At 42.2% G+C, this 256,889-nt stretch overlaps 4 protein-coding genes across 10 annotated transcripts; 2 read left to right on the top strand and 2 right to left on the bottom strand.

Annotated features, from left to right (window-relative positions):
- Window positions 1-15,147: 15,147 nt before the first annotated feature.
- On the bottom strand, window positions 15,148-53,995 carry shq1 (SHQ1, H/ACA ribonucleoprotein assembly factor). Of its 4 annotated transcripts, none has more exons than XM_022745257.1 (12): window positions 53,920-53,995; window positions 52,781-52,947; window positions 52,480-52,544; window positions 48,371-48,499; window positions 48,083-48,243; window positions 47,854-47,966; window positions 47,655-47,752; window positions 41,196-41,353; window positions 40,646-40,699; window positions 32,483-32,606; window positions 25,319-25,439; window positions 15,148-16,293 (listed from the first exon to the last, which is right to left on the bottom strand). In XM_022745257.1, exons 2-12 carry the CDS (start codon window positions 52,921-52,923, stop codon window positions 15,624-15,626), a joined length of 1,836 nt encoding a protein of 611 aa, XP_022600978.1. In that variant the 5' UTR covers window positions 52,924-52,947; window positions 53,920-53,995; the 3' UTR covers window positions 15,148-15,623. The 4 variants fall into 4 exon arrangements, with proteins under 4 accessions (XP_022600978.1, XP_022600979.1, XP_022600980.1 ...); XM_022745258.1 differs by having other exon boundaries at window positions 53,924-53,990; XM_022745259.1 differs by lacking the exon at window positions 53,920-53,995 and adding an exon at window positions 53,804-53,832.
- A 1,572-nt stretch (window positions 53,996-55,567) lies between these two features.
- Window positions 55,568-72,109, top strand: gxylt2 (glucoside xylosyltransferase 2). Its single transcript, XM_022745307.1, has 7 exons — window positions 55,568-56,004; window positions 62,525-62,723; window positions 63,848-63,979; window positions 67,486-67,737; window positions 68,086-68,209; window positions 69,900-70,072; window positions 71,120-72,109. Exons 1-7 carry the CDS (start codon window positions 55,715-55,717, stop codon window positions 71,294-71,296), a joined length of 1,347 nt encoding a protein of 448 aa, XP_022601028.1. The 5' UTR covers window positions 55,568-55,714; the 3' UTR covers window positions 71,297-72,109.
- A 1,227-nt stretch (window positions 72,110-73,336) lies between these two features.
- ppp4r2 (protein phosphatase 4 regulatory subunit 2) lies at window positions 73,337-82,259 on the top strand. Of its 2 annotated transcripts, none has more exons than XM_022745202.1 (9): window positions 73,337-73,466; window positions 74,143-74,224; window positions 74,613-74,783; window positions 78,142-78,235; window positions 78,336-78,373; window positions 78,510-78,584; window positions 78,715-78,855; window positions 78,959-79,263; window positions 80,678-82,259. In XM_022745202.1, the coding sequence occupies exons 1-9, from the start codon at window positions 73,433-73,435 to the stop codon at window positions 81,061-81,063; spliced, it is 1,326 nt and encodes a 441-aa protein (XP_022600923.1). In that variant the 5' UTR covers window positions 73,337-73,432; the 3' UTR covers window positions 81,064-82,259. The 2 variants fall into 2 exon arrangements, with proteins under 2 accessions (XP_022600923.1, XP_022600924.1); XM_022745203.1 differs by having other exon boundaries at window positions 73,353-73,466; window positions 74,620-74,783.
- Window positions 82,260-99,426: 17,167 nt separating this feature from the next.
- pdzrn3 (PDZ domain containing ring finger 3) lies at window positions 99,427-196,828 on the bottom strand. Of its 3 annotated transcripts, XM_022745419.1 has the most exons (10): window positions 196,026-196,828; window positions 189,645-189,731; window positions 188,166-188,273; window positions 108,746-108,999; window positions 106,011-106,098; window positions 103,320-103,418; window positions 103,062-103,124; window positions 102,770-102,871; window positions 102,198-102,314; window positions 99,427-101,834 (listed from the first exon to the last, which is right to left on the bottom strand). In XM_022745419.1, the coding sequence occupies exons 1-10, from the start codon at window positions 196,737-196,739 to the stop codon at window positions 100,314-100,316; spliced, it is 3,153 nt and encodes a 1,050-aa protein (XP_022601140.1). In that variant the 5' UTR covers window positions 196,740-196,828; the 3' UTR covers window positions 99,427-100,313. The 3 variants fall into 3 exon arrangements, with proteins under 3 accessions (XP_022601140.1, XP_022601142.1, XP_022601143.1); XM_022745421.1 differs by lacking the exon at window positions 189,645-189,731; XM_022745422.1 differs by lacking the exons at window positions 188,166-188,273; window positions 189,645-189,731; window positions 196,026-196,828 and adding an exon at window positions 121,785-121,853.
- Between the last annotated feature and the right edge of the window lie 60,061 nt (window positions 196,829-256,889).

The raw sequence follows: 256,889 nt of genomic DNA, 5'->3' as shown, positions 1-256,889 counted from the left end.
GGGGTTACGGTGGAGGGTGGGGGGATGGGGGGGGCTGAGATCGAGAGGGTGAGTCAGCAGGTGATGAAAGCACAGCGGAAAATTAAGATGGAGTAAGAGGGCTTCAGGAGATGAGAAGAGGAGATGGTTGAAAATAGCTGGAAGAGCAAGCAGGTAGAAGGTGGCTGCGTACGGAAGAGGATAAATTGCTTTTCAAGGACTTTCCAACCACCCCTGGTGCTTTCCGTCTCTCCCTCGGCACTAGCTGGTGGAGAAGAAAACCGGTCTCTGAACGGGTAAACCCACCCCACCCCCCTCTTCAACTCTCTCTGCCGACTGGTGGGAGGAAAAACAACAAAAAAAAAAAAAAACACCCAGATGAGCACTCACAAATGGAAGCATGTTTGCATACCAGCGATGTACACAGCACTTTGGTGCATCCGTTCTGCCAGAGCAACAAGAAAGTGACTCAAAAAAAACAAAACGAGCACCCGCTGAGTTCTGCTGTAAAGTGATTTGGACGATGGTTCCCTTTCTCAATTTCACTTTTTCCCTTTGATTAAGTGCCTGTTCTTCCATCCTTTCCTACCAGTCAGGAGGCTTTAGCGTAGCGGCAAGGCACGCCGCTCCACTGGGAGTTCATTTGAGAAACACCACCTGCAGGTTTGAGTGGCATCATTAACAAAGGTCAGATGTGCTCACTGTGAAATTATACACACATGAATTTCTCATTGACTTGTTAATACACCTGATTTCCTTGCCCAGGGTGACAGTTTGCCCTTTGCTGTCTGCCACGGGGAGAGTTAGACAAGAGTGCGCCACGTGGGCGCCAAGCATTTGATTTAATTAAGAGGCTGCTGATAACACTTTACTCTTGAGTTAAACAAGCATGTAAATAAAAGCAACATCATTAACAAACCAAGCGGCAAAACAAATCAATATGGGATACCCAGAGTGTACAGTGGATTGTGGCGCCTTAATCCTCTTCTGAGGCTGCATGTTTGCATGTGTCCTTAAGGAATTGAAGAATTTAGGACACTCACTTGCTGTGCTTTGGGGTCCTGCTAATATTAGCTCTAAGTTTACATTTTAACATAATCTTGCATCCTATTGTATTTTTTGTTCTAAACCAAAAGGGCAAGTGATGCAAATTACATGGTCTTAAAACAGGGCCCCGTTCTTCACTTTAACTAACCAAGGCTAACGTGATGTTAACCAGCTATTATAATCCTGTTAAATCCATCTCATCCACCAGTCTTTTTTAAAACACAATTAGATGCATTTTTCTAATAAGCTATACTTTATCACATTTATATTTTGGTCTTTGTTGTAAATGTTACCTTGAATTTTGACAATTAAACCCACTAATTATGACAATTTCTCTCGTGATACCCCTAACTGAAAGGGGTCATTAGTATGTGAAAATGACATAATGATCCAGCTAACTGAGAATAAGCTGCAGGTTTGATCTTATCTTGTTGCTTTGACAACAGCTCCAGAAAAACTTGAAGCCAGCCAAGAAGTCAGCTGGACTGACAAGGCTCATCTAGGAGGCATTTCAGCTGCTTTTCAGTTTGTCTTATGAAAGTCTGAAGGGGCAGAAATGCTTCTATTGTAATCAATACAGCTGTCTACACAGACTCACTTCATACACATCTGTGACCCAAAGCGTCCATTGCTAGTGATTATGCATTGGCAGTTGCTCAAACGCAGGTGAACCTACGTTAACTTCTTTGCCTGAATGCATCCTCAGAATTCATGACAGTTCATCCAATTGCTGTCAAGACATTTCACTGAAAACATAAATATCAACCTTATGATAGCGCTAAAAGAAAAGTCAGGGGATCACCAATGTCAGTTCTGGGGACCATGAATGTCTGTACAAACCTTTATGAACAGTGGTGGACCGACAGACCTGTACAGCCATCCACAGAAAACGGGTTGTGTAAAATCATCAGCAATCACATCAAGCTAACTCTGTTATCCACGATCATAGTTCGGGGCCAGAGATATCTGCAGTGAGTGGCTGCTCCTGCTGATTTAATGCAGGGGAAACACACCAATAAGCCATCATTTATCCACATATCACCCACATATAGCATATCAGCAGACAGGTCAAAGAAGCACTTCCAGATTAATCTTATATGTGCATCTCTCTAATGGTCCCACATCGCATGAACAATTTGCGGTCATAACATTGTGAGAAGGGCTGTCATGTGAGGAGAAACACACCATTAAGAGTCAAGCAGCTGTGTCAGATCAGACTTTTACACAGCCCACCGCTTTGTCATGTCAGAGAAGGTTGTGGCTTGTCCTTGTCCACTGGAGCGAGTGTTTGCACAGTGGAAACAGGCCCTGGGCAGGTTATCTGTGCTGCACTCATCCATGTAACTGCAACATATAAAATACTACACAGCGCTTCTGCTTTTTCTGCCTCGTGAGTAAGCATTGCATGTTTGGGCTCATGTGTAATCATGGAAACACAGTGGAGCCAGGACAGACGCAACAGCAACTGTGTCTGATTGTGACAAAGCTTGTGTTTAGCACATGAAACATGACGTCCTGCAGATGACAGAGAGGAAACTGTCGCAAGGGAGAAAAACTGCTTAATTAGAGGATGTCATAACACATCATAACAAGAAAAATATGGGGGATCATTTGGGAGCATGTGAGAACATTGTTTTACTAATTCAGGATTTAGAGCTGACTTGGAAATGCACTGCTCCCAAGTTTTGAATTGATTTGTTTTTCAGATTTATTATCAAATTAAAAATAGCAGATCTGCAGGTCTGATTAATAACAGAACAGCTTTCTTTATTCATTGAATATTCTATCTCTATTCTATCTCCGCACAATCTGTTTCTCCCCTTATAATCTGCATTATGGATAATATATTCTGAAAGAGGAGGAGATTTTAGTCACTCTTGAATAATTAAAAATTACATAATTTCTAAAAACTTTCTTGTTCTTAAGTCAGCATGCTAACCAGCTAGCCCCGGCCCCGCTGGACTGTACCTGCCCTGAAGTAGTGCTGTTGAGAGGGTGTATTATAATGTCTTGTCTTGCAAACACAACAATGGCGGAAGCTCTTGCCAAGCTGTAGCAAAAACTTACAAATAGCTCCTTTAATTTCCTCCAGAGATAGAAACAGATTTCTATTAAGAACGAGCAGTTAGCCTACCTAGTTACAGTGTGTTACAGGGCTCACATGTGATTCTGACTGTAGTGTACTCAAATATGACGATGTGGATGTATATCTGGTTGGGAAGAGAGCAAAGGAGACAAAAGAAATGAAGAGCAAAAAGTCTCTATTCACTTGATTTAAGGCCACAAACACTAACAAAGACTGAGTTTATGTAATGCCAAACAGACAAAACAGCAAGTTGACAGCAACACGACATACTTTTCCTAATAGATTCTAAATAGGCATCATCTCACAGTTTGGAGGATGACAAGATGCTCTCAAAAACTGGAGTCCAGAATCAAGGTCTGTTCGCGATTAGAGCCTGTCATGATGCCTTCTGTCACGTTCCTGTATCCTCCAACAGGCTGGATGGCTGTGAGACTGCCAAGCTGCACCTTTTCCAAGAATGAGACTGTTCTGCTGGCACTAGACTCTCTGCTATATGTTGTTCTCTCTCTCTCTCTCTCTCTCTCTCTCTCTCCCTCTCCCTCTGTGATGAATACTGACAATGACCCACTCTTGGATTTATTCACCGCAGCCTCTCCGACCCCCTGTGAGAGAAAGGATGTCTCTGTCAGAGTTGAATGCTGAGCACTTGTCGAGCTCCTTGACATGTACACAATGTGAGAGTAAAAGGTCTCAAATGGTGTTGATTGATGTTGCACCTCCACCTATTACACAGGGGGAAAACATTGATTTTTGCTGTGCTTTAGGTTATTTCCCATGAAAAATCAAGCTTTTAAAAATGATTTGTTGTTTGTTTGTTTGTTATGGTGCCATGTGAACGAAACTTCACTCATACACCACATCGACTCTTTTGTATTTGCAACAGAATAAATGACCTGACGAGAATTTTTGAGTGCTTTTCTGCATAAATGTTGTATTGATTAGGAATAAATTATTTTCTTGAAGTTGCCACAAGCTCTGAAAAGAAATAGTTCAGTGTTTTGAGGAATGTATTTATGGCTTAGAGTTACATGAGAAGATCGATTCCAAATGCATTACTATGCTATATATGACGATAGAGCTAGCGGGCAGTTAGCCTAGCTTAAAGACTGGAAATGTGGGAAAACTGCTAGCCTGGCATGTTCAGGAAGGAAAAAAACAAAAATAAACACATAAACACTTACCAGCTTCTCTAAAGTTCACTAGTTAGGGTGTTATATCTTGCTTGTTTAATCTATACAAAAAACTGAAAGTAAAAACAACACATTGTGGCTTTATGGGGAGTTACATGCTAGAACTATTTGCCACCACTTCAGGTCCTTAAGTTAGGCTAAGCTAACTGCCTGCTGGCTCTAGCTTTAAATTTAGCATACAGACATTAGTGCCATTAGTCAACTAATCTAACTCTCAGCAAGAAATAAATTGAAGAACATAATTCAGAATATCCTCAGAAATAAATACAAATGGACCAATTTTGTACAACCAGAATATTTTAATAAAATGTCCAAGGTTGCCGAACAAAAGAGAAAAAAACTTGAAATGACACTGTGAAATAATACAGACACAAAATGTACCCAGGACACAATTACTGGAACACTTTTGATGAATTTGAATTAGTTCCTCAAACAAAATAAATGACTCACCTGTGCTCAATTTTCAGTGTTCACAACCTGAACTAACCAATGTATGATGATTTTTCTGCATAAAAAGGGTTTCCAGTTTCTTTTTCACAGTGGTGAAGACAAGAGAGCTGCATGACTGAGAGCATCAGAAACCCTATCACCAAAAAAGCATAACAATTCCAAACACTACAGGTAATCTCTAAAGATCTTGAAATCCTGGTTTCAGCAGTTTGTAATGTTATCAAGAACTTTCATAGTCATAAAACTGTTAAGATGCCCCAAGGACATGGTGCTAAGAAGAAACTTGGTGAGAGAAGTCTACAAGGTGCAGATTGTGGAAAAACACCATGTAAGACATTTAAAGAGCTTGAGGAAATCTGCAGTCAGCCCATATCATACACCACACAGTAAACCAAGTAGGGCTCCATGGCCGAAGGCCGAGCAGGACGTCACTATTGAACAAAAGGCACAAAAAGGTGAAACTAATTTTTCTAAAACTTTCATTAATAAGCCAAAATATTTCTGCGATAATGAAACCAAAGTAGAATTCTTTAGGAATGCAGTGCATCAGCTTATTTATAGACAATGAAATGAAGCTCACAAGAAAAAGAACATCCTACCTACAGTAAAACATGGTGGAGGTGGTGGAGGTTCTATCATGCTGCTGGAAGCACAGAATGGCAAACTTAAAAGAACTTGCACGCATGGCAATTGAAGAATGGCAGAAAGTTCCAGTAAAAAGCTACTTGATAGCTACAAAAACATTTAGAGCAGGGGTGGCCAACCTTTTTAGAACCAAGATCTACTTTTAAAGTTGCCAGTCTGTTGAGATCTACCAGTCAGAACAGAGAGCACATACTGATAGCCTGCCTATGTGTTTAATATGCACACAACAAACAGAAAAGTAATTCAGGTATAATAAAAGGTAATTCTCCAAGTTGGAAAAGTGGAAATAAATATATTTCTCTACCTCAATAAGTACGCTGGCAGCTAGTTTCACAAGGAGGCCATCCGTCAATGTAGATCTGTACTTGACTTGATGATTTCCATGTGAGAGAAAAGCAGATTCAGACAAAAAGGTTGATCTAAAAGGTGCTGTCAAGTTCAAGGCGCATCTTCTGAGGTTGGGATGCTTTTGTTCCAGCAGTAGGTTCCAAAACTTTCCATTCATACCAGGTGTTGCCCTGGATTTGATCTCAATGTCATTTTGCAGTATGAGAATCTCATTCTCAACAGCAGAGCTATCCGGGTGGAGGCAAAGCTATCCACATCAATATATGCACCGAATGGAAAACACAAAGAGCTGGCAAGATGCTTGATAGATGAGAAGTGAGTAAAGTGCTTCTCAAATACTGACAAGATGCTCTGAACCTTCTCCTCACAACGTGCACTGTCAAGTCTGTGACCTGACGTTGAAGTTCTGCATGCGAGGAAAGTTCTGCATGTCATTGAGTTGCAGCCCACTTGACAGCAGTTGACTGTAGCTTTCTTTTAAATGTGTTCACTGAACTGATCGTGTTGATTATGTATTTATCCTTACCCTGCAGCGCTGACATCTGTCGGGAATGTTAAATCCAAAATCCACTGGTAGTCCTCTAGTTGTACACATTCTTCACGTTTTGAAGTCTTTGATTTTAGGCAACAACCCAGTGAATCTAGCAAAAAAAGTACTTCTGCTTAGCCATCTAACATCTGTATGCAGCATCAGGTCCGCGGTCTGTACCTGTCTCCTCTTTTTACACCAACATTAACACGTAAATGCAGATTTTTTTGAACATCAGTAAAACCAGTAAAAAAAGGCAATTGACTCCTTTCCCATTGCCAGTTTGGCTTTCGTGTGTCACGTTCAACATCACAAATTAGGGTAAGTGAACAAAAGTAAGCAGCATGGAGGCCAGTGACTCTTTTACCTCAGTCTCTTCAAACTCAATGCCAAATGAACCATGTTGGAGCGCTGCTTGAACTGAGATGACAAAAAGTTGCAGAGGTTATCGACAGAAGTGACGCACGTCATAGCATCGTGTCAGAGAATTAGTCATGTTTCCATCACTGCCAATCACAGCTGGAGAGCATAAATACGCATGACTACTGCAGACTCATTTGAGTCAGTCATCTGATTGTACCCTTTCCGGTTTAAGATAAAAGCCAGATATTAGTGGGTATTAGTGGGTTTTTTATATTGTCCAGTGTGAAGGCATCTCAAGTGAGCTTGGAATAAACTCTTGAAAAATTAATGAAATAAATGAATTAATAAAACTTTGCCGTCCTTGAAAGATTTCTTGTGTTTAGCAAAAACGTGACTTACGCGATAAGATGCAATTGTTGCAGCAGCTGGTAGCAGACTGTATCCAGCATGCACAGCCAACACTATTATTTATGGGACAGTATTTTGGCCTTCTTAATGTATGTGGAATTTGATGTGATCTGATACACTTTTCTATTTTACTATATTTATATATATTAAGTCTACTTATCATACTTATAATAATCTAAGATAAGATAGATATTATCCAAGATAATAATATCTACTTATTATTACTACATATTATTTCATGGTTAAGTTTTGTTTTTTCTTTTGCTCAGTAACCTTGGAAATTTAATTTAAATATTTTGGTTATACAAAATTGGTTCATTTGTTTGACTTCATCCACATAACTAGTAATTTTGTGGTGATTGTCATTGGATATTTGTATTTGTTGCATCTTATCATCAGCAGAGATGACTATTCCACTGACCTAAATCTTCAAATAAAAGTGTGATTCATTATGAATAATACACATTTATAGTTCCACATGATCCCATGAGGGAAAGTGACAGATTCTCTCATGTTTCTGTACACTTGAAAGGCTCTTGTTGTCTCCTGATAAGATTCAGAACAGGTGTGTCCTGATGTTACCTCTGGGCTGAGGGGAGGTGTGTGAATGAGCGTGCATGGTTTGTCGACACACTAGTAAATCCACGAGTGATGCTAACATCCCACAGATGTGTGAAGGCTGGATTCTCCTGACTCAGCTGCAGAGATGAAATGTTGTGTGGGTGGGCAAGCGCCTCATTGATTTTCGTGTTGGAGAGATTAGTGCACATTAGGGCTGGGATATATTAAAGAGAAACGTACACTTTTAGCCTGGCTAGCAATCCTGTGCTCCCATCACCCTCCCTCTCCGCTCCGTGAGATCAGAGGATTGACTGGACCAGGCTGCAAACAGATGTATTACCAAAAATACGCATCTCAAGTCTTTTGATCTAATGGTGACTGTTAATGTTCTTCGAGGGAGAAAATCTGGGATGAAATGAATGCACATGTTTCTAATTCAAATCAAGAGATTTATTGGATGATGGAAGTTCAATCTTGCTCTTTGGGAACAGAACATGTAACAAGATACTTCGAGCTCAAGCGTCCACTTTCTAAGTGTTGGAGCTTTCATCTGATGGCCTTTTTTCTGCAAATGGAGCTGGCTCAGTTGTCACCACATGATCTAAGTGAGAAACTTTGGTGCCTTAATAACAAGTGGACATAAATGTGGGAAAACTGTAACCTTTGTCTCAGTTCAAAGCCGGTGTTTGGCATCGGGTGTGAATGCAGAAGACAGAATGAAGACAGAGCCTGACATTGAATTTTAAGTGGGGTGGCCATTTTCTAAGCGATGCACAATACTGACCTATGAGGCAGAGAAAGTCTGAATAGACTTAAAATGATAGTTTGAGTTATTTCATATGGGGTTGTGCAAGGTACTTATCTATAGTTACTGTATGACCTGCGGCAGATTCGGATTGGCACGCTGGGAGCACCGGCGCAGAAGCTGAGTGAAGTGCTGCTGTGGATGGGGCGAGCCCCAAAAACATGTTTTAGCCACTTTTAAAATAAGAGCTAAGCATAGGTGCGCTTCTGCGTAGGAATACGGTAGAACAATGGTTGAGAAAATGTAGTTCCAAAGGAAAGGGCTGTGTGACAGCAAAAATAAAGCAGTGAAAATATTCAAAATATAGCAAACACTTCTTTGCTTCTTTCGATGGACATTTTTTTTTTAAAGCGGCTAAATCGTGTTTGTGGATTGGCCCCGTCCACAGCAGTACATCGCTCAGCTTCTGTGCTGGTGCTGGTGTCCAGGTCTTCAAATTGAGAGATCAGAATCCACTGCAGGCAGTTTCATACAATCAGGGACTTTGGTGAACACTTTCAGACTATCTCTCCTCATAGACATTCATGGTGTGACAATAGATTGTGCATACAAAAAGAAGATACAGAAGCCGTTCCAAGCAGAATGAAGCCTGCTGCCTACTTTCTGACCTCACATCACCAGACAAAATCCCTGCATGAAATGGGTTTGCCTGTTGGATTGTCGGTTTTGGAAAAGTTTCAAAAATTGTTGGACTCAGCTCCAAGTCTGAGGTATAGATGCTGACTATAAGGGAATGTGACACTGATTGTTCATATAACCTCTGAGTATAAAAAAACAAAATTTTCTTCCATCAAACTGTTAAAAAACCTTCCAAAACAACCTGCCAAATACTATCAAGATTTAATCATGCAGCACACCTTCAGAGTGATCAAAGTCCTCCCTTAGCACACATGCAGGTACTCTGTAATCATCCGGTGCCATCTGGACCAGCTAAAGGTCAGTCAAAGCAGCTACTCTGCCGGGGTTCAGAGGTCAACAGTCTCCTTGTGTACAGGTAAATGGGTCCAGCAAACCTTATCAACAGTCAAGTACAAGCTGATAGCTTCCTTTGTCTTCTGAGTGCAGAGTCACTCAGCTTGCACATTGTTTCATTCCACATTATCACTTTATCTGATCTGACACAGTTTCCACAGCTTGACGCAGCATTAACATACAACATGCGTATTCTGTTGCTCTGATGTCAGGGAAATCCGGCGAGCTGCCAGTCATGTTACTGCAGATGTCGATGGCAGAGCCGAGGCCCCACAGTCTGTGATACTAATGACACTTTAGTCAGTTTCTGCTCTTTACTCTTGGTTAACACGCTTTCCTGGAATCTTTCATTCATCTCAAGTCTGGTCCTTTGATGAGAAGCAGCACAAGTCGTTCCAAGAAGCTAGAAAGAAAAGTGTGAACAGGAAGTTCAGACAGTAACCTTTTTAAATACGAGCTACGCTGACAGTGATTTCCCCCTCCTCCTCTTTTACCTTCCTCTCTTCTCCCCCTAAGCCCCGTCTCTTTTTTTTTCTTCTCTCTGTTGATGCTGTGTGTCAGATGGGAGGCACGGCGCTGTACCATGCAGATGTAATCTACACCTCTCCGTGCCAGAGAACAGCGATTTAATCGCGGCGGGTAGTCGATCTGTGACATGCTGACAGGATCGGCATGGCGACACATGTGTGGGTATCTGCTTTCATGCAACACATCCCAGGGGACAGGAGAGGAATATGGTGGGAGGCCAACTCTTGTGATGTGCATAGGGGTGAAAAGGAGAGGGGCTGGAAATGCTGCACGACTGGGCGGGACGGCAAATGAGTTGGCTGACACCACCATCACCAAAGAAAGTGAATTTAAGCCGGGTGGAGATAAGACACAAGGCCACAAGTGAGAGGGTGTGTGTGTGTGTGTGTGTGTGTGTGTGTGTGTGTGAGAGGCAGAGCATGAAATAGAAAGAGCAGGTTAAAGGACGTACGGTGGACTAAGTGGGAAGAGAGCCGTGGAGGTGGAGGATGAAACATGGCAGGATGAAGCTGTGTTTTGCTTCAGCGGCTGTGATCAGGGTGGAAAGTCCATTTGTTTGCTGAGTGCATGTCAATGGAAGCGAGCAAATCCAGACAAGGAGCCCAGTGTGTTTCTGTGTTGACGTGAAAGCACACGCTTTTATCTGTGTCAAGATCTTGTGTTGGTAATGTCAGGGGAGCTTGTCTACACAACGCTCGGGGAGTACAAGCATGAGAAACCTTTGTTCAGCGTCTGGTTGCAACACACCAACATCCGTGAGGCATCATTAGTGTAAGGCTCTGCGCTGAGCCAAGAGGGGCAGAAACGTGGACTTCACACGGAGGCTAAAGGGCACCGTCCCGTGGACATAAGGCAGAGCAAACACAGCCACTGCCTCGGAGGTTCGGCTCAGAGCTTTCCTCTGTTTTTTCCCCCCCGTACAAAGCTCTCATCTGCCTGCCTCTGAACAGAAAATATCAAAGAGTCTGCCCGATGATTGTTCAATCTCCCACAGCTTGAAATGAAGTGATACACCAACAGCTTGTTGACACCATCCAGGAGAGCTTTCCCCAGTTTATTTTGATTTCCATCCTGCGCTGCTGCGTTTCAGGAGTCATAAAAGAGCCGCTCAGCTCCATGAAAGCAGAGAGAGAGCGAGCGGTGAATATATATACAGCAGCCGCAGCCGAAGAAGGAGAACGCCAGAAAGCAACAGCGTTGGGTTTGTTGTTTCCAACTCCCCTAGCACTTAGAGGTTCCCTCCAGCACAGTCTCTCACTGAAATATTAATCGTGTTTGACAGCTGTTTTAGCTATGAAAACAAACACAAGACCGGAGCTCTTTTGGAAAAAGCGTGGAGACACGACGCTCGTGCGTGAACTGGCTCAGATAAGGAGCAACTGTTGTGGACAAAAGGAGAGCGGGCTCGAGACACCACACTGTAGAGGCAGCCTCATTAGAAATGTGCTGTTGTTTACCAGTGTGAAATTATGCCGAGCTGTGCTGCATCTCGGCCGTCAAGTCCTCAGGACCCGCAGCATTGTGGTGCACTAAGTGGAAGAGTTTATAATGTCCATTCAGATCTCAGCAGGTCAGAGTCTGAAGTCAAGGCTACTCTTCCAGGTGATTCTCCTCTACCTTAACACTTTAACAACGTCCCTGCAAACCTCGGCGCACTTAACAAGGTGGTATAAAGATGAGAGGCTTTCTCGCTCATATATATACACACACACACACACACACACACACAGCTCCAGCATGGCAGAGGCAATTTGCAGCATTAAGCTGCCTGATAGCACATGTCCACTGAGAGTTAGGGAGTGATTTAACGGACATTGCTCACACCAATTAGAGTGAATCAGCCAGGCAACGCTACTGACGACAAGTGGATGCCGGCGCTGTCAACACGCGGGCACACACACATATGCTCCCACACACTGCGGATAGGGGGTATTTCACTGTTTCTTTTGTGATTAAGAGCATGAAAATAGCCCATTTAGATAATCCCTCCCTGTCAGCGCTGTCAGCCCGACAGACACTGACACATCCCATGCACTCGTTCCCTCATTACCATATGCCAGTCATTTCAAGAGGGCCGACTACAAAGCCCCAAGAATGGAGCTGATGGGAACGGCCACCTGCTTCTCAGTCGCGTAGCGCCGGAGCCGCTCCTCGTCTCTTCGCCGGCCAAGCCTGGAGCGACATGACACAGTACGAAGGCCACAAAAAGGGAGAGCCGAGCCACACCGGGCGACACAGCTGCCTGAGAAAGAGGGCGCACAAAAGGATTTCTATTTGCACGCCCATTGGACGAGTCAGGCCCCGGAGAGCACCTGATTCATTTCTTCTTGAGGGCTATTAATCTTTTCAAGCACCAGAATCACTTTGCCTCTCAGGAGCGGGAGAGGAGATTGAGTTTTCTATTACAATCAACCAGAGGCAGTGTGTCGCAGGGAGAGGGGGCAGTGACGACACCGTCCTCGCTGCTGCCTCACTCGCTTAAAACAAACACAAAAGAGGGAGTGTATTTTCGCATTAGTGAGAGAATTTGGAAATTTCTGTTCACAGTGGGGCAAGCGAGGTCACAGTACATATGAATTCACTTCATCTTCACAGACGTCCGATCTGAATGATTTCAAATGAGTCTAGTTCATGTGGTCAAATTCTCCTTCTCTACACCTACAGAAGAACAGATGAAATTTTAGTTCCCATATTGTATAAAGGTAGATGTCCATGTGTTGTTTGATTATAGATCAGGTATAGTTTCTATATTAATGCAGTGAAAGTATCAAAGCCTCAGTCCACAGAGAAATGCACACAGCTTGTATTCAGACACTGAGCCTTAAAATGAGGCGTCAGGACTTCTGTAACTTTGTGAGAGAAAGCTCAGAGCCTCCTCTCTTCTGATTGGCTCACTGACCTGTTGTTCCTACAGCTCCAGGGAGAAACCTGACAGAGGAGATGTAAAACTATGTTGAGATGGTTTTTGGTTGTTAAAACCACAAATACATCTTCTTATGGATCAACACTTCAAATAAAACAGGAAAAGTGTAAAATATGGAGCTTTCAGTAATGATCCTCTCATATACTGTACTGCATTTTGTGTGTATCAGGATGTGAAGGTCAGCAGCAGATTCTGAACTAATAACAACGTCAGAAAACTAAACTACAATTGTCCTTTTACAGACGTTTTGTTCTTGATGTCAAACCGTATGCTGGGGAGGAAGTTGGGGATGAGGTAGACTCCATTGGATAAACTCCAAAAATAAACTAGTAAGTGGGCCTTGAGTGAAAGAAAGACTTTGAAAGAAAGCTCTTTCTTGCTGAGCTCGATGGGAGAGCAATAAACTCTCCAATCTACCCACTGAATATAAAGCCACAGTCAAGAGATGGTTAGCTTAGCTTACCACAAAGACTGGAAGTAAAGGCAACAGCTACCCTGACTCCTCATGGTTCAATGGTTAAAAAAAATATACCTACCAGCACCACGAAAGCTCATCAGTTAAAATGTTCTAATGTTATTGTTATAAGCGTAAAACCGACACATTGTGGTTTTACAGGGGCGGTTATGTGCCAGACTCTTTCTTGGCAGGGGGCAGTGAATCTCACTCGGATAGTGAGTTTTTGTTTTAATTTCAGCTAGAAAGTGGATAAGTGTATAAACCAAAATGCTGAATTATTCCTTTAAGGTTATTTTTTCAAACGACTCTTTCCGATGTCAAGAATGAGCTCCCATACGCAATGATTAATGTTGTTTCCACTATGCAAAATGAAAAATTCTCAAGAAGGAAACTGTGGTGTCATCCAGAGATGATCTTCCCCGTAGTGATTCTACTTTTTCACTCTTCAGCTTCATATAAAGTACGCCAGTGCTTGTGTACACATATGGGTTGGTCAAAAGGAAATATATCATGAGGCTCGCTAGAGCTCACCCTCATTATTGAACATGTGCTGTTGCTAATGGGCTAATTTCCTAGGTGGCCTACATGAGTCCTGAACACATTATTCCACTTTCTTAGATCCTTGAGGGTCAGAGGGCAACACTCAGTACATGGTTACGGCGCTGATTTATCAAATCTAAGTCCAAATAGAGCATAGAAATCGCATTAATTACTGCCTTGTATAATTTATCAGCTGCGTTCATTAAAACGTGGCCTAGTCTCTTGAAGAATGTCAGTTGGCGAGGGGGATTAATTGCAGAAGAACCAACTGAAGTGGCCGCTCATCCCCCCCGGTCAGGCTCCGAGACGGCTGCGCTAATGGAGGAATATGGAGGCCACTTTAAGATGAAAAACGGCAACGGAGCCCAGTGTCACTTAATCAATGTGAAACCCCAGCGGGGAGAGGGAACCACTGCCTGCGGGGGATGCACAGTCCCCGGACTCATGTCCCCGGAATGAAAGGGGGGTTTTAAATGGGCCGACGTTCACAGCGTAACTCATCTCAGTCACAGCGATCATGATGCTTGCTCCCGAGGGGCTGGTGCAGGGAGATTGTCTCTTCTTGGGAGGTGCTTAACAACACCATCCATCTCGGTAACACAATGCTACAGACAGTGCCTACCTAAGGAGCCATCGTCACCGGTGGTTTCATTCACACTGGATTCCCTTTGAAAAAGCCTGAGGCAACACTGTGGCTGAGCTTGATCAGTCTTATGACCCATTTGGATCACAAAACCTGACAAATGCCGCTAATTTGGGTCATTTCTGTTATTTCTTTTTCTACTCAGGGGAACACAGAACTTAAAATTTCCCTCCCTGCACAGAGGTGCTGCTTTCTGCTGCTGCCAGCACATGCAGACATGGACCCGACTGAGCTGGTCAGAGTGTCAGTTTGTCTCTGTTGGCCTTCTGCTCCTCTATCTCGCGGCTGCCTAGGGCCCCAGGGTGCTCTTATCTCTCAAACAAACGGCTGCCGTGCCGCAGCCCCTGTTGCAGCCCTCATCTATCTGCCTGACATGTGCTTCCTTGTTCGTTTTCTCTTCGCCTGCTAGACGCGGCCGATGATATTGAGCTGTGTCGACGGCGCTCCTCCGTTCATGCCAGATGAATCAATCACTCCCGCGTGCTCTGCGGCCCTGTTTAGTGCCGACAGAGTCTTTTCCTCTTCAATCAATGCCAGGGCTTTAGGAAAGGGTCAGTGCTTTTCCTACTATTTATTAGGAAAAGAATAGCTCCTTCAAAGTAGCTCTGCCAGGCACCTCGGCTGAGTGATATACAGCAGTGAACAATGACAAATGTTTGTCAGCTTCCTGGAGAAAACAGTCCTGTTTCGTTTATTCGAGCCCAACATGGATGTACAGATTGAATTTGTTCATATGAGTACGTGAATGTACATGCGAAGTAGAGAAGTTCTACATTATTATCATGTGTTCGCAGATGCTGTTGAATTACCTTGAATAATTAAAAAGGAGCAGAAATAATTCATATAAACAGAGTATGTTCAGAAATTACAAATGGAGCTGTATAGCAAGTAGGAAGCTTGGCTACAGAGCAGCAGTCGCACAAAAGTCAAACAACACAAGACAAGACCAAGGATTCAGAAGATGTAATCCAAGATGGAAAATAAGGTCCTTCGGAGGAGGGTGAAAGCCGAAGATCTTGGCTTGGTCTCACAACTCAAAGCAGAAGTATTCAAAATTCCAAAAATAGAAACAAAAACAAAGTCTGACACATTTTCTTACATCACTTACATGGAGTTAATTTCAGTTCATCGAGTGGCTTTCACTCTCTATCAGCTGATGAAGTCACTGTCATCAGGGTCGTCCTGTGTGTGGACGATGAGCAGAGGGTTTCTGCGAGGGCTCAGCTCTAAGAAAGTCCCACCGCTGCTCTTCCCAGATGTTGCTCCAGCCTTTGCCTCGGCGGTGCTCAGCTGTGAACGCTCTCTCCCTGCTTTGTAGCTGGAGTCTTGAGAGATTTTCAGCTCCTCCACCACCCGCTCCCCAAGCTCCTGGATCAGCTGTCGGGTGTCTTCTGAAGCTGAGGGGAGGGCGTCCACTTTCCTCTCCGCGGAGGAGACTGTGCTTGTTGGCTCCTGGGGGATGGGAGAGGCAGCGGAGGTGGGTTGGGGCTGGAGAGGGTTGTCCTTAGACGTCTCTCCTCCTCCTCCTCCTCCCTGGTTGGATTCGGTGCAGACTTGCCCTTCAGCCTCAGATTCCTCACTCTCATCAGACGAGCCGCTGCTGCTGCTGCTGCAGCTGCTGTCACTGGAAGCGCCGCTGCTGTCACCGCGGGATATCGCAGCGCTCCTGGAAGCTCCCTGCTCTTTGTCTCCTTCTTCTTCTTCTTCCTCCACCACCATTGTTGCTGCGTCCTCCAGCTCCTCAAGCTCCAGCTCCAAGTCTTTTTTCTGCAGAGAGGCTTTTTGTAACATTGCGGCAAAGGCTGTCACCTTCTTGGACCTGTGAGGATGAAGAGGGTGAAATGGGGACAAGTTAGGAAAGAAAAAAAGTTTCATTTTTTCTCATTAAAACTGGTGTATGACTACACAAAGAGGGAAAAAAAAAAAAAAGACATCCAACTACAACTTCATCAGTGGCACTGGAGAGGAGTGAGGCACAACGACTGACTGATCGACTGGCTCTGCGTACTAAAGACATAGCCAGAGGATAACCATCTACAAATCTAATACCCATTAACCAAATCCCATTCTCATCTGAATGCTAAGTAGACCGCGATTTGCCGAGGCGCGGGGGGCTCAATGAAATATGGAAATATGGATGTTTAATAATGTAGGGAGAGGAGCACTGCTGATACTCAGGGCTTCTCCTCCCCCCGCTGCTGCTCTCCCTGCGAGAGGTGATAAGAGACTGAGAGGGATTACAGAGAGCGGCACACCCCTCCTCCTCGGTCCTCACACACACACACACACACACACACACACACTTTCACCTCCGCGTTCTGCAGTGCAAGAGGAGATCTAACCGTGATTGGTAACACACAGACTGTTTGTGGAGGTTGATACCAAGCAGAGGCACCTTTCACACCAGAGAAGAAGAATCTGTTCGTGCTCTGTTTAAATTATTTCAAGTGGAGAATGTTTCAACAAATGCCAGACAGAGAAAAAAAAAAGGTTTTTTTTTTATACTTTTTACCTAACAATCAGGCAGCAGTGGGAACTAGTAGAACAAACACAGGCACATTGAGAGGAGAAATCCTGCAGAACAGAAGCAGGGGAACTGTGGATGGCTGAAAAGTTTGTGCACAAAGTCTGACTGGACTACAGTCAATAAAAGCCTGGACAGAGAATGGCTCCGAGCTGCTGCCTAACAGCCAAACGTCTCCAAAGATTAAGATTAAGAGAATGCCCTCATAGAGCAGTACATTAAACAATGTTCCTGTCCCGTAGCCTCAGTTTTATAGCTGTGTCACCACAGAAGACACAACAGACTCCTTGAAGAGAGAGAGGTGTTTTATTGCTGATGAATGTCCTCCTACAAGGCCCCATTTGTGTAAAGCCATCAGATTGTTGGGAGGCCCCTGTCTGCACATTATTCACGCTGGGAATGCCCGCCATGCTGCCAAAAAACTTAAGTGGTTGCTATTCGTTCCTCGGTTCGGCTAGGGCGTGTGTGCCGCCCCCATTGCCATGGTGATTACGAGCTGACCTCTGTGGGTCACCGCGATTCAGACTATGTCCATTCAGGGTGGGATGAAAATGTGTGAGCTGGTGCTGGTGTGTGTGTTTATGCGTAGGGGGTGTGTACGTGTGGAGAGGCTACTCCTTCCGCTGCCATTCACGTTTTCACACTCGGCTCCAGTTGCCCTCTCTGGCCCAATTAACCCACTGCTGAGCACCAGGATGGCTCCTCATTACCGTGCAGTCCTAATGAGCTCCCTATTCTGGAGGGCAAAGTGTTTATGGAAGCAGCATGTGGAGGCTGGGCATTCGTTTCAGACCTCAGGAGGGACTGTGTAAACAGATCTTATAGTTGTGATATATCATCTGGATGCACATTCTTCTCTGTACACCAAGAAACAGGAGAGAATAAAGTGGGAATGGGGGTGGGGGTGGGGGTGGGGGGGCTCTCACGTGCGCCATAATCCAATTTTTTTTTTTTTTTTTGGCAGTTTTCTCTGTCACTATGTGGCAGAATTTGAAAACAGTAGCTGTGGTCCATTTTCCTGCTAAGACGCTTGGGCAACTTGCCAGCTCTCAACCTTTCAAGATTTCCAGAAAAATCTTCCCCTGTGGTTTCAGTCATGGAGTTGTGAGTGAGGCTGAAATGCACAACGCTCTCATGATATAAAAACTGGAAAATCCTATCAAATGAAATCCACAAGACACAAAAAAGAAATAAGACATGCAAAGCGAAGAGGAAATTATCAAGCTGATTGCTTCTTACATTAAAGCATAAATATGGTTTTCTATATTTTTTGTATTCTATACCATGTTTGTCATAGTATAGAATGACATCCTACTAACAAGTATCGTCTGTGTTGCCAAAGCCTGATACATCTTATTTCTCTGTGTCACTGTTGCTTGTTCCTTCTTTACCCAGCCGAGCTGATGTAGAAATGAATAAGTCTCATTTAACAAAGAAATTATATATTTTTGTTTTTAAAGATTTACATTTTCAGCAGGAACCAGTGGGCCTGGTGTTTTAGTTGTAAAATCCTGTCTCATAGTTTTGTAACCCGCTGTTCAGATTCACAGATATATGACACCTCAAACGCGACTTCCTGGATTGTATTTCATGTCTTTCACCAGTGCCTGAAACAACATGTCCACACCAACGCAGCCCCGTGCATTGTTTTAACACAGGGATTTATTGAGGTCTGAATGCCTGGGCTGAACTCTACCATCAGCAAACAGGTACAAGATTTAGCATGTTCTTGGTTAAGTGTGTTAGCATATTAACGTTGGGTAATTATCACTACAAACAAAGTACAGCTGAGGCTGATGGGAATGTCAGTAGTTTTGCCGGTATCTGGACAAACACCAAAAATTTTGGACAAATTCAAACTTTGACCTTGTGACGGCGTGAGTCTATTACAAGTTATTACAGTGTATCCTGAGGGGAGCATGAATTTCTCAAATTTCATGGCAATCCATTTTCACTAAAAACCTCAATTGTCAACCTCACAGTGGCAATAAATGAAAAGTCAGGAATCACTGAAAAAGTTGGGGAGAGAGGAGATGACGTGCAGCAAAGGGTAACGGGTCGGACTCGAACCCGGGCCGCTGCGGTCAGGACTAAGCCTAAATGTTACGGGCTCAACCAGGGTAACCACATGAATGTCTGCAGCAAATTTCATGGCAATAGCTGCTGACATATGTCAGTGAAAGCATTGCCATCCTCAGATCACAGAAATGAGTATGATTAAACCCTGAGTGGGAGAATCTGATTTTTCTGTTTACACCGTGGAGACTCCTTGTCTCATGTGAGAAATGCTGAATCTCCATACACAATCAGCTCATGTGTCAACACTGAAGAGGTGACTTATGTGCGAACAACAATAAACCAATGCATTCTTTGGATAATTGACTGCAGCACGTTTGTGGATTCCATGTGTGACTAAAGCTAAAATCCACAAGTCCTGCACAAGTTTAACAACGACAAATAGCTTTTTCAAACAATACCTACAGGATATCAAGACATTAACGCAACCTCGGCTAATGATGATGAGTGTGCGCAGGCTGTATGGAGCCTGTTTAGGTCCCAGGCTCTATAAAATCCATGTGAGAGCTTCCTGTAGAGAGGCTGGGGCAGAAGAGCCTCCTGCAGCACAGCCACTTCAAAGACCACCCCGTATTCTCTTTCCCCCGTGGGAAGTCATTATTGAGTTAGCATTGGAAAGGCGCGCTTGTTTTCTCTCCCCTGCCTTGCTCTGTGGTGGGAGAAGCTCGGCCTGCGGTGAATACAAAGGCTCTGTCCGGGAGGGGGAGGGATAATGTTGTACACAATCCAGTCATTACTACACCGCTGTTGTGGCTTGCCTTCATTAAACTGAGGAGGGGTGGCTTTTTCAAGGTTGGAAAACTTCTGGCGAGACAAAGACGCCTCCATCTGCCAGAGTCTTTGGATGAAAATGTGAAGAGCGAGTGAATGTGTGTGTGTGTGTGTGTGTGTGTGTGTGTGTGTGTGTGTGTGTGTTTGTGTGTGTGTAGGTGAAAGAGCTGAGCTAAATTACAATGTGACATTTCTTCCATCAGGCTCGTGTTCAGTGAAAGAGCAACTCATTCAGCGTGTCTGTGCTCTTGAAAACATTTCAGATAAAGCTTGTCTTCAGATGTATAAATCTGTGTAATATGAGCACCAGCTCTCCTCAGCGTAACTCGCAAAATGCATCATTCACTAGCTGAGGGGGGATAAAAGCTGACACCGGGAGATGCGATCCGTCAGTGTGACTGAATACTGGAACGGACCGAGGCACTGGATGCCACTCTGATTCCAGAAACGAGAAACACAGATGTATTTATCCAGTGTTGGAGGTTGTACTTAAAGTTGCCTAAGAAAAGAGGTACTGTTCTGTAGGAATACTGAAATATGGTTTATACAGTTGTGGCAAAAATATCTGTTGACCTATTTTCAAAGAAAAAGTTTTTTTTACAACTTATTTTTGCAGGTTTGGTTGTCATTGCTGTGAATTGGCCAATCACAGCTTGCCGTAAGAAAGGTAAGAAAGTACGCTAGGTTTAAATTCCTCCCTCAGCTCTTTTGTCATTTGTTACGCAACTATTTGTTGCAATTTCCACGTGTATAACCAACACACTATGAATGTCTTCCTGGAGATATTGTCTGTAAATCTGTGCTGTTATGTCATCTCATATTATGTGTATCTATACACTCCCTGTGTAGTGCATACACCTCCATTTTTCCAGTTTCTGAAATTTACATAGTATAATGTCTCTGTGCTCTGAAATTAAAGAATAGAACAGGGGCGCCCAGATGGTTCACCTGGTTGAGTATGTGCCATTTAGTCTTAGTCCTGACCGCAGCGGCCCGGGTTCCAGTCCGACCCGTTACCCTTTGCTGCACGTCATCTCCTCTCTCCCCAACCTTCCTGCTTTCCAGTCTCTCACTTCGGCTATATAAAAAGGCAAAAATGCCTGAAAAAATAACTTCAAAAAAAAAAAAAGAAGAAGCATAGAACAAATGAATAATACAGACTGAAAAACAAGAATCATAACCAGTAGGAAAAAAAAAGAAAAAAAGAAAAAAAGAAAAATCTACAAAGATAACACTCACTTTGTCTGAAAACTAAATTTCCCTTTGAGGCTTTTGTGGTTTTGGTGGAACTTGAGTCGGGATGTAGTAGTATAAAGTATGCCTCAACTAACAAGGCTCTGTTGTATTCCCACTTCATCATTTAAGTTTAAAAGTTGAGCTGAAATTTTCATCAATATACAGTAGGTTGGCTCAAAAAGTTGAAGCCCTCAGGCTTGGATTTGAAAGTTCTTAGTTTTTTTTTTTTTACAATGCAGCTTGAAAAGTTAAAATTTTGAGTTCACTCTCTACAGTCTGCATTGCAGGAAATTTACAACAACTGTTACTGTCTCCTCTCTCACCTTTTGATCGATGAAATCTTTCAAGCCTTGAAGACTGTATTAGCTATTCAGCCTGGCTGCTTTGTATTCAGGTGTTACTTTCTCTTGTTCATATCTCTAAAAAAGCTGTAGGCAGATGTTTAATAGGACTTCATCTAAATGCGCAGGCCTGAGAAGCTGCAAAGACAAAAAAAATCCCTTCACTCTAATCGACTGTAATAACTGAAGTGGGCACTCCAAATGGAGAGAGGAAATTATGCAAACATACTGTGTAAGTCTGTGTTTAAGATGAGCCAGTGTACTCAAGACAAAAAGCTGGAGTGGCCTCATGCTGGGAGGAAATCTGTACTACTTATCCCTGTTAGCTGCGAGACATTTGTGTCTTTGTTCTCCCCAGCGGGGCCTCTAGGATCTCCTTCAGGGCTGAGGCTAACATCAGATAGAGCAGCTCCATTATCTGTTTCAAGCACGGGCGTCTGACAGTTGTGCAATGCTTCCAGGGAAGTCCTTTCCAGCAAACATCTGGGTGTCACATCAGCTGCGTGGTTTGGGGGGGGGGGGCAGAAAACCTGCCAGGCTTGGCTACAGCACAATTCCCCCATTTCCTTCCGCGCAGGGAGCATCACACCACAGAAATAGCCTCTAACACCTAATTTTTATTCTCCAGAGAAAGCCCCCGGGCACAAGTAAAATGACACCCAAGCGGCCAATGGGAAAATCGGGGTAATAAGTGCCTTATGATTTGCAATCACACAGAGGGGTGCACTGAGGTGAATTGACCAGCCATACTCAGCGGGTGTGTGTGTGTGTGTGTGTGTGTGTGTGTGTGTGTGTTAACACCATGCCACCACACACAAGTGCACTTTCAAGGCATTTGACCGCCGGTCTTCACTGACACACTGACCCCATGCTTGACCCCGTTGCCCTGAGACGCTCCCAGCAGTTGGAGCCCCAGATGCTTTTCCCTGCGGGGGATCTGCTCACAACTCTCCCCAACGGCATTGTCATGCACACAATGCAGAGGATGAATGAGACCAGGGAGGAAGAGAGTGTGTGGAAACCCTGCAGGCTGCTTCATACTCCGAAAGTAAAGGAAAGAAAAAAAAAAGAAAAGAAAAGAAAAAAAGATTGTTGACAACTTCATTTTTGGCAGCTTCTTTTGTTGTTTTCATGCAGAGCTGCGCACATTCTTCTTTCTTTCATTGTGCTCCTTTGCTTCAGTGAAAACAACACCCAGTGTTTTTGGGGGCTGCTCCCTTCACACATACCCATTCACAATTATTTGAGTCTGTCAAATAAGCTGTTATGGTGCAAGGCTCTGTCTGTCCCTAAACCATTTTCCACCCTCAGGAGCAACGTGCGATTGTCCAATTCACACATCTCGTCGCAAATTCACTCCACAAAAGGAAAAAAAAAAAAACCCAGAGAGCCACTTTTTCCCCTTTAAACTAATGACTTCATATGGAAACACGAATCTTGCCTCGCTTTTTCTCCTCTCAGACTAACCCTGGAGCACATCGCTTGTATGCTGCCATGTTTTTTTCTTTTTCTTTCCTGCTCGAATCTAATTGACCCAATTAATAAGGGTGGGTGGGTGGTTGTGAGTGAACCAGCACTGAGAAAGGAAGTTGTAGCCCTTCTGATTTTAACCGAGGTACTGTAACACAACACCAGGGCTTATAAGCTTTTTCTGTACTGGCTGCCATGAATCTACGTTGGCGTCTCTCCAAGCTTTTTGATAAAGGGAGGGGAAGACAAAGAGAGAGAGAAAGTGAGGCAACTCGCCCCTTTCTCTGCAGTCCAGAAGCTCTGCAGGGGCTTTGGCATTTGAGGACCTTCAAAAGCACACACTGAGTCTAATTGACTGGAGAGGCTGCTGTTCCATTTGGAGCAATGCTCTCTGCTAACAGTTCGGAGATAATTAGCATTGGATGGGTGTGCGAGGGACAAGTTAAAACACTTTCCACAGAGGAAGTGTGAGTGTTAAATTCTGCAACGATGACAACAATAGCGAAAAAAAAAAGTTCCACAACACTGAGCAATGTGCTTTGAGGTTACACTCTTGACTCCCATGTGCTGGGTCCTCCTCTGACTCTGTGTGTGAGAGTAAAGGGGAAGCGCTTGCCCTGTGGCTTAAATCACACTGAAGTCTTTACGAGGTTGTAAATTTGAGAGCGATGTCTCGGCAGTCAGAGGAACTTTAGGAGTAGAAATGCATGCGGGGACAGCGAGGAGATTAAATAAATCAACCCCCCTAGCCAGCAAACATCCATTAATCGCTGTGTCCATCATGCACAGCTGATCGTGTCTGTCTCGCCGGCAGCGGGGAGTGACAAGATACAGGGATTGCATCGGGGGGGGGGGTATAGATTACATCTCATTTTACCAGCCCTGGCTCCCAGAGACGACTCACTTAGCGGAGGATGACAAATCCTGCACGGGGGAATATCTCACACTGAAGAAAACAATGCCTACGCGATCTGTCATCAAACCTGTCAGATGACACAAAAGGGCTGCCACAACAAACTGCATGTGTGATAGGGGAGGCCGCTCTTCGGAAACTGATCGTTCCGAACCTCAGAGAAACGGCCTGGATCTCCGATGCTGCTTTGCGTTTTGACTGCCGGCTCCTTTTTTTTTTATGTTATACTCCATACAACATGGGAACATAGTTTCACAAACCATAAGTGGAGACTGTATGGAATTTCGATTGAGCCAGAATACCAACACTGAGACAACATAAAGCTATACAAGCTCGGCTCGTCCTTTCCACAACATGACAGCTTCATATGCGAGGATAAAAAAAAAAAAAAAAAACTCTGTAAACTTCACTTTCTTTATTGTCAGGAAAAAAAAACAAAAAACACAAAAGGGGAAATGTAACAATTCAATCACAGGTCAGTGCTACAAGAGCGCGGGCTAATCCATCTAATGATCGATGCGGGGTGTAGTAGGAGTCAGCACGTTAGGTCAAGTGTTGACATTTAGTTCCAATGTAGCGCAGAGGAAAAGAAAGGAGAAGCAGTGCTCCGGTGCCCCTCAGCCAGGAAGAGACTGATTGAGTTTTTCAGTGAGTTGACAGAGATTCAGCGCCTCTGTGTGCTCACAGAGGAAGATAGAGTGTGCGTCCTCTCTGTGGTCACTGTCTCGAAGAGAGAGGAGATCACATCAACGCTAAACTGATCTGCTGATTTGTCCCACACATTAAGATCCTGGCATCCGTAGCATTTTTAAGAGCAGAATTCAAGACTTGTGCTGGAAAAATGTAGAAATGAGAATGTGAGGAGGACGGAGGGGGGGAGAAAAACAGCACTAAATCCCCGCAGACCTTTTATCGTGTCTGCATCTGGGCGCCGAGCCTATAACATCAGGCACACATTTTTCAACTGGGCTTTTTCCAGACGAGCACACCACTTGGCTGAACCCTGGCCAAGAGTAAAACAGAGCTCATTACTGAGTAATGTGCTCGCAGGCTCACATTTGAAATGTGTAAGTAATTGTAAAATATGTGCTAGGAGGAGGAGAGAGTCATCAGACCTATATCATTTTTTTTGGGGGGGGGGGGGGGCAGGCTAGACAACCCCACGGATGATGTGAGAAGCCCCAGCACACACACACACAAACACACACGTGCGCTCTTAAAAGTTTCATACAAAGTGAATCCGCTGAGTGCAGCTGGCTCTTTTGAGACCCAATGATGGTACTTTTGACACACGATAATGGAGACAAGGGGGATTGCATCTATTGCTGGCTTTGGTCGTTCAATTGGCCCTGCTGTGACAAATGACTCGTCTAATCCTCTCCTCTAAAGCACTGATGCATCATGGGGGCTGAGTGGCACTTCCCTTGGCTCTGAAGGTAGTTCTCTCTATGATGAAGGTCTCTTGAGGAGTATGTGTGTGCGCATGGATTTATGTGTGAGTTGCTCAACTTACTTGACCCTCTGGATCCAGATGCAGTAGTCTGTGACGTACAGATCGTTCAGTATGTAGGCCGGGTCGTTCTCTCTGAAGACTTTGTGAATATCCAGCAGGCATTTGAGGACACAGGCTTTCCCTGGGCACAGAAACACACCGTGGCAGGCGAATGGAAAAACAGTGTTATTCTCGCTCGGCATTAAGGATGACAATGTACTCCAGCTGCTGGCAGACGCAGCTTGAATCTAAAGGCTTGGAGTCATTGTTCCATACATAAAAGCTAAGGTACAGGATCAGAGGAAAATCCCAGTGAGCTGCAGTGTAATTTGATCCGTACGGTTTAAGAAGAGTTCCTGGTTAAGAACTGGTTTATCTGAGACAAAAGAGCCAAAGACGATGGCTCCATTTCTGGCTTTCATTTAATGGTGGTTCTGTTCTGACTTTGTCAAAAATGTGTTTGCCTTCATCTGTCAAAAATAGGACTGAATGTCTCTGATGATCTGCCACTTGAGTCTGACTAGACCCTATTCTAGTCTGTCCATTCAACCATTGTGCAGCATCACAATAGTTCTAATCTGAATCCATTTTTCTCATGATCTGACAAACATGAAGTCGTGATTTACACATTTTAAAGAAATCAATAATTCAAGACATCAAGGAAATGAATGTTATTCCAACTGTGCAGGGCGCCAAGGCCGACACAGGTCACTTAACTACACAGTTTAAATCTTTAAAAAACACCTTTATTTTTGTCTACTGCTTTTAGAAAATCATTTTCTAAAAATTCTGTCTGGCCCTAAAGGTCCATATTTGACACTTTTCCTGTGTTTTATTTCAAGTGTTGATCCATAAGAAGATATATTTGTGGTTTTAAGTAACAAAAATCATCTCAATGTTGTTTTACATCTCCTCTCTCAGGCTTCTCTCTGGAGCTCTAGTAACAACAGGTTGGTGAGCCAATCAGAAGAGAGGAGGCTCTGAGCCTCTCTTCTGATTGGCTGACTGTTTTCTGAGTGATTGAATAAAAATATAGCAGTTTTCAAGTAAACACTCAAAGAAACCAAATCCTGCAAGGTTTGGATGGTGGATCAACGTGGGCAGGGCTTGGGGCATAACTGAGGGCGATGATTGCTTTGTTGTGACATCACAAAGTTACAAAAGGCTCAGTTTGTGAATACAGGCTGTGTGCATTTCTCTGTGGACTGAGCACTTTGATACATTCACAGTATTAATATAGAACCTAGACCTGCTTTATAATCAAAAAAGACATGGAAATCTCACTTTATACCATATGGGACCTTTAAATAAGGAAGATCATTTTGTTAACGTTGTTCTTTTAGTGCTTGTGAATCTTATGTGTCAGAGGCGTCACCCCCCCCCCTCCCAAGAGACAGCACATTGAACACTGTTATAGTCTTGTGACAATTCTGTACTATGGATTTGCCAATCTAACATCTGTTAAGCCTTATCTATTTGAGTATGCTTAATTTTGCCACTTCTCTAGTACAGCTGCATTGAATTACTATGAATTATGGACACAGCCTCTGTTTCGAAGCCTACCGTTTGAATTAGCCTTTGCGATATTTTGGAAATGCCCCAGACAGACAAATGTGATACTACTGGGCTTATGCTTGATTCTGATTTATAAAGATTAGGTGATAAAAAAAAGGCTACGGCTGCACTAATAACCGACGATGCTGTAGCGCCAAGAATCACAGTCCAGAAAACAAAAGAGTTTGAGAGAAAAGTCTGTTGCCCCACCCTCTGGTTGAATGCAAATGCCTTCTGCAAGAGGACACGTGTTTATGTGTTTTAAAAACCTCCATTTTTGATGCTTTGAGCAGCATAAACAAAATTCCATTCACCTCAATGGAAGTGGGGTGGAGGCAGGAGACGTCAAGATGAATGTCTCTGCACATAAAACTAGAACTACATGCAGAGTATGATATCAATTACATGTGAGTAAGGAAATATGTCCTCTTCAGGGACTGTGGGAAACTGACGCCTTAACAAATAATCAATTAAATAAACAGCACAGACACAACTTTGTGGTTTGTTTGCAGCAAAGAAAGGTGTGCAATGCAATGTTAATAAATATCTGCATCTTTTATTAAAGTTTGTATAAAAGCTGTTGTGAAAATTTTACTTAATGTAAAACACATAAACAACGTTTCTTCTGGATATTTGTGTGCCTTTGGGGATTTAACAGTTAGTGCAGGGACTGGAAAGAGCACAAGCCAAAATTTACAGTTCTACATGTGTGCAGAACAAGAGGATTGCTATACTATCCCACCATTAACATAAACAATGTAATGGAGAGGGATACACTTTAATTACTTTTATTTAAGTTAATCTAATTATATACATACATCTGTATCATAATTATTGTTATAGCACCTACGTAAGCTATTTTGTGGTTTAGTTAAAAATCTCTTTTGTCCAGTTTCATCTATGTCTTAAATTAATGTGGACTTTGTGTGGACTGGACCATATGGTACATGCATTCAGCATATGATTAATTACACAGCGGTTTGATTCTAAATTAGGATTTAAATAAATAATCAAAGTAACTTTCAAATGAGTTTAGCAGCTAAATGGTGGGAGCTTTTAGCTGTGGCACGTATGACGTGGTTTACGGTTGTCACCTGCGCTTTGGCAGTGCGTTCTGAAATTGTTTCAGCCAGTGTTCAACACCACAAACGCAGAACTACACGACACAGAATCTCCATTTGTTATTCTGACAAATGACTTTTCCCTTAAGTACCCAACAAGCCAAACTGCCACAGCACTCCCCCCCCCCCCCCCCCCCCCCCAAATCAGGCATATAAATAGCCTCATGATGTGGCCAACAATCCACTGAGGGCAAGAGAAAATGCTGCTCTCCACCTCTGCAGAGCTGGTTGGCATTGTCCAGAGAAATTCCAGCCCAATCAAAATAAACAGCACACTTGCAGAGAGGAAAACCTTAAACAAACATTTGGTTCTCATTTAGACATGGGATCGTATGCAGGGAACTCTGCCCTCAAATTCAGGATCTTGGATCATGTGAGGAAAAAACACACTTGCTTCCAAGATTTGACTTTTTTTTTCACAGGGAAGATTCATGAGTTGTTTGCAGAAAATTAGAGGAAAGGTTGCTCTTGACGCCAGTTCAGCTCTGTGATCTTTGGTAAGATGCCGATGACAAGTGATAAAGATATGCTAATTAGGCAAGAGCAGATTATCCAATGAGTGGGGAAGAACGTGCAGTAAGTCGTCCACAGCGGCTGAAAGAGCAGGCCTGCATAGATGCAGTGGTAGGAGTGAGGGAGACCAAAAACAAAGGCTGCTGTGTCCTCTGGACAAAAATGTGGCGATGCCAAAAACTGCAGAGGCAGCAAATCATTCCACGCTTTATTTCCAACACATTTGTATAGAGTTCTGTGGTTTAAGAATTCATAATATAATCATAAATGATACACATGATAAGCAGGACCAGTGCTTTAACATTAAAATTGGCCCAGTTGGGAATGTGGATCATATCACGTAAACAAATACACGTCTCATGCGCCACTTGAATCCCCCATTGAAGTATTTTTTCAGTCTCATGCACGTGCTGTAATTGGACTGCACCTTAGTTTACACTGTCTAACACAGGAATACAATATATGAATATTATTTGTTTCAGAGGGACTGGATTTACATTTCTCTTGGAGCTGTGGAATAGATTTAGAATCACTGAACCAGCTTAATAAAAGATGCAGAAAGTTTCAGCCACAATGATCAGTTTCCTTTCCCTTGCTGCAAAGTTTTCATTTTTATTTTCATTTTTGGATGTTTGCATTTCCATCTGAACTGAGAGATTATTCTAGGTAAACTTTCTAGTACTTGGATGGAGAAGTAGAACATTTATTTTAATGATTGAAATCCTCGCTAATAGGGAGTTGGGTACGTTGTATGCTCCATCCACATCTCTTTGAATAGTGTTAAATATTCAAACAGAATGCTTTGTCATAATCTTTTTTTAGAGAGAAATATACAGCAGCTGTGTCCAATAGGCAAAGAGCCTAAGGATTACACTTTTGAATGTAAGTACTGGGTTTCAGCTTAGTTGAGCATCTGACTAAATTACTGGCGCCATATTGAGATTTAACTTCTGGGTACAATACGATACAACCACAACCTGAGCTGTCAACGTTGCTAGGTGACAGGAAGTGTGCTTTGTGACACAATGGTAAGGCCGAGTACAGCTGGTGACGCAAAGCGGAAATCCTCTGTATGCCAGAACTTTTCATTTCGGTTCGGCAGTCGCTGGGTACAATGGCTGCGGAGCCCACGTCCTCCAAAGAATGCGGCCCCTGAATTAGGACACAGCTTTTATGTCTATTTGAAGATATTTAAAATGAGGGACTGTTGGAACATTGCAGTTAATCGTGTCACTTTGAGATGGATTAAATAATATCAGAGCAAATTTTGACCAGTTGAACAGGAGTTAAACTTTTTGAAACATTTTAAATACTAGGGAGAGACTTCTGTACCTTGGACAAAAATAAAACTTCATCATCTGCAAAAAAAGAAATATGAGTGAGAAATGAGGAATATATGCTTATTGGTTTAACACTGCCATCACTGCCTTACTGTCTGGACTAGTGGTTCCACTGATAAAATAACAAAGGGGATAGCGGATCTCCCTGACTAAAGGTTCTTTAACTCATATGGACAACATTTATTCTCACTTTTCAGTTTCTGAGAGGAAGAGCAGAGGCAGCTTCCAGAAAGCAGGAAAAGCAGCAGGATGAATTCTGCATGTCTGATTGTGCCACTAATGACGATGATGTGCTTCAAAGGCAGGAAAAGCACATCTTTATCCAGCGTCAGATCTAGCGTCAGCACTACCCAGTGACATCACAATGTTGCTCACAGCAGGTCAATTATCTAGACTGGCTCAGAGAGTGTGATACTAAGCGAGTCCATGCAAAGGTTACACTAAAACAGTTACAACCAAAGGCAACACAATAAACAACGCAGTGTGGAAGTCAAGCGGGTTTAGCCATAAAATCAGCACATGGCTGAGTAGCATGCGAGCTGTGAGAGAGAGCAGGTGAGCACATGGGCCAGCTTTTATTGTGTGGAAAGCCAAGGTGAAGCACATCGACTGACGACCTCCCCATGTCAACCAATTGCCTGCTGAGGTTGCCTAGGACAACCTTCAAGACAGTGTCACAATTCAATATCAACACCTTCCTTCACACTCTTCTTCTAATTCAGTCATTTTTTACACACACACACACACACACACACACACACACACACACACACACACACACACACACACACACACACACACACCATGCATCTCATCCAATAAAACATCATCAGCACCCTGAACCAAAAGTGTTCACACCCTGGGCTGATGTCATTACTCTCCCTTGATTTTCCATAACTAGGTCAGAGTTCTTATTTGACCTAAAATTTGACTTCCACTGATTAAATTCCCAAACTTTTCCTGCTCTCCCAGAATCCCAGAAGAAATTCCATGACCAGCCGCGAAATGTCCCTGAGTGAATGATGGCAGAGACGCATGGCGGAAGGATCTGTAACAGAGGAGCACATCTGGCAGTTCTCGTCTTGTCAGTCCGATGATGACAGCAACATTACCGCGAGGTTCTCCCTGCCAATTCTTACCTGCAGGCCCCTCAGGCCCTGCGCTCCTCTGTACCTGCCCAGTGGCTCTTTAGTTATAGACACTTACGAGTCAGGTGGAGGAGCTCCTTGAGAATACTCGCCGCCACGCTGCCAGAGGCTTGTTCAAATATTTACCCCTGGATAACATTTCCTCTAAGGCCTTAACCTGTGCGCTGCCATTAATGGGTTTGTTTTACTAATTCCTATGACTGTTTGCTTTCGCAGCCACTTAAATGAAGTGCCTCAAAAATGGAGCATGCATTTCCATTTGCCTTATCCTGACAAATTAATTAGTGCGTGAAGTAATGCTGGGAGGAAACACACCCTCAGACACGCGCCAGCCTGAAAAACTGTATTACAGTTCATTAAGGAAAAGCTCTATTACTCATACATCCCTAATGCCTGCAAATAATAACTTTTATGAGTCGGGAGTTAAAATTATGAACAATAATAGTGAAATAATTGGCTTTTTTCCCCCCTTCCTTACATTGAAATAAATAAACAGAGCCTCTTGTTATTAGGCTGTTTGGACAAGCATGATGTTGTAGGAGTTGTCAGAAAACACTAGAACAATTTGTGGCTTGAGATGAACATAAGAAATCTTATTATGACAGGAGGTATGAGAGGTATGAGAAAGAAGGTGAGGGAAAGAGCGAGTCAAAGAGCTGTTTCCCTGGCTCTCCTGATCAACTCATCTTCCTACTTAATGATGCGCAGAAATGCTAATCTGGAGCTTAAAAGGCCTTTAATTTGCTGTCATTTACCAGCGTTAAAATCATCACAAGCTGGATAATCTTAGCCCTCACACATCCTGAGTGTGTTTACACTGCTGAGTTTCATCTGTCCGCAGGGACTTTTGATTTAAAGATTACTCTGGGCTTTGAGATATCAAAGTCAAGAGTCCCTTTTTAACTAATCCACATTTTGCTCCCCGAAGAGGTGGGAGTCGGGCCACTCTCTTGCTTAGCTGAAGGAATATTACTTTCAAACGTGCGCCACAGTATGCTCATGAACCACTTTCTCCAAACTCGGTGTCTGTCCAGCAGGCTGTTTTTTTTTTTTTGCTAGGCACTGAACCATGAAAGCATGCTGACTTTCAGGCTGTCTCAGAATCGACCTGCATCCCACTGCTTACAGGCAGACAGTAGACTCTGTCTGACTCCACACTCCAAAGCCTTATTTACATATAAATACACTGCTCCGAAGAAACCACAGGGTGGACAAAATCAATTAACACTAATTAGTGATGATCATGTGTTCACGGTGGAGTGAAATGAATCCACACAAAGAGGTTTGATTTAGTGGAAGATTCTAGTTTTAGCACAAAAACATCAAAGCCCACACAGAGTACAACCATGTGGCAGACACTGTGGGGTCACAACCAGTCTGCAGAGGTGAAAGATCACTGTGGTAATGTGTGTTTATGAGCCTCTGTGTGTGTGTGTGTGTGTGTGTGTGTGTGTGTGTGTGTGTGTGTGTGTGTGTGTGTGTGTGTGTGTCGCTGTTGGCCACACTCACCTGACTGGAAAATCTTAGTTGTGTCACGAACAGCCGCAGAGACCAATGCAAAGTGTCTGTAGAGTGGGTAGCACAAAACCCTCCGTGCAAACGACACCAGGACCTCCTGCAAGGAGCTGTACGTCTGCAAAAGAGAGAACATGATAGTCAGAAAGTTATAAAGCACAAAACCAGACCATGTTTTTTTGTTTTTTTTTTGTCAAGGAGACAAAGAAATGAAGAGGATCACTTAGACTGTGAAAACTGAAGCCGCTTTCACATATGAACTACGGACAATGCAGGAAGAGTCAGGTTCAGATGCAGCACATAAAGTCTCTGGTTATGTGCTGCATCTGAACCTGACTCTTCCAGCATTGTCCGTGGTTCATTCATGTCAGACGCGTTCTAACCTACTAGAAATGGGTAGACCATGCGGGAGAAATGGCAGCCACTTACTCGCTGTGAGTTCTCCGGACAGTGACCTTCTCTATTCAATTCAGTCTGAAGGGTAAAGTCCCTTTAATGTCTATTTAATGTGTTAACGGTTTGGTTCAACCATATATGTTTCAGCCCAGGAGTTTTCCCTTGCAGTCTGGCTCCCATTGGAGTGCATTGCAGTAGCTGGTGCTCTAATTACTCCTAACAACTCCTCAATTATAGAGCTGGCAAAATAGGGGCTCACAACTCTTAAACACCTCTGCAGCCCTGGCCGGTTAATTGCTGCTTCTCTTTAATCACTGCCTTCACTCTCAGATTTTCTCTGCACTAATGGACACACAGCCCGGAGACAGAAACAGAGATTTTTATCCCTTGTTTCTTCTTTTCTTTGTGGCTTGTTAAGGATGTGTTGCGAGTTTGTGAGTGCGTGTCATTGGGGATCATGCTCTCCCCTGGGCTTGTTTAGTAGGAGTGTAAATAAGGTCTGCTGCTGCAGGGGGGAAACTCACAGTCACACCAGTGCAGTTGACTGAGGACAAGTAAACATACAGCAGATGGAAAGGGGGGTGGGGAAGGGTGGGGGGGGGGGGGAGAATGTTAAGCGATGGCAAGAGATACAGACAGTGAGAGAATAAAAGAGATAGCGTGGAGGGAGAATGGAGTGAGGAAGCGGAGCTGATATCAGCGGTGACACACAGACAGGCAGGCAGTCAAAGACAGAGAGGAATCCATTGTAGAGCAGAAAGTGAAGGATAGGAGAGGAGGAGGAGAAGGGGGAGGCAGGGGGGGGACTGTCAGTTAAGGAACTTCCTAACCTTACGATCACATCTCAACTGTTTGGTAAACATGGCAATTAGGGTTAGAACCTAATTTAGGAAAAAAAGCCATAACAGATGAATAGTTCCTTAATTCCTATCCTTACTTCCTGAAGACAGGAAACATGTATCACACCAGCTTCCTAACTTACCAAAACCTTAAATAAACACTCATTTTAATGTGTCCTAAGTTTAATTTGTCCACCACTTAGCTAACTCATTTAATCCACATGGCTGCTTTTCTACTGATTTACACAACCAACGAAATGTAAACATGCTTAAGAACTTAAGTAACTGAGAGGCTTAAGACAGACCCTAATGATGCGTTGCAGTCTGATGACAAAATACTCGTTAGTAGATAGTGGCCATCTTAGCTCACTCTCTCTCTTTTATCTCCCAAGTCAGCGTTGTTGCAAATTTCCCAAAGAGAACATCTCTGGATTTTTATACAGATGTTACCAAAAGTGTCCATCGTTGTTTTTGTTCCATTTTTTGTACATTTCAATGAGAAATCTAAAACTAGTACCTCAGCCAGATGAGATGAGAAAAGTCAGTTGCTAGGTAACAGACATAAATGTTAGTCCAAATACTTTTGGTTTAAGTATTTAGGATTTCTCAACCTGAGATAAGATAGGATGAAGTAAGATAAAATAGGATTCCTAAACTTAGTTAGGATCGGCTTTTTATTCTCTTCTTGACTTAACTTAAGACAGGAAGTTCCTGTAATATGGCCCCAGATTCCAAAATGTCCAAATCGTCAGAACTGTATGCCTCCGAGCTTATCACTTCCTTTTATCGATGCCGGTATATTTTTTATTTATCATATGTCTGTAAAATAGTCATTTAATAAGGGTGGAAACACCAGCAACATGTCGCAACATCTGCCTACACAACATGGGCTTAAATTCCAGGAACGAACGCTGCGTATCCGACATTCAACGCACCAGTATCACTGCTTCCTAACCGAGCAGTACAAGGCCAAATATCCCATGTTATCATAACATTACATTAGCATCACATAGGCACTAATGTTACTCTGTCTACACAGAAAATTGATCAGGACTGATCAGGAATCACTGAGGCAGAATTGACAATAGCATTGGTATCAATAAAATCTTAGCAGTTCCCATCTCTACTGTCAATAGGAGCTTTCAGCTCTGCTCCCTGACTGTTACCATAGCAGGTGGAGACTGTTCTTTACTGTACTGTTACCATAGCAGGAAAACTATTCCCTCTCTAACTGTGGTCGAGGTCGGAGGAAAGCTACTTCACTGGCTTGTTTGTAATTAGCAATGAAATGAATCTTTGGTGATTTGATCACAAGTGGTGATCATGTGTGCACACCCAACACCTAACGAGGATGCTCTGGGACACGTTCACCACATCTGTAGTGCAGTGTGAACTCTAATGAGTCCCTAACATTAATGAAGGATCACCTATTCAACTGCATCATCTGTCAAGGCAGATGTATGTGTTCATGCACAACTGTTGTCAGTGAAACAACTGGCAACAACAACCACAGACCCCTGAGCACAAAAATATAAATAACAGAAGTAAATAAAGCAGAGGTCTGTATTGAGCACCATGCATGGTCCATAGAAGCAGAAGTGGTGTCGTCTTTATTAACTGTTCACAAGTGTCATTTGAGATTTAAGCTTGATTAATGGTTGTTCGTTAAGGGGGGTCACTGTGTTACTGATCTGAGCCTCCTCAAAAATGTCACTACACTTTGAGGCTGGCTTGGCTACAGTATAGAGTTGCAAAGAGGAAGCAGCTATTTCTGGTGGCCACAGTTGGAGCACTTCTACAGCTCGGACAGGCCGAACACTCTCACGGTTAAGGTACAAACGTGTACATTTTGAGGTAGATAATAACTACAAAGTTGAAATAATTAAATCCTGTATTCCTATGTTAAGTAACACTGAGGATATCCTCGTTTGAGAACATCAAAAACTGAAATATGAATACAGAGTGAGGGAAACACTTATGGAACCAACAACTCTATACCACAAGAACTGTGATTGGCTGCTTATGTTTTCTCCTACAAGTCTCTGATGCCGTTAGACATTGTGAAAGTAACATTGAAGAATCTGAAGAAGGATTCAGTCGTCTGTTCCGATTCAGTGCCACACATCGAGCAAAGACATCCCTTCTAGAAACCTTCTGCTCACCTCAACTGTTGCTCTGTATCACACTGAATGAATGAAGTAATCATGGCAATTACAAAGGGGGTAGCCTTTTAGTCAGCAATGAGACGAGGTGAAATGTTATACGAATATGTGTCAGTCATTGCAGGGATACCAGAACATGGCCCGATCATGTACAGTTCATCCATCTAGTATTGAGGTTGGGATATCAATCTGCAAAATCATTGATTGATCAAAATCTACGATGCAGGTAGGTACGGTGGGCCTTGTGTTAGCCCCTTGCATCAAGCATAAACCTGGCTTTACACAAGATGCATTCTGATGACAGCCACGTACTACAATTTATAGATCTACAAGTACTGTGGATATATCTGGATACAAGATACAACTCTGACAAGGGTCTTTGTCAGCTTTATCTGCCCTAGTGTGGTGATAAGGGGCTTCCCCTTCCCAAGGAAATGCCCACATTACTTGAAAGGCATCGATTTCATCAATACTAATACTTATAGAGTGGAGAAATTTGAAAAAAAAAAAAAAAAAAACACCTGCAAAAGTTCTATATCACAGAAACGCTAAGAACCCCTGTGATCAATGATTTTGTGCATCAATGCCATTGATGCAATGACATTGTTCTCACGGTACAAGGCCCCGTTCCAAGAAACGACTTTACTGAGTAATCTGGAAAACTTTGCTGAGTAAAAGACAAAATCTGGAACAAGAGCTGATGTAAAAAGACCTGTTCCAAGTGAGGTTTTACTCAGCAAGGTTGTCCAGATTACTCAGTAAAGATTACTCTTCTTCTTGGAACAGACCACTTCATGATCATGATTGACGATCATGATTGATCTGTATTTATGTCTGTGAAGATTCTGAATGATCCCGGTCACGTTTATCCAACAAGAGTGGAATCAAGGGCAACTGGACCTGGTTTTAGATACCTGAAGACGTTTCACCCCTCATCCAAGTTTTACCTTAGAAGCTTGAAGAAGCCTGGAGAAGCCTCCTGGATGAGAGGTGAACTGAAGGCTGCAGAATAAAATTGTGATCTTATCAGTTTGATAAACAGATCAACAGCGGTTAACAGATGAAACCACAGTTTCATACTTGTGCAGCATTCTTACAAGTCAAATAACGTAACACCGAGAACAACTGAATTGTGTTTTGTTTAGAAAAATTAAAATAAGTGTGTGTGTGTGTGGGGGGGGGGGGGGCATACCACGAAGCGTACCCTTTGCTGCATGCCACCCCCCCTCTCCCTCCCCGACTTTCCTGTCTCTCTCACTGCAACTGTTGAATTAAAGGCAAAAATGCCCCAAAAAATGATAAAAAAAAGAAAAAGAATAATAACTGATAATAGAGAGCAGAAAGCAACAGAACAAAGGTGTAATGAGCAGAGGCCAAGCACAGTAACTGTGATTTGTCTGTCAAAGTGGTGTATTCTTTAAAGCACTTGCCCTAGATGCAGCCACCATCAGCCCAGAGAACAGACTTTTTTTAAATTATTTTCTCTCTACTGTGGACAGGGGCTAAGATAGTTAGACATCATTGTGGCACTCCTATTTCTAATTTCATTCACACACACGCTCAAGCGGTTGACTAGTGGCAGTATGTGAGCAGACAGGCCACACACACCGCCTATCACTTACTCTTTAAAACTGGGAACACCTGTTACCGCTATTGTATGCGTTCTGTGCCAAGTCCAACAATTGACAGCTTCCTGTAGTTCACATTACAGGCTCGTGTTAGTGCCATGGACAGAGCCTGGTTCCTCAACTGTTCATTTCAGAGCAAGTATCAATGATGGAGTCTGCAATGCGCCTTCAAACATTCATGCAACTTTCAAAGTACTTACACAGAGTGAAGCCATCTAATCACTTTACAACACATCCAAGCTATAATACATCGATTTTTTTTTTTCTGGCCGATGCTCGTTAACCGACCATTAATCGTTAACCGACAAGATTAAAATGTACTATTTAGAATGGAATACCAATGCAACATTTTATTTTATTTTTGTCCCATAAGAAGGGGCTTATTTTTACACGTGCAGAAGCGGCATAATAGCCTTTATCTCCCGTGTCGGAAAATATTTTACAACTTACAATAAATAGCAAATAATAACCAGACTTTCTAATGTATAAAGAGTTTAACTAAACAAAAACACACATTGAATCCTCCAGTGCAGAAAGCAATGTAAGGAAAACCTCCTCCTCTTCCGCTCTCGGCTAATTAATGATCAGCCAACAGGTGAACGAGACGTAAACTTGCAGTCGCATTTTTCAGACCTCAAAATAAAATAAACAGGTCAGGTCTAGCTCAGTCCTCAGCATTGTGGACAGCTTGTCCACTGGTTTTTGTTCAGAAATAGCAACATGTCGACAGGCTGTGGGGTTAATCTGGTGCGCAGTCTGTTAACTGTGAGACCTGCGGCGGAGAATACCCGCTCACATGTTACCCATGTCCCAGGAATGCAGAGATAGCGCCTCGCTAGAGTGGCCAGCCTCAGGAAGCGCATGTGATTAGCTTGCCACCAGTCAAGAGGATTAGTATCCAATGAGGGAAGGGTTGTCTCTCATATATGTATACTTTTTAAATTGTTTAACCGACAGTATTAAATCGGTCATAATTCTTATTGTCGATTAACGGTTAAACGGCTAATTATTAACATCCCTACATCACATAATACATTCCTACCAGCCTGTGTTCAGTGGCTGCTGCTGAGCCACAAGGACAAAAGAGGAGACGAACTACTGTGTTTTGTTAAGATATTCTGTGCCACGTTCACACTCTCTGTGTTTGAAAGGTTCACAGTTCAATGCACTCACAAATTGTTTACAAAGTTTGCCTCAAAGAAAACTGTAGAAAATAATGACAAAGAAAGGGAGATAATATATTGTCCTTTGTTTTGTAGTTATAGAAAAAGGAAAACTTACACTTGCCCACACAAACCTAAAAGTCAAGGTGTCTGAAGAAAAGTCTGAAGGAGTCAAAACTCCAGCAACACAACAATATAAACTATACAACAAGTCTGCTGGAGTTCTGACGCCTTCAGAATTACAATCTCCAAAAGTCTTAGGGCTGGTGCTAAAAAGGACAGATTTCAATTGCCAATATTCAGCTGTGGTCACAGTGGAGATGAGTGTAAGACACATACAGTACAGATGCAGTGTGTTTGCCATTCAGCCATGAACTGTCTCTATATTTGTCTCCCTTCCAGACAAATAAGCATTATAACTTGTCCATTTGCTGGCTAGTTGAAACGAGGGATGGGAATGAATGAAACTTGGTCCTTTTTTCTATTTCAGAAGATGATGTGTTGCACTCTGCTGAAATTTGAATTGACCAGAGGGGATAAAATGAGCAAAGCAAATATTAAGCATGTTTGATAAGGATACTCCAGGTGCAGTTATATACTCAGGAATAGCAGAGCACCAAACTTTTCACAGCAGGGTGGTGAGAGGACCTGCCAACACATGTTCTAAATTCACATCTGTAACTTGATGGAAACCAGTCCCATCTGTTAATGAGCACCTGTCCTTTGTTTGCCACAGACAGTTTAAAGGCAGGAGTGCTGAGGGCTGCTATGCACTAGCATTATAAAACCAGAGGCAACATTTAGAAGAGGCATGACTGCAGGATGAATGTTAAGATGGGAGACTGGGTAAACAGAAGCACTATGGGGGATGTTTACTAAAGATACTAGATGTTCCAAATGAGTTTGTCCTTATTTTTACTAAAGACCGCAACAAGGTTTAGCACCTGTAAATTAACAAAAGCAGCACTGCTGAAAATACAGCGTTTGGTCTCATGTAATATGTCCTTCCAAAATATGGCAGAGGGGAATGGAAATTTATACAAACACCCTCAGGACCTGATTTATCACTGCAGACTGACCAGTGGTGGCTGATGAAAAAACACTTCAGAGAAAAGCAGGTTTAAAATCTGCAGCGGTGTTTTAGTGGACACTCACTGAGGGAGTGAGAGTTATGTGTGGAGAGACAGTGAGAGAGACAAAGTGAGCAAGAAACCAAATTGAAAGATGCTTTTTAAAGTAACTTCACCAGAGCTCTGCTCAGCACCACAACACAAGACAAAAGAGCAGCAATGAAACAACTGTTTGTTTTTTTACAACTTTACTTTTCCATTTTCTGCAGCTGCCTCCTGCTTATTTTTCCTAACTTTAAATGGCTCACAGCAGCTCCAGTAACTAAGTAGGTTGTTATTCTTTTTTTAAGTTTTTTTTTTTTGTAGAGCTGACAACATCAGGCTTTTTAATATTTTCTTACACAGTCTTTTTCTTGTGGGGTGAATACACACACGCCGTTCTAGAAGTGTCTTGTTTTAAACAAATTTAAGGTTGGTTTAAAAGAAGAAAAAAGTTCAGTGGCAGAAAACACTTTCTATTACTTTCCAGACAAGTCTCAAAACAGCACATCATCAGATCTAATTTACACAATTCAGATGAACTGCAGATGGGTTTGTTTACATCTGTAATCTTAGTAAATACTCTGCTAAATTGAAAAAATTCAGCGACACTACATTTTATGCCCTTGATGCCGATTTGCAACAGGCTTAGTAAAAATCCTCCCATGTGTCATGAATTAAGGCAAAGAAATGGGGAGTCTAATGACATCTATCCAGGAACTGCAGATGAGAATGGGCCAGGCACATTTACAGTAAAGTTTGATCATGTGCTTTGTTCCTATTTAATAAACGATATGATTATGTGAGAGTAAATCATTCACTGCTGCACACCTTGTTTCCTTGTGCATCAACTAACTCACCTCCAGCCAGCAGAGAGTCCCGCTGAGTTTCCTGATTGTCCACGGTGACTCCACCTGCAGGGAGGGAGGAAACCGCTCATCACCACAGCAACAACAGTCTGGACATAGAAGAAGAACATGCAGCACAACCAATTTTGCTTGGACAAAAGCATGGCGAGCAGCTGCTCAGATTTCTGATCCCGATATGAAACAAGTGTTAAATAAAGTGGTCAACTTGCTCTGGAAATCAAAATGCTCACATTAGATTGATTTTTTTGGCTTTAATTCAACATCCTGTTGTATCCAATATCTCTAGTATTTGATTCCCACATCCTACGAGGCGTCTTTAACAATGAATCAGCCTCGCTCACCTTGCCTCTCTGCAGCTACCTCAGAGGACTGACACAAAGAGGCCTGGACTGAGCTCTCGGATCTGCCGGTAATCTCTTAAGGCTCTGAATGAAATGGAAGGGGGTCTAAAGGATTTGAGGATCGAGGGCTTTGTCATCCAAGTCTAAGTGCTGCTGAGAAGGAGTTGCCCCATCACACATACACACACTCACTCACTTACATTGTGCTCTCCCTCCGTCGAGCGCATTTCGTAGGAATAAGCCAGCAGGACGTCCACGAGGCTGAGCCACGCATGGTGACGGGACGTCTTGTCCAGCAGGTAGGAGCGGTTGGTGAACTTTCTCAGCTGCTCCTTCTCGTCGTTGGTGAACGACACAGCTGCACGAGAGCGAGGATTTTACAGTTAGACGTGTCATTTCAAGTCACCGCAAGTCTGTGGTGTATTTTTGAAAAGGACTGAGACACAGACGTGAAAAAGGAACCAACAGTGGGTGTGAGAAGCAGTGGTGGTGGTTAGGTGGTTGCTTACACTCCTTTTTACACGTACACTTCTGAGGGAGCGTATGACTCTACAAACTCTCTGCACCACCAGACCACTGTCATTTGAACACGCTTTTCAGCCGCAAGGTACAAACACAAATAAATGATTTTCCCACTAAAATCATACTGAAACCATCATGTGTCAAGATAATAGGTACAACGTCTCATTATAACACTGATGGGATAAAAGCGGCTTAATAAAGTGGGTTTAGTATTTTAAGTCTTTAAGATTACGTCCACACTAAGCTGTCTGAATCTGAAAATGCATAATTTTCTCTCTCTGTGTTGTTGTCTCTTAGTTGGACAGAGAAAACAGAGATTTTTAAAGTGCGATTAAATGCTGAAGATTGAGATCCTGGTATTTCCCGCACATTCTAGCCAAAATTTGCTCCTGTTCCCTGGGAAAAGTACATACAGGAGGCTGGGATTTCAAGCATGTGTGTGCTTGTGTTTCTGGGTGCGTCTGTGTGTTTGTGTACTAAAGGCTATCATGCATAATGAAATTAGGATGCCAAAGACTTTTTCAGGACGATCCGTATATCAATATCTGGGAATCAGCCAATCACCCTAGAAGGATAAGCGGTATGGATAATAGTGCAGAGCGGTGTTCAGTGAGTGGACATCAAGCACAGGTGGCAGCCTTAACATTACGACTAGACCCAGAGGAACTATTCTCCTCCTCCTTAAAACGGCAGAATCGACGCACTGACACAGCAGCTGCATGAAACGAAGTTTCCACTGCCTCACAACACAGCGTCAGGTCAGCAGTAAGACAGTCATACACATTCCTATTGGAGATGCACTCAATGCAATTTTCTTTCTAAGAACTATAATTGACATCTACACAAACGTTTGGTAACTTTTCTTCAACTGTGTGTTGATAATGAAGCACTGACTATAACCTGTTAAATAACTAGGTGAAGGGCTCTCTCTTTCTCTCTCCCTCTCTATCGCTCTGAATGAGGGTAACCAAAAGTCACGTGATTGTTTTCTGCTTACAACTCTTCACTTTTCGGACCGCTCATTATCAATGGATGATTATCATTATTATTGTAGGCCATTATTCAAGGCACAGCAGCGACGCTGGGAGTGTGGACACATGCCTGCGAGTCGCAGCACAGCAGAGGTTCAGTGAGGCAGCCGTCATGCACAGGTGAGCTCAGCGGTGTGGCACTATTTTTAGCTGCTTCGCCTTTGCTAGCTTCTTGAAATTGGACATGTTCAGTGAGGTGATGCTGTTTTAAGTGTCTGATTACGTTCGTTGTTCAAAATGTTTTTTGCGGTTGTTCTTCCACAGTTCCACTTGACCTGACAGGTATTTACAAATTATGAGCTTCAACGTGACGACATGTTGTGTGCGTCCGTGATGCTGTGTGCATGACATGAAACGTCATGCGGTGCATGAGTGTAAATGTGACTGACACAGAATCTGATATATCTGAGACTGATCGGCCGATCGAGCTGAAAACCGGCCGATTCCAATCGCCAGCTGATCGACTGGTGCATCTCTAATTCCTATAACCACTTTTGTCTTTTCAAACTGGCAATTTCAGGAGTATGAGTAGTAGAAGTACTTGAGTATTCGACTCAAATATAGTGTATTTTTAAGAGGAACTGTTCCTCTACTACCACATAATCTAATGAATATGAGAGAATAACATCAGAATAAGTATTAGTGTTAAAGTACTGACTGATTTTATGATTAATTACACATAGCCTTGTTTTTAAAATCCTGGAAAATAAGGGATATTTCCAGAGAAGCAATCATTTTAAAATCACAGGGAATCTGTGGACCCTAGTGTAGGGATATATATCTCACCAGATGTTCCCTCTGATGTACGGTTGTGTGTGCGTGTGTGTGTGTGTGTGTGTGTGTGTGTGTGTGTGTGTGTGTGGTTGTGGACCAAAAGGAAAAAGAAGAAGAGACTTGGCCATTTTCCTGTTGTTCAGGTGTTTTCCACTCTTGGCCAATGAGCTGTTATTCTAGAGCAGTTGGGGGCAAAGTGCCTTGTCACAGGGCACCTGACTGAGGTTGATAAGCAGCAGAAGCAAAACAGGCCAAACACTCCTACATTAAACCAGCAGAAATCAGTAAATCTGATCCCATTCGTATGCGTTTGACAGCTGAACAGCTCTGCATTGAGAAAATACCGAGCTCTATCACATGAAAATATCTCAAAACCTCTGCTTCCCTGCTCTTTGCAAATTCACTAACTCCAGCCTTTTGAAAGAGACATCTGCTTAATGAGGATCTGTGGCAGGCCTAATGGGGCAACACAAACAGACTTCAATCCCATTTAAGCTATCTGCATCGTTCAGTATTGAAAGGCGCGCTGAATGTCTGCAGGAACACGCTGTAACTCAACTGTTTTTTTCTTTCTCCCAGCAGCTTATAAAACAGCTGAAAGCAATTCCTCTCTCTGCATGAGGAGCGGAGAGTCCCTGCACTGAGCCCCTGATGAGCGAGACGCACTGGTGTGTACTGGCTGGAGAGAGTACACAAATACACAAACTCACACACAGGCACACTTGATATATACATACATTATATATATATACACACACACACACTCACACACGCACACACACAGCGTTTCAGAATGATCTCTCTGGCTGCAGTGGGAACTTGGCTCTGCTGGGAGGGAGATTCCCGCTGCATTACGTCAGTTTTTTTGCTCCCTGCAGATGCTACCTGAGTCCCGTGTCGGTGCAGCTGCAGCGGGAGAGCACGGCTGAGCAGAACACACACAGACAGATGCACACGCACACAAACCCGCGTGCCCACATCTGTCTGCACACACTCTTCTTCAAAAAACACACACACGGAGGGAAGGGATGAAAGTGTCATTTAAAAAAAGCACAGATGTAACGCACAAACTTGCAGAGTCACAAGCAACACACACACACACACAAGCGCACGCACATACACACACACACAGCACACGAATGCATGGACGCACAGGCATTTGAAGAATAAAATTATAAGGGGAAGAATGTAGAATACAAATGTTGAACTGAAGCAAACGTATTCATAGCTCATCATTCACACAGAAACGATCCAGTAGATGTCAGTTCTTCTGCTCTGAAGAGAAATGCTGCACAACTCAATTAAAAACGAAATAACTAAATGCAAATTGTAAACAGAGAGCTCTCACTCACCCTCTTCCAAGGTATACACGGCGGCCTAATGATGCTGATATATTTTCTATTAACTCTGCAGCCAAAGTGGTGAAGTGAGGTGAGCAGACCTGATAGATTTACCCAGCGCAGCGTTCATTCATCTCCACTATGGAGCCAATCAATTCTGGCCAGCATTAGCACGCAGTGTATGAGGGCTTCTCCTGATTGCAAATTAATTTCCGACCTAATTCCACCAGTTGGAAAGGCAGCCTGGCTCGTCGCTGCTCTCTACAGGTCCAGATGGCCTGATGGCATGGAGTAAATATGCTTCGTAAAAATACTGCTGAGGGTTGGAAAACGCTCCCAGAAATTCACCAATGCAAGGGGTCAACATGTGACCTTGGCATGGCAGATATGGTTAATTTTGTGTGTGGACATGCTGTGATCGTGTCAAGTAGAAATCAGAGGGATATTTAATGATACAGTCTGCTCAAAGTGTAAACTTTGGGTGGTGTATCAGGAGCCTGAAACAACAACAGAAGACGATCTTGGTCAAAAGGTCAGATTTCTAAACTCGGCCGTAACAAAGTGCAGCAGGTAAAGAGGCCGAGCTGTCAGGAGCATTTAGCCTGAGCCGGTGTGCGAATTCAGGCCTCCAGTGGGCAGCTGTGGCCTGTCAGCGTGCTGGCCCTGACACTGGGGAGCACAAAGGGGGCCAGTTTCTACTTCATTAGCACTTGTGACCACATCCATCTGCCACTTGACATATATATCAGACTTAGCAGAAGTGAAGGAGGAAGGGATGGTGGGGGGATGGGGGGTCTAGAAACCCACATGGAAGAGTTGTAGTTCTCCATTTGAAATATATTACAGTTAAAATCACAAGCATGCTTTCAAAGATTTGATGGCAAGCTGCTTAAATCTCCTGACCGACGCCATTCTTCACACTCAGCTGAGGCTAATGCTATTCCACCTGTCAATCAAGCCATTAAGTTTAATTTGGCCCATTTATCTACGCCTGGGCTCCTGACTGCGGCATTCTGTGTTAGAATGCAGAATGAGGCGAGGGAGCCGGCGGGGCTACAGGGAACCATAATGTTCTTGGTAGGCTAACCTCAGACTGCGGCTAATGGCCTCTGCATTGCTGACTGATGGCTGCTCGTCAGCGATCGGGCCCTTGCGTTGGTCGGAAACGCGGCCGGCAACGCTCCCCTCCTGTGATAATGCTATCTGTTTAATCTAAATCCTCCCTCAAGCGTACAGCACCCATGTACTACACATATGGCTGTGAGCCCCGCGCCTGCTTAAACAGTGGAAGTGCTGGAATTAGCAGGTTGTTAGAGGTGCTGGGGTGGCACAATTAAATAGTCTCTCGCAGTGCTGAGGCTTCACGAGCTACCGCGCCTGTACAAGGGGCTGAACTGAACATGAAGCTGCGAGGCTCCAGCCAACAAGCAGCACGTCTGATTCTAAGTGAACGAGTCGCTGATTTGAAACAGATTTGCAAAAAGAAAACCTACATTTTTGTAAAAAATTATTGTAAATGCAAGAGGGTAGAAATCCTGCTCCCCCCCCTTGTTTGAGTTGTAACATTCCAGCTCAGCCGTTGTGGTTGTTTAAATTGGTCAACAGGCACCACAGAGATGTAGTGATTAGGGCAGGTCTAAGTTCAATCTCTCATAATGGCAAGTGTCTTTCCTGTTGAGGAGCCCTGAGGCTGTTTGGCAGGGAGTGCAGCTCAGGCCGACTGGCTGAGCTCTGACCTTCCTCTGGAGCGGGGCAGCAGAAAGACTCATGTGTCCTTTGGGGATTAATATACTGTCAGAGAACAATGTCTGTGCCTGGCAGACACGCAGCCCGGCCAACACATTCCTGTTTGGATCTCTGCATATACAGTTGATCTATTCATTATTCTATTAGTGGAAGTTTTGGAATGGTGTACTGGGAATAATAAAATAGTCGTCAAGAGTGTTTTAATCTGGTCAAATCAAACACAATGCACGATTGCACTCTCAATTTTTGCAACTTCATGCCACCTTCTGGTAGCGATCAGTCACTACTTTGTTTGTTACTTTTAATTTGCTTGAAAACATCATGTGATATGTGATAAGATACATGGAAGATTTCTTTTAATCATTGAGCACAAAAGGTGCAAAGTGAGTTTGACAAACCACACACTTCAAATGTAACAACTCCCACACACTCTACCAATGTTTACTGTGCAAACACACACTACTCCATACACCCTACAGCTCAGGGCTTCTCCATCAGTGCTGGACTTCAGTATAGTTTTGAGGTATTTGTTCTAAACTGGGGTAGAGTATTTCTATTTAATGCTACTTTATAATTCTACTCCTCTACATCTCAGAGGGAAATATTATATTTTAACTCCATTCCATTCACAGCTTCAGGTAATACTGACTTTCCACATTAAGATTTTATATTAAAGAGGTATATGAGACGCTCATAAGATATAAAGATTTAATCAGCAGTTTCCAACCTTTTTGACTTGTGACATTATAACAGTGACCAGTTGAGGCCCTTGTCACAGATGTCTATGACTTATTAGCAGGTCCATTAAAGATTGATTGTCCCTCTAAACCCCCCCAAAAAATCAAATGATCCAATATTTCACAAAAAAGTCTAGGATTAGAGAAAAGTCGAAACACTGAGCATGGATCTGTGCTGCAAAACACTGTGCTCTTTTTTCTACTTTTCTATTAAATCAATTATCTCATGAGCGCTCAGGTTTAACTTCTGACTCTTTGGAGCGCCCTGACCCCTGGGTTGGGGCCAATAGACTAATCTATCAAGTGTCATATAAAGTAGTAAAAGCTAGCTCTAGCTGTGCTAGCTACAACAGTACAATGCAGCTTATAACTGGATGCATCAGTAATAACACTCTAATAATTTTATGCATTACTTTTTTAAGGCGCCAAACCTGAGACCGATTCCAGAAACACAAGTCAGGTGAAACAGTCTACAGATCACAGATTATGACAGGAAAACGTGAACTCACCAGCTTCTCCCTCCTGCTCTGTGGAAGGACTCAGCTTTGTCCACCACGGTCTGAACTTCAACAGTCCCTTTACTTCATCATCCTCAAACAAATCAGCCCTGCAATGTGACATGGATGTTAGCTGACAAAAACAGCCCAGAAAAAAAAAAAAAAAAGCTAGATTCAACAGTGTTAGAGGTTTTTTCTTTGATAAACTCACAGGTAGTGATCAGGTGAAAAGGAAGCTGCCTCTGCTTCCAGCCTCGCCTGTCTCCTCTCTGCTGCTGTTGTTCCTTCTGGGTTCATGATATCGATCACATCACTGAGTTCCTCCTGTCAGGACAGCATTGTGGTGTCATATAAACTTTATTTGTTCTTTGTCTAATCAAATTCTTAAAGGAAGTGAGTATTTCAGAGATAAGGGAAGAATCTTAATCCATGGCTCTTACCTGTAATCGGGCAAACACTCCAGACCTCTGATTGCCGAAGCCGTATTTCTGCAGAGCTCTCAGCTCCTCCTCAGAGCTCTCCATGTACATCTCCTGCTCAACCTGCCAGTCAAATTCTTCCTCATCGTCCTCCTCGTCATCTCCTGCACTTTCACTGCATCCTTATGAAATGTTAAGAAGTTATGGTTGGTTCTAGATTAACACTGCGCCCTCCCATGTTAATTTGCCTTTATCCATATACTCCAAATGATTGACTTTCAGTTAAACCCATGTATAGAATTGACGTACCTGTGCTTAAATCCTCTACCAGTGGTTTTGCTGAACGGGAGCCTTTTGGAGCGAGGAGACTTGTCAGCATCTGGAGTCCTTCAAAGTGCTCCCCAGCTGTCTCCTTAGGGACCCGAAGAGTGAAAAGACCTACAGCAATAATAATAATAATAATAATAATAATAACTTGGATTTTTATAGCGCCTTTCAAGGTAACCAAGGTTGCTTTACAGGGAAAGAAACACAAAATAAATTTAAAAAAACAAATAAATGAAAACAAGACGAGACAACAAGGTAGGACATGAAGGGCTGGTTTTTAACCAGCACAGATCTTCTGTTAATTCAGGTACCTGTTATTTATCACATATGCGGTTTCTGCATTGTTCATCAAGTTCAACTTTGACATCTCTTTATCACACAGAATTTAATTTAACGCTAATTTCTTGATCATATCAGGCAAAAATATGCAGGTATGGAAAACCAGTAGGGACAATCTTGCCATGAATTATTAATCACATTTTTCAGTACTTCCCGGCAGAATATAACAATAACTCCTCATAATTAATTAAATTAATGTGACCTGGACATAGATAAGCGGATGTATTAACCAATTAAAAATGATTAATGACAATTTTGCTTAAATCAACACTTCCCATTATGAGACGATGAACTTCGCAGCTACTGTGTCTGGTAGTAGCGACAGTGTTTGCTGCAGGTCTGATGTTGCCGAGTGAAACTCCACAGAAAAGGACTGAACAGCCTCCTGCAGCACAATCCACTGTCACAATCCCATTTTCAGTATAAAGGAGTGTGACATCTCCCTACAGCCCACAATTACATACAAAAACATGTGATAACTAACATGACTGCCAACTGCTTTAGACTTTAGGAAATTTAAGATTTTTTTTTTTTTATACCTTTAAACAGAGGTGTGAGTAAGTCACACATGTGCAAGTCACAAGCAAGTCTCAAGTCTTAACCTTCAAGTCTCAAGCAAGTCCTAAGGAGGTCACAAGTCAAGTTATATGAAATTCTGATGATCAATCCCAGTTTCCACATTTAAATTGGCTAAATACAGAGGTCAGGAAAAAAATTACTCAACTGATTTGCACCAAACATGTTGGAGGGAGTCAGGGAAGAACCCATTAAATCTTGGTGCAGATCTGGTTAAAGGCACGGATCCAGGAATTTTTCACTTGCTTTAACGTGTAGGATTGTTTGGCCTTGGCGGAGGTATGTGCTCTACTGAATGCCAATGTAGTTATTGCTATTACAAAACATCTCAATGTGGAACCTGCATGGTGCTCTGCTCTCTTTCCTCTTGCAATCCAAATGTTGGTATTTTTGGATCAGGCCCATAGCTGCCTTTGGCGTTGGCATCACTCAATCATGTTTCAAAAAGAATATGTAACTTATCAATATCTTGGAAAATGCAAATATTTAATTAAAAAAAACCTGTATCAAGTCTAAGTCATGAATACCAAGTGAAAGTCAAGTCTTTTATCAGTGTTGGTCAAGCATGTCACCTCTGGCTTTTAAGGTCTTCTTTTGAGGAAACTGAACCCAGTGCTTTTTAAAACTTTGACCTTAGATCTGCAGATATGATGTTCTTGTCTCAAAACTATTAAATGACAGTCATTGTTTTTTGAATCCTGATAAATGATTAATAATCTATTACTTACAAAAAAAGGTGATTTACAGTTTCTCAAATGAGGGTATTACACTGTAAACTGAGTAAAACTAATTTGTGTGTCTAGTGATGAGAAAACAAGCCATTTTTAAACATTACATTCGGCTCTGGTAAATGGAGATCAGATTTTATTTAATTTATTATTGATCATTTATACTAGAAAATTAATTATATTTATAATACAAACATAAATGGGATACATAAAAGGAACTAGTTTCAACTCACAATATATTTCTGATTTTTGTTTTCATAAAAAATATTAATAACGTTCTCTTGAAAAAATTGTTTAAATCAAAGAAATGAATAAATCCTCGCTTTAAAATGAAATGTGACGTGATGAAGTCAAATATCTCATCCGCAGGTTTCACAACATGTGAGGGAGGAGAGGATGAGAAATACATAACAGACTATGAAGCCCCCTGACTGATCACAGACTTTACTTACCTACTCATTTAAATCCTAGAGAAAAAAAGACAGTGTTGATTGATCAGTCACAAATTTGAATTTGAAAGTGAGTATCTCTTTATAACAAGCAGCAGCAGATAAATCAGGCCACCTGCACATGCAATACTTCAAAATGAAGTAGTTGCTTTACAAACTGCTATTAAGACTGAACAGATGAATAAGAATGATTTGCCTTCACCACATAGATAATATGATGGTCGCCTAAAGACCTCATAAAATTTCAATGCACCCAAGTGTTAAAGCTTACAAGCACTTTACGATAGAAGCTGATTAATTGCTTGAGTTGCAGGCCTTGCAGAGTGGAGAGCCTGAAAGAGGGATCTTAATGATTGCTCATTATAAGTCTAAACAAGGACACTCATTAGCAGAGCCTTATTAGCAGATGTTACAGGCTTATTTAGACACAGCGTGTTAACCAGGGCCATGCTGACAGACGGGCAACGAGGTGTCAGAGTCCATAAGGCAGACGTCTCCATAAAGACAACTTCAATACAACTGATTATGTGCAACGGAAAGTCAAGGACAGATCACAGTGACAGAGAGTAGTGTATAGACAATAGTGAACGTCATGCCAATAGTCATTATCATGTTTCATTTGCTTGTTATATATCTAAAGAAAATCCTGTGTGAGCTCCCTGTCACTGTGAAAGGAGATACTACAGGCAGTCTGCAGGCTGTAATCATTATGATCTTACTGATGGTTCCAGTGGCCCTTTCAATGATATGAAATAACATGATCAGTAGGTTAATTTACCCTGGCGGATTGACTCAAGTGCAAACTAAAGACACCCTGGGGATCAATCACTGACTGCAATTAGGAACAATGCTTCAGGGTCTTGCAATAGCTGGTCACCAACACCATGCAAAGCAAGCACAGCCATATGCTATGGAGATTTGCTCTACAACAATGTCAATCATTTTCACTGAATATGTACAGCTTGTTTCCATAGAAATCATCACGGTTGGTTTGCAAACGCTTTAAAATGTGACACTTATTTTTTTACAAACGTGCACACATGTACATGTCCTTCTTTAAAAAATAACACACCACATGCAGATCACACACCTGCACTCTTGTAGGCCACATTCAAACACACACACACACACACACCCCTGAGTCCTCACACTAATGAAAAGTGCAGAGACCTCCTCATCATGACATCATAGATAGCTCAGTGAGCTTGGCGGTGGCTCTCAAGAAGGAACCATCAAGTTCAATATTTACAAAAGGCACAGTTAATTTATACTTATTTATTTATATCTTTTTGAAAGTACCACCAATTTGGGGAGCTCCAGTTCAGTTCTGGTCAGAGACCTTTGTTGGAGGTCATACACGCTCTCTCTCCCTTTGTGTCTATATCTTCACTTTCAAACTAAGAGAGCTGAAAATGCCAAAAAAAAGTTACACAATTAACCACCATCTGCAGTCTCCACTCATAAAATTGTTTACATACTTTAAATAAACAGAACGGAAAGTTAACAGCCCTATTCAGCATTTCTGTGGGGTGTATAACTCAGCATGTTGACATAGCATTTGTAAAAACTTAAAAATAAGATCCTGGGAAACTATTATTTTCCTCTGCTGAGAGAAAGGTCAGCACATTCTGACAAAGAAAAAAAAACAACTGTTATTTTTTTTTTTTATATAACAAACATATCCAGGAAAACAGCATTTCCCTGTTACTGAATCATTATGTCGACTAACACAAAAAAGCTGACTGGTGGAAGAGATCAGATCCTCCAGTATGATTCATAAATTGCTACCTTGCCTCTGAGAGTATCTCTAATATCTCAGTTTTGGATGATGTTGTTAATTTGTGGACGATAATCTAACTTTGGATTGCTACACAGAAGCCACAACATTGCAAATTTGGGCTCCCTTCAGTGCAACAACTGTTAGCATGAAACCAGTATAAGTCGTGCTGTTTTACCATCATTGTACATGTTGACATCATCATATAATCATGTGACCTACCTTTATCAATGTCAAATTTGGCCTTTTCTCTCCCATCCTCCACTATTCTTCCAGGAAGAGTTAATCTGGAAATGATATATATACACAGATAGATGGTGATAAATATTAAAAGCAAAGACAAACACCTCATTTGTTTGATCCTGTCAAGTGTCAAGGTCAGAAAATAAAGGCCTCAAATTCAAGTGCAAGATAGATGGTGCTAAACCCATGAAGTAACTGCTTTAATCACCCCCTCATTCATCCAAATTAGGTTAAACACAGATATACACTAACATCAGTTCATGTGTATTAGTCAACTCACCTAAGAAAGTAGGGTTTGGCATAGAACTTGAAATCTGTTCCATCAATGAAGAGGTCAAACTCTGACGTTCTGGTGTAGGGCACACGGATGCTGAGGATCAAGTAGTCGGAATCTTGGCTCAGGTCAAAGGCAGGAGTTATCATTATGAATATTGATGTTGTACAGACCTGTAATGTCAAAGATGGGAAGAATCTTAAATTTCACTTTGTCTGTACAGGATAACAATACACAGCAGTTTACTAGGTTGTTATTATGAATCAAGGCCCAGCTGACTATAGCATGCCACCTTGTGGCTGACTCTATTAAATGTTGTTGTCGTTGATCACGTGTGTCCAGGAGCAGCAGCCCACATGTGCCACACTGATGGTGACAACTGTAAACAAAGCTTGTGTCACACATAACGACTCGTTTCCTACTGCGGCAAGTTATAAAAAGTGTCTGTACTTTGGCTTGAAATTAGCTTGAAACGTCCCAGGGTTCTCTCTTGTTTACAAAAATCTTCATACTAATCTCCACTGAAAAATTTGAGCATTTAAAAAGGTCTCGCTTACAGACAAACGTGTGTATTTCTTAAAACATTACTTAACCTGTTTTACTATTTATAGAGGCATGTGATTGTCTACGGCATAATCATAATCTTCCAAAACGCAATTAAAGTCATTAAATATTCGCTTTCATCAACGTACAGCAATCTTGTGTGGCTATTTCAGTGAAGTTATGAACTTAGCATGCATAAAAATCCTCCAGGTCTAAATTTGGTGTAAAACAAGGTTATTAATTGGTCTATAAGCTTTCAGATTTTAACCACACGACCTAAAAATGAAACGACATTATGTGGTAATCTATGAGGCGAACACATCTGTCTATAAGATATATGTCACGCTGATTAAGCGGATTCTTTAAAGTTTCATAGTATGGATAGCTCGCTTCTAGCCTATAAACTAAGCTAACACAAGATTGGTCTCCTCGTGTGTTTCGGCTAACATAGCACAACAGAACTGCTAGCTAACAGATACTACTCACCGCTACTTAACGCTACTTTTGTCACTGAATACAGTTGAAACTGGCTATTTAGATCATCTCGTTGACTGTAAAGGAAACAAGGACACATTTAGAATACAGTTAACAAGAATACTCACACACCAGGAAAACAGTGAGTTATTCCAACTAACCACACTGTCAGCTCTGAAATGTAGCGTCCATGTTTTACCGTAGTACAGTGGCAAAACGGGCAGTAAAATGTTCTGTGAAAATTCACTTTGCTATGACATTCAGGTTTATGGACAATATAAATATGGAAATTCCAGCAGGAGTCGATGATATGATATGATATGATATGATTTGATATGATGGCATTTTGCTTTAAAAATAACTTAAATGATTAATTAAGTAGCTAATAAATGAATTACTGATTAATTGATTTGTCCATTGATCATTCAACTAATTTCAGCTCTAATATAAAAGTAAAGCTAAATAAGGAGTCTATAAATGTATATATACATATATGATTGAAACACACGTATAAAATGCAGTACACATGGCCAGATTGACCTATCCTAGGCCCTATCAACCCCTTTCCTTCACACCCTTTGTAAAGTGTGTACAGTTTTTCTAAGTGGCAAACACATAAATTCAAGAATATGAATCATGTAAGCACAAAACAGAAATGATGATGTTTTTCAAACTTAATCACAATTGACACAACTTAATACAGGGTCAAATACAAAGAGTGGATCAAGATCAGTTGATAAAGTGAGACCCACCAAGAGACCCCCAATTTACAATTCCTAATTGCAAAATGGGAAAGGCTAAAAAACTATTTTTTTTAAAACTGAAAAGATGAACCTAAAATTCAGTTTGGAAAGTCAATAAAGAGGCCTTGCACTGAACACCTCTGTGCCACACATTGATACAATGACTTTCACATTGACTTTGCTGCTATTTGGACTTTGCTATTAATATACCTCATATCTCAAATATGCACCTATATTTATGTAACATAGTTTATTATTGCACTTAGAGTATCCTCTTATACAAATAATTTTTTATCAAATGTGTACAGTTATTTATTTCCACTAATAATGTCATTCTCATTATCATAATATTACATGTTATTGTTTTTGCACCATTGTTTATTGCTTTCACACTGATGTTGTTTTTCCTTTCATTACCATTGTTGTCTTGTACTGGTTGTGTTTTTATACTTTGTGTGTTTTTTGTGTGTGTGTGTGTGTGTGTGTGTGTGTGTGTGTGTGTGTGTGTGTGTGTGTGTGTGTGTGTGTGTGTGTGTGTGTGACTACTCTATGTCCCTTTTAAATTGCCCCCTAGAGACAAATAAAGTTTCTTTGAATCATGATGCCTTCAAAGTTAATCCTCTAAAGTTTTATAATGGATTGATGAAAGAAATCATAGAACGCTGCAACTCTTTGTGGTCACTTTACTAGCAAAATGATAGATGTTTTAATAAGCAGTAGTATGATAACAATCGATTTCAATAATTAATGCTGCTTTTTTTAAATAGAGATTTTATTGTATTTCTAATACGTTTCTTGACAAATACTGTAATAAACTTTGAATGATTTTTAAGAAGATATTAACATAACCGTGACATAAAATTGTTTTAGCTGTACTACAGATAAAAATAAAGTAGGTTAAAAAAATTAAATAAACCAGACACATTATAACCCTTACAGTGTTATTACAATATAACCGCGCGTTAATAGTACCGTCATTACGGTAAAGCTGTAGAAGCCACGCCTCCCCTGTGTAATCCTCCATGGACGCTGAGAAGCTCCTCTCCGCTCTCCATCATCATCTGCAGAAAAATGCGAGCGGGGAACGGTAACAAAATGTCAACTCGGGCTGCTCTCCCTCACTCGCAGACATGAGCGGAGCTCCCTCTGCCTCCTCCACCCGCAACAAGTCGCTCTCACCATGCGGATCCACTGCAAAGTAGTTGTGATCGCCGTGTGTTTCGGAGTTTTCCTACTTTTGTACTTTTTGGGGGGCAATGCCGCGGACGATCCGCTGTTGAAAGAAGTTGTAGAGCAGGAGGAGGAGGAGGGCAGCAAGTCTTCCCCGTCGTCTCCTGAGCTCAGACGCGATGTTGCGGCAAAGTTTGTCAGGAAATCATCCGCCGGAGTCGGTGTGCGTGCGGTGGAGCCTCTCAAGGGACGAAAAGAGGGGAAAACGATCAATAGAGGTGCCAGCGTGAATGCAAAGAGGTGAGGCGAGTTTGTTTCTTTCTGCTCTGTCGGTCATGAGCGCTTTTCCTCCACGCCTTTTCCCCGTTTGCGCTCGCACAAAAGCATCGTTAACTACTTGGCGTTGCTGATTCTCATCTTTCCCGTCGCTGGGAAGTTAAAAGAGTGAGTGTGTCAGCGTTTAATCGCGCTTTGAAGCAGACGTGCTCCCTTCATCAAACTGCCTACATTGTGCTCAAGGACGCTGGCTTCACAATAGCCTAATCTGTCAAGGGACACTTAAACATGCATATGGGCATCTGCTTGGCTGCATTTTATAACCATTATTTTCTCATCATTTATATTGAACTGTGAATCACGCTGTTGCAATCGGGGGGGGGGGGCTGCTGAAATGTGAGTAGAGAGCATGACTAATATGATTAGGAGGAAATGTTGGCAGTGTTTGCAGAGAGGACATCAGACAACAGCACAACAGAATGACAAATCATTACCTGACCTCTAAATCTTGATCATTTGACCCATGGTGCTTTAGGCCCTTTTCTTCTAATCCTGTGATGTTTTTAAAAAAGGGGTAAAGGTCACCTTGAAAGACATAAATGGCAGTTAATTAAGTGTGCACAGAATGGTCATGGCTGCCTCTTAAACAGTTTCACTGGAAATGACACAAAACGGAAACCCATCCTGTTGACTACTCTCCTGTCAAAGTCTGCCAAGACAGTCATTCTTATGTTGGGGTGATAAGCTTGTCGGGTGTGATTTTCCCTTTTTCTGCTATTAAAGAGAAGCTGCACCCTGACAGATGAACTGATTAAGCCACCATCTCCCCACGAGCCTCTCGGATTTAGACAAAAGGCTGAGTTTGTCAGGTGCTATTTCTGTCCAAGGATGGGAGCTTTTTATTATGTCTTCCAGCTTTCTAATTTCAGCCTCACACATCCCTTGTGTTTTCCTCCTGGGTTGAATGCCAGCGATGCCATACCAGCCACGATGCGGTGGTGGAGAGATACCCACTCCACAAGCAGGCAATAATATGTATTCTACTCCAAAGCCAGACTGCAGGTTGGGGACACTGTTGGGTAGATAAAAGCCGTCAAGGCGTTCCATTGAGAAAGGACCTTTACATCCTCCCATAAACCACACTCCTCCATGTGTGCTCAGCGCTGATAAGGGAGATGGGGTGGAAGGGGTCACCGGTGGGTGTTTAAAAAAAAAAAAAAACTAACAACAACACACCAACAGGTTTGGAAGACGCTTTAGACTGACTGTAGCAGCTTTTGCCTTCATAAACTTTCTCCTATTTAAAGCATGCGCCTCTCTGATGTTTTTTTTTTAAGTTGGGTGGATAAAAGCCAGAGGAATCTGAACAATAGAGTGTAGTTTTCAGGTGCTAAACACACAAACGTTGGCAAATTTACTCTGAGAATGAATCACAGGGATGACGAGGATATACATGTAAATAGAGAACTAAATTGTGATTTTTTTTTTTTTTAGGGCAGAAATTTCAGAATTGTTTCTCATATCCGGTGTCGACACTCTGGTCATCTGTGAATCTGAGCGCTGGACAGATTTCCTGTGCAGCATGCTAATAGACAAACATCCCTGTTTTTCCTAATCATATCATTTCCTCTTGACACATCACACTACTTCCTGTGGGCAAAAATAGAAAGAAGAGCTCCAGCAACCAGTCCGAGACAAATGATTGGTCCTTTAGTGATTATATTATATTATATACATAATTACAATTAATTAAACATCATTTATCTAGAAACGTTAAACATTGTCTGGTTCCAGATTCTCATACCTGAGATTTTGCTGATTTTCTCTCTTTTAAATCATTTAAAATTGAATTGATGAGCTTGGATTTTAGACAATTGGTTGGACAAAACAACTACTTTCAAACATTAATATAAAAAATATCAACATATGAATTGGCAATGTTGGTTAATTCTTGGTAATATTGATTGTTGATGAATATCATAAAGCTGCGATTTAAAATCCTTAGAACAGTCTTTTATCTGTAAGATACATACTCTTTCACTCTGATCTCTTTATGCCTTCAGCATTTGTATCAAATGCAGTATAATGCAGCCATAACCCCTCTATCTGCTTTGTTACATTGAATTAAGGTCTGTATCTACAGGATTAGATGGGTGTTGATGCTCTGTGTTGAAACAAATCCCTTGCCCTGTCACTTCAGATGTAGCTAAGCAGCATTCCTTGCAGTAAAGAAGTCACTCTCTCACAGTGGCATTATGCATAGCTATAAAAATGTCACTTTGCATGACTGAACACTCTCTCTCTGCCTGCAGTTTGAAATCTCCCTGCTTGCCTGTGTAGCCCGACCTGGCTGGAGAGGAGGGTGCTTGTGTGAGCCCCTATCAGGAGCAGTTATATCCGTCTGTTACATTGGCTAACTCGCTTTTTAAATTACTGGTGAATGAGTCATGGAGGGGCGTGGAAGGAGAAGCTAGAAAGACCTCCACTGGGTAAAATCCAATATTGCTGAAGTGCAAGATTTGAAAGGCAAAGATTAGAAAGTGTCAGATCATGCCTAAAAAATGTTTTCCTGGAAGGACAAAGATAACTGTGAGGGATCCAGCATATGCTGAAAGAATTTGTTGATCAATAGATAAGCCGATCAACAGAAACTATCGACTAGGACTTTTCATGGCCAGTGGATGTTTAGGTCATTCATCATGTCATTGTATTTGGTTTTCTATATTTGGTTACTACTGGAAACGACAGATTTTTGGGTTTGGGAATTGTTTGAACAAACAAAGCAAGTAAAAGACTTCAACTTGGACCATGATAAGCTGTGATGAGGATTTTTAACTGATTCTTGACATTTATAGATTATACAATAAATCAATGATATTGATTAATTATATCATTGATCATCATTAATATCATATATCATATTAATAATCACACATTATCATTAATAATGTTATTGAATCAATAATCAATGAATTGAAAGCATAGGTAAGAGATTAATTAAAAACGTTATTAGTCGTTAGTAGTTTAAAATCTGGACCATAGATCTCGTGGTGCTGGTGCTGTGAGGTTCGCAGTTTAGTTTGATGCGAGTTTTCGGACATTTGGAGCTTGTGCTTGTTTATACTGGAGTGGCGCAGCGGACTGATGCAAATGTGAAGGAACACTGAGGTGAGGCTCAAGCATCGTAAAAAGGCCTCACTTATGGATTTACAGCAAGAACATGGGAAGGCAGCTGTAGAAGGAGAAAGCAGGAAAAGCAGAACATGACAATGTTTGTTAAGGCATAAAGTGACTTTATGCCGCCATTGCACAGCATGTGTCGTTTTTTTACTTGTGTCCTTGTTCTTCTCGTCTTCATGAGTACGTAAGTTATCTAATTATCCAATTATGTGTATTATTTATTGAAGGACAAAGAAGAGGAGGTTTTTTTTGGGGGGGGGGGGTTGCATGTACCAATGATTCAAACCCCAACAATGATCAGTGTGCAGTCAGCAGATTGCGATATTTCACATTTTGGAAGGTTATGTGCACGAGTCCACATGCTGGCTGCTATTACACAGTTACAGAGGTTTGTGCACGTTTGCAAAGGGCAAGTGCAAGAACCTGGCCTCTGCTCTTAGAATTTATTGTACTGATGCAATAGTAATTATTTGTTTCACAGGGAGTAATCAACTGAAAAACGTTGGGCAGAATACATGTACCGTCACATCTCTATAATTGAGTACACGCCTGACATCCAAGACAATGACTTTCTTAGTTCTAATTTTTTTTGGTGCATATTTCAGCCATGTGAAAGTAACTCATCATCATCAGGTTTAGTCAGCACATCTTGGGTGAATAACGAATTGGAATGATATTGCATATTTGGTTTTAGGTGATTCAGCTAGACATCCTGATGATTGCAAATCCTGTAAATAGGGTGACTGAAAGGAAAACAGATTGTCTGTCTGCAGTTTGAGTCATCTGGCTGTGGCTACACCAACAACTGTTCACTCGCGTGTGATCTGCAGAAAGACCTGTAGGTTTCATCATCATATAGTCTGACATTTTAAAGTTGATTTGAAGAGGTGACTTTTGTTTACACCCACCTAAAGACGAAGGGCACCGTATTCAATTTAACGGCTCTGCTTTCCACTGGTTGAAACCAAAGTGAACATGTTAGACACAGTCATATGCGGATTAATTAAATGCCTTCAAGGTGCTCTTTGGTGTCGTTTTAACTCTGCCTCTTTTCTCCTGTACATGTACTTTTTTTCTCTGACATTATCTTTTTTTCTCTCCTTCCGTGATTTGAAAGCATTAGCTGTGGTGCTTTGTAGGCAGAGGGCTCCTCTTATGCTCACTCTGCAGCCAGTAATGAATTCAATCCTTTTGTACCTCTTCTGTGCTTTTCGACTGCTTCCAGATGTGGGGAACGCTGCCATCACACTAAACATCATGTGTGCAGCGCATGCTTTGTGCAACAAAGAAAATTTTTTTTTTTTTTTGTTTGTTTTGTCATCCAATTTCATGCAGAAATCATTTCAAGGGCATTTATTTTGCATGACTAAGTGCGACATAATTACACTTGTGTAGGAGATATGGATTGCATTTTCTGCTGGAAAATAAAAACGTGTGTTCAACAACCTTGACAGCGCATCAGCCTTTGAAGCGTGGCAGACAGATTTCTCAGCACCTTCTCATTCATCCTAATCTGCGGTTCATCATTGTCCCGTAGCCATGCAGAAAACGAAGTGTCACGCTTGGAGACAGCCCTGTAACCCACCTGTCAAATTTCACTCCTCTCTCTTCCCATCCGTTTTATGGTAGACTCTTTGCTTCCTCCGGGCTCAGAGGAAATCCATGCCTTTTTTGGAATGGCGCAGTCTTTAGTCGTAAAACCATTTGCCTTCCACTGTTCTCCCAGAAAACGTTTAACAAAAGCGTCTCTGTTCTTTTTTGTGTGTCATTCTTCTTTCCCTATGGGCTGTAAAAATATTTATCTTGAACATGTTTTTTGTTATAAGCAGCTCCATGTAGTGTCTGTGTGCGTGTGGGGAGGGGGGGGGGCAAGTAGATGATATTGGCCATAGCTTGAGGCTCTTCTATTGTACAAATGTTTCTTCATCGTAGTGGGAGATGCTCTGCGCTGCTGAGTGTATTTTAACTCTACACAGCAGCACGATCTCTGCAGAGAGCAAGTTTTTAACATCACATAAAGGACCTACTTGCCTTTGAGCATGGTAGAACAAAGTCCTGTGGGAACTTGCAGTGCTACAGAAAAGAAGTGTGTGTGTGTGTGTGTGTGTGTGTTGTAGTGTGTTATAGTGTGGACGTAGTGTTGAAGAGTATGCGATGGCACAGATGTCATGCCATTCAGAGAAATCCTTGACTTTGCACCCTTTCTGTCTGACAGCAGGGTGAATGCGGTGATCTGCTATTTTCTTGAATGCTGCACACTTGTTTCCTCTGTCTAGATTCTCATAGAGTCCAAAATGAATGTCTGTGCCGCCGACATGTTCATGAAGTGACAGGCCCCTTACTGTTCAACAGTGACATGTTGGCATGTGAGGAGGAGGCCAGGTTCTGAGATCTCGATGCATTTGGCTGCGGATGGAAGTGTAGCTTATGGATAAATTTGCTCAATATGTGGGCATGATATCACCCAGTCTGTTCTGATAGGATGGCTCCACTGTTAATATTTATTGTACAATTAATCAGCATTCAGGAGGCTGACCTGAATTCATTATACTGCTAAATTCTGGTCAGATTCTGAACAACAAAGCTCAGTTATTAAAGTGAGACTGTGGTTAATAACTATCTGTAGATTCAATGGATGGTTTTAGTATCGCATGTTGTTCAAATGCTGTTTTATAGGCTTTTCCATCATGTCAGTACGACTTAGTAACCTCTAATTGCTTGCATAGAAATGTACAATGTGTAAAGACGTTGACATTCACAATTCTATATTGGTCAAATTTACCATGGAGGTTTCAATTTCACCAATTCTTTCAGTACATTCATTTTGCATGTATGTTTTGACTTGTGTATAGACCAGTACATCTGTTGTAGGGTACAAGTTGCTCTTCACCAGCTCTGCAGCACTCAGGCCAAATTATAAGCGATGAGTGAGGGAAACAAGGTTTATGAAATAAGTGACTGTCAGCAGATCCAAACCCCCTCCACATCCCCCGCACGTGGCCTTGGCCCATTTAGATCTGACAGCACGGGGGGGTGGAGAGAACTGCACATCCTGCACATCATTTGTTTGATTAATGGAGCTCATTTTGCCCTTATTGTTACATTGCATTGAAAAGATGACATACCAGTGTAAAAATGCTCAGGTTAATTACTTTTTTTTTTAACCTGTATTTAATCAGGGTAGTTGAGCAGCTCCTATGGGGCAGTTGGGGTAAGGCCTTGCTCAAGGGCACCACAGTGCTGTTGATGAGAGTTGGATAAGTGCTGCTCTTTCACTTTTCCCACTTTACTGTATGTTTTCTGTTTTCTTCTGACTCAAACTGTCAGTGCACGTTTCATCCTTTTCTTTTTATATCTTTTCTAGTAAACTGCGGAGTAATGTGGCCCGACCTGTGATCAAGCGCACCCGGGCTGAGGAGTTCATGCACTTGGCTGTGGTGGCTTGTGGGAATCGTCTGGATGAGACCCTCACCATGGTCAAATCAGCCCTCCTCTTCAGCCTCAAGAAGATCAAGTTTCACATTTTTGCTGAAGACCCCCTGGCCCCACAGTTTGAAGAAAGGGTAAGAAGCCTTCAGTGCCCTGACGCCTGAATGTATGTAGTGCAAATTTTTACAAAACAGCACAAAATCAGATGTGGCACCAGAGACTCCTGGGCTAAACACACAATTTATTTTCTGTGTACACTTCTTTTAGAGCATGCTGTGATTTCTGATTTAATGCAGAACATGTTAAACATTCCCCCTCTCTCTTTTGTAATAGATGACATCAAGATCAGAGCACTTTCAACTCTGCCTCTCTGACTCCCTCTAGTACAGACATATAACCCTTTTATCTCAGGGCTGCGGTGTAATATATCACCAAGACATCCTGCTTTTTCTCCAGTAGCGTGTATCACTTCAAAGTCACCTTTACAAAGGTGTCTGGCATGTTTTTGATTAGTTCCACTGATACTGTAACTAACAGTCTATTAAAATTACTCCAATTAACAGACCTCAAACAGCACCTAAAAGCGCCTTAAACAGCTTTAAATCCAACTCCTAAACTTATGAGCTTGCCGTCATGTGTGTGTGAATCATTGCCATGTGTAGAAAATCCCCTCGTGGAGGACAGGGAGTCGTGGTAGTCAAGGCCTAGATAATGTAACACATATGCTGGGTTTGTGCAGCATGGAGCTTATGTAGAGACACGGTGTTAAGAGACATGGTGTGTGTTTTTAGAGAGGTTGCTCACAATCTCTTCTGATCTCTCGTCTTCGTCAGCACAAACCCTGCCAACTGCTCGCAGCGCTCTCACTCTTTTCAGGGCCAAACTGTTAAACTGATGATTACGGAGGGACTCAGAGTCTTAACAGGTCAGATAACACGGGCTCTAGACATACACTGCGGACTTTAAGAGGGTGCCTTGCCTTGTTTAGACTATTGGTTTCTTGATAAAACAACAGCTGGCAGCTGCATGGGTTCAACGCAGAACAGCACAGCACAGCACCACGAGACATGACTTCATTGTTTTAAATGGCTGGCTTTACATTCTTTTTTATGTTGATAAGTCTGTGAAAAGAGAGAGAGAGAGAGGTTAGCTTTCAGAATAATGATTGTTTATAATGGCTCTTTTTCGTACCCAGCCTTTTAAGAGGTCCATTAGACGCTTCCTCTTTATAAAGTGTGATTTGTTGCTTTACTTCCAGCTGAACCACTGGCCTCGCCCCGTCTCAGCCAAGTTCCAGTACAGCATCTACCCCATCACCTTCTCCGTGGGGAACGCTGACGAGTGGAAGAAGCTCTTCAAGCCCTGTGCTGCTCAGAGACTCTTCCTCCCTGTAAGGCCTGCAGCGCTTATCTCCCCTCATATCCTCAGTCACCATGCATAATGTGATTAACCAGCCTTGAGAAAAAAAAGTCATTAATCCATTTCATTTCTACTCAAACAGCATTTCCCTGCCCTTTATTTTATCCCAGTGTATGCTTATAATTAATTACTGGCGTGGTGATTGATGATTTCACACCTTTTCTGCAGCACTTACTTAACAAATAAGCAGTCTCCAGAGACTTAACCCAGTAATTGCATCAAGTGAAGGTTGCGCCTGGCTATTGATTCTCCTTTTCTGCTAGCGTTTGTTGAAATAGCAGCCAGCTTACTTGCCATGTAATGAACATATTGCAGGTCGACAGATCCATAGTTTTTTTTTTTCTTGCGGCAAGGCAATCAATGAACATCCACTATTCACTTTATTAGGAACACCTACTGAGCATCACCACAATAATCTGAATTATTTAATGGGTGGACTGGTCCATCCTTTCATAACATAATGTGTAGCCAGTCTAACAGGCTCTGCTTTTGTTCCCACTGTCGTTTTGTCACTATGGGAATGCTTTCCTGCAACTAAATTACTGCATTATTTTTTCTAAGTTGTGGAAAAGTTCGACCAGCTGCTACATCACTGTATTTTATTTTCTCTTGAAATAAAACAACAACAACAAAAAACACTCAGAAATAATTGCACTGCATCCTGCAGTTTATTACCTCCTCATGTTCTGAGTCAGGGGGGAGAATCAAGCAGTGGGCTGGAGCAGAGAGAGAGAGCAGAGCCTCTCCTGAAGGACACAGCTGGCACTGGAGAGCTGTTCAGTGAGGTGGAAACTGGTCTTTAGCCAGTTTCATTCACTCTCTTTGCTCCATTCTGTCACCCTCTTACTAAAATACTAATGTCATTACATGTAAACCTAATACATATTTAGCACCACTTATTCCCCCGCTGTTATTATTATTCTCATCACTGCACTTGCCTGCTGAACAGGGCATGAAAATGATGCTGACTGTCTAATGGAATATGACCAAAATGTTCTGTTTATTAAACACAGTACAACCAGGTTACAAGTTATTAAAAGTTCAAAGGAGGCTCCAGGTTAAAGGAGCTATTTATAAGTTTTGCTATTGCTACATAGCTAGCGTTAGCATTAATATCTGTTTACATACCAGTCTAGATGTTGTGAGTTCAGCATCAAACTTCATTCCTTTACTCACCAAGAGCTGTGCCCAGAGGTGGAAGCTACGCCAATGTTAACACTTGTCTCTATAACATCTTTTCTTCTACTGAAGTTAGCATGCTAACCAGCTAGCCCCGGCACACTTCGTCACCTTCTCCCTGTAGCGTCCAGACGTAATAATAAAGACTAAAATGGCTGAAGCTCTTGTCAAGCAATAATCACCGCGACCCGCTCCTGGCAAGTAACCATGTTCAGCTGCAGAGAAAACTTACAAATAGCCCCTTTAAAGTTGGAGAGGAAAAATGCCCACAGATTAGTGTTAAATAGGTCTTTTCAGGATGATATAAATAGAAATCTAAAATGTATAAATAGTCATGTCATCAACCTACCACACAGTAAGGCGACCCTCTTTGGATCTGACTTCATTTTGTTTTACAGTTTTCCGAATCATTTGAACAACAACACTAAGCTATAGTGTTGTGTCTTAATCTGTTTTTGTGGGTTTTACACATATTTTCACCACACGATATATATATATATATATATATATATATACTGTATATATATACATATATGTTTGAGGTTGTTATGGAAACCAGCTTTAAGAGGCAAGTTTGATCCGGTTTGTTGTTGTGGTTTATGATCCATTAGTGTAACCACACTGTTTGCAAAGCACCATTTATACTGACAGCGAAATCTGTTTCACAGAGGAGTCAGTCCTCAGTGTAGTTTATTGCATTACTGTGGAAGTGCACGTATACAGTTTGGTTGTTGAAACAGGGGTCTGCTGCTCTGTTTGGGCTTGTTGGGATTCGTTATAGATTTGTTACACACACCATCACCCACTCCTCGCTGCTGTCAGCAACATAATGCAACAATAACCAACAGTCCATAGGTGAGCACAATGCAGCATAGTGACGTGGTTTCTTTTGGGATTAGTGAGCAGCTAGAGCACAAATACTAACACTGAGCTCTACCCTATGCGCCGAGTGATTCTGTTGTCATGGACCCTGCTCCTCATACTTTATCCTCCCAGCAGTGTTACACCTCTGCTATAGAGGCAACCTGAAGCTCCTTTTTTCTATTCTGCATATTCTAAATGGTATAGTGTGAGAGGTGCACTTTGTGACTAAACTGTGCTATACTCCTTGTCCCTGTGCTATATATGTTGAAGATACTTTGGTTGTCTGAAATATAGTTTACACTCTCAAAATTTCTCAACTCTGAAAACTTGCTCCATGGCAGTGAGTAAAAAACTAATTTTGTCTCAGCAAAATTCTCAGTATAATTTTTCTGCCATGGGCTGACAGCAGAATTCATCAATGGATACTGGAAGTAATTATCAACGTCAGCATTTGACGATGTACGAGTTCTTAGATGCTTTTCTGTAGAACACATCTGTCTTGATACCAACTTTTTATCATAGACTGTGGACACGTCCTCTGATCACTGAGGACGTGTCCAAGTAGCACCGGAAAAGTGTATTACAGAACTAGAAACAGCAATGAAAAAATCCCAGGTCGGCGACTCTCTCTGAAATGCTGGGTCTGGGGCAATTGACAAATGGCACTTTTTCACATGATAATTTAGTTGTCTTAATATCTGGGTGAGTCGATGTCTGGGAGAACAACATCTTTGTGCAAACAGGGAGGCAAGGCATGACACTGTGAGAGAATATCTTTATTTTTTCCTTGTATAAAGCACTGAAGACCGTCTACCTACAGCCGATTTAATTAACCAGCTGAACGTTTGGTCTATTAAAACCAGTTTCCTAGACCACAAAATGAATTCAACCAGCATATCAAAACTGAAAAATGTTTCATTTACTATTTTAAAAACAGCAAATTTTCACATTTGAGAACCTTAATCAAGAGAACATTTGGATTTTTTTCTTTTAAAAAAAGACTTAAATTATTAATCAGTAATAAAAATGGTTGGCTATTAATTTTCTGTCCATCCACTAATTGATTAATTGACTAATTGTTGCAGGTTTTATTTGGGTTTACAAGCTCACAGAGCTGCTAGCTTGGCTCAAGACTCTTAATTCTGTAAAGAATCTTTCTTTCTCTCCACTCAGACACATAGTTGTTCTGATCTGAACTGAACCTCTTGATGCTTTCTACAGACTTTATAGTTATGTTTTATTAATATGTAAGTCGTTGTCTGGGAGAGCAAGCTGTTTGTGCAGAAGGCAAGGTATTTCAGAACATGTACCAACAGCACTTTTGTCTATTTAACTAAATTTTTTGGATATTACATCATGTAATCCCATTCAGGTTCTTTAAATGGACGACTGTGGTCATGAATATTCTGCTGATGACTGTCATTGTGCTTACAGGTGATCCTGAAGGATGTGGACTCCTTACTCTACGTGGACACAGACGTCCTGTTCCTGCGGCCCATGGATGACATCTGGAGTCTCCTGAAGTCCTTCAACAGCACCCAGCTTGCAGCAATGGCTCCAGAGCACGAGGTCCCCAAGATTGGCTGGTACAGCCGCTTTGCACGCCACCCTTTCTACGGGGTCACGGGGGTCAACTCTGGTGTCATGCTGATGAATCTCACAAGGATCCGCAGCAAACTGTTCAAAGTGAGGTTAAAAGATGGTCGTATTTCTTCATACTCTGATCAGTTGAAAGTTTAAGTGAGCTGTGGGGTCTCTTTTGCATTCTGAAGGGGTTGTTTCTTTGAGCTGAAGTCACAGGCTGCGCACTCTGAGTGGGCTGTGATTGAAGCTTTCCGATTACCACGCTAGCATCACAGTTCTGCCCTCAGAACTCAATTTAGCAGCTCTCCAGTTCTTAATGCTGCCAGCAGATTGCAAATGGAAGCTTGAATGTAAATGTGCTCCTCCTTTGATGATGTGTTTTGGGGGGGGAGAAAAATGGCTGCTCTTGAGCTGTTGGTGAGTTGTTGAACGTTGTTGTTGGTATTTCAGAACAGTATGATCTCCAGTGGCCTGTCGTGGGAGGATCTTCTCCATCCGCTTTATCAGAAATACAAGAACCACATCACCTGGGGAGACCAGGACCTCCTCAACATTATCTTCCACTACAACCCAGGTACAGCCCTTTATGGCAGTGAATTCAAGTCATCTTAGTATTATTATCTAACTGAAAACACATCATGCATTAGCATGTTGAAGCCTATTGAAGGTCAATGAAAGGCAAAACTAACACATAAAACTGTGTATGTATACATGTATTTTAAAATACTACACATACTGCACATTCCCAACATAAACTGTCTTATTTCACTCTAGACAAACAAAGTCTTCATTCTGAATGTTGATCAGTGAGCACATGAGGATGAGGCTATAGGGAACGGCAGACTCTAGCAGCAGACTGGGTTCCAGCTGCAGCGGCCAGATGTGGGCATTAAGGGCTCAGAGCCATCGGCAGAGCTGGCATCGCTGGTGTTTGTTTGACAGCACTGCAGAGTGGAGTGTTTGTTTTACATGTTGAGGCTTTCTCCAGAGGGATTGTCACATTAGTCCATAAGCATTGTTCTGACCTGCTTTTGCTTTGTTCTACAATCAAGGGAAAATAGTCTGAAGACTTTAAAGATCTCTTCAGAAAACAGTTCAATGGCATTTAAAGGGAAACAAATAGAGTCGGCTTTTTAATTCATGTTGTTTTAAAGCATAAATAGAAAAACATTTGTATATTGTTTTTATTTATCCTGGCACTTTGTACCACACTAGATCATGGGTTCATTCAAATTTACTATACAATATATTCTTATAATGGGTTCAAACTAGCAACTACATATGAGCATCCATGGTATTGTTTAAATTTTATGTTCATACATACAGTGTGTTCACATTCCCACCTTCCAGCTGCAGTACAATCACCACCAGCCACTGAGCTGCTGCACTGGAGCAGTTGGAGGTTGATTACTTTGCTCAAGGGCAGTATAAACAGTTTAGTGTGTTTTCAGAGGTCTTTCTTGCCATCTTTGTTTAGTCTAAATACATAAAAAGATGGGAGGAAAGAAACATTCACACTGGCAGACTATAAAGAAGAGGATGACACGATTTTCCTAACTCTTTCCTAACTCCTAAATCTCCCACCATCTATACTTTCTTCTTCATATAGTTTGCATTGTTTATGTGTGGGACACAAACTCCTGGAACTGCACTGCAGAAAGATCTTCTGCTATACACATCCATCACAGTGAGCGTCACACTTATTGAACACTCATTTATCACTGAACCATTGGGTGCAGTATATATTCAAAAACCCATCAGTCTGATCAGCATATTATTTTTGTGTTATGCCTGTGTGTGAACAGTCAGACAGGTGAAGCCAGAGAGAGTCCCTGAAGCACGTCAACCGTTGAACCTATTGCAGCATATACACTGTGTGAAGAACTGTAATTCGACTGAATGGGGCGGTACGATAAAACAGTGCATGCATATTAATACATCGATCGGGGGACAGCATATCCTCCCACTGCTGGCTGTGTAGTTCTTACATATTCTACTATTTCAGGCTGCATATTTCATTTTCTTCACAGTTGTATTTGTTTTAAAAAATCCTATAAAGAATCCTCCAGTCACACAGTATATACAGGTACTTTTTTGACTCAAACTCCTGTTTACTGTGAGGACAGAGAGGTATGTATTATACTGCTGTTCAGTCTTTCTATCCAGATTCTTCTAGGTGAATTGTGAGCCACTGTCCTCACTTTGTCCTCCTGGCAATGGCAGCTGAAGTGCATGAGTCACAATGTGTGTTCTTCTTTTTTCAGAGTGTCTCTTCATCTTTCCCTGCCAGTGGAACTACAGGCCTGATCATTGTATGTACGGGAGTAACTGTAAAGGGGCTGAAGAGGAAGGCGTGTCCATCCTCCATGGCAACCGTGGAGTGTATCACGATGACAAGCAGCCGGCCTTTAAAGTAGTCTATGATGCAATACGTGACGTGAGTATGTCAGTGGGAAATTCAGTTCTCACAGACACAATGTGGTACTGATGCATAGCGCCCTCTGTTGAAATCCCACATCCAGTGCAAGGCGGATGTTGGTGTGTGTGTGTGTGTGTGTGTGTGTGTGTGTGTGTGTGTGTGTGTGTGTGAGAATGTACACTCAGTGAGCAATTTATTAGGAACCCCATACTAATACTGGGTAGGGCCTCCCTTTGCTCTTCATGACATGGATTCCATAAAATGTTGGAAAAGTTCCGTCTGGTGATTCTAGTCCATGTTGACATGACTGCTCTGCATAATCTCCTTTTCTAACACACCCCAAACCCCCATTGCCTTTCTTGTGGAAGCAATGGGAATTTCTTCAAATTTGGCACAAATATTCACTTGGACCAGAGGATGAAATGATTAGAATTTGGTGGTAAAAGGTCAAAGGTCAAGGTCACTGTGACCCCACGTTTGTGGCCATAACCCAAGAATTCATTGGCTAATTATGACAAAATTTCACACAAATGTCTAATAGGATAAAATGATGAAGTGATGACATACATCCAAAAGGTCAAAGGTCAACTTAATGTTTATCTATCATAATGTTGCTGCAAATACACTTAATACATTTTTCATTAAACTCCTTCAAAGTCTTCACTCCATGCGTTATATGAGTCAGACAGACATGGATGTAAACTGCAAAGAACCACGATTCCCAAAATGTTGAACTGTTCCTTTAAAGACACCAGCTCACAAAAAAGAGCAGCTTTGAGCATTTTCTCTCTTGCTTGCATTAAACAATCTGGGTCAGTTTTTAAATTTAGAATTTGTTTTCTCCAGCAGCAGAGTCGGTTCCCCCTGCTCTGTTGAGATAAGCCTCTTAAAGATGAGCTGTGTCGTAATTTATGATTAATAGAGAACCCACCCTACCCCAACCCCAACCCCGCTGACGGAATTTGTAAATACCATTTAGTCTGTGATATGTTCCATTAAAAAACTATCAGACTGAAATAGCTTTGGGACCAGAACTGACGCAGGGTAATGTCTCTGTCTCTGCAGTTTCCCTTTGAGGACAATATGTTCCAGTCGCTCTTCTACCCCATCCAGACCAAGTTCCTTGACACAGTCAACACCCTGTGTGGTCGGATTCCTCAAGTCTTCCTCAAGCAAATAGAAAAGACCATGAAGAAGGTGTTTGAGGAGAAAGTGGTGCGACACGTCAGACCACACAAATAACTGATGGAGGAAGAGAAATCTGTTTTATCTGACAACACCAAGGACCGTCTTGCTGTGAACTATTTGTCAAACCAGCATCTTCCAGATAGGACTGGTGGCTCAGCATTTGCAGTGTATTCAACACAAGACACTACCTGGGAAAAAAAAATGGTCTTAAGAACATTATGAGCCTCAAGTGATGGCATGTGTAATAAGCCTATGTATACAGAGAAGCATACAGTGCTGGTCAGTGGTGCCGTAGAATAGGTTTGCCTTATTGCCGTCTCAAAATTTTCACATCCCAGTTATGTAGGTGGTGATGAAATGTATGAGAATGCTGGAAAACTACAGTGGGGAAAAGAGATTGCATGGACCCTTTTTTGTCAAGAATAATTAAAGTATCAGCTCTTCATCTCAAGTGTAAAAATAAAATTGAAGCCGTATTTTTGCCAACCAAGCATTTTAAAAAAGTATCTATTTTTCCTCATGAATGTGGTGTCCATTAAACAAAGTCGACTTTGGACTTTTGAAAAACTTCACAAACCACTCCTTTATAATCATGTGAATGTTTTACCAGCAAATAACCTGAAATGTGAGCCTGTGTGAATGAGAAGAGTTGTGAGTTATTGGTCTGTTCTGCAGCTGCCAAATGCCACTGACAGTATTAAATACAGTACAACGGAGGAAATACGGACTTATATGTTACACACCAAATGTTAAAATGCACTTTCAGAATGATATTAGGACTGGATGGTTGTTTGTACACATGTCGACATTAGATGCTACACTGTCCGAGTGAATCAATACCAAAAGTGCTAGCAGTTTAAAAAAAAAGAAAAAAAAAGTGACATACTACATACTACATCTGATAATGTGCCATATAAATATTCATGTCTGCCAATGTTTACTATTGAGTGGTATAGGCGTGTGTGTCTGAGAGGGTATCTTAGTTTGTAATAAGATGTATGTTATGTTGTGAGCACATGGGTCATATGTTGCAACATTACTTTAAATGTGGTTTGATTGTCTAAACGTATCAAATCATTCAAACTGGAAACTGAAAATGGCTGTCAAGTCATCATGTGTTTCTAAATAAAACAATGCAATGTACTGAACCTGCTTAAGCTTCATTCATACACACACTGGATCCAATTGGACCCCTCTTTATATGCAATTTATAGGCAATTTATAGGAATGGTAACTTATTAAATAATGCGAATGGATGAAATGCATTCTTGTGTATATCAACTGCAGAGAGAGGACAGATGTAGGTTCATACTGTAAACAAAGGTAACTACTGCATCACAATGCAGACGTTTTCTTTGACATTAATATAGAAATTGGTTATTAACTGAATTTACCACGGTATGTGGTCCAACAGTGGCTGACAGGTTGGTACAAAGTCCCCCTTTTCTGTTCCTTTAGGTTTTCAAACAAATGTAGTCTGTTAAAACTAGTTTCAGTTCCTGAATCCATAAAATACCTTTAAAAATATACAGTAATATGGTAAATCATTGAGGATTTCCCAAACCTATTGGCAAAAATGGCTGTATACAGATAGTAAAGAGGAAAGGAATTAGCGTAAACTGCAGTGGATAAATTATAATAACTTGTACTACAAAAACACAAAGCCCATAAATTTGAACATGTATACTTACTTACTTATACTTGTGTGTGTGTGTGTGTGTGTGTGTATGTGTGTGTGTGTGGTCTTTCCAGGATTAATATAATATCAGGTTAGCAGATAGGATGTAGCACAGTAGTGTATGCATGTGTTTATATATAAAAAATACTTACACATTCATCTTTCCATACTATATTTATAAAGTATATATTTTATATTTAATCTATTTGTATTCCATTATTATTCTTATATATTTATAGCTGTATCATTTCATTTATTTTGTCTTATTTGGTTGCTATTATTTTAATTTTTGTTTGATTTTTATTTATTTTAGAGGAAATGACTCCATTCATTAGATTACTTCTGTTGCTCTTCCCAGTGCAGTGCCTTGTCTGTTGCTGAACAGGCAGTGACCTCACGGCGCCATATTAAAATACTCCCTCCTCTTTGCCTGTGAGATCGTAGCTTAGCAGCAGCAGCTAGCCGCCAGTCTACTTTTTACATCCACAGGACTGACAGAGGGCAACGACGTGATGGAAATTGACTCGCTTCAAGAGGCGCTCAGAGGTTACTTCAGTTTATTTCGATAGTTTTTGTGTTCATTGAGACCACGTGTTATACGTGTGCTTCCGTAATTGTTATATAATAAAAAATAAACGGATTGTAGCTCACAGGCTAATGTCGCTTGCTAGTTAGCTAGCTAGCGTTAGCTAAAGCTAACATTACAAGCGGTTTCACGGAAATGGTTCGCTGTCTGTTCAATACGTTAGCCAGAAAAGAAAGCTAACTAATATATCATGCTTTTCTCCATTCTTTCTTCCAAACATGTATGTATTTGCTTGGTATTTGACTGTTTTCTGACTGATATCTTTGGCTGGGATTAAGTAACTGGTTACTGTCACCGGCTATTGGTAGACTGTTCGCCGGTTATGCTGTTATGGCTAACTTAACATGCTAGACAGTGTGCTAAACCAGAGCTAGTTGCAGTTGGCTAGCAAGCGACCTAGCTAGATTTTTAGCAACATTAGCCCGCTATGTTATGTAAATAGCTAACGTTAATGACACAATGTGGTTTTCTTCAGTTCAAGTCTCGTCAGAGACCTGCTAACAAGCCTTTCTTACTTGGCTAAAGCAGGTAAACTGTTGGTTAACCTAGATCAAATCAAAGCCTGTTGATCTCTGATCTGTCTGTAACATAATGTAAATGTGTTAATTCACTTCGTGGTTTATTTTCTCTTCTCAGATTTTGATAAGAAAGCAAAGAAGGAGGCATCTCCTCTTCTGGAACAGTTTCTATGTCATATTGCCAAGACAGGAGAGACCATGTAAGTGAAAATTGCAGGCCTGATAAATTTCCCCCTCCTTACTACTACTACTACTACTACTACTACTACTACTATTACTGTTCTTCCTACTACTACAGTGCACACACACTCACAAATAAATAAACACACATATTTTATTTCCTCCGGTAGAAATGTTTAAATTGACTATATATAGCATTAACTGAAGTTATTTTTTATCTTAATTTGGTGTGTAATTATGATGCCAGTGTAACAGTATTTTCATGTCTCTTTTTTAATAATGTTAAAGTAGGTTATGTTGCATTTAAGCATATATACCTGTGTATAGTTTAATGTCTCTGTTTTTCCTGTATTCTAATGTTCTGTCTTATTTCATGTTGAACCTTGCGTGCTTACTACTTTCCCCTAGGGTTCAGTGGTCTCAGTTTAAGAGCTACTTCCTGTTTAAATTGGAGAAGGTGATGGATGACTTCAGAGCCTCGGCACCTGAGCAAAGAGGTCCTGCAAATCCCAACGTGGAGTCGATTCCATTTGAAGATATGAAGGAGAGAATTCTGAAGATTGTGAAGGGATACAATGGGTAGGTGCCCAAATAAATTAGTACATTTCTGTATGGCAGTGATAGTGACAGGCTGACTGGATGGATTGAGAATCGGGACAAAGCATGTCTGCTTACCCGTGATAAACACACTCCATGGATAGCTCACCCAATTTGCTACATAGACATCTGTACTCAATAATTATTAAGGAGTTTTTGTTATGTGTTATGACTACAAAATTCTATATTATTGCTTCTGTGTCATTTTTGTGACAGAGGTGCCATCTTATGAGGCTTTTCATCGTGTCCTTAATTGTATGCAAGGTTACATCGTCTATATCCAGCAGTTTTATTTGTGCATGTGCCCGTAAGGCATAACTATTCCATACAACTATTCCAGATTGTAAAAGATATAAGCCAACTCAATCTCAAATCAAATTCACTCAATATTTCATCAGCGATGTCTCACCATCACATGCCCCACCTCTGGAGTGTAGAGGAGAGGGCCAAACTGTAAGCTATTGACACTAGTGGTCAGTTGTGGAGCACACTGCAGCTGTTGAAATGCTAGAATATACTGAGTCCTTTTTCAGCTCAACCACATTAGCTAGGCAAACTAACTAAATTATTATTGTTGGTGGTAGAAGTCCAATATAACATCAGATAGCACTGAGGAACTGCAGAACAGTGTGTCAATACTTTTTAGTAATATCTTATAATACAGACCATATATCACAAAATTAAGTTTTAATATAGTATTCATGTATAAAGTTATTGCAACGAACACTGAGACAATACAGTTATTGTCACACGCTGTCTTCTCCAATCTCCTGACACCACATGTATCCATAATCAACTGTGACAATGAGAGAAACACCCATATGCTGGAGTTAAATACAGTGTTTGTTTTTTTAGATATTTATCGTGTGATTTAATCAGCTATGTATATGTCTATAGCCTATAGATCATATTACATAATATATAACATGCATAACATTTTATTATGGATCCTATGCACTGTTTTATTAATGAGGCCCTTGGGCTGTATCGAAAATCACTCAGTTCACTATGTAGTGCAGTTTATTTACCTCTTTTTATTTGAGTTTCCAAATTCTTCATGCAGAATTCATGCCCTATATTGTTCCCTAAAAGTTCCCGAGTTATTAATTCAAGATCACAGGACTGTTGATTCTTTCAGCTAAAATACATTTAGTTTACAAACTTTTACAAACTGAACATCACAACACAACAGTGCATCACACAGTGGAATCACTCTGTCGCTAAATTAAAGCACGCTGAGAAAGGAAAACATAACGGCACACAAGATGGACAACAAGTGTGATTGCCAAACTAAGGACAAAGTACGAGAAAAAGAACTGCTGAAGGAAAACAAACGACTGAGAAATGTTCTGCAGAGTGAACGTGCCTCCTGCTCACAGTGGGAAGCCAAACGTTGGAGTTATTAGCGAGAACTGCAAAGGAGAAAGATGCTCTGGAAAAAGAAAATCTGGAGCTCACCGTGTTGTTGCTGAACGAGGAGAACATTTTCTCTGCTCAGCTTCAGCTTGAGTTATCCGAGACAAAGACGACATTGCTGGATTTACAAGATGACATGATAAAACTTCAACAACACTGCGAGGATATGAGGAACACCCTAGAGTCTGAGAGTCAGACAAATGATATCCTTTGCTAGGAAATACAACACCTTAAAGAAACACAAGAGAGATGGGTGGAAAATGCCGGCCAGACAACAAAAAGTCAGAAGAGCCAGGAGCATGAGGACAAAATGAAAACCTGGGAACAAGAGAAGACCTTGTTCCTCCAAACCATCGACAACCTGAATTTGACACTGCCACAGGTGCACAAATCACTTGGCAGGAACCAGGTAGATATGGCAGCTCTGCAAGAGGAAGTCTCAATACTTAAAACACAAAATGGCTTGTGTGGAGGAGATGTTGGTGAAGGAGGAGGTGGATGAGGACATGGAAGAAGTGAGAGCAGTGTCTGAGCAACCACAGTGTAGACCACGTGTTGAGCTGCCTGACCTGCCAATGATACCGAGAACAACGAGACATTCGCGGTGGAGAAGGTTCATTAACTTATGTTGTGGCTCACATCTCAATTTGTCAATTTATTTTATTTTTTGGCTACTGGAAGCAAAACAAACAATTTACTAACTAATTTACTGTTAAAGGTGAAAATATACTCAGCTGGAAATTTATTAGATGCACTTTGCTTACATTCTCTCTCTCCCCCTTGCATTCTCTCTCTCCCTTACATTCACTTCCTGCTACACCCCACCCTTACATTCTCTCTTTCCCCCTTACCCCCCCTCACATTCTCTCTCTCGCTCCCCTTACATTCGCCCCCTTTACATTCTCTCTCTCTCCCCCCTTACATTCTCTCTCTCCCCCTCTCTCTCTCCCCCCAGAAGACAGCAGATACAACTGAAGTTGTAATGAACTTTACAATCCTCTACTCTGAAGTTACAACAACAGCATGTAAATAGCAGCTGAATTAGTCATCATCTATTTCACACTATCATAAAATAAGATTTAAAATTCAAGTTACGCACTTTGCAGTCTGTGCATACAACTGATAATTACTAATATACACTCAGTTGTTTACTATATGAAGATTATAATCAGTTTTTATTAACATTGACAGTTGTTGACTCAACTTTATGATCATTTTTGGGATGTAGTGTTATAAGCTGTATTGCATAATACAGAGGTGTTCCTGTTATTTAGACTACTTTCACTGATACAAATGGGGTAGAGTCCTCATTTAGCATTAGTTTGGTGTTGCCATATCTTTTCCAATATCGGTTATCTGTCTCCTTTATTTCTAATAACCATGAAAAAACCATATAGGTCGATCCATAATATTTAGCAGCACTTTACCATCACGGAAAGTCTCTTCAAATTTTTGACTGTTACTGTACATTTTATTTTTCTTTTCAGCTGATGCACATCTTGACACTGATTTCTCTCCCAAGTTTTGCAAGAAACTAAGATAAGAGAGAGAGGGAATTCAGGTAGTACGGCAGCTGAGCAAGAGTCTGAGTAAATATACCTGGAATAAGACTAATAATCTAACAAAATGTTGAATAAAATAATCAAGAATTTAATCAATCAGAAGGTGCCTGTGATGTTTGGCTGACGATCTGTAGTTATTTGGGTCTGCTGCAGTAATGTAGATTGTGGAGTCTGACTGCAGCAGGTACAAAGGACCTACGGTAGTATTCCTTAACACACTATGGGTGGAGGAGCCTGTTGGTGTAGGCCCTATCATTTACTATTGAACAGAACGTCAGGGCATTTTTTTTTAAACAGAATATCACCTGAATGACATGTTTTCTACGTGCTGTATATTGATTTTGCTGCACTTTTCTCTTTAGAATCCCATTTACGATCCAGCGCTTGTGCGAGCTGCTCACAGAACCCAAGAGGAACTACACAGGAACAGATAAATTTCTTCGGGGGGTGGAGAAGGTAAGTCTAATCAGTGTGGATGATGTTTTTTTTCCTCCTTCCTTATATCATTAACCTGACGCTGCCTGTCACTCATTTGGCAATTCTTGTTTCCCTCTAGAATGTAATGGTGGTAAGCTGTGTACATCCAACCTCAGAGTAAGTATCATGTCCAAATGAAGCACTTAACTAAATACACAATAACTAAATAATAGGTTTAATATGGAAATTTGAGAATTATAATTTCTACTGGATTAAAAATTCTGTTTTTGTTTTTCTGAACAATTTTCTGCAGGAAAAATGGATGCAGTGCCATCAATAGAATGAATGGAGTTATGCTTCCTGGGAACACATCTGCTTTTACAGAGAGGTTGTGTTGAGGACATATTTGGTCCTTGATTCTAAAATTCATATATTGTAAATGACATTGGATAATATTTTCATTTTAATAAAAAAAGCTTTTTTTCACTCCTGTTCTATTCATCTTGACTGTCTATTAGGAAAGTGAACGGTCCGGGAACTCCCCGGCCGCTGAATCGACCGAAGGTGTCTCTGGCCAACTCACTAGCAGCTAATGGTCTGCCAGACAGCACAGACAACAAAGACCTCAACACAGAGCAGGAAGGCGACAAAGACTCCAGGTATGTCAAGCCACAACACATCAACAAATCTGTTATTCGTGTTCAACACAAATAAACCCATTGGAATCACATCCATGTCTGCCGTTTCTTCTTTGTTTGTCAGTGAGGTTTCGGCGTCGGGAGGCTCCCTGGGGAGCTCATTGAAGAACAAACACCCAGACGCAGAAGAGGATATGGAAGCCGAACAGCAGGAGGTGAAGAGACTTAAGTTCAGCAAGGATGAGGAGGAAGAGGAAGATGAAGAGGATGAAGAGGAAGAGCAGGACGTGGACACACTGAGGCCTTTGCATACCACCTGCCTCTCAAAAGAGGCAGAGGCCATGGTCCAAGAGGATGAGGAAGAAGAGAAGGTCGCATACTGCAAGGATAATGAAGCTTCCAGCAGTGCTGCTGCAACTGAAGACCAAGGCAGGTTTTTTTTAAATTTTTTTATTTTATATATATATATATATATATGGTTGTTGGTTTGTATGTGATGCTTTTAGCAATGCTGAGGTGAAATCATGGTATATGAGGTGTCACACAGTTAGGTTATGAAAGACGGTGCAAATTGCAGTTTTAATGGCTAGCTTGGCCACACTGGACCAAATATAGTCCACAGGAAGACTAAGATTACAGTTGTTGGATGCTGACAAATCAAAGCAGATATAATCATACTGTAGTAACAGAAACCTACCCAGAAAGCCAGGTTAGACAGGAATGTATGCAGTTTGTTCACAAGAAGATTCTAATTTCTTCTTGCCCTTCTTGCAGGTTCAATTCATTGAGATAATGAAAAGATGTGTGTTACAGTTTTGTACACCATCTCATCTAAAAAGTAGATCTGCATATTTGTGGGTTGGAAAGATCTGGTATGGCATTCCGTCACCTTCGATTAATATGTAAACAAAGCTGAGTGTCTAAACAGAGCGAGACAGACGAGCAGACATGTATACAGGCAGGAGAGAAGCTCCCCCCTCAGCAGTTCATCACACAAAGGCGGTGGTCCTTTTAACTTCATTATTTCGGAAGAAGCAGCACCACGCATTATAAGCTCAACAAACACAAGCTCAACATTATAAATTAATGAGGTTAAACCAGTTTTCTCTGGTTTAAAGCGCGGGGGTGTTGTGACTTTATGGCATTTTCAGATTGTCGTAACGTTTCACATGGCCAAAGTGTTTGCCTCTTGTGCTGTCACTTTTCTCAAAGAGACCCTCGTAGCTGCAGTTTAGGAAAGGCTCATTTCAACCAGTGCTTACAGTGTTTGAAAATGCTGTTGCATGCTATGCTGTCAAAACAAGCACAAGTTTTTTTTTCTCTCCTATTGTGAGAACATGTCTATCAAAATCAGAGGATCAGCACAGATGTTGGTAACCTCCAGTGTCTATGTCTGATGCATAGACTGTAGGTAGACTCGTAGGGCCAGGTATGATTTGCATTCACATGTTGAAATTAAAAGTTCAGCTAGTCAGGTAGAGATGTTAAAGCCAAATGTGGGCTGTCTTTATACTGAGTCGTTAAGCACTTAAGAGGGGTCCAATCAATATTATCCCTGTGATATTCTGGATTTAAAATACTTCTGTAATGTCAATTTAATCTGACTTCTCCGCGGTAATGAATCAGTGAATCCATTTTGTAAGCTAATGTGAGTGAATTTGACAAGTTTCGTTGAATGACAAATTTAGTTGTGTATGAAGTTTGCTTCCTGATGAGAAGGCAAACACACCAGTTATTCATCTGTCTGTAATTGTCTATAAAGATCAGAGTAAATGCCCAGTCTGAAGAGCCCTTAAACACTTAAAACTGTTGTATTATAACAGTTTTCCACTTTTCTCTGCAGAACCAACAAGCAGCACACAGGCTGAGATGTGTGCAGGCTCAGGTGAGGAGGCGGAGCAGGCTGAGAGGGAGGTGCCGTGCGGCTCCCAGGAGGAGGGCAGCGACATGGATCAGACAGAGCAGCAGGCACCTGCAGGTGTCCTGGAGAGCCCCGAGACCAGCAGGGACAGTGAGGAGAGCAACAGTGACCCAGTCAGCAGCAGCAGCAGCAGCAGCAGCAGTAGCAGCAGTGGTAGCAGCTGTAGCATAGAGGATGGCGCAGAAGCAGCCAGAGAAGACGTAGCTCTTGCTCCCTCCAGCAGTACGACTGAACCTCCTACAGAGGGCGCCATGGAAAGTGCCATCTTGAACACTGGGACCACTGAGGAGCCTATGGAGCAGGACTAGACTGAAGTCCCCCCTGCAGCCATGTGTGACCATAAACCAGCTTGTCCTTGAATCCAGCTTGACTGTCACTGGGAATGAGGATAACTGCACCTCGTACACAAGACGAACGCCTCGTCCCGCTTTTGGACACTCCTCCAAAATGGCTACCTGGCATTGATGTGGGCATACAAATAAATTTTCATTTGAAGTTTTTTTTTTTTTTTTTTTTTAACTGGAATATTTTATTGATCCTGTGTTTTTAAGTTTACCTTAAAAGGGGGTTGGTTTCAGCAGCATTGAGTTTCTTGGCTGTTTTTTTTTATTTTCTTCTTTTTTTGTGGTCTATGGGGATGTTTGGGTTCTGTGGTGGTCTGGTTCTTTTCTTATGCCACACTCTCCAACCATTTGGACATTGACAGGATTGGTGGTCTAGGTTTTGTACCCTTTAAGCTCAGTGGACCACACTACCAGGGTCAGAACAGGGCCATACCAGCCCTCATTATTTATGAGATTGTTCAAATATGAGCTACTACCACCATTTCTGTTCCTGACTGAAGTTCATGTAAAATATTCTTTAGTCAAGCAATGACCAGAACCTAACACCCCACCACTGCTTTGTTGTAACGCCACCAGGCTCCACCAGGCTGTTAATCAACACGTATTGTTTTAAAATTTACATCTCCATCCTTGTGAGATGGGAGACAATTTCTTTCCATTGTCTTTATATTATTTTAGCCATATTTTTGCAAAGATACACTACCAATCCCACTGAACAATACTATGACATGCTACCTTGTAGAGGCGTTCTCTGTAAAATGATATATTTTGGATGCATAAAACCACCATAATTTATATGATCATTTCAATTCAATGAGTTATTTTGGAGTATGTTTTTGTTCTGTCTGCCAGTTGTAGTTTCCAAAACCAGCTGTAAGTACAAAGATGACCTCTGCTTTCTTTGTATCGTGATGTCACCATGTTGTTTCACCGACCGATATCCAGAGCAGTTTCTGGTTCCAGTTCTACACCTGTTTCTGCAGCTGTACTTTTTGATATTTAGAATTTTAAATTTCTGTAAAGTAGATTTTTGTAGATTGTAATACAGTATGTGTTCACTGCCTTTGTGAAACCATATATAATTGTATAATTTCTGTGTATACTCTGAATGCTTTTGCTTTCAACGCGGTATTCAGAATCAGCAATAAATGTTAACATTTTTATGCGTGATGGTCTTGCTTACTTGCACACAGCATCTCATTTACTCTCTTCACTGTGTGCATTAGTAATGTCCTTCTTGAACATGCTGGATTCTGTACTTCTCCGCAGTGGTCCAACAGACCAGTTTCACAGCAGACATTTTGACTTGTTCTAACAGAAATGCACAGGTGTATTTAATAACTTTAATTATGCTTGCAATCCATCTATGCTGGTTCACTGGAACGGCAACCGGAACCATTAACAGAGCAGACCCATTAATGTCGTTAGTAACACCTGTGCTTTTCCTGACATGACAAGTCTGCCATGAAAAAGGTAGTTTCAGAGTTTCAACCATGCAGTCTTTTACAACTGTCTTTTTGCTTTGGAAAGACATATTTTATAAGCGTTTCAAAAAGCAACACAAACCTTTGCTGTGACCCAAGTCCATTCTGCATACTAACTGCTTACAGTATGTGCTAGTGTACTTTATTGTGTTGCGTTAATAGAAAATGATACTCTAAGTGCATCAACAGACACCAAGCTTCGGTTTCAGTGAACCACTGTCGGGTAACAAATCTTTTTTGTCTTCTATGATCTTCCTCAAGCTGTCCTACCACCATCTGCAATTAATTTAATGATTTACAGCTGTTAGAAGCTCACGATTGCTTTGTGGGACACTTTTACATTCAAAATTAAGTGCTCTCTAGTATGACATAACGACTTTGGCGACTTAGGCCTATATGCTGTCACTGGAAACAATACAGACTCGAGACCTAGTCAGCATTTTATGTAGCATGGAATAGGGATGTGGTTAGAATATGCCTTTGCTTGTTTATTGTAGCCCAGATGTATTTTGCTTTCACAGATTGGTGAGAAGCACAAAAGACTTTCCTCACAGACGTTATGACTCGTCATAGCAGGAAAAACGCAGGTGTAACTGATAACATTAACAATGGCTCTAATGTAAAGCAACCCAGTGAGCCACGCCATGTAGCTACCATGCGCAGTGCCAGAACCATGGCAGTACCATATACCGTTAATGAAATGCAGCCATTTTAAATGTTATTAGCTACACCTGTGTTTGACAGGTAATTTCCTATATTAATCATCTTGTAATCAGCTTTGATCTCCACAAGCACACACTACTTCTGCAGGTAGAAATGGTGCCACTAAAATCTCATGCAGTAAAATGAGGTGCACTCACAGGCTTGTGTTTAAAAAGGAAAGAAAAACAAGGTTTTGCTAAGTTTTTCTTTCAGCATTAGCAGTAGTTGCTCCTTATTATTGCAAGTGATGAACCCATCAGCATGTTGTTATATCCCTCCCTGAGTCACACACAGAGGACAAAGGAAAGGTGTGAAAAATTATGGAAGCAGCCTATTTGAGTAGGGGGCAGCTTGAAAATCTGTTACACGGTTTTGGCCACAATCAAAAATATACAGAGGAGCGAACCGTTGCTCATTAAATAAAGATGACTTTCCGTGTCTCCTTGTACACCAAAGCTCAGAGAGGTGTTCACTGTTGGTCAGTTTACACCACCATCTGTCACTGCTGTTGTTAAGACTGCTGAAATTTGCCCAGGCTCTCAGAGGAAATAAGAAGTGGACTGCATTAATCCATGCGGTGGTGTTTAAGGGCTTTGAGGACTCGTCTCCAGGGAAACAAATGCCAGGTCAGGAGGGGATATTACAAGCGGCTTGACACCAAATGATGTTTAATCTGACACCGGCTTTACGAACAGCAGATGATATGGACAGAGGAGGATTGCGATTTCAAGCTTTCACAATCTTTTTTTTTTCTTTTTTTTTTTAGAGACATCAGTAGCCTAAAGAAATGTCTGCTTGACTCACACTTATTATAAAAGCGGTTTGTATCACAGTTACTCCTCAGTTCATGTGTCATTACTGCACTTGAAAATTTTGCTTTGGGCTCTAAATTAAATCTGTGCTTTCTTCTGCGCCTGCAGCCTCAGGGGAGCAAGGACTGTATTAAGCAAGGGATACAATTTTCAATAGGTAAATACACCAGGCTGCTGTCAGAGCTGTGATGAAAAAGGATTATACTTTTGAAAAATGTTGTTGAAACTAAAGATGTTGGTGCTTTAAGTTGCATTCTTTTTCGAAAAATCTGCACATCCTGTAAATTCTATTATCATGTGTGTATCCTGTTATTGCTACAGTTGTTAGTTGACTTGAGTTATAATAGTCTATGTAGCGCGGCTGGAGTCATAGCTGCAATGAGTAAAGTGAAGTCTTTGATCAAACTAGTCAGTAAAATAACTATGAAATTAAACTCCCTTTCATTTCGCTGGCAACTGCCCCCCAGGAGCCCCCAGCACTGGACTCCTGGGGGCCTCTGGACTTTCACTTAAATCCCACTTGGCAGTTCTACTTGAGTTTCATACATCCGCACCTGCCTCAAGAGAGGAACTTTTTTAATGGAAGTGTGGTCCGCAGCAGCGCATAACAAATCACACTAATTGTCTCCAGTCATCATGTTAAGTGGAGGCACTTGAGTGTCAGACACACTCGGTGACTTTGACAGGATTAAAAGAAGAAATACATCAAGTCTTAAGAAAGTCATTATAACACAGGAACTGCTCTTGAAGTGCATTTGAAAATATTATGTGGTTCAACGGGATTGGAAAAGTTCACAGTTCACCACCAGTCATGTCCTCTCTTGACACACGCAATCTCCATGTCATCCAATAGAGGGTACTGTTTAGTTTCCAAGCCAGACCAAACATGCTTATAGCCTGCCCTGAAATCAGGATGCAGGCCAAGTCCTCCTGCTCCTGCGAGTGAATGCAGGGTGTGACACATTCTGCGCGCCTCCTTGAATCGCCTGGAAAGGCGCACATGCAGACATCATGACCTCCTTCCATCTCCATCCAGCGCTGCCCGCAGGATGAACCCTCCCCTCGTCTAGTGTTGTTTCTCTGGGAGAGGACTTTCAGAGCACGCCGCCTGTGAATGCTTGTGAAATGAGTCTGAGATCACATGGCCATCTTCTATTTCTTTATCCTCCAAATGCCAGTGAGAATGTTGGTGTCTAATGCTGCTGCTCGGTTTTAACCTGTGACACATTTATCACGCCTCTTCAAAAACCACAGACATGAGATCGACTCCCACGTGTCTCGTTTCTCACGGGAGAAAAAAAAAGGAGCTTTTGTCAGAGTGATCTAGAAAATGCTGCTTGTAAATACTAGCTTTGAATCTTGCATTCCAAGGCTTGCTTTAAGTGTTAAGAAAAACAAAAAAGGAGAGAAACAGATTTTCTCTGTAAGGTTTGTTAGTGTCTCTGGTGGGGGTTGGTGTCAATGTCAAGTTACATTTTTTTGGCACGCAGCAGGGTCACACATTCTGAGCTGCTCTGACAAAATGGCAAACACCAGCAGTGGGTGGGTGGGACGCTGTTCAGTGTGTTGGCAGACTAGAAAAGTCTGGAGGGGATGAAAACATTTATCCCCCCCCCCCCTGCAACTTCAAGAATACCGAGCACAAGCGCACCTAAAAATGGAGGCAGCAGGGAGGCTCCACCACAGGAGGCCTCCAGACAGGCTTCACAAAAACCGCCTCGCAAAGTGGGGACAGTGGGAAATACTGTGTAATGTTCTGAAGTGGTCAGTGGGAAAAAGGTAGAAATTGAATTATTCTGATGTCCGGGCTCCAGTGAGTTCGAGGAGTGGATTTTCATGAAGCTCAGTGTGGGGGCGGCACGCTCAGCGGGGCCCAGCCTCAGGTGGTTGCTATTTTGAATTTCCACTTCTCTGTAAGAATGGCATCATCTCAGAGAAAGAGAGACAGTAAGTGGAAGACTGCTTTTATTTAGTCGGCGTATTTGTGTCATTTCCTATCAGATCAGCTTCCAGGCCTGTCAAATGTGCCGAGTTGAGAAATCCATTCAAGATATAAAACATTACATGAAGTGGTGACATTTATGGTTGGCAAAAAAAAGTGTTGGCTGTAAGCCTGACAGGGGAAATCAGGACACTGTGACAAGATCCGTACACAAAGGAGAGATAGTGTATTTGACTCATACAGACTTGTTTCCAAGTCATGCACCATGGTATGTCAGACACAGAAATACTCAAGCGAGCATCTAAGACAGAAAAGTATTCCAGTGGCTACCAGGGGCGTGAAGGCCTGTGGCAGATGACTATATTTGATTAGCAGGTCAGAGACGTCCTGTAGAGCCAGGTCATGTAGGACTTAACAGGAAGAAAGTAAATATTATAATATATTATTAATATTAATTAATTTTATAATTAATATTGTTCAGAGATCAGAGAAGGTGTAACCTGATCAAGTCAGCCTGCTGTCGTTGGCTCAAAACCTTCTTAGGTTGACTAGTGAGACACAAATGCAGTTGTTCTGCATCTGCCATGACAGGAAGTCTCTTTCTCTAGATCAGCGGATCCCAACCTTTTCCAACTCATTGCCCACTTGAAAATCTCAAAAATCAGACCATAAAACAATGCATAGGCCAAAATCAAAAAGTTGGGAAGCACTGGTCTAGATACTTTTTGCTAGCAGTGTTGCTCATACATATTTCAAAAATTGTTTCCTTGAAATTTTATACAGATACCCACTGTTCCCCACATCATCCTTTAATGCCACCACAAGATTGACATTTTTGTTTTTATGTGAAATGTCTCAACAACTATCAGTTTTCATGGAATTTGGACATTTACAGTATGTCCCTGACTTTAAATCTGGCACTGTCCAATTGCCAATTTCTTATAATTTAGTTTATATATATATATTTATAGTTTTTATTATTTCAAACATGGCACAGTACATGGTACGAAACAGCTGAAGAAGTACAAGATGCAGAAATTAAATCAGTCGATAAATAAATCAAATCAGACAGTGGACTGGCAAATACGTAAAGACACAGGGGAATCAAATATACTGAATAAGTGTTTAGATGTTGTGTATAGAGTGAAAATAAATACAGCAGTTCATTTGGTCACAGCTTAGTATTGTCTTGCATTAATGCTCCTAATTGTAAGTCAAATGGAACACAAAATACTTCCAATCTCCCAATGCCACAGGCTTTTGCCCCCCCCTATCCTGCCCAACATTATCTCTCAAGTGTCGGATGTCTGGGTGATTTTCAGTTTCTCAATATAATTCTGGCAGCTGAGACTATCCCAACCATCAGAACTGAGAATGCACATTTGGTATTTCTGTTTTATCTCCTAATAGACACAGGCGTGGGGATACTGGTGACCAACCACCAAAGAATTCCAGCTCTTTGTGACAAAACAGAGCGTTCCCATAGGAGATGCAGAGAAGTGCCCGTTTCTTTTTTATATTTCCAGCATGTGCTGTTGTCAGTTAATCCTATTTTGAAAAGCCTACATGGTGTCCAGTAGAATTTTATATTGAATAAATGTCCCTTAAGTATTTAGCATTCCTGGTCAGAGACTGTTTCCGCTTGTTCTTGTACAAATCACAGTTACAATCTCTCTGTCAAATTATCCTCAGATGTACCACTAATTAAGTAAATTGAGTTATTATAGAAAATTGACACTTGATGGTTGTTTTTTTTTTTAAATATTCAGCAATTCTGCCTCATCTGACTGGAACCTACTAAAAATGCAATGTCTGATTTGTAAGTACTTCCAAAAATCTACCTTTTCTTGCAATGTGTGCTTTCGGTCTAATTCAGAGAATGGTATCATCATTATCAATATAAAGATCACTTAATGTGTGGACACCCATCACTTCCACTGTCCAATTTCAACTTTCCAACACTTTGTTTTATGGCCAAATACCTGCTTAACTAATGACACCAGCCTCACCAGTCAATAAGCAAATGGTAGCATGCTAAGATGCTGAACAAGGTTAACATTTTACTTGCTAAGCATCAGCATTTTAGGAGTATGACCAAAGTACAGCCTCTTAGTCTTGCTGGATGGTTGGATGAAGACGGTTTTTTGTCATGTTGATGACATAGCTCAAAGGTCAAAAGGTCAAAATCGGCAATGAATTAGCCAGAGCGGCTAAATGCAAACATATTTGCTGTGAGAGCTTCACCACCAAAAAGACAAATTTCTGTTTTGCCATTGTTGAGTTGCAGGAGATAGTGTGACATCCGCTTGTTTACATCTTTAATGCATCCACAGAGTGAATGATGTCCAGTTTTTCCCCTTTTCTGCCACCGTGAAATGTCTCATCCACCAATCTACCTCCAGTTCTTTATAAATATAAGTAGGTATCTCTGTTCTGATACTTAAGCAGTGACAACATTTAAATTTTTATTTATGTCCATACTAAAATATCCATTTAAAACGGGAAACATGACCAGTATTCATCAGGTTATAGCCTCTCTGCAAGTTTACTACACTCTAATGAAGTATATTAATTGACTTTCCTCCCCATGCTGGCAGCGCGGGGCCTGCCTGCTTCCCCCAGCCACTCAGTCTAATGGCACTGAAGGGCCTTGTTTATAACAGGCCCATGCTTTTAGAGGCCATTTCCAGAGATGCGACCTGCTCTTTGCGCCAGGTTGTAATAAGTGTGAATGGGAGACTAATAAAGGTGCAATTACAGCAATTGTGTGTTGATGCGGTGATACTGCAGTGGGATTGTATATGTGCACCCTGCAAGCTGAGGAGGCGGGGTGCTTCAATGCTTTATGATGATGACGATAATGGATTGTTAGGCCACAGTGAAGAGGCACATGGGAGAGTGTCTGTCTGACCTGCTGCTCTCTTTCCAAACAAAGGCGGACATATATTAATTCTTCAGGTTTGTGGATCGAGTGTGTTTGGCAACATAAAGTCAGAAATAAATAAGAAAGTGGCCGTGCACTTTACACCAAATACAATGAATGTTTATGTATTCGAGCTCCTCAAAAACAGCCAAATGAAAGAGACTCTTTTGAGGTGGCCACTTAAACTGTATTGATTTCACATTCAGCTGGAACAACATAAAGTTGAAATGTAGCTCGTGAGAACATGCTATGGATGGTTGAAAACTGAAAACAAAGAAAAAAAAAAAAAAACCTGAGCCATAAGTACAGCTCATTCAACACAGCAACAGACCTCTTGTCACATTTAGAGCTGCTTGTTGTATTCTCAATCAATAGGTAGTAAACAATAGTTACTCACCAGGCCCATCACACAGCTGAGAGGTCTGGAGACCAGCATTTTCTGTAGACGACTTGAGTTTCTAGTGCTAGGTCATGGCACATACATTATAAATGAACACTCAGGATGGAGGTAGTAAATATTAAAAGCATCTAAATAGTAGGAAATTCAAGCTTCAGCTTTACCTCATGCTCTCCAGAGATTTTTAATAAATGCTAATGGGTCAATGAAAGCTCCACAGACGTACATGCACAAATACACAGTTTGACCATAAGTGCACACAGTGTACCTCACACACATGCAGTACAGGTAGACAGTGCTGTATGAATATTAGCGAATTGTTAAGGCTAGTCTGGGAACCAAAGTGCACAGAGACAGGAGAAGGTGAGTTTGAACCAGGGATTATTTATTAACACTTTGGTGGCAGAGGAGCACAATGGATGGCCAGAGGGGAAATGGGGCTGAGAGATGATGAGCAAGGGCTGAGGCGGGGGCAGGCGGCAGGAGGTCAGGATGCAGGCTTGATCTGCTTGAGCAAGCTGGTGTCTTTGTAGAGGTGGAAGCAGGCAGAGTGAGTCCAGAGAACGGGGAGGCAGAGTGGATCCACTGAGGGATTCAGACGAGGCGGGAGGGAGACAGTGGCAGCAGTCAGACCGGCGAATGCTGCAGGGAGAGGGAGACAAGTATTAGCGAAAGGCTAACGCTATAGAGAACTGCTGAATAACAAGAACAGCTGGAATGTGACTGGCTGTGTAACAGAGTCTATTCTCTGGCAGAGTGATGAGGTTGGAACCAGGTATTTATAGCAAAGCAGCTGGTGGCCTGATCTCTCGCGCACCTGTCTCCACTCCTGCAATCAAGCACACATAAGACAGGAGCACAAAAAGAGAGAGGGAGAGGGAGAGGGAGAGCGGCTGTCAGCTATGTGCATGTGGTAGCGGAGTTGAGGGCCTGACAGTTTAAGTTGGTATTTCCCGCTACTTGTCACCATGTGCATGTCTGAAGGAACAACATGGTCCACGAGGAGGTCTGTGGTCTCCCTAGCTGTGGGAACTTTTACTGTTAGATGAAGGGAGATGGTTGATGAAATCTGAGGCAATGTGGGACCAGGGGGTGACTAGGGACTGTCAAGGAATGAAAAAGACCAGAGCTGGGTCTAGTGGACACAAAGGACCTGGCAGATATGAAGGAATGGGTGTCGGCCTCCATAGTAGGCCATCAGAGCAATGCAAGTGGCTGGTTTACACAGGATTACAGGTGAGGTGAGGGGACAAACAGGCAGTTGGGCAGAAGGATGGGCTGGGGATCTACTCCTGCCTCCTCAGCAGTGTGCTGCGGTTACAGGGTAATGGGCTTGATGTTGTGGGAACCAGGTTGATAGGTCAGAAGTGAATTTATTTGTTTTTGTGGTCTATCCACATGATGAAGGGGTTGATCAGACATTACCAGATATTCAAAATGGCCTTCGGGGAGTGTTAAAAGCTGTTTTCCACTCATTTCCCTCATGGATGCAGACGAGGTGCACTGTGCAGGTCCTGTTTAGAAAAGACGGAGGCACCATGGAGGAGAACAAAAGCTGAGCTGATGAGAGGTAGTGGGTATCAAGCGCACACAAGACAGGAACACAAAAGAGAGGGGGAGAGAGAGAAGGAGAGCGGCCTGATGGGGAGTTTTGTTCACTTTGTCAGAATGACAAGACTTTTTTGTATAATTAGACCACAGTTTGAGCACATTTTTTTATGCATCTGCAAATGATGTCTAAGTGAAATCTTTCAATTACAGCTTGTATCATGCTGAGATTATAATTCCTTACTCCAGCAGTTCTCAATGTGAGCCTGTGGGGGTGGGGATGGAGGGGGGTTGTTTAAAAATGAGGAACGGTTTAATTTCACCATCATTTCATGTAGCACATGACATTGTTAGCTTTAATCTTTGGATTAACATAAACGTTTGACATGGTCAAATGAATCATCTTGGGCTTTTAAAAGCTTAAAGCTGTATATCTGCTTTAAAGCCAACCTTGGACTAGGAGGTGAGAATACTCAGTAGCAAAGCTCAATTTACAAAGTGGAGTATGTTGCAGCACCTAGAGACTGCAATGTACACTATACTGTAACAATATGATGACAATTCAGTCACTGAGAGTAGTAGTTTAAAGTTTATTCAGAGGGGGGGCTAAGGGAACATGAAAGCAATTGTTTGACATTTTGGAAATGCACTTATTCGCTTTCTTGCCAAGGTTTGATGAGAACATCGACACCAATCTCACATCTTGGCATTAAGTACGGAACCAGAGACAGCTTAACATAAAGACTGGAAGCATCAGCTTGGCTTTGTCCAGAGTCTCAAAACACACCTACCAACACCTCTAAAGCTCAGTATTTAACATGTCCTATCTTGGTTTGTTTATCTCATACTAAGCTCTGGTGTCTACATTGACCTACATGATTTAACTATTCACTAGTCAGTTATTCCCCACCTAGCCACAGCTTTGTACTAGTGCCAGCTCTGATTAGCATCCATTATCTCATGTAACGCTTGCCAAGAAACCTAATACACATTTCTCCCAAACCTATGAAATTTTTTACCCTCTTGGAAATGTAAATGCTCACAGCTTGCCAGTTAGATAAGGAGGTTTAAATATTATGCAGAAAGTTAAAGGAGCTATTTGTATTTTCAGCCAGCGTCAAACAGCTGTTTACTCACAGAAGAAATGTGAGTTCAGTATCAAACTTCATTCCTTTACTCATCAAGAGCATCAGTGGTTGAAAGCGACGCCAATAAAGGAAAGTCTCGTCACTTTCCCACAGGGACTCTCTGTAGCCTCCGGTCTGTCCTGAAGACGTAGCGGAGTGGCACTAGATGAAAGTTCACGAGGTTACAAAACACTACAGGCCTGTGGAATGGTATTACACCCACTAGGTCAGCAATAGGTCTGCACTGATAATCCACTGCTTTCCAAGATGTTTGCTGGGATAACTTCAACTTCCTGTTTCATAGGAACTTTGGATCTAGGAATGTTCATACAGTTTTTCATAGCAATCTGTATTTGTCTAATTATCCTCGACCAAAAGTTTAATTCTGATGATCTTGTACTGATACCCTGAAATGCTGTGATCAACAGTAATGGGTGGCAACGTCACCAGATCGTAGTCATGTTTGAAGAAAGACTCTAAAAAGTGCGACTCAGACAGTGACGAAAAGCCGCTTTGACATGACAGGGGTCTTCTTCTATTTTTCTGTGACTTTCCAAATCAGACTATCCAAAATATTACACCCACACTGGCAGAGCCTCCAGAAGCTTTTAGGCTAGCACTTTATATTGTCTGTGTAAAAGTCTCTGTATCTGAAACTCCAACCCAGCTGTCTTTTTTTTCCTACACTCACGCAGTCAGTCTGTTGTGATAGTGCTGCACTTAACACTTAATGATGTAGGTGTTATCAAGCACCTCACTCTCAGACTCTTTGAACACGAGCACTGATACACTCATCACAGCGGTGAGATAAAACCTTTGGATGCAGATGGAGATGAGGTGGTACAGAGGAAGGACAGCATGTCTTTCCCTCTCTTTCAACCTTTTTTTTTTTTTTTTCTCTCCTTCCTTGTTCTGTTGCTGCCATCCTGCTGACCGAAACCTATAATTTGGAATGTGGATAATGGATAAATTAGCTGTCAACCAATAAATCTGCAGAAAGGGAGCCACAGAGGTTCATGCGATCTGACCCAGGAAACTGCGCTGTGAGAATAGTTGAGCAGAGAGGGACGAGCTGTGGGAGGACGGACCGGCGTGAGTTACGGCTCCGCTGGGCCATAAACAAAACACAAGCAAAGGGGCCTTTGAAGCTAACAAGACCACGCAAGGGTCAAATACGTAGTTAGAGACATTTATGTGTCTTTGGCATTCAAAGAGTTGGCTTGAATTTTGCATTCATTAGATTAAAAAAAAAGCAAGATAATGAGAAAAGAATGTGTTCAAATAAAGGTAGAAAGTAAATTCCACATGAAAAAAATCTAAAATTCATGATTACAGAAAATCTAGTACAATATTTCATAGGCTTTTTTAATTGAAGAATTATATTTCTGATACATGTTATGTGTCATCTAACTTTTAAAAGTTAGTCCTGCTCCTGCCAGTCTGGTTAAGGTTATGTGACACATCTGCTCCTCTGGCTGACAGGATACTTGCTGCCTTATTACCTGCCCTGACCTTTTAGTCAAAGTACAAAGAAATGGCTCAAAGACAGACACATCAACAGGCCTGGGTACAGATAATCATGGTGCCACCGTGTGCTTGTTTCAGACCACAGTGAAGGTTGCCCAGAGTTAATGGGGAATCTGAACTTTCAAGTCTTTGCCTTTTTAAATCTTACACTTCTTTTCTCTCTTCATCAGTTTGTTTCTCCAGCTCCACAGACCTGGTTGCTGTTAGTTTTTAAATTTCACGCTAACATTACTGCTAAACATCATACCTAACTTTTTTAACAAGCTTTTACAGGTGTAAAAGGACATGTAAAGTAAATGGTTTTCGATTGACAGGATGGTATTACATGTATCAAAATGGCCATATGATCAATATTTTACTTCTGATCATTTACTCCATCCTAACTGATAAGGCAGGTTCGTTGTGTTCCAGGTTTGTGCACATTTTTTATCGTATCTTCTCTGAACAAGATGTTCCTGTGTTCTTTACCTGCCATTAATCATTGTAATGTTTCTGTGTTGTTCCATCTTGCACTTGTGATAAATCAGAATAGCTCATGGATTTTATTATTCATTTTATGTATGTGATATATTTAGTTACCTTTAGAGGCTGGCTCATTCATCCTGGTTGTCACATATGATTTCACCGCAAACACATTTATCTGGAGATTTGAATTAAGAGTGATAAAACAGCAGCACAATATAATGCAGTTGTTACTTGTTAAAAACAACAGCTGATCTGACACTTGTATTTCACTGTTGCCAAGTTTGACATTATTACAGCAGCATGAAAGATGAAGTCTGTCAAGACACAGATGAGAGTAATTTACAGTTCCTTACAGAGATGTGCATAAGCACATGGGGTTTCACTGTCTCGGTCCAAGGCTCACTCAGAAAATGCTGTTAATAAAAATAGCAACAAGTAAGCTGGTTTCATTGCACATACTATTGTTTTGTGGGGAGTCTTTCAACCATATAATATGAAAATAAATCATTCAGAAATAATTATTTTATTTAGTATTCACACAAACTGTACATTTTCGTCTACAAATTTCTCCTACAATAAATCCAATGCTATTCATATCTAGCAGGGATATCACATCTTAATACCGTCGGCTCAAACTACTGATCATTCATGCAAGTCAAGGTCAGACTGATTGTTCTGAATACAAATATCGGTTTATTAGATGTTAAGGAAAAATCTAAAACAAAACAAACAAAAAAAAACACCAATCACAATTGAAGCTACATTGTTCCAATTAGTAATGAGTGTTGGAAATGTATTGCCTCAAGTTATACACTTTGCAATGTTTCCATTTTCCACGTTTCACATCAGCAGGATTTTTTTAGGTGCAGCAGAGTTTCATTGTGAATATCATATTTTTTGGAATTAAACTTAAAATAGTCAGAGTGCAGAGACTAAAATGCTCTGAGGACATGGCTCCACATCTAAGTACAACATTTTTGACTGAAGCTTAGACATGATGGAGAGCATGAATATGTGGTTCAGCATTTCTTTCTTGTTTATCCAGCAGCTTGTTCTCTTTAATCCAAAGATGTGAGATGTGCTAACACGGTCTCTGCACCTGCTGAACTTGCTGGATTGATGTGGTGCCTCCAAGTAAAAAAAAAAAAAAAATTTAATTTAGGTCATGCAAAAATCAGCATCAACAACATGTTCTACTGTCATAGTGAATATAGGGACTCTGTTGGTAAATATGGCAATGTACAGCATTTTGTCCAGGCTTGTCGAGCAGGTACAAGCCCTTCGGGGCATCTCAGCTTCCACAGTGAAACAGCATCAGAATGAGCAGTGCTCGCAGCCAGTGGAGGAGAAGCCTCCTTATCAGTTAATGGATGAGTACACTGGAATGTCGGCCTGTTCCCTGCGACATTTAAACTGATGAGTCCTGCACTCAAGCTCAAACACAGGACTGTCAGACCGGTGGGGGGAGATGAACACTTTTATCCCAAAGATAATAAAAATACATGGGGGTAGCAAAGCCAAGTATGTGATCGACTAATCTCCTTGCTTTCTGTGGTGGTGGGGGGATATCCCAGAATTGATTGTGGGAGCTTTTTGTTTGCTTTGCATGCCATATTGTTATCTCCCATTAAAGAGTGTGTACAGAGACTTGTACCCAGACATAAATCACAAGACTTGGGTTCGGTCAGGCTTAAGGAGGAGTAATCAATTATACTCTACCAGACATGGAGGAAGAGGCTGCGCTTGCACCCCCAGCTGCTCTCATTATCATAATCATTCCCCTTAAGTGATGCAGACTCCATGAGACAAGAGAGGAATTCATGAACTATCTGACAACGAAAACTAACTGGAGACAGCACCATGGTATTCATGAAGGAATTGCAGCCCTTTAGCATAAAAGAGATTCTATTTTAAATAAGTCATGTATTGCCAGGTGTCTGTCGTAGTAATATAAACTGCGTGGTTTGGATATGTAGGTTTTACTGGAAGCGGTGACTGTCACATTGTGGTCAGTCATAGCTGGAAAAGATTCACATCAACTGATGAACCTGCATCATTGCGTGAAGATTTTAAAGGAGCACTTAACTAACTGTACATGTCAAAGTCAATTTATTGTATGTACTCAGTCTATGATAACGCTATCAGTGGTTCTGAGAAAGAAAAAAATAACTCATGTGACATCACTTGAGTAAACCCTGGTTGGGTTTACAAGGTACAACATTTTAATTCATTGGTTTCAAAATTTTTTTTTATAATTTTTGCTTGGAGATTGTATATTTTTAGGTCTTACTACTGATCTGTTGCTGGGAGGGTCTCATGAAATATGATAAGAAGTTGTGTCATGGGAAGTGTAGGATTTTTAGGACTAAAGATGTAGTGTCTTGACCTTTACTGATTAAATTTTTACCTCTTTTGTAAATCTGTGACTTGTAGTTCTTCTAATATTATCAAGGTCACAATCACAAATTTTGTTGAACTAATTTAATACAGTATATATTTTTTGGCCACTAGTACAGTTGATATGGCTAAAATGCTAGCCAATTATTTTCACATCCAGCAGTAATACAGCAACGTTAGCATTCATCTGGAGATGTGTTTCTGATGAGTCTAATATACACTGTCTTTCACCTCTGCTTTTTGGTCTCCACCAACTCCTGAGGGACAAATCTGGCTCGCTTTTGCTAGTTGCAGCTACCAGCTGTTGCTGGTAACAAGGTTGATGAGAATAGTGAGAGTGAGTTACAACAGTACGGTTGTGGGCTATAAATATTTAAAAAAAAAAAAAAAAAAACCTTAGCTGATAGATGCTAAAATGCTCCATAGAACTAAGGGGAAGTGAGTAGGGCAATAATTCTCTGTGGATGTATCACTACAGGAGCGACTCTTTCACATTAAACATACTGTAGTTATTTCATCCATTGTTGATATAGGGATATTTAATTGTTCAGTTTCAAGTTTGTAAAGTCATGAGAGTGATCAAATCATGTATTTTGAAAATGACACAGGTCATATCTGCCTAATTTGCAAATGAATCCAAGTGTGAATACAGTGTACATATTAATGCTGCCCTCGGTTGTTGCTTTATTAAAAAACAAAATATGTGTTTGATGGAAGGTGAGATGATAAAAGTTGTGTATCAGCAGAGATAGCTGCCTTTGTCCTCAGTAATGAGGCTGTGAGCTGCTAATTGAGGGATCATATGGGACTGAGGGTATGAGGTCCCTCTAACAGATGGTAGGAGTCTGGAGTCAGATAAATAATCCATTAGCCCAGCAAGGATATATTGCCATGTGAGGTAGCCTCATGCCAGCATGAACAACTTTGTGACAGCCACATAGTGTATTATGTCAGATCTTAGCAGTAAACTGATAGGACACTTTTCTTTGGCTGAGGAAGAGCAATGATGGATGGAAGCCACCACCGCATGGTCCATGTGAGGGAAAGGCTGTCCTGATGACAAGAGAAAACAAAAGATAGAAATCTTTGTTGTCAGCGTTCAGCTGTGTCAAGTCTGGACAGCAGGGATTGCTGCTAATTTTGATTGTGTTATGCTGATGCCAGCCTGACATGCTGTTTCCTTACTTGGGATCTGACATGAATCACAGACACAGTCAATAGACTTCTATTTGTCTCAAATCTGCTCCTATCATTACTGCGAGTTGGCAAATTCAGTTTGATTCTGTGATTTCATTAAGAATACCCAATTACCCAATGTTAAACTCTGTGCTATTCGAGATCTCATATAATTCCAGAAAAAACACACAAAAAAAACTACCTGACCGTAGCTCTAATTGGCCAAAAAAATGAAAACCATCGTGTTAACCATCTAAAAATGTCATTTTTGGAATTTTCATTTTCATTTTCTGACTGTTAGTTGGTTCATTAGCTCAGAGAGCTTTAGGTTCTTCCTTCAGTAACTTTTCATTGAGCCAAATGGTTTGATATTGTTGAACAAAAAAAATAAACAGAACAGTAGAAAGAACATAAAAAGAAGCTTTGGAAATATTGTGGCTGACTAGTGCTAGCCCAGCCCTGCCAGCTAGAAATAACAGCTAGCTTGTCTGCTACAGCAGCTTATTAACGTCATGAGTAATCACCAAATAGTTACCAAGCTTCCAGCCCCACCTATTTCACATGAATTCAAAACCAGTTTAAATATGAAGGTACAGCTTACAAAAGCCCAATCAAAGAAATGGGTAACAAATGGATTAATAATACCATAGGTCAGGCTTACTCAAACCAAAAAACTGCAGTTCCTTGAATGGCCACTTGAGGCTGGCTCCATATAATCCCATGTTAAAATGCCCAACTTTACAACAGAAATAAACATGTTTACAAGCAGGTACATATACAGTTTTGGTCTCTATAGCTAATTTCCCCATATGACATCTGTACAGGGTGGATTTCTATATAACTCACCCATTTAAATTTTATTAAGGCTCAAATGTATATTTATATGCTTATGTATAATTGAGAGGCTGCTTTGAGTGACAGGTGGGTACACAGTCGGCTAGCAGCTCTGTGTCTCCTCAGCTAATTCGAGTCACTGACCATTTGTGTTGTTGGTGCCTTTTAGCAAATATTGGACAAATAACATGGCTTTCTGAGCGGTTAATTGACTAACAGAGTGTGAGGAAGTCTGAGCTGCTGTATATTGAGGTGAGTGAAATTCTAGTATTATTTCATTTATATGTTAGAACGAATTAGCAGGTATCTGTGTTTGTGCTCACCATACCAGGCTTGTTAGCTTAGCTCTAGCCTAGCTAATTATCCAGCAGATGAATAAGCCTTGGGTTCCAGCAGGAAGCCCAGCTGTGCTAATAATGCTAACAGGAGTGTATATTTGCTCCAGTTATTAAACCGGCATGCACTGAAGGGTCGACTCCCCCCCCCCCACCTATTCGCCCATTTCTGGATAAGCTGAGTTAGGCAGAGTCAGGCACTGCCAAGATGGCCACAGTGAGGCAGCCCACTCTGAGATTCCAAACTGCTCTTCAGAAACCAATGGGTAATGTCACGGGGACTTTGTCCATCTCTATATACAGTCTATGGGCTTACTGTAGCTACAAGCATTGAAATCCATAAGTAAGAGGTTATGAATCTATCTATTTAGGATTAGGGATGGGCCTAATGGATTCAACTGCATTTAGTGGGACATCAGAAGTATTAAGTCACAGGATGAGCTGTGTCCAGAATCCAGCAGTACAAATTCTAGTGTGCCTGTTGAACCAGTCTCTATGTAAAAATACGCTGTGTGATGTTATGTGCAGTGTATATTTGGATTCTTCTTCCTCTGTGGTGATGATAAAAATAATTATAATAATCATAATAATGATAATAATGATGTATTTTTGGTGATCCAACAACTCTTAAAAATGACAAATCCCACCAACGTTTCAAAGCTCATCATATATAAAACAATAATTTATTATTTCTCTCATTTTACAAGACATCAAATTGTGTGGCTAAGGATTTGTTACGCTGTTATTCTGTTCAATACATGTGAAACCCTAAGAAAGCAAAAGCGACTACAATGTGTGCTGTAACAAACACAGACATTTCAATATCAACAAGGTGAGAAACATCTTTCTCTAAACATACGTACATATACAATGATATCACGTTATGATGTTGTATACATGATGTAACAGACAGCACATCGCTGGTGGTATTAACTTTGGGAGATCAGCACCAATAGAGAGAAAATAAAACTAAAAAAGTGGATTTGTTACAAAAATTTTATTTTTTAATTTACAAAAGTCCTTTTGAAAAGGGTAATGTGTTCTACCTTGCAGGAAAATAGCACTGTTTCCATAAAAGCCTTAAGTATGCATAACAGTAAAATACTGATAAGAGATATATAGTACGAACAAAATAATGTAAAATAGTGTAAATGCTGGCTGTTTCTGTATGGCACACGGTCTTTACACACTTTCAAAACCTTCCAAAAAGTCAAATATTGTTTCCAAAATTATTCAAAAGAGCAAGCACAAAGGTAGAAAAGGTTATTGAAAGAATCTGAAATATGTTTCCAAAATCATCCGTATAGCTCAGATTCATGTCCATGTTCATGTCCAAGTCCAACCATCATCTACAGGACCTTCTCTTCACCGCAGTGGTGGAAAATGTCTGTCCAGAAAAGGCTTTCCTTATTTCCTATTTACAAAAATGTTGCCACATTGAACGAGGCAGGAATCTCTACCCCAACTGGTAGTGTTCTATGTACAGTCCATTACACTCCAGTCTGTCCTCCTCCAGCTGGCCTGACCCTGAACTCAAAGCAGGACTTAGACTGTGGTCACAGAAAGGAGTGAGTTGTAAACCCTGGTGCCATCTGGTGACTTGGTACCGTGGGTCAGCAGTTCCTGGATTGTCATCCAGTTGTCAAATATTTTCTTATTCCTCTTTTTCATCATCTTTTTGTGGCTGAGTTCGATGATGTTGGGCTCCTTTTTGTCCTCGGGCCCGGTCTGCTCCTTTAGACAATCGGCTCGGCTCTGCTTCATGAACTCGCGGCGCTGTCTCTGCTCTTTGGCTCGAACAGCGTGCTGCTTCCTCTCCTCCTTGCTCCAGTAGCGGCCCATCTTCAGCTCGCTTATGGCGTCGTCGTCTGTGGTCATGCCGCTGCGCTCCTCGTGGATCCGGAGGGCGCGCTCCCTCAGCAGCTTGTCCCGGACAGGCCGCTTGGTGATGTAGCGTGTGCCGTCGCTGCGGATCTTCACCTTCCACTCCATCTTGGGCTCCAGGTCACTGGGGTTGATGGGGTCCCGGCACATGCTGACCAGACTCATCTGGCTCTGGGCGTACTCCACAGCTGATTTCTGCTGGATCAGCTGCATGTAGCTCTGGTAGTGCTGGGCATGGGCAGGGATGTGAGCATGCTTATATGGCGAGTGTGGCTGGGAAAAGCTCCGCCCGGCCTTGCTGGACTCTCCCAGCTTCCTCTCCTTGCTCTCTGTCTGCAGGACTCCATCTGGATCCTTGGAGGAGCCTCTGTTTCGGTTCGGGCCACAAGCTTCCTGAACAGGGGACAGGAGGGGCTTGAGCATCCTGCCGTTGGAGCTGGTCGAGCCGGACGCCCCACCCGGACCTTGGTTCTCTGCTCCTCGGCGGAGCGAGTTGTCTGGAGATAGCTCCAGAGTCAGAGGGGTGCTGCGGCAGCTCTCACCAGTGTTGTAAGCACTGGAGCTGTCCTTGTCTGATTTCTCTGGCAGCTCTGTGATGTCTGACAGCTCATGGCGGCGAGCATCGATGCTAGTATTGTAGTTGCGGAAGCCACTGTTGTGCAGCATCCAGGACTCGCGGCACTGCTCCCTCAGCTGCTGCATCTTGTGAGCGCGGACGATGTTCAGGCACTCCAGCTCGATGGTGCGCAGCTCCTCGTTGAGCAGCTCCAGCTCCTTGTCCACACACTCTTGGTCTTGACCTCCTGCCCCGCCGCCCTGGCAGTACAGACCCTGGGCTCCACTGCTCCTCATCTGGCACTTGAGCTCCAGGAGCTCTCTGAAGCGCTCGCACTCATCGGCCGGGATGCCCAGGAAGTCCGTGTCGGTGTAGTCGGCGGAGATGAAGGACTCGCTGCTGAAGGGCAGGTCGGTGCTGCCGAGGGTGTCCTGGCTGTAGGTCAGCTTTCGGCAGCTGCCCAGCGTGTTGGAGGCTGTGGTCTGGTCGTCGCCGAGGTTCTCCTGCTCCGAGCTCTCGTCATTCCGTGTACTCTCATCTGTGCGCCCGACCCCACTGTCCTTCTCGTGGTGGTGCGACAGCAGTGTGGCTGTGTCCGTGGTGCCTCCATCCTCCTCGTGCTTCTTCTGTAAACACAGACAACCAATAGCTCAGAGCGTGGTGCATCCAAGTGAATGGAGATATTGCAGTCAACATTATTGAGCATTTAATAAAAAAGTAAATAGCAGAGTTACTTGTGGTGGGTAACTACACAAGACACTGCTGTTAGTAATTGTTACATTTTTCAGTTTCTATTTTGTGTAAATAGAAGAACCATTGCTATGAATGAATGAACAGCTGTTTCCCTCAGCAGGGCTGGCTCAGGCCAAAACAATCTATAGATGAACATATGTGTTAGTGCAGATTGATTATGCTAGTTTGCTTCTACACGCTGTGCATGGCTGTGTGTGTGTGTGTGTGTGAGTGAGAAAGAGAGTGAGTGAGTGTACCTGCTGCAGCATGCTGGCAGTGAACTGCATGGCCTGATGGTGCTGCTGCTCCAGCATATCCATGTGGAGGTCATCCAGGAAGTCGTTCCTGTCATCATCCATCCAGCCCTCGTCCAGCTGAGACGCAGTGGGGAGACGAGACGCCTCATTAGATGCAAATATTCAACAGCAAAGTTTTACTCAAAAAAAAAAATGGAACATTTACTACTGAAAGCCCTGCTCCTGTTTGTAGGCGTGAAAACATAACACACTCTAAAGCAGTGCTTCTCAATCTTTTTCACATCAATGACCCCTAACTGACACAAATTTAGACCCTGGACCCCCATCTGATTTTTGCTTTTAGATATTTTATTTATGTGTTTGAGACCCAAACCAAAATAGTCATACATTCTGTCATTGTGTTACTTATGGATGGAATTGCTGGGGACCCCCAGGAACCCCCTCAATGACTCCTGGGAGCCCTCAGAAACCACTTTGAGAACCGCTGCAAGGACAACACATTTGCTTGAAAAAGGGACCACATGAGGGTTTAACATGAACTGTAGTCACACCTAAAGTAACATCCTAATTACCTGGATCTCTGGTCTGGCCACCAGCAGGGAGATATTCTGGTTCCCCTCACTGGTCAGCAGTGCTACAGCATCCTCCCGGTTCTGGATCTCAACACCATTGATCTTGATGGACACAGAAAGAACGACTTAAAAACCTGAAGGTTTTTCTACTGATTGCAGTTTGTACATTTAAATGACTTTAAGTAATCAAATGCTCAACTGCAAAAAGAAAAAAAGAAAGAAAATACCGGTGATTTATTCACAAGTAAGCAAGTGGTTGATTAAAAAACTGCAGAGATAACAGAAATCTTACCTGGATGATTTTGTCCCCCTCTCTAATCCTTCCATCCTTTGCCGCGATGCTGTTCGGATCAATCTAGACAGTGAAATAAAAAGCAATAAGAGAATAAGATTAAAATCCATTTCTACGTCCACTCAGATTACCTGTCTGTGTTTTACATTTTTGGGGATAATGCTTACATTCCATGTGTTAAAGTGGACATCATCACTGCTGACAGTTGCTATTTATTCACTGTTGAAGTAGATTTGAGAGTTACGCTGCACCACATACCTCACTAATGTAGATCCCAGCCTCATCCTCATCATCAGTCCTATAACAGATGGTCAGGCCGAGCTTGTCTTGGATATTGGCTCGGTACAAATCCACCTCCTGGTAAGACAAATGCACAAATTAATATCGCATTCATGTGCAGTCATTTTTTTCTCCCTGAAAATTTAGTGTGTAATGTTTTTCTGGACGAACTGAATAGATGGACAGTGTAATGGGATCACCGAGCAACAGTGATCCATCAATCACTGTAATGAATCTTTCAGCTGGACACGGGGAAGCCATTGGCTTTTTTTTTTTTAAAGGCCCACTGACAGAATGAGAGATGATGCAGCCGAATGCAGACGGGCAGCGTCCCGTTTTTCACTTGTCAACACCTGTAATCTCGCAGATACAGATAAAGATACGAGCGGTGCTGTTCTCGGAGGGCAGAGGACGGGCTCTGAGAGGGTTAACAAAAACTGAAGTCCCAGCTGAAGAGTGAAGAGGTATTAAAGGAATAGTTTGACATTTTGCACAAATGCGTTCATTCGCTTTCTTGCAGAGAGTTTGATGAGAAGATCCACACCGCTCCTGTGTGTGAAGTTACAGTCAGTAGCTGGTTAGTTTAGCACAAAGATTGGACACAAGGGAAACGGCTGGTATGGCTCTGTTCAAAGTAACACAATCCATCAACCAACACCTCTAAAGCTCACTGATTAACACCTCACATCTTGTTTAATTTGTTTAAAAGACCAGCGTGTGTGAGAGTGTAAAAATGACAAGATGTGGTTTTACAGGGGTAAAGTCCTTCTGAAGTGTTTAGTAACAACTAACTAGTCTCAAAAAGGTGATTTGCTTCACGAGGTTATAGCTTAAGGAAAACCTTAGCTCGTAAATACTTTGGTAATGTGTAAATGAATTACTGGGAAACATCTGTAGTGCTGGCCGATCAAAAGCAATCACCTGTGTCAACAGGGAGCAACTGAGGCATCACAAGCTGTAACATAACTTCCAAAAATAACATTTTTAGGGGATAAATGATACATTAACAAAATTAACTTCCAATGTTTTGTTAATATGTAAATGTGAATTTGATTTATTCATATCCGCATACATGGAGAAATATATCACTGTGGATATATGAAAGTAAGTGTGTTTAAGAGTTAGCAGTATTTATTCAGTTAAGGATGAGAGGGAAATATCAGATTATACTAACCTAAATTACATTATTTTGTCATTTAGTCTAATTTTATTGTACCATATTGTGTAATTTGAAGTATATCATGTTATTTTTGTGAAATGTAATTTAATAAATTTTTTTTAGAGCTGAACAATATTATTTTTTTGCAGATACTGTGATTGCTATGTGAGTCACAATTTCAGTTTGAACGGTTATTTCATTTTCCCTGAAAAAAATATGAAAATGATGTTATTGTTGGGGTTTGTACCAAATCATGTTGCCTTATGTCTGGAGATTATGATTTGTAGCACCATAATGCTTTATTTATGGTCTGTTGTGACACATTTTGCCCTTTAAAGAGAACCCCCCAAAAAAAAGACAGCTCCTGTGATATGGATATTGCATTTGGCCATATTGAGATTTTGATAATATTTTGATTAATTGTTCAGCCTTTATTAAACATTATCTTTATTAAACAGCAATCTTTCACTCCAAGTTGGTACTATATTAGCAAACTAATATTAGCTGTGTCATTTAGCTTACTTAGCTACACAGCAGTTACACTACACCTGGCAGTTGTATACATCTGCACTTAGTTAACACTAGCTGTTATATCTGGGTTAAGTTTGAAACTATAAATAGTTGGTGCAACTGGCTCCTGGTTGCCTGGCAACTTAATGGTGATGACAAGATGTTACGAAAGAAAGCAAAGACAGTAAGTCTATTCCTCAAAATGTCAAACTGTTCCTTTACCCCACATTAAAAAAGAACAACAACAACAAAATCTACGATCTACTATCATTTCTAAATAGTTGTTGTGTGAATTAGAAACATTACACTTTACACTGAGTGAAATGAAGCTGATCTAACGCAAACGGCTCAACTGGATCGTTTGTCAGCCATTCTTTTGTAAGACGGAGAGTCACTCTTCAAGGACACTTGGTTTATTCAGTGTTTGTCTTTTGTGCATCTGCCATTAGCCGCCCTGAACTTCACCTTTCTGCTCTCAGCTTCACAGTTCCTCCATGGATATTATTAATATCGAGCAGTAGGTGGCTGGGGTGTGATGGGAGGGGGTGTCAGGGTTGGCAGAGGTCACCGAGGGAGCACAACAGAGGCTTGATGATGGCCTCATCATGGCCTCATCCAGGCATTGTTAGCGTGCATCATCAGATTCATCACTGCAGACCTATTATCTGTGCCATCTAATTATCCACCGGGCCTCATCTCCACCGCGTCGTAGCCGAGGAAGACTTATTAGGCTTTGTCACTAATAAGTAATGATGTCACCGCTGTGCATCTGCTGGAACAAACCAACAACTCAATTCCTGTCTGGCCTACATCTCAGCGTCTGTATGTAGGGAGAGTGCCCCATCAATAACTGCGATATATCTGGACTTGCGGTCGCCTGCAAGGCCACTGGAGTGGAGACACAGAGACCACCTCAGGTCTGCTTATGGAGGAATAATGCACCGCTGTCTGAGAGTAGATCTTCATTGAGAGGACAGTAGAGGGACGGAGATGAAGTTTACCTCATATTCCAGCTCCTCACGTTCTATGTCCTGCTGAATGCCCTCCAGGAAATCATTGGGGTCAAAGTATGCATGTCCTGGAGGATGACTGAGAAGAGAAAAAGTTTGAGATAAATTGGAAAAGAGAGAAATAGTACGTTAACATATACGCGTTAAAAAGGAGCCGGAACTCATTTGTCAATCTGGATTTAATTTTGCCCCAGAGTTTGAAAAATAAATGAGAATTAGAGAGAAAGTAATAAGAACTCAATGTAGAAATCACTCTTGAATCAGATGTGTTGAAGCTACACCCGGAGGCTAATCACAAATTAACATGCCTCGTTATTAATTTGACTCAGAAATCAATTAAAGAAATCCTGATTATTCATTATAGGGCAACTGCTGTTGCCACAGAGAGTAAAATGTAGCCAGACTCTCCACCCCACCCACACACACACACACACACACACACACACACACACACACACAATAGCTGCAATTTGGGTATATGCAAATGCAAATGCACGGAATCATCATTTTAACGTGGCAGTGTGCCCCGGAGGAGCTGTCATCTTCCAGAAGTGACAGGGACATTTTCCCTTCAAACTTCAGACACATCCTGTGCGATTACAGCAGCGAGGTCTGGAGAAGAAGATAAGGCGTCACGCTCTTAATTAACTATTAGGGTGAAAGGTCTGATTGTGTCTGAGAGAAAAGTGACCTTTTCAACATTGCCGAGATTTTTTGACACCAAAGATTTCCTGTATCTTCTCAATTAAAGTGGATTTTCTGGAAAAGAATGAGTCTCAGATGCAGAAACGTGCTTCATCCTTTTGTATAACGCAACTAAATTGCGATTTTAAGTGAGTTTCAGGTCAATTCGTTTCATATTAGACTTCACGTCTCTTCTCTTTTAGTGGTACTTTAAACTTTGTGGTAAAAATAATTTTCTAATGAGCAGGTTGCTGGTAAAGATAAAGACCATTTGCAGCTTAGTATCACCAAACTCCACTGTGTCCTGACACTGGAGGACTACTGTATGCACAGCCCAGACTGAGATAGATTTTGTGGGTGATGATTTGGCTGATTTGGGCTTAGAATCAGATAGTGGAATTGAGCCCAACTGGGATTTTTAAACTGGGGAAATATAAAGGGGCTGCGTTGGTGGGGGCATATTTATTCTGCAATAATGAAATGTAGGAAGGCTGGTGTGTGTGCACTGACTGCACAAAGGGTTGTAATGCTCTGAGACAGGATGTTACAGCTCCACAGTTATCACAGCAACAGTCGTTTCATCTTTCATTGTGACGATTGCGAGGTAAAACAGTAGAAAATACGCCGCTCAAGTTACACATTTGATTGGTGGATGGAGGACCTCGTGAGATGATGCTGCGTTGTCTAACTTGTGGCGAAAGTTGAGCCAGGTTGAACTTTTTCTGCCAGACGACCCTGCGCTTTTATGCCAGAGGTCACGTCCCATTCGGATGAGTGAGGGGACTGTGTTTTTCTGTGTTTCTCTCTTCTGTCTGAACGCAGCCTCAGGCTTCATTCATTCCTAGTTTGATATGCATCCAGCAACCCAGCTGTGCCAGATTTAGGCCACTGTTGAGCCAATAAATTTTGGCTACCTGGGTGATCATGAATTTTTATGAAGATGGAAAGGAACATTTATCTAGTTACAAAACATGGATGATAAACTGAAGCCACACATACGTCATTTGAAAATGGCGGAGAACTGCTTTGGCAGACGTTTTGTCCCCTCGACCATAAAATATAAAACAGTTGACCTGTGTGAAGATTTGGACATGATGTGCGCATGTACAGTTTATTAGGTACACCTAACTAAAACTAGTGCCGTCTAAACCAACAGCCCTACAACAAATCCTAACCTCGAAGGTCATCATGTTCAGTTTTTGTTGAAACAGTTTTACAGAGGTGTTGATTCAACTGCACTGCTGGTCATTTTGGAGGCTGCTGTTTGTGGTGCTGTTAAACTGAACTGTGTTATACTGCCAGCTGTTTCTCATATTTTGTCCACTCCATTTGTATCAGTGAGGGCTAAATATCAGAAACACCTCTCACCTTCATGAAGGAGGACTTATTGCAGGACTATTGTATTAGAGTGCATTAGTTTTAGCTAAGTGTACCTAACTGATAAGCGAGTGTATGGAGGAACACGAACGTATACGGCATGTGATCATGTTTTTCATGTTTTTTCATTCATTTCATTATTTGTGTGTATCTCTGGTGCAGGCTGTTGAAACAAATCCACTCCTTGGGCAATAAACAGTAGCCACGTTTCCATTAACCTGCTTAATGCGCAATTTGAAATTGCGAACTAAAAGACGAAATAATGGCGACACGTGAATTTCGAGAAGAAAAAAAACCTCTCAAATGAAGCAAATAAAATGTATACACTCGCATGAGGTGGTTTTTCAGACTAATCGATAAAGCAATATTTTGCGAAAGTGAAACGGAAACACCTTTTGTGCATTTAAGTCACATGACATGACTTGAGTGGTCACATCACGTCGAAAAATATTGCAGACTATAAGGGCTTTGCCTTCTGTTCTACTGCCATGTTTAATTTGAATAAAATTTACTATCTATCTACAGTATTTATGCAAATGGTTCCATTTCAAAGCTGTCTACTCTAATAACACTGAGTTGAGCGATACGCTGTGTGGAGGTACACTCTACGCCGAGACCACGGCTGTTCTGTGAAACTGATCTTTATGAACCGTGCTGGTACTCACTCCTCTGTGAGCAGATACTCCTCCAGCTCCGTCATGGGGGGTGAGGAAGGAGGCAACTTGGTAAGGGCCATGATGTGTTGAAGAGTGATGTCGGTCTGAGTGCTGATGTCCGAGACCTGGGTGTCAGCGATGGGGCTGACCAGTTTGGGGTGAGGGGCCCGGCGCAGGACCTGGACCATGATGGGCTCCTTGGCGGTGCGGAAGGCCTCCACCGCCTGGTCGTGGGTGGCCTTGGAGAGGTCCTTGCCATTGACCTGGAAAAAGGTTGAAAAGCAGAGGGAGATGAATCAGCAATTTTTTTTTTTTTATTAATGAGGAAGAAAATCATGACGATGCACAAGATGCAACCTTTTTTTTTTTTCCTCCCCCATTCGGTGTTATATTTCTTAGACTGAGGAGGATATTGATTACACCAAACTGGTGTCATGGTTACCTCTGATGGTAAAGGTGCTCACATGACGCGCCGTGCCCACACAAACTCAGCTGCGATATTCTGTTTGAGAAATAACTCATTACTGCCTCAGCTTGTTTTACAGGGTCACAGTCAGACCAGGCAGAAAAGACCTTAATTAGGAGGCGTTTCTCTTTAATTAATCAAGGTCATTAGCTGAGGCTGCATGGAGGAGCCTTCATTTAGCTAACTAATTTCTCACCAGATGACAAATTTGACCTCCCATCAGAGACAGTAGATTGGGTGCGGCGCGTTAACCTGAGAAGATTAATTTGAGCAAAAGGCCGCGGTGTGTCGCAGGGAAGAGGCTAATTAAGTTTGGTCGAGGCACTTAAGGCCTCCGTGTGCTGATAAAAGATGAGTGCAGACCCTCGGTAGAATGTGTCAATGAACCTAAAGAGACTTTAAATTAAATAAAAAAGATTTAAGTCTGCACACAGATCACACAGATGTGCTGTCCAAAATGTCAGGATGTGTGCAGATTAAATCTGAGATTTTTTTTTTTTTTTGCTTCGGCCCAAATGCCATCATGTCACTGGAAGTTCACATAGCAACCGCCGTGGGAACACAAACAGGAGATGTAAAACACCCAAACAAGCAGTAGCCTAATGGACTTTATTAACCGATGCACGCATGCATATTGTATCCTGGATCCTCCTGCTGGCCCTGGGCTTTATCAGGATTTACACAGAGCTGCTGTTCTGCTTTCAATCACCACATCATACGGAATTTGTTGGTTTGTGATTCCTGGATGTGTTGAGATATCTGATAGGATCTCAGCCTGGGGCTCTTCTCATTTCACTGGCTTTCTCCTCCTCTGCACACACACGCACGCACACACACACACGCACGCACGCACACACACACACACACGCACGCACGCTCTCATGCATGTCAGGAATCAAACTACTTTCTAGCAGGAATTTCTAGATGCAGTGTTGCAGGTCATTAGGCGTGTCATTAATCTTAGCATCCCTTCAGACTCCCTGTGACATTAACATACATGCGAGTCCATGTTTGAGGATTCATTTTCTGACAAACATGTGGTGGTGGTGGCGGTGGTGTTTGGGTGCACCAGCCTCCAGCTACGGCTGTCTCATTCGAATTCATGCCATAGTTTGCAGACTTAACTGTGGTGCTGCACATCAGGAGTAGCAGCAATATTAAACCGCCTCCAGGGAATGAGCGCAGTGTATACACAAAACCTGACTTGACCCACACAATGTAAAATCTGAGAAAGTATTTCTGTAAAAGCATACATATAGAAACCAAAGGCATAGGGTCATGTGTGCGTGTGCTTAGAGGAAGGACACGAAAGGATGGAAAAGGAGGGAACTTAATGCAGAAGTCAAAAGAGGGTATGCACCCACTAATAACCAGAGCAGATTAATGCTAATCCTGGGCCTGCAGTATAATTGGATCATCTCAGTGGACTTAAACTTCTACTTCTTCTACATCAAAACTTGGCCAAAAAAAATGAATAGCTCATCTAGTTGCAGTTTGCTCTGAATAATTCGACACTGAGAAAAGCGAGTTCTCACATCGCAGAATAATAATGTAAGAAATCCTTAAAAACAACCTTGAGATTTAAGACCACTGGCCTCTCATGCAAAGAGGAGACGGAAAGCTGGCCTTGACTGTGAGCGGAAACCCAACCAAAACAAATAATATCACTATGTAAGAAGACATCTTAATTCTTATTTGTCTGGTATCAGCAGTAAGCCTTCCTTAAAAAAAAAAAAAAAAAAAAAAAATCACACAGGACCTCACATCTTTAACCATCTTTGTTTCCCACAGCGAGCCATGATGTTGCACATCAGCTGAGGAATACAAGCGCCTTTGTGCTTTCTTCTCTCTGCATGCAGGCTCCAACAGTCAAACCTGGTTGCCAGGAATCCCGGGGCTACTTGAAGGCAGTGAACCAGAGACAAAGCCTTTAGCCCCCGTCTTGTTGAGCCCATAGCATTCTGCCTCAGCGCTCTCAATGGGGGGAGTCTCCTCCCAGCTGTGGAGGGGGTCCCACGGCCCCCATTCACCACGCTCACCTCTGACACGGAGCGGCCCTTTGCGGCACACTGAGAAAAAACACACAACACTCCCCCGACACAATACACAATGCCTCGCCACCGCTGAGCTCTCCAACTCTGCCGTGTTAACCCTGTGACTTAACACAACTGCACTTCAGCTGCTTTTGATGAACACAACAATTAGACTTAAACTGTTTTAGTTTCACTGTAATCAACAACTAGGTTTTCCCTTTGCCAAATATAAAAACACTCAAACTGTTATTTGTGTTGACACAATGCAACCATGACTGACACGCAGGAATTACTCCGTCAACCTCTGGTGCATGTTCCATGAGGGGTCTCTGTAAAATCCATTTGAATGACAAGAGGACAGCAAGAACACACTTACAGGAATACTAATTAGGTCTAAATCACACGTCTGCTGTGTCCGTGTCTGCTGAGGAATTTACACAGCTGTGGCTTTGTGTTATTCACCGCCTATTTTCTTTAATTAAAATATCACATTTGACCTCTAGAGCAACAGTGGACTCGGGGACCTGTATCCCCTGTGCATGATTTGGTCTAGGTCGTTTCAGAGTAATTCAGGATTTCAGCTTTCCCTCGTCGCCTCATGTGATAGTTGTCAGTCTTCAGGCCTCTGGGTAATAATGAGGGGCAGCAGGGGTGACCTGCGCCGCGAGCCCCGGCGCGGCATCAACTCTGGAACGCAAATCAAGCTGGATTGAGATGTTGAAAATGAAGTTGTGTATGTGTGTGTGTGTGTGTGTGTGTCTGTGTGAGTTTGTGTGTGTGGTTGTCTACCAAGCAGCGGGCTCATTCTCCTTCTTTATTATCATTGTATTATGGTAGATGGGGTGAGGCTGCTTCAGGATTTCTTATACTCTTATCTATTTAGGTAGTTTCATTGAAACTCAGTTTTCTTATTTTTGAGAACCCCGATAACAACAAACTGAAAACTAAATAATCAGTAGTTAATGTGAAATTGAATTTGCCAATTCCGTACGCTCTCAGGCTACGGCCACACTACTGCATTTTCATCGATCTCCGTCCAGATGAGCATTTTAGCTCTGTATCAGAAACCGCCTCTGTCCGTACTATCACACCTGAAAACGCACAAATATGTGACCATTCCCGTACACTGGACACGCACGAGCCGGTGTCGGAAGCAGGTTGTCAACTCTGCAGTTGATTAGTTGGAAAAATAGACGGAACGAGGAACAGCAAAGGCAGTTGCAGCATGAAAATGTAGAATTTTAACTGAACAACAGCTGCTGGCATAGACGGCAAGGTCAGTAACACTTGTATTTCATTATTGAAAACAGGGGAGCCACTGTGGGCGTCTACATCATCGTTTCCAGTTTTGGCCCGTCCAGACTACAACATGACCTGGACTTTTCAAACTGAAACAGGTCCTGAAGTTTTTCCAAGTCTTAGGCGTGTGAAAACTCAGGAGTAGTGTAGGATGTAGCCACATATTCAGTTTACAATGACAGTGACTTACTTAGCTTACTCCTTTTTTCGGTTACCAGCTGAGAACTGCTGATATTTCCAGAGTTCAGCAACATAAAAGGAAATGAATAATAATAAGTGTTTGCATACCCTGTAAAAATGTGAGTCTGTTCAAAAAATGTTTCTGACAAGGACAAAACTACCATCAAAAAAGTCCCTGTATCACTGTAAAACAACCCACTGTTCTAATCATTATCATACAGAAAAGGCTTTGGAGGATATTAAGTCAATTCACTGACTGCGTTGTGTAACATTAGTCTCTGATACGGCCATTCAATCACCACGTAATCCTTTAATAAAGAGGAGAAGAACATCATTAAAGAGCCAGTGTTTCAGTTCCTCGGGGAAACGCAGTGAGGTGAACAGAGTGGAAACTCTGCCAGGCGAACGGTGCCTTTCAGAGGCGGGCGGAGGAAACCCTGGGAACTTCGCTCTATAGACGAGCATTTTAAAGAGCCTCGAGAGCCGGGGCGCTCGCCTCCTCTGTCTGCTCAGATTCACTTCTTAGACAAATTCTTTAAAGTCTGTATTTTGGAACAGAGAGGAACGCTGACGTGATGGAGAGCACGAAGGCTTGACGGCTTATTTCTCTTTTTTTGTTGAGGGTGGGGTGGGGTGTGTGGGGGGGGGCTGGGGGCTGTACTGTGTTTGAATGTGGTCATTCTACTTGAAGAACACAGTTAATCCCTCTTTTATTTCATTTTTAACCATTTTTCATCGGAAAGAAATAAAACTCAGGGACCGGCCGATGACAGCGCATGGATGCGCACACTTTTTAATTTTTGCACACGTTGTTCTTTGAACTGACTGGACAGAAATCTCGCCATGGTGTGAGGCTTGAAAACACAGCAGTCTTTATTTACCGCAGTGGTGCGAGCTTACTGAGGATTACAGAACAAACAGCTAAAAACTTAATACTGGCTGAAAGAGACACCACTGTTTACTTCCACCTAATCTGATTTAAGCAGGGGACATTCTGTTATCCAGAGCTGATCAATTAAGAACCCAAATCACTTCCAGTACGCTGTCTGCCGCCTCTCTGTCGTCTCATGAGCCTACGAGGCACCTGTGAGGTTTGTGTGTGTGTGTGTGTGTGTGTGTGTGTGTGTGTGTGTGTGTGTGTGAGTGTGTGTGTGTGTGTCTCCGGGAGCTGATGAACTTTACTTGACTTGGAAAACCTTTTCTTCTACTTTTTAAGCCCTTTTAACAATCACCCGTTTTATTCAGTGCTTTTAAAATGAGCTCTCAAATGGATGAGATGATTCTCTATCTCAAGGATTTATTAGTAAAACTCTTGAGCCCGACGGCAGAAACCTGTCATCATCATTCAGACAAAAACACAGACGCAGACTCAACGCTAATCTGCAGAAACCATGAATTGAAAGCAGACAATACTTCAAATTCAAAAACCTTGGATCAAAATACAAGTGAGTAACCACATCCAACAATAATCATGATCAGTGATAAGCTAAAATCTATTAGCCCCACTTTATTCTCAAACAATAAATGAACAAGTATAATTTGCTGAAATAAACTCAGAGAGAGAGAAAAGTAGCTGCTTTTACCAGCCTCAGAGCTGCATTTAACATTGTGTCGTGCTCTCACACACAAGCTGATAAGGTGTAGCATCTTCAGGCTACCTGACGGAGGCTGGATAAGGTTGTCTGACCAGAGTGCAGCCAGAGTACATAATCTCTGTGAGGCATAGAGTGCAATTAATGGTGGAGTTCATGGGAGAGGTAATATCAGCAAATGTGCTGAAGCCCAGGGTCATGTCATCCACTCCCACTGAGCCGGGCTTCTCCCTCTCTGCACAGCTCTGCACACACCTATTCCCTCTGAGTTATAGAGACAGTACATCAGCTCTTTAGCAGGGACAAGTCTGTTTGTTCAAGTTCGCAGAGTCAAGTTTGCTCCGGCAGCGATCAAACAGAGCTGCACAGAGATGTACTCCACCGGAGGACGGAGAGGAGAGGGAGCAGACATCGATCACACACAAAAAAAAGTACGACGAAGCCACAAAAAAGTCCCCTGTAAGTCCCATATGTCCCTGTGTGAAACACACCGCCGCCAGAGGCTCCTTTTTACAGCCTGATAATGAGACATAATCATCCTCAATCATTCAAATGTGCCCCACAAGTTGGAGCTACTGAGCCCACATGGGACACACGTTTTATTCATAACACACACATGCACGCACACAGACACACACACACACACACACACAGCCCTTACAAAGTACATGTGCACTAATTTTGTAATTATAATCAGCAAACTCTTAATCATGCATCAACCATAACTACCAGATTAATGCACTGCTGCTCTTGTAAAACAGCTGATTGATGCGAACTCGTTTGAACCGAAATATCTGACGAGGACTATTGAGGACGACGTAACCCCTGATCTCCTGAAGCATCTGCACAAAGTTGAAATCATCCCATTCATGGCTCCTGGCAAAAAGATCAGAGCCTCATCTGTGCAGCACACCATGAAATAACATCTGTGATTTCTTCAATGTGGGTCAGAATCGTGCTGACTTTTTCGATTTTTAGCCAGTGAGCGTGCAATGTAATATCCTCTGTGTCACTAACCAACACCATGTTGTAGTGTTCGCTTGTTAGAGGGGATGTGAGAGTGCAAGTCCTGTCAATCACGGGTTAATAAAATTCAGTTATGGTTTGCAGTCAAAGCCTCATGGGACTTGATACGTACGTCTGACATCCATGATTGTAGTGACACAGAGCCGTGCCCACGAAATCTATACTGAGTGACATCTGCAGTGTATGTCTCACGGCTGGGTGACTCCTCTCATGGTATATGTCACTTAATATTGTGACGGGGATCATGATGTGAAATCAAATGTGATCGTCTGGACGTTTCCCCTGTTGTAAAACCTTGAACCTGAACATGAATGTCTGTTTTTGGCGAATTCACTTAATTAAATATCTAAAAAAAAAAAAAAAAAAAAAAAAGTGAACATTGCTTCATCACATGGACGTAAAAATGCAGAAACGACCAAAGATTATGAAGGCAGAGATACTGTATTTTACACTATAAACAGTCTGGCGGAACTGTAGCGATTCAATAGCAGCTTTGCTTCTGAGAAGCTTGAGCTTTCATTCTGACTGAAAAATGATTTTACTACTAATTATTTAAGGCAAACAAAACATAATACTCTCCCTCTATACAAGAGATTGGCTAACATGAGCCTATGGTCAGGTTGAATGAATGAAGTGAAGCAAGCTTGTTTTAAAGCTTGAATGGCTCTTCTATGGGCTGAGAAACTGTTCATACATAATCAAAGTTTGTTTTGGGAATCTGGGTTTGGTCCTGCTGCACTGTCAGGATCTTCAGATGTCTCTGTGGCGGCTGTGATCCCTCTCTGTCATTTGCTCTGGACTGACAGTAAGTACACGGGCTCCTGTGACTGCTCCCCTGCGGCAGCCAGCCACCTGCTCCAGTGTTTAACAGATGTGACGGCACACCAGGGCCGGTCTTAGCCGTTATTAAAAACACACAGTGTCAGGCTCCAGTGGCCACGCTCGGCGCTGGTGATCCCTGCTTTGTCTCCGTATGCAGTCTGTGTCAAGCCTCATTACAGGGGCTGGGACGAGCGGGAGCTGCATCTCTGAGTTTCTGAGATCCCTTTTTTTTTTTTTGGTAACTGTTTTGATTTAGGGGGTCTCTAACAGTGGAGCAGGGTGGGGGGGTTTTTCTTGTACAAACATTTACATGTCATTTTTCTGTCTGTATGGTCCTGGGGATGTCACACCGACACCATCTGGTGCGATGACAACATGGCTTCTTGAGTTGAGCATGATGATCATTGCAGCCTTCGATCAGAAACAAGGCTAATTAGGCGGTGGCACTTGGAAAGCTTCAGACAGGAAATGTTCCAGCGGGCTCATTTGTAAACTTCTTAAGCTCGGCAGATCAATCGTTTTTTTGGTTTAAGACGTTGTCCCTCTGCAGGAGAAAAATCGACAGAGAAAGATACAGAGAGACGGAGAGAGAGAGAGAGAGAGAGAGAGAGAGAGAGAGAGAGACCTAAGGAAAGCAAAGGAATTAGCAAACAAACAATAGCCCGATCAGTTCAGCGTGGATCAGAGCCTCAATGGCCAGCTTGTGCTGAGGCTCTAATTAAGCTCTGGTCTTGTAAGAGCCGCAGCACGGCGCCACAGCCATTACAGAGTGCTTCTGGAGAGATTAAGAGCCCTAGGACTGTCAAACAGAGTTTCCAAGGCCTCTACCTTAAAGTCCCTGACAAAAGCGGTTGAGCTTACATCTCCACATGGCGCTTACCTTTAGCTTTGAAGAAAAGACCAAGGGGTCCGCTGCTGTCAGAGGGGTCAAGTTTAAAAGGGAGCACAGAGGCCAGTGCAGCTCAGGCCTTTAATGATTGTAGTGAAAAGGGAAAACACTTATCTAGAACGCTGTGTTGGCTTCGTTTAACAGCCCTTAACAGTGTTTGATCTCCTGTACGGCTGTATTGACACTCAGTGCTGCAAACAAAAAATCTGCAAAAGTGCATTTCCTTTGAGAAAATAATGTATGCAGACACCAAAGCCCTATCTAAACAGACTGAAGTTACCAAGTCAGTCGAGTGTTTCTAATTCTGCCAGGACTGATAAAATGCCTCCAGGTAAAAAAAAAAAAAAAAAAAAAAAAAAAAGAGATGTGCAGTCTGTTGACTTTTAGAAAACAGTGCAAAACCATATTTTTCATGCTTCCAACATGGGAGTTAGAGCTAAGGTGTTTAATGAACTGGAAAGATTTCAAGTGTTCATGGATTATTAAGTCCTCGGAGAGATGACGGGGGAGAGCGGAGTGGGCGCTGCGCCAGGCTCTCTGATCAAGAGGATCTGCCTGTATTATCAGTAAGGAGGAATAAGACCTCCCAGAATCCCCCCCCCCCCACCCCCCCCCCCCCTCCCCGTGAGCTACGAGCTAGGGATGTGCTCGCACAGCTCAACGGCCACAGAGGAACACATGAAACGCAAAAATATGCTCTGCACGCTCACTGCATTGAATAGGTGTACAGTGTGTGTGTGTGTGTGTGTGTGTGTGTGAGTGCCGTGTCGAAGAGCAAGCCCTTCATGATCACCTCAGTGAGAATAAATCCAATGTTTAGTGGTTAATGAGCTCATCTCTGCCTGACGACGGAGCCGTTTTGAACTTTTTCAGGGCATCTTAGTCTCAAGTTCTCAAGTCTTCCTACCAACTTCAACAAGAAAGTCTTTCAGCTGACTAGAACCATTATTATAGCAGCTGAGACTAGAACGCTTCAAAGCATTTTAATACCGGATATAAAATATGGAGACAGTGCTGGTAGCGCTAAAAAAAAAAAAGATGTTCATATTTTGCACTGCAGATAATTATTGCAAATACTTATCTCATACACGCCGATGACAAACGGAGGAGGGTCAGTTGACAGCACAAGCCGGTGTTTCTCAGCTGGAACCATATTACTTACGCACGTGTGAAGGTTAGGTTCTACGGATCCACCGATCCAACCCTTAATTCTTTCTCTATACAAGTGACGACAACTCCACTCAGGTGAACACATAGAGCCAAGTCTGATCAGTGCTCTCTCTTCCCCCAGATTTAAAATGTGTACCACACTGTGTGGGACTCATTGCAATCACTGCATGTAAGCTAACATAGTGCCAGGAACTGTGTCTGCCATGATTAAATGAGCGCCCCTCCTAGTGGACCCACTGAATTTTGTAAAGCCATTACCAAGGCAACTGTATTTAATGTGGGCTGGTCATGTCTGGCAGGCGTGATACATAGTCTGCTGTATAAGGTCAGTATCAGAGCTGATACCACTGCATCAATACGTTCCTGATCATTCAGAATAACTGCCAAGCCTTTACAATAACCTGCGGGAGCCACATACACACAGTGAATTCAGATATGACCGGTCAGGAAGAATAAGTCTGAACTTGGCCATCATTAACCAGAGCTAGTAGTAGTTAAAGGCAATGGATGCACATTGTAGTAGGGGATATTTAATGATTAAACATACAAAGTGTGTCAGAGGGCTGGACTAGCTGTGCCTCCTCTGTGTAATGTGTAATGTGTGCTGTCTCAGATTGATCATTGTGGTATAATTGGTCAAAGGCCACGAAAAACTCACTGTTTCTCCTCATTCTACACAAACTATTAATCTCCTAGTTGTATTATTACTGTCGTTCAGTCTCTCCCTGGGTTAAAAGGGAGATAATTACATATCCAAGATACTGCCTGGGAACTGAGCTGATCAATTCTCTAAACATTTAAGCATTAAGCAAGAAAATAATCAGCAGATGAATCAATAATGGAAATAATCATCAGTTGCAGCCCTGAGGAAACGGGTGTTCCACCTTTGTAAAAACAACCCGACAAATATAATACGATAAGAAAAAGGCTCGGGTGGAATGACAAATTCCTTCCATGACTCTATTACCAAGCTCTGGAAACCAGACCATCCTTCTGCTGCACCAGGAATCATCCGTGTTCCCTCCCTGCTGCCATGTGTGGCAGCTGACAGGCTTGTTTGAGGGTTAGCAAAATGACAAGTGACTTGCGATGTTAAACTCTGCACACCCACTGTCTCTGCAGTGGCAGGTGGGAGTAACTGACCGCTGTAAGATGGGTGGGAAGTGTCTGCTAATGTAGGAGGTGCTGACAGGGAAGATGACACCGAGACCAAAGAGAAGCCAGGACAAAAGAAGCGACAGCCCTCAAACAAACATCATGTTTTTGCTGTTAGTGGTTGGTCGGGGGGGGGGGGGCGGGGGCTTTCTGACCCCACTCTTGGCACTCATAATCCATTTATTATGCCACTGCATAACACCCATCTTTTCTTTGAGACAAGCCAAAACCTTTTAGTCCTGATCAAAGCCAAAGTATTTGCAGGCACGATGTCAGACACCCCCTGTTATCTTCCCCGTGATAGGAGGGAGCTGTTTTTCGGGGGAGAATAATGAGTGAGATCCACAGAGAGCTTGATCATTACGTTCATTTAAACCAGCCACCACTGGCCACCCGGCACCCCGCGCAGCAAATGGAGATGTAATTTGGTGTGATAGGAGGGTAACACTTGGCTGGGGTCCACTGCGGATGAAAAGACAGACTAAATAATAATAATAAAAAAAAAATAAATAAAAAAAGTCAGATTTGAGCGTATTACAGAGAGCAGTCCTCAAAGATGTGCAGCACAGTCTGTCAGAGCTGTGCGCCGTCTGCTGTCAGATGGGTCAGCGTTTTCACTCATTAGACCAGACTGCTGCTCAAATCCAAACACCGATGAATAAACCAGAGTGTGTTGTCTCAATTAAGGTTACCAACGCAGCAGAGTCTGGGACGAGCAGAGAACGGCAGCACGGTCTAGGTTTTGTTCTGGTGCACCGCATGCCACTCACAGAGCAAATGATCTACTAACGCTTTCTCCACTGAAGGAATACACAATAAATCAGCCGGCTACGTCTCATCCTGACTTCAATATGAAAGCTCTTTCTTTTTTACATTACAGTCTACAACCACTGATGATTTTGAGAGCCGGAGAAAGTGGGTTCACACTGAGTTCATCTGAGAGCCGAGAGGTGGAAGATGGTTCACTGCTTTGAAAATAAAGAACTTTTTTTTCATTTTCGACATGAATCCACCAACAAAAACACTTCAGAGTTCAGTTATCTTTTCCACATAAATACGACATAAATTCACACATCATAAACCGAGAGCATATTTTGAATATCAGGACAACTAATGGTTTTTATAATTGATTAATCCGTCAGTTAGTTTTTCAATTAGAAGACTGTGAAAAATGTCAATCACAAGGTGCGTTTCCATTCACCTGCTTAATGTGCGATTTGAAATTGTGAACTTAAAATGGACTAATGGAAACACTGTGACGTGGCTTTTCTATTTGACAAAGTAATATTTCACAAAATTGAAATGGAAAGATTTTTCCCCATCTAGTTGTGATGCCTGCTGTATCATTCCCCAGGGAGCCAGTTCCAACTGAGAGCAAGACTGCTGGAAATCCTTTGTCATGTTTAAATTGGAACGATATCGCGAGGGGAGTAAACCCAGCTTTATTCGCATTAATCACTGGAAACAGACCATTCGCAAGTATCTTTTGTTGACTTTTGCTTCTATAAGAAATGCTTCTATATTGTGCAAGACTGCGATGGAAACCCCGCTACTGTCTCCAAAAGTCCATGCTTATGTGTTTAGATTGACTAAACCAAAAGATATTCAGTTTACAACGACGTAAAACAAAGAAAAAGTAACAAATCTTCACATTCTAAAAGCTGGAGTCTGTCAATCTTTGTTCTTTTTTTTGTGATAAATATTGATTCAAGTCTAGTCAGCCAATTAATCAATGAATTGTTTCAGCACTAATCAAGTATTGTTTTACAGAAACTTAAAAAACAGAAAAAAAAAAAAAAGATGAATGACAAAACCAGTCCTGCTCTGTCAAGTGAAAACAGTCATGTGTGTTAATGGTGCATCTATAAACACGCCTGCTCTGTTTTCTTTGCTGGAAAAAAAGAGAAGAAGAAGTGCAAAACAGGCAGCGGAGTGTTAAATATAAACTTTAGTGAAAGTCAAACAGGGGTTAAAGCTTGGAAAGCTCAGAGTCAGCATTCAGTTGACAATGAGGAGGTGGGCAGCAATCGGCACACACTAGCAGACACATTGAGAGAGCTGTCACCTCTTCATCAACGAGTCGGTGATGCGTCATGTCTATCTAGAGTGGGTACACGGTGTGATAAGGGGCGGATTGGACAGCCCCCCCCTCTTCTTTAAGGCCAGCGCGCCACCTCTCGCTGACCCCTGTGGCCAGAGTTCAGGCTGCTCAGCTGCAGGAGCTCCAGCCGGCGACAACTCCACTCCGCTTTATTTTTGTTACTCTAGTCCCACTCAGCCGCTGACCCCCAGAGAGACACATCTCACCAAGTCAGAAAGCTCCATGCAATACGGAAACAGAGACAAAGCACAGTCAAACAACGTAACAGTGAGTGAGTGAGTGTCAGAAACTCTTCCTGAGGCTTGGTCACAGTACCTGGCAGACTTCATACAGTAGTTTATATTGCTCCTCGGGCTTCTGCAGGGTACAGAGGCTGCATCCCATGTTGGAGGAGATCACACCATCCAGGCTCTCCCTCCAGCCACTCAGGCAGGAAGAGAGAAGACGCAGATATTTTCTTCTTCTTCTTCTCTCTGAAGTGTCTGCTCCGTGTCTTTTCTTTCACAGCCACACAACCACTTTGGCTGACAGGATTGACTTCCCCCCAGCTTGTGGCTGTATCTCTCCGCTTAGCCTCGTCTCTCTCTCTCTCTCTCTCTCTCTCTCTCTCTCTCTCACACACACACACACAGTAGTGCCCCCCCACACACACTCCTCGCCTCACATGCTCCCTCCCCTCTTCGTCACTCTCCAGCCTTCTGCTGAGCTTACGGAGGCCGGTGCCGGAGCTCAGCTATATACACCCCCCTCATGTTTATTAAGCAGCCCCTCGTCGATTATTCATGAAGAGGGGTGGGGGTGGGCTTACTCATGAATGGGGTAGGCTGACATCACGCAGGATAAAGTCTCCTTAATTAATAAGCATCATTACATCCATTGTGCAGCAACAAGCTGAGTGATGGAAAGGCTTTTCACTTCATGACAATATGTTTCTCTCATGGGGCTCTGGGAGCTTGTTTGTTAACACTTCCAGACTTTTAATTTGAAATCCGGCTCCATATGCATGAGTGCTACATGAAGGCATTTATCTATGACAGCGGATTAAGCAGGAAATATTTGTGACTTATGCGTCCAGAGCTATGCACTGCAGCTTTGTCGCAGCATACCCTTTCCATGCCCCAGTTAAATTAGCACTTTGTGACCTCTGGTGTACTAATCCAGAAGAACGAGACAATGTGCATTCTTTCCTCATGTATTTCTCTCTGAATACACAGAGCCAAAGCCAGAAAAAACAAATAAACCAGATAAATATTTATGCTGGCCCTCCCCAGTGCAGCCAGACAAACTTTACCCAGCGGAGCGTCTTGTGCATAGCGACACACAGCACAGTTCTCTGGGTCCTTCATGGTGTCTCTGCTGCCCTGTGTGCAGACCGCGAGTATGGCTCCATAAGCCAGAGCCTGGCATCTGTCCTGGTGTTTACTCTGGTGCCACACAGCCACTCAGAGATAAAAACACCAGGGGTGAAAATGCTGCTGCTGGTTACAAGCTGTGGGTTTGTGGAGGTCAGAGTTAGAAAATTTTATACGCATTTCCACAGGCAGACAATGTGACAGAGAGGTAGTGTCACTGCAGTGACTGCAGAGTGCAGGAACCCCCCCCCCTTCATGATTTGATGCCACTCTCATTGTGAAATACAAAGCATTGGTTCAATTTAGTTCATACTGCTAAACCACATACCTGGATAGATATCACGGCAGGATGGGGTGGGGGTGGGGGGGTGGGGGGGTGGTCCTATGGGAGAACCCTGACTGCTGGAGATAGTGGTATTTCCTCCCACCAGATGTGTCCACTGATCCTTATCTATCGGCACTTCCACAGCTCCAGCACCAGTCCAAGACAGCAGCATTATTACCAAGGCTCAAAGGTTTCCAGTCAAATGTCACGTAAATTTTATGTAAATTCTTTCAAATGCCATTGAAAGCAAAATGTAAATTTTGAACAAAAAGGTCAAAACTATTAGAAAAACCAACCAAGTCAAGTAGACTCTGCCATATTTCATACTGTGCAGGTGAAAACAAAAACGTGCATCCGAACAGTTACTGTCCCATAAAGCACAACTGAATGGACTTGCATCAACAAAGGCTCTATATTCATATGAATTATGATTATGATTAATTCATTATTATGCCACAGGTTTTATGGCATAATTCATGTACTGCCAAAAATCCCTCCTGCCTCAAAGTTATATACCATTTTTATTCCCTGATTTTTAACCGACATAAAACACTTGGATGGAAATTCGGCTAATGAGATTTCACTGTCCAATTTAATCTCTATGTTTGTTTTCTGTCCAACTGCTATTAACCAAAGGCTGCGTTCAAATAAATCCCCCTCCCACAACCTTAACTTAACTGCACAGAATACTGGACAATCTAAAAAAAAAAACAAACAGAGGAGAGATCTTAAAATAAGATCCTTAAGGCAGAAGAAGCGATGGTGACAAAAAGCTGCCTCGGGCAAACTGCAAAATATCTGTGCGAACTTAACAATCATTCATAATTACTGCGGGCTTTGCTTGTCTGGGCTTCAGGCTCAAACTTTCATCCAGTGTAGCATGGAAACTAATTCTACGCTCACATTAGTCGAGCTGTTGTGCCTGGGGCTGGGATCAGTGGAGAGTTTTAGCCGGCGCTCTTGCCCAGCTAATCTTTCTTTCACACTGAGATTATCCCATTCACTAAGTCAAAACGGAGACAGTGCTCTGATATGAACAACTGAACTAAAGGTTATGGCAGCTGTGGCCGAAAAACAAAAAAAAAAAAAGAGTGCATATTAAGGAATAATCGGCAGCAGTAAAACACAGAGCACAGGACCTGTTCGGCCACAAGCAGCAGGTGAAGTGTCCACAAACTGTCCGTCATTGTGTTCACAGATTTAATTTAGTCGTTGCTGATTAAATTTCTTGCTCTCGCTGGTGACAAGACCGCTCTCCTCCGTCCCTGTGGTGTGGGTTGATCTGGGTTCAGCAGAGAGAAACACACACTCTTCAGCTCTGGTTCATTACTGGTCTAGACGGAGGTTCCTATCTCAGCGGGAGCGAGACCAAACGGTAATAATGTCATGCGGTTTGTTATAATAAACATCAACATTTGTTTTTTTTTTTGTTTTTTTTTTAATAGAGACGAGAGGGCTAGAGGTTACCGCATCCACTCTCAATTAGCAATGTGGTGCTTGGGTCCTGTGCATTTGATCTATGCTTGGTTGGATCATTCATATTCATAGGGACTGCCTGGTGTTGTGTCTGCGTCCCACTGGGCCCAGTTTAAAAGTCATGGCTTTAACTAGAGCCACAGTGGGATCAGGTGGCGATTGCTGCGGCGTACACTGTTCCTTTGCGGTTTATAACTCCCTAACACGTCGTCTTCCCTCCCTCTGAGCTCTTTATGCAGCTCGTATAACTTCAAGACTGGACAATTTCACCTGAACGTCTTCTACAAAGGTTACAGTTACTACCTGTGCTACGGGTAACAACTATTTTCATAATTTTTTCAAATGAATTGATTCATTGTTTACCCAGAAAATGCTGAAAAATGGCTGTCACAATTCCCATAGCACAAGGCAGCGACTTCAAATTGCCTGCAGACCCATTGTCTGAAACCCAGAATTTAACCCAACATTTAAAAAGCTACAGAAAGCAACAGTGTAATTGATAAATGGATTAAATGACTAAAGGAATAGTTTGACATTTTTGGAAGCAAGCTTACCTGATATCTTGTCGAGAGTTAGATGATGATATTGATCACACTATCATGTCTGCACAGTAAATATGAAGCTGGAGCCGGCAGCCGGTTAGCTTAGCACTAAGACTGAAACAGCTAGCCCGACTCTGTGCACAGATAACTAAATCCACCTACCATACATTATATCTCATCTGTTTAATCTGTACAAAGACCGAAGCATAAAAACATAAATTTACTGTTTTATGGGAGTTATTTGCTGGGCTATATATTTGCTGGGACCAGTTGCTGGGCAACCAGCGGAGTTACTGGTCCCACCTGAAAAACAGCCTGGGGTAAACTTGTTGTTTTGGTGTTTGTATGGATTATTATTCAACTCTATGCAAGAAAGCACCCATTAGCGAATTCCCTAAATGTCAAATTAGCCCATTAATTGCCTATCTGAAGATTTACAGTATGCGACTAAAGAGTAATTGCATATACATGACCCTCATTGTCCTCAGACCATATGATGGTATCACTGCAGACCCATTAAAATTGACATAACCTGACCTCAACATTTCAGCTGGCCGCGTGGCAAAACGGCAAGCTATTTATCTCCACATCGTGGGACGGCAGATCTCAGAGATGAGAGCGAGGAAAGGAGGTCTTAACAGGGTGTGGAGACAAGGTCTGCAGAAGGTGACGACATGGCAACATGTGAAGAATAAGGACACCGATGGCTGAGAGATAGCGCAAGGAAAAGGTATGATGTCCAGGTCCTTTCACACGACTCTAATGCACCGTCCAGACGACAGGATGAGGGGAGACTGGAGGGAGGAGTGGTGCAAGATGAGGAACGATAGAGTGATGGGGAAAACTAAATTGGTTACATATTGTTGATCCATGAGGAGAATGTGGTGGTGTGGCTTGTGTGGCTTGTGTTTGCCGTGCAGCTTGGGTTGCCATAAACAAACAAATTTGACCGGCTAATTAAAGTTAAGTCGGTGGGACTCGGGGTGATACGACTTCAAATCATGAATTTTCTTAGTCAACAATCAACAGGTTTGGCCCACCACAGACAGATATTAGAAAACCTCCACTGAGCTGCTTTTGGCCATAGACCCCCTCCATTTGGCTCTAGCTTCAGCCCTCATATCAGCCCTCTAATCTGTAGAGGATATGAGAAGAGGAGGGAGCTACATTGCCACCGTGTTAATGGAGATGCCAGATGAGTGAGCTGGAGCGACGCGAGGGAGTGAGAACTAACACGAGGGATGTTAAAAGACGACGTGAAGAAGACAGACACACGAGACGAGACGGGACGGGGGGGGGGGGGGGGGGGGGGGGGGGGGGGGGGGCTGAACACACAGAGGATGGAACGGGACAGAAGCAGAAACTAAACATGTGGAGGAGTTAAGAGTCTCCGGTTCCTCTCAACTGTACCGCTGGGACCCGAGCTCACGAGGATTAATGTGTATGTGGGTGCGTGTCTGTGTGTGTGTGTGTGTGTATCCACCTCTGAAACACTAGGCTGTGCATAATTTATCAGACAGCTGTCAGCTTTGTACTCCTATTTACTTTGCGAGCCAGATCCCGAGCCAACAGAGACCCCAGCCAGCAGTGATGACAGCCCCCGAAACAGTTTAATTGGAGACTCAAACAACTAATAATGCCATCTCTATCACTTCAGTTTAATTACCTAAGTACGAGGGGATGCTTAACAAGACTGATGTGCTAAGATGCTAAGATAATGCCCCAATGTATATCGCTGGGTGTTTCTGGGATATAGCTTTTGTTCTTTTTGTTAACAGAAGATGTAAATGTGGAAACCTTCTTTCTTTTTTCGAAGCTCCCCGAGGCTGTTTCCCATTATCAACCGCCTGGCAGTAAAATGCACATAATTTCGCTCTTGGCTGTATAAAATCACCTTCACTTTTTGGAGTTGGGATAAAAACAGCTTCAGGCATTTGTTGTGGTGAAATCACTGAGGCGGTTTACACATACATTACGACACAGAAGCCATGATCGTTTTTTTTTTTCTTTTTTTTGGGGTATGTGTTCACCAGAGTGGGATCTCTGCCAATGTCTGGGAAGAGTCATCACTTTCCTAAAGACGATCTTGTCTAGTTCTCGACGTACAAAACAAACATCACCCACAAGGCAGCTTTCTGGCTTTTATAAATGACTCAGTGCCAAGTGGATGCCGACGTGGACAGAATGGAATTAAGTGTAAAATGAATTAGTGGTGGTGAAGACTGACTAGCTCTTGCAGTCATCCTCTTGGCTTGGTCCCCGGCTGACTGCCCTGAAACCTACCACCACCTGTGATATGAGAGACCTGTATTTAGCTCCATAATAGGGCTAGTTAAATTACCACCTAACCTTTGCTATAAAAACGTCTCCACTACTGTGTGATGGTCAGGTATAATAAAATACTATTTACAGCTAATTATCCAAATGCCACGACATTCCTGCAGAAGGTAACTCATGGCGCTTGTCAACACAGTTATTAGGCGGGATATTAAAATGAGTTCATATTTCATCCCCCTCTCCTGTGCTGAGAGCAGGGCTCGATGATGTGACTGCACTCCATGGTTCCCTGTAGGGCTCTGCCAACTCTGTGAGTCCACACAGAGTTCCTGTCACCAGCTAATTCCCCCGTGCCTTCATCACTCCTGACTGCTCCAGCATGTTGGCAGCCAAAGAAAGCCTCCAGCTACACTTGGTGAGTGCACACACACTGCTGGTACAGTAGGCAGAGCTGGGAGCTTACAAAGTGATATGGCTCTGGACCGAACCTGTATAGACACAATCAGATAACCTGGAAGAAAAGGCGTAACGAGTATGGACTGCCTTTCATTTTTCAAAGATCATATTTTACAGCATTAGAAGTATATTTGTGAGGCTGGCTGTGGCTCAGAAGGTAGAGCAGGATCATTCATTCAATGACGGATTGGCGGTTCACTCCTGTCCATTGCAGCCATTGGTGTGTGATAAGGGGTGAATGAAAGGCAAATTGCAAAGAGCTTTGGATTAAAACTTTAGAAATTCAACCCATTCACTTCACCCCCGGATTAAAAAACTGGACAGGAAACTTTCTGTTGTGCTGAGTCTTTTGGTTTGGTAGATTTGGGGATGTGTCAGGAAGAGATCAAAGTTGAAGTCACACATGGGGGGGGGGGCAATACAGAGATTAGCCCCTGATGCAAAACATCTGGGTGATGCCAGGTGCCTTCACACAATATGGAACTTTGTCATCCATCTTTTTAACCCATATAATAAAACTCGAACTGCCTACATCAAGGAAATAGCAAGCTGGCCAGTGCCAGAGGAGGGTAATATCAAGCTAGATGGCTACTATAGTCACCAGCCTCAAAACAGGACATGGCATGGGTGATTACAGAGTCCAGTCCTTAAGTGATGGGTGAATTAAATTCCTCCGGGTGTGCCAGGGAACAAGAGTGAACTCACAAGGGATAAGCTCCTCATATCAACATGCAGGACAGGGTTCATGGTAGGCGATGGTAGCACTTCTTACCTGACTTCTCTTGAAGAGTTCTGCATCTTTTGTGTGTCTTTGTAATCATGAGGTAATTAATCTGACAAATGGGGATATGTGACTGTACTTTTGTACAGCAGGTATCTTCAAAGGCAGTCATGGTGTTGCACACAAAAAGTGACAGAAGTACTGTAGATGCGTGAAGAAAGAAAGAGGAGCTTGACAGCCTCCACACCTCCTCACACCTTGCCAGTCGCTGCGTGAAGCGTGTGTGTGCTCGTTGGAGTGTCGATTTTCAGAAGTTTACAAAAACTGTCGGGCAGAAAAGGTAGGGGCGTAGAGCTGTTCAAGAAATCACACGAGCACTTTGTTTGAAGCAAATTGAGCTTTTAGGAAACTGTGACGCTTTAGTGCCAGGTTCTTGTTTGGTTTTCCGTTGTACTTTACAAACCAGGACACTTTAACCTGCAATACCATCTGGAACCGCACACATTTAGTCTCCTCATATGCTTTTGACACCTTTGCTTCAGCAATCACAAATCACAGCACGGCTTGCACCACAGAAGCAACCTGCAACTTGTTATCACCTCCTGAGCAGGGCTGAAATGTAAAGGTTCCCCCTAGAGCAAGGACGTTACTGCAAATGGAAATAATAGCAGACCGACCGAATATATGTCAACATCTTACGGCACGCTCGGTTAACTTCCTCTAGTGGAAAGTGGGAATACATCAACCTGTTTGAGTGACACGTTTGAAAGAGTGAGTTATGGCCAAGGGTTCCGTGTTCAGCGCTCAATCTCATTACATTACAGTGCTCTTGCAGATGAAAGCCTCTGAGTGAGAGCTGAGGTCATTGAGAGGTAAGTGACTGACACGTTGGTTGACATCACTCAAACGTCTGAATACCCAGACGGATGGCCGGGTTTAACTGCCCAAAGTCAGATGTGATAAATGAACAAACCGCTCAGGAGGGGGAAATATTATTTTTACACACATTCCCGTCTTTAGCGCTCCACAGGAAATTTGATGAGATTGCTAGCGATGGTAACAGGATGTCTTGACCAGTCAGTAAATCTCTCTACTAGGTGACACCCACCCCCCCCGGCCCATTAGTCAGTCCGGGGCAGTGACCTCAGAGGCCGGATGGGCAGCGAGGAGACCGATTCACAGCCTCCCTGTGGTTTTTGCTGAGCCAGTGAACATTTTCAAGAGCGAGATGTCCACTCCTCTTCAGATGTGTCAGGCTCCAGTGGCTGTTGGAAGAGAAATACTCTAAGCATCACTTTGACTGACAGCTACCATTTCAGATGTGGCTGAATAAAACCTCTATATACAAAAGGTAATGCACAGGCAAGATGTAAAAGCTTTTCGTCATTTCACAGTTCTTCCTGTTCTCTTGGAAGAAAATGAGAAATGGCTGCGACTATTTTATCTCTGGGCTTTTGAACGCTACAAAATAGTTCCCATCCCAAAGCACACACACACACACACACACAAAACACTCTGACGTAAATTCAAAATATTAGACCCCTGCAATATTAATGTAACAGCTGGCAACATTGTGGTTCGGATGAAGACTGTCTCTTTAACCGTTCTAGGATATTAAAGAGGTGTGAAATGAACAGGTTGTACATCGAATATCATCATTAACCAAGGAATCCCACAGGATACCTGAGACAATCTTGCTTGATAATGAAGACTGACCTTTTGGATTAAACGAACTGCAAGATTCATTTTCTCTGAAACATGTCTTAGGGCAACACATTTAGTACTGATATGGTGAGAATTCAGCTTATCTGTCCTTGCTCTTTGTCCTTTATTGTATCCAAACAGCCACAGGGCTGGTGCTTTAAAGATTACATGTTCAGAGATTTCTCTCAGAGATCTCAAATTGCAAAATTGTTACATTTTCTAAACAAATTTTGAGAAATTTTTCTTTTTGTGAAAAAAAATTCAAAGGTTTCAATTTTATATCCAACACTGAATGCTGAGCTTCTTTGGTAAAAAAAAATAAAAAAAAACATTATAGCAAGACGTATAACTGATACAGAAGGACTAATTTAGAGAGTTTTAAGGATGTTACATTACTCATTATGCAAACAGTCATGAGTGGTCTGTAATGAATTAGATTTTGCCAATAAACTCCTCTCAAACTTCCCACGACACATCTGCTCTTTAGAATACAAACCATGTTTGCCCAAAGTAAATTTAATTATCAACTCCCAGGAAATCTGAGTCTGTAGAATGGCCAGTTTCTCCACTACCGATCCAATGATTACCCAAAACAGCGAGGCTTTTAATGAGGGGAGCGTTAATGCCATTAGTCTGAATGGAAAATGAATTTGCAATGTATGTCAATAAATGTACTGAAATGGTCGTGCAAAGTGGTCTTCAGAGTGCAAATAGAAGCATTTAGGGCGCCAATGTGTTGTTAAGCAATTGTCCTAATGCTGTGCAAAGGGTGCACAAAGTTGTGAGTTAAAATGAAAATATGAACGGCAACTGCAAAAAAAAAAAAAAAAAAATTGTACAAAAAAACCTTCATGCTATTATTTCCCTGTTTATTTTCCAAATAAACACAGCTATTAGAGCCTTTACCAACCAACTCAGCGCATCATAATGAAGCCTTTTTTTTTTTTAGCATGTATCTTTCAAAATGACAGACATTACATGCTACAATTATAGACACAACGACATTTCATGTCTGTGTTTCAGCCAGTGGGCTCAGAGAATTTCACATCAAACAAGGGAATTGGAAAATGGCCCCAAAGTGCAGGTTCCTCCTTTGATGCTCTGAGCATCATTAACCCAAATATAATTTCTCGAGCACTGTTTCCACCAACACATCTTCAGGAGGAGTGTGTTTGATTGAAAACAACAAGAACTGCAAATTCAGGCTCCTTCCTTTCCCGACACACATGCACACACCCACCCACACACCCACACACACACACACACACACACACACACGCACTTCTCCCGTTTTACACCCCATTCTCCTCCAAATGGAACAGGAGAAAAATAGAAGCGCGCTTTCAAGGAACCCAAGCCTGTAATTTCAATCTAGTTCCAAGTTCATTTGCACTGAAGTACCCTGCGAATGCTGCCTTTACAGAGCACAATGCTGCGGTGATGCTAAGAGGACCCAGTCCATTAAGAGAGAGAGGGAGAGGGAGCGAGAGCCATCTTCTCTTTCAAGGAGAGTAGCAGAGCAAGGGGAGGGAGAAACAAAAGAGCAACAGACAGAGGGGAATGGTGGGTGGAGGGAGCAGGGACTGGGTTTGGAAATAAAGGGGAAAGAAGGGAGAGATAGATGGAGAGAAGGCTGTAGTTTAATGAGGAGACAGTGATTTTAGGAGCGAGCAGGGGGGATGGTTTGATCTTTGACCTCTCAGATCCCTTGGTGTGTGTGACAGGACTGAGTTCAGACAGAGGATTAAGGTAATCAAGGGTAGTAATGAGAACAGAGCACACATTCATGAGCCTGGACACTCCCCAGAAGCAACAATTATGCACCTCACCCCCCCACCCCACCCCATCCAGTGTGTGTGCCTGTACCTAGACGTCATCTTTGCCTGTGGTGGTTTTATTTGAGTATGACAGAAGGGGGCCACTGCAGACAGATATAGATGTGTGAAACAGTGGCCCGGGATCACCCCATCCCCCGTTAATGGAATACCTAGCCTTTGTCCCACTTTACAAGGACGTGTGTCTTTTAGCTGGTGCAGACGACAATCATTTCAGTCGTTTAATTAGCAAAGAAATGCCAAACATTTGCTTCTTTTCTGTTCTTTCATATCATCCCAAATTTTATATTTTTTAGTTGGTTGGACAAAACTTGAATTTTAAACCATCAGTCTCTTTACTTTCTATTAATAAAAAAAAAAGTGAATTTATTAAGATTAATCAATAATCAAAATAGTTGCCTATCAGTTCTCTGTTGAGCAGCCAATCACTGACGCTGAAGGTGGGCAGACTCGTGTTAAAATCCACTCCACTGTCATTATGTTAAGGTAAAATTGAGTTTTTATGATTAATAATTGAATTCTGCAATTGCAAAGTTTATATGTTCAGTTTTTTTCTCCTGGTGAGCCGCTTTAAGTGATAGTAGTACACCTGCTGAACATTTTTGGCAAAAATTGTGCGATAAGCTACGTGGGCAGGAATGAACCAACCCAAACCAACTCTGAAAACATTGTTTTGGCACTATGCTGGAAACTGGAACATGATCTTTGGTTTGAGTTAGTTTGGTTTAGGGATTTTTAAAAGCAGGGATATATTATAAAATAATATGGTAACCCATGAAAATCTTAAATAAATAAAAACTTTGAAGACATCAATGCAGCAGTGAGCAGAGGTACAACAGCCCTTCTTTATCCCAGCAGACACCCTGACAAGGCCAAGAGTGAGGAGGCACCTTAAAAGGCTACGCTCTGTCTGCAGCAGACTGGTGGAACATGACTTCATTTTGAGGTCGGCAAAATCCCTTCAATCGCTTCAAAGTCCTGGCTCCGCTTTTTACACCTACAAAGGGAACATTTAAGTCCTCATAATGAGGATGCCACATGCCGATATCATCTTTCACAGGCTCCATTTGACCGGTGCTCCTGTTTGGATGGAGTCATGTTCACTGGTGCACATCCTTTTTTTTTTTTTTTTAAAATCACGTGTTTTCAATTACTCCAGGAGTGAACAGAACCAACTTGTGCTGTAATTCAATAAGGAACACAAAGAGGCAGGTCGAGCGGGTGGGACAGCCCGGCATTGTCCCGGGACAGCTGAGTGACAGGGGTGAGTTTAGGACCTCGGAGCACACAGTGGTTACTTTGTACCTGTCAGTCAAGCTGTGACACCAACAGCCTGCCGGGGGACTGGAGGGGGGGGGGCTACTTTAGTGGCGAGTGAGGTGAGAGGTCCTTGACCACAGGGCAGTCCCCCACCAGCAGGTGACTCCCTCCCTCTGTCTTGAAAGCATCACTTAACAATACGAAGGGCAGAGCAGCTGGCTGCTGCGGCCGAGCGTACGTGTGCAGGGACGGCCATGCACCACAGATCCTTAAAGACGTGCTACAGGAGCAGCAGGGTATTACACTAATTCATCAACAACAGGCATTAAAGATGTTTGCTGAGCAACTTTATGTTCTAGCACATCTTTTTTTTTTTGATGATTCAGCAACACAATGTAGATACTGACAAATCCACAGCTGCTTCTACAGCCGTGCTAGCAGCTGCACTTACTGCTGCACTCAGCCATACCGGTGCTTTAGAGCTAATTGTTAGAATGCTAACAAGCTCACAATGAATGTATGATATTTATCTGTGATAAGCTAAAATCAGCTGATAATATCACCCATGCCCATACACTGGCCGCACTTTGGGGAAATGAAATGATTTCCATATGTGTATTACGCTATTTGGCCAACAGTATGCCTACATATTTCTGGGGCTGTTTCCAATTAAGAGAAATCTTAATGCAGCAGCACACAGTGGTATTTTGGTATTTTAGACAATAATGTGCTGCCAACCTTGCGGCAAGAGTTTGTGGAACACCCTTTTTGTTTTTAACAAGACAACGTCCTCATGCACAAACCCAGGTCCATAAAGACATTCGTTTGGCCTGCACAGAGCCCTGATCTCAACCCCGCCCAACACTTTTGGGATAAAACTGGAAACAGGAACATCAACTGTGAGACTGACTTCATTGCCCAGTGTTAGTACCTGATCTCATTAATACTCTTGAAGCTGCAGCCAGGTTTCCACAGTTTTGTGGATTATTTCCACATAAGACGGAAGGCTATCATAGCAGCAAAGAGAGAGCTTACTCCATATGAAGTCCCTTTTTTTTTTTTTTTTTTTAAATGAGATATTTGACAAACTGTCCACATACTTTTGGCCCTGTAGTCTATACTTCAGTTGTAATTATAGCAGTACAGGCATTCTCACTCAACTAAAATATGCCAAACACAGATAATATGAACTTTTAAGCTAAGAGCAATCCAATTAACTTTTTTACCCCTGTAGTTTAATATTTGGCTGCTAACGCCATCTCTATTTGCGGGATCCAAATGCACCACTCTCTGCCAGAAGAGCCTGAGCTTTCCCTTCCACTCAGGTTCACACTCCAAGCTCTTTCAGCCCCATCTGTCTCTGTCAAAGCTTCTCACTACAAAGTACTCCTTCCTCAGTCCACCACTGACTACTTCCTTATCTACCGCTCTCAGCTAACACACCATCATTCAGACTGCTTCCGAGCCAGTGGACGTCCGTCGGTCCAAGAAAAAAAAAAAAAGGATCGATTTTTTTTGCAGCCAAGCGGTGGAGGTGAGGAGGTATTATGTGCCAGTCACGGCTGGCTGTGCTGCCAGCTGGAGTGAGCGGCTGCGGACAGCAGATCACACGGACCGAGGCTGCAGGATAACGCTAACAAACCTGGGGATCATCACTGAATACACAGGCTAAATGTAAAGCAGAAAACTGAGAACACACTGGCTGATATACGGCTGGAGATCCTGCCAGCCAGCAGGATTGTGATTATACGGGCATGAGAACTGAACATGATAACACCAGTTACAACTCAGACTGCTGATGTACTTATAATACAATGACGAGAGCTCAATGGTAACCATGGACAAAGGACCAGCACGTGTCTGCTGTGCTTAGTTTTAAATGTGGCTTATATATACAGTTTACTTTGGGTCATGCCCAAAGTAAACCACATCTGCTGTATTTACCATTGCATATTCTCTACATAACAGATGAAAGTAATTCAAATCTAAAATCTAAAACTTAAAAATGTTTTATTTTTTTTTAAAACACACACCAGTATTTAGGGTTTAACAGATGGGATTCTGTGCTAATATTCTGCCTCTTTGAATGGCGATTTTCATGCCAAAAAGGCAGGTTTCTGAGGATATGCGGAATCCTGATTAAGTGGATCAGGTATCGGCCATGATGTAACAGTTCCACAATAAATACAGCTCCTTTTGTTTTTCTCTTTTCAGTCATGGTAGCCTGTGGTGCCACAGCAGTCCCTGGCTTTATGTTATTCCAATGAGGTCCATGCAGTGTGGTGATACAAACGTCAACTGTGGGGAAACACGAACACCTGTATAGATACGCTGTGTTGGCAGACACCCTGAGAAGAGATATTGGAATTAGAGAGGGAGAACCTTGAATCTTTCCTGTACTGTATTCTTGTTAGGGAGAACAATCCTCTGACAGCTCTGAAGACCACAAACGCTTTACAACAAGGGCAACTTCTTATAGCGTAAGTAGTTCTTTAAGGCAGTGAGTGTCTATTAATCGTTGGCAGAGTAAATCACAAACTTTAAATACGTTTAAGTCAGAATACACTGGAGATTTTGCAGACTGAGGTGGACAAACGAGGATACACGCTTCAACCAAAAGCCCAAATCAACCCAAGAAATGATGATCGCATTTACAACCCAAACTCCCCTCATGTGTCTCCCCCTCCTCCCGCTCCAGGGTCCCAGTGGGCTGTCATTAGCCATCCCCGGGGTAATATCTCCTCCTGCTCCTAATTGACAGTCACAGGTTGACACGGTGTCTCACTAACCCCTGTGCTTTGATGCTGCTGTTTCCCGGTCGCCTCGCCACACAAGAGGCTCCTAACAGGAGAAACAGGTGAGCAGGGAAAACCATTAGCCAGTGTCGCCTCAACAAGACCATACCTCAAAAAACAGATGAAGGTAAAGACACTGAGAACAGAATAGAATAGAATAGAATAGGACAAAACCTGGCTAAAACAGGGTGGATATAGAGTCATTTTCTATTAGATGCAGCCACAATGACCTTGGTGAAAGTTTTCTTCTCCAAGCTTTGTGTGTGTGTGTGTGTGTGTGTGTGTGTGTGTGTGTGTGTGTGTGTGTGTGCATGGGATGAAGAGACTGTCAGGCAGGCAGCATCTGAGAGAACAGCAACAATGAAGCTAATGCACATGCCGGGCAGGACCCCAGTCGCCAAGGAAACACAACCTGTTTCTGACTGTCACCACGGCAACCTGCATCCCAAAAGTGTCAAGGGCTCTCTTCAAGGGCCGACGTCCCATTGTTAAGGATTTCTCTCTTAAGAGTATTTGTCTTCATCGGTGGGCATCGGAGCGTATCTGACAAAACTAAAATAAGCCATTATCCCGCTAAATGGACGAATGAAGGAGATTTTCCATCAAAATGTTCCACGATTAAAGATTGTGCAAACTCCACTAACACTCTGAGGTCACACTGTCCTTTCAACTGTATAATAATCCGAGATAATCTTTTCCAAATGGCAAGGAAGGAATTCAAATGCTGAAATATCGACAAATGTGCCAAGAAGTTCTGCCTGACTCGGATGTTTTTCGTGTCTTTTCCGCTTAGATTGAGAATGAAAACTGATGCTCATTGGCCAGTCCGTACAAGCCTGTCTACGTCAGCAGGTTCGGCCTTTGAGCCCCAGCTCTGGTGGCTGTTCAACCGGCTTGGCTACACACACTGTCGTGTTACGCAACCCGAGCCTGCCCGAGAATGTGATTTACTCCGTCCGGCAGGCTCTAATGCTGTTCTTGATGTGTAATGAGTACGAGGGTTCAGGTGAACTGGAGCTTTTGTTCTCTCTCGGTGCGCTCGCTTTGGTAATGAGATTATTGGTTCAGATGGGAGTTGGAGTGGCTGAAAGATGGCAGAGCTGCAGATATATGGAGTGTGTGTGTTTGAGGTGGGTGGGGGGGGTTACGTGCATGCTTGGGTTGACTGCCGTGAGGGGCTGATCAGCAAGCAACAGGGCAGAGATTAACTCCCTGATTACATCACAAATTTGCCCCAAGCCTCTGTCCTCTGCCAATACATAGTGCACTGAGATTAGGGTTGTAGAGTCCAGCCCTGATGACACGCACACACGCACACACACACACACATACGCACACACACGCACACACACACACGCACGCATACACACACACACACACACACACACATGATGTGTGACCAGCACATTCACCTACATTCCACCACCGATGGGGAAACAACAGCAAATACCTTGCACATGCAAAACACACATAATAAATGGAATCGCAGAGAGACAAGTGAGGCCACTTAGAGTTCAGCCATAGTCCTTACAGGCAAGTCGCTCGGCAGCCATCTTGACAATGACCCCGGGCAGCTATTTCGGCCTAACAACATCAGGCTCCCATCTAAATGAAGGAGGGAGAGAGCCATAACTACACTTTCAATGGTGACGTTGAAAACTGCATGTATGGAATTGCCACGCAAATCTGATAAATACAGCATAGAAGGTTTAAAATGCTTTTTTCCCCACACGTATACTTCTACTGCGCTTCTACTCATCTTCCCTTGATGACTAACACAGGATTTGAAAGTTAGCTTAACTAGCAAGGACTGAGTTAGCCACAGCATCAGTGCAACAACGTGATTGGCTTGATATGTGTCCTGACTCTGCGGGACAATTGGCTATTGTGCGGGGAGATCATCTTTTGGTGTTACAGACTTTTCTATTCAGGATTCTTGAAGAGGTTTGTCCCCTCCCTTCACCTCTCTCTGCTGGAGCTGCCGTCCTGCACTCCAGTCCAGACTAAACACCCCTCGGAGAGAGCTGTGACCTACTCTCTCCGAGGAGAGAGGTCATGCAATTTGAGAGGGACAGGAGGAGACGTTCACCTCGGGGGGGTTACATCCACAAGGTTGGATCGTTCACAGACAGCAAGAACGAAAAAGAAAAAGATTAACAATAATAATAATAATAATAATAATAATAATAATAATAATAATAATAATAGGTATCCTGCTCAGTAGTGTAGTCGCCTGACCTTTGTCACATAATTTCCCTTCTACTCTTTCTTCCCATTTTTCTACCTTGTACTTAATCGTTTATCTTACAGGGTTATAACCTACCACCTAGCTAACAACCTGGATCCTCCAGGGAGGCAGAGATCTTCCTTTCTTAGTGAAATCTGTCAATGCAGTCGACCTGAAGACATTTTTATAATCCTCAAATGGCTGGAAATGTGATGGAATATTGCACTGTAATCTAAAGCAGCCTACCTGTGTATACACTGCAAAGAAAAACAAAAAAACATGATGTGTGAATATGCACAGTATGAGTGATCCAGCAGGTCATTTGTCAACAAACACAGCCAACCTCTTCTTGTGCTGCTCCCCTGATGACTGCAGCAAACCGTGTTTTATCCTCACATACTTCCAATATTTCCGGAGCTTGCGGGGGACGTATGTGCTTCACTGTCAAATAAATATTCATCTATCTCATTACAGGCAGACAGATGGTCCAAAAAATGAAAAATAAAATAAAATAAAAATATTTTAAATCAGGCAGTCGGGGAACATTTCTGAAACATCCAAGTTTTTATCTTTCTTAAAAATCACACAAAGGAGTAAAGGAGAAATAGTTTTGCTGAAGGGGAGTGGGATCAAACAAGGGCAAGGAAGAGAGGTTCTGCTTGTTAAGGGGAGCTCTGACTGAGCTTCTGAAGAGTCATGTCGCCACCTACTGGTCATATTTAAAAAGGTCCTGGGAGAGCGCACAATGCTGAGCAGCAGAGGAGCCTCAAAATGTTCAAAGCTTTCTGTTGCGCTTTCATGTTTTCTTAAATGTTCGGCTGTGATGACTTTCACAGATGTCCAGCGAGGAAGAGAAGAGATGGAACAAGAAGAGGGGATGGCGAGGGAGACGGAGGGAGTGCGGGGCGAAAAACGTAAACAAGTGCGCAGACATGAAGTGAGTGTAAGAGGGGGCGTGTGGCTTTTAGCAAACTGAGAATTTGTGGAAACAGCTTCAACAAGTGGCCTAATCTCAGAGCGCTGTCCTGAGGGGGAGGAGGGGCCGCACTGGTGTTTACCTGCTAGATTCTACAGCAGCCCATCAATCTCAATGTGGGCCGCGCATCGCCTGCCCCTACTCCTTCTGGCATTTCATCACTCCCCCCTCCCTCCCTCCCTCCCTCTCTCTCTCTCTCCCTCCTCCTGTCCTCCCATCAAGTACCTCTCCAACACGAGTGTATGTGTTTGGATGTTTCAGGAGAGCAGCTGGTTGTGTCGGCAGTGGGTGGAGAGGGAAGAGGAAAAAGAGGGAAAGGAGCTTAAGGAGCCGGAGCCGTGGCTCCAGTCTAGCATGACTCAGTCTGGGTGCATCCATGCCCGTGGGGAAAACACACAAAACATGTACCAAAACACACAGCTCTCACCCCTCTGTAATCAGTGTGTCCAGATGCTCACTTTCCCCCTTTAACAAGCATTTTCCATGTCTCTTAGCCCAGCTGCTCAGAGCAGTAATAACAGCAATGACAGGAGGCTGACTGAAAAAGCATTAGATGAGGGTCTGTTTGGGCTTTCCTGCACAGAGAGAGCAGGGAACAAAGATCTGTGCTCGGCTGCTTCCCTGCTCCGGAGGCTGTGCCGTGCTGTGGACTGAAGAATGCGACGCCCAGGAGAGAGAGCACAAACTGGACGACATGAGAGGGGCTGGAGCGTTTACAGCCCCGGGGTGGGGGGGTGGGGAGGACAGCCCACCTGTTCAAACAGCCAGAGCTATCCTGAGGAAATGAAAACTTCCATCTTAGTAGAGCCGTGCAGATCCTGCACACCAAATCCCTCTCACTTCCTCGCTGGCTCACTCACTATCTTCTGTTGCCACAGCTGGCTCCGGGAGCGTCTTTCCCTTCCCCTATCTGCACATCTAGACCCGGCACACAACCAAATATAAATCACTCAACTTGTTCAGGTGGAAAATTAAAGTCTTAAATGTCAATGTTTTCTGCAGTATGTTACATATATGTCTATAAAAGTTACGGTATGCAAGCCAACTTAAAAGTGGGTCACAGTTGCCTGCCCCAGTGCAACCGCAATTATTCACCAGCCCACTCGCACAGAGAGACCCCAGCGCAGGTTTTTTGGTGAAGTGACTGAACCTCTGCGGAGGTCGGAGTCCTAAACAAAGTGCCATGGATGGGTGGCGGAGAGGAGGACTGGGACAAATGTGAACTGTGACTGACCTTGGCTGGTCATTGCTCAGGTCACTGCTCACACTGAGGTGTGGGGTGACTCTCAGGGTCGAGCCGGGTCTGACCTTAAAGTGCTGTTCTTTAGACAGCAAAGAAAGGCCACATTATGCAGCACAGACATAAAAACAAGAACATGGAGACTTAAGAGGGAGAAAACTGTTTTTTCATGTAATGAATGATTTGTCACTTAACTTTTATGATTTATTAAGTGCTGCTGCCCTTGCCATAAACTAGTTCACAAGGCTGTAGGGAAAAACAGCTATTTACTTTTCTGTTGCATTGGACAAATGGGAACAAAGTTTCTCTTGCACAACTTTACCCTAAAGCAAAAACAAACGTCTCCCAGACTGTGGGTATTAACCTTGAGTCGCTGTCTCTTCCCAGCCAGTCTCGGCCTTATCAGCAGATGCAGACTCCTGGCGTCGGACGGGGCAGACTGCTGTACCTGGAAATAAACACCACCTTAACTGCACCCATCGCCAAGGAGATACCCTCAGGGGGGAGGCCAATGAAATGCCTGACAATGGGGGGGGGGAGAGACAGCCTGCCAGCGAGTGCCATCAGCTCTTTTTACGAGCAACTAATGTTCTCTCATGCCTCTGTCAGGGCTGTCCGTTATTACCGTTGCTCACTTAGTCCTCTCTCGCACAGACTCATCTGATGACTCATGCCACAGAGCAGGAGGAAGAGAGGACGAAGAGGAAGAAGAAGAGGTGTTGTTAATGTACTCTGTCACCTCTTCACTTCACTGTGGGCTGAGAAGCCTGAACCTTTGGGTGTCAGAGGAGGAGAGGACGCAAATGATCACAGCTCCCGCTGGTCCCTGCATGATTTGACAGCAGAGAGACGCCCAGTTTTTCCGAGCTTCCACCAGAAACCTCAAATTACACCTTTCAGAGGAGTCATAAATCAGAGCTTGTTGGTTAAGTGCTTTTGTGTTAGACATAAAGCATAAGCATGACAGGTGGGGAAAAGTGAGTCAGCTAGTAAATCGAAGGGAATGAATGTAATTGTGGTGAAGCGCAATCAAACTGAAAAATTCCCAACAACTAAAAGTGACATGGTCCTTTCACTAGAACTTATTATTTTTGACAAGCTTCTTGCTAGGAGTGAAAGGACTGTGAAAGTGCAAGTGCACACTGTGGCCACCAGGGGTCGCTCTCTCCCTCCAGTGTTGTGTTTTGCAGATCAGGGCAAGGCCAGCTGGACAGGAGTCAAGAATGATCCTCACAGAACTGAGCCTCCAATCAGATCCAGAACCCAGCATGCAGCTCCAGCAGGTCGACCTGCTCTCTTTCAACAGACAAAAGCTCCAGTTGCATATAAAATACATATTTTAGGGAGCATATAAATACTTAATGACACTGCCACAGCTGGCACTGAAACTTGTAAATCCCTCCTCATTTGTGAAAATATCTGCCAAAATGTTCCTTTGTCTTGGAGTACAACTCCAGGGTTCCTTTGGAGAACAATAGAAAAAAAATGGAATAAAGCAAACACAGCATAATACACTGTCAGGCTGAATTAGAATTTAAATATAAAATCTGCTGCTCTTGCCAGAGTAACAGGCCACACCTGATGAGAGGGAGAAACAAACATTAAGATGAGAAATGCAAAGCTCCCTGCCTCACATTTAACTATCTCTGCAGATGTTGGTGACAAATTTATCTCTTTTATTAAAAGTCCAAAAGAACAGTGGAGAGCGTGGGAGGTGGAAAATACAGAGAGAGAGAGAGAGAGAGAGAGAGAGAGAGGGAGAAAAAAAAAAACAGTTGGATGTTTCAAGTCCTTTTGCTGGTCTCACAGGGTATTGTAGGAGCAGCAGCGGCACAAGGCTCACGGCTGAATTGGCCCATCATGGGCGCATTTGTACTTTTCCAGCAGGCGGACAGGAAGCACCTGGGTCCAAGGGCCAGTGAATACCCCCCCACCCCCCCCACCCCGACCCAATCCAACGCAACACATCATCAGCTTGACTGGAAGGGTCCTGTGCAGGCTCTGTGGCTCTAAAACAGCACTCCCTGGCTGCCTGTGTGTAAACAAACATGCCTCTGCCGTATGTACGCAGCAGCAGCATGAGGGAGTGCACTCTTTCATTCTGCTTCAGCCCTCAGGCACAGAAAACACAGAGGAAAACAGCATGCGGTAGAACTGTCGGCTCTGAGACCTGCCTCTTTACACTAAAACCTTCATTGAATTAAATGCTTTTCCTTCAGCTGGGCTGGAAATCCAAACTATAGCAGGCTGCCACTAGAAAGAGGAGGGGAAAAGTAAGGGGTTGTATGTAGAACATGATGAAGCTCTGTGGGGTTTTGGGCGGAGCACAAGTGGCTGGGTGGGGGCCTGGGTGAGCTGGGCCTGGCAGGCTCTGGGCCGCGCTGGGTTGAGTTTTGGTGACTGTGTGGCTGCTCCTGCTGGGCTCACTGGGGGATGAGAGGCTGGCCACAGCAGCCAGAGGCAAGTGGCCCAATGTAAACAGCTCATTCTGGTGGTGAGGCTGAGGAGCTGCTGTAATTACTGCTGGTCATGAGAAGATGAATAGAGATTTAGAGAAAGGGAGGAGAAGAAGTAGACGAGGAGAAGCGGGTATGAGAGCTGGAGCCACGGGTTGGGGGCAGGGGGGCAGGGTTCCAACCCTCACATCGATCTTTATCTATCACAGATTCCCGAGGAAAGAATTAAACAGAGAACTGGCCGGGGGGCGGGGAGAGCAGTTCACACCAGCGCTGCGCTCTGAAGCCAAACACTTCTTCTTACACTCTCCGTTTCAGAGGCCCTTGGCAAATCAACTCCAATGCTACAGAGAGCCAGAGTGTAGAAAATGAAGTTAGAGGAAATTCATTTGCCTGTTACAATGGACTTGCATAAAAAAAAAAAAAAAAAAAAGTTCTGTGCTTCCAAGTTCTGTCTCTATATGCCTATGACCTGACGTGCCTTAAAGAAAGCTCCATGTGGGCTTATACATCCTCAAGTATTCCCCAAGCTAAACTCAGGAAAAAGAAAAACAGCCGTTGAAGGAAGTGGAAGTGTTTATAGTTCAGTATTGTCAGCTAAACCTAAAAAGTACACTGACTTTAACATTCGTGTTGTTGTTGATGTTTCTCTGCTCATCCTTATCTTCATATAACAAAAGCCCCTCAACAAACCCCCACAATGCTAGCCAATTAGCGGCTGTTTTTTTTTCTCTTTTTGTTTGTTTTGCAGCTTTTTGCAGCTTGCAAACCTTGATCTGAAGTAGAGAGACAAGGGAAAACCAGTTGAGGTGGGGTGGGGGGGGTGGGGGGCATTTTTTGTAGGCGCTTCGACAGTCGTTGATTAGGTGTTACTCTAGTAACAAGTTACAACCTCTGTGTGAATAATACAGGAGCCCTTTTTGTAAAACATTTATCTGAAAGCTGATCTGCTATATTCACATTAAAGCTACAACTAACAATTACCTTGTGGAACGATGAATTGTTTAGTCTACGAGAATAAAATCTGTATTTTCCAGAGTCCAATGTGACAGTTCAAAACACAGTCAGGTAGCCAACTGAACTGATCTGGCAACTAAGAATAGCGGCAGGATATAAGCTCTTTTTTTTTTTTTTAACCATATGTCTTTCTTTCAGTAATCTGTGACTAAATGAGCCTCTATCTGTAATGAATGGCCTCAGGCGTAGGTCAGAGGTAGTAGCTCCCCCTCTGACGAACAACTTCTCTGACTCATCCACTGATCCCTGCCAGGCCTTCCCTGTAACCCGGCTCTGATTAACAAATTAACGAGCTCGGGTATTTATCCAGGCTTCAGGTGGAGGTGTAGGAGTGCACGACTGGACTGCTGAGGATTAAGGCTACCTTTATACCCAGATTACACAGCATTTATCCCCCCCCTCACCGGTGGAGAGAAAAGGTGGGGAGGATGTGTGTTTTGTGAGATTCATAGAGAGGGGAGGGGCGTCAGGTGTGCCCACACAGATTAGCGCAAAGCTCCTGGTAATGAAAGAAAGGACGGCAGCCACTCCCCGCGCTGCCTTTGAAGTCGGGGGAATAAAAGACCCCCCCCTCGAAAGGAGCCCCCGGAGGGTCAGGATCCACACACAGCCTCCCAGAGGTCGGCGATGATAAGGAGGATCGGGATTAGGCCCGTCTGACCTTGAGTTCTGTCACTCTCCCTCATGTCACTCAGCCATATACAGTCCTCCTGCCCTTTTACCCACTAATTTCTCATATTGGAGCAAAAGCCTCGCCAAAAGCCGAAGGTTACGAGGTGAGGAGGAGCTCTTGCTCTCAACTTTCCTCACTCTTGATTGCTTTCTTTGCTGCTGAAGAGAAAGTTCTTGGCTGTGTGAGAGATTGTGCCACAAACTTTGGGTCCATCTGCATTTTTTTTGTCAGCAAAGCCTGCAGAAGGAGAAGGTGAGGAAAAAATTCTCCCACTGCATGCTCATACACATTAAATAAGCATCACAAAAAAAAAAAAAAAAAACAGTGTTAAGGGTCTGCTAAACCCAGGGATTCTTTATAATCAAGTTTTACTCGCAGTTACTGCAAGGACGTGGGGCGAGAGGGGAGAGGATGAAAACGGGAAACTCACAAGCTAATTGAAAAGAAGAAGCCTGGAGCACAGAGACCGGGGGAAATGGGGGTGGGGGTGTAAACGCGGGGGGGTGAAATGTGCGTCAGAGCTGCGGGCGGCTCGCCTACGGAGCAGCGAGGGATGTCACTGATGGACATGTCCGACATTGAACTAACAAGCAGCCTGTGGATTGCGTGGCACACGCATACACACAGAGCCACATGTGCCTGAGAAAACATACTATACACAGACACATGCACATTATTGTATTTCTGTCCTTGTTAGAATCATCCATCTCCTCACCTTCACCACAATACATCTGTGTTAAAGTTATCATCCTCAAGATTTTCATGATAGCAAATAGCACTTCTGGTTTGCATTTTTTGAGCACTAGTCACTTAATATATAGCAATTAGTTTTCTACATATATAGTTATTGGCACAGTTGGCCACCATTGCTGTTACCACCAGCGACCTCAGGTGTTGCCATATCAACCACGGCTGAAATTTCCCAGTGGCACTGCACCGATTCTACACACCAGAATCTGTTTACTTGTCATATGGAGTGCAAACCCTAATGATGTCATCAGGGTAAACAACCCTAATGATGCCATCACGGTTATCTGTTGTTTGTTTCATAGAACCCATATGAATATAGTTTGCTTTTGTCCTTTAGGAAACACTTTTGTTTCATTATTGTTATTTATGCTTTGGATTTATTTCATTTGATTTGATTTGTACGTATTGTCCAAGTCATTCTACAATGTTTCGTTTTTTTTTTAGAGGTTATGATTGATCGTTTCCTCCATTTTCACTTTAACAGTTTTAAATGTGGAAATGTTTTAAAGTTTAAAGTAATTGAATAAAAAAAAAGTTCTCAGTGTTATCTTGGCTTGGGATTAGAGGCCAAATATTTGTAACAGAAAGCCTGCGTTACAAACTGAGGCTGCATAACATGGTATTCACCAGATGAGGACAGTCCAGTGGAAGATATGATCAAGTTTCATGACAGGAAATGTAGGATCCAGCATTTTTAAAGCTTAACCAGCACTGGGGACTAAAAGTCAGGATATCTGGGCCACCGTTGTTTCTATTTTGACGTGGGTTTTTCAGATTTTCTTTTGTAACTCCCCACGTAGTAAGAATGGCCTTTTAAAATTCAAACCAAGACTTAGTAGGAAACTTACCTACTTACAAACAAGTTCTAACTCTAACCTGAAAAGTTCCAACAGCAACATGGACAGGAAAAGTCCTCGGGCTGGCTGAATTTGTCCATCTTTCCGTTTTTTACTTGTGGTCCTCATAAAGACGGACAACAACGGGCATACACACCAACACATTTTTCCCTCTGAGCAACTCCCACCTGATCCAAAGCACGGTTCAGTTGCTAGATAGAGGGTTTTAAATAGGGTGAGGGATTCTCCAACCAATCCCTGCCCTCGGTAAGAAGAATGTATCCTAGTGTGTGAGTCGATTGTCCTAGCAGAGGATTTGTATCCAGTGAACAGGGCTCCCTCCAGCTGTGCTCCAATCCAGCGGGGTTAAATTAAAGGCAAACTACACAGCTCGCTGTGCTGGCACTCTTGTTAAACCCAGGATCTCTTGGTTACAACAGCCTGGCTCATTTTCAAAACGATTCTTCTCCAGATAAACGTCACTGACCCTGTTTTCATTTCCAAAAGACTTTAACTAATGACGCTTTATTGACTCTTGAAGTTGGCTTTAGCAGTTCTTGAAGGGTAAAGTGGCATTCGAGCCAGATCTGCCCAGCCAGTCACAACTTGCCGTCACTTCACATTGATGCCCCCCTCCCCATATCTACAGATGCCAAAGCGCTGCCATAATTTGCCCTGATGAGCTAGAGCTGCTAGCTCATCATGAGCCAGAACTGTAATCCCTGTTCTTCTGACCCTTTGTGAAAGTCATCAGCTGATCAGCAAATGCTCCCCCTCCCTCTCGGCATCTTCACTTGACTCCAGGCTGATTGAAGGGATTTGGAGAGAGAGGGAATAATGAAAGAAAAAAAAACAACAAAAAAAAAAAACAGAGAAAGAATACAATGGGCAGAAAGAGAGAGGCTGATGAAGAACACATGCTTATTCACAGAGACAACCCAGAGGGGAGAGGAAGGGCTGCCAGCCAGTTAGTCACTGGTACTGTAGATGAAGCAAAATCAGAGCGGCAGATGGCACTGATAGTGTGGAAGTGTTGGAGTGTGTGTGTGTGTGTGTGTGTGTGTGTGTGGAACAGTAAGACAAGGCTCATTATCACCTCTCTCTGCATCACATGGCACATCAAACCCCCGTTCCTCCATCACCACCCGCACCTCTCGCTTTTCGTCTGATAACGGCACATCGCTCCCCCCAGCACGACCTCTCGGCTTCTGAGCAGGATGAAGCCTCAACCTGCTTCCTATCGCCGGTACCTTTGCCCACACCAATTACACAGACTATAATTCATTCTTCCAATCTGATTTGGCACCTTGAGAAGTCATTGTAGATGTCTCGATATTTTGGGCTAGGGATTTTCGAATTCGCCTCTCTGAGAGTTTGTCTCTTGCTTGCATATGAATTCACCCATCTGTTTCTGTCTCCACTAAATGCAATACATGCCTCCTCACATGGTACAGCTTCATTTTAAAAATACACAACTTTCACAACAGGATCACACTGCTAACTCATCCTACCATGACCTCGCTATCCCGTGCACAAAACAGGCCCTGATTTATCAGTCCTAGAGGGGCCACGCTGTGCTCTTTACCAGCTGCCCACATACGGTTTTATCATGACTGCTGCAGCCTTTTGTAACCTCCTGCTCAAACCATTCACTGTGCATTTTTACTGGCAGCCCGGGCCGACTCCAAACCGCATAAACAGCAAGAGTTTAGAAAATGCAATGCAAATTCGCTCTTCTTGACAGCCGTGTTTTTGTTGACCCTCCAGAAAAATACTAATTTCAGATCATTTCATTGAGCAAATGCGATCAAACTGTTTATAAATACTGAGGGGTACCTCAGGCTCAGCTCAGTTGTAAGCCCTCAATGCAATTGGGGGTAGTTAGCAGCCAAGCAAGGCTGAATGTGATCCCTATCTGAGGTCGTGACTGCGCGGTTGTGTGTATGGGAGAATATGAGCAAGCCAGCAGAACTATCAACGTTTAAGGATGTGTGGTCTGGCTAAAGTGGATGAAGGTTTGGAAGGGAAATGAGTTTGAATATGAGACTGCACAACACGCTCTGCTCCCTGATCCCAACGGTCGGGGTTGGCCGGCCCTCTGGAGAACCGAGTTCAAATGTTCTATTTAACCGAGGAACCGAAATACACCCTCAACCGTGGTCTCTGGGTGACGCAGCTGTTTCTTCTCAAGAGAGGCAAACCTTAATGGGCAAAACAGTGATGATGTCAGCCATCGCGGGCAACACGAGGACGAGGTTGGTCGCGAAGAAAATGTCCCCGGGGTTTGAAATGTGGTGAGATCAGAGGTCGAAATGCCTTAAAAAAAAAAAAAAGAAAAAAAAAAAAGGGTTCTTTACGATGCAAGTGCACTGCTCTTACTCCTGTACTTGGCACTTCAGTATGAATGAAACGACATGTTCTGGCGGAGCAGTAATTTCCGCTTCTGCTCTTGAGGTTGTGCACAGACGGCACCATCAGGATTTAGCGTTCTGACTGTGGAACACCACTACATCGCACTACTGTACTGTGCAAACACCTCATCTGCCAGTATTGGAAAAGGCTTTTATATCACCACTTCTGACCTGTGGTGATATAAAACTGCCACAGAGAACTTAGCTGAGGTGAAACTTGATGTAGAACATTATAACTTTTTATAATTAGTCTTTTTTTTTTTCCTTTGTATTTCTTATTGTCAGATTCTGACAATAAAATTTTGCTGATAACATTAAAAATTTTGCTCATTCCGCTGTTGACTTTGTTCATTGTTCATGATAAGGATGTCTACAACTTCCCCACAATGTTAGAGTAAACAGTCTTATCTTTAACAGCCCCTTGTCATCCACCCCTCCTCCGCTCCCTGTTGCTCCCAGGATGTGGTTGAGGTCGGAGAAAGGCAGGTGGGTTATGTAAGCAAGAGTTATGGGTTTGCTGGGAAGTGTGTGCGAATGTGTGTCTGTGTGTGTGTGTGTGTGTGTGTGTGTGTGTGTGTGTGTGAAGGGGGTGATGGAGATTCGCAGTGGTCTTTCTACTACTATAATCCCTCTAGAGCTTCCTGTCCCCTCTGGACAGATACCGACAGTGTTCCTTTTATGTTTCAGACATTTAGCCGACACTTTTATCTAGTGTGACATGAAAAAGAGGTTCAACAGAAGAATTACACTTCTAGATCAGAAAGAGTGGCTTGGGGGAAAGAGCAGAATAAGAGCTAGAGAAAAGACAAAAGGGATTTCTTCTCCCCCGAACACCTCGCTCTAAACTCCCTCACATTTTTGATGGACAACGTAAAATCAATGTGCTCTTTTATTCGTCTACATCTGGGCCTCAGCTCCTGACCCCTTTAGTATGGATTATAGCCAGTGTCACTCATCTGTTTACCTCTGCGCTATTAACTTGTAATAATCACACACTGCCAACTGGAAGTTACTCTTTAGCACTAGCTTAAGGATTATGCAAAGGAGTAAGTCAATACAGGTTAAGTCTCTATTACCGCGCAGCCAATACTCTCCCCCTGGCGCTAAATTGCCACTGGTAAATGGCTCCTTTTGTGGCGTCTACACAAAAGAGAAAGGAGCAGAGATAGCATCGGCTTGTGCTTGCAATCAGTGGCCAGGTCTGACTGACAAGCAGCATTATTAGCATGACACAGGCTAAGGAATGGGAGCTTCCAGATTACAATTTACTACGCTATCTTCTAACGCTGCTCAAGTCAAGAGCCTGTCATAACAACAGGTACCCTGGGGATATCACCCACACGCCAAATAAACACACACACACTCAGAGGAGATAAGTCAGGGAGGAGGGAAGTGTAGAGAACCTAAAATTGTGACACTTTACTTACATGGCGGTTCACAAAGGCTTTCGAGCTCTGGAAATCTTTCTTACCTGCAGAGAGAAAAAAAAAAAAACAGAGATGCAGAATGTTTAGTGTGTTTCTTTAGTGTTCGTGTCACTTGTCAGCCAGTTGGTTTGGGTTCACCCCTCTCTCCCTCAGAGAGACAGAGAGGGCGACTGGATGTGTCCATATTTGGCCGTGTGGGTGCTCCTCTAGACGGTCTCTGTTTAATAACACAGTGCCTCGTCTCAGCTGGTTGGGCTGATGGGCATTCTTCCTCTCGCTCTCTCCACACACACACACACACACAGACACAGACACACACACACACAATGTACAGGATTCACATGAGTGAAGTTGGAGTAAAACGACTAACTTCTATTAATGCTAGTGCTACTACACCCACCGCCACAACAAGCCCTCCAACTGGGATACCAAATCGGATATGACCAACAGGAGTTGTCATGGTAACAGAAATAAACACGCAACGGTTCAGTTAGGTTTAGATGGAAAAGTGGTTTGGGTTAAACCGAGTACTTGGTTAAGGTTAGAGGACCTTCGTCGTCATGGTTACGATAATAAACACATAGCTGAGGTTGAAGAATGGTCATGGATAAAAGACGAACAGTGCGAAAGTCGACCCATCCGTCTACCCCAACCGCCTCTTAATGTGGACTTTGTACTCTTTGTTCTACGTCAGCTGACCTCCTCCTCTGCTCCTGTCATAATTGCTACAGCCACTAGAGGTTGGCAATAATAAAACGTAACTATGGGCCGCAATATGCTGCTTGCACACACGACCTATGGTCTTGTTTTTTACAGGACGACAGTCTCCACCACTGCTTCTGCCAATAACAGTGCTCCTGTTGTTATTATGTCTAGTATTATTACTGCTATTAGCACTGCTTTCACTTTTTGTGCTGTTACTGGTATTTTTACTGCACTAAGAAGACACTGAATGACAAAGACCACGGCTTCTTTCATTTAAACTCTGTAAACTCAACCTAAAATAAATACATGGAAAGCTGCTACACCAAATTTCCCTCTTCAAATTTGGTGGGAATACTTAGTGACACTCATTATACTGTATATATTGTAAGAAATAAAAAGAGTCAATGGTAGATTCTGCGTAACTGACTTTTCTGAAGTTTTGCTTTACTGCTTTAGAGCAGTATTAAGGCAGTGCACAGTTTAACACTATGAGAGTCAATATTTAGATATTTACAGTCGATTAAATAACAGTGTGTAATGTAAAAGGAGTCACTTGAGTTGAAACACCCACAAAGAATCATCACCTACCACTGTAGTTCCCGCAGTGTTACTGAGCCTTTTAGTGTTTTTCAGCAGCTTTGCTGTTTTGGTTCACTCTCAACGCTCTCATCAACCTTATTTCCAGCTATTTTGAAGAAGCCCTGATAAATCCTCTGTATCCTTCCTGCCCAGCACCAAACGGCAGAGACATAAAGACGAAATAGCGATTAGAGCGAGAACACAGTGGAGCATTTAGCTGCTAAAGAGCCAGACAGCAGCTGGTGGAGACCAAAACAATGAGGGAAAGGAGAGTGAATATTAAATTTGCCTTCACCATGTGGTTATGATTATGATTATATAATTATTCAAATGAATGCTAATGTTGCTCTGTGTCTGCTGAATATGTAAATACACAACTGCAAATACTAACTACTTCGCTGTATCAACTTATCACTACAACGTAATAAGACGCCAATGTTGTGGTTATATCGCTGCCTCTAGTTGCAGTAATTGAATTAACGCAGCATTGGCATGGTGTTGCTTACACTGATGTACTGACTGTTGGTTTTTCCGTATATATTATCTAATTAGAAGGATTGCTGATGTCAGTAACAAGTGCAACAGGTCAAGAGCATCTGAAACACAAGGAAGTTGTGTGTTTTGTGTTGTGCACTGGTTTTGTTAATAAAGATATATATAAAAAAAGAACTGCCTCTGCTACTACTGCTTCTAATAACAATAATATGCTACTGCTAGAAACTATTTTACAAACAACTGAAATAAAAGCTCCGCAAAAAATAACAGCATGGTTCCAATACAGCAGCACACAGTTCACGAGAGAGACGGGGAGAGGGGCCGGGCTTCCTCTTAATTCCCTGTCTAATTACTCGTCCCCGGCTCACCCCAGGTCAAAGACCCTGCAGGTCCCACTCTAATCCGTCTCTTCAGCCCACTTCAAAGGGCCCTGATTACAGGGAGGAGAAGAATGGAACAAGAGAGGGAGAGAGAGAGAGAGAGAGAGAGAGTGGACAGGATGGAAAGATGTGGATGACAGAAAGGAAGGAGGAAAGGAAGGAAGGTGGACAGAATGGAAACATATCTCGTCTGTCTCTGAGCTGTCTGGCTTGGAGGTCCGTTCAGCTACCAGCTGATGCTTCTTCGCTGGCTTAGCTCAGCCCCTGGAAGGCATAAGCCATGTGGGACTCTGCTCAAATCTGCTGCATTTTGAGGGTACAAGGCGCGCACACGCGCCCCCACACACACACACACACACACACACACACACACACACACACACATATACACTCAAAGCTCTTTTTCCATTGTCACATAAATGGCAGACTGATTCTCAGTGCGGCAATAAAACCAAAGCAGACAAATGTAGCATAATAGCAGCAGTGTTTCTGTGAACCGAACATCTGTCTATGTTTCTGAACTTTTTCCAATCTTCCACTGAGGCTGTCCAAACTCTCCCATCTATTACATGATTTGAGGAGCCAAAGCATTCAGGGGGAAGATAAGGAAAGGCTGTGCAACTACAACAGGGAGAGAGATCCAACATTTTCCACAATAAAAGACTACTATTATCATAACCCCAAACAAATAGGTCCAGTACACTGTGTCTGTCTGCCTGGGTCAGATGACACTATATCAACTCTAGAAACAAGAGGCCAATAATTTGAAAATGACAGTATTCACTGTAAAATATAACACACTTTGTTGGGCTCTTGCTTTTTTTTTTGGTACATCTGCTCATGTCAGTTCCTTGGACTCTCTCTTAATACCAGTCTTTTCTCTCTTCAGGCATGGTGACAATCACTGCTGTTCCTTCACTTTTTATTCACTGGTATTCCAAACAAACCAACATGGGCTCCAGCTGAAACTATAAAACACATCACTTCCACTGCGCCTGAGGATTCTTCTTTTTTTTCCCCCAAGGAAACATCCTCCCAGGTGCTCGTAACAATGAATGAAAACAGCTTTTGTACAAACTGAATCACTTTTGTGTTCAGAAGCTGAAAGAAGCCAGATGTATTTGCTGGAAAATATTGCAGATAATTAGTTAAAAATGACAACTTTACAAAGCCAAAAGCCCAGTCCTGAAAGGATTGAAAATAAAGGAAGCCTGCTGGCACACTATATTTCACCTCAACAATGCTCTAAGTACTCCAATATATACGGTTATTCACCAACTTCTGGTCTGAGTCTGGAGGAGAACACAAGCTTTAAAATGTCATTTCAAAGCAGAAGTTTTAAGAAGAAGTGAGGGAAGTGAAGGGGAGCAGAGGAGGAGGAGAAAGAGGAGTAGGAGGACAGACTTGAAAGGCCCGGGGCTGTCTCTCTCTCTCTCTCTCTCTCTCTCTCTGTTTCTCCCTCTACATGCCGTGGATGATCAGCGGCTGGAATGAGGCCGGCCGCTGGCTAGACTTGTCTGTCCACAGGTTTAAATTTAGGCCGGATCAGTCGCGACGCCCCGGCCCACTCGCCCTCGCAGCCAGCCGGCGAGGAACTTGTGGAAGCCATCGCTGACCACATTATCATTTCTCCTCACCTCTATGCGGGCGGGAGGGGTGCGGGAGGGGGCGGGGGAGACGCGGCCACCCAACATTAAACATGACTTGATGCATGTTTATAATCGGTGCAGTGATGAATTCAAGTGAAAGTGTTTTCTCCGGTAAAAAGCATTACCTGAACCTTTGCTGACTGTTTACAGCTGATGAATATGCGCTTTAGGACATTTGCGATGTTTAACTCTCGTGTGTCATTTTGAGTAATTGTGGTTTAAAATTGCAAGCATACTTCCCACCTACAAATCAAAAATCTTAACATACTGTATACATTATACTCTTAAGTTCTAGACCACCAACTACATTTCCACTGTATGTATAAACAGACAGAGGGTGGTTTCACTGCCAATTTTTCCTTTGTGTTCACTCTTGACAACTCAGAGAAATTAAAAAAAAAAAAAAAAGTATATCAGGAGGCATCGACTTACTACAATGAACAATTCTCCCTCTGCATCTGATTCGAGAGTGTGCAAACAACAGTTCAGGCAGAGGTAATGATAACAGAGAGATGTCTTATCAGAGCTTCAGATGTGGAAAGTCTGACCAGCATTCAAATCAGCAAATAACGCATAATTGCGGACGGGCTCATTCAGGTCTTTGAGGTACACATCTTTTTCCATCAAAGAATACGAGCCGGAGAGTATCTGTTTACAAGCTATTACTCACTTCCCTCTCGAGCTGGCTTGTTGTCCACATTGTGCTATCTTTTCTGTAATTGCGCCTTATTATGCCAGAGCGATAAGGCAACGATGAAAAAGGGACACCGCCTCTCATGTAAACATTTGGATGTGATTTTGGCTCGCGTTATCTTAGCTGTTCTCCCTCAGTGTCTAATGTGTGTCTGTGTGTGTCTGTGTGTGTCTGTGTGTGTGTGTGTGTGTGCTGGAAGGGGTGGGGAGGGGGTGTAAACCTCCGACGGGAGACGAGCCGCAACCTTCTCAACAACAACTGAAGAGAACAGACAGCGTGGAGTCTCTGCAGCTGTTTCTCCGTGGCCGCGGAGGGGAGCTTTTAATTGAATGTGAATGTGAGTTGCAAAGGCTTTTAATTTGGCCTTGGCTGGAGAGACACACACCAGGGGTGGGGTGGGGCTGGTGGGGGGTGGGGGTGAGGATGGTGGGGGGGTGGGGGGGGTTTGAAGTGAAGACAGCCCCTGCCTCATCCCCACCATCACATCCCGACCAGCCTCACCTCCCTACCCTCCCTCCTTCTTCAGCCCACACATCACACGCCTTTAATTACTAGCCCTGGGAAAGCTGGGAAAACAACATTTTACAACACACAACAACAACAACAACAACAACAACAACAACAACAACAACAACAGCAACAACAACAACAAGACATTGTGATGTGCAAAGATCAAGCTGTAACATCCGCTGAGCCCGAAATGAAATTAGGAAGCACAGAAAAAACAAATAAAAACGCAGAGAAGGGGGGGAAAAAGAGGCTCAGCTGTATCCTTGCGTAATGAGCAGAGGGACGGAGACACGTGATGGCTCCAGTGAGGCGAGGGGTTGGCAATGGGAGAGAGGTGGGGGGGCTGTGGTCACTGTGTGTCGCTACAAAAGCATCTCTATGTATTTAAACAGCTGTAATTGTGTGATAATGTTATCGGCCGCGTGGTGACGTGGAGCGGCCGGGGGGGGGCCTCGACTCTTCTTTTTGCACCCCCCCCCTCCTTCCGCGGAGCTCAGTGGAAAACATCGCATGAGGAATAGATGGAAATCCAAGCATAGGGTCATTTTTCGATTCAGTAACTCACAATGCCTGTGCAATTGGCATATGGGTTTAATCTGTGCTCCGCTGTAGGTAAGAGGGGGAGAGGGACAGAAGGAGGTGGAGAGTTAATAGCCTGAGATAACTAAACTCCCATCAATGAGTTCGATTTTGGGTTTAATGTCCTTGTGGGAAGAATGCTTCCTTGAAGTGCTTGGCTGACTTGCATGCACTTGTAATAAGTGCAAATGCAGAGAAACAGTCAGTTCTGTTTGCCTTCGTCCTGAAGCATGGGACTGTTTAATGTCACTGATGAGCCTGGTTTGTTGTTGTACCCCCCCCCCCCCCCTCCAGTGCATGTGTGGTGTACACACACATAAAACAAGACAAAGCCAGAGCAGGAGGGGGGGGGGGTGCGAGCCTTGTGTACCCCTCCGTGAAAAGCACACACACTCAGCACTCCTCCTCACCGCCGGGCCCTGAGACAGAGCACCTTTTCAACAGACGGCACTAACTCATGGGTTTGCAGTTAAAGTGCCCCGGGCCATGTCAGTGGTGTGAGGGCCAAAGGCATGTAAACACCAGACGACAATGAGCAGACTGACCAGAGTGCACGCTTCTGTCATTCAAACCCTCTTTACAACCCTGTTCCCACAAGCCGCAAAACTGCTTTGGAAAACAATACGCTTACTTTGCATCACTCACATTCTGTCAAGTTAGCCTCACTCGGGCCAAGCCGAGGGGATAGTAAAGCTCCAAACCGGAGGAAGGAAATTTTTAAAAAATCCTGTGCGTGAACTCAGTGGAATGCTGCCCTGCTTGACAAAGACAAGCCTTTGAGGAGTTTGGGGTTTTTCAGTGTCAAGACAAGGAGAGAAAATTTACTGTAAAGCTTATCTCTAAAATATGATGCATCAGTCTGCAACGGAGAGGAAAATATCATCTTAACAGTCTCATGAGGCATTTGTTTGGACCTTTTTCAAATTACATCTGGAGATGTTTAAATGTCATTAAAATATGTGCTGGCTGAACGGGTTGGGCTCAAATTACAGCCCCGAAAACGGCTGGAGAAACATGCAAGTCTAGCATCTCGCCTCATCAAAGTTTTTTCGACAATCAACCAGAACCACGGGCGCAAAGCTTTATCAGTCAGACATTTACACTCCGGTAGTGTGAAAAACTAGTTCAGTGGGAAAGTAGATAAAAGCCTCGTTTCCTTGTAAATTTATCAAGACGAGAGCAGGGGTGGAGGGAAGGAGCGAGGGGGGAAAAAAAAACAGAGGTCGTGATGGTGGGTGGAAATGGTCGGGAGCCTCAGTTCTGTGTGAGTGTCTGTGTGCGGCCCATGCCAAGAAAAACAAGGCCTGAGCGACGCTGGGATCTGATTTCAGCATGGAGGCATGGCAGGAAACTGGTTCCTCTGGAGGGGTGGGGGGAGGGTGATGGTTACACTCCATGTCCTTCCAGAGAAAAGAGAGTGAGATTTAGAGGCAGAGCGACCGCCCTCTTCACTCACCGCTCACCGTCTAGCTATGATGGCCAACATACAGACGCAGTCACAGCTTGTGTAGGTGGCGTGTTCGTCATCAGGCGGGCACGAGTCCCTGATGCAGATCCTTGTGCCACAGGGAGGTCAGCTCAGTTCAGAGCCCTGTATCTGCATCTGGATCACAACTCCATGGCTGGAGAGCCGGAGGGATACTACTCAGCACATGTGCAGAGAATTAGCTCTGGCTACGCAGCGTTCAGGGGCTTAAAAACCCTTTGTTACTTAGCCTCCATGTAACACGCTACTCCGCGTGTGTACAACAGTCTTGATCTTATTTGTCACTGGATTTGTTTTTACTGCTTCTAGGCAGCCTCGCGATGACAGTGACTTCCAGTGCGCTCTGTGGGAGCAGCAGGCTGCTGGCACTTCACCGCAGGGGCCCAGTTCAACTACGAGTGGTACGAGAGGGGTGCGAGGTATTGTGTGAGGCTTCTTTCCAAATGAAGAAACTCTTGTGTGAGGGAGGATGAGAGATGACCGTCAGAGGCTTATGTCAAAGGAAAGTCATTTCCTACATAAACAAAGGGAGTAGTCTCTTTCTTTTGTTTTTCTTGCGCCATATTTCATGTTAATTTTACCAGTCTCCCACAGAAAGCTGCCAGTTTAACTTCAGGTGATACAAATCCCACTTTCTCTCACTTTAAAGCTAAATTACAAAACAGGACAACAAACAGTCGGCATTAGGGCTGAGTATTGTTTGAAATGTTTTCAAACTAGCACCAATACGACACCTGGGTTTCATTACCAATAACAAAACCACACTGCTTTCATACCTTACTTTGGGAAATATAAATATATTTCTCTACAAAACCCTTTTGTAATCTTAACCAAAAAAAAATAAAAAAAAGCCAAATATCTGTTAAACAAAAGCAGCTGAATAAGGAGTTTGTCTAAAGAAACTCAGAGCTCAGCTGATAAACTGTGTGTTTATATAAAGACTTTTTAAACCCTCAAATATTAATATTGGTATCTGTGGTCAGTTTAAAAACAAAAAAGCTATTTGATGAGATATGACTATCGATGCCAGCTTTCAAATACTTTTTGTTACAGCGAAAAATTTAAGAGGTGTTACAAACTCTTGTATAATATTTTAGAAAAATCACTCATCACAATCACTTTTCTGGCATCTTCAAGAAATAAAAACATTTTTTTTCCACGAAATTCAAAAGTTTTTGTGCTTGGCTGAGGCAGGAGTTTGCAAATCAATAAAAGCAAAAGTGAAAAGTGAAAAAGTGCGACTGAAACAGGTTCTTTTTCCACATTGGTTTCGCTTGTTTGAGGTGCTTCCTTAATGACATCATCTCGCTGCAGTCCGGCATCTGACCGGAGAGCTAGCGCCACTGCTAATACGGCTAATATTCACATAACAGCAGTGGATTAAAACATGATTTTATTCATGTCTTGTTTTTTTTTTTTTTTTGTTTTTTTTAATTCTGTTCAAATTTGGCTGATACCAAAAAAAAACAAAACATGTTGAGGTTTGATACCCAGCCCTGGCTGCCATAGGGCACTGGATATCTGCCAAGAACTATTTCACCCGCTGTGTTTTCATCACTTAACAAGACCAAATGGCAATTTCCCCCAACACTCTGTGCTTCAAGACCCCACACCTCCGAGTGAAGAAACAGTGTTGCACTGAAGACAATCTTCTGGCCCAGTGTGCTGGAAGACACTGAGGGCACAGAGAGCAAAAACAAATGGGGAGGGGGCCTGGCCAGCAAACACAAACACAGCCATGTTGCCTTTAACTAAAAGCCTTACATCCAGCTCCACCGCCCCCCAGGATCCCAGCCCCGTCCACCAATCCCCTGCCCCTCCCCCTCCTCCTTCTCCTCCTCCTCCTCCTCCTCCATCCGTGCTGCACGCTGGACAACTCAAAGGTGGAAGTAATGACGCCAGATGTGACCAATCAAGCTGATAAAGAGCAGGGTCTGCTGTGGACTGACGCACAGCTGTGGGCGCAGCTGTGCATGGTTGTCAGGCCAGGTCGCTCGCTCAGAAAGATCGGGAGAGAGAGAGAGAGAGAGAGAGGTGGAGAGAAAGAAAAGGAGGGATGGAGAGGGAAGAAGAAGCAACAGACGTACTGTCCTAAAATAATCTAGTTAGAGCAGAACATGGACGTCTCAGACAGATTCATCTTCCACACTCCTGTCACTTTAAACCCAATAAAGTCTTGCATAGACTTTGTGTTTCTAAATTCCCCCTTTTCTATCTTGCTCTCCTCACCATTTCCTTCTCCTCCACCCACTCCCTCTGTCTCTCTTCCTCTCTCTTGTGCCGAGACAGGGCCTGCTCAACACATTAGCAAGATATCCTGTTCTGACAGCAGCTTTAGCCCAAATCCAGCCATCATGAAGAGTTATGCCATCGTAGCGAACTGCGGATTTGGGAGATATAATACAAATCAAACCAGGAGGGACCTGGGGGGAAGAAGAACTCGCTCTTGTAAAAACAGCAACAGTGACGGAAATCTGGAGGAGCCGCGAGAGCCATCGTGTACGACGTGCCGACTAGGTTTGCATGTATTCAAAGCATTTGATCTTAATCTGATTAAAGATTGAGGCAACATTGTTCTGAATAATGCATATGTTTGTGAGGAAAATATGCATCTGATGTGCACTGCAACAATGTCTTACAGAGTTTTCATATTCATCCCAGAATTTTACTTTGAAAATTTGGTGAGAAGGGTCAGATAATTCCCTCATGCCCAATGTGCTGCCACATATTTCAGGGATTTTCTAGCAGCAGGGGAGCTCGAAACAAGTTAAAAAGGAAGCCAGATGACTTCACTAGTATTAAGAAAATGTCACTTGACTCAAAGAAGTTCTTAAAATAAGTTTGTATTGGGGGGGAACTTTTCAAGTATGTGACCTCTAAAGGCAGATTCTTATTAGTATCTTTAGTACCAGCTGAAATGATGTAAATGAGTTTTTCTTGCAGCTTCTCCTGGCCTTAAAAAAAAAAAAAAAAAAAAAAGGAAGGAAAGTAGCACAGGCTTGCTTTCTTTTCCCTCCTATGTTTATTTTCCTCTTGCCTCTGTCCATCAGTCTCCCGTAGCTCTCGTTGCTTTCCCTTCCCTTCCTCGGAGTTCAGCCATCTTATGAACAATCTGCCCAAATTAAGATCTAGCTGCAGCCGACTGACACGGCAGCACGTTGCCAGACATTTTAGATAAAGTCATGTGATGTTTCCTGAGGCAGATAAAAAAAAAAAAAAAAAAAAAACTCAAAACAGAAAAAAAAAGCTTGCAAACTGAATCAGGCAAGACGGATGATTCTGTTGACAGATTTTAAATGGACTTACTTTAAAGGTGCGTATGTTATGAAGGTGACTGCGTCGGTGCGATGCTTTCAGTGCCCCAGTTTCCAGAAAAAAAAAACAAAAAAAAAAAAACTGAGTAGTTATGTACTTCATTTTCAAAGCAATAACATTGATTGTCATGTTGGCGCTTTAATCTAAGTAAGGTCATTATCAGTGTAAACGCACCCTGATTAAAAACACCCTGCTTTCAGCTGCAGCTTTGATTTGTGTGCATATAATTAGATTTATTCAGATTACTTTCAGGGTTTTTTTTTTTTTTTGATAATATGGCAAGTGGTGACAACCAACGTTCCTGCAGCGATAACAAATGGTCTTGTTAAAGTAAATGAAAAGGAGAGATCAATGACAACTTTTCGTGAGGGATTTTCGTGTACACCAGCTTTTTGTAGCTACCTCAAAACATGTAAACATTTTAAATGAGATCTCAGCTTAATCTACTCAATCACAGTAATGATACCATTGTGGGCATGCAGACTTAATCAGTTAAGATGCTGTGCGCCTTCTTTTTCCTCAGGCTTGGGGGCTGGAATGAGTGGTAGGACAGGTTTTTTTTTTTTTTTTTTTTCAACAATAACAATACAAAAAGAAAAGTTTCTTTAAAGGCTGAAAAAAAAACAACTTGTCCTTAAAAAGCAAGCGCCACTATTTTGCTCCAGCCTGTTGGCTGATCTGTGCAAACGTCATTCAGACAGCTCATGATGGACTCAGTAGCCTCAGTATCCGCGCTTACGGAGGACTAAATGTTGCATACAGAAATCAGATTCTTGACGGAGGCATTTTTTTTTTTTTTTTAAACATCTCTCCCAAGGGAGCTGACGCAGCTACAGACCAATCACACAACAGGCGCTCTGTTGTACGCTTGGTGAGCTCCTGGCCACCACTGGGCCTCACTGGATGAATGTGGACCTTTAAGAGTAAACCACACACACACACACACACACACACACACACACACACACACATGAAGCTAGGCAAAGAGGCACATACAAAAAGGCAGCTACAACTTTTCATAATTAAAACCCCGTGTCACACGCAGGATGTTTGGATGTGAGCGGCACGCCACTCACGACTATCACATAAACAAACAACACAGAGTCGAACCTGAGCTGCGATGGGAGAGAGCAACCACACACCTCGTCGTTCGCTGTACAACAATCTGGAGGAGAAAACACTTCAGACGTTCAGACAGAGCCCTCTCTCACTTTCAGCTTTGCTGCTAAAAGCAGGCCTCCAAGGTGTAAGGATACAAATGACCTAATCCAGGATAAACATATAGCTGGGCGGTAGGTTTATGTGTCTGTGTGACCGAGTGAACGGCATGCCAGTGTTTTAGCAGGCAAACTACCCAGAATACCTCCTGGTTGCTTCCCATGCAAATGGAATACCAACATCTGAAAGCAGCAGCTATTAATAAGGATGTTTATGAGCCGCTGCGCCGCCTCTTGGATATATGTGTTTTTTATGCACTCAGCACTAGTGTATGCAGGTAGTTATCAGCGTAAATCCGCATGAAGGCATGTGCAGGCTGGAGATGAGGTTACACGACTATGTGCTCATCAGTGCTATTAGTTTCCACCAATGCTGATTGCTCTGACACATCGTGCTGTCCAAGCGTGGTGATAAAACAGATCGGTTTCGCTCATGCCAAATTAAAGGCTGATATACAGCCACCCCCCCCCACACACACACACACACACTTTTCGCGGCGAGAAATCGATGCCAGGCTGAGAGTGTGCGAACTGGCCGCAGACGTGTGATTTCTGGATGCGACGAAGATAACTGACGTCTGAGAATGACAAAAACACACACACCCAGGCACCGGCCGAGTGCTCTGTCGTAACATGCAGGCCTGATCATGATGGAGCGGCCCACACTGAGAATAGTAGTGGCACCTGTTAGTGGGTGGGCACCAAAGAGTGAGTTGTCCCGCCAGGGCCTGGACCAAAAACAGAAAAGACCCAGGAGTCACGCTAATGTCATGTCAGGTTTTAAAGCAAGACGACCATATGTAACTTGTGAGACGGATCATTCTGCCAAATAAAAACAAATTAAGCGCAAAATTAAAAAAACACCCTTGCTAAATTCACTACTTTTTTTTCAGTACACAGCACAGTTTTGCCGCTACAGCCTTGGTCTGGTCTGAGCAGCAGCAGCATATTGTGGCTAATGCTAGCAAACATTACATAGATATTGCTATGCAAGAGTCATTTCGCTGACACCTCTCTACTTTCGCTGTGCTACACTTTTGTTTTTGTTTTGTTGCAATCACCATTATCTCCTAACGGTCCCGGTGATCTCAGGTACACACGGTAGCTTTGCTTCAGATTCAGCCCTACATGTGTAGCAGAATCCAGCAGTGACTGGAGAACATAACAACATAAACAATATTTCTAATATCAAGAATAAGGTCAAATGACTTCATTCGATGTGAAAGGTGAACAGAAGATTATCAGCGAACTCTGCGGCTGTGTGGAGCTATAAAGCCTTTTTTAGCCTCTTCCAGCTCATTGTTTTGGTTTTCCAGACGCTCTGCTGTCAACAATCTCTTTAACAGTCGGCAGCTGTTTTTAGTGAAAAATAAATAAATTAGCAGGTAGCAAGTAAATGTAGTGGATCATTTAGCAGATTTAACAGCTATTTTTCGGTCGTTCGCAATATCATTTTTACAAGGTGATAATTTGTCATTGTTGTGTTTACAGCTTTACCTGCCCCCCCCCCCTCCCCTCCACTGACCTAAAAAGCAATTAACATTGCTTTGAAATGAAGGATTCTTTCTCATTAGTCAGAGTTTAACATCCCAAACCAGCTAGTCTTCTTTTTCGAGTTTTACACTGTTGAAATCTGATTGGCACACAAAAATAAAAGGACATCACTATTTTCCAATGGGGCCTTGCTCACTTTAAACCACTGAAAAAAGGACACCAAAAAACCTTTCAAATCTCCAAATCTTTCATGTGAAACAATATAGGAGCCCATCACTTATATCAGGAGATACAAAGACCACGTTCCAGAAGAGTCAAGATTTGAGCCAATAAGCAGCAACAGCACAAAGTGTGCTGCAGTTTTGTTTGTAGACAGGAGGATAATGTGAAGGGACAGTTTTAAAAACACTAAAGGAGATTTAGGTCATTACTGGAGCCACTAAACATCGCTTTCCCTGATTGACTGATGATGTCCAACTCCAACAATGTGACCACACAGGGCCGGGAGATATTGATGATGTCTGTAAATACACCTCTCCCTAGTCTAATCCCCCACACACACACACACATATACACACACACACACACACACACACACATCATCTGCTCCTTCATTCAGGCCTGAGTCAGACCAGGGAGATGAGCTCAGCTCCAGCTGGATGCTGAGGCAAGCTTTAACTCAGTCAGCCACTTCCCTGGCCCAGCACAGCTCAGCACAGACCAGCACTGCCAAGTTTACCATGGCTGCCTGCTACAGCCCCCGAATCAGATCCACTCTAAATCAGCAACGCTCCTGAGAAGATGCAATATTTCATTTGCATGCTGTTTCCAGCCAGATCGGTGGACGGGGGGAAAGCTGAGGCTGTATACATAGTCTGCTAATGAAATTAGAATGGCTCATCTGTGTGGACGTGAACACCGCTACAGTACACAGTCCTCGGCAGGCTGCCCGTGCTCTGACTGGGCCGGCTTTAAGCAGATTTATGATCTCCGGTGGGGGAACAGGGAGATTTTTGGTCCAGACCTAAATCATGACTGAAACGACGAGAAGCTAATTAGGAGAGCAGTGGAGCAGCAGTCTGGGGACTGTGTGGTTTTCAGTAGGTCCACCAACACTGAGCGTTGCGCCACATACAACAAGCCTCTCTCTGCCACGCATGGTAGCTAGCTGCAGTGTAAAGTGTGCTAAAATCCACACTGAGCTTTGTTTGGAACTTGAGTGCTGAGTCACCTCCAAGTCAGATTTTCTGGTGGTAGTAGTGAAGTAGCCATCTGGGCAGCTTTCAGTAGGCAGAGCAATACCCCAAGTGCTCAGAGCAACTAGCTGTTCATGGTTTTGACAAATGTGTAATGTGCTGTGGGACTTATCCCTGCATAATGTTAAATGGCAACGGGCCTCTTCTTAGCTCTGAAAACTGGTTTAATCTGCACTGCGGAAGGTCTTTCAGAATCAAAAAAAAAAGAAAAAAAAAAAGGGTCGAGTCAAATCCACTTTTTCTCTGAGGGAAAAAATCCATCAATCAATTACATTTCAGTCTTTTTTCTTTTTTTTTTTTTTTTTTAACAATAGCAGTACAAAAAAAAAATTGAGCAGCTGAAATGATAAAAAGCCACGAGTGCTAACAATCCAAAAGTAAAAGATATTGACTGAATCTCAGCCCAAACACTCCCGCACTGAAGAATGCTCATCAGCCGGTCCCCACCTGCTGCACCAAACTCAGGCCCACACCCTCCTCTAACTAGGCAGCATGTGTTGGTAATTTGCAAGCAGTTGATGTTGATTAGCTGGGTTATGACATTCGGCGACCTCGGCTGTAGGCAAGTACGTAGACACACATTCTCCAATTAGTCCTGTGGCGTTTGGCTATCAGGCTTTACGGGGCCGTAGGAGGGAGTTATGTGAAAAGTCTACAGGGCTTTAGTCACACACACACACACACAGTGACACACACACACACACACATCCGCAAGCTGATGTAGTTGCCCACTCAAAACCCATGCATGAAAGCGGTAATACTGTTATGTATTCGGTTATTTACATTGATGCACCTGAGCAGCTAGTCTTTGTTTAATTTTACAGAGAACTCCCCGACCATCCAGACAGCTAATGATGTGCACAGCATAATGTGCTCTTCTTTTCATTACAAGTTTCACAACTCCCCACTGAACTGCTGTTATCGCCTACATAAACAAAATATGAACCTGTAACAGCTAAATTGTTCTTAGGTAACTTTGTTTTTGCAGGCATACTGGTTGCTGGGAGTGTGAAGTAATTCAATCTGTCAGTTGGAGCGGTGGTGTGAAACAACAAGAACACGAGGCTGAGCACCACCTGATACCACTGCTTTAGCAATCCACTAGCTTTTGTGTACTAGTGGTAAGTTATATACGGCTTACATAAACAACTTTAGACATAAGACAAACCGAGCATCAACCCGTCTGCATAATGGAGAGAAACTGTTACCTGACCCCTTTCAAGCTAGGCTGCAAACACGAAGGGTTAAAACGATTGGTCAATTAAGTGATTAGTCAATCAGAACAGAAAATGATTACTATTCTGATTCTCAACTAATCTGTCATTTATCAAGCAAAATGGTGGTTTCAACTTCTCACTTCTTAAGACTTTCTGTTTTGTGTGATTGTAAATTGAATATTTCTTTCAGGTTTGGACTGTTAGCCAGACAAAACAAACAATTTGTCACAATGAATGCTGCAATGGCTGTTTTTCCCATTTTCTCCACAAAATAGATAATCCATTAACTGAAAAAAGACTCATTTATCATGAAAACAATTGTTAGTTGCAGCCCCATATACACGTCTGCAGTGTTCCAGATTACACTGCATGTTTATGAGCCCATTTCTGTTTATGAAAAAGTTTCAAAAGCCAATGTTTCCTATTCGATTTCAAAGCTGTATGTTTACAGCCAGGCTAGCGTACACTATGCTGCTACAAGCTAAATGCTAGTATCAGCATGCTAATATGCTCACAATAACAGTTCAATAGTTTCACTTAGACTCACAGATGTCAACCTCATGGTGGCGCTAGATGAGAAGTCAAAGGATCTCTGGAGTCAGTAGGATACATCCTCTGGGAACCGTGCATGTCCATGCAAAATTGTGTGTCAAACTATGTTGCAGATGTTGAGATATTTCACTGGTTAAGCAAGAACTCGGACCTGCTGGTGGCTCTAGATTAAAACTCAGGGGATCACTAAAGTCAGTCAGTCAGGATTCATCCACTGGGGACAATGAACGTCTTTACAAAATGTCATCCAATGACATTCTGGACCAAACCCTACAGCCCCACGGCTAGCATGAGCAAAAATCGTACAAAAAACCCCTTTCGAAAAAGTAGTTTGACTCTTTGATTTAAAGTTTAGGTAACAAAACGGTTTTCTGATGCATCATTTGAGTCTCATTAGTCGAAATGTTTTTACTCTTGTGTTCTGGCCGGGCAGAGATAATCCAGCAACAGTAGCCTACATCATGTGTAATATCTGGTCAAGCAGTAAAAGCAGCGAATGCGTGATAGCAGAGACGGCTACGGTCGGCGAGGCTGAGGCCGGCAGGCCGTCTCCCCACCTTCATTCACTCCCTCAAATTGACTCCATTACCGTGACAAGAGGTAATGTTCTACCAACAGAGCTCAATGTTTTCTTGGCCTGCATTACGGACAAGTGACAGATTTACAGTAGTGCTGTTCTTGGATCCTATGGGGCTGAAATGACTTAATAAAGTGAAGCTGACGTTTTGAGTGCAAAAGTGGTAGCCTGAAGTCGAGAGGTTGGAGCGGGGACGCCAGGGCTGTTTCCTATCCAGTCGGATGTGTGCGTGAGTGTGCAGAGCAGCGCAAACCACAAAAAAAAACCTGATCTACATCAGTACACGCAGTGATTGTCAGGACCCTCTCCTATTGGAGGGGGGGACTGAGAGGGTGATATTACTGTGGAGACAACCTTGGCAAGCATTACCAAGTTCTCAAGTCGGCTTCCTGTGTGGGAAGCCTGGAGCAACCAGAGAGACCAAAATGAAAGCTGAGACAGTCGTCCACAGGAGCCACCTCGGCCATTTTGGGGACTTTAATGTTACATCTTGATTCGAGAGCCCGCTTTTCTGGGCTGATGTGAACCTCAACAATCGTACAATGTTTGCTAGAACACAATAATAACAGAATTAATTCCCATTTCTGTGGTACACCTAAATGTAAGTTAAACGCTAAACCCAAGGCTTAGTCCGAAAATAGAAGCTCGCAGAAATGGGAACCGTCCAAAATGACTTCACTTCACAAAACTTCCCGACTCCAAAAGGTCTAATGCTTAAACTGGCTCGATCAAAGATGAAAACCCAAGAACATACACTGACACAAACCACACACAAAGGAGATTTAATTCCCTACAGTTACAGACTCAAAAAAGAAAAGAGTCCAGGAGAATAATATTGCGAGCCAGTTCTTTGGGTTTTCTTAGCTTGCCAACAAGCTAGACAGGTTTTTTTTTTGTGTGTGTGTGTGTGTGTGTGTGTGTGTGTGTGTGTGTGTGTGTGAGATTGTAACCCCCACCCCCACCTTCCCTCCCTTGTCCTACTACTCCTCTCTCTCCCAGACATGCTCTGATGGAGAGATAAGTTGAAGGTCATCCTGAGAGAACAGAGGCTCCGCTCAGGAATGTGTGGAATGACACTCTCTTGTTCTGCGGACAAAAAGCATATCAGAGGCTGGTATGGTGTCATATGGGCCTGTGTCATCACTGCAGTCAATGTGAGCCGGGGACTGACGACTTGATTCGGGAGAGCACGCACAGTCAGCAGCTATAACAACCCCAATTTTCTTTGATTATTCTCTTTTATTATGTGAATTCCAAAAAAAAAAAAAAAAAAAAAATGAGAGAAAATTTTGGAAATTACTATACTGGCAAAGCATCAATCCAAAACTGAAATGATCTAAAAACTGCATCTTGTGTGCAGCTGTTTGTGCAACCAAAAGCACTTGTTATGGTGCTAAAATGTTCTGAAATGCAGCAAGAGGAAAACTAGTAAATAACACTGTGTGAAAATGGAACGCAGCTCTGAAGACAGAATCTTGTAAAAATTAAATTCCTTTTACTTTATGCCAAGGTGTTTTTTTTTCCCCCAACTCCATATCCTGATATCACATGAACTTAACAAGACCCACTGAAATCAAACTGATGAAATATGAACACATTACAGCTTATCTAGCTTGAAAACTGTTGTTTGAATAGGCAACAGAACATGACTTTCTTCCTCACGCCATCAATCATCCTCATTACTCAAAACTATAAAGAGATCCAACTGATACATCAAGGATATGGACGCAGTGATAACTGAGATCTCTATTGGCAATGTTAGTCTTGCTCCGCTCACACACATTAATAATGTGTTTTGTGACATGTGAGCCGCCCAGCTGCTCCCATCCAGAGCTCTGGAGGCTGGATGAGTCAGCAGAGCTGGAAGTAAATGAATACGGCTGCAGGAGCTTTCATACAGCACGAGAGGAGCTCTGCCAAGTTCACTGCTGACATGTAAAGATCCAGTAATCGCCAGAATGTACAAGCATGGACATTATCATGGAAATCAACTGTAGACAGCTTCAGGCTTAGGAATTAAACATGATATGCCATAAGTTATCCATATGTTTCCATCTGCAGGGATGAGAATCTTCTTCTCTAGACCCCAGTCTGAATTACAATGAGATGAGTTTATTTTCATGATTCCTCTTGTACCTGCAGCTTAAAGGAACCCTGTGGAGATTTCAGTCGATCGCAGCGCTTTAAAGAGCAGGTCCTCGTTTTGTTTGTAGCTCATGCTCAGCTAGCATGCACACACAGACGCTCATGACAGCATGATGCACATTCCTGTATAGTTCATGCATGGAGGAAAACGCTTGGAGGAAAATGAAGATGAACAGGAAACAAGGAGAGCTAAGCCAGCGTTAAGTAAGGTAGCTAATGTTTTGGGACATCTTATGCCACATGATATCAGCTCGACAACGGCCAGGCAACCGACAGATGTGGGGTGTCAGGGAGGAAGAATAACATCGTGTACGACAGTTGCTTGTTTTATCCTGTGTGCAGTGTCATGGTGAAAGACAACCGACGCAACGGGAGCACAGAGCACTCGTCTGCACGCCACTGTAAACAGTGTGATGCTAAATGAAGTTAATAATCGCTGATGCTGTCAGGTGCTGAGGGAAGCCAGTGTCTCGTTTCTAATCACCTGCAAGCCGTGACCGCCTCGAAATGCTAAAACACGGAGGAATCTGAAACTGAAATAACATCTCATCGGTTGCATTCACCTCAAACATCGGCCACGCCTGCCAGTTTCAAGCTATGAGACTGTAGCAAGGCGACAAAAGAAAAAAAAAAAAGAAAAAAAGAGGGAAGAACTACTGTAGATTTTGCATATGCTTGGTCGTCCTGGGTTACGGCCCTCGGGAGGCACTTTGAGCGGCAGGATTTGTCTCTAATGCTTCTTGGTTGCATTTACGCTTGATGTCAGAAAGAAATCTGATCTGCCCAAGACATGTTAAGTGTGACTGTGATGTTTGGGTGGGAGTAAAAGATGAAGACAACTCCACCGGGTACATTAAATTATTGAGGATATAACTGTTAATTCACTTTTCAAAGCAGATGCACTGATAGAAGGTGGCGTTTCCAATGATGACATTTGGTTTCTGGTACGGGCCTCGCTGGCCTCCTCCAGCTGATATGGGCCACTGGGCTTTTTCCTTCACTTTGGTGGTCCCTGTGCCGCCAGCCTTTTACCACACTCAACAATGGACCACACATCCAGCTCAAAGGAGGAAACATCGGGGCTGAAAGTGAGCAGTTGGTCAAAAAACTGGACCAGACTGGATGTGCTTAGATAAGCAGAACCGTAGGGATCTGCCCCTTCGAGTCAAACAGCAGACAGGGAGCAGCAGACAGCCTCCAGGCTCTGAAGCTTTTGAATGGAATAGTGAGATCCTGTTTTAATTCCACTCCCGTCTTTGTCTCCTTCATATTTACTTTCGCCAATATGGTTCTACAGTTTTTTTTTTTCTGTGCTCCAGATGGGAAACTGCACAGGAATGTTTTCTCAAGCCTTCTTTAGGGTAACCAGACATACACCATCCCCTCCTTTGTCCCTTCTTGTTTTACATTGTACAAAAAGCTCCTTTCAGTGCCTCGACACACTTTGTGAAGACTTGACAAGATGGTGATGTCACACTTGCTAATCAGTGTGCAACTTGCCGATTTAGCACAAGCCTTCACAGCTGAAATGTTGCACCTCAAAAAACCTGTTCCTGTTCTCCCTGACGAGCAGCCAACGTCTTGAGCCAGCGCTCTGCAACCCATGTGAGTTGGAAGATCGCACTTCATTTCCGTTTTTTTCCTCGTCGAAAAACTGCAGTATTCCTTAAACGTGTTAAGAAAGAATATGTTAGCAATCTGCAAATAGCATCCTCTCCAATTTTTCGGATCAGGAAAGTGCACAGCACCCCTGCCTTTGAAACAAGACTCGTTTCTCCCATTGCTGGAGCACTGTTCCCCATACTCAGCATGCTGCGATTATTCTAAGCTAACAAATCCTAAAAACCTGAGCCATGCACACAGGCTTCTTTATAGTCTCATAAAACCAAATTCCTAAATGATGCATTCCTCGAGCACGCCTTGCCAGAATATTTCCATACTGCGGTACCTCGGGGGGGTTAAGATGTGGACAAATGACTTATTAAGCATGACATGCTAAGATGTTTTTCTTTACTCCGCACCAAAGCAAAAACTTTATTTTACACACACACACACACACAGTTTGTGGCTTATGGCTAAAAGGTGCAGGCTGTAAGTGGTGTGCGCCCGAGAGGAAGAGAAAGGTTTGTGTTCTTATCATCCATTCAACTCTGAATAATTCATAATTCATCTCAGGTGCCGCGGGATCTCAGCTCAGAGCTCTGTCCTCCTGAGCTTCCAGTGTTTTTGATCACTTTCTCCTGACATGTCGACCGCCTCCTTCCTCTTTGTCAGGGCCCAGGGCTTCTCCTTTAAGACACGCTTGTTTACTATTTAGAGATTAAGCTCTGGAATCAACGGCACAAAAGGCAAGATATTTCGGAGGAGGCATAAAAAAAAAAAAAGCTTTGTCGAGCGAGCAGGCTAATTGACTAAAGTGAATCATGTGTTTGTGCGTGAGCGTTCCCTCCTCTGGTTCCAGCTGGATGATTCTCGCTCTTGTGATGAGGGGAGTGCAGTTTTATTCTACGCGTTAACTTTTACTCCGTGTAGGAGCCGGACAAACAGCTCAGTCGGCTGTGAAAGCCACGTGTTGACTGTGTTTCCTGTGGGAAACATGACAGCAGGGGGGGTGGGGCACTGTACGACGAGCAGGTGATGCAGGTTGAAGATTACCGTAATCCCTGTTTAAGTGATGTAAATGAGATGCCGCTGAGTGGTTTTTTCTCCCCAAATGAACCCTCTGATTGGCACTTTGAACCTTTCACATGAAAGTTGCCCCCCTCCCCCCCTTTCCTCCCACAATATGTAAAACAGTGAAGTTTATGGAGAGTCCTGAGGTGCTAGTTCTCAGACACATGCTGGGAAAAATCACACTACGCTGCACTTCATTACCAACGTGCACTTTTTCCAACTTCCACGTCATGTGTCTGTCAAACTGCGACTCGGTGCTATCCGTTTGGTTTCACTGTTTCTCCTGAGTGAAAGACATCACAATGACACCATTCATGGTGGACTCTCCAACAGGATGACACTCACCCCCCCCCCCTCCCCCACCACCACCCAAAGTCCAGACTTAATATTTAGCCCCAAACACTCCATATTTGGACACAACCGACAAGAAATGAAGCATCAAAACCACTGAGTTGCATTTTTTCCTCGGAGAGTCATACTTGATTAATCAGAGGTTCGAGGAAAAGAGAGAATAAATGTGTGCACAAGATGAGGAGAGAACCATCTGAGCAAACAGTGAAAGAGACACTGAAGGCCGAGAGAGAGACAGAGAGAATGAGAGAGAGAGAATGAGACAGAGAGAGAGAGAGAGAGTGGATGAGTGTGAGGCTCTCAAAGTCAAAAACAGCTACATTTCAGCATGATGGCAGAGAACGCTCTTGGAAAAGGCAAACCAGGAGAGTTATTTCACTGCCCCCCCCCCCAGCACCACCACCACCACCCCTCACCGCTGAGTGAGTGGAGTCTCCAGTCTGGCCCCCTAGAGTTTCTGCATCATGTAATTTAATTCACGAGCTGCAAAACACAGCAGAGAGAGAGAGGACGGAGACACGTAACCACAGCGGCCATTTATGAATGACGGCGATTCTGTGTTTTTATTGCCAGACAAATGAGTGCAAAAAAAAAGAAAGAAAAAAAACCATCTGAGAAAACACTTGCAGTGATCGCAGGAGAAAAGTTAATCTCTTCTCTAGTCTGTAAACATGGAGAGCAAGAAAATGAGCTTCCTTCTTCATCGCGCATTCCCACACCGGTGCCAGTGGTGGCCCTTTTATAGCCCTTGACCTCACGGTGCTGGCATGCTCCTCTCAACATGAAAAGGTGAAGATTTGTTTTTTCAATCCAGCAGAGCCACGTCTCAGCTATTCTTAGAGACGTTACGGCGACATAAATGGATCGTTGCAGTTACTGGAGTACGATAAAAAAAAACAAACAACTAAAGTTAGATTTAACTGCCAGGTAGTATTTAACCAACAGCCATCTTAAGTAAGGCAGCACACGATCTAGTTGAAAAAAATTGATTTCGAAAGAATTTTACACTGCAAAGAATCTGGGAAGAATTATGTGGTCTAAGTGGATATGAACTCTTCGATCCTGCAGCCCCCCCCCCCCCCCCCAAGTCTTCCCATTCCTGTCCCGTCCCTTCATTCCTTATTAGTTGCTGTACACTCAGAGGAATTTAACTTCTGTCACTGCAATGTGTCAGACTGAAGTGAAAAGTCGAGGGCAGTGGGATAGGTAAGCCGCAGGGAGGGGTGGCGGGTGTGCAAAAGCCTTGGCCCCTCATGTATGAAGCTGTGCTCGAAAAAACCTGGCGCACACCAAGCCTGACATCTGATTACCCCCCGGCCTAGTTAGAGGCTTCTGTGAGTCGAGTCAGAGGAAGGTCACACATGAAAGAGACGTCTGATCAGAGCTCAGTCAGCCAGCCACTAATGTACACGCTTACATAAATATTGACTGGATTTGGAGGGGCCGTGTAAATTGTCCTGCAGTAGAAAAGCAGGGAGATAGCTGCGGCACGCTCGGCGGAGTCCTTCAGGCTTTGAACGTGTTTGAAAGTGTTGACTTTCGCCACTTGACGAATCACTCGCCCCTTCAAAGAAATCCCACCATAACGAACCGTGTTTGCCCACTTGAATGGACGTGTAACATAAATGCTGATGTCCACGGTTTTAACGCCGCTGCCGAGGAGATAAAAACCAAATCCACTTATTTAACACTTGCAAGTGGACGGTGATCGATGAGGAAGGCATTTGTCTGGACGCATTTTGAAGGAGCCTTCAAAAAAAAAAAAAAAAAAAAAAGTTTGGCCCAAGCAAGGATTCGTATATTTGTCTAAAAGAAAACCTGCCTGATCAGTCCTTGACAAATGATGCTGTGTAAATAAGCGTAAGTGCAGATAAAGCGCGGCTTGCGAGCGGCGCTGTTCACAGTGATGGTGGGAAAGAAAAAAAGTCTATTGTCGCTCACCTCCAGCCACTCAGCGCGGTAAGTCTCTCAACAAAGGTTGCAAAGCGCAGCACATTTGGTTCAGATCAGCGAGGTCGTGACCCACGCTGGGTTTATTTGGACCTTTGCACCAAAATAATCACGGGGCTCTGACTCTGCTATGACAGACATTAACAGTCTGGAACCACTTCTCTCTCTAACCCCTACCTGAGACGTGAACTCGAGGGGCTGGTCGGTGCCGCGAACATTTCCTAATTATTGTTTGAATTATGTGAGTTTGGAAAGTGGAAATGTTTCTTGCAGGAGGAGAAATGCTTTTCTTGGGGGGGGGGGGCAGGAGAGTAATGTCAGTATTATGCACTGCGGTTGTGGTTTGTCTGCAGGAGCAAGTTGGCTACTTGGAGGTAAGGGACTGGGAGGAGGTCCAGATGAGACAGAGGAGCCTTCATTTTGCTTAACCTATACCTTTATGTACAGAATTCAGTCAGACATGTGGTTCTTGTTTTCACAGCATGTGGTGATAATGTTAGAAAATTATTATTGCAACCATCAAATTTAGTAGTTTTTAAGAAGTGGAGGCGAGTTGTATATATATATATATATATACTGTATATATGAAGTGGCTAGTAAAATGTTGACAAAAAAAGGCAGCAGGGGAGTTTGTCCTGGGTGGCGTTCCCAGCAGCATTGGTCTCGTGTTGTGTAAGGCTGTTGTCTGTGAACAGACTGAGCTGCAGCCATGCTGTTCAAACGGCACCAACTCAAACTCTCCCCCAAAAAAAAAAAAAAATCAGATAAAGGCCTTGTCTTGATGTGCCAAGGGACAGCTGGGAGAGCTTACATTTCTCTGGCTCTGATTCAAGGAATTTGAATAGCACAAGAGCACAACGCAAAAAAAAAAAACCCTTTACCTGAGATACCTTGTTTAAATCTTCCACTCCGGGGCTGAGACAGCAGCTATGCAGCACAGCAAATGCTATAGATTATCCAGACGCTGAGGGTTTCCCGTCAGACATAAATAAATGTTTTTATTTCTTCTACTAATAAAACCCAAGATAGAGCTGGGGTTGTGTGTGTTTTTTTTTTTTCTAAGTCATAAGCCCAAAAATAAAGGGCCTTGTGTAAGATCCGGTGTGTGTGTGTGTGTGTGTGTGTGTGTGTGTGTGTGTGTGTGTGTGTGTGTGTGTGTGTGTGTGTGTGTGTGGAAACCAAGCTCCAGCAGTCGGCATGCCTTTGCTGAGAGACAGCAGCTGTTGGCCTGATATAGCATGGCTACAGAGCAGAGAGGCCACACTGTTAGAACGAGCCTTGTGATTTGACAAGCTCTTCTTTAATGATGGCAAAGAAAAAATAATGACATTGATATTCTAACTCTCGCTACTGATGCAAATAAAAAAAAAAAAAAGAACATTTTGGGATGTTAATGAAAGTGATGTCAAATTGAATGGATTTCAAAGCCAAACAGAGCGATTCCCTTTTCCCCCTTTATGGTCCAATTTTCCTTTATCTACATCAGTCGTGCTTCAGGTGGCTGGATTCCTGAGCTCTCATCATATTTTCCATGTTGTTTTTTCTTCCGTTATCACCAAGAGTGCGTGTCCTGGCAGAATAAGGCTAGATGATGCCATACGATAGGAAAACAAAAGAGAAATAGATATCTGGTGTTAATCTAGGTCGTGTCTGAGAGATGGTGGTGACCCTGCTCTTAGTACAGCTACACTCAGCCGAAGTCAAGAATTCAAGGGGAGGGAGTTTTAGGTGAGTTAACCCTAACCCAGCAGACGAGGAAATAGAAAAAGACCCTCTCTCCAGAGAAAAAAAAAAAAAAAATGATATTAATTATTCTGAAGAAATTGACACAAGCAAATCCAAGTCCCTTTTCTGGACCACACCTGGAGCTTATAAACTCATGCCAGGTTTATGATTGCATCCCAGTGCTATTTCTGAGTTTCTTCTAAGCTTACGTGGATGCACACATACACCGGAACACCTCAGCACACTGCAGAAGAAGAAAAAGGCTTCCCTGCATTACCCCCCTTAAACAGTTTTCCATCCTCTCTCTTGGCAGTCGCAGCCTCCTTCCATCTTTTTTTCAAGGCAAACTGTCACAGAAGAAGGGAGTGTGGAAACTGTAGTGACAAAAGGCTTAATTTCCCTGTGTTTAAAAGTAAGCCCAAGGCAGCTGGGCTTATGGTGTTATGAGCGTAAAAAAAAAAAAAAAAAAAGAGCCGACAATGGGCTTACAAAGACCTTTTGTCCGGCCAGGATAAGCATGACGTTAGAGACATTAGACGTTAAATTACACTCCTTTTTTTCTTCTCCTATGGCCCGCTCCAACTTTCTCGCTTTGAGACTACTGTTTTCATAAGATGGCAAGGAGGGAAAATATTCTCTTTCAAGTTAGCTGGGAACTCTTACACAGGGGGATATCCTTTACCACCTGCACATATCAATCATGTATTTGGCCAAGCAAGCGCTCGGCTGGAATACGGAGGGGGAGAAAAAAAAAAAAAAAAAAAAAAATCTGCTTGGATCTCACTCCAAGATGCAGACAAAATGGCTGCCACTGTGCGTCCGCTGGCATACCTCTCTGATTAAATGCCACATATTTATGCTGAGGTTTCTAATCAAAGCAGCTCTGTTAGCTGGGAGTGAAGGTATCTTTATTGACACCTTGGCGTTGACCTTGGCACGGGGCTGCGTGCTCTCAGCCGGTGGTCCTGGGCTTCTCCTGAGCCTGCCAGTTATTTTCTCTGCCTGAGCACTATTGTATGTCCTAATCTACAGGAATTTGTGGACACAACCTGCTCAACCCCAGGTACAAGGTGTACCATTTAAAAAAAAAAGGGGGGGGGGGGCAGAGCGGATCAGCATGAATAGAAGAGACAAGTTATTAAACACATGCTTTTAATAAAGCAGTGTAACAGAACTGCAAGCTCAGGCTGAAATACAGCACAGTATTCAGTTTTTTTTTTTTTTTTTTTCCACTGAGCACCCATTCACAGGTGGGCCCTGAATAGTGTCATTCAAAATTATACTAGCTTCTTTCAAGCTATATCCAGAAAAATGCAGCGATGGGGAAAGCTATGATTTCTTTTCCTGGTTACTCAGAGATACAGAGCATATGGCATATGTCACTGCATACATACAGGTGGAATTAGAAGACAGAAGTGTGCACTTGCAGGCAAGGCACCTGTATATTCTCAAAGAAAGGGGAGTATAGGGAGAGAGAACACTTTACTTCCCACTATAGAATAACTCATCCTCTGAGGGTATGGGAAAAAAAACACAGGAGTGGGGGGTGGGGGTGGGGGGGTTCTGTCTGTGGGAGGCGCCTGCAGAACATCTCTATCTCTCTCTCTCTCTCTCTCTCTCTCTCTCTCTTTTTCCTCCCCTTCCCTGAAAAGCTTGCTCAATGAGCCAGCTCTGAGCCATTCCTCCAGGCTGTTTGTCAAAAAGGGAAGAGGAAGTCTTGAATGAGGCAGAGAGGTAACACTTGAAAGGGAACATCTCTCTCAGGGGAATAAGAGAAAAGGCCGACGCAAAGCGGCGTAACAAGACGGGAGAACCACGCTTATGAACAATGTTTTCTATTTGCACACATTTGCATGAGAAAAGGCGGCGCAGCAGCGGCCACCAGCTCCACGCGCCGGCTGGTTGAATGGTAAGGGGAGCGTTAGACCTTCTCAAGAGAGGCTGGGGGAAGCATTGGCGACCCTACGGAGGGTTGTGTCTCCGGGCTTAGACAACGAAGAGAAGAAATCATCTTGATAATGGACACCAGGCTTCTTCTTCTTTGCTGTGGCCCCTCGCTGCCGGTCCAACCACAGGCCTGCTGCACCACAACAACAAACAACTGGCAGCTGACATTATTCACTGCACAAAGACGGGATGATAAACATGTTCAAACTGAAACAGCAGGTGTTCAGATCAATCCCTGCAGGGCTACTGTATACACATACTGTATGTCAAGTTAAGGCACATGTGCAATAGTTCCTCAAGAAAATGTGTGTTCATGTGGTCCAATTAGCTCAGATATTACTGAACATCTGTCATGTACAGGAGGGACAATTATGTACGGTGATGTCAACCCTGTGTGTTTTGCATCTGTTAGGTCCTAATGGAGCCTTACAAAATGAAATCTAACATCTGCTGGCAGCAGCGTTGGCCATGGCCTCAGTGCTGCAGCGTGTAGAGCCTGATTAGGCTTTGCCTCAGAACAGTCTCACACTCGTTCTGAAGGTCAGATAGGCACTTGAGATGTGAGGGAGCGATACACTTTAGAAAAGTCAAGTTTATTTTCTTATTATGCAGGAAAAAAAAACATGCAGTGTGGTGAATGTTGAAGTGGCTGAGTGATTTCTGTGTTTTTAAAGAATCTTTTTAAATTCCAGCAAATGTTCAATGTAGTTTGGAACATTAGAAACCATGACCGGTCAATACAGCGAGGACGTGTGAGGATTTTGATGGACTGTGCTTTATTAAACACATATGAGAATTACAGCAGCTTAAAGTCATTACAAATGTGGAATAAACAAATGTAACAGGAGACAAGATGGATGTATCACTGTGAATATTGCGTGATTCTCATTGGTAGCTGCTCATATTCCACCCAAAACAGTCCATTCAAATATATTCTGAAATCATTTGCGGTAATAAATAGGCAAAAAAAAAAAAATTATTCAAATTCATTCTGAAATGCCAAGACTGACAGTTGATGTGAGTTTCGTGAGCCGAACGCACCGTGCTGGTCCCATTCATTCGCATTAAGTTGAGATTGAGTGCACCAGACTGCAGAATGCGCCGCACAACTCGCCGCACCACATTCATCACGCACCATCACTGCACTGCTCTACAGCGAGGGCAGCAACCTGAGGCACGTCCCCTCAACTCACAGAGAATGTAAAGTAGCTTAATGCAAGCAAACAGGCAGCATTAATGCTAAAATCATTAGCTCTGACCCTGGACTCCTGTTTATTACCCTGCTTGCCCTTGTTGATGGCCAGTCTTGCACTTTTTGAAGTTGTGAGGAACCATTAAGTTTAATGAGTTTAGAAGTTTAGATTCTTCAGGATGGAATATGTTGAGAGCTTGAGGGCAGACAGAGTAAGAGAAACATTAACAGCCCCATATTTTCCTCTTCTCCTGTGTTTCATTTGAAGTGTTGATCCATAAGAAGATATATTTGTGGTTTTAAGAACCAAAAACCATCACGGTGTAGTTTTAGATCTCCTCTCTCAGGCTTCTCTCTGGAGCTCTAGTAACAACAGAAACAGTCAGCCAATCAGGAGAGAGGCTCTGGGCCTCTCTTCTGATTGGCTGACTGTTTCTGCGTAATCAAACTATAGCAGATTTCAGGTAAACACTCAGAGAAACCAAATCCTGCAAGGTCCGATAGTCAGTCCGGATAGGCAAGGCCTGGGTCATGGCTGAGAGTGGTGACGGCTTTGTTGTGACATCACAAACTTACAGAAGTCCTGACGGCTCATTTTAAGGCTCAGTTTCTGAATACAGGCTGTTTGCATTTCTCTGTGAACTGAGCACTTTGATAATTTCACTGTATTAATATAGAACCTAGACCTGCTTTATAATCAAACAACACATGTACCTTTATACAATATGGGACCTCAATGACTTGAATAAAAAATTCATTTTCTGTTTAATTGGTGACGTCACTACAAAAAGAGAAAAAAAGTTGAACCTCTGTACATGATTAATCGCAAGCCGAGATTAAAGTCATACAACGGTGGGAAAAGAAATGAAGTCCACTTCATCATCTCATGGAGCAACAACTATAATGGTTCCATATGAGAGGGAGACAAGCAAACTCTGGCATTTTGATTGATGAGCGAAATCTATAGCCTATAATCTGACGAGGGACCAATGCTAGATCATACAGTGCCACACAAACCATGTTTAAATCACTGTCAGTCTGTAGCCATTTTCATAGGAACGGCTATCGGCTGAGTCAGAGATGGGATGTGTGTAATAAAAACAGGAAAGTCCCTCCGTGTCTCATCATTAACGTTGGCAGTGGTCGTAAAACAGACTCACGAGAATCCAGTTGTTGTGTCAGAGGAGATTCAACTGTACGCCTTGTTCAAATGAAATTATACACAGAATCAGTTTCCTCTAAAATGTAGCAATAAAAACTCAACAAACAAAGCTGCATGCTTGTCAACGTCTTGTGATTTATTCTTAAGTTGACCACTGAGCCTTGGCAGCCTGTTTCTCCACTTAATTGATTTCTCTGCATGGAACAATCCCTCAATCACCAGTCCCTGCTCAGTTTTTATGTTGCCATAATGCCCCTATCTATCAGCTCTAGGTGGAGTAAACTACCTCTATCCAGCCCTGAGGTTAAGTACTGCTCAGTATCAAACCATCAAACCGTTGTTTCTACTGAGTGTCCCTGCAGCTCAGACGGAGACGAATCTTCAAGATTTCTGACTCGTCCGCAGCAGAAACCAAAGAGAAAGATTTACAACTTTTTCAATGTAGTAACGCAGAGTTTTAAACTGTGGTCGACACAATGGAGGATAAATCTGGTGAAAACTGTCAACACTTTCATTAAGCTGACGGCTTTAGGAGTGTGCCACTGTTTCCCATTTCCATTTAGTTCCCTTGTGAGATTCATGCTGTGATCTTCTCAAATACTGAGAAAGCTACATTGACATGTTTTACTATTTTTGGTGCAGTTACAGAAACTCTTCAGGAGCTGTGGTTATGAGAAGACTGGGATAAGGCTAGACTGCAGTGCTGACACACATACTGTACATTAACTGTGGGAGAGAAATTTGGCTGCCAATTTCACAATAAGATATTCTATAGCTGTAGATAAAAATGTTTTAGGGCTGCAACTACTGATTATTTTCACTGTAAATTAATCAACTAGTCATTTTATAATGTCCAAATAACAAAAATGTAGTTTCCTATCATATAGAACAAAGTAAATCATCAACTTCTCACATTTGAGAAGATGGAATCAGCAGATGTTTATGGAAAGAGGTCGAAAATGATTTATCAGTTATCAAACTGGTTGCATATCAATTTTTTCTCATTCAACTAATCACTGCAACTGCAATATTTCTATTTTAAATACATGTAGAAATGGCGTAGAACTGTGGTTTTTCACATCAAGGACGCCTAAACAGACAAAAATTGGATCACGGTCCCCATCTGATAAGATTTTTGCTTTTAGATGTTTTATCACAGAAAGCGTTTGAAGTGTTTGACCAAAATAGTCATACATTCTGTCATTGTGTTACTTATGGATGGAATTAGAGTGAAATAGAATAATTCCCCTTTTTGCTGGGGACCCACAGGCCACAGACCCACATTTGAAAGACCATGTGATAGGACTGAAAGCTCCACAGCAGCCACTAAATGGACGTGGAGGTGAGATTCTTGAGTCAAATGCTGTTTTGAAGGTCAAGAAGGAACTTTACAGCTCGGATATCCAACTGCTAAGGGATCATGGGATTTTTAATGTGGAAAAATGGTCAGAGAGACACTGATGTGTGTGTTATTTTGCTGTTAATAATGAGGTAATTTTTCCGTTTGTGTTAATGGTTTTGTTCAAATTCCAACCATATAATAATCTTGACGGAAGGTAAATCTTAAATTGATCATACTTTCATATACTTTTTGGAAACAAACTATTATTTAATTCATTTATTTTCACTGTGATTATGTGTCTTTCAATCTATTTATCTAAAAATGGCCCCAAACTTTTCGTCTCAGGAATTCAAGTCTGCCGAGCCGAGTCTCTGCCCTGCGAGACAGAGGGAGGGGGAGAGAGGGAGAGAGAGGGAGAGAGACACTGGTGGGGACAGAGAGGCAGAGAGCGAGTGGGCGGTGATTAACATGCTGCAGTCAGGATGCATTTCAGAGGAGCACTGGGAGGAAACGACGGGCCATTACAGCACAACTAAGGGTCTGTTAATCAGCCTATTAGGGTTTAATTGAGGGTAGTTAATTAGGAGTCGGTGGGCAGTCTGTGCTTGGGGGTCAGGGGCTGACATGAGAAGCAGCTGGCAGAGCAACCTGAGCCGATTGTTGCTGATCCATTTACACAAGGCCAGTGATTGATTGGCAGGAAAATTAGCCTTAATTACACCTGTCTATTTCTGCCCCCTTTAAAAACTTTAGGGAGCCATAAATTAACCCACGAGCTCCAATGAACAGGGGGCCTAGCAGAGTCTATGTTAGAGCAGAGCAAACACATTTACAGTAGGCCCAGACTGTACGTCTCCACAAAAATCATCAAGTGCCGGCTCGCCTTTGAAGACGCAAGCTGTTTAAACTGAGTGGAAAATACAATATTCTGTGTGTGGTGAGGGACAGAGACAAAAGCAGCCTTCTGGCTGGAGCCAAGCATAAGCTCACCTCACACCATCTCTAGACTGAGACGACTCCACATCTTAAAAATCTTTTTCTTTTTCTTTTTTTTTTCTTTTTTTTTCCGCCCCATATGGAGCAGTGGAAAACAAAGATGTGCTTGTCCTCACTTCTTAAAACCAGCTCTGCAAAGGGCAGCGGCTACCACCAGAAGCTGATTATGGACTCTTTAAAGTTAGATTTGTTTTAATGTCCTGCTCCTGCCTCAGCTGGACCACGGGGCACAGGAATGTGGCTCACTGCTAGGATTGGCCTGCTTAGCCTGGGGTGGATTCATCCTGTCTAGGGCCAGACAGGAGCAACGGAGCGGGGCCACATTCTGCTTGCCCATCTGGGGAATAAACACATTGCCTGCACAAGGGCCAAAATCTAATAAGGGCCTGACAAAGGTCTGCTTCTTGCCCCAGAATGCCAAACAACATGTGATCCCCCTTAGGGAAATAAGTTCTATGCCTGTTCCTCATAGCCCTCAGGGTCAGAAACAACGCCTCAGGATAATATCTGGAATGTCTAAAAGGAAAAGGGGACGCAGTTAATTTGCAACAAAAGGTGGCGTTTTGCTTCCAATTTCTCAAGAAACCGTTCAAATATCTCACTCCTTCTTGCAGTGGATGGAAGCCCCTGACACCACAGAGGAATAAAGGCTGACTGACATGCGTGCTTCGGACCCGCCTCCGACAGGGGCTCACTTCACCTTTCTGTCAGTCACCGCTAAGTGCTATCTGGCTGGGTCTGAAGCCGTCTCTGGCTCTGGTGACTTGATACCTCAGTAACTGCGGAGAGGTTTGAGGTGTTTAGTAGCTCACTGTGGGTTACCTCGCAACTCATGCAGCCAGTGACAAGTAAGAAACTGCAAATGAGCCGCTTTAAAGAGCGTCATTGTTACATGTTTTAAACACAGATGTGATATTAACCTTGGCGGTTTAAGATAAAATGCATTATTTTGCATTACTGATACATTTAAGTGATTTTTTTTTTCTCAAATTCAGTGTTGTTAACGTTAGCCAGAAGGCCAAAAGCCCACTGATTCTTTGATAATTAGTATAAGCTGTAGCAATATGATCATGGGAGCAGGTTGTGTCAAACATAATGAAGCTGATCTCAGGACTAGTGCTCAATTTTATATCCTCGCTGCCAGTAAAGTAGCTGTATTTAGAACAGCCTCTTTTGCATTTCAGACACGTTTGATTGTGACCTCTGGCATTTTTCCACCACATTCCTCCTGCTCTTCCTCGAGCTAATCATGCAAAAAGAAAAAGAAGAGAGAAAAAAAAAAAAAAAGCATTATGCATCTCAAAGAGGTTAAATGAACAGAGGTAACTGCCAGCTAATCCAACTTGCATCATCTGTTACAAAACTGTGCCGGCGCAAACACGCCTGCTATTTTTGGTCTGGCGCCCCGTCGCATTGGAGTGGTTGACACTGAATAAAAACATGGCTCTGTTGAATTTTAGCCTTCCAATCACCACTTTCCAATTCCAATGACATGCAGTTTATATATTTATATAAACATTGTCTTAGCTGGGACACATTCCTGCTGGCTAGCCCTCATCCAACCCCCCCCCCCCCCAAAAAAAAAAAAAAAAAAAAAAACAACACACACACACACACACACACGCAAACCCCCATTCTCCATATTAGAACTGGCATCTCCCAATGTCAGTTTATTTTAAAGTAGTTGTTGCTGCTCACCCTCTGCGACCTAAGAATGTTTGCTGAGGATTTACAAGGCGACATTTACAACAGCAGCCCAGGCGTCTCCATTCTCTTCCTATTTTCACACTCAGAAGCCCACACAGAACATCCCCTTCACCCTGAGAGCTCAGGCACGGTCATTCTGGGATTGTGACATTGGCTTAGTCATATTGCACAAGCAAAGAGGCTTGAAGAAAGTTGTTTTTTTTTTTGTTGTTTTTTTTTTTGTGGGAAAATACACAGCAACAAACTCTTGCCGTGCTGGACTTCCAAGCACAGAAGACAAAATGCTTGGATTACATTTACCCAGTAAACATGTTAACATTTGCTAAATAACGTGTAAGTACACAGTCAATCAGCTATCTAAAGATGTGATTAGAGAATAAGCTTGGCTATTGAGCTAAGCCCTACATACCAGAACCGATCCCACTGTTAAACTGAATCAGAACTTATTTATCAAATCCTGGTGGTAAACACGGGCAGATCCCGACCACAGTGCTAAGATTTTTCAGCTTGCAGAGCAAAAGCAAACACACAGCTCGAGGTTTTTTTTTTTTTTTTTTTTTTTTTTTATGAGAAAAATGTCTGGCTGAACAAGGAGGCATTCATGTGCTGAATCATACCAGCCTGTAGCTCGGTTAGAGCACAGCCATCTGCTATCACACTCCCCCGCTAAGAGCCTGTTCTAGAAGGACGAGCTGTGGATCACCATGTACATGTTACATCCATATAGACTTACTGGAACTAACACTTCTACTACAGGAAGAGAAAGCAGCTCTGTGGCTGTTGACAGCGCTGTGGTTTTCTGCCTCCTCAGGTGAACGTGCTTTTCACTGCGCCATGTAATATGATTGTCCTTTTTACAGAGCGGTTGATCCCCATAGCAGCGCCATGCTACGCTTTGTGAATGGCTGTTAAAATTATCACCTCTATAGGCTTGTAAGCCACATTTCGTGTGTTCGAGAAAAAAAGCAAACATTTTCCATTCAACTGTCATGGAAAATGTCACATTAGCAGTTTCTGAAGTTTATTTTTTTAAAGCTGCACTCGTCAATATGTTTTTATATCAACAATGGATCAAATTGCTATGTGTAATGTAAAACGGGTCATTTATTGTAACAAACTCTTTGAGAATTACCACCAAAGTCTCAAGAGAGTCTAGAGAGCTACTAAACCTTTTAGTCCATTTTAGCTCCTTGTTTTGGTTTTCCCACCAACAATGTTTCCTTTAGTGAAAAAGTACTTGATAAACGTTTCTTGAATTGAAAGATTGAACTAGCTAACGAACATAGTGGAGGTTTTAGCAGATAAAGAACCAGATATCTGCCTCAGGAGTTGGTGAAGACCAAAACAGAGCTAAAAAGGTCAGTGGATGTCGGAGTTACATTTTTTGGTTCTTACTCTAAATGAGTGCAAACGATGCTCTTTGTTTGTTGAATGCGTAAACAAAAGACTATTTGCTAAGACATTCATAATACAAACTGTAACCAAGTGTCCAAAAATATCAATTAATGAAACTATAAAACAGATCCCAAGGGTTGATACAATGTTGGAGTTCAAAACGTTGGAGGCAAATCTGACAAGTTTAAACTGACAGACACTTTTTAGCTTCTACTGACAACATCTTATTCAACATTTAAGATAACATTGGAGATTCACGCTTATTTACTCTTACAATCCCAATTCATACTGAAGTCAACTAATGGATTAGCCGATCAACAGAAAACTGACTGAAGGCAGTTTCTGGTAACCGTCTTGAGCTCTGGGAAACTCTCAGATGATGAAAATCTGAAAAATAGTTAACATATTGACTGATAATGAAAGTAAAAGTCAACTGCATCATCACAGAAAACCTCACATCCTGTTTGATTCTTACATATTCTTGCAGCAGTCGTTTTAAAAGGATCAATGGATTTAACCATTCTCTTCATTGACTACGGTACATGTAGTGTACTTTGAAAATATCTTCAATAACAAATGTCATCAACCAAGTTCTATAGATATAATAATTGACAGCCACTGAGGTCATGCAGTGTTTGCCTTTAAAAAAAAACCAAAAAAAAAAAACCAACACTTCCTGAGAGACGTGATGAGAAACCAGATTTGAAGGCTTCTGCTTTTCTAATGCACTGCTTCCCACACAGGACGTTAAATAGGACAACAGTTACAAACTGTTGGTTTCAGTTCAAAACATGACGATGATACTGCCTTGAGGTGCTTGGGATTAAATTCCTTTGATTCACCACTGCAAACCACAGAGTTCACAGATCCAATCACCCGAGGTGAAAGATGCAACCCACTCAGCTGCGAACATGTCGTTATGATGCTGCACTTCATATTGTGGTCTGACAAAACCATGACATGGAACTTTTTCTTTCGCCTGAACCAGCTAACAAAGCAGGTGTCTTGGAAATATGAACCACCTTGACTATCAGATTTCCCATCCGATGAAAAGCACCAATGTGAAACAGCAACTCTGAACTGTCTATACATTTCTATTTCAATGGCTAAATGATTTATTTTGTTGGTTTTTGTCTAGTGTTCCCTCATCTCTTCAAAAGAAAAGGTCACTTAATAGGGTGCTTTGCTACCTCCTTAGGCTCTTCATGTCCTCTCTCCTCATGTGTTCTGCTTGTTGGAGAGATTTCGTGACTTCCTTCACAATAGCTCAAAAACAAGACAAACACAAGTGGAGCGTTATCCCTAAAGCGAAATAGTTTACACTTTTTTTTCTTTTTTTTTTTCTTTTTTTTTTAAAAAAAAGGTAATGAATCAACAATGAATCCTACAACCAGATATCTCCTCAAGTAACCAAAATACAGCAACATCTGGAACCATTAACATGACTCCCCAACCTTCTTAAGCTCACACAAGCTCATACGAACAGACACTGCAGATGAGACACACTTCCACTCGTATACGTTCATGCGACATATGAGCTAATCTCTCCTCGCTCATCGGCCAGCGGCCCACTCCGGCCTCCAGTCACCAGGATCCCAGTGAACCGCTGGCTCAACTCGCCCTTTGTCAGGGGATCTCATGACAAATCTCAAGTAGCAGGGAGCTTTGAGACGCTTGATCGTGTTACTTGAGGGAGATTATAAATGAGGACTAACATGTCACATCTTAGTTATGGTGTTGCCATATTTACAACCACATTATGCTGAACCGCAGGGGGAGGTTTGTGCCAAAGGACTTGTGGCATTTTTGTAAGTAGTTAGTGTTCGACTGCATAAATGACAGGATAGAGTGATCAACAGAGTACAGATGTGGGAGTCTTCTTTTCTTGTAAACACTCTCCACAAACATTTCTGTGAGCAATGCGCTGGTCAAAATGCTCCGGGGCAATTTCACTGAGGTCTGACAATAAAGCCTGCGACAAACCATATTTGTCATCCTGCGGCACGCGGTAATACACACTTGTAATCCACATAACCCTCTCCATTCAGTGCAGCCATTGTGTGAGATTCTGGCTGACAACTGTTCTATAAAAGCAAACCTTTGTGATGCTGAGTTTTTCAACGCATCCCTCAAGTTGACCTCAGGGTGAGCTGGCCTTTCCACACGTGATTCTGTTTAAAGGCGAGAAGAAGGATGCTACGCGACAGCTCTGTCGTTAGGGATTTGTCAGCTAGGAGGCGAACACAGGGCTCTTTCTCACTCAGAGAAACCAAAGACAGACATCCTCGCCTCAGGTTTATCTCGGCACTATCTGCTGTGGTGCCCCACTTAACAAAGCCTCCGCCTGAGTGTTGAATGGTAGAAGTATATGTTGAAACCTTTACTGCCTGAAGGATTTACTTTCTTGAGCTGAAATAAAAACCCCAAAATGCAAATCGCTCATTCGATGTGTCACATTTGCTGCTTTCAGCAGGAGTTTAATTTTCAGAGGTCACTGGAACAGAAATACTGAGTGATGCTCCCGTGCTTCCTCGCTGTCGTCATCTTTTGAGACAGACAGCAGCTGTCACATAATCCAAGCTCCACATCAACAGTACATCAACTTCTGTTTTTTTCCCTCCTCCAGGAAACACTGCAGTGTAAGCCATACCTCTATTATTCTGTCGTGGATTTGAAGGCCTCCTTCCTTGTCCGCTGGACCATCCTCGACGATCTTGGACACAAAGATCCCTTCGTTTGAAGTGCTGTCATTTTCATCCTGTGGGATAAATAGCGTAAATATCATATGGGGAAATGATAAAAGCACAGTGCTCAAATTGTTAAAACCTTAGTAAATTAACTGCTGACATCTAAACAGGAGAAGTGTTAGGATCATTCACGTAGGTCGCACAGTGTTAAAGGGTCAGTTCACCCAAATAACAAAAAAAAAGAAACGTATTTTACCACCCTGACCGAGTGGTGCAGAACAGAACAACAGTATAGTACTGAAATCTAATGGGATACTTAAAGACACCTCAGTCACAGTGCTAACTCTAATTAATAACTAATGGTCTACTTCCTCTTTCAGGGACATCGTGTACAGTGAATTTGCAGCAACGCTTCAACGGGCATACTACTTCGCCTTACAATTACTCCTATCTTGAGAGCTGTGGACTAACTAGCCCTTCTAGAGACCACAAAACCTGGCAGCTGATTGGTCTTACCAAGCCATGCCAAAATAACAGCCACATGAAACACTTGTGTCAGAGGCTACAGGGATATTAGCTATTTCCATTTTAATGAATAGCTTCTTACACAGACTGTTGATTGGAGGCTGGCAGGGAAAGCAAAAGCCAAGTATTATCTCCGCTCTCTTATGGTCGAGCTTGATACATGGGTTCTGTCACAACAGCGAGAAAGGTTGCAAATCTACAAGACCACAGAGTCGGGTAAAAAAAACAAAAAAAAAAACAAAAAAAAAAAACAACTCTTTTTATAGTTTCCCGCCGTAAAAAGTTTTACTGTGATAATCTATATCGTTACAGAAAAGTGCGTCACTGCGGCTGTGGAAAAACAGGCCTGTAACAGTTGAGTACAGTCCCGGTGAAACAGATACGGGGAACAGCATTTCAATGGGACCTGCAGACAGAAGAACCATGTATGGAGGATAGAGTTGTAACCAGTGTTGAGATATTTTCAACTCTTCACTCAGCAGAGCAAGTGGCATCATTAATGACTTTCCCTTCACAGCCTCGAGGCAGAAAACATCGTGGCTGTGAAAGGTTCAGGGCGGGATATAAGACCCCTTTCCTCTCCTCTGTGTTTACCTCACCACCAAAATCCCCTCAATTAGAGACAAAACAACTGCGGTCAGAGCCATAATCCCAGATTTAACTCTCATAAAACTAATTATAGTTTTTTTAATCTGTGATGCCAAATCCGCTAAACCAGACCAATATATAAACACAATAAAACTTGATAGATGCGGTCCATCTATCCACATGCATGACTGTCTTAACGCTGTGTCAGTCAGTACAGAGAAAGCTTGTGGTGCTACAAGTATGTGCTATTCATTCCTGGGTTGCCATATGACACTTGGCTGATCACCGGGGGGAGATGAAACCTCAAAGACGCTCGGCTTTTAACCTACCGCGCATGGCCTTCCTCCTATGATGTTAAAACCCAGAGATCCGCCCTCACGCAGAAGGACAACCGTCACGCTTTTAGTCTCGCCTTCCTACAGACAGACAGAGGAGAGACATGTGAACAAAGAGATGGCAGGAGGTTATTCACAATAATCTATTATTAACTCCAGGTGAGCGACAGAATGATTGAACCTGGCACTTAAAGTGGAAGAATAGAAAAGAAAAAGTGATCTTCTTATTATCAGATTATAGAGGAGCTGAAACACATAAAATTACAAATAGAGCAAAGAGTATTGGTGTCAGAAAGTTAATGACACCATCCTTAAATATAAAGGGCTGATGTGAAAGTTTAACTGAAAAAAAGTGGCTTAATGACACCTTTTTATTCACATCTTCTGAGAAGTTAATCAATGTTACAATAAAACCACAATTTGAAAGAGAGCCACTTTCAAGCTAAAATATAACTCACATCATTAACAATGTCTTACAAGCTGTAGGAAATGACAGGTTTACATGTGGCCATAGTTTTAACCAGTTATAATGACAACTGTTTCTGGCAATTGTACTCTAATTGTACTAGCTGTTGCTAATTAATGTCAATTCTGTGAATTTTCAAAACAGAAGAAGAGACTGTGACCTGCTCTCGAGTTAATAAGCTCACTGCATGCCAGTGTCTGTGCTATTAATGATCGTGGCAAGACGGCTTGGTCAAAAGATAACATTACTCTAAATAAACCTCTGTGGTAAAGTTTCACGTCAAACTCAGACAGGTAGCTAACGGCTAATGTTAGCTGACTAGTTGTCGAGTGTGAACAACAGGAACTGGTAAACAGCCAACATTAGCTCGGTAGCTGTTGAGTGTAAATGACAGAGAGCTGCTAAACACCGTTGTTTGAATCTCCTGGTTTATAATTGGTTTTTTTGAGTAACCCTAACAATAATCTAGGGCTGGGAGATATGGCCGAAACTCGATATCGATATTTATCCTGTTAAATGCCACATTGTTATTTCTTTCAGGTTTAAAGGCTGATTTTTGCTTCTGAGTGAAAGTTGAAGAAACCAGACAGTTGACTGTGGTTTTAAACTGTTCTATTTAGTCAGAACATTACAAACACTTGCCAAATAGCAGAACGTTTAAAAACTCTGAGGTACAAGCATTCAAAATATGATAAAATATGCATGATTAAAATCAAAATCCTTTTCAGTCCTTTTTACTTAACAAAGTGAATAGAAAATCAAGTTCTGCAGTGTGATAGAGCGCACATGTAACATGATCAGACTGCAAAATAAAATAATAAAAAAAATAGACAAAGAAGATTTCCACTGGGAACTGGAATTATTGCTATAGTTTTATCGCCCAGCCCTACCCTGACCCATATATCACATTTTATCTTATCACTTTAAAATTTCTGAATTTTGAGCTATGAAGCAGCTTGTCCTGTCAGTAAGCGGAGCAGTTAATGTTAGCTTCAACATGATACTGAATTTTCATTTACTGAAAATAGTCACAATTCAAATAATAAAAATGCCTTCCATAGTTCACCCCTAAACCTCACCCTGACCAGTGCAAAGAAGAACCACCAGCCCTTCCCTCTCACAAACTGTTGTCCTATGTAAATTAATACACCACTGGACTTCTTACTCAGTAGCAACATGACATGAAGAACTCTGGGAAAGTCGCAGAGTCAGCTCTTAATCTGTTTTCTAAGCGGGACTTAGAAGGGAGTTATGAGGTAACATAATTTCAGCTGCCACTCCAGTATGCTGCAGCATAGTGGGACTAAATATAAAGCAGATATTATTGGCATGTACAGTGTCCTGACTGCCATATAGGCTAAAAAGGCCATCATGTGCATGTCAGGCCACGCTGGAATGTGCGCTCCTGCATCGTGTCACGGCAGCATTAGCAGCAACACATGCTTCCGAATTATAGTGACTACAGCCGTTATTGTCAACAGGAAGACAGTTGGCCATTACATTAAGGAAAACTGAGTTGAATATGACTGAGAATTTGACAAAAAAATAAATTACAAGCTGTTCCATCCACTTGAGTTTGTATAAACCTGCCAGAAGCCTCAAAACAAATTGGATGAATTTTTAAGGTGTTTTCACATTTCGTCTGCGTGAGCCATTAAAACGAACTCAGAGTAATTAAGCAGAGTTTTCTCCACATCTGCGAACACTCTAGCAAAAGCTCTAATCCCCTAAGAAATTAAGTGAATCCCTTCAGGAGGTTGTGCATTTACTAAAACAATAGGTATGCCTAGGTGATAAAAAACAAAATGTCCTCACCACCAAAAGTGCAAAAAGTGGTCATGCGGACATCATGTGGAGAGGGGGAACACATGGGGTCCGTGTCAAGTAAACAAATGTTTAACATTAACTTTAGTGGGGAAAAAAAAAAAGAAAAAGAGGCCAGCTGAGGAAAGAAAGCAAACTTGCAAACTGCTGCTCACTGGTTGGACTTGGCAAACTGACGGTGAGCCTTCACCTCAGCACCAGTCACACTTTCCGAGTCTGTCCTCCATCATCAGACTGCCTTCTCCTCTGTCTGCCTCTTAACATAGAGGATCTAATTATAGTGTAGGTACTGTAATGCAGGGTGAAAAAGGAAAATATTGATTCATGAACTGTTGGCCTGTGATCAAGAGGCAGAAACTCAGTGACCTGGTCATCTAAGGCGTTTCAGCTTGGGTGGCTTGGATGGGGTAGATTTCAGATCAATGAGAGGATAATTACTCAGCGAAGCTGAAGCATGTACGCAAAGAAAGTAGCGGCCTAATCAATTTATGTTTTTTCTTTAAGGGTTACTTTCTGTGACTTCCAGATGGTTTTTATTACCCCGATCTCTGTCATATTCAATTGACACCCATACGTGAGAGATAATTAATGGAGTACATTATTCGGTTAAATTATCTCATAGATTCATGCTTTAAAATGAGTGCACAATTAGCCTAATAAGATTAGCCCGATCAAATGCAATGGAGGCTCAATCTGGCGGGTGTCTTGTGATTTTGATAGATGCTCTTTATCACATCACGTAGCGAAAACACCGTCATCCGCAGCAGCTGAAGAAGAGCTCGGTTCAAAACAGGAGATCTGAGGCTTAATGGAAAGTGTGACAGCAATTCCAGCAGCCCTGAAGTGAACCCGGGCGAGATCTGAGCTCTTTGTTTTTGCTTTGTTTTATTGCTCTTCCTGGCCCACTGAAGAAGCTTGAAATGTGTTAGGACTATTATTGGAAACTGCAGTCAGTTATTCCACATAGCCAGGTCATCCCTCACAGTCGGTGCCTGGTTATTATAAGAGGACATTAAAATCCTCCATCTGGCTGAGGAAGCCTAAGCCGAGGAGTGACAGAGACTAAAAAGAAAAAAAAAAAAAAAAAAAAAAACTAAAATAGGTTATCCGTCAAACGTTGCATGAAATGATGGGTCTGTATTCGCTCTCTGACAGTGATTCAATAAAACAAATATGTCATAACAAATCTGTATTAGACCCTTCTCACCACGGACATTTTGTATTGTGAAACACAGCTAGTAACGGATGCACTTCATTTAGTTGTTCCAGCTCTATGCTACTGTGAATGCTGGCTCACTAGCATGGCTTCAAAAGGATGTCCATGCCCGAGCTTTTTCCTGCTATGACATGTCAAAACATCCCTCGTGAGAACGGTTTACAACGCCCCGAATTTAATCAAATCTGACTGATCCATGATCAACTGATCAGTGAAATCACGCAATGAAGTTAAGCCCGATTGAAGGGGTCAACGGGGGTGTCGTACGTTTTGATCTATAGTTGAGAGTCGGTTGCCACACGTTGATATGACCTCCACAAGAATAGATGCATGTGTTGTATATGGTCAGGCTGTATTGTGTTTTATATTCTCCAGAGTAACTGTGTTCACATTCCTTCATTTACTTGTTAATAGAGCAACACTGAGCTACACACATAGATTTATAGGTAACTTTATAACATTATTTCACTGTGTCTCGTTAGGGAATAGCAGACTACCGCTGTGTAATCACTGTGTTTACGTCCAGTCACTCATACAGAGCTGTGATCAGAGCAGAAGCTTTGCAGTATAATGTTACAATACTCTTTAACTTCCATTATGTTGTCTTTGCTCTCAACAAACATCAGAAAACATGTACGGGAAAAAAAAACAAGCAGCCAATCACAGCTCTTTCTACATCCATGTGGGTTTATATCCGTCGACGCAACAGCCCAGATGTGTAGGAGGCGCACATCAGCTGAGGTGTAGCCTACAGCGTAACCTTGGAGCCTACACGTGTAGACGCTGTAGGTACACCGTATAGCACCCCGAAGGCAGAAGTATAAATCCAGCTACAGGCTCCGAGAGAGTTTCAGTGGCAGCCTGCAAGTCGCCTGCCTCCCACGGCTAATCTCACTTGTGACGCTCCGTTTCATACTGCCATGTGTGCTTTGAGATTCTCCCACCAAACAATCCCATTCACTGCTTGACTGGACCCAGTGAAAGAGCCTCTCTAGAAGAAGAAGAAGAAAAAAAGAAAAGCCTGCCAACTAACCACATCATCCACAAAATGTTGTTTCTTCTCCTCTCAGCCTGCTCTTTCTACCTATGTGGATGATATCTGGAACAGTTCCCATGTCTTTTATGTATGTTCAAGGTGTGCCCTGCCCACAGAGGGGACTTTTTTTTTTATCTTACTGTTTACATTGGGTTTCACTGGGGAATAATGCATCGGACGACGTATATATCTCGGCGGCAGGCCTGAGATGCCGCTGTCAGATGAACTATGATAACCAGCTGTGCTACAGGCCCAGCAAGCTTCTTTAAACCAGCATGAGCGATTTCACCATTTCCCCGCATCGGTGCTTTTGATGCGCAATTTACCAGTCTACCGGAACACATTTTGCTGGGAACAGAGCCCATAACGAACAAATGAAACCACCAAGCAAAAAAATGGAGAAAAGAAGAACTTTTTGTGAGAAAATGAGAGAGAAACTTCACTGACAAAAACATGGAGTTAAGAGGTGTAAAATTAAATAAGAGCAACATCCAAGAAACGTTGCCATTCATCCAAATTTCATTATGTAACACTGTCAGCGGTGTGTGTCCAATCTGTGCAATTTGTCGTCAATCAAAAGCTCCTCCTCCTGTTCTTGGACAGATTTTATAACACAGCCTGATTACAATCTGACCACTCCCCTCTGCTGATCAAAGCAGCAGTGCAGCCACCATTCACTAATTCAATTCATTAACTGACTTATGAACTATTGCATGTTGATATTTGGTCTCTGGGGTTTTCAATTTGAACCATAAAACATCCTCACCCCAGAGCTTCCTGCCTACATTCCTACATTTCTTGCACTTTTTCCTAAATAGAGGCCTGATTTAAGCCCAGAGATTTAGATACTTCATTATCCAGAGATTCAGAGGAAATGCAGCATCTTTAAACCCTTTGAGCAGGAGGGAACAAATAAAAAACCTTTCTCATCATCATAGTGTGAAGCATCCCCAAAATATTGGCTTTTTAAGGCCTTTTGGCCCCTCAGAAGTATTTCAAGCACTGTTGAGGCTCCTATTGAAAATCAATATCTCCCACCACACTCACACAACTTTTGTGCCAGTAACTCTGCTAGATCCCCGATTTTAATTTGTTATGACTGTCTCGAGGGAAGAGTGAACATCGATGACAGAGAGCCTCAAACAAGCATGCTGCGCGCTGGATATATTACTGGAACCTGGCTCTTGTTGTGTACAGAACTGCAGTAAATATTTGGCCCTCCCCCATTGACTGCCAGCTGGCCAGAGACACAGCTGACATCCATGTCTCAAAGCAGACAGTGAAGAAACAAACCCCTGAGCACTGTAGGGCTCCTGAAAAGTTGGAATTGTCAGAAAAAAAAAATCATAGTAAACAGTTTGACTTCCATTTTCATCTGTGATGAGATAAAAAAAAAAAAAAACTGCTACTGACCCAAACAATATGGTGGCTCAATAAAATTAGAGATACTCAGTCCCAGAATGCAAGCAAACATGTAGAGAAAGATATTCTAAAGCCTATAAAGTCGGCTCTTAAAGGTTTGCACAGCAGGATGTCACTATGGATGGGTCAAAATGTGTGTTGCTGACACATATTTAAGGGGAAACTGCTCTGTCTAGGTCTGGACTACCAAGAATGAACTTTTGGAAGTAATTGTAAAACATACATTTTGAGATGTAGAGGTATGTTGTGCTGTTTTCTTCTTCACTGCATGTACTTTAATAGAATAAGCTCTACAGGATTTCCCTCAGTAGCAGCAGCAGCAGCAGCAGCAGCAGCAGCAGGAGAAAGAAGTGTGGATAAGAGAGAAAAGAGCTGCCTGTGCTCCCTGAAAGCAGAAACTTTGTTGCTTACCTTGCAGGAGAACGCCACGGTCTTGGTGAGGGAGTCGATCCTCTCGCTGTACTCGGTGAATTTCTTCTGATATTTCAGCGCTGTCATCTGCAGCTCGCTGTGCACGGCGGAAAGTTGTGCCAGGAGTGACTTCTCCCTCTTGTTGGCTTTAATAGTCTGCTTCTTGAACTCTCTATCCAGGCTGATGATTTTGCAGTGCAGCGCGCTGTTGTGCGCCTTCAGGGCTCTCAGGCAGCAGTGGCTGTTTAGTTTCTGCTCTTTGTGGGTGAGCATCAATCCGCAGCCGCTCTCGCATATCCCTACCGGTCTGTAGTCGCACGTCTCCCGCATGTGAGCATCCATGTCCCGCAGGTTGAGCACCTCGTTGCATCCTTTATTCCTGCACTTCGCCGGGGAGTAGTCGCACATCTCTGCGTGCTCGGCCAGATGCTGCAGCTTCACCACCGCATCGCAACCCCTCGCGTGGTTGTCACATTTGATCTCCAGCTTCAGGATGAGGTTTTTCAGGGGCAGGACGTGGTTCAGCTCTTTGGTGGAGATCCGCTGACATTTAACGGGGCAGCTGCTCTGCTGGACGACCCAGGGCAGCACGCAGCCCGAGCAGAAGACGTGACCGCACGGAGTCGTCAGCGGGTCCTCCAGGACTTTATTGCACAAGTTGCATTTGAAATCCGGGTCCACGGTCCCCTTGAAGCGGTCCAGCTCGAATCCCATGGTTTTCAAAGTCCAAATCCAAACTTGTGCTCTCCCCACCCCCGCAGATCTGAGTCGGAGCAGTGGGGCGTTTTTAGCTGGTCATTGGTGGAGCGCTCACAGACAGACTACAAGCTCTCCTCACTGTCTAAACTCTACTAATTGACCGAGACTTTTGGTGCCTTCAGGTGCGCCTCGTAAACTTATACTTTAAAGTTCGAAAAGTTTGTAAGCCTAAAAAAATGATGACTTTAGTGAACTTTTCAAGTAGAAACAACTTTGTTGTGCAACTGAAAAATAAAAAGACAACATCTGGATAAAGTAGACTGTTGTTAAAAGTTAGAGCGTAAGAATTAGAACAGGAAGTTACGGTGGTAATCTATTCTAAAATATACCCAGATTTGATTATCTATCGATCACACTGCACACGTGGTCTTGGTTACAAAAAATATCAAATTCTAACTCCCTTTGCGTGACCTTAACCGGTAGGAACAACAGTTTTGCAGTCAGTGAAGGCATCATTCCTTGGGGCGAAATTGTGGCGGAATTTGTACCGTAACTACTCTTTTAAGTGCGCACGTGATAAAGTTTGGCATACAAATGTTTTTTTTTTGCTGTCAAAATAGGCCAGGAAAGGTTTTATTCAGAGTTGACATTTTGTTGTTTATACAATTATCTGGAGCCATTGAACACACCACGGTTGCCATTTATTTGTTGTGTAGACTAAAACTAAAAAGACCAATATGAGGTATTATAAACTTGACCCAGTGTAGGAGGCTCTAATTTGTTTTCATTCATAGTCTGTGATTTGAATGCAGTCTAGATATTGTAGCCTGTAGGGATGATATTATTGTTTGACAGTGCAGCTACAGCCCTATCTACTGTATATTCCTCACCTCAACATAGAAATATTGATAAACTGCCAAATTCCAGTATATAGGCCTAATGTCAGACAAGGTGACATGACAGTTCGATAGTTACAACACAGTGGGTGAGCGTTCAGGCATGCACAACACTTGTGAAAACAAGCAACTTTGGAAGGACATTACCGGCACAACCACAAGCGAGACTTTCAAGTTTCAACACACTTTGAGTGAGGAGGAGATCAGGTAAAAGTTGTGAAAATCGACCTGGATCACAATGTGTGGTATGAAAATGAATATTTCAGGCACCACCGTGGGATTCGTGTTTGAACACACCTCTCACCGCTCTCCTTATGTAAAGATAGCACGGTATTACACTGTTTTACCACTTTGACACTTTGATTTGAGTGCATTTTCAATCCCAGCAGGAGCTCCTATAGTATTGGATGTATTTGAATTGTAAATGAAACTCCTGTGGGCACACAGGGAGTGCTCAGTGAAGGAAAAGAATAGCTTCTGCTGCTCAGGCAGAAACAGCGTCTGCTGGGTCTGACCCTGTCTTGATTAGATACCCATTCCTACCGGTTGCCTCGTCTTTCGGAAATCCAGTTTTATGCAATGCCATGCTCAATAAAACCTTTCCATATGTGAATTATCCAGAACTAAAAACAAGGGCTTATCAAAGACTTCATGGACAAAGTGTGACAGAGAGAGTCTGAGCTCGTGGGTAATCCTATACTGATGTTGTGGGATGTCTTAGATGGGGTGGAAAAAAACTCCCTGTGCAGTCACGCCAAAGGTCCTTGTTCTGTGTATATACAGCCTGTTTCATACTCATTGCACGATTACACATTTTTCCTTGCAGGTACTCTGTAGGTCATGACTTGATTTTTTCTTTAAATAACCTTTAATACACTTAATACATGGTGTGTCAAGAAATGTTCAAACAGATGTGGAAAAATGAACGGATGAAAAATAAAAGACAGCTCTGCAGTTTTACTTTAGCACCTGTTTCTTCAGTCAGTTTTCAGAAGGTAATTGGATATTTTTTTATGCTGATGTTCATCAGTTGTATTTGGCTTTATATTATTTCACAGGTCAGAGCATAAGGTCGCTATCACATCCAGCACTTTTGGTCAGGGTACCTTTGGAAGTGTTATGCTGGAATATTGTGTTCAGCGCTGCAGGATCAAACCAGTGACCTAACAGCTACACACAACCCCTCGACCTCTGGGCCAACCTGCCGCCTGTGATTTATTATTTCAGCCCACGAACAAACAACCCGCCTGTCTGTGCATGGGTGTTTACTGTGAGAGTCAGTTGTTTGGTCTGCCTGAGTTGGAGAAATGTTTGCTCTCAAAATGGAGTCAGAATAAATAAGCAGTTGTTTTTATAGTCTGTGTCAGAGGCAGAGCGAGCAGGAACGTATGGAAAGCTCTTGGATTTTTATGATACAGTAGGTTAAAGAAACCGATACGGTATCTACAAGACTGGTTTGTTTAGGAATGTTTTCCATGAGGCTGGGTGAAGTGGCAACAGAGGGGGCTCAGACAAGTCCATGTTGGGTCCAGCCTAAAGACAAGACAACGTCCCAGTGGAGATAAAAGTTAATCCCACTCCTCCAATCTAAACTGTGAGTGAAGGATCAGGACAGACTGGACTTGCAGCCAGACCCACAGGACAAAATAGCATCTGAAGATAATTTCCATCCATGCAAGAAATCTGGCTTCCAGTTTTGTGGCTTTATGACACTAAGTGCTGCTGATTTGAAGACATAGTTCAACATTTTGGCAAATGTAATTATTTGCTTTCTTGCCCAGAGTTAGATGAGAAGATTAATACAACATACTCTTGTTTGTGTGCTAAATATGAAGCCTGTTTAGATTAGCTTAGCGTAAAAACCACAATCAAGGGGACAGTCAGCTCTAAAGAAAATCGGCAAATCTAAAGCTCCTAAATTTATGTCATTTATTTAATCCGTTCAAAAAACAAACTGTAAAAATAAATTGTTGTTTAACAGGGATTTATGTTTTGGACTATTTCTTGACCGGGTGCAGTGACTTCCTTGTTGGTTTACCTTTGGATAGGGCCAGGTTACTGGTTTTTCTCTGCTTCTCCTCTTTATGCTAAGCTAATAAACTGCTAGCTTCATATTTAGTATACAAACATGAGTGCTATCAATCTTCTCATCTAAGTCTCAACAAGAAAGCAAACAAGACTATTTCCCACAATGCCAAACTACTCCTTTAGGGTAAAATAGCCACAATTTAAAACTATTAATCTGTCACATAGTGGACGCGCAAACAGTATGAAAAGTAATGCAGTGACATGGACTGAGTGGTTCAGGGTTTCGATGTTGAACCTTCTTACTCCAAGCCTTTGTTGTAAAGCAACAGAGAGGTCTCGGTTTCAGCATGTGTGATGAGGGTGTTTTGTATATGGCTTTGGAGTTGGGCCATTTAGTAATCATCACCACTCTTCTTTAGATATGTCAAAGACATGAGGGCCATGTGGGAAACTGCAAAGATGAGTTATTGCTCCTCGGGATGCCTTTTCATGTTGCGCTGAAACATGATGTACTTACAAAAGGAATACACTATCCATCTCGCTGTGGTTTCCCATGCGCCTTCAACTCCCTCAGGAGTCAGTAATATTGTCAAAACTAAGTCTAGCCCCCCAAATGAGTTATACGCCAATAGTGTGGTTTGTTTTTCTTACAAACATCAGTGACTTATTGTGCCTTTCACCAGGGGAACTGGAGTTGTGTGGCTGCGTCACCTTGAGTGAATGAGTAACTTTAAAGGCTGTTTGGAAAGGTCTCAGGGTGACCTTATGGGCAGGTTGGGCTTGTGACTGGGAACCGACGAAGCTGCATTTGCCTTCGCTGCTGACAGATGGTGTGATCCAAACAACCGCTCTGGCCCTGTCAGTCTGTTATGACAGAGAACAGCAGCTCAACCATCACAACATCCTCACAGGTGTAAACATGTGAATGTGTGACTGGTAACGATTGCACAACACAGGTGTTGTTGAAATGCACTCTTAATAGTACACAGGTACGAAAATCCCACAAGACTGTTGACGTATTGTCCCACACAAGCAACATCTCGCTAAACGCAAATCAACTGCAGGAAAACAAAACAGATCCACAGTAGCGATTGCGACGTGCAAAATATTTGCCATTGCCAAAAAGATCATTATCACAAACTGCTCTGTGTACACGAAGAAACCCAATAAATATTTGACATCACTTTTCACAGCAGACTGTTTTGAATTCTCTCAGGGAGGTTAGAGACAGGATGTAGGTCAGTGGGACCCCGATTTACCCCAAAGCAAAACAGCACAAGGAGAGAAAATCCCCATTTTATATGAACTAAGTCAAAGTCTCAGAGCAAAATCTGACCTAAATCTGGAGTCACATACAGTAGCTAATTAAATCGTCATGGCAGAGACGTGCAGACAGTATACAGACTCTGTGCCTTTGCCCTCCTTGGCTGACCTGCCCTTCTACACCAAAGAAAAGTAATAATTATCATTATTACAAGTTTTATTGGCGGTGCCAATATTACTACTGTGGCTGCTGCTGCTATTATTATAATAATTACTCTGAGAAAACCTGTCCTTCACACCAGTCTTTCTTGGGTTTTGCATGAATGAACATGCAAGTTTTTTAATTGTTATGTCGGTGCGATTTAGTTAGTAGTTACAGTTGGTTTTGCATGTTTGCCTAAGACCAATTTGTGACCATTCAATACTTTAGTGACTTTAGCAGTGATGTAACAGGCTTTTCCCAGGCTTTTTTCAGGCTTTTCCCAGGACGGTATCTACCCAGAAGCAAGTGCAACAATTTGTGTGGAATAATGAGTAATGTAATTTTTAATTACAGTATTATCATTGATTATTATTTTGTTTTCATGTGCACAAAGATTCGGGGAAATTCTTATTCATGCCCATTGTATTGAAACTAGATTACATCATAAACAACAGTTGATATTAAAGCTAATGTTGAGTCTCCTTACCTAAAGTTAATGTAGCTTGATAAGTGAACACAAGACTCATGAAAAATCCAGCTTTTCACCAACAGTTCTTACACATTTTAATCTCAATCAGGATGTTTGTCTCTGCATATTTTCCTAAAGCTGGAAGTGAAACTAATATTCAGTTTCATGTGGCCTGTATTAGTCTACTTTGCAGATTAGGCACATTTTTTAACAACAGTGCAAATGGACAGGGCGATTATAATGTATGGTATAAATCTGGAGAGGAGTGTGTGTGTGTGTGTGTGTGTGTGTGTGTGTGTGTGTGTGTGTGTGTGTGTGTGTGTGTGTGTTTTGGGACACGCAGATTGTGTGTACGATAGGGATTAATATGAGTTCTGACTGGTTCTGACACAAATGGTTATGCATATGCAGCAGTGGTAATAGCTGCCCATGGGCCAAATTAGGCACCAGAAAAAAAATTGCCCCCTTGATGAAAGCTTAAGTTTTTCATTTGGTAGTTTTTATAAAAACATTTCACATTATTTTTCATGAAGTTAATAATATATATACATTGATAATGTATGTCATCTAATACTGCCCTCATGTGAACAGAGGCATTCAAACTGACTCTACTGTTTTACAGTACAGTTTTGACTCCACAGCTTTAGCCTATTGGACCACCAGCTATTTATGTCAACGACTACCACTTTCACTCAACCATAAATAAAGTGGGTCACTGTTTTTGCTGTGTGAGAGAACTATCAATCACATCTGTACATCTTGTAGTGCAACACAGAATATACATTTCAGTGTGTGTGTCTCTCTCTTTTTTTCTCCCAAATGAATAAGAACATAAGCTGCTGTGATTCTGTCAGCTCAGATTTACTAATGGGAAAAAATTGTATCTCCCCCCAGATACAATTCCAACACTTCTATAAATCAATTTTATTCTTAAAGGAACAGAACGTATAGGCCTGAGTGCCCACCAGTGAACAATACTGAAAAAACTGGCCAATGATCGACCCTACTTGCATACCCTGATACACAACATCACACTGCATGTTCTCAAGTAATGATAATGTGTAATCATTCCTACAGCTAACAGAGTGCGATCTGCTATAGAGCTCGTACACAGTATAAAGCCTTCAGGATTTCTTATGGCTGGCATAATGTATTAGTTACAGAGGTTACCAAGGCAGGCAAGTGTGTAATATTAGGAACAGATGAGTCCCTCTACAGGGGGGAGGGAGGAAGGAAGGCACTTGAGAATCTCCAATCAAAAGTTCCTTTCTGAAGCCTGCGCAGCACTGCTGGTTTTCTAGAAGCTCTGTTCCCACTGGGTCCATAAATAACATCCAAAGTACTGTATACTCGGCACATCTTATCTGTGTGGCTTATTAGAGGAAAAAATGCTTGAGGAGAGACGTTCAAAGATAAACCACACAGAGTTTGATTTCACACCTATATAAAGCACATTTAATGCTTAATACCTTTCATTTACAGATTTTTTTCATTTATAAATGTTTTTATTTGAGCTATGCCGGACCCAAGGTCCTGATCATCACTTTAGCCCCACCATCATCTCAACATGTTCACTTTACCATCTGAAACACTGATGACAGCCTTCCACGAGTTCCTGCTTAGCAAATGAAATATTTTCTAAACTAAGTGAAGAATTTGAAAAAAGTTTTCAATGAGTGTGGAGTGTGGAGCACATCCTCATACGCAAACCATGCAGTGTAGCCAATCTGCTTTGCTGCCGATTTGGCCCACTGGTCAACCATGGCACTGCAACAAAAATCCCTTGCGGCACAAAGAGTCAAAAACAATTCAAGACGTTTGTAAAACTGTTTACAGGACACCAAGAACAAAGATACTTTTTTATTATGAAGTTTTGTACTGTGAAGGTTTCATATTTGTGAAACTTTCCCAGAGCAACAAGTGCTAGAGAGAGAATTACTAATGCACATGCATACAACGCGGAAACAAGCCAGTATCCATCTCTTGTGATCATAGACTGTAAATAAAGATGGACGTAGCCTCCGAAGAGCGGTTTTTAAGCTCGGAGCAAGTTGCTCCGTTGTGGCCATCATGGCAGTGCCTGACTTGCGCAGACCCCGATACCTGCTAATTAGTGTTAACATATAAATAAAATAACACTAGATTTTCACTCACCTCAATATACAGTGGCTCCTGTCAGTTAACCACACAGAAAGCCATGTTATTTGTCTGATGAAGGCACCAACACCACAAACATGGCGAGATGTCATGGTCAGTGACTTGATTTATGAGGTGAAGCCTAGGCCTAGCAGACAGCAGGTACTGTACCAGCACCCACCTGTCACTCAAAACACAACACCCTCAATTATGCATAACTATAAGCCTTAATGAAATGTATAAAATTGAAATGGCTATACTTATATTGAATGGGGACCATGACCTCATTTTAACAACAGATGGTCTGTTATGTAGATCACAGCCTCTAGGGGGCACCACCATGGCTTAATTCCCTTAGTCTGGTATTTAAAATCAAGTCAATTCTTCAAATAAACAAATATTTACTGTTAAGCATGATGTTTGTTAAATCGGCTATAATCAATATCTTTATAATAAAAATGCGTCAATTAACAGTGACAATATGAGAGGATTTGCTTGTGGTGTTGAACCTACAGAGAGTCATCACCTGCTTTGGTTTACTCTTACTTCTCTTATAGTTTCATTTTTGGCCACAGCAGCAGCTGGTGTCAGCAATGAAGCTCTAAAACCCCCTGCACAGCACCAAACAGCAGACAGATTAGCAACTAGCTGGTGAACACAGTGGAGCATTTAGGAGCTAATGAGTCAGATATTTTCCTCAGGAGTTGATGGAAATCAAAAACAGATCAAAGGGGAGACTGAATATTGGACAGAGACAACATATGAATGATAACGCTGCTGCTGCTGGATGTGTAAATAAGCAACTTTTTGATAACAAGTTCAAAACCCTAACCCTAACTGTAACCCCGCATATCAACTTAAAAGGTGATTTTATGTCAATGTTGTGTTCACATCTTATTTCTGCTGACTCCAAAAAAATCAGTTAACTGCATGTTAAACTAGACGTGTTCTCAAGAAAGTTGTGAACTATTGGTGGAATCTTTTTTTCAGACAAAAAAAAAAGACCCAGATTTTGCCTCAAAAATTGAATGGGCTCTTCTCTGGTGCCAAGTCTCCACCAGTACTTTTTGTGTAATTGTGCTGACAAATAAACAGTCCTAGATGAAAACATAACCTTGGCGGAGACAATGATTGACTTCCTGATGCTGTATCTCATTCTCTGTTTGATTTAACAGCACATCTCTTTTCAGTGAACAGACTGTGGTGTTCTTTGCCCTCACACCTGAATCAGGGTGACAGCAGGTCTGGAGCTGCTGTGATGAGAGTTTGTTGATAATGAGAGCAGTGATCATGAACCAGCAAGCTGTGACTGTCAGTGTTGACAGGTCATCCAGCAGCCATAGTTCACACTTGCACACTCCTACTAACCGTTCATGCATGGTTGATGCACGTGAGAGCAACAAGAGCATGATTCATTTTACCTCTGAGCACACAATGCAACCACTGTCCACTGCTTTTATACTTAAACGTCACGCACAAATTCTGACAGTTGTCAAAGTGGAAACACAGATAAAAGTAATTAGAAACCGAGTTAAATACAAAAAAACTTTATGTTGAGTCATCTATCACAACAGATTTTTCAAAATCCTAAAGGCTGACTAAAGGGTTAAAAGTGAGAGTGGATTCCCTATCAGTTACTTCAGTCGAACCCAGAGTCCCTGCAGAAAGTGAAATCAGATTTCAATTCATCCGAGACAGACGATCTGACAGTCACATTTCTGTGCCACTCGCTCACCGCAAAGTCTCTAGGCTAGCTGCTCAGTGGCCACTCCGCCTCCATTTGTGTCACATCATATGTGGGCAACTGCCACTGAACGTGACAACGTACCCCCCATCTGTCGAGCAGCCGGAGTCGACGGGATGGGACACATGCACATGCTTTTCTCTTTTAGCCCTGGCATGCAATTTTTATGCATCTTCAGCAAACACAGACAATTGTGACTATAATTGCTGAGTGCTGTCAACATTTCTCTGCTTTTATTATACAAGTCTGCAAGCGGCTGAATAAATGACTTATATTTGAGTATGGTTATAGTAATATATAACAAATGAATATAAACACAGGCTGTCAGCATCTGTTATTATATCTCATAATATTTCCCTCTCAGCCACAAAAATGCCATTTATTCCTCACTGTGCATTAAAGGGCTGTTTTGGCTTGAGTTCAGTTCACATTTGTCCTATCTCCCAGGTGTACAATGCAATAATGTTCAAAATAGGTCAGCTCAAGATTAATATTTGGATTTTCATAAATGTAGTGTGCACAGCGGTGTTTCACAGACCTAAAAAGGAAAATAAGGATATGTTCAGTCTCTTTTGCTCAGTTAATCTCATGAGGATACAGAGCAGTTTTGCACAAGCTGTGACCCTTTTGTTTTAAATGAGTGATTAATATAGTGAAGGAGACTGTGATCATCAGAAAAATGACAGCGTTTGTTGAATGCTAAAAGTTATAATATGTAACTTTTCCAAATTAAAATGTCTGATAATGACTTTGAGTTGTGTACTTACATTATCCCAAATGTTTCCAGCCATTCTCAAACCTAGAGAAATACGCAATTTTCATCATGGTAATGGTCCGTGTCATTTGGTCGCTTGTCAGTGACGTCATATCCTCTATGTGTATGCATTGGTGTTGTGGTTGTAGTTGGGTTTGTTTGTTTTGGTGAGTAGAACACCCCTGTGGATGATTTTGCTCCCGGTAAAAACCTACTGAACAACTGAGACTGAAGGAATCCAAACCGAGAGAAGCAGACGTCAATGGTGGTGAAGACAACAACTCCCACGATCCCATGCTATTTCATGAAGTCATCCGACAAAGTTACATTCTTTTAACATTCATTTAATATGACACATGTTTACATTTCCTGAGAAGAAATCTCTGTTGTGGAAAGGGCATGATGTAATAGCATCACATGACTCGTTAAGGTATTACCAAAGCTACTCTATAACAAAGAGGATGCATTACCAGGGAGTGCCAATGGTATGAAATGGTACACACTTCCCATTTCCTTAGTGGACATGGTGGTGATTGCTTGCAAAACAATACAACACTAGATATAGTACAAATTTGTGTCTAATTTTGCTACATGTTTTTACCTGCTAGCTGCATATCTGATCAACCCAGTAGCCTACAAGATTATAGCAGTCTAATAATATTCTCTTTTAATAATATTATTAAGCAAAGAAATATTTATACAAATAGTTTTATTTAAATTCTAACTTATAATTCATGGTTTTAAGTCCCTCTAAACTGCAGCAGTGAAACCAGAACCAGAGCCAACGAAGAGAAGTTATCTGTGTTGCCAGATTTTGTGAGAGTTTGTTGCTGAGACAGCGTCAGGTCTTTAGTGTCAAAATGTGAAAAATGGGTTAAATATATTCATTTTGGTGACTATAAATGGTTGTTTAAAAAAAAAAGAAAGTCCATTGTGATGCAGTGAGCGTAATATTCATTCAATGTAGTCCTCTTTTAATCCTATAAAACAAAACGTATAGAGAGGAAAGTAGAGGAATTACATACTCCATCGATTATATGCAAAGTCTTCTACTTTCTTCATAGAATAATTAAAACCATTCATCCAAATATCAGTTGTTTCTCCTGGGAGTTTCTCAGAGAGGTGATTAGTTTAACAACATACATTAGGTGACAAATACCGGGATTCAAAAGCAAGAATAATGGACTGACAGTGTCATGATTGCATATGTGATCAAGGACAAAAATAAACAGCCTGATTGGAACAGCCAAACCAGTTATTCCAGCAGCACACCAATGAGAGGGGTTCACTGAGGGATAACTCAATATACACGGAAACAAGGCAATGGTCTGTGTAAGTAACATTAGGAGCTAATCGGAAACAAGCCCCTTCTAATTAGCCATTACCAAAATAACAGACTGAGGTCATAGTTATTGCTTTCCCTTATGGGGAACACTGGTCTGGGTTTGACTCAATTTGAACGGTTGCTGAACAGAAGTATTTTTAGACTCAGAGTTTTAAATGCAGCCTTCATCTGAACAGATGCCCAAATAATCAAAGTGACTATTGTGATTTTATTTGATGTTATTTATCGTCATGTCAGTTTAAATGTGCATAAGTCTGATGTGGAGATTAAGCTGGCAATTAATATATTCAGGAAGGCAACACTGTTTGATTTTGTTTTGCTTAAACTGTTTAAAGGCCCAGAAAATCAATTTTCTCAATTAGCCTTTTACAATGAGTGATGTTGTCCTACACAAACACATGATTTTCCGCCAAAGTTAGAACAGTTTCAGTTATTTCAAATGAGAATTTTCTGTATTTCTACTTTGTTTGTATGGGGTTAATGGTGATGTCATATGCACGTGTATGTACCAGTCAGGATGTAGTATGCTTGACAACTGTGAAGTTTTTATTTGAGTTTTTATCTCTTATAATAGACAAAGGCTTTTTCTGAGCAAAAAACGTCCCATATTTTACTATTCTGATATCCATCAGAAGATATATTTGTGGTTTTAAGAACCAAAAACCATCTTAATGTAGTTTTAGATTTCCTCTCTCAGGCCTCTCTCTGGAGCTCTCATTTGATTGGCTGACTGTTTTCTGATTGATTGATTAAAAATATAGCAGTTTTCAGGTAAATACTCAGAGAAACTGAGTCCTGCAAGGTTGAATGGTGGATCCAGGTGGGCGGGGCTTGGGACATGGCTGAGAGGGGTGACTGTTTTGTTGTGACATCAAAAAGTTACAGAAGTCCTGATGGCTCAGTTTCTGAATACAGGCCGTGTGCATTTCTCTGCGGAATGACACTTAGATACTTTCACAGTATTGATATAGAACCTAGACCTGCATTATGATAATAAAAAAAGAAATCTACCTTTACACTATATGGGACCTTTAATTTTTACAGTTGCTTACTTAGTCATGAATATTGAACATTATTGAGAAAAGCGTAAAATTTGAAAGATTGTTTCGATTTCTGTACTTCAGTCATGTTGTCACTGCGGATATTATTATCCACTGTATTCTCATGAAAGAAAGCTGTCTGTCACTGTTGTTATAAACAAAAAATACATTCCTGCCCACACAGAAGAGGATTTCTCTGAGGAACAATCTGCCAGACAGCTGTAGCATGTGTAAAATCATGTGTATGTAGGCTAATGAATTATAATAAATCATGACCATAAATTATTCTTCTCTTATAGGCAATCTGTTAATTTGGCAAAGAAATTACTTCATCAGGATCACATCATTGCAGGGCTGCCTGTACACCTCTCACTGTCCTACTTCAGATGCCTGAGAGGCAAATACCTCAACTCCATTTGGTGCAAAGGAGTCTTTGCCTGCCAGTGCTGCTGCTGCTCTACCTGGCCAGATCAGATGGGAATGGAGATAGTGTCTGTGCTTATGTTCTCTAGAGCGGTGTGAAAGCAAACACATTTCCACTCCACAGCTGAAGACAACCTTCCTATAAACACTGTCCAAAAAGGAAAAAAAAAGAAGAAAAAAAAAGCCTGCTCTCTTTTATTTGACTATTTTAGATGCTGGTTGTTCTACCGTGGATCATGGTGCAAGATAAATCTCACAAAGGAGCAGTGTGTGGGCTGGACCCAAAATAACACACCGTAGCTTAGGTTTAAAAATATTTTGTGCAAAAATATGTTAATTCTTTGTACAAAACACGAGTATCCTATTTAGCATTCTGCTTTCTGACCTACTTGTTACACACAAATGAGCAAGGCTTGAATAACTTCTGTATTTTGTAGAAGAATATGAAAATTAATTAATAAATATTAACCAATGTCCTGGTTTATGTCTCTGTACACACTGTGCATCGCTTTTGGCTGCTGTATAATAATATATATACAGTAATATAGAGTAAATATGTGGTTTAAATTTGATATGCAAAGTGCTTTACAAACAGTAAAATGACAAAGAAAAGCCAGTGGGAAAATAGGAAAGCATGAATGGAAAAGCACAGTTATGGAAAAACAGACAAAAACTGGGACAAATAAAAGGAGGATAAAATGGGGTCAAATAAATCCACCCACCCACGGCCCATTTTCTGCCAGCTGCACCCCTTTATGACAATCAAAAGCATGGTCACCTCAGTTTTGAGAGGAAGCCTGAAGCTAATCTGAGCCAAACCTTAAAGGTCCCATATTGTATAAAGTGAGATGTCAATGTGTTGTTTGATTATAAAGCAGGTCTAGGTTCTATATTAATACAGTGAAAGTATCAAAGCGCTCAGTCCACAGAGAAATGCACACAGCCTGTAATCTGAAACTGACCCTTAAAACGAGCTGTCAGGACCTCTGTAACTTTGTGATGTCACAACAAAGCAGTCACCGCTCTCAGCCATGCAATGGAAAACAATGGGTGCCTGGAATGGTAAAACTAAATGCATAAAATATATAAAAATATGTGTCCAAAAACACTGGTATGGCCCTTTAAGTCTGAAAAGGGTGAAAGATGGCAAAACCCCAAACACCCAAATATATTTGTTTGAACAACATTGAAAGTTTAATTTAAACATACAACAGATGAACCACATTCAACAAAAAGAATAAAGTAATTACGAGAAAACAATCTCACAATTAGGAGGTGTGACCTGTTAAGTTCTGTGACCTGATTCGGGATTTAAGCCATATTGCCATTGCAACTGTTTTTATATGCATACTTGCTGTTACCACACCTTTTAAATGCCATAGAGTCACAAATTTTTGATAGCTGGGATGCATTTGTGATGTTTGAAAAAAGTATCCTGTACTGGTTTAGTTGCATCTGAACAGAGCAGAGTGTTTTTTGCCTGAAGTATCCCAACGACACCGTCCATATTACCATGCCCAATTGGTTATTTACTCAAGACATAGAATACCCCGCTTATAATAATAATATCATCCACATTACTTGTGACATTAATATCTCCCACTGGAAATAACAGCAAACTAATTCTGGTAGCGTCATTGTGCCTCCATATTTTTTCCACATTCAGATTTTCCAGATTCCAATGTGCTTTTTACTCTGGACCTTTGTGTGAACAATTTTCACTGGAAATACTTTCTACTGAAGAAATAGTTCCTGTTTGCAGTGTTTTCTCTGGATTATCCAAAACAGCAGGGACAACTCCTGATCTATCAGAGTTATATGATGAGACAGGTTGAATGCTGAGGTCAGCTCAAGCAGAACTAACGCTGCTGCACAGAATCCATCGGGACATCATTAGTAACTTTGAGAATGGCAGTTTGAGTGCCGTGATGCTTATTAAAACCAGACTTTTTTTTTTCTAAAACCATGTGTGCAGCAATCAATCAATAACATTATTCATAGCACTTCAATATATATGACACCTTTCCGAGACACCTCAGTGGTTTTGTTTTCCAAATAAAAATTATGAGCATGTAATGAGCTTGATAATAATCATTCAGGAAACAATCTCTACTCTTAAGGAGACTAAGTACTTTTTTTTTTTTGCATTTTGTGTGCTTGAAATTAAAGTTCCATCTGACTTCTTTTTGTTTTAATCTAAGTTCTGTTATCAACACATTTATATTCATGATGCTCTGATGTTATTTTTACTTTACTTGTTTTTTATCTACAATATGACATGACATGCTAAATCTTTGATGCTCAGTATCAAAGAGATACTTTGCGGAAGCTCGGAATTGTCAGTTTTATACACAGCAATGATGTGTCCACTGGTCTGTGTGAGCTGTCCATCTGGCTGCCCCGGTGCCCTCCAGGTCAGATGTTGACTCTGCAGCAGGTTTCAAATCTGTGATCTTCAAGGGAGACTAAATAAGGCGTTGTGCTGTAATCCTTTCATGCCACATATAATAAAGCTCTGAGGCTGCATACACAATCCTCACACCAGATGGGGCTTAAATAGCTTGCATATCCTGCCACTTTTATCTGGACGTTCTCCAGCATAGCTTTAAGTTAGCCCATGATGTCATGCCTCTCAGTGTTGTGGCCAGACGAGCGCTTTTGTTGTAAAGAACTGTGTCAACATCTTTGCTCATGAGAACACAGTGAAACCACAAGAAAGGTATCACTTTGACATAAAACAAGTTTTTACAAAGTAGTACAGCTCCCCAGTCCTACTTACAAATCTGCTTAAATTCATCGACTTTGTTCTTTTAGTATCATAGCGGAGAACCACTGCTGTGCTCATAAATCAGAACATCTGTGGTAAGTTCTGTGTTTCTGGCCTATATAATGTAGAAAAAAGTCACAAAGTTAAATCATTGTGATTGAGCAATGTAATGGATGATGACTTAGCCTCTCAACAAATTAGATTTTTTTTTGACTTTATAATGAGGAAGGGGACCTACATGAATAAGTTGAAGTTAACGAAAGGCTACAAGTAAAGATTAAAACACCATTCCGCTGAGTTTACACATCATAATCCATTCACTCTTCATTGAAAGCATTACTCACCCTGCAGAGACAAACCATTTATAGAATCGTGAATAGAATCGTTGGTATTGCTAAAGATAGTAGTTGTTTGAAACATGTCCTGCTGTCCAGCGAAACAGCCAGTTTTCTGCTTTATTATAGCCAATATAAAGCCTATAGCCAAGTGCTGACACATTTGCACAGTTGAGGTTTATGACAGTTTCTACTGACAGTAGCAGGAAGGAGCAGGCATGTCATGGGACTGTGATTGAGCTGTAAAAGAAGTTGGTGTTGTGAAAACTTGCGCATGCGAAGTAGAAGTATAACTTGTGGAAAAAAAGTGTTTCAAAACTTATTTTTGGGGCAAAGTCACCAAACGTCTTAAGCTGTTGTAACATGCAGTTTTTATGTTGTGGTGACCACTGAAAGTGAAGTTATGGCTCTCTCCCCATTCATTTAGATAGGAGCCTGATGTTGTTAGCTAATTGCCCAACGGTGATGTCAAGATGGCTGCCGAGTGGCAAGACTTGCCTGTAACGACTTCGGTCTGAGTCTGAGAAAATATTCCTGATAATGTCATAGTAATGCCATCAGGATAATCTCAGTTTGGAGATGACAAATTGATAACAGAAAGTTACAAACTGGAAGTGTGAAGTTTGAAAGACATGGGCATTTACAAGGCAGGGAGCGTCGCATGATGCTATCAAGCTGCATTATGGGAATTTGTAGAATGCAGCTTTTTGTTTTTTGTGACCCATATTGGGGACTAGATAATGTCAACCTCTGCTGCTTGGAATTAGACCATTCTTGTTTAGCCATGCCTGCAACATTACCCAATGGATGCTGTTGGTCTGATTGTCTGTTAGTCAGTACACCAGATTGAAATATCTAACTATCTCTATAACTTCTGTAAAGATATTCAAGGTCCCCAGAAGATGAAGCCTACTCTCTTTAGTGATCCCCTGACATCTCTTCTAGTGCCACCATGAAGCTGTAATTTGTGGTTCTGAGTGAAATGTCTTGAAAACTATGGGATGGATGGCCTTGATATTTGGTACAGAAATTAAATTACCCTCTGGTTGAATTGAAGTGACTTTACTTGTCCTTTAATTTGTTAGTTTATGACCAAATGCTTGAAAAAATAGTGATATTCCCATCAGCTTAAGGTACGCTTTGTGTTTAGAGCTAATTAGCAGGTTTAAGCATGCTAACACACTGGTATTTAGCATAAAACACCACTGCCTTTAACTACACCCCGCCTAAGTCCCCCCACTTTTTGGATATTCAGTATAAAATGGGTGAAAATTGGATGATTCTATTAATATTCAGTGTCACAAAGTAAAGTACACAAAATAGATAAATATGTTGCACAAATACTGCATCACATGTTGTTGAACATGGTTACTTGCAGTCACGTCTCCAGCCTGATGAGGTTAAAAGGTGAAAAGGGAATTGATCTGACTCACTCTCACAAAATGACATCCAAAGCAAATCTCATGTTACTCATCACATACTGGGGCTATGATTATTCCACCACAACTTCTCCAGCGTTGATGTTATTCAGATAAACATTCTTGCCACTTTGATAGAAAAAAAAATCATCATCAAATGGATAAAGTAAACCGTTTTGCTTGAGTGTGTCAATAATAATAGCTGAGCTGACCAAAATTATAGAGGCACATCTGTACACATTTTGTAAGCAAACAAAGTGAGATATCATATGATGTTTGAGTTATCGGTGCCAGGACCAACAGATGATGATTTTTCCAGTGATTTCACTGATTCTGTGCAGAGAGAGTTCAGCTCGGCTCTTACATGAAGACAGACAGGCAGGCAGGCAGGCAGGCAGGCAGGCAATATTAGTTAATGTAAGCCTGACTTAAACACACTCTGCTCCCTGTAGGATTTGCAGAATGCCTAATATACCTGCAGGATGCAAATCAGTGTTTTCTCACAACAGTGAGGATTTACTTGGTGGAAACCTAATTAGGTCATAAAGACTATTTACACATTTCCAGGGACACATGAGATTTTATTAATAGTAAATTGGTAGATGTTGAACATGCCTGCAGAAAACAGATGCAAATTACAAAAAAAGGTCATACATTATCAGACCGTAGGACAAGCTTACTGTGAAGAAACTGGTTGTCTCACACAAATCAGCTTCTTTCAATAATCCCATTCAAATTAAATATCAACATGAGTTTCACAGATGTGAGTAACACCATACAAAATCAGAAAATTAACTGCTTTCACAGTTCTTTAGTCACGCATCAATTCTTGAAGCAAGCAGAGAAGAGGAGAGGAAAAGTGGGATTCCTACAGAGCGTGCTATTCTTCAGCATAGATGCTGCCCTGCAATTAGTTTTTGAGATTTGGCAGCCCCTCTTCCCCCCTACTTCTGCATTAAACCGCATAGGACGTGCAAGAAAGATGTGGTGTCCCCGTGGTCAAAGCCTCATCATTAACCTTCTGGAACGGCACTGACTGTCCACTGTTGCTTAGCAATGGACAATCAACTTTCCCCAAACAGACGCACAAATCAATAGTAGCTGGTGCCACATTTTAGATGGACCCGCTCCACTTTCCCCCAAGATGCTTCGTGGCCAAGAAGGTTTTTCAATGAGCTGGTTAAAGAGCTAATGAATAAATAAAAGTGTAACATTGAGTGCAAGGGTTGAAAAGGGCAAACATTTGTAACCGTTTTAGAGCTGCTGATTGCGGCATGTACGTGCACACAATCCATTAGAAAAGAGGCTATTAGGACTTTCCAAAAAAGTGATTTTTAAATGGCGTATTCTCAGAAATTACTTATTTGTGTATGTGAAGTTTCAGCAGCAGCGTCTGGAGTGTCTCTCAGATGTACCCTGGGTTAACCAGACTGGTGAAAGCACCAAACCTCCAGCCCAAGAGTTTGTAAACTATCCCAACCACACGTGTGGAGCTGGGCATCTGCTGCTGAAATGTAGGCCCTGCCATGTGCTAAGCCCCGGGGTGATAGCATAATTAAAAGGGCCTTGATGAACACATGACATTGGTTCAAAATATCGTCCACAAAATCCGCTAGAAAAATATACAGAGCGGATGAAGAACAACGTCTTTGCTTTGCATGTCAAACGTGTTAGCTCCTTGCTGAAGGAGCCGGCAGAGAGCAGTATGGGATGTGGGGCTCCCAGGGACCTCTGCAGCATGACATATGTGTTCCATTACCGTTCATTTTCAAACATTTCTTCAGGACTTGTGGCTTCACAGTCTGCTTGAGAAGGAGGATTAGGCCCTCCTGAAATTGATTTATTTCTGCACCCTAACTGTTTATTAAATATAATTGACCATCAAAGTTGTCACAGAGAGGAGGGGAAAAAAGGAGCTGCTGCATGTACCGCAAAAAAAGGGAGCTTTCTTTGAAAAGCTATTTATCTCAAAAATGTCTCAGTTAGAGGCTGGACTTGGAGGCAGAAAATAGGTCATATTTCAACCACTAATACTACCACACTTGGTGGCTGCAGGATTAATTAGAGCCAAAGTCATAATAAATATGATAAGTTGTCTCGAGTGAAATAGTGGGCTTATACAGTGCTTGAAAAATGGACTCCTTAAAATAAGTCTCCCTTAATATTCGATATGAAAATTCCCAGTGTATCTCGCATTATGGTAATACCGATTCATCTCCAAGATGATAGGAATTTTACCAGATTTCTATGTTTCTTAACAATTCATATGATGAAAGGTCACAAAACCTCCAGTTGGGAGGGACTGTTTTACTTAACGATGGAGACCAGACTTGAGACAGGAACGGGTCCCGACTGACTGACATCAACCATATCAGCACTCAGAGTGTGTCACTGCCCTGGTGGTCTGATTGCCATTATCTGTGTCTTAAACAGACATGTGTCTGGTGTCTTTTAAATGCCACACAGATGCCAGACACTCTCCGAAAGGCCAAACTGCTTTTTTTGTGTTGAAAGCTGATAGTTAATAGACAATCCATCTTTTATCTTATAGTCAAAACCATAAAATCCATACAACAATTATTGCTTATTGTTCTTATTGTTCCTATCATATCACAGATTGCTATCTATCCAAATTATCCAACTTAATTACTATTATTCACTAATTACAACTTTTGGTTGAGTACCAATGGATGATGAAAATGAACAAACTCCTGAATCTGTGGCTGAGTTTCTCTGATGTTTCCTCCTTCCATATAAACATAAACCGTGCTGTCAACCTAGCCCAAGTAGCGGCGGGGCACAAGGCCTGATCCAGAATTTCTCAATGAGGAAGGAAGTGTAGATGAGCTTACATGTCTGGAGAGGAACTTTAAATGCTTGTTCTGAGGTTTTTAAACTGAACTTGTCAAAAAAAAAGCATTGTCTTGTTCTGTCACATATTTTGTTGCTATTTTTGTGCAACACTTGAATGCTAATTCATTTCCACTTACATCCCATAGCTGCTTGGGTTTGATGCAAATACACATTTTAGTATGCTGTATATGAAGAGGGTAGAAAGTTGGATGGATTTTCAGAAAATTACACCATAATGGAAAACAGGCTAACCAGGCGCTAACATCAGCTTATTATTGACTTTTCTAGCAGTGCTTCACTGAAACATGAAGCCTTTTTTCAGATTCCCCCCCAAAAAGAGATAAAGTTAATAACTACACTTGTATTGTATTACACCTGGAGATGCTAGAAAGTAAACTTCCATTTTATTACTTTAGAAAGAAGCTCTTGCTTTCTCCTCAGTGTGTCCCTATCTATTAATTGAAGCGTGGAGTGCAGCTGAGAAATGAAGGTACGAAGCGAGACTATCTTTAAATGGCTTTGGTCCATTAGCAATACCTCCCCGACTCAGAGGTAAGGTTGCTTAGATGTTGTGCTTCTTTTTTTCTTTTTTTTGGGGTGTGTCTGATTGATGAAAGCTAATGTGCCTTTGGGTCACATTAAGCGAAAATGAGTAGAGTTACAGAAAAGCAACACTGTTTAGCTAACACAGGTACCGTGAACCAGAAACAGCAGCGGTGAAAGTGATGAATTCGGCATTACTTTTTTTTGATGTTGTTTCGGTGCCCATTTAACCGTGGCTCCTTCTTTAAGGTATCGATTTCTGTAAGTAGAGGAACAGAGTCTCAGCAGAGGTATTGTGTATATCAGAGTGCTTCTATGCAATTGAGGCCTCTCAAGACCGCAACTAAAACGAGTTGAAAAAAATGGTTCTGGCCTGTATTTCATTGGTGGCGTGGGTTGAATTGTTGCTGGCGTCTGTGACAAGCTGTGAGCGTCTCTTTTTTTTAACCTTGCCTTGTGAAGATTGAGTTAAGGTAAAGGCTGGCTGCTCTTTGAAAACCCTTTCCCCTCATTTTCCACTCCTCCTTCAATTTTCACCCTGTCTCATACTTGGGCTGAACCATGCTGAGTTTCTTGTGCCCTCTAAGGTGATGGCAGAATAGATATAGGGTGTCTATGCTTTTGAGTAACACGGCTGTCCCTTTGGTCTTAATTATCTGCCTTCAGGACACACGACCAAGGGGACAGCGTATCTTTTTTCTTATATGTTCTTGCTGCTCTGATGTGGTCAAAATGAAGTGACACTTAAAGAATTGCCCTAGATAGGGACATTTGACTTCTCACAATCACAAATACCATTGGGGATTTATTTACAGCAGGAGAGAATCAGTGTGATACATCCTTATCCATCATCATTATCTCATTTTACATTTTTTTTTTGCCTTTTTAGACAACAGCATCCACTGCTATGACACAGTAGCAAACTGAAGCTGTAATGATCTGTGTCATTGATGAAAGCTCCCCACATAACTGAGCTGCAAGCGATTTCTCAGAACACTGACTCTCAATCATTTCCAACATCTGGAACAACTATGGAATACATAAACAAGGAGCTGGGGGTGGAGGTTGGGGTTGGGTGCCATCATCACAGGGAATTCAAAGGAGAGTTGGGCAGTTAGACACAGAGCTAGTGGAGAGTTTACAAGAGGGAATGTAAACAGGACTGATGGATGGGTCAGTAAAGCTCTCTGTTGTCCCGAGGAAGTCTGGTCAAGAGCTGCAGGACTCCTGCTAACAGGCCTAGATTATGTGGAAATGGGATCTGTGCTCTGAGGAGAGCATTCTTCTGCTCGTGCTGCGCTCTTACAGTGTATCAAAGTCACATCTGAGGCTTCCCCTGTTGGTTTTCTTCCCCGACGTTCTGACCTATTACCTCGCATGCTGCTGGGTTTGTAGATGATGTACAAGTGATGTTTAAACAAAGCATTCCTCTTTGCAAAGCTTATTTCAAAGCTCACCTCACTTAGCCCTGCTGAGGGCAACTGCCAGGGGACTTAAGTCAAATAATGCAGAGGAGAGACATTTGAGCCTGTTGCCAAGTTGGAAATGATGGATGGGAACATGCAAGGGATGATTAAAATGTTGTGATACTGTAAAATAACTATGGAGCTTTAAAGAGAAAAACTACAAGTAAAGAACACAAGGAAATCAAACAAATGCACAGGTGCTGATCGTTGGGGGAAATTTTAGAGATAGGTAAAGCAGAACAAAGAAAATATCCTCATAAATCACATCCACATATCCATGTCCAGGCTAAAAAATAAAAAGCAAAAAAGGTGCATGAAACAATCTATCAACATGCTTTTTTTTATCTTTTTTATGTACATCCTCAAACCTAGTTTTGGTATTTGAAATTCACACTTACACCTGGTTCCAGCATTTCAGTCCTGTCACCACTTTGGTCCAGACTGAGATAACTACTGGATGGATTGTCATGAAATTCGGAACATTCATGGTTCCCAGCTGATGTATCCTAGTGAATTTTGTGTGTGAACTCCTATTGAATAGGTTTTCATGAAAACTGGTACAGATATGGCTGTTCCCTTCAGGAGGAATTTAAAAATTTGGTGATCCCTTAGCTTTTCTAGTGCCACCATCAGAATAGAATTTTGATTTTTCCAGTACTGTATGTTTATGATCAAATACTTGCAAAACTTAGTGATATACCCATCAGCCTGCTCCTTTAAGCATGCTGATATGCTTAAATGAGCTATTTGTAATTGTTGCTATTGCTACATAGCCAATGTTAGCATTTACAGCTGTTTACTTACCAGTTTAGAGGAAGAGTTCAGCATCAAACCTCATTCCTTTACTCACCAACAGCTGTCTCCAGCGGTGGAAAGCAACACCAATGTTAACTCTTGTCTCTATCACGTCTTTTCTTCTGTTGAAAATGAGCATGCTAACCAGCTAGCCCGAGCCTGTCTTGTCACTTTCCAATACCAACTTGCTGCAGCCTCCAATCTGCCCTGAAGATGTGGTGCTGCTCAGAGTGCACGTCTTGTATTGTAAGGACATCAATGGCTGAAAATCTTGTCAAGCGACAATCAACACCACCAGAAAACACCAAGCCTCTTTAATTAAGATGGTGAACATCGTGAACGTTATACCGGTCAGTGTAAGAATAGGCCTAATAGCTTGTTGAAATTAGCATTTAGCTTGAAGCACTGCTGTGCCTCACAGCTTGCCAGCACGGCTATAGACCCGTAGTCTTGTTACAATTTAATTCACTCATAATTTTCAGAGATACAGTAGCCTATTCTGCTAAGTCTCATGTTGAATACTTTTTTCAACTTGAAAGTTGAGACCTACTTTCTAGCCAAGCGGCCTCACATTACAACTTTGAATGGAAGGAGATACATATTTATATCCATGAGCTCTGGGTGCTATTTACATACCCTGGAGATGAGCTTTCATGTCAAAAGCTAATTTCCCCTCTAGATCTAAATCAGTTCACAGGGTTATGTAAAATCTAACCCTCAGGATGACATATTAAACATCAAGCTCAGGAGAAAACAGCACGCTGGAGAGGGTTTTTTTTTTTTTTTTAATGTGGCTGCTTCCTATTATCGCGTGTCTTTATCGTAGCAGGGTTTTTGAGAAACATCAACACTCTCTTGTTCCCAGGCCAGAAAATCAAATGGCTTATCTTTGTGCTGGCTGTATGCTATCCACACACAGATGCAGGGATGCATGCGGGACAACTGAGGCACGTCTGCTCCTGCTGTCTGAATGCTGCTTGTCAGGTAGGAGAGATCTGAGAAACAAGAAGCCATCAGTCAGGTCCTGACCTGTCTAATGAGACATTTCTGCTCCAGAGAAGTGTCACTGATATGAATGATGAATAATGTTCAGTGTCACTGCCCTATTTCGTTGGCCTTGTCATAAAATAAAATGTGGGCTAGAGGAGATTCAGATTTACAATGGAAGAGTTTGCTGTCGACTTCACTGTGTGCAACACAAGATTGCCTTTTGAACATTATGGACATTTATGATAAAGCTGTAGTGGTGAACCACAGCAGAAATGTGTTTTCCTGCTGATTACATGCCCTTTACAATGTAATAGCAATTCACCATTTGCATATAAAATCCTGGCATTTTGTATTATGTCCCATACTGTGCTCATAGCCATACTGAAGCAGAACTCACATTTGAGGTTGCTTTTCCAACACCTCCTGATTGTTTTTTTTTTTTCTTTCTCAATACTTTACAAAATGAATAACTCTCTCCAAAAATTAGAAACCAGAAAAACCAAGCCTGTTATCTGTGAGACAAAACCTGGAGCTGCTCCACACACACACAAAAAACAGGGAATGTTTGTTTGAATTGCGACTTCAAACCCAGCTGTACTTTCTAGCAGTGATAACAGTTATGGAAAAGGATGTGTTTGCTTCCTTGTAAAATTACAGAGGCTACTGCTGCTCTCTCCACAAAGCTCTTACCTCCTTCATCAAGCATCAACTATCATCAACAGGGTCTTGTTTTTTTTTCTGAAAATAGACTAAGTTGTCCACGGTTATGAATACAACATGTACAAAAGTTTTATTTATGTTTCAACTCCAGCTCTGTTATATGACATTCAGACAAGTACATTTGTTTTGTTTCACATCTTTGGTGTGGTAGCATGCTAAAATTTGTTAATTAGCACTAAACACAAAGCTGATGATTAGTTTTGCAGGTATATGATTATAAATTAATGTCCATCTAATAGTTGACTTTTCACTCAAATCCACAAATCTTATCCTCATGGTGGCGCTATAGAGCAAAAGTCAGGTGATTACCAAAGTCACTAGGATTCATCATCTTGGAACCATTAATGTTTGTACAAAATGTTGTGTCAATTCATGCAGTAGTTGTTGAGAAGTGGTATTTCACAGGATAATTCACAGTGAAAACTTTGACCTAATGGCGGTTCTAGATGAAGAGGGGAGAGTCGTCAGGGTTCATCCTCTGTGGACCACGATTGCCTGTTTAAACTCTAAAGGGAAACCCTGAAATAGCTATTGAGATATTTCAGTCTGGACAAACATGGAGGACATTGCCATCCTTTGAAGCTAGAAAGGCTAAAAATGCTTTACAGATTGCAGTTTCAGAAAAAGCTTGTCTCATGATGTGACAGTCTCAGGAAACATGTTCACATCCTCAACATGGTCTTTTCAAACAGGTTTTTCCGTCGATCAGTTTAAGTAAAACTGCTCAATTTTCTATTTCCGACCTTCCCCACCTAGTCCCCTCCAAAATCCATAACACTCACAGTATGTAGCTTACATCATAAACGCAAACAATCTCCTGTGTCAGAAGAGAGGAAGCAGGGAAGATGGGAAACAGATGGAGCAAGAGGTGGAGAGTTTGGTCGGTGAAGTGGTTGACGACAGCACTGAAACTGGGCGTAAGCCATAGCCTATACACTGACATACTACAGTAATGGTAATAAGTAGGAGAATAATATCACATATTCCACTATTAGAATGTCAAATCTTGTAGTTCTTCAATGACAGTGAGTCTTTGAGGATAATTATAAGTATTGGTCTGTTCATACAGTATGTACAGTATATATGAGCACAGTTGTACTATTACATACCTGTGAGTTTTGAAGCAGTTATATTTCAGTGTTGTGGAGATTTGAAAAAAAAAAGAAGAAAAAAAGCAACAAAAGCCACAGTGGACTATCTATGTTAAATATAGACACATGGATATCATGGCTGCTTTTGATCATTGTCTTGATTTGAAGAAAGCTACTCATGATCAACACCCTGAAGGAGTAATCTTTAGCAGATGTTCTCTCCTGCCTTGTCCAAAAGTGTTTCATTTGACTCTTTGACAGAGCTAAAATAGAACATCTATTGTGAGTAATGAAAAGGGTGGACTCAAAGTTGTCTTTTCTTTTATGGGACAGGTTTTTTTTTTTAAGTACTTCCCTTGATCAGACCTCAGTCCTTCTCTTCAGTCTGCGGAGTGAAGTCATTTCTCTCGACATTAACTTCCATTTGCCTGCGAAGTCGAGGGCTTGGAGCCAAGAGGGTGTAGTGAGAGGAATCAAATCTTTATAATTATGGAAAAGCTTTCATGGAAATATATGTCAAAGAGCAAATATCATTTTTTTTTATAAGAAATGTATGAGTTAGGTCCACTTCTTTGTTTTTGTTCTCCTGTAACATTCGCTTTACATCTTCTCATTTCAGGCTCTTGAAGTGTTTGCTCTGTTATGGACTTAAAAGTACCCTGTGTATTTTTTTCTGACCACTGGTAGCACTATGAAGCAATGTTTTCATGAGAGGGTGTCTGTTTTGCTTGCATCATGCCTCTGGGTAAAGCCAAACACATTTGCGCCGAGAGGTTCACATTCTACTACTGACGGACAGTTGCTGACGGTGTTGACACGCAAAGAAGTGAAGTGAAGTGTGGACAAAGGCACAGAAGAAGCAAGTAAACATGGAGATAAACAATGCAAGAATTAAAATCAACACTCATATGATTGGATGTTTGGTGATCGTGTGATGGCACTTACATGAGGTAAGTGTGTTGGAAACCTTCCCAGCATGCACTGGATTAGATTCATTGACCTGTGTCTCATTTTATGTGTGTTCCTGCGTTTTTCCTGGTGTCATTGTGTTCTGCATTGTGCTCCACACTGTTTCCACTGTTTCCACATTGTCAATGATCATCATAAACTTTCGATGAGAATAAAACATGACTAAAATCTCTCAAAAACAGCTTTAATTGCTGCTGATTTTTGATGGATTTTAGTAATGTTTCATGTTTGATTTGAATTCTGCAGTTTATTGATAAATAAATGTTTAGTGTTCAAATGACAAACTCCAATCTTAATGTCAAATTAAATGCCACATGTTTGGCTTTATTGGTCTTCTAACATCAGAATGTTTGAGTTGAGCTAATGTCTACTCAGTTGGAACGCACCCAACTCAGTCACATGATTGGCGAACATTTAATGTAACTAAAGCTAATTCTCAATTTGGAAAGACTACATTTGGATTTAATGCTCCAGACACATGGAATAAGCTAGAGAGCACTTTGAAAATGGACAGTCTTATAAGTTATCCAGATTTTAGAAAACAAGATTTTAAACCTTCCCAAAACAGAATAAGATTGTGCGACTGTTTTAACCTTCTTAAGCCCGTGGGAGCGAATATGCTTCCAAATTTCACATTGTCTGTAGAGCGTCATTGCTCCGCGGCCGTTTGCACTAGAGACGTTTTTCAAAGAGCAGACAAAAAACGCCCATAAATACTGCTCCAGAGAATGAGCATATCTCATGAACAGATAAAGACAGAAACTTTAAATCACATCTAGAACAACTCAAACAAATAAGTACAATTTTCTGTGTTGAATTTTTTTCTTCTTTATTATGGTTTACAGTGTTTTTACCTATGAAATAAGGAAAAATTCAAGGTTCATTTTTTGTTTTGTTTTATGGGCTTTTAACCTCTATTACACTGTACTGAAGTCTTTATTGAGTGAGATGTATTAATAGCTGAGGTTATGCTGATTCTGAATATGTGTAGCACTTGGTGAAACTGTTAAAAACTTTTATGAGTAAAAACACAAAGGTATTAAAAAACAAAAAAGTTTAATTGTGGGCCCTGGAGGGATGAGGCTTTTCCTCTGGATGGACGAATGGCTGAGTTTTAAGTTGCTTAGCATTTTATATGTTTAAAAATTTCCTTGTGTGCTATTTTTATTACAGTTTTGTAATTGTTAGTGTTTGTCATTTTAATTGTATTGTAAATTAGTTTTGGACTGTCTGTTCATGAATCGTTTTTTATTATGTTTTTGATGTACATTCAGGTTTCTCCTGAAAATGAGATTTCTATCTCAATGGGATTCACCTGAATCAATAAAGGTTATTGTCTTTTGGCTTATAGAATCTCTAAATTTGGGTTGGATGTTTTTTTTTGTGTAACTTTTATTTTGTTGTATATTTAATCAAGTATTAGTATAGGTAACACTTAATTGTGAAAATCAAAATGAGGTAATTACACCAACAGATCAGTTTCTTATGTTCTTATCATTATACCAACACTCTTTCATTATAAATAGAAGAAAGTGAGCCATTTGAATCTGAAAATGAGTTCATGTTCACCCTAAAAGGTCTTGGTCATGATGCAGTTAACTGTCAATAACCTGTTATTCTGCAAGTTTTCCTTGACAATAGTTCCAGATGAATTCGAGCAGCAGCTTCAGATAATTCAGTTATCCACGTACGAAGACCAGGGCTCAGGTCTGTATGTTAGAGTTGCTTTGATCTGTATTGAGCAGGGTATCAAAAATGAACCAACCTTCCTTCTAAGCGTGAAACATCGTAGGCCAGATGCTGAGGGTGTTGACACTGCCCAGGCAGTTTTACCGGTGCAAGGTGATGTGATCCCCTTGGGCTTAACACCAGTATGACTCTGCTTCCTGTGTCAGCTCCTCAGCATCTGTTCCTGCTTAGCATCAACACTCGCAGGCTTCCATCAGCCATATCTGACTGTCGGCTACATGTACAGCTCCACACTCACCATTTTGATCACATTTCAGCTTCCAATCAAGTCCAAGAATAGTGAGGATTAAAGACATAAGCAGAGCAGGGGCAGAGGGTACGACCACCCCAAAGTCCACGTTCAGCAGGGGCCCTGACTGACTTGCTACTTTTTGGCTGGACTGTAAGAAGTATTTACTGATTTATTTTATATTGTACAATAAAACGTTAAATTGTCTTGAGCTTGTGTTAACCACAGACCTTATTTCAGTTATCTAACACAAAACCATTCAAGAAACCCATCAACTTCAGGACGAGGGATCCAGAAGTGCTAAAATGTTAACTCATTTCCTGGTTTTAGGACCCATTCCTGTGGCACTCTATTGGCTAATGATGAGCAGAGCACGGCATGAAGGATGATGGATGAATGGATGATGATGGACAATGAAAGTTTTAAAAAGGACAGTGATACATACAAAGTTCGTTAACCTGTTTTGGTCTCTGGAGGATGTTGGAACGCTGAACTGAAGCAGACTGAGCAGTGACAACAGTCGGTGAATTAAACATGTTTACAGAATGTGCTAAGAGTCTGGCTCCGCCCCAGAAAAAAGGTGTTGCTTGACTTCAGGAATGAGATTCCTTTTCTCTCTGTTTTGAACGCAGCCTTTCTCAGTCTGTCAAACCACATTACAGATTATACTTCTGCATTGTTTTAAGAGCCCTTAACCATAATAGACTAAAACCCTGTTCCTTTCTTTTCTGGCACAATACTCAAGTTGTCAAGGCAAACACTGGCTTTGTCCTCTCAGGCATCAAACTGGTAAATCACTAATGCAAAGTGCTTTTCTGTTATTTTGTGGTCGTGTGTGGAAATGTCATTCTGTATTCGGTTGCACTGTGGGTCTGTTCCGCACTGGGAGTATAACAACGACTGAAATGACCTGAGAATCTGCAGAGAGGTACTGACCGTGGCCCAAAAATGTCTCTTTGGGTTAGTCTGACCTGACACGTCTCACTGCAGGTCACAGCGCTGATGAGTCGGAGGCAGGAGGAGCAGAAAAGAGCCCGAGAGATTGGTTCCAAAATTCCTCTGTTCTTGACTTTGGGGACTCTGTCAGCGTTGATTCATTCTGTCATGCTAACTCATCTAATCTCCAAAGGACGACTACGCTGCTGTTCTTTCTCAGACGCCACCTGGCCTGTGTCCTCGCTGACTTTCTGACCTATGGCTCAGACTGGCACTGGGAAGTGGACTGAGGCTGCTGTGTTGAGTACATACAGTGTTTTGTAATATAAGAAGCTGTATTAGTTGAGTTGGCCTTAATCTACGTTAACATGTGTTTTCATATATGAATGCAAATTTAAGAAAAACAAGCATTCTTTATGAGATGAACAGCCGCATTTACTAGAAACTCTTTGTAGCTTTGTAGGGCTTTTACACTGAGAGGCTTAATCAAAGAAGATTTGCTGCTGTTACCTCACCGAGGCTTGTACACGAGCATCCAGGTCAAGTTGGTTCCTACATCAGGCTCCAGTCACCTGGGATGAAGTGCTCTCATGAGAACAGAGAATGGACAGAGTAAAGACAGCTAAATTAGACCCTGCAGATAGCGGTGGAGGGACTTTCCTCTCAGAATCAGCAGGGAAATGAGGAGTCAGTGAATCAGATGGAGTAGATTTGCGGTGCAGAAGCCAGTGCGGCTGGGGAAAAATGTGCCTCTGATGATAATGAGTCTAACAGGGCATCCACTACACCCTCGCCTCCGCTCTGCTTCCTCAAAATGTTGCAGCAGGGGTATTGAGTACAGCGGGCGGTAACCAAAGCTATATCCTTCAGGAGTCATGTTGTCGCTGCTACTTGTGCTGCAAATACTTCTGTCCCCGAGGCGTCAAGGCGTCTTTTTGCATCACTCATACTCAAACAGCATGGGACTGACACCATCCAGGCGTTGTTTACACATCTGAGAGTCTGCTATCAGATGGAGGAGGGTGAAAGAAGAGAAAATACACTGTAAAGTGGAGCTTATCAGCGAATGCGCTGTGATTGTGACAGAGCTTGTTTTCACCCCCCACCCCTCCTCCTGAAAGCTCTCAAAATAAACAACTACTGACCTAAAAGCATTCTCCCTGACATCCCAGACATCACACGGCACGGCACGGCGCAGGAGAAGTCCACAAACCACTAAATTACATACCTAATATTCCCTCTGCTGGACTGTTGAATGTGTTGTAAATGAAAAATCAGCAAAAATGTTTGAGAGTCTGAGACAAGCAGGCACCAAATAATTGAACGTCACGACTCAATTAAACGTCTGAAGTCATGTCAGCGTAGGTTCGCAGCCGAGGAGAAAACTTTGAACGTAACAGGGAACATCTGGACGGGCCACTTTTTCTTGTTAACACGGATTCTCCGCACAGGTCTTCAGCCTTCATGTTGTTATTTACAAGTCGGTCAAAGCAACAACAACGAGTATTGCACAAGCCAGCGTGAGCGCGCGAGCCCCATAATTGCCAAACCGCTGGAAGAGGAAATGTAATCATATACAGAATACAAATTATGGCCCAATAAAGATTAGGTAACAGCATGAACAAATTAAAGTGCTGTGAAAACGGAAGGATTAGCGCAATTACACTCATTACACAACATCCATCTCTCTGACCTGAGTCTGGGCTGAAAAACACAGAGAACAGGAAGGTCGGAATCCATAAAAAGTGGAGGAGGAGGAGGAGGAGGAGGAGGAAGAGAGAGAGGGGAGGATTGCGAGGAATGCTGGAATCTCTTAATGCACACATCCAGTTTGGAGACGGAAAATGGAAACATGTCTGAACAGCAGTTGGAGGAATCATAAGTGGAGGTAAAGACACAGTCGCGGCAGAACTCCCTCTCGCTGCGGGGCTGCTATAAAAACAATATGAGTGATACACCCCCCCCCCCCCCCCCCACACACACACACACACACACACACTCCTCTCCAGAACACAATTGAGAAATGTCAAGTGAGAAGACAATGTTTTTTAAAAGGGAACATCCGCTTCGTGAGTCAAATTGGAGTCAACAAACACGCTCCTCAATCTTATCTGGGCCAGGTTACTTGACAAGCAGCCTCTCAGATGATGATGATGAGGAGGAGGCTCGGGAAAATAAAAGCCTCTGTTGGCGTCGAGCCAGCCATTTGTTGTTTCTTCAAATTAAAATCAGTTCTGCACAGTTAAACAACAGGGAAACCTTCCCCGTCAGCAATGGTAATGACAGAACATTATCTTCTATTTACTTTTGCAACTTTTGAATGCTAATTGCGAGACCGGCTTCATGGCCATCCATGCGAGTCGCAGCTTCAAAACAGCTAAATTATGAGCAAACTCTTCTGTAACTCGACTGATAATTCAGCTTTGTTTTTTTTTGTTTTTTTGGGAAAGGTGCTGATGATGCTAATGACGGGCCAATGACGATTACAGGTATGATGATAATTAAGCCGTGGCGACAGAGGTGGCGACAATGGCACTGGTGGCGATTACAAGTGCTGATTGAGATAATGAGGATGATAATGATGATAACAACTATTACAACAATTAGCTTAAAGGGGAAAGAAGGAGACAGACACAGGGATCAGTGTTTTGGTATGACCTCATCTCATTAACGTCTCGTTAGGGAATATTCAAGTTGTTCGCACTTTTGTCAGGGCAATTATTTTGAAAGGTTACGCACACATAATGAACTAAGTACACGTGGAGACAGATACAAAGGGAAATTGTGTGACAGAACAAGAAAGAGTCATGAAGTCAGCTCACAATTTGTCTGATTTTATGTGATTTCCTGTTATTTTAGTGTATTTCTACAAGCAGAGATCAGCTGTTGTGCCAAAATAAAAGAACTGGCTTTGAACGTGTGTGATTCTTCTTCTGCTGCTTTTAATCAACACAAATCCTCATGCAACATTTTCATTCCTCCCTGTCTAACCGTTCTTTCTGTGACTCAGTGAAATGACAAACCAAAGTCAAAGTTAAAGGCAAACAGCAATGAACACACACACACACATACACACACACACACACACACACACACACACACACAGGGAAAAACAAAATTCTTCCTGCATGCTCTGCTGAAATGGCTGGAACAGAGGGACGCTGGGAGCTGGTTTTTATGTTTTAACCCTCTCACAAGCTGAGGCATTTAAGCTCACGCACATCCTTCAGAAGTTCAAGGGGAGAAAAAGTGAAAGGAAATCTGAACACATGACCCTCTTAAAGGATACGCCTCAACTGGCCTTTTGTAATGGCTTCGCTTGACAGACACCAGGTGCAGAAAGAAAAATTCTTTGGGGGGGTGAAACTCCGCCAGATTTTAATGGCTCTAAGATGGGTTTCACATTAAAGACAGCGTCGCACAATATCAGACATTTGGAGGAAAGTTTTCAAATCTGAGAAAAACACAGACAAAGAGACACATTACTTCTTTCATAATATCAAATAACAAGCAGCCTAAGAAACCTCTAACTGATAAGAAATCTGCACATATTACTTCAGGGGTTTGTTTTAATTACCATAAAGAAGAAATTTTAGTTTCATTTGTTTTTCTGCACTGATATTGCCCTCTACGTTACTGTTCTTTATGGACCTTGTATTTTTGGTTCAGTCCCGGTAATCTGATTGGTGCGATATCTGTGTGGGCGAGCACTAAAAATAGTTCAGAATATCTTGTAATATTCACCAGCCACATGGGAGGTTAACCAGAAGCAGGGTCTGCTATTGTTAACTGTTGCTTAACCACATCTGTGATTTATTTGAGCACTCCCTAGTTGTGTGACTCCATACACTGGCCCGTGTCATGATTCGAATCACTGGATAATGTATGGAGAGCTGAAGTTCCTCCTTTTTAAAAAAAATTTATTACAGGACTATTCATTTCTGTGAGTGTTGGTTGAGAGCAAGCAGCAACCTCCTCAGCTGAAAAATGAACAACACGGAAGTGTCAAAGACTGAGATCAGAGATCCTCTAATGGCCACTTGAGTCTGGCTCCAAAAGCGAGTCAATCCCCAGAGACTCCCATGTTAACTTTACAGCAAAAAATAAACATGTTTACAGCCTGGTACAAATGGCAGTTTTTGTCTCTATGGCCAATTTCCTCCTTCATGACAACTGTACGGGGGTGAATTTTTAAATAACTCACCTATTTAAATTTTATTAAAGCTTAAAGTTATGTACTGTATAGTTGATGACTTGCAACTTTGAGTGACAGGTGGGTGAGCGTACGTTTGCCAGGCTACATCAATCTTTATATGCAGTCTATGGCTGAGAATCTTGTCATTTGCGATGAACACAAATAGACCCATGAAACAGAGACAGCTAATGTTAGCTAGCCACCCCTCCTTTGTAATAATGTGGGGCAAACTCAGCAGGTGGTGAAATAACACAATTGAAAAACTGATGTCTAGTTGGAATCAGTACTAACACTACCTTTGCTTGTGGAACATAAACTGAGCGAGCTGGTGTTGCTGTGAAGTGTGGGAGGCAACCTGCGCGAGAAGGGCCTGTAACTGAGTGAGGAGGAACAGGAATCTCTCCTGACCTGAAGCATGTGGCAGCAGATTTCCTTTGTCCTTTTGACTGTGTGTATAAATAAAACCCAGTCAATATCGGTTTATAATAATAACAATAGGCTAATAGTGTAGTGACCCTGTACAGTTGGTGTTATGTTTAGCAGAGTCAGACTACAGTCTCCCTTCTTGCTGCCGATCATCAGGATGGCATGGTAAAAGTCAGAGTGTGCTGGTGATTGGCGGAGCGAGGGGGGGTGGGGGGGGGGTGAAGTTTGGTTTCACCTGTGTTGGAGATGACTGCTGATTAGCTGAATTCAGCGTGCTGAGCTGTACCCTTATGACGGTGCAATAAACCAAGTGGTTCGAGAGGTGAACTCCTGCCTCAGCCTCATCCGTTAACATTACAGTAGTAAATAAACTTTATTTGTGTAGCGCCTTTCGTACAAGAAATGCTGCTCAAAGTGCTGTACAGCAAAGAAATTACTTAAATAAAGTTAAAAAAAAAAAAACATGATAAAAACATTAATGTAAATGATGGAATAATAATAAAAGAATAGAAGAGTCATGTGCTCATTGGGTCTGACTATAAATCATAATGTCACCCACCTGGTAACCAGAACAACCCCAGTCCAATTTCTTTACAATGGGTCTTTACAAATGTTTTCTGTTGAAAAGGGACACACATCTTAAATCACTAGAAGCTTGGTGGGCTTGTTGAAAGGAAGAAGAAAAAACAAACACAAACAATAAGCGTCTTATTGTTGGTATATTGATTATGACATGTTCCAGTCAGTAGCACACCACAGACTGGGAACATGGAAGAACGCCAAGCTGAGGCCTGAAGCTTAGACACTGTTTCCACAAATAAGTCCAAAAACAGTTTTATCCTCTTTTGAAAAATAGAAGAAAAAAAAGAACACTAGCTGCATTATCATTGTAATTCATATTTTATCATACAAAAGATTTCAACTTTTAATTTCAGAGGGATTTTGAGCAAAGAACTGACAAAAACCATCTGCTAAGTGTGCACAAATACACAGGACCACTCCACAGAGAAAAGAAAGACAGGCTCTAATAGGAGATAATGGATTCTGGGTCAACACCTGGTAATCCTTACATCAGTGAAAGGGAGGGCCCTGACATTTTCCAGAATGTGCCATACAATGTGCCTATAATAAGAAGGTCAACTAAATTTCAAACAGGGGCAGGCTGGAACAAAGAAGGCACACAAACAGAGTATGTGAAACCTTTAGATTTGAAATTGAAAATGAACATGCTACTGCTTTCGAGTACCGAGGGCGAGGCTGAAAAGAAGAAAGAACTTGTGAAATCAAATTGTGTGTTTTCATCCATCCATGGCAGCTACAGCCTCTGATGGAAATTCTGAAGAGATCTTTTAATCACCGGGTTGGTGATTTGAACTTCTAACCAGATAATCTCGTTTTGGCAAAGAGAGTAAAATGTTCTGCCTCGGCTGCATTTATAGGTTGGCTTGTGTGTTTGCATGAGTGTGCGTGTGCGTGTGCGCAACCGCAGTCATTAAATGAAACAGCACATGCAGTCAGTGTTTCAGATGATTTCTCTATTTATAGACGTGTGGAGGACATGGTTACGTTGACCCAAAAGAACCTCTCCTTCAGGAGTCTGTCTCTTCTTTGTCCAAAGACGACAAATTCAGTTTGATTCCTTTGTAGGCAAATTGAAATCCCGGTGTAATTCAGATGCCAAATGAGAGCGAACAAGCTTAAAAGGGAAGAGAGCTAGTCATCTCAGCCAGAGTGTAGCGTTATTTTCAATCCCCATCCCCAATCTGATCTGGCTGCGATGCAGAGGGTGAGAGCGAGAGGCCAGAGATGATAGAGGACTCCTGTGTTCTGACTGTGAGTCTGGCTACACAATAACGCCCCCTGCTGTCTAACTGACCCCCGCCCCCCACCCACCCACCTACCCACACACACACATACACATCACATACCACACACCCTGCAGCAGCTCCGACCCCCAGCACGGCTGCTGGCTGTGAGATTCGCCTGGCGTTGGTGATTGACCTCACGGCTGCAGACGCTCTTCATGTAGACCCGTCGCAATAATGAACTCCTTCGACCCCTCGACCCCTCCTCCTCCTCCTCCTCCTCCTCCTCCTCCTTCACAAAAAAAAAAAAAAAAAAAAAAAAAACCTTCACCAGAGTCATGCATTCCTCACGGTTTGGCTCGGAGGAAAAACCCTCCGAACCACATCTGGTTTTGCTTTGCTGAGATCTTTCCCCACATTCAATTGGGTCTTAAAAATACGGTTTCAAGTAATAAATGGAGGGTTGTGCTGCTTATTTGTACACTGTACGATGAAATGACAAGGGCTGTAATTGGTTACTTCCATAATTGCATTGAAAGTAATTTATGTTGTGCCCTGGGGACGCCAAATGAGATAAACTGAAATGATGATAGCAGTGAAGTAAGTAAACATTTATTGGATCTTCTCTGCGGATCCTGTCATTTCAGCTCCAGGAACATTTGTGCAAGCAAGCACTGATGGAATTGGTTAGGGCGGTGGCATGCTGGAGTGTGTGTGTGTGAGTGTGTGTGTGTGTGTGTGTGTGTGTGTGAGTGACACTGAGTCGTACTATTATTAGAGAGCCACTGGAGGGCAGTGAAAGTACTACATGTGGCAGGCAACATCATCACTGTTTAAGTGTGTGCATGTAAGCCCAGTAAACAATCAGCAGGGTGTGAAAGAGAGGTCACGCATCACTGGCCTAGAAACACAAACATGGAGCTCTGCCTTGTCTGTCCCCCCTGTGTGTCTCTCCTTGGGCTCTCCTTCTCTCTTGCTTTCCCCATGACCCGCTGCCGTGCAAATTTAGGAGGCTGCGGAGCTGCTGTTGGTGGAAATATTCAGGGCTGTGATAGACACATGTGAAATTGCCTCTCAGCTTTTTGTTGTTTGTGATACAGCAGGTAGAGGCTCAGGCGGTGTATGATATGCAGAAGAAAAAGGGTTCAGCTCTGCAAAGCTCCTGAACACAGCGTTAACGTTATGGCCTGTACAATAATAACAGCTTGTTGCTGATGTTTCTTTGGGGACCAGTTCTTTTGTATGTAAATTAACTGAGACAACTGTAGAAGGAAATAATCCCACTGCAGTAATAACAACAAAAATGGAGCCATGGAAGCTAAACAGAAGTGTAGAGCACAATGTAACTGCTCTGCTGAATATATCTTTCATCAGGCTTGCATTGTCTGACCAGACTCTCCAGTGATTGGCAGGCGCACAAAACAGTTTTTGGTAACAGCAGTAATTCAATGAGAAGATGTAAAAACCCACCAGCAGGCTGCAGCTCTACATGCAAAGATTATCTGTCTTATAATGGAGGAATATTACAGAGGGCACCAAATGACCAATTACAATAGCACCGCATTTTGAAATGAAACTCTCACTTTGAGGGCTGAAAAAGAAAATCTTTTGAAATTGAGTAAAAATAAATAAATAAAGAAGCGTTTCTACTGGCAGATCACATTCTACACAGTTGGCTACCTTTCTTCCTAAGAGGACAAATGGAGCCGCCATTATATTAAAGATTCAAGGCTTGTGAGGTGAAATTACATTCACAGTCATAGTGTCAAAGTGTTGTTGTGGCACAGGAAGTGAGCATGGAGCTACTGACTAAACCGGATTCATGTTAGAGACCTTTTAAGTTAAAGCTTAAACCTGTTCTCGTGTCTGACGCTTCAAAAGGAAATGTGTCTTTTTTTTTTCGGTGCAAATCACAGTGCGCCACTCAACAGCTCAGGTCACATGCTGCCAGTTGCAAAAAGGTCACACGTGGAGCGACCTCAGCTTTCACGAAAAGTCTTGCTCTGACAGCGGCGGACAGCTGATCAAGTTGACACCGTTCTTTTTTTCTTTTTTCCCGCTGTCATTCACCTGTTTATTCACATTACATCAGCGGGCAGGCCCTGTGGGACTGCATCATAAAGTTGACAGGTAGCATCACTGTTCTCCTCCAGCCTTGGCTAACCTTGTTCATTCCCACCCTGAAACAGTGTTTGCATTGATTTCTTTTGTGTTATCCTACAAAAACTTAAATGTCTTTCAGAGTTGTTTAGTTTGGTTTTTAAGGTTTGCTATTTCAATGCGCATCACCCGAGGTCACCCCGTCCAAGCAATGACGCATTAATAAGTGAGCGGACCCATCTAGCAAGTGGGAAAATATTTTTTTTTAAATCTTTCGGTTTGGTTATATAAACCACATGCAGTGATACTTTCTGTTCATCATAAAGTTTGGCAGCAGGGCAAACAACTCAAGTTTTCTGAAGTGGACATTAATGCCCTTGAAGTCGAGGAAAATGACAAACATGCCGCAATTCCAGAGGCTTATTACTGCTCATATTAATAAGATCCCAATTATGGGGAAAGCATTACTCTTTTTTTTTTTTTTGGAGAACAAACTCCATCAAAGATAGATTTAGAAACATGAGCAACATGAGTTAGTAAAAATGAGCTAATGGCAGTAACAGTGTTGGTTTCTCTAAAGGCCTGAAACAGAGGAATTATTGTGCTATGTGCATCACGCAGAGAACATGTCGAGATCAACAACAACGGATTGACAATGGTGCCAAGAGGATATCTGAGGGCCAATTTGCTGAGGAAAGATCCGGCATCTGAGCAGCTGATCCCCTCAGATAAGAGCACAAAGCTAATTTTCAGCTCCTTACAAAAAATGTTCCACAAGCCCTGGCTTTGTGGGTTTTTTTTCTTTTTTTTCTTTTTTTTTTTTCATATTACCATCCTATGGTTAGTGCGGGAGCCAGCACTGTTCAGTTTACAAGGAACAGGTTTAATGGCTAAGACAATCTAAAATCCATAGTTAGTTATGGAGGAACACAATGTGAAATCCAGTGTGTGGAGAGATGTGTTTACACTCCCACTGCTTCTCAGGGGAAGAGAAAAGTTGTTTTCCAGATATTGCAATAAATCACACATATTCTAGTAATCCATGCAGTATCCAAAATATCTTTTTTTATGCATTTAAGCATTCAGGCAAAACGTTGCGGGATGAATATTTTTTATCCAATCTCAATTTCTCTGTTATATCAAAATAAATTAACAAAGATAAATAACAGTAGGATGGAATGAACTAAATTTAGGCAACACCGTATATCAAATCACACAGGGAAGACTCCAATTTAAACATTAACATTAATTTTTTACTCTCTTAAAGTCCTGTTATTTGATTTGTTCTGCCATGGAAAGTAACAACTTAAATAGTAGCTTCTTAGCTATAGCAGCATCAGCCACCATATTTTAAGCAGACATGCTATAATTTGCAAATCCAACAGAAATAACCGAGTGGACAGATGTGTCCCATTGAGCCTACATGTTGTCAGAGATACAAATTAGTTTCTCAAACCCTGTATAAATTTGAAGTAATTCTCTACCCAAACCTCGATCTGCTGGCTCAAGAGCTGGCTGTTAAAAAGTTCACAAAGAAGAGAGACTGTGGTGGTCAGCTAGCATTCCTGTCACTCACAGTGGATTTAATTAGCAACAATATTTAACGAGGAGGACATCAACTTCTCAAACCACTCCTGCAGAATAATCCACTTCTCCAATGTCCATTTTGTATGATCAGTGTGTTCCAAACGGTCATTGTTTTCTCAAATACGACTAAATTACCCTCTTCAAAGCTTTGCAAAGCTCTGTAGTGTATGTAGCCACATTTTAGCTGAGCAGTGACAATTGGATCATACTGAGGATACGGATGAAAGGACAAATGGATTACGCTGCAGTAGCACTTTGAGAAGTTTTTTGTGGATATTTTAAAACTTACTGTGAAGACTTGTTCTCACAAGTGACATTATGTTTCAAAAGAACATTGTTTTGCCAAAATGCACTTATTCTGCCCTCTTTGATACTCTGCGGCTCCATTAGAAGCGTGCATTTAGTCATATTTTGGCTAAGCAATTACTGTTGAAATGTACTTTACATACAAATAGAGACAAGTCTGTTTGGAGAAATTTCCATGGACGTTTTAATGTTTCCCTCCACTGTGAAAACTTGTAACTGACACTAATAGAGAGCTAAACTGAAATCACAACTTCTACTCCAGAAAATAAACATGAACAAATGTTAAAATCACACTGACACGTGTAATAACACAAACAAGTAAAAACCCAGCCATCTACTACTGAACAAAATGACAAGTGGTGATTTTTTAAAAAATGAGCTGAGTGGATTGTATTAGTGTCATTAATGAAAGGGTGTCATATTAAACGCGATCCTAAATGCCTTGTCTCTCTTCCACTCCCCTACTGTGTGTAACACTAGCTAACGTTAGCTTAGGAATGGAGTTCGCTAAAGTCAACAAATAACCAGCTCGCAGCAGAACACAGACTCCAACACAAACTCCACATAATTACAAAAAAACAAAAAAATGTTTTATTTAAGCCCATCTGGCCAAATAGGAATGAGACTGATGTCGTGGGGGAAACTAGGGTTAGCTGATAATAGCTGATAACATTATTATGCTAACATTAGTCAAACTAGTCTCACATAGCCAGACCTATCTCCACAATATGTTGTGCTGGCGCTGGAGAGTCAAATATAGTGTGAAATATAATTCATAGTCAAACTATGATAACGGTGTAACTTTAATTTCCATCTTTTGACAAAATAGGTAGAGTACGTTGTCCACTAATGGTCATGGTTTGATTCCAAGCTCCTCCAGTACACATGTCCTTGGGTAAGATACTGAACCCCAAACTGCCATCATTGCTGGGCATGGTGTAATGTGGTTTGTATTACAAAGTACTTTGAGTGGTCGATAAGACAAGAAAAGTGCTATATAAGTGCAGTCCATCTAGTTAGACAGGCCATCGGGACTACCCGGACAAATCTGGTAGGCCGCTGCATCAGTAGATTGGTGGACCATCAAAAAATCCATTACATTTTTACTGTTCCTGTCAGTTTCTTTACCAGATCTCTCTGTGTGTCTGTAATTCAGGGTGCGCATGAGTGTGTGTTCTAGTGGAGTCCAGGGTATCACACTTTTTCTAGTAGAAGTTGTTAACAACAAGGGCTCTCTGAATGTTAGAACAGTTAAACGTGATATGACATGAACATGATATAAACATCATCAGCTGGACAGTTCAGACATATTTGTAATAACAGCAGGACAGAGACGACCAAATTCTGAACAAGTTTATAAACAGCAGAGATTACAGCTGAAACAAACATGCAGTAAAAGAGAACGTTAGTGGATATTATAGATATGGATGAATCCAAGTCACAATGACCTTAGTACCCACATTACTTTGCTACTACACAGAGGTTTCAACATCTAACAGTGGATGCTAGAGAAACATCAGCTCTCTGTTCAAGCTAACCACAGCTAAAGTGCCTGCGAACAGCTCACTTTTTACAGCCACAGATCTTTTAAGCCTACAGATGGTGAGTGTTTTACACTCAAAAGATGAATCCGACATATCTCCTATAAGGCAGAATGCTTTTATCCTTGGATAGATTCTCTAACATTAGCTGTGTTCTGGCTCCATAAACATGTTTACACTGACACTAAGAGAACTACAGTGGATGATGTGTAGTGTCCCCCTTGCTAGTTTCCATCTTTGAAGTGCCATGCTTCATCCCCAACATCCCCTTGAGAATATGGTGTCGAAAGAGATGAAAAGGGAGAAAACAAACAAAGTTGTGCTAAACGTTTGTACCATCAGTGTCTTTGCTGCCATGCATATACATCAGAATGGCCAGCGAAAGCACAGTATAACTGGATATCCATGGGAAACTGTGATGCCTTGACCACGCAGAAACCCTACTGGTGCCATTGGATGATACTAGTTTACTGATGCTCTTTGATTACACACACACACAGGCACACACGCACACACACACATGCACACACACACACATACACACACACACACACACACACACACACACACACACACACACACACACACGCCATCACACACACACACACACACACACACACACACACACACACACACACACACACACACACACACACACACACAACACAACAGCACACACAGGAGATGGTTGTGCCTCCCCCTTTATGTTTGATCTCAGGTTGCTTTTAACACGCATCTGCCATACCATCCATCTCCTTTCTTCTTAGCCAGTGGCAGTACTGGGGGCTGTCTGCGAGATGAGCACAGAGGCTCATTGGAATAAAACTGTGAATTTGTATGTGGCTGAGTGGGTGTGTTTGGCTGCATTGAAACCGCAGACCTTCCTGCTCAGTTCTGAATCCCTGCTTATATCTGATGTTCTTGGATCACTGTTCCAGTCTATTCTAGGATGCATCTGATACCAATACGAACTGACAGGGACGTCAAAAAAGATGACATACCAAAAGTTATCACATATATATTTGTTCTTATACATCACCTGCTTGTTTTGAACATATTTCGGTTACCTTCAACCTTTGATAAACTGAGACATCTCCCCAGATACTAATCAAGGCAGGTATTTCAGTTTGCTGTATCTGGGATTGCAGCCATTTTTTCAGGTGAATAATAAAGTTTACATCTCATCAAATACAAATGTGTTCAAATACAATCTACATGCAGGCTGCATGCCCCACAGAAAGTGATTTGTTACCACATTTTATACAAATCAGAAATGCTCATTATTTTCAGGATTTATTTTGCTACATAAATAAATCAGAGGATTTACTGGTGAATTTATTTTGATTATATAAAAAAAATGTGAAAAACAGAAAAAAATAAAATAATACAACCCCAGCTGAAAATTGAAAATTTTAATGTGTGTTTGTATTGCATTTGCAATTTCTCCCAAATTTTCTATTCACTTAATATTGCTGAGAGTGTCATTTATCAGGAAAAAAACACACATTTTGCTCCAGTGTGACTGCGTAGTGGCATGCCAGCATGTGCAGGCGTGTGTATGGTGGCACACATTTCAATAACAGAACGTGACTACCGTTTACTTTACGCCCGACGAAGTCCAAGCACAGAAATGTAGGGCAGAGCTCATTGCCCCTTTGACAGGCTGAGTTGGTGCACATCAAACCGGCTCCGCTTTGGCACAGTTATTGAGAAAATGTGAGGACAGAGCTCCTCCCCTATCTTTCAAAGTGTCCAAATTATGATAGAGAAAAAAAGCCCCACAGGCCTGTCTGATAAAGGAAGATTGAAACCTTATTGATTTTGGGTTACTTGAAAGCAAGATATAAAATATCCCGAACGGAGAAGACTCGAGCAATGCTGAGCACAGTGGCTGAGATGCTGGATTCTTTCCTCCTCTTGTCACAGCATCCTTCTGTGCCTCAGGCCTCCTATCGCCACGCACCGCGGTGCCGGCAGTTAGTGCGACAGCTGGTCTCCATGCTTGCCTCCACTGCCTGTCCCAGAACACCCAGCTACTATGGTCTCTCATCAAGTCCTGTGAGCCAATCCGGGCTTTCATCTCCTGATAGCTGACAGCTGATGCGCCTCTACAGATGCTAGTGTAAATCATTCATATAGCTTTCCCCTGCTGAAGATGCATCATGGTCGTGGAAAGCACTGAGTTGTGTTTTCACTCAATTTTTTTCTATTTTTTCTATTCGCGTAGTGGAGTTGTGGAGTTTGTGGACTGGACCATACCTAGTTCATTAGTCAGACGGTGGGGGTATTTTCAGAGTGGTGCAGCTGTAATGCAGATATGACACAGCGCTCATAAGCCTGATGAAGCCTTGGCTCATTGCAATAGGCTGAGAGGCTCAGGGAGATTGCCTACTGCAGAGTCATGGGGCTTTGGTAGTTTCCACTTGATTAAGCCCGACTCAATGCACTCGGCTCTCGCTTTAATTTAAAAACTGCAAGGGGAAAAAATGTAATGAGAAAGTCAAATTCATAGATATGATGTAATTGACTTTGCTGAACATCTAGGAATCCGGAGGAGTTTGATTAGTGGAACCTAATCATAGTTTAATTAGTGGACTTAGACTAGATACAGCTTCTGCAGAAGATCCCGTGGAACAGCGGATCAAGAAAGCAGCAACAGAGAGTGATTGAGATGTCATTTATGTTAACATCTCATCCTGCCGCAGCTCTCCATCTTGTCTTGCCTGATTTGATCTACTTCTCATTCTCCGATTTTTATTCACCATCACATACTCTTGCTTGATTGCAAGCTGCTCCACTAATAGAGTACATTGTGTCTCAAGCTGCTGCTGACAGCCGAAGAAAGCCCTCAGCCTTACTCTTATCTTGTCATTATTTTGCTGCTCCATCTTTACCTTGTGCTTGTTATATACCAGCCTGCCTTTCAAGGTCCCTGCAAAGCTTTCTGCAGCATCATCTGCTGCTGCCGTCTGGCTATTACTGTTTTGTCTGTTTTCATCTCCTCTTTTCTATCTGCTGATGTTCTCGTGAGAAGAGATAAAACGAGCCATTTATCACAAGGAGTATTTTTTTCTATGTGACAAGTTTACTCTGAATTGGGTTTTATTCACTTGTGGTGTTAGAGCTTAAATAAAGATCAGAACTTGGGTCTTATTTTGCAGTTTTTGATTTCTGTCAGTTTTGAAAACATGTGACAGTTTGTAAATAAGATTATTGTTTGGCCAGATTATTACCATTTCATTTGGAGGTATAACAAAGTCAGAGCACCTGAAAGGGGCTATATGTAAGTTCTTCAGGGCAGACACTACAGTGACTCGGTATTGGAAAGTGACAATATGGGGCAGCTGGGCAGAGGCTAGATGGTTAGCATGCCAACTTCTGTAAAAGAAAAGAAGCGGAACAAGAGTTAACATTGGTGTCATTTTCCACCTCTGGACACAGCTCTCGGTGAGTAAAGGAATGGCTAGGCTGGTAAACACTGGTTAATGCTAACAATAACTATGTAGCAGTACAAAAACCTTACATACAGCTGCTTTAACTTTCATCAAACTATGATGTATCTGGCATTTAACAGACCATTTGTCTAACCATTATGCCACTGATTTCTTATCTTTTTTTTTTAAACTTAGAACTAAGTCTGGCTAACTTTAGTAACTGCCAAATCATGTGGAAAATCTGGATGCTTCCCATTAAGTGGCTGTGCGTTGGAGTTCTGGCAGTTTATCAGATGCACATTGTCCTTATCCTTGAAGTCTGTTCTCTCATAAACAGAAACATACTGTTTGAAATCATTGCAGAGGCACAAGGCTCACCCTTAGCCTTTCAAGTTTGTGAGTGCGACGTCTTCTTTGTAAGGTGGCCTTGACAGCTCAACACACTGCATCTTAAGAAAACACATGCAAATAGACTAAACACAAACAAATTCAGAAAACATCTTCATCAATTTGACAACAAGATGTGCTGCAAATACTCACAACACAATAAAAGTGTTTCCAGAGGACACTAAAAAAGTGATGAACCTGACTGGGATGCACTTGTTCAATGTTTTGTGACTTGAAGTTGAAAGCATTGAACAACAAGTGCACATGGATGTATTAGAATACATGTATACATATATTCTAAAACACCCATGCAAATGCGTCCCACCCGGGTTCTTCATCTTTTTTGTAAACCCTGGAAACATTCCAGTTTTTTGTCTATTTGCATGTATTTTCTTAAGTTTCCGTGCGTTTCAGTGGGAGTTTTTGTTTCACTGACTGCTCATGAACCATGCTCTGCTGGATGTGAAGATGCAGATTTTTGCATCATCAGACAAGAACATCAATATTTTTTTTTTTTATGTCCAGTGCCAACATTTTTACAATTCACAGTCTGTCCATGGTAACTAGGGTATTGTCACGGTTTACCATCTTGTGGTAAACAGTAGAGACATTTACATTAATCCACCAGGGATGTTAGCTCGCTGGTATCTGACTGGCTGAAAGATGTCATGTTGAGTTGCTCTGCAGCAAAAGTTGAGCTCGGTTCAACTGGAGCCCTCTGTGCTGGCACCCCCACTGTGCCGACAGACTGGCTCCATTGAAATGAATGAGGGGACTGTTTTTTCACACAGGGCTACTGTTGGCCTGAGTGCAGCCTTAGGTGACTGAAACATTTGGTTCTGGTTTGGGTTTGGTTGAGGTTAGTGTACAGTGAGGGAAAGATCGCAGTTACAGTTAGGTTATAGTTATTTAAAAGCACACCCAAGTTTTCTGCCTGAAATTCAGACGTGGTGCACGCACCATCCTGACCTCTACATCCTTACTTCCCCCCTCACTACATAAAGAACACTCTATTTGCTCCATTGGCACAGAACGTTTACATTGGATGTAAAGTGTGAGATGCCTGGGCTGCTCTCTGTGATCTCTGCTATCAACCTGGTGGCCAAAACAATGACACCAACACCCAGTTTGTATGAAACCATACATACATGACTTGAATTCTTCTTTCAATTCCTGTAATTGTATTATTTTCACATCCAAACCACATGAAAACACCTAGATTACAGAGAGACTGAGACTAGCAGAGACCTATGGGAGAAGACAGAGGGAATGACCTGTGATAAAGGTCCTTCGCTGGATTCCTGCCCAGGATTTCTTTTGCAGTTACATGGTTATAAAGAATTTGTGCCTGAGACCACTGGGCCTCCAGAACTCCCTGTTTGTGTGACATTTTAAATTGTGTTAATGTTGTCATCCACAGGCAGGGGACTGCGAAAGGTCTGCACACAACAAATGCTGGTTCAGATGTTTTAAATGCATTTATATATATATATATATATATATATGCAACATAAAATGTGCAATGTGCAATCTTCTAATTTAAATTTACCCCATGTGTCAGCCTCCCTTTCATCCACAATATGACACTGTTAATCTGTGTCACAGCATGAATAGATATTTTTCTTTCTATTTTCTCCATTGTGATTGTACACATGCCATAGATAGCTAATTCCAAGCCCAGTGAGGTGCAACAGTGCGCTGCTGCTACTCAGTTAACAAGGTTATTGATTTTGGAAACCACCCTCTTAGTATGGTCGTTCCTCAGAAAACACACTAATTGCTATTTATTCCTTGCTTTCGATGTGGCATAGTGACTGATAAGCCTCACGAGATCCAGTCAACTACTTAAAACTTGGCACGTCAAACTGAGGGCGGAGAACACGTAGAGAGGGATACACTGATGAAAAATCATAACTTCAAACAAACACATGGTTTACTTTCTTTTCCCTTTTCAAACAACAAACCACCTGCGTCTGCTCGAGGAAGGGGAGAATGTGGCGCTGCGGTGAGGAGACGAGTCTCCCAGAGATAGGAGTGCACCCCTGTGTTTTCAAGGTTCTCTTTGCTGAATTTGAACAAGCCCATATACAGAGCAACAATCATTTATCCACACGCCTCTAACAAGAGATCATAAATCTTGACCCTCTAGCTGCTTCACAAGACAACACCCCAATAGAGTGGCATCCTACGTGTGCTCCCTCCTCCCCTCACATTAATCTACCCGTGTGCGCACCCTGAGTTATCCCCTATTTGCTGAAATACCATGCTGGCAGTGCCAAACTCTCAAAAACACAGGCGTGCAGCTCAAGCTTCGCGCGGTCGAGGGACCACCGAAGACGCAGACAGTGCAGGCTGTATAATCGAGAACACGAATGAACCTTCAGGTGATTAATCCATATGCGCCCTGCTTCCTCCAGATGCCATTTCACCAGGGGATGCGCATTAAAGTCTATGGACCTTGCTGTTACCACCGCTGGTCTATTGCTGCCTCCTCTGATGCCGCCAGCGCCCGTTGAGATCCATTCACCCCTTGCCCCCGTGATGTCACCACTGCCCACTCCATCCATACAGATTTATGCCTGTGCACATATGAAGGAGGTATTGACATTTAAATCAAGAAGGAGGATTATCAAGAGCAGACAGCTGCTACTTAAGATAGACACTTATATCCATATAAACTAGACATGTATTACAGAACACCAATATTCAGGGTTGGGACTGAAATCTACACCTTCAAGAAATGTTGGCTCTGGTGTCCCTACTGTATGTCATGCTCCTCAAATATCCACATTTTCCTTGATACCTGTGACGCACATACATATGAAGGGATGAGCATTACCTGATGGAAGGTTTAATAATGAATTGCAGCGTTCATATGTTATTTATTTGAGCTGTGTTGCTGCCTGTAAGCAGAGTGGCATTTGTCATGGGAGTCTTCATACTGAACTTGATCATCAGCGCTTTACATGATCTGAAAAAAATTGCTTTCCATTGCTGAAATTACAGACAGCTTATCAGGCACATGCTTCATATAGTGTCGGCAGAAGTGGCTGGGTAACTCTATAAATCAACACTCACACACAGTGGAGCAGTAAAAGCTCCCCATAATTTGTCTTGGTGACAAAGTAAGATTTTTGTTGGAGGGAAAACCAACTGGACAAACCAGACTACAGCCCTACCTCATAGAAATTACATTTATACTTATTTGCAGCAGTGAATGTAACATGTAATGCCACCTGAATTACATTTTTTATCAACACAAGGAAACATTTTTCATGAAGCTATCTGCAAAGTTGTCATTTTTTTTAAATCAATTTTTTTATTGAAAAACTTACAGGAAAGAAACATTGTACACCATAAATTTTCTCACCTTTTTTAACCCTGAGTGCATGAACAGATCTGACAAAAGACAACTGATGACTTATTTAATGGCTTTTATAAGCCTGCATTCAGAAACTGACCCTTGAGCCTTGAGCCCGCCCATGATCCAGCCTTGCAGGATTTGGTTTCTCTGAGTGTTTACCTGAAATCTGCTTGGAGATGTAAAACTACATTTAGTCTACATTAGTTTTTGGTTCTTAAAACCACAAATACATCTTATTATATGAATCAACACAGGAAAAGAGTAACATATGGGACCTTTAAGATTTTCAAATGTATTTACATGCATTAGTTAAGCCTTTATATAAAAGGCTGCACTGCCGGTGGCAAAACACAGTGAATGAAATGTCTGCAGTAGAGTGGAACAGGCATGGGGATATTGTGGTGGAAAATATTTGCATACATGCAGCAATTTATATATAAAGAAGACATCAGATTTTCATCATGGCCAAACAGTTCAGGAAATACACAAGTGGCTCATTTTCATCTGTTATATTTCTGACAAAGTAGCTGCTCAAAGCAGCTTGTTATTTCAAACATAACTCTGGGACTTCATTAAGATGCTCTCACCGTTACCAACAGAAACCAACAGGTATTGCCCCAACCAACAGGAACTGAAATTAGATTCATTTGAACTATACAATGAATCAGATGATGTTGCTCATATCGTACTTAGACACAGTTCCAAGAAATGTTTTCAGGAAGACAGATAGAAATGGACACAGCTAAAAACAAGGACAACAAAGCTGAGCAAAGACAGGTAAAAATAAACATTTAACCAATTTGTACAAGCAGGCGGAAAATAGACGTAGAATTACATATAACCCTAACCCCAACCCACTGAACAACAATACATAATGTCTTTACACAAGAACTCTGTTTCTGTAAACAAGAATACAACAGTGGAAGGGTACAGAGTGCAAAGGGTGCTGGAATAAATATTGCATTGCATAATGTAGTATGTCATTTTAAATACAGGAAGTGGTTGGTTATGTAGAGCATATGCATGTACACACATCTATATAATGTATAGACAGTGTGCTTAGATTTATATAGTAATAAAGATTAAAGCACAGTGTGTATTTTAACCTGTAAATATATCATTTATAATCTGTGGGTACAGTAGATGCTTTAATGTTGCAGGTTTGGGTTTTTTTCTGACACAATATTACAGAAGACACCGTTCTTGCGTCTGGTTGTTTTGCTGCACAGTGTTCAGTAGCGTCTACTAGAGGGGAGAAGCTGGAACAACTTGTGTCCGGGTAGTGAGGATCCTGAGGGGGAGGATGTAAGACAGGACGTGGTAACTTACAATGAACCACAACCTTAACAAGGTACTTTTGTTGCCTATACCTAACAGCAGGTGAAACCTGGTCCCTGTTAATGTCATGCGCTGCAAATGTAGGTGGTAAAAAAAAATGTTGCACCTCCTTGACTGGAAAAAATATTCTAGATAGTAATTATGTTGCAATATCGAGGTGATAAGGTTGCAAATAGTCGTATCTTCATTTACAAACTCTGTGCCACAGTCAGCATGAAAAACATCACACACAGGCATAATTTATCTTTTTCTTTAGGTTACCACTATTTTAATAATGCCCATAAGGAATCCAGCCTTCCTAATGAAGTCAAAAGGTGTTTTGTGACTGCTCACAATCTTTTTGTTGACTCAGAGGGCGAATCCAACAGTCTCATTTGTTGATGTTATTGTGCGGCTTGGGAGAAAACACAGGTGTGACAAAGAAGCTGATTCTAACACCAGGGGAGAGAAAAACAGCACATCTGCTGTGGGTCACAGTGTTGTCAAGCAGACAGACCATATGGGCTGCTTCCGCTCAGCACCAGCCATATCTCAGCACCACTAATCTGACAGGAATGACACCTCCGGAGAGGCTGTGAGCTATGTTTTAATGAACATTGTACGTTATTAAACTCATTATGTCTAGACTCTCCTTGCCACAAAGTCTCCTACAGCCTGCTCATCTATTGTTTCTCTCACTCGCCCTGCATGCATATGAGTGAGCATGCGCACGTGCGCGCCTTTAACCTTAAGATAACAACACGCAACATCATGTTCTGGTCTCAACAGCCTCTATTACATTGGCTGATTGCAGATTGTGTAATGTTGGGGCATAGCCTAGCCCGGCACCTTTAGGCACCAAAATGCAAATGTTGGTATTTCCTAAACAAGGCACTGAAAAGAAGCGATGCTAAGCACATTAGTATTCATAAGGAATTGCACACAAATGCATATTTTATATCTTGTACACATGTCATGTCAACCCTGACTGCTTTATTATTGCATAAATCATTTGATCAGTGTCATTAGTCCCTTGAGATGTATCTATACATTAGAGAATCTGAGGGAGAAATAATTACCCCTGCGGATTGGTCGATTTTGGCTCCGTTTGCTGGCATGTATGGATTTTCAAGTGGAACCTTGTTGTAATTATCTTTGCAAATTAAAAGACATTAGCAGGCATCTTGGTAGTTGTGCAGGGGCATATAACTTCATTAGCCCAAAAGAGGGAATCAGCACTACGAAAGATGTAATTTGCGGTGATGGATATTTCAGGAGTCATTTCAGTCGGACCCACGTCTCGTTGGACGTGTGCTGCCTTGCAAATCAGGAACCAGACGGTGTTCTGGCTATGAAGGGAAAAGACAGATACGGCATGACACAAGTCAGAAAAAAGAAAACAAACAGGGGGGAAATGAGAAATAAAGAAAGGATTCATTGTACGGCTGGATAGGTTCTGTTTCCGTCGATTATGTTGATTTACTCTGTTCTATAAAGTCTGGGCATTCTGGCCATAAAATGAAGCTCTTACCCTGATTGTTTACATAAATCTGGATAAGGCTCATGGCATTTCACACTAGGTGAAAATTAAACCCAGCCACAGCAGCTAACTCAAGCTCAAACTACATTGCTTGCTCAGAAAAATAAAACAGAGTTTGCCATTACTTTCTTTTTTTGGAATAACATATTAATTAATGAGCTGATGTGAAAGAGATTTCACACATCAAACAGGGCTGTGTTTTGGTAACTGGACGTTTTTTTTTTGGTATAGCATTCTTAAATACTCCTTCCTCTGACTCTTTCTCAAATTAGTAAAGAATAGACTGAGCTCCTGTAACGTCAAGGATTTTCTACTCTTGAGCTTATAGCCGTTGAGTCATGGGTACAAATGAGCTTCAATAAAGGGGAATATCATTTAATCTGGTGATATTGTTACCTTTTTGCTTGCTCTTCCTCTCTGTGTTGATGCATATGAGTAAGACTAGCAGCTCCTGGCGTTTCAAGCAGCTCCTCGGTTCTGTTGGGACTGTGAGCCCTGATCACTTCCTCTAACACCTGCAGTTGGATAATCAAAAAGGGTACTTGAAACTCCTGAACTGATTGCACAAAAGCTCCAGGTACACTGCTTTAAGGCATAGAAATACAGATCTCTGATTTTATTGTCCTTTTGTTGCCAAGAAAGCATCAGAACAAATTCGACTTGTGTATCATAACAAAAAGCCTCACATATTACATTATTAAAAAATCCAGAAAGCAAAAAAATCATCTGCTGGGGCTGTTTGTTATACCTACTCCTTGAGTATGTTTTGTATTGTGTGATTTAGTCATTATCTGAATTATTTATTCCATCTGAAAGTGGAGAGGATTAAGCTGCTTGTTGCCTTGGGCTCTATAGCCAAGAAAGTTCTTGAAAGTCGGAGGCAGACAAATATAAGGCAACAGAATAAAGTCTGCTATTTTAAGCTATTGAGTCGTTCAGGTTTCAAGCGGCGTGTTTGTTAGCTGTGCTTTTGTTGTTGCCTGTGTGAGCTTTACTGTCTGCCCATTGGATATGGCTGATACAAGTCAGAAGCAGTTGCCATGCAATGTGTCGCTGGGCATGAAGATATTGATCCACAGCCAATATGGAGATGCTTTAAACTTGGATATTCATTATTGATACATGATTTTTTTTTTTTTGCAGAGGCTGGTGATGTGATATATAGTCAAACAAAAGCAAGTAAAAAAAAACCCTACTGTATCTCCACCTTCTTTTAAAGCCATAGCTTCCTACACTTCTTTTTGTCATTTGCAATTTAATTACTATTAATTAATATTTATTAATTACTACTCCTACTATATTATTTTATTACTATTAGATGTAAACTGAAATAAATTACATGCAGTAGCATCCATGTATGGTAACTTGAAGGTCTGAGACAGCTTCTGTGTTATGGAAATGCAGTTCCCATTTCTTTTCTTGAGCCATCCTTGTTTCGGGTTCTGTTTACAGTGGACTTGCTGGTATACTGGTTTCACACTACACCGTGGTACGAAAATTGATAGCTATCATGCCAAATACATTTGCTTATTACTGGTATAGTAAAAGAAAGTCTGTTAGACTCAGCAATTGGTGCCACACAAACATATGAAGCAGAGAAAATGGTAGAGAAGTGAGACTGATATCACCAATCTCCATCCCCTGAAAAATAAATTAAAATGGGATTACTTTGGATATCCCCAAAATGAACATGAGGTTGTCCACGAGGACGCATATGCAGTTAGCAAAATTGTGGACACAAGGAAAAAACACATCAAACATATTTGTCCATCACCCTGAACATGTCTCTCTGTGCAGATCTAAGTTTGTGTCATGTTTATAAGTCGAATCCTAAAGACAAATCCTGTGACCATTTAAACTTCAATCACAAAATGCACATGCTCGTAATAATTTCCCACATCTTGGCTCGCAGCTACATTTGCGTCATCTGTCTGTTTGGTGACCTCTGACTTACTAACAGACACACATTGACCCCAATCTGACACCATAAAGAAACACACACAAACGGGTGGCTGACGAGTGTGTGTGTGTGTGTGTGTGTGTGTTCTGACAGCAGTAGTGTTGCCACAATGGTGGTACTGTAATTTGATTGGTTGGCTGTGTGGGTGGGCACTAAAATAGCTTATAATAATACCACTTCAAGTCCAGCGGCCATTCATGCAGCCAGCTAGCTGGCCATTGCTTAGTCCCATCTATGATTTAACTGAGGACTCCTTACTTTACCTCGGACAATACTTCATATATGTCATATGTACAGTGTCCTGATTCAAATCCTGTGGGAACATGTAATGTGCTGAGGTTACAGACGGCTGACGTTGAGGTGCCACTTGCAACAAGTCCTCCAACCTGAACAACCATGTAGGTTGTTTTTTTCAACCCTCTGATAAGACCCATAGGAGCGTCTCCTGAAATACTACCCAATACTATGTTGCCTGGCATACCGGACCTTGTTTGTCATGGTTATGATAATAAAGACATGGACTATGCTGACAGTGGCATTCCGGACCTTTGTCGCCATGGTTACTATAATAAACAGTTGTGGTTTGGTTAGGTGTAAGCACAAAAACAATGTACTTGGTTAGGTTTAGGAAAAGATCATGGTTTGGGTTAGAATAAGTACTTCTTTAACATTTGACGTTCTTTGTTGTCATGGTTACAATAATGGCAATGTGGTTAACTTTGTCGAAAGGTCATGTAAGAAACAAACAGCTACTTCTACATGGGACTCAAACACTGGTCTCTTGTTTGACATTCCTGTGTTTTGTTGACCCATCCATCCACTGCAACCTCCTGCTAACGGGGACTTTGTAGCTCTTTATACTATGTCACCACTATGGCAGCTAAATGTCACCTAACGATAAAACTATGGGTCATAATAACCTGCTGCACAGACGACCTATTGGCTCGATTCTCACACGAGAAGCATCTCTCCACTTGGAAAATGGATGCTAAGTGTATCTTTCTGTTTGCATTGGCTGCAAAAACTAGCTAGCTAACTAGCCTAACTGGTAACATTAGCTTGTTAGCAGGATGATAATAGCGCTAACAGACCCACTAATGTAAAGATAAACTGTGTGCTGCTAAATACAGCCTGTAATGTACAGTAAAATGTGTCTAAATGTTAGCATACTATCAAAACATGCATATATTTTTAGTACCAAGGAGTCACCATGTCTTTATGCTCACAGTTGTCATCTTCACTGAGGCAAGGCTGAAAAATCCAAGAAGGCAAATACTGTACAGGCTTAAAAATTCTCTGTTTTTCTGACACTGTCTTTTAATTACATTTTATTTCCCCTGTGTAACCTGTTTTTTTGAGTCTTTGTCTGAACTGCAAGCTTCTACTTTTTGAATGGAATACACCCAACAGCAGGGTTGGTCTGAATGTTGAATGATGTAAAGGAACAGAGAGTTTAAATCACTAAAACTTGAGAGCCAATGCAATGTGGATGTGAAAAAAACATGGTGTATCACTGTTCATAGCATATTTGATTATCCAGTCACTGCTGTTTCAGACCAAACGCATTTTACTGAATAGTTTGCACAAGGAATTGCACAGAATGAAGAGCTGAACAAAGCAGCTAACAAGGATCCTGATATTATTAAGTCTTCTTTGTATGCCCTCCATGCACCCTGACCGTTTCCCTGTGACTTTCGTGCCGTACAAGAACATAGCAAGTCAGGTGGAAAAAAAAAATTGCCAGTGTACATAATCCATGTAGCAATTACCTCAAAAACCTAGTAAGTAAAATAATTTAGCACTTAATGAACATTAGTGTTAGGAGACAGGGGTACCCCCAAATTGTCACTAATAATTTCTTTTCATGATTTATTTGAATAATTTTGAATACATTTTTGGGAGCCTGAAGAGGGGGAATTAACTAGCTTTTCAAAAGGCAAAAAGCAAAAGAAAAATAGGAAATTCTGAAAAAGTAAACACAGTTTTGGGTTGCCGAATCTTGCTGCCTCTCAGTTTTGCCTTTGTGACCCCTTGCAGCGGTCCTGTCACCAGGTTGAATCACTTATTTATCCTATCCCAGCGTGCACTGTACAAAATGGCACTTTGTGAATATTTCACCAGGACGCAGATAGGTGCAATTCTGTCCCTAGGTTCTAACCATAATAATCATATTTCAGTTGATGGTACCACTTCTTCTGTTATTCTAATACATTGTAGTTTATTGACATCATAAAAAGACAGGCTGAAAATATTGTTCTGGGAGAAAAAAAGGAAAGCTGGAGCAATAAAAAGACAGACACAGTGCTGCAGAAGGTGAAGAGGCTGTTTCTTTAGATGGACAAAGAAGGAGAGGCAGTGTGCGGCAGTAAGAGAGCAAAATGCTTCATAGCCTCGGGGGTGTGCGCTGCTGAAAGAGACAGCCTAATGGAGGGTCCCTGTGAGGAGTGTTGACAGTCTGTTTGCTTCAACCCAGTCAGCAGCTCTGCATACAACCACTGAAAGCAGGTGCACTGTAAAATCAGAACAGGGGAGATGTTATTCTTGCAAACAAATACTTCCTAATTAAAGGTAAATATACATATTTAATGAGACTGAAGTGGTCTCATCTTCACCTCCTGTAGGGGCGTCTGCATAATGTCCATGCTGCACTAATTATTGGCAGAAACACCGCAGGCGAGAAAAACAGAGACAATGAGAGGGTGAGTAAATCCATCCAATATTAGAAACCTATCATTTGGTCCGTGCTTTTACTAATAATACTTTGTGGTCGTGAGGTTTCATGAACAGCCGTAGTTTATGTTTATTCCCCCAGTGCAAAGCTCAGAGAATGTATCCAAGTTTTGACATAAGCCATTATTGTGTGGAGTGCTTAGAATGTGGGTCACATACCGGAGCAGTAACCTTGGAATCTGGGGGAGAAAATAAAGGCCTCTTTGATTCCGAAATTCACAAGAGGACCAGTACATAAACAGAGGATTCATCTCTCAGACATATGCATCCATAATGCATGAAGATGAAAAAAAAAAAATGTGGACATTCAAAAATAGATTTCCAGCAAGATGATATTTGAAAGCAGCAAAATTAATATCCCTCTCTGTATAAAATACACATCAGAGATACGCCTGGAAAAATCTTGAATAAAAGTTTAGTGGCCGCATTCTGCCTGACAGGTACACAGTTAACCGATTAGAAATAATGCAACATTTTTTGGCACTTGCATCCATGGCACCCAAAAGCATTTTGTCCTCCTAAGGCAGACCTGCCTCGGGAGTAAGTGTGCACAGCAAGATAGTGACTGCAGCTCCTTTAAGGCCCCTGTAGCTATATTTTTAAGAAGAGCATTCTATTTTAAGCAAACCACCACTGAGGTACGCTGCATGCTAGTCAGTGCTGGATGTCAAAAAATACCCAAGCTATACAGTACACTCTGTGGGCTCTGCCATCACTTTCACTATTTTCCTTCCCACTTTGCTGCATAAGAGAGAATATTTTGTACTTTTTAAGAAAGCAAAAGTAGAAAAACCCCATTCATATTTTGCCCAATAAAACATGGTTCAAGAAGAAAAAATTATAACTGTAATTCAAGGAAAGCCATGTAGGCAGTAATCTCTGTCCTGTAGGCGCGGTCAGACCTTGAGAGATCTTTGAAGGATTACATTTGCTGTTGGTAGTGCAATTATTTCAAATGAAATTATTTCAGCCTTTAGAACTACTGCACATATAATAGGATTGGAAATGACTTGCTTACAAGTGATTGGACTGCAACTGCTGGTTTCCAGTAGGTGTTGATCAGTCCTGTACATCGGCTTGGATGAGTTTTAGCCCCTTCCTCTGTACAGAACAGTTTTAACTCTGGAAAGTTGGTCAGCTTCCCCACAACATTTTGATTGAATTAAGGTCAGGACTCTGACTTGGCCATTCTCAAAACAATAACTTTATTCCTCTTTAACCATCCTTTGGTAGAATGACTTAGGGTGTGCTTAGGTTCTTTGTCTTGCTGCCTAACCCACATTCTCTTCACAGACAGATTTTCCTTTAGAATTCACTGGTATAATTCAGAATTCACTGTTCCATCCATGATGGCAAGCCGCCCTGGCCCAGATGCAGCAAAACAGGTCCAAACCATGAAACGACCATGTTTCACAGATGGAATGAGGTCCTGATGCTGGAATGCAGTATTTGTCTTTCTCCAAACATAATACTTTTCATTTAAACCAAAAAGTTCTATTTTGGTCTCATCCATCAACATAACATTTTTTCAATAGCGTTCTGAATTGTCCACATTACCATGAGCAAACTGCAGATGGGCAGCAATGTTCTTTTTTGGAGTGCATTTGTTAGAAATAAGGTTTTCAGGCCAGGTGAAGATAGGTCAATAACCTCAAGGTCCAAAATTTACAGAATAGTTGGCAGTGACTAAACACAGGTGATCCAAACTTAGGTGGTGAATGGAAGGTGATGTAAAGGGACAGAAACTGGAGCACAAAGAAACACCAAGGGAACTGAACATAAACATGAGAAGTCACCAGAGAAACTGAGCAGACCCAGTGACAAATACTGAGAGGAACACAGAGACTTAATACACACAAGCAGTAAAGGAGACACAGGTGTAACACATTAGCGTGGAGCAAGTAATCACAAAGGCAGGGAAACACACTAAGGCAGGAAGCAGAGCAACCACTGACACACACAGAAATAATTTCAAAACAAAACAGGAAGTAATGAATAACTGCGTTCCAATTTAGGGGCTGCATTCTTCAGAGGACGCGGTCCTTCGTAGAGCCTGTTAACCCTAAGGCCGGACCGAAATTACACGGTCTGGTCTACAGAGGATTGCTTTGCGTCACCAGCTGTGCCTTTACTGTTGCATCGCAAAGCTTAGCTCCTGTCGTCTAGCAGCCTTGACAACATGTACATTTTTTCAGAAAAAACTTGAGGTTTTAAGCCCTGTGGTTTGAACAATTGTTCCGTTAGCTGTTCAACTGAGCTGAAACCCACTACTTACATTTAAAAGTGTAATCCTCAGGCTCTCTGTCGGTGTTCTTTGCTTTCATTACTGGCGCAATGAATCTTGGGATAGGTTAGAAAAGAAAAAGGATGCATTTCTCGGCATTTGAAGGAACCTTCGAAATGGGACAGCATTGTCACGCCGTTGTGACGCAGTCGGTCTTCAAATGTAGAATGCGGCCACTGGATTGGGACACAGTCAAAGTGATAAAGAGTCACTTAAATGGGCAGATCATCACAGAATTCTCTTCTGCTTTGTGATATTTTTCCTAGCAAACTTGTAGCTGCATGTTTTCCCTCCCAGCGATAATACACACTCACTTTTTCTCTTGGCGGCATTATATTTGAAGTGGGTCTAAATCACTCAACCTGTTTTTTTCTGACCAGGTCCCACTGTTCCTGCAATGTTCTTTTCTCAACACTGTATGTTGTTTGAGCTCCTACAGCTGTATAGGTGCATATGATAGGTAGATCCAGGCTAGCCCTGTTGCTGCTAGAGTGCAAAGTCATTGGGATGATGACTCGGGCACGCAGGAGGAGAAATGTGGCGCACTGCCATTCAGTGAAAGGTAATTTGGATTATGTCATTGAAATAAAAAACCTCTTTAGTCTCCTCTTTTTGGTCTACAAAAATACTGAGATGTTTTGTTCAAGTTTTTTCAGCGTCTTGTCTTCATCATGGGAATACAGGATGTTGGCAAATATATTTCGTCACAGTTTTAATATTATTAACATGTTTATTATCAACATTATTAAGGGGTTGTAAGTAAACATTAGAAGGACCACAAGCCACAAAGGTTGGGCCCACTCATGTAGAGTTACTGCAGGTTAGTTGATAGGAAGATGTATACTGAAGTATCTGAGTCTTAAATGCATGACTGTTGGTGTGCACATTAAATTAATTAAATGCTAATTTTTAGCATACAGTTTGGTGTGATCTTCTGTCTTATAAAGAGAAGAGAGAGACAGACACAGAACATTGTGTATCGGAGGTAAGCCAGCCTCAGTTTTCACAGCCGGCTTGGGCAAACACAGCCAACCAGTCTGCCCTCTGCCAGCCTTTTGTACTCCTTTTTAACTATCACCATTTATGGCAATGACTGGGAAAGCAGTGTTTTGGCCACCCTTTAAAAATGTATCCCACGAAAGAATATTGAATGCCTTTTTAAATTATAATCAGGTAACTAATCCAATGTATTAAGCTCCAGTTGGGATTTTAAAGTTCCTCCTTTCAGATCATCAACTCAACAACCCAATGTTTCTCCTATTTTTTTTTAATTGATGGTGTGGTCACACTCTCCACTGCTGGTACTGAGATTTATCCTTTCCACATATGATAAGATTATCCAAATTAGAAAACCATCTGGTGTTCAGTGCCATGCTGTTGATAGTTATTTTTAAAGCAGTCAAGAATACAAATCAAAAGACAAAAAAAAACAAAACAAAAAAAAAAAAGCAGCCTACTTGGTAAAAATATCATTAACTGAAGGATATGAAAAGTAAAAATGTTTTCTACTCAATGTGTGGCCAATGCATTATGTGTTTGACATGACACAAGTGGTGCTCAGGTAGCCCAAATGCAATCAATCTCAGAAAAGCAGCAGGAGAGAAGCCAATTGCTTAAGTGTTCAGATATTCCGATTGGAGTCCCAGGTGACCGGCGCTGTCAGTAATGAGATATAATATGTGCAGCCCTGCGAGACCTCCATTCACACAATGCCTGGGGAGACAAGAGTTGTGGTGGCATTTGAGATCTAATTGGAAACACTTTCGCAATGAATAAAGGGGGACACTAGGCACTCTTGCCATGTGTGTGACACAGTGAGGCATAACAAAACTATTTAAAAGAGTCCCCAGCATTCGGTGTTTCAGTTTGAAGTCGTCGCTGAAGCAAAATAAAGCCAGCTGTTTAAACAGGAGTTGGTAGCCATGTGTGGAGCATTCCCAGTTATAGAAGATTTTACTTTAATCTCATGCATCATGATTAAATTTTACTCTTCATTTACACCAGTAGTTCATTAGGGTTAGGGAGCTA

Source organism: Seriola dumerili, unplaced genomic scaffold (assembly GCF_002260705.1).
Source record: "Seriola dumerili isolate Sdu_G_001 unplaced genomic scaffold, Sdu_1.0 BDQW01000088.1, whole genome shotgun sequence".
In the NCBI taxonomy this organism is placed as follows: domain Eukaryota; kingdom Metazoa; phylum Chordata; class Actinopteri; order Carangiformes; family Carangidae; genus Seriola; species Seriola dumerili.
The sequence above is the reverse complement of the archived record's forward strand: the minus strand, read 5'-3'. Positions and strand labels throughout refer to the sequence as shown.

Coding starts and splice junctions, on each gene's coding strand:
- ppp4r2 (XM_022745202.1), top strand. CDS start 73,433: ATGGAAATTGACTCGCTTCAAGAGGCGCTCAGAG. Junction 74,225..74,612: donor GCCAAGACAGGAGAGACCAT/GTAAGTGAAAAT, acceptor ACTTTCCCCTAG/GGTTCAGTGGTCTCAGTTTA. Junction 78,236..78,335: donor TTCTTCGGGGGGTGGAGAAG/GTAAGTCTAATC, acceptor GTTTCCCTCTAG/AATGTAATGGTGGTAAGCTG.
- gxylt2 (XM_022745307.1), top strand. CDS start 55,715: ATGCGGATCCACTGCAAAGTAGTTGTGATCGCCGTGTGTTTCGGAGTT. Junction 68,210..69,899: donor TATCTTCCACTACAACCCAG/GTACAGCCCTTT, acceptor TTCTTTTTTCAG/AGTGTCTCTTCATCTTTCCC. Junction 70,073..71,119: donor TCTATGATGCAATACGTGAC/GTGAGTATGTCA, acceptor CTGTCTCTGCAG/TTTCCCTTTGAGGACAATAT.
- shq1 (XM_022745257.1), bottom strand. CDS start 52,923: ATGATAACTCCTGCCTTTGACCTGAGCCAAGATTCCGACTACTTGATC. Junction 47,753..47,853: donor TTTTCACCTGATCACTACCT/GTGAGTTTATCA, acceptor GTCACATTGCAG/GGCTGATTTGTTTGAGGATG. Junction 25,440..32,482: donor AACTAAGATTTTCCAGTCAG/GTGAGTGTGGCC, acceptor TTCTGTGCCCAG/GGAAAGCCTGTGTCCTCAAA.
- pdzrn3 (XM_022745419.1), bottom strand. CDS start 196,739: ATGGGATTCGAGCTGGACCGCTTCAAGGGGACCGTGGACCCGGATTTC. Junction 106,099..108,745: donor GAGTATCTGCTCACAGAGGA/GTGAGTACCAGC, acceptor TTCTCTTCTCAG/TCATCCTCCAGGACATGCAT. Junction 103,125..103,319: donor CTGGGATCTACATTAGTGAG/GTATGTGGTGCA, acceptor TTCACTGTCTAG/ATTGATCCGAACAGCATCGC.